Raw genomic sequence first — 288,358 nt, forward strand, 5'->3', positions numbered from 1 at the left:
TCATGCTTCAAATTTCTCTGAATTTACTTCTGCTACATCCTTCTTGCTCTAGCTAGAGAAAGTTCCCTGCTTTTAAGGGCTCATATGATTAGTTTGGGCCCACCCAGATAATCAAAGATAATCTCCTCATCTTAATCTGTACCTTTATAGCTGCAAAGTCTCTTTTGCTATTTAATATAACATAGTCAAAGTTTGCAGGCATTAGGGGGTTGAGATCTTTGGGGGGGCCGTTCTGCCTACCACAGTCTATAAGGAGAATAGAGAGAAACTTGTCCAAGGTAGGATAATTGTCTTTTGTCTAGGTAGTGTTTCATGCCCTCAATTTTTACCTTAACATGCTAGAACAGGAGCGCAGCGAGAGGAGCTTTCACTCTCCAGCTTACTCGACTTCATTATGCTGGCAGGGCTCGGTTACAGCTTCCTCTCTGGTCCACCTTCTCTACCACATACACTTGTCCTAAAATAGGTTGGGGCTGCATCTGTTGAGAGCTACAGACCCCCTCCCCCTTGGACAGATGAACCAGACTCTGTTTGGTCTACAATATTTAGAATTGTAGCTAATAAATTAAAAAGGAAAAGTGAAACCTCAACCAGTCCCAGTCTATTGTTATCCTTCCGCTTTGGTTTTGTTGTGAATTATCTTCACCCAGGGTTGCCTCAACACAGAATGCCAGAGAGATCTATCTAAAATGCAAAAAGGTGTTTTCCTTCCTGGTTAAAGTTCCCTTCTGCCGCCCAGTCCCCATCCTGGAGTGGAAGCTCTACCTTGGGTGCAACACAGTAAGATGACGAGGCAATGTTTCCATCCCAGGAGAAGCAGCCGAGAGGACCTTAGGCTGCTGCCCCCATCCGTCCACGAAGCACGCAGCTCTTAGAACTGGGGACCACTCAGAAAGAAGCTTGTTATTGTCCCCATGCCCAGGACATTCATGTCCAAGTCTTTTTGTGGACGCATTTTTTTTCATTTCTCTTGGATGAATAACTAAAATTGCTGGGTCATATGGTAACTATATTTAAATTTTTTTAATCCTATTTTATTCTGTACATATTTCTAGGCCTAATGTAGAGACATGTACTAATTAGATAATCATGCTTTTGAATGTAGTGTTTCAAACTTTCAAGAAAATGCCAGTTTTTTCCCTCCAACTTGGACCATTTTATATTCCTATCAATGTTGTATGAGAACCTCAGTTATGCCACATACTCACCAACTTTGAATTATTCGACTTTTCAATTTGAATGTGTAGTGGTATCTTCTTGTGGTTTTAATCTGCACTTGTCCCACGTCTATTGGTGTTGAACACATTATCACGTGCTTCTTGGTCATTGGCGTATTGTCTTCTGTAGGGTGTCTCTTTAAATCTTTTGCCCATGTTTAAATTATACTGTTTTTCTTCTTGTTATTGAGTTGTATATTCTTTATATATTCTATATGTAAGTCCTTTATCAGATAAGTTTTGTGTGTATTTTTCTTTTATTGTAGAAGAGCTAATCATATGTTTGCTTTCACAGGTATTAGTGCTTAGGACGAGAATAAGCTTAGAGATGTAAATCAATTTAGATTTTACCAAAATAAATAGCACAGGAGGCACCTGTGAAGCTGATATGTGGTTGACTGAAATCCCAGGCAGAGTCGTCTAGTGTCAGAGTGCGGAGAACATTCTGGAGGGGACAGGCCTGAGAGGCTAATGACAAGCTGGGCCGTGATGAGACACCTTCAATTCTGGTTCAACGGAAAACGTTAAATAATGAAAGTCAGGCAAGTAAAAACCACACACGGTCTGCAGAAGCTCAGCTGTGTGAGGAGGAAGAAACCATTTACATGTTGTAATACATTTTGTCCATTGCTTTGTAGCAACTGGGCCCTTGGAGATAAATCTGAAAATGAGCTGGCGGCTTTCTCAAATTCAAAGAGCTTCTGTTCTGACTTCGGATTTTCTAATTAGCCGTCTCAGCGGCCGGTGACGAGCGCGGGGAGGGGTGTCGTGGCGGCAGCGTCTGCTGAGTGTCTGCGCGACATTACAGTTCTATTTCCTCTCAGAACATGCTGAGGACAGCGGTTATTTCTGCTGTGCACTTGCTCTTTAAACATGTCAAAGGGAAAAGGCTGCCAAAATTTTTAGTAAAATACGTTCAGCTGTTTGTCGTGCTAAGAATTTCCCGCTTTTTGAGCAAGTTAATATTTATACGAGAATCATCACCAGGCAATTCTCAGAATAGCCGCATTCTTGTGCCGTTTAGAAAAAAAATCACAGAAATCATTGCACAGCATCTAGAGTCTCATCATCACCTCTCTCTATGAAGTGTGGGGTTTTTCAACACGTATCTTCATCATATTTTAACATGTTGAATTTGCTATTCTAAACCTTCAGCGAGGCGGGAATTCTGCAGAATAAACCAGGAGAAGCGGCGCTCTCCCTCCCCAGGCAGTAAGGGGCACGGGAAGCCTCAGACGGGCGGCCCTCACTCCCGGGGCTCGGGAAGAACACAACACCGCGTGAGAAGGGACGTCAGGACGGCATCTGCTGGGCCGGCGACCGGGCCGGGCTCGCCCCAGGGCGCGGGGTCCGGGGAGGAGCCCGAGCTTGCGGCCCGCGGCGCGTGTCCCCGAGGCGCAGGACGCGTGCTCGGCGAGCTGCTTCCACCCGCAGCGGCTCTCCTTCTCGTTCTCTTGGTCCTGAAATCTTAAATAATAATTGCTCATATTTATACTGGGCTTTTCAATTGCCAAAGCACCTTCCAGCAGCCCTGCAGGGGTTGCCGGTAAGCGTTTAACCACCGGCTCTCACACAAAAAGAGCCCTGATTTGTGGAATTGGCCAGTTTCTGTGGCGCAGACGCGCCCACTGCGGCCGGGCTCAGTGTGAGGTGACCGGACGTGGACTTGGGAAGAGGGGCGCCCTGGGCCCCGCACGGGGTCATGGTCTCAGAGAGGGTGTGGACAGCACGGTGCTGAGCTTTCTCCCTCTCTCCTTTAACTCAGACAAACCGAGGGAGGCGGGCACTGCTGTCTCTGTCGGTGATGAGGCTTCGAGAAACGGAGTCAGGCGTCGGAAGGCGGCCGAGCTGGACGAATCCAGCGGGTCTGACGGCTCGGCCGGGTCTCAGAGGACCGCGGGCGCCGGGCAGGGCCGGGCCGCTCCTGACTGGGGGCCTCCCCTGTCCTGGGGGAGCCCTCTGGATCTCGTTGTCCAGTCTGTGAAATGAGAAAGCTCCACAGTCTAGAAACTGTCAGAAGGACCCTTATTCTATCTATCCTTGTTAAAAAATGACTCAGAAGTGAGACAGAAAAATAATGACTGCCCCGGGAGGGGCCGCAGAGAGAGCGTGGAGAAGGCTCTGGAGCCCGCTGCATCCCGGGGGAGCCGAGCCGGGCGGCCTGGGACATTGACTTCCTCTCCGAACCTGTTTTTCTCACATGGACAATGGGGATGGTGGTGCCTGGGGCAGAGTAGGTGCTTCATAAATGTCAGCCACTATCACAAAAATGCCCTGGCTTTGTTTGATGAAACGAAGAAGCTGAGCTTTTGGAAGGAAAGCTCACAAGTTCCTTGTAAGTTCAGAAACATCTGGAGTAATAAACAAATGGGCACGTTATGAACCATTGCTCTCTCTTACACCAGCTGTGTGTTACAGGTTCTTGCAAACACATTTCAGAGTTTTGACAAACATTAGGATTAATATTTTTAGTTAATTAATAAAGTAATTTGATGCCAGCACTTCTTTATCTTTTTAATAAAAATCAAATATTTCAGACATACAAAAGGTAGAGAGAAAATGTAACAAACAGGCAAGTACTGCCAACCTCGCTTGAGGAACAAAGCATTTCAATATCGCTGAAGACTCCTGGGGACCCTTCCACCATGCCTGTCTCTACACCTCCCAGGGTTACCACGACCCTGAATTGGGTGTGTATCATTCCCATGCACATCTTTATACCTCCACTAATTATGCACATCGTCCTAAACCACATCCCCATGGAAAACACAAAATGGTCTTCTATGTTTTTAAACTTTATGTGGATGATATTGTGCCTCGTCCTCTGCCCCTTGCTTTGTTTTAACAGCATGTCTGAGGGGTAAATCCGCGTTGATACATGAAGCACTGGTTCATTCACTGTAACCGTGATATAGTGTTCCATTATTGTATGAGTATATAACATATTTTACAAAATCGATTCTCCTGTTGCTGGACGTTGAAATTGTTTCCAATTTTTTTTTTTAAAAAACTAACTTTTTTTTTAAAGATTTTATTTTTCCTTTTTCTCCCAAAGCCGCACCCCCTCCACCCCGTACATAGTTGTGTGTTTTTGGTTGTGGGTCCTTCTAGTTGTGGCATGTGGGACGCCGCCTCCGCATGGCTTGATGAGTGGTGCCATGTCCTTGCCCAAAATTCGAACTGGTGAAACCCTGGGCCGCCACAGCGGAGCGCGGAAACTTAATCACTGAGCCACGGGGCCAGCCCCTGTTTCCAATTTTTTAATGATCCCAAAATGGTTACTATTCTTGTACATGTTTCCTAGTGCATGTATGTGAGAATTTTCTTTGGAATTTATAACTAGGAGTAGAATTTCTGGGTCACAGTTGTGTGCAACTTCAATTTTACTAGAGGGAAAACAAACCCCATTTTTAAAATTGACTGTGCCAATTTACCTGCTCACTAGCAGCATATTGGAGTTCTCATCAATCCATATTTTAAAAACGCTTTTATGGCTTGACTTTAGAAATAGTCCAGAGCTAACGGATACGAAATGGTCTCATTGTAGCTGTCCTCTGCAGGCCCCTGATGTGTTGGGCCTTTACCTGTTTGCCCATCTCTGCGAGGATGGTTCCCAAGGACCCTGCTAGCTGGCTTCCACGTCCCTTCAGCTGATGGGAAGCATCTGTGGGAGACTTAAGGGAGATGCTGGAGCCTTTCTCCCAGTTCACACCGCTTCTGGTGGGCTCCCCTCCATGGAGTGCGTTCTCTCCTCCATGGTCCCAGCTCCCCCTGTCCAGCCCCCGCCATGGCTCCGCTCTGCCAGATATCCTCTTCTCCGGTCAGTGCCCGCTGAGCAGCTCGGGCCCTAGATTTTGAAAACACCCTTTCTTCTCTTTTCTTTCCAGCCTAGGGGTTCCTGCAGTTACATCTCTTGGTTGCCTTACTTTTGGGGTTTCCAAAGCCTCTGTATTAAATTTCCTGTTTTGACTGACTGAGTGCAAACGTTGCTTTCCAGACTGAACCCTATCCAGGACACCTCACATGAGTGAGACTGAGCTGCTTTTCTTTTTTTTTTCTCCCTCCCTCCCTTCCTTAGATTTGCCACTTAGATTGTCTCCGCTGTAAATTAACTGCACATGTCTTTGTCTATTTTTCTATTGGGTTATCTTTTCCTTATTGATATGTAGGAGTTCTTTTAAAATTCTGAATTTATATGAGTTGCAAATATTTCCTCTTGGGCTGTGGCTTGTTTTTTCGCTTTTTAAATGATACATTTTAAAGTTCAGAAATGTTTGTCTTAAACGAAATTAGATGGCTCGAGCCTTCCCTTTGTGGCTTGTGGATTTCATATCATTTAAGAATCGTTTCTTACCCAGGAGTCAAGAGGATATACTATTGTTTTGTTGCTGCTTTTAGTTTTCTAACTTTTGCTTTTCACATTTCACATCTAACTTCGTTTTTGACATTTCAGATATTTAATTCAACTTAAATTAATATTCATAGGTGGTGTGATATAAAGGTCCAATTACTGTTTTTTCATATTATGGATAACCAGTTATCCTAGAATCAACGGTGAGCTGGAGCTGCCTCATACTAGCGCAGGAAAGTCCACGGCTAAATTCTCAGGAATTTTATTAGCTGGTTGTTAACCATGTTGCTAGCTTGTATTGGCTATGGAGGGAACATTTTTGGGCCAGCCCGGTGGTGCACTGGTTAAGTTCGTGTGCTCCACTTTGGTGGCCTGGGATACTCAGGTTCAGAACCCTGCGTGCAGAGCTACACACAGCTCATCAAGCCATGCTGTGGCAGCATCCCACATGCAAAACAGAGGAAGATTGCCGTGGATGTTTAGCTCACTGACAATCTTCCTCAAGCAAAAAAAGAATCAAATGGGAATACTTATACCACAGAAATGGGCAAACACGACAGATCAACCTGCCCTTCAGCCCTGGGGGAACCAGCTGGTTAACATACTAGCACTCCACTGCACAGAACTCTCTATCAGGAACAGTTGCATCTCTTGGTTGCCTTATCTTTTAGGTTTCTAAAAGGTACAGTGCATTTTCAAATTGTAGGTCACAACTCCTGTACTGGTTGTGGAATCAATTTCGTGGATTGCAGCAAGAATTATTTTTGGGAAAATGGGGCTGAATAGAAAATATGAGAATGCATGGCACATAGCAACCATTTTCCTTGAATCTTCTGTTTTAATTGTATGTATATATTTGCCTATGTACACATGACTGTTCGTTTTGGGTTGCAATACAAAATGCATTTCTTTCTGTGGGTTGTTGGTAAAACAGAATGTGAAAAACATCTGACTGCTGTGTCCTTTCCTGTCTGGTTTGCAAAGCCACTTCTGACAAATGTCAGGTTTTCATATATGAATGCATTGATAACGGAGTTCTCCGTTCTGTTCACAGGTCTCTTTGTCTGGCCCCGCCCCATCCCACAGGGCCTCTTCCAGCTGTAGGAAAGTCAGCATCACTGCCAGGATGAGGATCCTCACCATGAAGCTCTTCAAAATTGTCTTATCTGTTCCTGGCTCTTTGTTCTTATACATGAATTTTAAGACAAAGTTGTCAAATTCCATGAACAATACTTAACTTTGGGGATTGTGGCTGAATTACATTGGCTTCATAGCATATTTGGGGGGAATTAACATCTTTACAATATTTAGCCTTCTTATCCTTGAACATGGTATATACTCCACGTATTTAAAACTTCTTTAATTTCTTTCAATATAGTTTCATAATTTCTTTCATAAAGATATGCACATTTTCATTAGATTTATTTCTAGTACCTTATATTTTGTTGCTATTGTATACGAGATGCTCTTAAAATTTTATGTATATGTATATTTTGGTATGCAAGAATGTAACTGATTTTTATATATTTATCTTATGTCCAGTATACGTTCTGACCTTAATTACTAATTCTAATAATTGGTTTATCTTTCTCTTGAGTTTTCTATTTAGATAATGAATACTATCTGTGAATTATGATGGTTTTGTTTCTTCTTTTAAAATTCTTATAATTTCCTTTTTCTTTCTTCCTGTACTGGAAGTTGACCCCCACCTGCACCCCCTAAAAAAGAGTAATAGTGGAAAGTCCTTTTCCTCTTCTTAATTTTAAAGGAATACTGCTAATGTTTCTCCACTAAATAGGATATTTGCTGTAGTTTTCCAAATTTTATCAGTCTAGGAAAGTTCTTTTTTATTTCTAATTTGCAAAGTGTTTTGTTTTTAATTTTTGATGGTGTTGATTTTATCAAACGTTCTTCTTATTCTATTTTCTATATTTAGTATGATTTCACTGTTGTGTTAAAACTTTTATTAGGTTGAGGAAATTTCCTCCTATTCTAAGTTTTCAAAGAAATGTATTGTTTTATAAATCGTCAAATTTTTTAAAAATGTTTTTTTCCATCTACTGAGATGTTCTTCTTTTTTGTCTCTTTTAACTGATGAGTTAATGTGGTAGTAGATAAAATACAGACATGGATACAATCAATAGATTTTTTTCTAAACCTAATTCATAGTGTTGGGGTAAACCCAGTTGATTCATAATGATTGTATTTCTAATCCTTGAATTTTGTTTGCTAATATTTAATTTAGGAGCTTTTGGCCAATGATCCTAAGTGAGATTGGCGTATTTTCATTTTTTAATCATTCTGACCTGGTTTTAATGTCAAAGTAAGACCAGTCATATAACATGTGTATTAGAGTGAGCAATTCTTCATCTTTTTCTATTATAAGGTAAAATTCTTACATGGTAGGAATCTATTCCTTCAAGAGTTGGGAGCTCTCATTTGTAAAACTGTTCCATCTTCCTCCCCAGATGCCATGGGCAGATTTTCACATTCCTGGTTGATTGTCTTTAATATTTTTAAGTCTGTTTGGGGTTTCCTTAGTCCATTTGGGCTGTTGTAACAAATACCACAGACCGTGTAGCTAATAAACAACAGAAATTTATTGCTCACAGTTCTGGAGGCTGGAAGCCCAAGCTCAGGGAACCAGCATGGTGGTGTTCTGGTGAAGGCCTCTTCCTGGTCCTTCTCACTGTGTCCTCACGGGGTGGAAGGGTCAAGGGAGCTCTGCGGGGTCTCTCGCATAAGAGCGCTGACCCCATTCATGAGGGCTCCGCGTTCACGACCTGATCTCCTCCCAAAAGCCCCGTCTACTAGTCCCATCACTTTTGGGGGTTAGGATTTCCATATATGAATTTTGGGGAGCAACACAAACATTTAGATCATAGCAGAGAGTCTGTGATTTTTTTTCCTTTGAGTCAGTTTTGCTAACATCTTTATCTAGAAAATGGCTTGTTTCATCTAACTTTCCTAATTTACTGGGAAAAAATCATTCAAAGTATTTTCTTGTTTTTGTTGTTGCTTCTATCTCTGTAGGTAAGGCCATGTTTTTCATTCCTACTATTTACTGGTTCTCTCTCATGGATCTTATCAAAGCTTTAGCTATTTTATTCATGTTTTCAAAGAGTGAATTTCTGGTTTTATCCATCCTCCCTAATGTATTTTTGTTTTCAGCTTCATTAGTTTTGCTCTTACTTTTATTATCCACTCTGTGGCTGCTTTTCTTCCTCGGACTAGGAAGCAGAGCTCAAGAGGAAGAAGAAGAAAATGAACTATTCTGGAAATGAAATGGAGCCAAGAAAAATTGAGGCTGACATTTCATCTAAGAAGTGCTAGACTCAAGTTGTTCTTTAAAGGAAACATTTTGAAACCCTTCTGAGCTATATGGAAAGCCCTGGAAGGTATGTTCTAGAGGAACATTTTCAAAGAATGTTAATGCTGTTTTTATTGCATAAAAAATTCCTGTGCAATCTTTGAGGCAAAATGAAAAGGATCTATTTTCTTTATATCCTGTGACTCCCTGCAGAGCTCATAGATGCTGTATTACAGCATGGCGGGCAAGGCAGGAGACGAGAAAGCAATGGATAGCTATGTAGTTTATTTCTAAGTCAAGGTCTACAGGCCGAGATCGTTTAATATCTGGCAGTTTGCCCAGCTGATGAGCCTCTGCCCACATGGAGCCAAGACCCACACCAAGGGAAGGACCTTCCCTACCTGCAGCATCTGCGGGCACCCAAGTGCTGTGGAGTATTAGGAGGAGTTTGAGCACACACGCCTTTATTACCACCTGCCAATTTGGTCCCTTTGGTAACAGAATTTCTGATGTCCTCTGAGCCCACTTTGGGCTGATGCTTCCATCCGTCAAAATTATGGAATTTTTGTTTTTTAATCAAGAAGCTCAGTTTAATGTGTACAAATAAGTAGACCAACAATTATGGTGCATTACAAAAAATGCTACATTAGAAATATGCAAAGAGTGCTTTGAGAGGTAGAGAGAGAATCCCTCCCTGGACCTTCAGGAATTAAAACAGGATTCCTGGAGGAAGGTTATCAAGCTGATAGACTCTCTTTCAGAATGGGCATGGATGGATAACAGGAGTTAGGGCCAGAGGGGTGAAGGAATTGGTGGGGCTGTCTCAGGCAGTGGGTCCAGGCCCATGGTGGAGTGAGTGTTGCCATCTGCTAAAACACTCTCGTAATGAGAAAGGAGGCAGGAAAGGAGAGGAGGGGTGAGGGGTGAAGTGTACCTTTCTTAATTGGAACGGCTAGTGGTGCCTTCCAGCACAGAAGATGCGTACCAACTCTCAGATCTCACCCAAAGGGAGAACAGTGTCACTTCATTCAACTAGAGCCACTCCAAGAGCGAGCCGTCTGCTCCCAGCTCACCTGACTGGTTTGCCACCTGCATGTGCTCTCAAATGACTGATGTGGAGAGACACTCTCTTTCCTATCTAGACCACGCCATTTGGTGACCTGTTCTCCTATTTGTCATTTCTGGAAGAAGGCATCAACTGAGCTAGACCATGGTTGAGGATTGGGGCCTAGGCCGATCTGGTCAGTAAAAGCCAGGCCTTAGGATGAAGGCCATGCATGCTGACCCCACCAAGTGCTTAGGGGCAGCAAAGCAGAGACCTAAACATTCTCAGAGAATGTTCTATTTCAAAAATAACTTCAAAGCTGTTGCCAGAAGAAATATAAGAACCTTGTGTTAGAATTTCTTACACTTACATCAGTTTATATAAAGATCTTAATCTAGCCCTAGATGAAAGATTGGTAAATTGAGACCAAATCCATGATCCAAAGTGTTTTGGGGGCAGAGGGGCTGGGCACACCCGATCACAGGAATAGCTGCATTCAGGACCAAATGTCGCAGAGCCCTTTACAAGCGGCATCTCATTTATTCCTCACTAAACCCTATGAGCTGCGTTGTATTAATAATTCTCACGTTGCAGATGGGGAATAGATGGTTGGGGAAGTTATCTAACTAACCAAGCTGCTCACCTGGTTAGTGTGATGTTCAGAACTCATTCCCCGATCTTTGGACTCCTGGGCCCTCGCTCCTTTCCCTACCCCAAACCGTGGCCTTCGGTCACTCTCATAAACCTTGCTTCACCTCGGCTAGGAGAGGGTGGAAGTGGGACAGGAAGTCTAGTCCTTTAAAGTCTGGCCTCAGGCAGGGGAAGCGCAACGCACGTCTGCAGCTAGAGCAGGGCCAGCAGTTAGAGGAGCTCCGGCCGAGTCCGTACATTGATCTTGCACCCCCATATTCCTCCCCAGGCCAGAGTCGCCTCCGCTGGATTGTACAGGTGGGGACGAAGGGGCTTCAGACGGCAGAGTGCAGGAGCTGGGGTGGGGGAGAGATACAGCAGGACTGTGCCTTCTTCATCTTGAAGTAAAGTTTATTCTCATGCTGCTCAGTGACCTGGAGAAAGCTGTTCTGCTTCCCTATTTCTCTAGCTCTGAAATTTATTAGATATGTGAGCGCCTGTTCTGTGAGGATGCAGAGATGGTCCTTGTCCTCAGGGTGCTTACATCGAGAAGGGAGATAATGAATATAAAAGATCTCTGTAAAGAAAAAAGTTTTAAGAAGCCTATTTTGGGGGCTGGCTCCATGGCCGAGTGGTTAAGTTCATGTGCTCTGCCTCAGCAGCCTGGGGTTTCGCCGGTTCAGATCCTGGGCGCAGACCTAGCAAGGCTCATCAGGCTGAGCTGAGGCGGCGTCCCACACAGCACAACCAGAGGCACTCACAACTAGAAGATACAACTATGTACTGGGGGGCTTTGGGGAGAAGAAGAAGAAGGAGAATGAGGAGGAAAAGGAAGAAAAGAAGACTGGCAACAGATGTTAGCTCAGCTACCAATCTTTAAAAAAAGTAAAACTATTTTTGGAAAACATGGAAGAGGGAGATACTTTAGATTATGAGCGTTGAAGAAGATCTTTGAATGGGTTTGGTATTTGAGCTGATCTTTGTCAGACAGTAGGATTTTGCTGGGCAGGGCTGGGGGTGGGCTGTGGAGCAAACAGAAGAGCCTGGAAGGGCCAGGAGTCCAGTTTGGTGCCTATGCGAAGGGGAGGAACAGCGGGTGAGGTCTGTGGGCAGGTCATAGAGGGTCTTATGTGTCAGGATAAGGAGTTTGATATAACTGTAACGGCAGTGGAAACCCTCTGAATGTTTTCCAGCAGAGAAATGGCATGATGAGAAGATAATTAGTGATCAGTGATTATCTTCCAAAGAAGAGCCAGTGATTTAGGACATAAAGCAGGTAATCAATGCACTAAAAAAAAAAAAAAAGATCATTTAGTGGGACTACATCAAACTAAAAAGCTTCTGCATAGCAAAGGAAACCATCAACAAAATGAAGACATACTTCCTCCTCCTGGGGCCCAGATTTCTCATCTGTAACATAACCAGGTTGGGCTAGATGATGTCTTAATTCCTTCCAGTTCTTGCCTGCTATGACTCTATAGTTTCTTTTCTCAAAGTGACTCTGTGATTTGGAAGAGAATGAGTTGCTAGTCTAGTGGACTTTGACAGTTATAATTCTCTTAGTAAATTAAATTAAGATATTCATGTTTGGTGTTCAACTCCACTTTTGTGGGCTCTGATTGGCATGGACAAGTTCTCCCTCCCAAATTACTTCCGGGCAGACTTGGCAAGTCAACTGACTAGTACCACCCATCCTTTCCACAGCCCATTGCAAAGCAGCATCTGAAGAGTTTGCGCAGTGACATGCTGACCATTGCGAACAGGGTTCACTCTCTGCAACAAACAAGAAAAATAGCTTTTTAAATGCTATAAATAATACTGGTAAAAATTTAGGCAATACACAAAAGTATAAAGAAAAAAGCAAAAATGGCTAAAATCCCACCATTCAGAGATAATCACCATTAATATGTTGATGACCATTCTAACATATATTTTCTATGTTTAGATACATACCTACATATGGTTTTGTATAAATGAGATCATATTATATATGCAATTTTGCAAACATTTGTAAATTTCATCGAAAACTTCTATTTTTAAAATTTGTATCTAGAACTTATTATTTTACAATAAAATAATTGTATTGTATTTAAAGAAGGATTATTAGCATAAAAAGGAAAGATTAGAAGACTTGCTTTCTCAGCCCACAGTTGGACCTTCCATGTCTAAAGATGCTGAAAAACATGGAAACTGACATAACAGCCAATTCTCTGACTCGCCAAAGAGACTGTGCAAAACTGTAAAAAAACAAATGACAAAAGCTATGTTTTCTTTACTTTATAGATGTTCATAATTTGCCATATTGGGTCTTATGCAACAGAAAAATTTCAGATTATATAATATAGAGTATGAATTGAGTTTCACTCTATTGATAGAGTTGCCAATGTAGAGACCATAACTCAGAGTTTAAAGAAGAAATAATGGAATATTTTAAATGTGGACTTGGGGCTGGGCCAGTGGTGCAGCGGTTAAGTTCACACAGTCCGCTTTGGTGGGCGGTGGCCCAGGGTTCACCAGTTCGGATCCCGGGTGCCGACTTATGCACTGCTTGTCAAGCCATGTTGTGGCAGGTGTCCCACATATAAAGTAGAGGAAGATGGCCATGGGATGTTAGCTTAGGGCCAGTCTTCCTCAGCAAAAAGAGGAGGATTGATGGCAGATGTTAGCTAAGCCCTAATCTTCCTCAAAAACAAACAAACAAAAACAAAACAAAACAATAAAGAAATGTAGACTTGATGAGCTCTTTAAATGCCAAAAATCATCTGTTACAACTTATTGAACTAGAAATGAAAACTCCCTGAAGCGTCTTCTAGATAAGTTATGGGCTGGAGGAGCACAAACAGTAACTCAGGGACAAATAAAGCCTTGAACAATTTTACAGTCAGACATTGCTGAAGGCCTGCTGGATGAAAGGTAAGCAGAAGAGAGCACAGCAGTACCACTTCAATGTTACAGCAACTCAACTAATTAAAGACTTAGCTACAAACGTGAAGACTGAGTCAACATCTCCTCTGCAAAGCTGTGCTTTTCGCCCTAAAAATAGATTCATCTGCAGACGTGGCTGGACTTGCTCCTTTTGCTGGCATACGTTTTGTATCAGCACTAAGCACAAAGAAGAGGATCTTTTACATGAATGCTTCACAAGATGTCACAGTGGCACTGAAAGAGTCAAAGTGTTAGATGACGTTTTTGAATCTTATGGTGTATCTTGGGACAAACGTGTTGACGTTTTCCTGAAGACACAAAAGAGTGGTGGGTAAAATCCCGGGTGCCTTAATACAAATTAAGGCAACTGCCCTGCACTAGTGGTTGTAATCTTCAACATCATGCACGCGCAGAAAAAAGCCAATTTCACTTAAGGATGTTCTTGCTGAAGCAGTGAAATGTTGTGTGAGACAAAACGGTAAGAACACATGGAACATTGTTGCTGGATGCCGAAGGAAGACAATCATTTCCAGGAAAATCACTTTGAGTCCCAAGCTGAACTAGCTGCTTTATTCATAGAAGACCATTTTCACTTGAAAAAACAAGTGACTTACAAACTATGGTTATTCAGACAGGTTTACTTGGCAGACATTTTCTGGAAATTAACAAAGTAGCCTGTCACTGCCAGGACTGACATTTTTTGCTAATTTAGCTAATTTTGTATATTTTGCTCATGATTAAGTTTCAACTTTCAAGAGATTAGAATTTTGGAAAACTGTGAGTTTGACAGCTTCCCAATACATAGAGACATTTTTGCTGAGATCAATGGAAACGTTAATTAATATGATTATTTGATTGTACAATTAGTTTATATCAGCATTTGGAGGATCTGCACAACTTAGTGAAGTGATACTTACCAATAAGTGATCTTGTAAAAACATGCATCAGTAAAAGATCCATTCAAAGTGCAGGACAGACCAGTGGATTTTAATGTTACAGAGTACAAAAAGTTCATTGGTATTATTTCAGATTCCACAATGCAGCTTACCTTTAAGAAACTACCACGGTTGTGTTTTGGTACTGTATCAAAGAAGACTATCCACAGTTATAAATAAGCTGTTTAAATGTTCTTCCCCTTTCCAACTATACATCTCTGTGCAATTTTATTTTTTCAAACAAAACAGCATACTGAAATAGATTGAATGCAGAAGAAAACATGAGAATCTCATAAACCAGACAGCAAAGAGCTGTGCAAAAATGTAAAACAATGCCGCTCTTGTCACTAAATATCTTTGTTTCAGAAAATATATTTTTCATAAATATGTTATTTATGTTAACACAAAAGGGTTTGTTTTTATTTTAAAGTCAACTAATAAATACTTATTAAAACTCTAAGCTTAATTTCTAAAATGATAAATATTCATAAATATAATCTATGTAAACTAAAGCTCTTTAGGGTCTTCAATAATTTTCAATAGTGTAAAGGAATCCAGAAACCAAAATATTTGAGAACCACTGATCTAAAGTGAACCCTAGTTTACCCAGTTTATTTAATTGATACCTTAACTGAAATTACCTATCATACATACTTTGTTTATTGAAAAGCTACACTCTGCTAATGAAATAAAATTTAATGTATCCCTTTTCATAAATGAACAATTATTTAAACAATATGTTGATTTGGTGTTGAAATGTATGGTTTAATAGTATCTATAGTCTTTTCTTTTCTTTTTAATAAATTTGAAGTAAAAACTTATGTTTTCATCTCCTATTACACTTTATTTTTAATGTTGGCTTAGCAATGGAGAAAAATGGACTCATTTGATCAAAATGGTTCAGTGACCAGGTTCCACGTTAAATGTGTATTACTGTTGGATCATGGACACACTCGTTCCTTTCTATCCCACAATTTTAATTATCCTTCATTTTTAAACAACTCTGAACGTAAATTATTCATTAGGCTTCTCAGGAAGGGACTACTTTCATTTAGGGATAGTATTAAATCTTAAATTTGTTAGTATATAGTCTGTGGCTTATTGATATGTTTTCTCCCCTGGCATTTAGTTCCTGGCACAAATGACACACTCAGTAAGTGTTTGTTAAATGAATGACAAATAAATGAGCAAATGGATGAATGAAATAATTCCCTAGTCAGAAGATCAGGTTTAGCCATGTGTATATTATAAGACAAATTAGAAACAAGGATGAGACTTTAAACGCTGTGACCTGTCAGGCATCCCTGGTTCAGAGCTTCCTTCCCTGCCCCCACGTGGGCTCGCCTGGCAGCCTGAGCCCTGGCCCCATCTCCTCACAGATTTCCTTTCCCTCGTCACTGAGCCTGGACTTGCGGGCGCCGCCTGCTGCTGGCTGGCTCTGCCCCACTGCTGGCGCAGCCCCCATTGCCCAGTGGGGCTTTTCTTGGAAGCAGCACCGGGAGGGATAAAGGCAGTTGACTAGGAGCCGATCGCCTGCTCTACCGGCTCCTTCCTGGGTGACTTGGGGCGTGTTTCTTAACCCGTCAGCGCCTTTGTTCCTTCTCACAGCGCAATTGTGAGAACTGTGTGAACGGCTCTTTGTAAAGTGATTAGAATGCTGACTGGCCACAGTAAGCTCTTTATAAGTGTTTATTAAATACATTAAAAACTAATACAGCACAGCTTGTTTTTCCTTTAGAGGCTTGACAGACTCCCAGTGAGGTGGGATTGGGGTCTCCAGATACCAGGGCCTCTTGCCCCGGCACCTGGCGGCCGCAGTGAGCAGCTCTCTGACCCAGGTCCCGGCTCATCACAGACGCCTCAGCCTCCCCGGGTCATGTCTGGCTGCATCTTGAGATGGACCATCCTACCCAGGGAACAAAAATTCCCGGGTCTAGGACAAGTGAAACGACTGCCTTTCAAACACAAAGCATGCTTCCACTGCGCATAGACAGTGTCAAAGGCGGTTGGAAGCCGGCTGAGAGGAGCCTCCTCTCAGAACAGGAAAGAGAAACAAAGAAGGGAAAAAAGAAATTCAGACTGGGAATAAACATTCTAGATTGTTACAAATTGTGTGCAGTTGGAAAAGTCACCCTGCTTAAAAGGAATAATTAATCCTCTTTTCTGTCTGATGTACACTTTGCAGACACGGTAACGGCGACTACGGAAGGTTTGTCTCCTGAGAGCGGAGTGATCTTTGGTTGCAGTTCATTCAGTAGGAGAAGGTAATTATTATACATTTGAATTAGTCACATCTTGTTGGCTGAGGCTGCAACTCACTTCAAATTGGATCAGTTGTAAACCTTTATTTTTCCTATCTAAACCAGAAAACCTGGAGTTTACATGTGTTGAATTTCCTATGAGCTGTTAATGAGGAGAATGTTCTTCTTCTGAGTTGGAACAAAGGAAAATTTGTCTTAAATAAGCACCCGAAGGCCTAAGAAATCTCATGGAACTGTCATGCCCTAGAGATGGGACCCAGTCGTTGTAGAACAAATATTTTAAAATAGATAGCTTTCACATGCTTTATCCAGCATTTTTTATTCATAGGAAAATGCCACTAAGTAAATTGGCCTTAAAATATTCATGGTCTTCAACAAGCGTTTGAGAGGACCCTAGAACTGTCAGATTTGCCAGTGGGTAACATAAGCACCAGTCCATCAACCTGCAGAAAGTGGGGACTCTAACTCATTTCCTGGAGCGTAGTAACAGGGGCACCGTGAGCAATCCATTGTGCAGCAGGGCATCCTGCCCAAAGGTGAGCAGGAGGAGGTTGTAATGTTGCCTCTGGGGCAGCTGTGAAGAGTGACTTAGCACCTGCAACTTAGTAAGTTGGGTGCTTAATAAACGTTAGGGCCCTTCTTGCCTTCCCTTGACTCCAGTGATGCCAGAGGTGCTGACAGTGTGTGTGATCTGTGCCCACCTGTGTTAGGCATTAGGGTCCCCTCTAAGTTCAGTCCCTTGGGGTTAAGGGCATAAACAAAATAAGAAAATGTTGAGTCTCACCAGTAGGCTCTCTTGCCTGGCATTTGATGTACTTCTGAGCGAGGAGAACTTGGCAGTCGCCTTCTCTGACAGCCTCCCCAGAAGGCTGAGGCCATCCTCCCCAATTCCCTCTAATCACTCATTATGGCTCTACCTCACGGTCAATTTGTCTAAGTCCTTCTTGCAGTCTCCCACGCATTTCCTACCCACTGAGCAGCACTGTTTCCTTTCATTTGTGCAGTAACTCCTGTGCATAGACTAGGAGCATGGCTGTTTTGCCCTGTTCTGGCTTCTGGAGCTCAGTGAGCAGATATACCACCCTACATTTGTGTCCATGGGGTCAAAAAACTTCCACTGGATCCCCTCAGCTCTTGTCTGGCCACATCAGTGAGCACTAATCACTGTTCACTCCTCTTGGGGGTGCTTACATATATTGTTGTTGTCATTGTTCAGAAAATCTTAGTTGTAAGCACATGGATGGGGTTCAGTGAACACACTGGACTGCACTATGTTAGATTAACTTGGCCATCTTACCCACTCACCCCATCCCACGTCACGCAAGACTGCGGTGGAGTCAGGGTGGTGTTGTGAAAACACAAACAAACATGGGTTTTGTAGTCAGACATACAGAGTTTGATTGTAAGCTTTGCTGCTTGCAGGCTCTGCAAGCTTAGGCCAGTTGCTGTAGAATCAAGGTGACAGTGGCTGTCTCTTAGGACTGAGGGTGAGAATGAAATAAGATAATATGAGAGCCTCTGCAGATGCCCATCCTGTCTCCCCTGCCCACAGCCTGCCCCTGTCCCATCCCACTCCTTGACCCTGACACCACACTGGGGCATTGACCCACACCTGCAGGGAGATCCTGTGGCTTCCTCTGGCTTTTCTCACATAGGGGTTGGCATCTGTAGCCATGGGCTTGTGACACCCAGGCTCCTGGCAGATTTGATTCCTCTGATTAATAGACTTCACAAACGACCATGAGGATAAAAAGAAAAGCCATAGGCTGGGAGAAACTACTTCCAAGTCAGAAAATAAATGAAGAACTTGTATCTAGAATGTAAAAAGAACTCTCAAAACTCAAAAATAAGAAAACATGGGGGGTAACGTCAGCATCATGGCAGAGTAAATTGTTCCCTTTGTCTCTTCCTTCTAAATTGTAACTAAATGGACATTCATTAACCAGCAAAGAATTCCCTGCATAGCACAACAGGACATCTGTGAGGTCCACACAGCTGTGCATCTGAAGGTGCGTGGACTAAATCCCCAGGAGGCGGTGGAAATAGGTGAACAATCCATGACAATAGTAAGCCAAGCCATAGATCTTCACAAACTGGCCAACCAGCCTGACTATAAGAGCAGGTGGGGCAGGCAGTTCACAGAAATGCTGTTGGAGTTATAGCCCAGTCCATGGGAGTGCCCACCATCCCATGGAAGCCCTGCTAGTGGGAACATTCTACATGGGGTGGCGGCACCTCAGCTACCATGAAGGCTCCACCTGCTGAGCACAGCATAGGTAAGAAGGCACTCTGCCCCCCTCAGAAGCTGCCCCACCCACAAAGCACAGCAGCCCATGGGACCCACTGAGTGGTGGCTCAGCCCCAATGAAGGCACTCCTCCAGCCTAGTGTAGGAGCTCAGCTGGTCCCCTGCCAAACATAGCAACCCTGTCCAAGTGATAGCGGCCTGCCCACTGAGCACAGAGTCCCCACCTATGGTGCACAACCCACCCACTCAGCACAGAGGCCCTGCCCTGATGAGTGCAACCTGCAGAGCAGCTGTGGCCAGCCCAACCAAATGCAGAGCAGCCCCAACCACACAACTTCCAGAAGATGGGGCAGGATCAGAAAATACAGCTCCTGCTCCCCCCCAAGCAGTGGCAGGTGGAATCTGTTATCTGATATTGCCATAAATATGCTGGCAAAGGATCAATTCATCAAACACCATGAGAAACTACACTAACACTTCAAAGAAGAAGGAAAACGACAAGTCTCCAGAAACCAATCTTGAAGTCACAGAAATTTACAATCTAAATGACAGAGAATTTGAAATAGTCATCATAAAGAAACTCAATGAGTTACAAGAAAACTCAGAAAGACAGTTTGATGAGCTCAGGAATGAAATTAATGAGCAGAAGGAGTATTTCACCAAAGAGATTAAAACTCTAAAAAAAAACCAAACAGAAATTCTGGATATGAAGAACACAATTAACAAGATAAAAATAATCTAGAGACCATAGAAAATGGAGGCTGATGTTATGGAGGACAGAATTATGGAATTAGAGGACAGAAATACAGAAATGTTTCAGGTAGAGGAGGAGAGAGAACTCAGATTTTTAAAAAATTATGAAATTCTTCAAGAAATATCTGACTCAATTAGGGAAAGGAATATAAGGATTATAGGTATCCCAGAGGGAGATGTGAGGGAGAAAGGAGCAGAGAGCTTGTTCAAAGAAATAATAGCTGAGAACTGCCCAAACCTGGGGAAAGAACTGGATTTAAAAGTGCATGAAGCCAACAGAACTTCTAATTACATCAATGCAAAAAGACCTTCTCCAAGGCAGGTAATGTTAAAACTGGCAAGTCAATGACAAAGAAAAAAATATTAAGGGCAGCGAGGCAGAAGAAAATAAGCTACAAAGAAACCCTTGTCAGGCTTTCAGTGGATTTCTCAGCAGAAACCTTACAGGCTAGGAGAGAGTGGAATGATATATTCAAACTACTGAAAGACAAAAACTTTCAGCCAAGAATACTCTATCCAGTGAAACTATCCTTCAAATATGATGGAGAAATAACAGCTTTCCCAGATAAACAAAAGCTGAGGGAGTTCATCGCCACTAGACCTCCCTTATAAGAAATGATGAAGGAAGCCCTCCTACCTGTAACAAAAAGGCAAAGGTTTACAAAGCTTTGGGAGGCAAGGAGTTAAAACACAAAGAAAATCAGAAAATTGCAGCTCTCTATCAGAATAGGATAGCAAACAATTAATTATAACATAAAAGATAAAGGGAAAGAAAGCATCAACAATAATTATAAATACTTTAATTTAGTCACAAATTGACAGTACAAAAAATAATAATTTGTGGCAACAATAACTCAGAAGGGGAAAAGGAGAGGGCTAGAACTGCTTAGGCTAATGGAGATAAGAGGCTATCAGAAAAAGGACTCTCTCATTTATGAGATCTTTTATACAAACCTCATGGTAACCACTAAACAAAAAATCAGAACAGGGCCACAAATCATTAGTAAAGAGAAAACTGAGAAGACCATCACAGAAAACCACGAAACTTAAATGGCAGTCAGAAATACAAAGGAAGAGAGACAAAGGAAATATAGAACACTTGGAAACAAGAGATAAAATGACAGTATTAAGCCCTCATATATCAATAATGACTCTAAATGTAAATGGATTGAATTCTCCAATCAAAAGACACAGAGTGGCTGGATGGATTCAAAAACAAGACCCAACAATATGTTGCCTCCAGGAAATACATCTCAGCTCTAGAGACAAACATAGGCTCAGAGTGAAGGGATGGAAGACAGTACTCCAAGCACATGGCAAGCAAAAGAAAGCAGGTGTTGCCATACAAGTATCAGACGTTGCAGACTTTGAGATAAAAAAGACAACAAGAGACAAAGAGGCACACTATATAATGATAAAAGGGACATTCCACCAAGAGGACACAACACTTATGAATATATATGCACATAATATAGGAACACCAAAGTATATGAAACAATCACTAACAGACCTAAAGGGAGAAATTGACAGCAACAATAAAAGTAGGGGACCTCAACACTCCACTTACATCAATGGATAGATCACCCAGATAGACAGTTAACAAGGAAACAGTGGCCTTAAATGAAACACTAGACGAAATGGACTTAATAGAGATACAGAGAGCATTCCATCCAAAAACAGCAGAATACACATTCTTCTCAAGTGCACATGGAACATTCTCAGAGATAGACCGTATGTTGAGAAACAAGGCAAGTCTCAATAAATTTAAGAAGATTGAAACCATATTGAACATCTTTTCTGACCACAATGCTATGAAACGAGAAATCAACTACAAGAAAAAAGCTGGGAAAGGCACAAATATGTGTAGATTAAACATCATGCTACTGAACAACCATTGGCTCAATGAAGAAATCAAAAAATGCATAGAGACAGATGAAAATGAAAATACAACATACCAACTCTTATGGGATGCAGCAAAAGTGGTTATAAAAGGGAAATTTATAGCAATAAAGTCCCACCTCAGCAAACAAGAAAAGTCTCTAATAAATAATCTTAAACTACACCTAACAGAACTAGAAAAAGAACAAACAAAGCCCAAAATTGGAAGAGGAAGAGAAATAATAAAAATTAGAGTGGAAATAAATGAAATAGAGACTTAAAAAAAAAAAGGTAGAAAGGATCAGTGAAACTAAGAGCTGGTTCTTTGAGAAGATAAACAAAATTGACAAACCCTTAGCCAAACTCACTAAGGAAAGAAGAGAGAAGGCACAAATCAATAAATTAAAATGAAAGAGGAGAAATTACAACAGATACCACAGAAATACAAAAGCTTATAGGGGAATTCTAGGAAAAACTATATGCCAACATAATGCCAACCTAGAAGAAATGGGTAAATTCTGAGATTCATACAACCTCCCAAAACTGAATAAAAAAGAAATAAAGAATCTGAATAGACCAATCACAGGTAAAGAGATTGAAAAACACAATCAAAAACCTCCCAAAAAACAAAAGTCCAAGACCCAATGGCTTCTCTGGAGAACTCTACCAAACATTCAAAGATGAGTTAATGCCTATCCTTCTCAAACTATTCCAAAAAACTGAAGAAGATGGAACACTTCATAACTCATTCTATGAGTCCAACATTACCCTGATACCAAAACCAGACAACAACAACACAAAGAAGGAAAATTACAGACCAATATCGCTGATGAACATAGATGCAAAAATCCTCAACAAAATATTAGCAAATCAAATACAGCAATGGATTAAAAGGATCATACAGCATGACCCAGTAGGATTTATATGCCGAACACAGGCCTGTCTCAACATCTGCAAATCAATTAGTGTGATACACCACATTAACAAAACGAGGAATAAAAATCACATGATCATCTCAATAGATGCAGAGAAAACATTGACAAGATCCAATATCCATTTACGATAAAAATTCTCAATAAAATGGGTATAGAAGGAATGTACCTCAAAATAATATAGGCCATATACGACAAACCCACAGCCAACATCATACTTAATAGTGAAAAATGGAAACTCATACCTCTAGAACAGGAACAAGACAAGGGTGCCTCCTCTCACCACTCCTATTCAACATAATACTGGAGGTTGTGGACAAGGCAATTAGGCAAGAAAAAGAAATAAAAAGAATCCAAATTGAAAAGGAAGAAGTAAAACTCTTACTGTTTTCAGACAAGATGGTTCTATATAGAAAAGTCTAAAGAATCCATCTGAAAACTCTTGTAAATAATCAACAACTATAGCAAAGTTGCAGGGTACAAAATCAGTCTACGAAATCAATTGCATCCTATACACTATTAAGGAACTAGCAGAAAGAGAAGTAAGAATACAATCTCATTTACAATCACAACAAAAAGAATAAAATAACTAGGAATAAATTTAACCAAAGAGGTGAAAGATCTATAAACTGAAAACTATAAGACATTGTTGAAAGAAATCAAAGAAGACATAAAGAATTGAAAAGATATTCCATGCTCATGGATTAGAAGAATAAACATAGTTAAAATGTCCATATTACCTAAAGCAATCTACAGATTCAGTGTAATCCCAATCAGAATCACAATGACGTTCTTCACGGAAATAGAACAAAGAATCCTAAAATTTATATGGAATGACAAAAGACCCTGAATAGTCAAAGCAAAAGAGAAAAAAGAACAACCTTCAGGCACCACAATCTCTGACTTCAAAATATTCTACAAAGCTATAGTAATCAAAACAGCATGGTACTGGCACAAAGACAGGCACACAGATCAATGGAACAGAATTGAAAGACCAGAAATAAAACAACACATCTCTGGACAGCTAATCTTCGACAAAGGAGCGAAGAACATACAATGGAGAAAGGAAAGTCTCTTCAATAAATGGTGTTGGGAAAACTGGACAGCCACATGCAAAAGAATGAAAGTAGGCCATTATCTTACACCATACACAAAAATCAACTCAAAATGCATTAAAGATTTGAATGTAAGACCTGAAACCATAAAACTCCTAGAGGAAAATATAGGCAGCACACTCTTTGACATTGGTCTTAGCAGCATCTTTTCAAATACCATGTCTACTCAGGCAAGGAGAACAAAAGAAAAAATAAACAAATGGGACTATGTCAGACTAAAAAGCTTCTGCAAGGCAAAGGAAACAATGAACAAAACAAAAAGACAACCCACCAACTGGGAGAAAATATTTGCAAATCATATATCCAATAAGAGGTTAATTGCTAAAATATATAAAGAATTCATACAACTCAACAACAACAACAAAATAGCCAAATCAAAAAACGGGCAGAAGATATGACTAAACATTTTTCCAAAGATATACAGATGGCCAACAGGCACATGAAAAGATGTTCAACATCACTTATTATTAGATAAATAAAAATCAAAATTACAATGAGTTATCCCCTTACACCTGTCAGAACAGCTATAATTAACAAGACAAAAAGTAACAAATGTTGGAGAGGATGTGGAGCAAAGGGAACCCTCATACACTGCGGATGGGAATGTAAACTGGTGCAGCCACAGTGGAAAACAGTATGGAGATTTCTCAAAAAACTAAAATAGAACTACCATAAGATCCAGCTATCTCACTGCTGGGTATTTATCCAAAGAACATGAAATCAACAATACAAAGAGATTTATGCACCCCTATTTCATTGCAGCATTATTCTCAATAGCCAGGATGTAGAAGCAACCCAAGTGCTGATCAACTGATGAATGGATAAAGAAGATGTGGTGTGTATATATATATATATAATGGAATACTATGCAGCCATAAAAAAGACAATATCATCTCATTTACAATGACATGGATGGACCTTGAGAGTATTTTGTTAAGTGAAATAAGCCAGACAGAGAAAGACAAATACTGTATGATTTCACTTGTATGTGGAAGATAAACAAACACATGGATAAAGAGAGCAGATTAGTGGTTACCAGAGGGGAAGGGGGTGGAGGGGCAAAAGGGGTAAACAGGCACATATGTATAGTGATGGATAAAAAGTAGACTATTGATGGTGAGTACCACATAGTCTGTACAGAAACTGATCAATAATAATGTACACCTGAAATTATACAATCTTATAAACCACTATGACCTCAGTAAAATAATTAAATAAAAAAAGAAAACATGCTATTGAAAAAATGGGCAAATGATTTGAACAAAAGTATCACCAAAGAAGATGACATATGAATGAGAAGAACATGAAAAGATGCTTAGCATCATTAGTCATTAGGGAAGGGCAAATTAAAATCACAATGAGATACCCCGAAGCATCTATGAGAATGGCTAAAATTAAAAAGGCTGACCATACTAGGTGTTGGTGAGATGTGGAGGAACAGAATTCTCATATACTGCTGGTGGGGATGTAAACGGTACCACAACTTTGGAAAAGAGTTTGGCAGTTTCTTGAGAATAAAAATGTCCGTCTACTACATGAACCCACCACTCCTCTCCTAGCTATTTACCCAAGAGAAATGAAAGCATATCCACACAAAGATTTGTGAATAAATGTTCACAGCAACTTTATTCATAACAGCTCAAACTGGAAACAACATAAATGCCCATCAACAGAAAAATGGGTCAACAATTTTGGTATATCCGTAATGGAATAGTACTCAGCAATAAGGGGAACTAACTGTTAATACACACAACAACCTGGATTGAATCTCAAAATAATTTTATTGAATGAAAGAAGCCTGACAAAAAGTGTACTTACTGTATGATTCCATTTATATAAAATGTTAGAAAATGCAAACTAATCAATAGTGACAGACAGCAGATAGGTCAGTGGTTGCCAAGGCATCTCCAGAGAGGGAGGCACGGGTTACGAAAAACCACATAGAGGAGACTGTCTCAGGTGTTTTATGGGAGAAAATCCACTTGGCTCTGGCAGCTGTCGGGCATGTAAAGGAGACGGCAGGCCCGGGGGAAAGGGCAAGGATCTTCGGCTCCTTTGACTGGACTTCAAATTCTGTCTCCACCACTCACCAGCTGTGTGACCTCAAGTTTCTTTTTCTCTCTCATTTTCCTCCTCCATCAAACAGGGATCGTGACACTACCGACCTCATAAGACTACTTCGAGGCGAGCTAACTTAGGAAGATGCTTGGCAGAGCGGTTCATGGTAAGGACTCAATGAATGCCAGCTTGATTTTTACAGAGCCTAACTGAGATGGGCTTTAAGCAATTATCTCCTATCGGAATTCCCCAAACTTGCCCCATCACAACAGTCCCTTGGGACACTTGTTAAACACACAGATTCGGGGGCCGGGCCTCAGACCAACTGAACCTGGGAGGGAGGGGCCTGGGAGTCTGTTTAGCAAGATCCTCAGGGCTCCAGGCACATTTGGGAAACACGGATGACATTAGTACAATTCCATGTTCCCTACATCTTTGGGTCTCAAATTTGGGGATCTGGTTAAAATAGTACACACTCCCAGCATCCCTGCTCCCCCAGAGATTCTGATGTAGTCTGGGATGGAGTCCACAAAATTATGTTTTAACTAAGCCCTGCTGGTGATTCTGGGAGAAAAGGCTCTGAGCCCACACTTTGGGAAACACTGCCCAATGTTGTCCCTCCCCCCTTTAGACCATGAAGCGAATGCTAAGAATAGTCTGTAATCTGGGCTGAAGCGTCCTGCAGCTTTGTTTCTGCTACCAATTCACAGGATATATAAGTTAGAGGGAATCCCTTTGTCTCTCTGCCAACTATTATCCTTTATTAGACCAGATTAAAATTGGTCCCTTCTATGCCAAGTTCTTTGGCTTGGGGTTAAAAAGTAACTCATAGTCTATTATGCATTCGATGCGTCTGTCCGGGGTTTGCGAGGTTGTGCTGGTGCAGGCCTTTCATCTGCTCTGATCACCTAATCTGATGTCCTGCCTTGTAGGCACCCTGAAGGGAAGGACTGCACCTGATTAACTTGTGGGTGATGCTGGGTGCTCCTGAGGCATTTCTGCTGAGCAGAGGGCTCGAGGGAACAAAAGAGGGCAAAGCTGGCCTGCACATGGGAGCATTCTATTCACAGTGAGCCTTTGTGGTGCTGCTCTTGCCAGCTGTCCCAGGCCCCTCCTCATGGTTCTGGATTCACTTAATGTGCTGAGATAAAGCAGCAGACAGATCCTTCTAGTAGAGTCAGGCAACATGGACATTATATGTGTGGGCTTCGTTGCATGACACTTGATGGGTCTGAGAGAAATGCACAATCGTGTAAGCAGCCAAAAGACAGGTCTGAAAAGACGTGCCAGGATGTCGGAGCTGGAAAGTGTTGAGACCCGGAAGAGAAGCATAACTCCAGCAGAGAAGAGCAAGGAGATTTTCTGCCAATCATGTGGACCTCAGCTATGAACTGAGAAATCATTTCACCAGGACAAGTGTGCAGTCATTGTCCCTGAGCTAACGTCTGTGCCAGTCTTCCTTTATTTTATTTTATGTGGGATGCCACCACAGCACGGCTTGACAAGTGGTGCTAGGGCCGAGCCTGGGATCTGAACCTGCAAACCCCAGGCTGCCGAAGTGGAGCAAGAGAACTTAACCACTATGCCACTGAATTTCTTCCCCCATGTTCCACAGCCAGTCACTGGGTGAGTCATATTGACAAGCTCTCCTAAGAATGGAGATTAAAGCATCTTCCCACTGCTCCACAGGGATCATTCCTGCTGAATGATAAAGAGGATAAATAGCTTACATTTAGAATTATAGGTAATATTGGAAGTATCAGGATGCAGGTCTTCTTATAAAAGGTCTAGAAGTCTCACTGTACTGAACGAAGGGTTTTTTGGTTGTTTTTTGACGGGCACACTGGTATACACCAACAAACAGAAAATCTCATTAGTATCCGTTCTTCCCCGACACACCTGCTCCGCATAGCTTAGAGGCAAAGGAGGGATTAATTTGTTTTGTATCATGAGCAGGGAGGTATGCAGAAAATTAAACCATGGGTCAGTTTGAAACAGACACAGTCAGAAGTGATCTCATTATTGCTATATTTATTACGTTTCCATATTCTCGTAACTCTCCCAACTTACAGAACTCAAGCCAGCTTACAAACTTTATGTATTTCTTTCCTCCCAACCTTCCATCTATCCCTACTTGCCTAAATACTAGTTAGAAATGTTTTTAGCTGCAAGTAACAAAGCCCAACTAAGAGTCGCTTAAATCATGAAGATATTTGTTGTTTACTTCATAAGAATCCAAGAAGTAGGTGGTCTCAGGGTTGTTTGGCATCTCAAGAATGCCATTAAAGACCCAGACTATTTGTTCTTTGGCTTCACCATCCTTAGAATGTTGGCCTGTTGTCCTCTTGCTTCTCATTGAATGCTCACAAGATGACTGGCGTGACTCCAGCATCACAACATTTTCAATGCCAGAGAGCAGAATGATAAGGGGCAGGTGCGAAAAAAGGTGGTTTGGCACTATTACACTGGAATGAAAAGAAGAGCATCAGCTCCTCAGCGTGGCGTAAGTCAGGAAAAGTTAAGAACAAAGAACAATAATGATATTGAGCACTTAATGCCAGGAATTGTGCTTTGCAATTGTTACCTTATTTAATTCTCGCAACCATGCTGTGAAATGGGTACTATTAAAATACCCATTTTATAGAAATAAAAATTTGATGCAGCAAAATTAAGTGATTTTTACAAAAAAATGTTTCTGAATGACATTTTATCCTACCATTCTATCCAAAATGTTTTCATTTTTATCCCAGACAGGGACATGTGTGACTCGGATCTCCCTTGGAGGAAGGAATTGTTGGCTCAGTACTAGGAGTGTTGTCAGCAGATATCCTTCAGATGGAGGTCCCTGCAGGCAGAGAACTGCCTCTCCCAAGGCCACCTCCCCTGAAGTGGCCCATCCAAGGACTGAGTGGGATGGGAGTATGCAGGATAGGGATTCTGGTCCAATGGTGGACAACTCTGTGGACCAGTCAGTTAGACGTCTCCCTCTGCCCACCCTGCTTCTACTTCGTTCCTTCCACAGGTGTTGATCCTAAGGGCTCCCTGATAAACATCTTGACCCCAACTCAGTCTCAGAATCTGCGTTGCAGAAAAATCACTGTGATAATTTTGTTTTTTGACAAAGATTATCTCTGAGCTAACATCTGCTGCTAATCCTTCTCTTTTTGCTGAGGAAGACTGGCCCTGAGCTAACATCCATACCCATCTTCCCCTACTTTATATGTGGGATGCCTACCACAGCATGGTGTGCCAAGTGGTGCCATGTCCGCAGCCGGGATCTGAACCAGCGAACCCTGGGCTGCCGAAGCAGAACATGCAAACTTAACTGCTATGCCACGGGGCCAGCCCCAACTTTTCACTGTGATAATTTTTAATATTCCTTCTACCTCTTGTCTACATGTATTGTATTTTTATTTTACATTGTTGCAGACGTACCAAAGTATTACTGTTGTTCTTATTTTTTTTTTTTTATTAATGTTATGATGGATTACAAGCTTGTGAAATTTCAGTTGTACATTTTTGTTAGTCATGTTGTGGGTACACCACTTCCCCCTCCGTACCCTCCCCCCACCCCCCCTTTTCCCTGGTAACCACCGATCAGATCTCCTTCTCAATATACTAATTTCCACCTATGAGTGGAGTCATATAGAGTTCGTCTTTCTCTGACTGACTTATTTCGCTTAACATAATGCCCTCGAGGTCCATCCACATTGTTGTGAATGGGCCAATTTCGTCTTTTTTTATGGCTGAGTAGTATTCCATTGTGTATATATACCACATCTTCTTTATCCAATCATCAGTTTCTGGGCATGTAGGCTGGTTCCACGTCTTGGCTATTGTAAATAATGCTGCGATGAACATAGGGGTGCAACGGACTCTTGAGATATCTGATATCAGGTTCTTAGGATAGATACCCAGTAATGGGATGGCTGGGTCATAGGGTATTTCTATTTTTAACTTTTTGAGAAATCTCCATACTGTTTTCCATAGTGGCTGTACCAGTTTGCATTCCCACCAACAGTGTATGAGGGTTCCTCTTTCTCCACAACCTCTCCAACATTTGTCGCTCTTGGTTTTGGATGTTTTTGCCAATCTAACAGGGGTAAGGTGATATCTTAGTGTAGTTTTGATTTGCATTTCCCTGATGATTAGCTATGATGAACATCTTTTCATGTGTCTATTGGCCATATTCATATCTTCTTTTGAGAAATGTCTGTTCATGTCCTCTGCCCATTTTTTGATCGGGTTGTTTGTTTTTTTGTTGTTAAGCAGTGTGAGTTCTTTGTATATTATGGAGAGTAACCCTTTGTCGGATAAGTGGCTTGTAAATATTTTTTCCCAATTAGTGAGCTGTTTTTTTGTTTCAATTCTGTTTTCCCTTGCCTTGAAGAAGCTCTTTAGTCTGATGAAGTCCCATTTGTTTATTCTTTCTATTGTTTCCCTCAACTGAGGAGTTACAGTGTCCGAAAAGATTCTTTTGAAACTGATGTCAAAGAGTGTACTGCCTATATTCTCTTCCAAAAGACTTATTGTCTCAGGCCTAATCTTTAGGTCTTTGATCCATTTTGAGTTTATTTTGGTGTGTGGTGAAAAAGAATGGTCAATTTTCAATCTTTTGCATGTGGCTGTCCAGTTTTCCCAGCACCATTTGTTGAAGAGACTTTCTTTTCTCCATTGTAGGCCCTCTGCTCCTTTGTCGAAGATTAGCTGTCCATAGAGGTGTGGTTTTATCTCTGGGCTTTCAATTCTGTTCCATTGATCTGTGCACCTGTTTTTGTACCAGTACCATGCTGTTTTGATCACTGTAGCTTTGTAGTATGTTTTGAAATCAGGGATTGTGATTCCGCCGGCTTTGTTTTTCTTGCTCAGGATTGCTTTAGCAATTCGTGGTCTTTTGTTCCCCCATATGAATTTTAGGATTGTTTGTTCAATTTCTGTGAAGAATGTTCTTGGGATTCTGATTGGGATAGCATTGAATCTGTATATTGCTTTAGGCAGTATGGACATTTTAACTATGTTTATTCTTCCAATCCATGTGCAAGGAATGTTTTTCCATCTCTTTATGTCATCGCCTATTTCTTTCAAGAAAGTCTTGTAGTTTTCATTGTATAGATCCTTCACTTCCTTGGTTAAGTTTATCCCAAGGTATTTTACTCTTTTCGTTGTGATTGTGAATGGGATAGAGTTCTTGAGTTCTTTTTCTGTTAGTTTATTGTTAGTGTATAGAAATGCTACTGATTTATGCACGTTAATTTTATACCCTGCTACTTTGCTGTAGTTGTTGATTATTTCTAATAGTTTTTCTGTGGATTCTTTGGGGTTTTCTATGTATAAGATCATGTCGTCTGCAAACAACGCGAGTTTTACTTCTTCGTTACCTATTTGGATTCCTTTTATTTTTTTTTCCTGCCGAATTGCTCTGGCCAGCACCTCCAGTACTATGTTGAATAGGAGTGGTGAAAGTGGGCACCCTTGTCTTGTTCCTGTCCTCAGAGGGATGGCTTTCAGCTTTTGTCCATTGAGTATGATGTTGGCTGTGGGTCTATCATATATGGCCTTTATTATGTTGAGGTACTTTCCTTCTATACCCATTTTACTGAGGGTTTTTATCATAAATGGGTGTTGGATCTTGTCGAATGCTTTCTCTGCGTCTATTGAGATGATCATGTGGTTTTTGTTTTTCATTTTGTTGATGTAGTGTATCACGTTGATTGACTTGCGGATGTTGAACCATCCCTGTGTCCCTGGTATAAATCCCACTTGATCATGGTGTATAATCTTTTTGATGTATTGCTGTAATCGGTTTGCCAAAATTTTGTTGAGGATTTTTGCATCTATGTTCATCAGTGATATCGGCCTGTAGTTCTCCTTCTTTGTGTTGTCCTTGTCAGGTTTGGGGATCAGAGTGATGTTGGCTTCATAGAATGTGTTAGGGAGTTCTCCATCTTTCTCAATTTTCTGGAACAGTTTGAGGAGAATAGGTATTAAGTCTTCTTTGAATGTTTGGTAGAATTCTCCAGAGAAGCCGTCTGGTCCTAGACTCTTGTTTTTGGGGAGGTTTTTGATTACCGTTTCTATTTCCTTACTTGTGATTGGTCTATTCAGATTCTCCATTTCTTCCTGATTCAGTTTGGGGAGATTGTAGGAGTCTAGGAATTTGTCCATTTCTTCCAAGTTGTTCAATTTGTTGGCATATAGTTTTTCATAGTATTCTCTTATGATCTCTTGTATTTCATTGGTATCTGTTGTGATTTCTCCTCTGTCATTCCTGATTTTATTAATTTGCGCTTTCTCTCTTCTTTTCTTGGTGAGTCTGGCTAGGGGTTTGTCAATTTTGTTAATTCTTTCGAAGAACCAACTCTTTGTTTCATTGATCCTTTCTATTGTCTTTTTTGTTTCAATATCGTTTATTTCTGCTCTTATTTTTATTATTTCCCTCCTTCTACTGACTCTGGGCTTTGTTTGTTCTTCTTTTTCTAGTTCCGTTAGGTGTCGTTTGAGGTTGCTTACGTGAGCTTTTTCTTGTTTAGTGAGGTGAGCCTGTATTGCGATGAATTTCCCTCTTAGGACTGCTTTTGCTGCATCCCAAATGATTTGGTATGTCGTGTTCTCATTTTCATTTGTCTCCAGATAATATTTGATTTCTTCTTTAATTTCTTCAATGATCCATTGTTTGTTGAGAAGCGTGTTGTTTAGTCTCCACATTTTTGCACCTTTCTCTGCTTTTTTCTTGTAGTTGATTTCTAGTTTAATAGCGTTATGATCAGAAAAGATGCTTGATATTATTTCAACTCTCTTGTATTTATTGATGTTTGCTTTGGTTCCCAAAATATGGTCAATCCTTGAGAATGTTCCACGTGCACTTGAGAAGAATGTGTAACCTGCTGTTTTTGGATGAAGTGTTCTATATATATCTATTAAGTCCATCTGGTCTAATTTTTCATTTAATTCTATTATTTCCTTGTTGATTTTCTGTCTGGATGTTCTGTCCATTGGTGTTAATGGTGTGTTGAGGTCCCCTACTATTATTGTATTGTTGTTGATGTCTTCTTTTAGTTCTATTAAGAGTTTCTTTACAAATTTTGGTGCTCCTGTGTTGGGTGCGTATATATTTATAAGTGTTATGTCTTCTTGGTGGAGAGTCCCTTTTATCATTATATACTGTCCCTCTTTATCTTTCTTTATCTGTTTTGCTTTGAAATCTACCTTGTCTGATATTAGTATAGCGACACCTGCTTTCTTTTGTTCATTATTAGCTTGGAGTATTGTTCTCCATCCCTTCACTCTGAGTCTGTGTTTGTCTTTGGGGCTGAGGTGTGTTTCCTGGAGGCAGCATATTGTTGGATCTTGTTCTTTGATCCATCCTGCCACTCTGTGTCTTTTGATTGGGGAGTTCAATCCATTTACATTTAGAGTGATTATTGAGACGTGGGGGCCTACCACTCCCATTTTGTGTCTTGTTTTCCGGTTTTCTTCAGTTTCCTTTGTTTCTCGTCCCATGGTTTAATCTGTTCTGATGTAGAGCTGCTACTCTCTGTTGTTGTCCTTCTACTTATCTCCTCTGCTCTTGGTTTTGTAGCCCCTTTCCTTTTTTGGATTTTTCAGGAATGAGGGTTTTCCTGAGGATTTCCTGAAGAGGAGGTTTTGTGGCAATGAACTCCCTTAATTTTTGTTTATCTGGGAAAGTTTTTATTTCTCCATCGTATTTGAAGGATATTTTCGCTGGGTAGAGAATTCTCGGCTGTAGATTTTTGTCCTTCAGATTTTTGAATATATCATTCCACTCTCTTCTAGCCTGTAAAGTTTCTGCTGAGAAATCTGCTGATAGCCTGATGGGGGTTCCTTTGTAGGTTAGTTTCTTTTGCCTGGCTGTCCTTAATATTTTCTCCTTGTCGTTGACTTTTGCTAGCTTCACTACTATATGCCGTGGAGTTGGTCTTCTTGCATTGATAAAGTTTGGAGATCTATTGGCTTCTGTCACCTAAAGATCCATCTCCCTCACCAGATTTGGGAAGTTCTCAGCCATTATTTCTTTGAATAGGTTTTCTGCCCCTTTCTCCTTCTCTTCTCCCTCTGGTATACCTATAATCCTTACGTTGCATCTCCTAATTGTGTCTGATAATTCTCGGAGAGTTTCTTCATTTCTTTTAAGTCTTGCTTCTCTCTCCTCCTCTGCCTGCAACAATTCTATATTGCCATCTTCCAAATTGCTAATTCTTTCCTCCATATTATCAGCCCTACTGTTCAGAGCATCTAGATTTTTCTTAATCTCCTCTATTGTGTTCTTCATTTCCAATATTTCTGTTTGGTTCTTCTTTATTGTATCAAACTCTTTTGTGACATAGCTCCTGAACTCGTTGAGTTGTCGGTCAGAATTCTCTCTTAACTCATTGAGAATCTTAATGATGGCTGTTTTGAAGTCATCGTCATTTAGGTTATATATCTCATTTTCTTTGGGATTGTTTTCTGTGTATTTGTTGCTTTCTTTCTGTTCTGGAGATTTAATGTATTTTTTCATATTGCTTGATGTTGTTGATTTGTGCCTCCGCATGGAGATAGAGTTTAGTTGCTCCTTTCACTTGTTTCAGCTGCTGCGGTGGGGGGAGCAGCTGTTTATACTTCACCAACCAGGAACCCTGTCCGTAGTTGCTAACTGGGCCTGGGCCCCTCTTCGTAGCCACAGTGGCCCTTTGGATTCCCTCCTCTGCCGTGGGGGCCGTCACAGGGGGGCTTCAGGCTGCAGGTGCCTACTGTTGCAGCCCACCTAGATGTGCTCTCTCCTTGGGGTCTGCAATGGTGTTATGGGCTTTTCCAGTGGCCAGGGGTGGGATCACTTATATTTGTCGCTCCGTTGCTGTCGGCACCCACCAAATCTCACTTGTCCTCTATGGGTCACAGGAGAGCTATTGGCATCTTCTACAGTCTGTGGTTAGTACACCTAGCTATGCTGCTTTTGCCCTGGGGTCTTCCAGCCTTGTGGCTGGCGGCTGGGTGCCTTCTACTGGTGCTGTGCAGAGGCTTTCCCTAAGGCTGCTGTGAGCCTGTAGGGTTTCCCCCTAGGCTACTAAGCTGGGTCTCTGGAACTCTCTCCAGCCCCAGTCCTCTCTGAGATCTCCGGCAATCCCTAGCCTCACGGGGTGGGCAACGGCAGCTGGGGGTCGCCCCGCCCTCTGGGATTCTCTCCGGGCCTCTCCCGGAGCCGTGAATGCTCAGCGTGGCCCCTCTGCTAATGGCAGACAGAGAGTTTTGTCTGCTGCCTGGCGGAGCTCCAGCGCTTCCCCTCCGGGTCGCAGAACCGACCTTTGAAAGTTCCCCCCGCCCCAGTCCTCTCCGAGATCTCTGGCAATCCCTAGCCCCACGGGGCGGGCAACGGCAGCTGGGGGTCGCCCCGCCCTCTGGGATTCTCTCCGGGCCTCTCCCGGAGCCGTGAATGCTCGGCGTGGCCCCTCTGCTAACGGCAGACAGAGAGTTTTGTCTGCTGCCCCGGCGGAGGTCTGGCGCTTCCCCTCCAGGTCGCAGAACCGGCCTTTGAAAGTTCCCCCCGCCCCGGTCCTCTCCGAGATCTCCGGCAATCCCTAGTCCCACGGGGCGGGCAACGGCAGCTGGGAGATCTCCGTGCCCTCCGTGTCTCTCTCTGGGACCCTCCGGGCGCCCCGAGCACCAGGCTGGGTCTCCCCGCCAATGGCGGGGAGAGACTCTCCCCGCGGGCTCAGGTGTGCAACTCCAAAGTTTCCCTCTGCGTTTAGGAGTAATTGCAGGGGGTTTAGGTAGGGTTCTGGTCACCTGTTTCCACCGTCGCTCCTCTGTTGTGTTCTCGCTCCTGCCCTAGATGTGTGTGGATCCTCTGGGGGCGTCCGTTGGAAGAAAGCCGCTTGCGGGTACTAGGCTGCCCGTCGGGGTCGGAGAGTTTTCACCTATTTCCACATCCTCCCGGAGGAAAGTCCATCCGCCTTCCGATGTATAGTCGCGTGGGTGTCTCAGACGTCCTGAGATGCTGTCTGGATATCCTTTGTCAAGCGATAAGTGTCCAAATAATTGTAGACTCGAAGGGCGAGAGACAAAGAGGACTACTCACAGCGCCATCTTGGCTCTTCTCCCTGTTGTTCTTATTTTTAAACTTACTGTTCTATCATGAACAGTTCCTCATATTACTATATAGCTTCATAATTATCTACTTAAAATGTAAAACTAAAGTAATATAACCATATTACAGAATGTTTGAAAAAGGGAAAAGAGAAAGTTACCCATAATTCAACTACAAAACATAGTTGATTGATATTTTAGTATATTTCCTTAATTTTTTCCTATGAATAGTTTTATAAGGTTATAATCACAATACATAAATCATGTCCTTATTTCACATTCTTTAAATTTTATTTATTTGGTTTTATGCTCTCCCTTGGGCCAGAAAGGATTAAAGGCAAGTTATAAAATTACATAAGTTTAGTAAAATTTAAATGTAAGCTTTATATCTGCCAGGACCTCCTATTCTTCAGATATTTATGTATAAACACACATCCAATACTCAAACCGTGACAAATGGAAATCCAGAACCCTTCTAAGGTTTTGAGAATTTTTGACTATTCATTTATTCATGATTTTTTTCCCAGCTCCCTGTCTGCCTAAGTCCTTCCACATCAGTCTGGATGACAAGCAAAACACTTTGACCAGTTGCCACACACAGAAAACCCTCACAAAATAAACGAAACCGAAACCAAAATCTGCTTTCACCAGGCATTTTGTGATTTTGCTCACTTCACTAAAGTTTTGGGAACCCCAGGTGCAAAGCCTTCTGCCATCTTGCTGGCTCCTGCCTCCTTCCTCTTCTGCTGAGCAACAGACAAATTCTTCCCCTTGCAGCATGCACAAGAGTTCCGCCCACTTTCAGGCCCTTCAGGCTGAGCTTCTACTCAAAAGCAGCTGATTCTGATTCAGATCATTTCCTCAACAAGGGCAGGTCTTGCCCTACAAGGAGTTCTCTGTTTTTCAAGGCTGAGAGAAGAAAAATGTTTTCGGACTTCTGCATTAAGATAAGAGGGTGAGAAAATAGGTCAGAGGCAAAATGAAAGTAGAAAGCATATGATGCCAGGAGAGCGATTAGTACATGAAGTGTATGTCATAAAGTTTCTGCATTTGAAACGTTGCTAGAGAGGGCAGAGGAAGACTTGAAATCAAGCAACATGACAAAGTATCTGAATAACTGAGCAGCTGGTGGGACCTGGAAAACAGAAGACACGGAGAATAAAAAGTAATTCCAGAGTTACCCAACCTTGAGATGAAAGGAGGAAGTTGGGAAGGAATGTTGGTTTGGAGGGGAAGGTGACACATTTACCTTCACAGGTGAGGATCCAGCTGGATTTGTTTGTAAATGGACTCCGAGTGTGGATGAATGGGGCATTGGGGATGTTACTGTCCTGGCTCCTTGCTGCCTGTGAACATTTGTGAAGAACTATGGAATGACGCTGCCACTATCCAGTCAGTCCAAAGAGAAGGGAGATCTGTAACAAGGGGCAGGATGAATCAAAAAAACATTTTTGATAGGGATCAGGTGATGGGGTAGTGTGGGAAGATGGATGAGTGGAGCAAGTAAGAGGTTGTATCTGTGAGTTCTAGAGTGTCCACTATTAGGGATTTTCTTTTTTGTGAGTGTTGGTATTATTTTGTGAAAGAGGAAGGCATTGTGCTGGGGATGAAAAATGATTTTCCTCCACTTGCTGCTGTAACTCTGTTACCATGGCAACCAATTTCCTCAGCCAGGAGAGAGGATTTTACTACAGAGACGCTCTTTATAGGACTGTTGTGATTTCAAAGGGAGATATTTACAGTTCTGTCAGTATAGATGTTCCAGCTGAGATTGTGACAGCATGGCCCAATAAACTCGATTTCAATGATTTCTAAAAAGTTTATGATTATTGACTTCAAGTGACATGACTGGTTTTTTTCTTTTTTTAGGAATATTAGCCCTGAGCTAACATCCGTGCCCATCTTCCTCTGCTTTACACGTGGGACTCCTGCCACAGCATGGCTTGACAAGCGGTGCGTAGGTCCTCACCAGGGATGGGCCAGCACACCGCAGCTGCTGAAGCAGAGTGCGATCTTAACTGCTGTACCACCGGCCGGCCCATAACATGACTGTTTTTGACCAGTTAGCAAGAGCACACCCCTGCAGGATGTATAGCCCATGTTGGTGGGGGTTAGTTTGTCTTTTCCTTTCAGCTCTATCAATGATGAAATTAGTTGATACCCTTTGGAGTTTAAATCAAACCCAAAGACTGAAATAATTGTGTGAGACAGATGTGACTGGGCCCTGGGGACAGCTTTCGTCCTCACCCCATGACTGTCGTGGAGCAGAACTCAGAGGACCTCCTCATTCCCTAAATAAAAAGCTTCTCCCTTAAGCGTTGGTGAGAAAAGGACATTCCACCGAAGGCTTGGTGGGGAGGCCGGTTCACATCTCAGAGCTCAGAGCCTTTTCCTCCCCAGTGAACAAAATCCTTCATTTACCAAAATCCTTCCTCCTTAGATATTGCGAGGTACTTATAAATAAAAAATCTTTTTTTCTCTGTTTACTTGTTTGTGTTAAAAACTATATGAGTTATTTTAGGTATCTTCACGCGTTTGGTTTGAAAACCAGCTTTCCTGGCTTTAAAGTAGAGTGCCTCTCCAGATTCCTTCACTAACAAAGTCTGGATACACTGTTCTGTGCCAAAAGCACAAAGAGTGAGAGTACGAGTCCGACCCTCTCAGACTCAGGGGTTTTCCTTCCCTTCTAGTGTGAGTGCCGCCGCCCTTAATCAGCAAGGTGTGCTTCTAATTCTGATGGAGCGCTTGATTCTAGTATTGAAATGGTTCCTTCACTTGTTCCTCTCCCCATCTCACAGTGGTATTTTCCGTTTTGAAAGATGTTCTCGTTAATTAAATTGATCTTAACTAATAAAACGTTTGGGTGGGAAGAGAGATTTGAAGGGGGAGATATTGAGGATTCTCGCATATTTCCAGCTTCTTTCTGGAACCAGTGTTACTTTGTTATCTAACGTAGTTCACCAGAGAACTAAATACATAGAATCAGCTTGCAAATGCTCATTACTGAACCTTTTTAAACTTTCTCCCAAACTTTCCTTAACTTCCCCTAAAACAGAGGTTCTCTTCTTCACTCTTTATTCGTCTATAGATTTGTTGAGACACTGTTATGAACTTTCGATGTTAGAGAGGTATTTTATGGACATTGTTCATGGTGTGCTTGAATTTGCTTCCGGCAGAGGTGACATTTTGTTTTACTTATATGGTAGTCAAACAAAAAAACCCCCACTAGACCCAGAATCTGAGGTTCTTTAGATTGACAGGGAAGTACTTTTATTTTTTGAGAAAAGTGATGACTAACTCAGAACATTGAAAATTTTAAATATTTGGCATAATAGGACACTTCCCTCTGAATTCTTAATCAAAATACCATTAACACCTATAATTTCATCTAATTTTAGCTGTCTGAATTAAAGTATTTTAAGATCCCTTATTTTTTTCCCCCTTCTAAATGCAGACTAATGCTAGAAGCAAAGATACTAAGACAATGCAGATGAAGACATGGTCTGTCTTCTCAAGGCACTTACACTGAAGTAAGGGAGATGCACAAGTCATAAATACTATCTTGCAGTTTAATAAGGGCAGTGACAGAGGGAGGCCCAAAATGTTAGGATGACTGGCCTGGAGAAGTGGGAGGGGATCAGGAAGTTTTCTCAGAGGAGCTGACACTGGTATTTAAGGAGCTGATTAGGGTAAGGTAGGGATGGGCAATGGTGCTCCAGGCTAAGGAAACCACAATAAGAAGAAGAAAATAGTGATTGGCAGATGGAACCATGAGTAAAAAAAACTCTCACAACTTATTGAAAACCTGTTATGTGCTAGTCACGACGTGCTGCCAATTTCTATGTCCTTCATAATTCAAAGCTCTCTAGAGCATGCTGTAGTTATTATTACTCCTCTTTTATAGGCGGGGGAACAAAGGTTTAGTGAAGATGAATACTTGCCGAGGTGCAACGGTGCGACTGAACTGGAAGTTCAGCCCCGTTAGGCCTGACTCCAGAGAGTTTCAGTCCACTTCTCTTGTGTGGATTCACTATGAAATTGGACTGGAAGAAGGCAGAAGTGTTCCTGGTTGATTCATTTTTTCAAATAAATGGTGTGATCATTTATAATAAATATGGATAATTTTGGATATGTATATAATTATGGCTAATAAATATAAATAAAATGATTGCATAGGGACTTGGATGTTTGAACAAACCTTTGGATGTAAAATATGAACTTGAGATTGAATTTGATGAACCTTTTGACAAAGCATAAGTTAAAGAATATTTTTCTTACATGTAAGAGACCCATTTCCAATAGCAAGGCTTCATAAAGAGGTCCTATTTCTGTTCATTTTATGTTTGGAGATGTGGTGTTGGTGAAGTCAAGGTAGAAGCATTTGTGAGTTTTTTCTTCTTTTTATCCTTAAGGAAATAAGCCAAAATAAATTAGTAGTACATTCCGTTTGGAAGTTTTAAATACACATTATCAGAAAACACACACCCAAATTATCATCTCCTTCAAGTATGACAGAGTTGACGGAGTTCCACTTTCCAAGCACATTTATACTCCCCATTGTACCATTGCATAGATGGCGAGCCCACTGTGAGTCCTTTGAAATGGAATACATTCCGATGCCTTCAGCATCTAGTCAGTATACCCCAAGGATTGTCTTGGATTTTGTCCCTGACGTTGTAAATATAGTAGAGCCGACTAGTAATCATTCCATTTCCTCAAAGTGTTTGAAATATAGAAGCACAGAATGAGTGCCTGGATTTTCTCATTCCCAATCATGTTTTTATACTTCACTCTCCATGCAGTCAGCATAATTTGTGCCAGGTACTGTGCTAGCTACAAGCCACCATATTGGTTTCTGAGGATAAAAAGATAGCATCTGACATCTGCCAATTTTAATGGGGCACCAAACCTCTATTCCACTAATCGTCATGTGGCCTAATGAACAATGAGGTACAGAGATGTGGGCATTTGACGTAGGAAGGCAAAGGAGGGTGCAGCAAATTATACCATAACTAGGGAGGGTTCCAAAACCATTTCACAAAGGTGTTCCCTGCTGGGTCTCAGGAGTGAGTAGGAACTCTCTAGGAAGATAAGCAGAAGGAATTTCCGGGAAGTGAGACCAGCATCAGCAAAGAAAAATGCACAGGTTTTAAAAACGGGTAGTTATAAGCAGGCTGGAGGTGAGAATATATTGTGTGGAAGGAGGGAAGCAGATAGAACCTAGTGATGGCTCTAGGTTAAAAGGTAGGCTGGTGCCGACTATCAGGGCCTTCGTACGCTGTTCTAAAGCAATTGGACCAAAAGTCAGTGAAGGATATTTAAGCAAGTGAGAAAACTGAGAGTTTTGTATTTCAAGGGGTGGTTGGCTTCAGAAAAGGCAAGTCTATATATTCTTTTTTTAAATTATTATTTTTTTTGTTGAGGAAGATTAGCCCTGAGCTAACATCTGTGCCACTCTTCCTCACTTTAAATGTGGGTTGCCACCACAACATGGCTGACAAGTGGTGTAGGTCCCGGCCTGGGATCTGAACCTGTGAACTTGGGCCACCGAAGCAGAGCACGTGGAACTTAACCACTACGCCATGGGGCCAGCCCCAAGTCTACATATTCTTTTGATAACCTAGTCCTATATTCATAGTCTTATTTGAATATTCAAGCTAAACAATTCGTATTTGAACTCTATTGCCTCCTGTTTTCAGGGAAGATGGCCAATGGCTAGTAGCCATCTTATATGCAGGAGTTCTGTTGTATCACCTCTAGTTTTCTCTTGTCTGAGATGAATAACACAGATTCACTTCTCATTCCTCCTGGAGCTTCTTCTCAAGTCTTTTGATATTGCCTTTGTAACATTCCTCTGAATTTCTGCCAAGTTCTTTTCCTCCTCCAATCTTCTTCAATAAAAACATCATTTATTTATTTTTGACTCGGCCATACGTTTATATAATTCAACCATAAAACCCAACAGTATTTTTCTCACCCTGTCCTTCATCTGCCCATTTCTTACTGTCTCCTCTCAAAGATAAACACTGTTAGTTCTCTATTTGCCTTTCCAGAAATTTTAGTATATAAAAGCTGATGCAATATTTATGACTTTTCCTCTTTTTTAAAACAAATTTTAGGTTTCTCTTCATGAAGTTCTGCGCCTTGTATTTTTCACTTAATGTCTTGAAAATATTTCCAAAGCAGGTCACAAAGTTTTTCTTTATTCTCTTTTAAGGTGCATAATAATCCACTGAATTACGGTACCATAATTTGTTTAACCAACCCCGCATTGATGGACACTTAGGTTGTGTGTAGAGGTTTGCTATTACAATTTCACACGTGTAAATATATCTGGAGGATAAATTCTTGGAAGTGGAATTTCTGTGTTACATGCAATATATAAATATGCAATTGTAATTTTGATAGATATGACAAATTGCCCCCTCCCACTACAGTATATCAAGAGTTGCTCTTTCCCCACACACTGGCCAATACAGTGTGTTGTCAACTTCGTGAGGTTTCCAGTCAAACAGTGAAAACTGAAATCTAGGGGTACTTTCAATTTGCATTTATTTGTCTTCTTGTAAGTGAGTGTGAACATCCTTCATACATTTAAGAAGCATTAAACAGGCACCCTTTGCTATGAACTCTTTATTCATACCTTTGCCTATTTTTCTGTGAACTGTTTATATCCTTTGGCCATTTTTCTGTATTTTATTGACATCTTTATGAACTTGTTATATATTTTATATTCGTGCTGGATACTCTTTTTAAAAAATATTTTTTGGCAACCCACATCCCTTCCCACCCCGCTATGCCCTCTCCTGTATAAATGGGGTTGGGAGCTGGAAAGTGCATTTACTAGACTCCTTATCCCCCTCTGGAAGCAATTAACAGTGTGAATAAAATGCGTGCCTGTGAGGTTTTGGAAGGTGGAAAGAAGGCAGAAATGATGTTTTCTTCCAGCAGCGAAGGCTGAGAAGTGGGCTTCAGTTGCCATGGGTCTTTGCAGGGACCTCCAGTTCCCCGTGCCAGCCACCTTGCTAGGACTACAGGGCACTGTGACGTTACTGCAGTCTCCTGGCATACAGCAACAAAAATCAGCTGAAACACGTTCCATCATTCAGTAAAGGAGCATAGTGCAAAACTGATATTCAGAAATACATATATATATACACACATATATATTTTTTATATATATGCATATATATAGTCAGTATAACAACATAATGGAATGAAAGAGCCTATTAATAAGATAAAATATCAAGGAAAAAAATAAGGCAAAAACCTATGTGAAGCAAATGATAAAATTCCCCTGAAGGAAAAACAAGACTTGAACAAATGGGAAGGCATTCATATTCTTGGCTCATTACCATAAAGAATTTAATTGGGATTTTCTCTGTAGCCTGGTCTGGTCAATTTCAGCGGCTGTACCAAGGATGCTTGACAAGAAACTGTAGTCTCTATTTTCTATCTTTTGAATATTTATTAATTTATCTCTCTCCTTAATTTCGTTATTTAGGTCTTCTATATCCTTACTTGTCTTTTTTGCCTGTTTATCTCTCATCGACTGAGAGATCAGTTAAAGTCTCCTACTAGAAACATGGTTTTGTTAACCTTTCTGGTATTTCCTGTATTTTCAGATTTAGGAAAATTTATGCAATGTTATTTTGTACTTAAGTGAATGTTTATAGGTGTCATATATTCATCATTAACTGCAAGTTTTAGGATTATAAAATGCCTTTTTATTGTCTCATTTAATGTTCTTTTTCTGTACTCCATCTATTCTGATATTACGATTGGGACTCCTGCTTTCTTTTGCTTTATATTTACCTGGTATAACTTCTCCCATGCTTTTATTTTCAATCTTTCCGAATCACTTTGTTTTAGGTGAGTTTTACACACAGCTTGCAATTGTGTTTTACTTTTTGATCTAGTCTACAGTTCTTTTTCTTTTAATAGATAAGTCCAGTTATATTTATTATCACATCTTAATTCTATTATTTATATTTGCTTGTTTTATAGTTTTCAGAAAGTATTTCACTCTGTTTTCTTCACATTACTTTATGTTTTGAATGATTCATCTGTTATTTAGGAAACAATGTTTTTATTTTGTGATTACTTGTGTAATTGTAGATATATAACACCCTTAGAGACAGTATCTATTTTTCCTTAGTATATGCAAATAATAAAAAAAACTTATTTTCACATCTGCCACTCCCTCCCTGCATCCCCCAATTTTGGTCAACAATATATTTTTTAATTTATCTTAGTACCATTTATATATGCTTGTATTTATGTTACTTCATTTTACAGCTTTAAATGATATCCTTTGATTCGGATATATTATAGATCATTGTACTTACTCTTCCTCCCCCCATTTTTCCACCTTCCCATTTTGATTTGTGATAGTTAATCCACGTTTATACTGCCGGGCATGTAACGTTTGCAATTTCTCTGTTGCTGGAGTGTCTAATGTTTACCATTTTGTTTCTGTTCCTCTGATCCGATATGTTTAAGTCTTTTTTCTTTCCTTATTTGGTAATTCTAACCATGAGTTGGATTTCCTTTGCCTGTTTCTTTATAATTTTCTTTCTAATTCTTTTCAACTTGTAAAGAAATCAATTTCTCTTTTATTTTGATTACTTTACATTGTCTATTTTATTTGATTTGTGCTTCTGCCAACCTTGCCGTATTTCTATGACTTTTCCCTTCCAGTTCTCTGCTAGTTTCCACCAGCTCATGTTTCGTCTCCTCCTATTGCTTTGCCATCTCTTCGCCGAGTTCTCGCATTTCTGTCTCCTGGTCTTCCTATAGTGAGATGATTGCTTCATTAATTTTTTAAGTTCACGAATGGCTTCCTGTCCTTGTTATCTCCCTCCACTTAATCAATGAAAGTCTGTGTTTTACTTGAACCTTTTTCTGTCAGAACAGAGCTATGTTAGGCAGGCAATCCCTGCAATGCACAGTGGCCCCTGAAAATAGATGGGGCAAGAGTGCTCTCTTTTCAATAGAAAGATAGTGTTTGACAAATATTAATAAAACATAAGGTTATGCTGTATGGAATTTTATTGGTGACACCTAGAGTCTAAACTTGTGTTTGAAAGAGGACTGTAGTAGAGGAAGCAGTGTGAGAGATGCCCTGGCAGAGACACAATGACTGTGGTCTTTGGAGAGAACTGAAGTCAGCACGTTCAGCGTAGTTATCAGACAGCTGGAAGCCCATGAGACCTGAATTCTGGAGCAATACCAACCCAAGTTCTTGTTTATATGCCCAGGGAGGGATGTTGTGCCAATACTTGTGAACAAGACGGCTTGATGGATTTTTTATGTTTTGTTAATAAAATATCTTAATATAAACTTTAGAATCATGCTTGTCTTGCATTTGAGATAGTCACTGAAAGGCTCAGGAAAAATATGCTAGGTGGACACTTACCATGAAATGAAATATCCTCACAGAGGTGCTATGCAGTTCTCCATAAATGTCGCAGAGTTTATGTGGCCTGTTCCACAGCTTGAAAAGTTGTGGAAATCTCTAGTTAACGATATGCATGCTCAAGTATTTAGGAGGATATGTACTGACATCTGTAATTTACTTTAAAATGCATAAAAACAAGATAGATAGGTGGATAGAGGGTTGGGCCAATGGATAGATATATGAGAAGCAAGTGTAGGGAAATGCTAGTGATAGAATCTAGGTGATGTTCACTATAAAATTTTTTTAATTTTACTTGAAAATTTTCATTGTAGAATGTTGGGGAAAATTGTGGAAGTGAAAGCAATTACTATGTAGGTGCTGATTTCATGGCATTTACAATTTTTCCATGTTAAAAGCTTCATACATTTAATTCCAACAGGTGAAAACGGAGGAGTCAGTCACATCAGCTTGAAAATTTCTTTCTATTGTGCCTTCTTCTCAAAGCTGGCTAATTGGCTTGCTTCATTAAAAGGTTCGGCTGTCTTAACTTTAATGTCAAAGATAAGGTGCTCCTGGCCAGGACCCCTCCAAAGATGATGGGAACAACACACAATGCAGCCCATTTCAGTGGAACTGCTGCTAAAGCAATTCTCCTGTTACTATTTTGGAATCAGAAAAACAACTTTCCAAGCAGTCTTGTCATGGAATTCTATTGGAAATGGTCCAAGTTTGGTGGGTCATGTAGGAAACTCCCACAGTAGGACTTCAGCTTTGGATCCCCTGTGTAAGCATTCAATACTTGAGTTGCATAAACTTCAACACCCTAAATTTTGGTGTCTTATCATACATGATAAGTCTGGATGCTAGAAGTCAACTTCAAATAGGATACTTCTAGAGACTACTCAAGTGTAGCAACTCAAATGGATTATTTTAATGAGCCCAAAGGGTCTCTTTTAAAAGCATCTTGCTCAATTTTGGCCTTCTCTATACACACAACTTGCTGACATCCAATCTCACAAGTTAAGCCAAAGATTTACATTTTTAGGGTAGAATAGGTCTATAAAATGGTTTCTTGCCCTTTAGTCATTTTTGTTGAAATCAGAAAAAAAAAATTCCTGGCTGTTGTGAGTTGAATTGTATCCCACAAAAAATATGTTGAAGTCCTAACCCCTGGTATCTGTGAATGTGACCTTATTTGGAAATAGAGTCTTTGCAGATGTAATTAAGATGTAAGTTAAGATGAAGTCATACCGGAGTAGAGTGGGCCTCTTATCCAATAGGACTAGCATCCTTATAAGAAGAGAAAACAGAGACACAAACAGGCAGGGAGGAGCACCATGTGACGATGGAGGCAGATTTGAGCAACGTGTCTATAAGCCAAGAAATGCAAGATTACCAGCAACCACTAGAGGTAGGAGAAAGGCAGGAACCGATACTCCCTCAGAGCTCTCCAGAAAGAACCAAACTTGCCCTCACTTTGATTTTGGACTTCTAGTTTTCAGAACTGTGAGGAAATAAATTTCTGCTGTTTTAAGACACCAAGTTTGTGAGACTTTGTTACAACGGCCCTAGGAAAAGTAATCCACTGAGCAAAATTATGGCGTCCTACAGATGGACCTTCAAAGGCCTATGTGATCACAAACAATCTCTTCCTGTTTTCTACAACCTCACCACTCATTTCTTCACTTGTTAGAGCCACACCATGCCATCAATGATGCTTTCAACTTCGGTTAGAAAAAACTATAAAACAAAAATACAGGTGAAGCTTCACCAGTAGAAGCAGGAACTAATGTGGGTGCCATTTAGGGGGTGACTCCGGCAGGATATTCTGGGTCAGATCTTGGTTTTGCTCAGACAAGTAGTCTTATAACTTCCTTGGTGAAATTCCTACTCTCCCCGCGATCAGGCTTGCTTTCACCAAACCAAAGAGGTGCTGGCGAAAATAGTTTTCTAAAAAGCTAAACAAAATTTAAGTCAGCTTCAAGCTTCTTTTAAATAAGATTTTTTTTTCCTACTTTTGTTCTGTGTTTTCCTTCCTAAACTCCTATTTCCTCAGTCTTGGGCTTAGAAAGGGAACACAAATACACATAAAGCCTTGAAATCACTTTTCTCTTTAGAAATAAAAACTGAGACTGGTTTTGGTAGTCATTTAGAACTGTAGGCAGATTTTCCTTCATTTGTTGTGATTTTTATGATAAAGCCCTTAAAATTTGGCAAAAGCATGAAAGTGAAAGAGTAAAACTTCTTTCGCAGTTTTCCTTTTCCTTTATTCATTCAGAGAGCCCGGTTGCTGGGAGCCTGTATTTCTGGGCATCAGAAAATGAGGCAGTGGACTCAGCTCTCCTGGACATTAGGGTCACTTGCTGTTAGTTGAGTTAAACACAGTTATTAATTGGCTAGAAGGAAACAATTGGTATTACTTGGGCATTGTAAGGTGTGTGGCTTAGGACAAGCAAGGTCAACTTGAGCAATGACAGAAGCCAGAAGTTACCCAACGGAGAGGTTTAAAATAATGTTTTTTCAAGCTTTTGTAATTGATATAAAATGGCTTTCCTCTATTGCCACCCGATGTACTTTTGTGAACCTGTGCTTCCTGCTATCTTTGTGGTTCTCTCAAAGGATATACTAGTGCTTTGAATCACAGCATTAAAAATCATGATTGAAGTTTTCCCCTTTCTTTTTGTTCTAGGGGCCTCAGATTCAGTTCTAAAGAGACACATGGAATCCCAGGGTAACGCTTAGGATAAACAGGTGTGAGCTCAGAAATGTACGTTTCTGCTAGGATATAAAAGTGCCAGTGTTATAGCTGTAGGAGAATTTGGTGGAACCATTGTGTTGGGTGATATTGGGTGAGCTGTGGACACTCTTCAGTTTGGGAGGCAGTCTGTAAACCAAGTGACCTTCTGGAATCCTCAACCCCAAATTAATCAAAGGCTATGTAATCAGTTGCATGGTTTTAGGTTTTGCCTTCCCAATCCTTACCTGCACGTCCACCAGCATTGGAAAGGAGGCATTTGTTGACCATCTTTTCCTTACCCATATTTCTTTCTTACCCACCGTGAATTGAAGCCTTCATGTGTCCACTAGAATGGAGGGGCTTTTTTTGTTTTGTTTTGTTTTAATATGTCTTTTTGAGGTCTCACTTCTGAAATGGAAATGACATAAAAACAACTTCTGAGCCCACAATTGCTTTTTCTTTCAAGGTCCTGTGGTCTCTTAACACATCTCATTTATCAATACTTTGCCTGTACGTAACTCTGAATCCAAGGACTGGTCATACGGTGACAATAATTTCACCAAATTGTCGTTAGGACAACTGATTTTTGCAGAGGGTGGGAGAGAGTTGGCCTGTTTAGAGAGCAACCCTGCCAGCTCCGGAGCGTGAGGGCGCGGTTGCTGGTTTTGTGCACTGCATTGCCCTGTGGTGTTGGCTTTGACTGGCCTTACTTCACTGGCCTAAGGGAGCATCTCAGAACTTTGCTCTTGGCACACGTCTCTGACAGTTGTTCTGTGGTTACCACAGGGCACTGCTCAGATCTCCCTACCTACCCCCCTTTCAAACTCCTGCTGTTGTCCCAGAGGAGCAGATGTAATGCTTCACACTGCCCTGGGACTTAACCACATGTGGAAGGCATGCCTGGGCCACTGAGCACAGAGGCCCCTAAAGCTTTTCCTTAGACAGACGCATGCAGTCATCAGCCCGCAGCCGTACCAAGGGCTTCTTTGCACACTATTTAGGGCATTGAGATCCTCCACAGGGAGAGATCCTTTCATTAGAAATGCCCTATCACACTCGTTGGCACATTTATCATTTCCTGTACAGACTTAAACACATTTCAGTAAGTATCTATTAAATGAATGAAGTCTTCCAAAAGGTCCTTTTGGGGTTTTGCCTGGAGAGCATGAAAATGAAATGCTAACCATACGAAATGCTTAAGCCTATGGCATTGACTATTTTGCTTCTGAGAGGAAATACAGGAGCTGAAAGTAAAGAGAAAGATGTTTGCAGGATGAGATGCTCCGTCTCCAAAACACGTGCCCCTTGTAGCTGGGTGAAGCTGGAACGGGAACATGACCCTGGTAAAGAAGGCCTAAATAGCAATTAGGGGCTCTGGTTCCCTAGTGTGTTTCATTCTGCTTAGGAAGGGCCCAGCTTCTCCAGGAGCACATACAGACGTTTATGAAGATTACAGAGAGAAATGCGAGTCCATTCTCTCTAAAAAGAATATGTAGGTTCATTATCCTTAAGTAACACGATCTTCAAAGTCTGCAGGGTGGGTCCTGGTACCAACTGCCACTTCTCATTCTTAAGAGAATGATAATAACTTAACAAAGGAAGTTGTCTGGATTGCAGAACAGTCTGGCCTCATGCGTGTGTCCCTGTGGTCTTGTCTTCACCATCTGTACTGAATTAATTTCTGCCTTTTGCTCATGGCTCTTATTACTAAGTCTCTGTCTTAAAAAAAAAAAATTTAAATCTGCTCCAGTTACTGAGTTTATGTACTGAATCTTTGGGGCTTGACATCTAAAGAAGGGTTCGCTCCCCTCAAGTGTGCTCTGGCCATGGCTGACTTTTTATCTCTCTAGGACCTTTGGTGGAAAGAATCCTTCCCCACTGAGAATGTCCTAATGTACTGCGCCCCGACACTGCCATCTAACTACTGAGTCTCTCTCCACCTAGCAATACCCACTCCAGAAATTACCACTCAATTACCTAGTGCTCAATATCATGTAAGTTCCAAAAGTTCTAAACTGAGGAATTGTGGGGCTGGAGAAGTTGCTCCTGAGAACGTAACTCCAGATCAGGGAGTCTCAGCATTGACAAAGTCAAACTCAGAAACATAACTTAGAATTTTTTATAATTTATACTTGCAGAGGTAACTACTTTTTTATGGGCAGCCTTCTCCAAAGCCTGTATGTTTTGTGAAGCAGGGGCTGAGTTTATCTTGTTCACTAATAACCCCCAGAACCTAGTACATGGCCAGGAACAGAGAGCAGTTAATCCTGCTTGTTTTGATTTGTACTATCATAGTGTCTAGCACTGGTGCTCAGTAAAAGTGGGATGAATCATGTCCTTAGCGGGATAAATAAAATAAAAGTGGTACTAGAGAAACAGAATAAATGTGTGATGAATCTGATATGTGCTGGATCAACTTGCATTAATATCAGGGCTTTCCAGGGCCATTTTTATTATACTTCCAGTAGCATTCTTACGTTTTCACTCACCTAGGAGATGCTCTCAATTATTCTTCATGCCAAGTACAGGTTTGGCACATGGGAGGAGTTTCTGGAATGAATGTCTAAGGGATCTTGGGAGGGTTATTTGGCATCCAGTGAGCAACAATAATTGGGGAGTCTGGATACAGAACAGGGAACAGGGAACAGGTGGGACCCTCCACTCAGACCCTATCGATGGAGGCCGAACTGGGATGAGAGGGAATTTTCTGGGTCTTGGCAAGATGATTGAATCAAAGCATCAGTTGTCCACCTTGTCCACCATCCTGTGAATCTTCTCTGCCCACTTTCTGCTGGAGGCTCCCAACCCATATGCCGAAGTTTCTATGCATGTATCTGTGGGGGCCTGGAATTGGCCACCCCAAGATATGTCTCTTTGGCATGAGGATTATTTGGGGCTGGTTACTTTTAATAAACTTCAGACAGGAAAGCAACTGAAAAGTAGAATTTACTTACCCTTCGTAAGAGACATTTACATTGTAAAGGAATTCTCCATCTGTAAAAGTGTCTCCCTCTCTGTACCAGGAAGAAGGGGGGATGACTTTATCTCTAGAAACTCTTATCAATGCAGAAGGAAAGGACTTAAATCTGCATAATAATCTTACTCCTGTTTACTGTGCTTGTCTGGTAATCTCCTATAACTGACTCCCCCCACCTCCAACGTCCTCCTTTGTCTTTAGCTGAAGATGATATTTAAGGTGGGGGCTTCAGCCATTTTGGTGAGTTGCTCAGTTTGCCTGAGCCTCTCCCATGTGTACATGTTATAAAGCTTTGTTTACTTTTCTCCTGTTATTCTGTCTCATGTGAATTTAATTCGTTCTCAGGCCAGAAGAACCCACGGTGGGTAGAGAAAATGTCTTCCTCCCCTACATATCTTTTTAGATAGAGAAGGTATATTTTAGGACAGAGAATAAATTAAGTGCTTTTAAATTTTGTCATTAAAATATTTATTAAGGCAGCATAGTAGAGTGGATAAAAGCATAGATTCTGGAGCAGACTCTAGATTTGAATCAGGCAAGCTCTGTGTCCTTGGGCAAGTTATTTAAACCCACTGTGCCTCAGTCTCCTCATCGGTGAAATGGGAACGAAGATAGTAATAACACCTGTCTTCCTTCATGTGGTTGTAATGGGGATGGAATGAGTTAATCTTTATGAAGTGCTTATATCAGTAAATGATGTATAAATGTTGTTAAATAGAAACAATTGTCTCCGGGGGAAGGAAGATGAGGAGGTTGCTGTGCATATACCTGAAGAGCTCTCTCATTCTGTTGCAGATGTTCTATATTTCATGTCTTCTTGGAGAATGCAGAAATCCCTGATGTCTACATGGGATTTAAGGCCGCGTGAATTGGTGATTTAGCCTTCCATCTGGTGTAGAGCTGAACCTCTCCTGCCCAAGGAGACATCTGCAGAGGAGCCCCCAGCTGATTGCTCTTTGATGATTTGGTTTTCATTCTTCTCCTAAAATCTGGGGGAACATCCATTAGCGTCTGGCAGAAACTCTGTTCTCTAATCAGCACTACAAGCCCTGAGTTTTCTTCAGAAGCCGGAGGGAAGGACTGGTTTCCAAACAGTTTAATTGCTGTCTACAGACATGCCTTGCTTAGTGTGTCTGATCTTTGAGTTAAATGATTTCACCTGGTCCTGGAAGGACCCTGACAGCTCAGCTTCTCATCTACACTCCACAGGTAACTTTCTGATGACTAAGCACCCACATGCACCTTCACGGTCTGAACTTCATCCAGTGACACGCTGCTCACTGGGTCATCCGAGAGGTCCAGCAGAATGCTCTCAGGAGGAGTGAGGGAAACCGGTTCTCCATCCGCCATGACTTAAGAAGTGCTTTGTGAACTCTGGGATCTTCTTTTCAGGCAGGTATCTCACCAAGGCTGCGCCCAGAGGGATCAAAATGAAAGCAAGAGAAAATGGGTAGAAAATTAAAAAACTTGGGAAGTCTGGGGACAAAGGTGGACCATAAAGACTCAAGTGGTGGGGTTACTAAGAGGCAGAGCTGGCGGCAGGATGAAGGGATGAGCGCCCAGGAACCACCCATCCACACGCCGCCTGGAAAATATCTGCATTCCTACTGGGCACGGTTGTCTGGCTTGATTGACTCCTTTTATTCAAACATTCCATCCATTTGGCAAGACTTGGCAGTATTTGGTGTCACCATCCCTGCTCTGATGGGTTTAGATGAATTCGGATTCAAAGAGCAGTTTATAATGAAAGCCCTTTATTGTGAGTTTGAGAGAAGTCTGCTTGATGGGAATGACATCTCCACTTGGGTTTCTAAATTCCATCCTTTTATTGTCTTAATACTCACCTAGACTCTCTCTTCTTCGAGGACCACAGAGAGCAGCTGCGTCTTCTCCCTGGGAGATGTGCCAGTTTCATGGAGAGCCCCTTTGAGGCAACACTTGTTCACATCTTGCCGTGATGCTCCTTTGAAGAAGGCCATCCTGGATTCCACTTTTTGTGTGACTCTGGAATTGAAACAAAATTAGCTGTTACTTCTAAAGACTGGATGACTGATGCTTTGTTACCAAAAGCAGCATAAACAGATTCATGGACTTGCTCAGAGAACAAAATTACTTACTTTTGGACTCAAACTCCAAAGCCCAGACTCAAAATCTTGTCTTTTCTCCACAAGGCACAGACTGTGGCCATGTGATTGCTGTTAACATCACGCGTAACCAGAACAACAGGTGCTGCCCGGTGATGAGTATTTACTCTGTGACAGATGCTGTCCTAAGCACTTCACCTAGTGATCTTCTTCCGGTTGCAACATTCCTAGACACAGTGTTTATCCCTACTTTGCAGATGAAGAAACTGAAGCACAGAGCAAGTTAGTGGCAGAACAGAGATTCGAATCTAGGTCTCTAACTCAGACCCTGTGCTCCCATCGCCTGTTGCATTGCCTCACCTTAATTGCTTGGATCCCATGGAACAACTTCATTATGTTAATTGATTTTTAAGATTTTTTTCATAAATGAACAAAGGTGAGTAATTGTTTTGCCAAGGCAGACACCCGTGAGTCTGGAGCTCTCTTCCCTGAATGTTTGCAGGTTTTCCCATTTGCCAAGAGAGATGTGAGTTTCAAATTGATTTCACCTGACGTCCTTTCCCTTCCACTGATTATTCCCTGTCTCATACATTTCCTATAACATATAAATGTGTTATGTATATTTATAAATATATATGACATTTATGTCATATATGTGTGCATCCATATGTATATGTGTATATATATATCCTCTCCTACTTTAGGTCTAGGGGCCTATCCAGCCTATTCCAGATCACAGCCACCACGGGAGATCTCTCCAGGCCACTTGGCAGCAGTTCCCCTCGCTCAGCTGAACCCTGCCTGCACCTGAGGACACAGACAATTCTCCCCCAGCCCTTCCACCTTCAAATATTTAAAGATGGTTGTCATCTCTCCCGGCCCTCAGATTTCTCATGTCCGAGCTGAATTTAGCGATTTCTCATTTATAAATTCAGGGTGCTTAATAACTTTATTTCTTAACGAGACAAGTAAAAATTTAGAATTTTTAAACAAAAACTTTCACTAGTATATGTCTGCTGGTACCCACAGCAGGCTATTGCGAAGATGGACATTGCTGGCACCATCTATTGGTGGACATCTAAAAAATGTGTGCAAATATAAAATGAATATTAAAGTACAGAGAGAATAACTGCTGTGAGTTTTGTCACATCTGACGTTATAGAAGATAAATGCAAATATCTTTGGAGCAGAACTCATAGTAGGAAAAGCTGGAATCTACCTGTGTCTATCAATAAGGAGATAGTTAAATTGTGGCACCTACTCAATGAAATATTATAGCTATTAAAAGGTAATGCTTATAAAGATTACATAATAAAAATAGAAAAATTAAAAATGCTTACAATATAACAAGATTTAGTGAAAAAATCAATATACAAATGTATAGGTACCACATGATTACTTTGTAAACAGCCATGTTTTACAAGTCTTAAAGTCTTAATGCAAAATACTATCATTGGTAGTTTTGTGGTAGTGAAGTTATAAGATGATTTTCTTTTCTTCTTTTCAGTTTTCTACAAAGTGCTGATGCTACTTTTAAAATAATAAAAATTTAGGAGCCAGTCCCGTGGTATAGTGGTTAAGTTTGTATGCTCTGCTTTGGTGGCCCAGATTCACGAGTTCAGATCCCAGGCACAGACCTACACCACTCATCAAGCCATGCTGTGGTGGCATCCCACATAAAATACATAAAATAGACGAAGATTGGCACAGATGTTAGCTCAGGGCAAATCTTCCTCAAGCAAAAAGATAAATAAAATAATAAAAATTTAAATTCTTTTACATTTATTTCAACATTTCTTTCTGAGATTTTATACACAAACACACATACCTAGATACACACATATCTCCCCCTCTTCTCCCTCATTATTTTTCGTCTTCTTCACATTGAGTCAGTTTCTATAAAATAGAGACATGCCCTTCAGTGGAGCCAGAAATATTAAGAAGAGTATTAGTGATAATGTGAGGAGAGGCAGAACATGCTGAATGCTTTCAGCACATAGAGGCATATTCCTGTCTTGTTTAGCCTTAGTTTCCTCATCTGTGAATTGGAGATAGCAATAATAACAGCAGCTGTTTCATAGGACTGTCGTGAGGATTAAACGTGATGTCTACAAACCACTTGGCATGGCGTGGAGTCAGTGCCCTGAGTATTATTGGCTTCTACTCTGGGATAATTGTAAAATTGCAATGGACTGAAATTGTGTATGTGTGTGTGTGCATAAAATTGTGAGTCATCAAGGAAGGCTGGAGGGGAAGGGAGCCGGGGGGAATAGTACTGTGGCTGAGAGGTACTGTCAGCCTCCCTACCAGGGGCCAGACTACCTGATGTTCCTGGGAGATGAGGGAGAAACAAGGAGGGTATGGAATACACTGGACAGGTCTGGACCAGCAGTGCTTAGGAGCCTGCAGGAATTCAGCGAAGGCAGGTGGTGGCAGGCTCCCATTTAAGCCATGGCATTTTGGGGACTGCATCTGAGTCTGTTTGTGTTCTATGATGGCAAGGATACTGTGGTTTGGTGATGAACTGAAACCAGAGAATGAAATCCTTCATGTAAAGAAGGTGAGAGCAAAATTCCCCTGAGGCAAAGGGACCAGGAAAAGAAAAGGGGACTCCATGGGAAATGAAGCCATGCAGGGTTGCGAGACATCATCCTGCCCTCACTGGTAGGGTTGCCATGCAGGGAGCTAGGCATGAGGAGAGAGGCTTGAATGTGCACGGGATACCCACGTGGCTGTAGCCTCCAATATCAGAGCTGGAGTCAATGTGTTTTTCCATTTTGGAATAATCCCTGCCTGCCTGATTTTGGCTGTGATACAGTCTAAGGAATAATAAGGAGCAAGGAGCCAGGACAAGCCAGTCTCTTCTTTCCATTTGCTGTCAGAGTCGCTGAGCCCAGAGCCAATAAACTGAAGCCCCTCGTTATTGTGAGATAGTAAACAAATAAGAAGCCACCAGAAATTCACTCCAAAATGCACAAATCTGATTTTGAAGAAAAGAAATATTTGAGTGTCAGAGCCTTAGGGCTGTAAGTTATCACCGCGAGGCTGTAGTTTCTCCCTGGTACACTGTGTCTCTCTCTGGCGGTATAAAATATATTCGAGTTGACATTTCAGAGTGACTCGCAGCTCCATCTTCCTGATTAAATGCCAAACATGAACTAAAACACATTAGATGTTTTGTCTGCCTGGTGCCACGCTCTGTGGGTGGAAGTCTGTGCAGTACTGTCGGAGGAGCAATAGGATGAACAGCAAGGGGGAAGCTCCAGGCGAATGCTTGCACGTTGGAAGGGAAGGAATGGGATGAATCTTGTGAGGAGGAGCCCTATGCGTGCACGTGCATGAGTGTGGCCTTCCCTGGTGTGCGTTTGCTCCATGGAATAGAAGGGAACAGCTGGCGAGGGAGAGCAGTTTACATATACTCAGGAAGAATTCTGCTAATTTGAAAAGAGCAACAGTAAAAAGCCAAGGCACTGAAATCCAGTTTCTGCAAAGAGTGAGAAAGAAAAAGGTGACAATTCTCATACCCGCTAGGAAGACAGGTGAGGGCTGCTACCGTTAATGACTTGGGAGAGCTTCACCACTAGAACATGACCAGCTGCGCCTGCGCTCCTCACCTCTTCGAAGCCTCGGGATTTCTGAACACCCACCTCCTATTTATTTTCTGAAACTTATCTGAACAGTAGGATGATTGAAGTGAGCTGTGCCTTCTGCTCTTGGATGACTTTCGTAGTGGAGTGCCTGTGTCCCTGTGTGTGTGTGTGTGTGCGTGTGATTTTTGCCTTCGATTTGGATTGATGATAGATTATCCTATTCTTTGAAGAAAACAATCGAGCTGGAGAAGTAACTCTGTTGTGCTACACATTTTAACATCTGAAAACAACGTCCATTTTTCTTTCTCATCATTTTCTCCAGTTGCTGCTTGCCTCCTTGTTGAACTCACTGAAACACTGCCAAGTGTTCCTCACCCAGGCACATTAGCTATCAGGGATGCGTCCTTCTCTCAGACGGATCTGGATTTTACTGCTTCCTGCTGGGCCCCCTGGTATGGGTCCTAATCAACAGGAAAATAAATGAAGCTGTCCAGGTCTTGGGCCAACACCGAGCCCCTGACTTCCAGATGCTGAAAGCTGCCAGCGGGCCCCTTGCCAGCAGGCCGTGCCAGAGCTCACATCCCTTATTCACTCTCTGCTCCCTTCTCCCTGTCTTCTCTCTGCCTCTGCAGCAGATTTTCCTGATGCCTTCAGGTTTGTCGCCCAGTTCATTCTGTTTCCAAACCTTTCTTTATTACTCAGACACTTGGGAACACCCTTGCTGTGTTTCACTGTTTTTTTTTAATCTCTTTCCATGAGAAATTTCTAATCTAGATGATGTCATCTTGAACAGTAGGAAGGGAATATCTCATGTTTTCTTCTGTCTGTATCCTCCCCTTCTCTAAAGTTCCCCATCCCTGGTAGGGTCCAGGACAAAGCAAAGTACTCACCATTGAATGGATAAATGATTGAATTTCCCAAAGGATGATTCAGACAGTTTTTTTTTCTTTGCCTGCAGCAGTTATCTTGATTTATTTTCTTGCTCTATTCTCTTGTATCTTATTTCATCAATTATTTCCTGTCTCAACTCTGTCTTCAACTTCTCTTCGTTCTGGGTCCTTGATCTCAATCAATAAACATGTTTCAGTCTCTTTCATCTGAAATAAATGAATAAACACAAAACAAAACAAACACAACCTTTCCCTTCACTCTGCATCCCATTCATTTACTCAGCATTTGTGACTGTGCCTACTATGTCCAGGGACCACGGCTGGTGCTGGTGGAGATAGAACAGTTGCTGCTGTCATGGAGGTAGCAAGGTGACTCGGATAGTAAATAGACAAATGAGAAGGGCTCCACTGCAGCTCTATTGTTCGAGGCTGGGCCCTTAGTGCCTCTGTTAGAAACCCTTCTGTCAGCCCTTCCTGTAGGCCGATGCAGCCTTGGCGACAGAGTATGGGCTGGATTTCAGTCTCCTGGTCTCCCGGGTCTTCATAGGCTTGCACGAAGGTCCTCAGCAGGCCCACCCACTTCCCCCTCCCCAGCCTCCTTAGAGGAGTAGCTTGTAATTGCTGTCCTTGCTCCTTAACTAGCAGCCATCTGGCCTCAGTTCCCACCATGGGACCTGCATGCAAAGGCCAATGGGCTTCCGTTCTTAATCACATGACCTGGGGCCTTAGACACTACTGCGCGTTTCTCCATCAGATTCCACCTTCTCTTGTTCACCCCCTATTTCACTAGTTGCCCTTTCTCTGTCTTCCTTCCGTATTTGTGTTCTGAGCTTCTGATACCAGTCCTCTTCTCTTCTCTGGTCTTTTCGCTCCATGTTCCAAGGGAGCAATCTCACCCATTCCCACAGCCTCAACCACATCTATCCACTGACGTATCCCATGTCATCTTCAGATTGCCACTCCCATGTTCCCAAGACCTGGCTTCATGGGCATGTGATCAGTGCAGTGTCACAGAACTCCATGCTTAGGAGGGCCCTCATTTGAGATTTGATGCTCTGTGGCCACCATATTGAAATTCTTCAAAATTTTAACTTTGAATTTTGAATTTGTGTTTTGTAAATCTAGTAGTCTGCTAGGGCTGCCATAACAAAATATCACAGACTGGAATGCTTAAACAACAGAAATGCATTTTCTCAAGATGTGGAGACTGGAAGTCCAAGGTCAGGGTGTCAGCAGGGTTGGTCTCCTCTGAGGCTGTGAGCGAGGCATCTGTTCCAGGCCTCTCTCCTTGGCTTGCTGATGGCTGCCCGCTTGCTGCCTCTTCACAAGGTCATTCCTCTGTGCCCAGGTACCCCTGACGTCTGTCTGTGTGTCCTTGTCTCCTCTTCATATAAGGACACTAGTCATATTGAATTAGGGCCCACTCGTATGACCTCATTTCACCTTAATCCTCTCTTTAAAGGCCCTATCTCCAAATACAGCCACATTCTGAGGTACTGGGGGTTAGGGCTTCATCATGGGAAACTGGCGACCACAATTCTGCCCATAACAGCAAGTGAAGTCTGGTGGGGCAATGGAGCATGCACTGAGGGCTGAGTCTTGGCTCACTGTGGTCCTGCCTTCTGCTGCCTCCCTGAGACATGTTCTCAGCTGCCAGCTCCCTGCCTCCTGGCCTGCCGGCTACCCAGCTATGCCCTCCCTTTGCCCCTAGAGGGGACCTGGGTTGGGGAGCTGGGCCAGTCAGGATCCAGCCATCCTTGCCTAGGGCCAGCAGCACCCCTGCACATTTGGAGGTGATTTGGCAGGGGCGAGCCCCGCACCCACTCTGGGTATCCAGTGCATCCTGGCTGATGTTGCAATCCCTTGGGGGTGTCCATGGATTGGGCAGCAGGCTGTGATAGGGGAAACTGACTCCCTCACCTCCCAGCCCAGATCAGTCAGCCGCTTTGAGAGTTTGACTAAAGCTATCAAACCTCTCCTGTGAAAAGTTCACATACACAGGCATCCATGATTTTAGACACTTTCAGGGTGTAATCGACTCTAGGAAGCTAACCTATGGGCCCCATGTGGTTTGGCTCTGCTTACCTTCCCAGCCTCATCTCAAAACTGCTCCCGCCATGCTGCAGCCCTCCTGAAGTATCGCAACCATTGTCTGAATGCATTGTTTTCTTCCATGCTTCCATATTTTTGCATATGCCTGCCATATGCTTTTCTTCATTATCATTCTAAGAAACTACTATATATCCTCCAAAATTAAGGTTACATTCTGTCTTCTCAGTGAATCCTTATTGTCCTTACCTAGGGTAAAAAAAGTGTTCCTTTAGGGCCTCTATGCATCTCTTTCATAAGATTTATAATGCTAACATCTGATTTTTCCTAACTTGTCTGTTGATTCTACTAGATTGCAAGCAGTTTTAAGGACAATAGCTGTGTTTTAATCATTGCTATTTTCACAGTGCCTGGTGCAGAGCTAGCACAGTAAATATAAATGTTTGTTGAATGCTCAGATGAACGCACGCATGAATGAATGAGTGAGTGAGGAGCGGATGAGGTTGTAGTGAAGAGCGCGCACTTTGAAGTCAGACAGTCCTGGGTTTAAATCTTGGCTCTCTGAATGACTAGTGTTGTGACCTTGGGGAAATTATTCTTCAATCTTGGTTTTCCAGTTTCAGAATGGGGCAAACAGAATTTACTCCAAGTAAACTGTAGTCAATTTATACTGACAAACAGCAGCTATAGCTATGTATAACTAAGTCTGATCACTAAATTTCTGTGAGCTTGAAAGGTATTTGGGAATGAAAAAACAAAATTAAAGGACAATGAAGCTGTGTTCTTATCGATTTATTTATTAACAACGACAACAGCAGAAACTCGTAATATGTGCACAGCTTGCAAGGCAGTATGCTAGGACCTGCGGAGGAATTAAATAGAATGCAGCCTACGGAGGAGCTAAGCAGGCTTACAGAGGCAGAGGAGGAGCCCGTGCTAAAGTTAAACTCTAAAATGACAGGTGCCATAAGAGAGATATCAGATTTTAGAATAAGAGCTCATTTGAGGCTGGGGCAGTGAGGAAGGTTTCCTGGAAGAAGTGGCATTTGAGATGGACCTTGAAGGAAAGGTAGGAGGACATTGCTGGTACGGGGGAGGGAAGAAGGGAGCGGATGCAGCCGTGGGGAGACAGAGTTACCTAGGAGAGAAATGGGAGCTCTGCCATCCTGTTGATGATGTTGCTCCCACTAGATGCTGCAGTTTCAGCCTCTGAAACTGACAGTTGGCGGCCTTTTCTATACAGTACAATGTGGCCTGTTCTCTGACTCATGAACCATTGGCACTCTGCCCAAAAGATAGGATTCTGACAGCCAAGGCAGAGACTGGCCTCTTTATACTGTGGCCTCCCTGCAGCAGTGGTTCTGTCTCTCTCTCTGACTGGTTTCTCCTCGCCTTGCCAACATGCGGTACAGGCTCTACTGCACAGGGGGTGATGGATGGCATCCTCATGGACGGGAATGTGCAACGGGAATCAATGCGGAGAATGAGAGGACGACCGAGTCTCATCACAGATGGTCAGATTCTGTCATTTAGAATTAAACTGCCTGTGGATGAGGTTGAGGAATGTACACACCGTTGAAAAGACAGTTTGCAAAATATTTCACTTTACATGTAACGATGAACTAGCTTTAAAAAAAAAAAATCAATGAATCAGATGTCGTTTCCAGGAATCCTTTTCTGGCACCAGGAGATTGAGTTAATCACACCACCAGCAGCCTGCGTGTCTGCTACTGTTGCCGCATTTCCCTCACTGCAGGACAGTGGCGGCTAAGCAAGGGCTTTGGGGTGCCAGCTCCCTGAGCTTGAAGGCAGGCTCCTCCATTCACCAATATATGACCTTGGACAATTCATTTAACACCTCCAAGCTACAGTGTCCTCCTCTGGAAAATGGAAATGGTAATAATACTGCCTGATTTGGTGCCTGTGAGTAGTAAAAGAAATGACGCATAAAATAAAGCACATCTCAGTGTGGGGAACCAGCAAGTGCCTTTTCCCCAGGTACCAGCATGATGTACTCTCTCATCCTCAGTTCTTTACTCAAAAGCCATCTGCACGGTGGGGCCACCTCCCACCACCTGATTTAAAATGGCACCCCCACCCTCAGCATGCTCTGTCCTCTTCCTGACTTACTTTTTCTCTACAGCGCCTATCGCCGTGGCATAGCTACATATTTTACCTCTTGGTTACGTATATTGCCCGTCTCTGGAATGTAAGTTCCAGGAGGCTGTGTGCGCAGCGCCGGATCAGCGTCGGGCCTGGAATAAGGACTCAAATATTTACCGGAAGGGAGTAGTGAGCACCCTCGGCTAACTTGAAACCACTCCTGGCCCGGTCCTAGTCCCTCCTTTTGGGACCCTGTTCGGGGGACATTTGACTATCCATTGGCACCTGTACAAGGGGACAGGAGGAGGAACTAAATTGAGGTGATAACTGAAGTAGCACATGATGGAGCACGCTGGCCTTATTGAACTTGAACCCAAGGCTGAGGATTTTTCATACATCTTGGTCATGCTGCCCCATTCCCTCTCGCTCAGCTCCGGAGCTCCTGTCACCAAAGTTGGCCTGAGGGACCCACTGTAGAGCCCGGGAGGGCAGAGAATTCTCTCCGACTCCCTTTCCCTTTGCTCGCGGCGGGCTCCTCTCCAGACGGAGCCAGGCCCGCGGGAGCAGGAGGGGGCTCGGCCGAGCTCGCCGCCTCCTCCCGCCTCGGCGTCCCCGGGCTCGGGAGGGCCCCGCGGCCGGGCGATCGGGCGGGAGCGCGCGTCCCCGCCGCACCGCGCGCAGCGCCGGGAGCCGGGAGCCGAGAGCCGGGCCGGGCGGCCGCGGAGGCGGCAGCTCACGCACCTCGGGGAGCGGCGCCCGAGGCGGGGCGGCAGCCGGTGAGCGCGGGCGGGACGGGCGGCGGGGCGCCGGGCGCCGCGCAGGGCAGGGCGCGGGGGTCGCGCGGCGCTGGGTCGGGCTTGCTCGGGTTTGGGAGCAGTTTTCAGTTTGCGTTTTTTGTTGGATGGAGCGGGAAGGGGAGAACTGAGGATCCAGGGGGCCCAGGGGAAGGGCGGGGACCCCGGGGAGGGCACCCAAGTTTAAAACCTTCCTCGCAGCCGGCCGATGTGCGCGTCCAGCCAGAGCGCGTCCAGAAGGGCGGGAAGCGGCGGCGCTGGGGCTGGGGTGGGTCCCCCCTCTCGGCTGGGAGGGTCGGGTCACACCTCCGCCCGCCCGGGAGGAGACTGTCCTGCTCTGGTCCGCCCGGCATCACTGTGCCCGCAACAAGAGAGCCCTTGCGGCGCGGGGATGCTGCCGGGCCAGGCGAAACGCAGTCCTCCGGCTCCGGGCGCGCGCCTCCTGCGGGGACCAGCGTTCTCAGAAGGATCCCTGCCCTGACAGTCGTCAATTCATTTTGTTTGCCCTGGGGAACATGCCCGCAGGTCATTTTACTGATTAGAGAGAAATAACGGTTTTGTTTCTCTCCCATGTCCATCCTTTCTGTGTAATTAATTGAGGAAGACAGAGTCGCCTCGTTAGGAACTTGTTTTGAGGCGTGGTTTCCGCCGCAGTCTAGATGACATGGGGAGTCCCGATAATACTCTGGATTTAATCTGACGACAAGGAAACGCTCGATGGTGCTCTGAAAGCGAAAGGACCTTGGGGGAAAGTGTCTGTGCTCCTCCGGGGGAGAGAAGGGAGCTCCTGTAGAGAAATTAATTCTGATGAAAACTCGAAGGTAAGTGGTGGTACTTCCAGTGTACACGTGAAGAAAATTTAGTTGAGATATTAACTAAGTTTTCCAAGCTGAATGCCCCAGTTAACACTAGTGGGGGTGGGGGCCTCTGTGAGGCTGATGTCCCTCAGGTACGTCACTTGCGGCGCATCACCAGGCATGCAGGTAGGGAAGTGGCCTGGGCCTGCAAGGATAAGGTCCAGACGGGAGAGGCTACCATGAGCTGGGGAGCCCACAACGGGGAGTTTTGTTCTGATCAGGAAGAACATCCAGGGTTTATGGAAAAGGAGATGATATTAAGAGGTGACTGGAGGAGGATGAGTTGCTCCCCGTGGATTGCTTTCTTTTCAAAATGACGTGGCCAGCCCAAACTTGGTTAAGAGGGTCTTGAAGCCTGCAACTGGGCTGGATGTTCGAAGCCCAAACGACATGCAGGCTAGAGCAGGCGAGAGAGATGAGAGCAGAGCCAGCAGACTTTTCAAACAAGGGAGATGTGAATCCTGGCAACATTCCAGAAGAAATTCTTAAAGAAGACAGCTCACAACTACCAGGAAACGATTTACAAGACAATTTATGCCAAACTAACTTCTTTCTCTTTTCTAGCACCCTCCTGGGCTGTAGATTGGGGCATGCCATATCCATTGTTTTTCAAATGTGGGTTATGACTCATTAGGGGAAAGATATCAATGTGGTGAGTTGCACCAGCATTTTGTAAAACATGAAATTCAATAGAAGGGGAGAGAAAACATTCGAGTGCATTGTATGTGCAAGGGTAACTATTGTTTTGTGACCTGTGTGTGTTGTTTTTCCTGCCACCTCTGGGTGGATGTGCAGACCTATTGTGGCCGTCCCTAGGCTAACTCCACTCTGCTCACAATGGGGGTCATTTTTTATCTTGCAATTTATATTATCAGCACATTCTGGAAAATGTAGCCTTCCCCTCCGCCATGTTTCTAGGCTCCAGATGCTGAAGTATTTTGCCAATCGAAATTCATCTGTGAATCCTTTATTGTTGACATTTTAATGTCTTCCGTGTGACAGTACCTGACTAGGTGCCTTCCACTGCACAGTCTCCTTTAGTCCTCACAGCTGGGTGGCTGTCATTGTTTAGGTTTTACAAATGGAAGTTCCCAAAGCTAGGGACCTACAAACATTTCAGTCACTGACCATCTCCTCTCCCATCATGGCCGGTCTACAGTGTGTCCTGCCTGTGCAGAGGCATTGTACAAAGTCTCATGCTGTCCCTAAGGAGAAGATGGGGGGAGAGTGGACATACAAGGTCTGTCCCCGCCCCTGCACCTCCGTGGGTCATTCATCAGGAGAAAGACATGGAAGGGACATTTATCAGAGTTGTGGCAACTACAGGTCTGGGAGAATACTCTTTGAGGCCCCTTTTATGTCTGGACAAGAGATAATACTACTAGAATGTTGAGCTCACAGTAGGGTTGAAGGTCTAGTTCTGCATTTAGCTTCAGAGAGTCAATTAAAGGTGTAAAGGCTGGGAGGTCCCCGCTGAGCAGCAGTTCATGTGAAAGGAAAAGCCTGGGGGTTTCCATGGCCCACCGTGCCCTGAAGGAGCCGTAGTGTGAAGCAGCCATTCAATAGCAAACTTGGGTTGCCTTTTTTCACAGACATATGTATGGTGCTTACCATGTGCCAGGCATACTTAGGAGTGCTTCACAATTTTATCTCAATCCCTGTAACAACCCAGTGAAGTAGTGAAGGCACACAGGGGTTAAGTACTCTGTCCAAGGTTATGTAGCCAGTAAGTAGAACTGGGATTAGAACCTGGGCCCTTAACCACTGCCGTCTGCCCCCACCCTGTGGCGTTTCCATCACAGGAGCCCAGGGTCCACTGTACTCAGCCTCAAGTCTGGCGGCCCCTGTATAGAGGACAAGGCCCAACTTCAGGGTATCCAGAGGGAGGTGACCTGGCTAAGGAGAGTCCGAACACCCGACCATGTGAGGAGCAATGAGGGTTTAACCTGCAGAGAGGAGCCGCGGCCGGTAAGGAGGCCAGTCCTGAGACGTCTGAGGAAGAGGAAGTAGGTTTGTTCCTGGTGGCAGGTCAAGCCAGTGCTGGGTGACCTCCCGTCAGGACTGGGGAGAAGATTCCCCACCGGGTGAGGGATCTGTTGAATTTATTTCCCTGAGTGCCCCTGTCAATGCTCAAATTCCTCAATTTTATTAGATATATGAGTAAAAATAATTGGAAATTAATCATCTGTCGTAAGCATTTATGTGTATGTGTAAATAGGGCACTAAATTTACTGAGGCACACATTCAAGTTATGTGAAATTCCACAGGAAGGTGCTAGACTACCAGGTAGAAATTTCAAGGGAGATATTTGAGAACTTTTCCATAACTCACAAACCCCACTGGCCCCTTCAAGAATATGAGGATTGAGAGGGGAGGTTTTGTTAGAGAGGTTTCTTCGGCGAGGTCTGTCATCAATTCCTTCATCCCGAGGCTAGTGAGGGGGCTTTCATGGGACCACTCGGTGAGCTGTACGTGTGTTTCCTGCATTTGCGGCTCACGTGGTGGCCGGGGCAACAGCATCACCTGCCTTCCCAGAGTTCGTCGGGGCAAAGGATGCCTGAGGATTTCCTGGGGACCAGTGGGGCCACGTGGGAGAGAGGGCTGGCCTGGAGCTGCTCTAAGTTCAGCCCAGCAGCTAGAGTTTCCAGAAATCAAGAGGCTAAGGTGAGCAATCAGATGAGGGAGAATGAGTGTCACGGAAGCACCCACAAGGAGAGTGTTTGAAGATAGTCAATACTGTCTCGTCCTCGTCCTCCTGCTTTGATCTTGGAGAGGTGAGAAACTGACCAGCGGCTGGGCATGAGGTGGAGGAGGAGAAAAGAGGCCAACCATCCCCAAGTCCATGCAGAAGACCAGCTCACGGCAGGGGCCGGCTGGGATGGGGCGACAGATTTAATGGTGTAACCAGGTTGGAGTTTCTTTATTTCCAGGCTGGGCATTTTAATTCTTTAGGGACTTTGAAATGGTTACTTCAGCAGAAAAGCCATGGGATCTGCTCAGGTGTTCGTCTGAGGCCAGGGAAGATGGCCTCACTGGATGCATTTTAAGAGGCAGTGGACGAGAAAAATAAAATTGGCATTTGACGGAGTCCCCCAGTTGTGCTGGCTCAGAACATGGGTTCTATGTGCTTGGGTTGAAATATTCCAGATTAGCAGCCTGCTTGCTTGATGTTACACATACTTCAGGCAAAGGAAGACTCGGGGGTAGCAGCATTTAGAAAAGGAAAGAAAATGTTTACTTGCCCCGAGTCCAAGGGCGCTGGGCTTCAGAAGACTGGCTCGTCAGATGAACATGTAATAAATGCTTGCAGGAAAACACCCCATAAAGTGACCAGAGTTCTCAAGCGTACGTTAGTCCGTTGTTCATGGTGGAGAACGGCTTTCTCACACGGTTGTCATATTCCCCAAAGCCATGACTTATCTTCAGACATCCACTAGCAAAGAGGGAAAAAACTGATCTTTTCTTAGGGAGGCCAGGCTTATGAGATGTGTTCAAGGTTTTGTTATTTTGGGGACCAACTTCAGGGCAGAGTGGCCATGTTGTTTCTGGCTTATTTCAGAGTCAAAGTGGTTATTTTTTTTCTTGACTGGAGTATAAGCAGTGCATGGTCCCATAGGAAAGAGAGAAGAATGCATCTCTGCTTCTCCCTCCACGCAAATGTGATTCTTTTCACTCCGTGATGGTGCTGCTGAGGTGGGAAGGTAGAAAGCGGAAGGTGAGAATCTCTTTATGAGATGCTAAAATTATGGAGGTTAAAGTCTGGGTTTAATTGTTGCTTAAGTCTGTGGCATTTTTGCCTGACTAGAGAACATTAGTAAATTTTATAACCCTTTAAGTGAAAATAATGTACAAACTTCAAATTCTTATTCTCTTCAGAGGTGTGTTTGTCATTCATTTTCCTCATCCCTGGTGACAGCAAAAACAGCTAACGCCGAAGGTGGGCGGCCGAGGGAGCTGCTTCTGACTGGTTGGCTCCGAAGTTGCCTGGTTGATCAAGAAGGAAAATTAGGGGATGAATGAGGATATGTGGTTGTAAACATCACCTGTTTTTCTCCAAACCTTCGCGTGAATCGTCCCAGAAAATATAATTCTATCTTGCGTAAAAAAAAAAAAAAAAAAGGAAAGAAACTAAAGATGAAGATCTGAAGTTCCAGAAACTCTATCATGTAAACCAACTATATTCCTACCAGTTCCTCTTTAAAATTTCCCCTAGTTTACCTCGGTCAGAGAGGAGAGTTAACCCATAGCTGTGGGAGACCAAAGCAGAGGCCACGGCTGCCAGAAGCAAGTATATGTTTATCTTGACCATTCGTTTAATATTTGCAGTGTACTCTGTACCAGATCTGTAGTTATTTGATATAAAAAAATAAATCCTCCAGGTCTTTTCTTACAATTGCTGCTCCAGGAAGATGAGCCAGGTGGGCCCAAGACTTTGGTGGCTATTTGGCCTCGTCAGTCCTAGGCAAGCACAGGGGGGACCTACTTTCTGCCCCTCGCTTTACAAGGCCCCCTCTGGCTCTCTTCTGGCCGGGCCCTCCCTGCACGTTGAGGAGGCCCCGGGGTGCCTGGAGCCTCAGCTGCCCTCCTCCACCGAGCTCTCGTTTGCTTGTGATCAGGGACTGTCCTAAGGTGGGAGTGGGTGGGCTAGGCGGAGGAACTAGAGGCCACACACCCTGGTTTAAGAAATCCAGACCTGGGAGGACAAGATGATCATTAGAAAGTGCAGCTTTCCCGCAGCTCTGTCTTGAGCTCTTAAATATGCCGCCGTGTTAGTTTAAATTTCCTTTTCTGTGGAACAGAGATTGAAATACCCCATCCTTCTCCTTCTTGCTTGTTTGTGAAAAGAATGGTTCAGCTCAGGGCTGTAAAGAATGGTGTGTGCTGCCCGAGACAGATACCAGGAGCAATAAATACAAAGCAGGCTCGTTTGCCAAATCATCCTCAAGGTGATTTAAGAAAGGCCAGTCTCTTTCTCCTTAGTCTCACTGTGCCCAGTGTTTCAACACTCCACTAATTAAAATGGACAGGGCGTTGTTTTCCTAGTACCGTTAAAATGGGAATTCACCCGGCGGTGAGGTGATGTTTTCTAACAGCAGTTGGATGAATCAGTGTGAGGGTCCAGTGAGAGGCAGTCTGATCCTTAGGGAGTCTGGTTTGTGCTGTCTTCTTATTCAAATGAGAGATTCCAGTGATCAGGCGATGGGATTTGAGAAAAAAGAGAAAGTCCTCGTGGGCTGAAATCGCTGGACAGGACTCCGTGGGGGAGGTGGTAACTGAGCTCTGCTCGCAGAGGTAGGCAGGAAAGGAGAGAGAGGAATGGCAGACCGGGCTGGCAGGTGGAATGGAGCAGGCAAAGGCTCAGAGGACCATCTTTGAGGGCCTCTCCCAGGTTTCTGTGCCATTATGAGCCATCCTTTTCTTCATGACCCTGTTGCACCTGTTGTCTGTTTGTGTCATCAGGCTGTTGTTGCTCCCTAACCTGTGTGTGTGTGTGTGTGTGTGTGTGTGTGTGTGTGTGTGTGTGTTTGAGAGGGTAAAGTTCAGCAGGGGAGAACATGATTCCAAATACAAGCCTGAATTGTTTGAGGGTACAGGCCTTGACCTTTCAGACCCCACTCAATCTCTTATAGTTGAATCACAGTGTTCGAATATCCTTGTTGGGCTGAATTGACTCATACTAATTTTAGCATGTTCAAAACTAGTGTTCTTCCTCCCTGAAGGACATGTTGATAAGAACGTAATAAATCTATTTGTTGAAGATGGCGTTTGGTGGGATAGATTAATGGCATTTGGAAAATGGTTTTCTTTCCAAAAATATATTTGTGGGTTAGTGACGATAGGAGTGGTTGGTATAGTAGGTCATTTTTAATGGCCTTTCTAGGACAGTTTATTTAATTAATTCCTCAAAGAGAACACTGGTTTGTAAAAATTAATTTCAGCAGCTGAGTTAGTTTGCGAGGGCTGCCATAACAAAATACCAAAGCCGGGGTGGCTTAAACGACAGAAATGCGTTTTCTCATGGTCTGGAGACTGGAAGTCGAAGGTCAGGGTGTCGGCAGGGTTGGTCTCCTCTGAGGCTGTGAGGGAGGAATCTGTTCCAGGCCTCTCTCCTTGGCTTGCAGATGGCCGTCCTCTTGCTGCCTCTTCACATGGTCGTTCCTCTGTGCACAGGTGCCCCTGAGGTCTCTCTGTGTGTCCTTGTCTCCTCTTCTTATAAGGACACTAGTCAGATTGGATTAGGGCCCACCCATATGACCTCATTTCGCCTTAATCACCTCTTTCAAGGCCCTGTCTCCAAATACAGCCACATTCTGAGGTACTGGGGGCTTGGGCTTCAATATATGCATGTTGGGGGGACACAGTTCAGCCCATAACAGCACCATATCTGTATTTCACTATAGAGATACACACACACATTGTGGATATCACTCACTCATAGGTCGGGAGTTGGAGCCAACTTGACAAGATATAAGAATAACAACAAACATACACATGCACACACACGATTTTTACAAATAGACACACACTATTGAGTTTGTGATGCAACTGGAAAGCAACCTAGTATTTATTAAGTTACAGAATCTTAGATCTGGAAGGGAATTTCACCATGTGCATTTCTTTCAGTCCTTTTCCTTTGCTTTCAGAGGAGTGAATATTTAAGCCATTTCAGTGGCTAGTATGTGAAGGCAGTGGGCAGAGGTAACATAATGCAGACCTGCACGGAAGTATCTGCTTGCTGGGAATAGATTGATGTCAGGCTGCCCCTCTCCTTTCTTGGAGATTATTTCTTGACTGATTGGAGGGTGTTTAATATGACCTTTTGTCTATGAAATGATAATTGTTAATGGTAGTTATTTTTTAAAATTTCCTTTACTTGGTAAAATAAAAATGTCAGCAACCCTATTTTCCAGGTCCATGAGATCTCCCTGGTCTCCAAAAAACACTCCCCAGAGACTGGAGCCAGTTCTGTGAGATTAAGGCACTTCCTCTTTGTCATTGGGAAGCAAGTGACTTTAAATGGAATCCATGAGAAGGCCCTGGAAGCTTTGGGCTGATGCCTTGTAATGGACTTATGCTGAAATGAGCTGGGCTAATGACAGGGACAACGGAAGGTGGAGCTTATCCAAAGGAGAGTTTGGGACACAGTCAGTGTGTTTCCAGGACTAGTCAGGGTGAAAGGACCGTGGCTGGCACAGAACAGTATTCTTCAAGCTTCTCCCTGGCGTAGAGAAGGGTGGTTCCTCACAGCATACACAGAGTATTCTTTTTATGTGGCAAGGAATCACCACAAGGGCTGTGTCCTTGAAGACTGGCCATGAGGAAGGCCCTCGTGGGGAGGGTGCCTGCGTGTCCCAGCACCATCTTTTGTCCCGTGGGGTAGTCTTTTGCTTTGAGGAGCTCTCAATTACCCTCCACGACGCCCACTCCCCACCAAGGACATTGGTCGGGAAGTGCTGATTTTTATTATTTTTACTTTAAAAACTTTTTAGAATTATTTTTTATTTTGATAAAATATACATAACATAAAATTTGCCATTTTTAAGTGTACAACACAGGGCCAGCCCTGATGAACTAGTGGTTAAAGTTTGGCACTATTACCACTTTGGTGGCCCAGGTACATTTCCGGGTCACGGAACCAAACCACCCGTCTGTCAGTTGCCATGCTATGGCGGTGGCTCACATAGAAGAACTAGAAAGACTTACAACTAGGATGTCCAACCATGCACTGGGGCTTTGGGGAGGAAAGAAAAAGAGGAAGACTGGCAACAGTTGTTAGGGTGAATCTTTCCCTGTAAAAAAAAAAAAGCATTAAGTGTACAATGCAGTGACATTAAGTACATTCACATTGTTGTGCAACCATCACCACTATCCATCTCCAGAACTTTTTTATCATCCCAAAGTGAAACTCTGTATCCCTTACACAATAACCCCCATTCCCTCATTCTCCCAGCCCTTGGCAGCCATCATTCTACTTTCTGTCTCTATGAATTTGACTACTCAAGTACATCATATGAGAGGAATCATGCACTATTTGTCTTTGTGTGTCTGGCTTATTTCACTTAGTATAATGTTTTGAAGGTTCATCCATGTTGTAACAAGTGTCAGAATTTCCTTCCTTTTGAAGGCTAATAATATTCCGTTGCCTGTGCATACTACATTTGGTTTATTCATTCGTCTGCTAGTGTACATTTGAATTGCTTCCACTTTTTGGCTATTGTCAATAATGCTGCTATGGACCTTAGTGTACATACCTGTTGGAGTTCCTGCTTTCAGTTCTTTTGGGTGTACACCCAGAGGTGGAATCGTAAGGTAGTACATGCTTAAATTTTTGAGGAACTGCTATACTGTCTTATAATTATAGCAGCTACATCAGTTTACATTCCCACCAGCAATACACAAGGGTTCCAATTTCTCTACATCCTTGCTAATGCTTGTTGTTTTGTTTGCTTTTTTATAATGATCATCCATTGGATGTGCAATGGTATCTCATGATGCACTGCTTTTTGAGAGTTGGTTCTTTGACTCTAGTACTTTTAAACATACTTTTACTGAAGGCTCAAGAATAGAGCAAAAATAGACAGCAATGGGACCGAGAAAACCTAACTGTGCTGGGGTGATCAACTTGAGATTCTACCGGTGTCCTCAACATGCCTAGAAATTGTTGAAGTACAGACCAAGAAAAGCAAGGTCCAGAAAGAGACAGGAGTTAACCCTATGACATTTCTGTGGTGAGGACCCCAACTCTACCATGGGAGCAGCCTCACTTTGTGCCTGCAACGGGGCGTTCATATTGGGGTGCAAGACAAACAGCACAGCATCCTGACACATGCGTAGCAGGGTAGAGGAGTAGAGCTCTATTTTATCGTGTTACATAACTCCTTTGCCCTAAGTCCACATTCACCAGCTAATCTTCTGATCTTAAATTTTGTTCCCCAGACTGTGTAAAACATGTGCTCTGATCTGCTTGGACATTTTATTCCTCATTGTAATTCAACAAATTGATGATCTGGCTATAAATCATTCTTCTATGTTTGGCCAGCGTGACTCAGCTGATCAGGGCTTCCTCACCCCCGGAGGACCATGAAAACCCAGCTTCCTACATCTGCAGAGTTGGGGCTGCAGTGTGGCGGCCAGGGGCCCCCCAACACATATCTTAGGGCCATGCTTCATTTCTTGGGAAATCCTCTCCAGCAGAGGTTTTATAACTTCCTTTTGGGGTGTTTTTTCCCTGTGTGGGCATAATATTCTTCTCAATCTTCAGCTGAAGTCTCTGTTAGAATGGGAGAACTCTGCTCCCAGGTTCAGGGTTGAGAAAGAGAGTGAAACAAGATAATTTTGTGCTTCTCCACATTATGAGAAACTGATTCAACAAGTATTTATTGTGTGTCTGCTATGAGCCAGGCCTCATGCACATTGCTGGAAATACAGCAGTGAGCAAAGCAGAGGAGGCCCCTGTCTGGTTAGTACTTGGGGAAGAGAGGGCAGAGGAAAGAGAAGGCCCTAGAGGTTTGGTCCGTGCAGTCCTCTCATAGTCTGTACTGTGGTGCACGGTGAAGATCTGATTTTAGATGGTCAAGCATGATTCCTTGCTGGATTTGTTGCCTCCAGAAGTGCTTTAGGAATATCCAGCTAGCTGGTCCCACCATAAGCCCGACTCATAATTATGCAGTATCTCATTTGATTTCTGTGTGCTCCTGCCCACCTAGATGCTGGTAAGCTGGGTGTACCATCAGTTGTGGTTTGAGTGCTGGGCACCCCTCTTTGCAATGAGGGAATTAAGCTTCTAATGCTGTGGTTCAGAAATTCCGACCTTGGGCTCCTGAGGCTCGAGAGCGCGGCCTGGCCAGACTTTACCTTTGGTTTCTCAGATGCCTTTGCTGGAGAGAGATTGGGTGATGGGTCAAGAGGGTGACTTCTCTGTGGTGTGCTGGGGACAGTTGTTCCGAGGAATAGGAGGAAGAAAGACATAAGAGCAGGTAGCTAATGAGACCTTTATGGCCCAGGCCAGAACAGAGGTTGGTGTCCCGGGTGGCATGCCCACTTTTGAAATTACAGGATTAAAGAGAGAGGTGACAGAATGCCTGCAAGTGGGAATTTTGATCTCAAATCTGAATGGGTTCTTAGGTCTTCTTCCTGCATAGAGGCTGGTCACCCTGGGTCTTTGGATCTGTGGCGTCTGCTGGCAGCTTCTTGGAGTGCCTTTCTGGCTGTGCTGTCGGTTGTGTGCATGTGTACGTGTCTGCATGCTCAATTTTCAGGATCTGTGGGCATCTTTTGGATCTTAATGTGCTGGTCCTGTGCCTGAGTTGGTGGTCACTTAGAAAACTCATCTGCTGATGTTTACCCCTTAACCTGGAAATAAAGATTGTCCAATTCCGAGGAAACAGCCCCCTTGGGATGTGTACCCATCATAACCCACCGAGGATATTGATGAAGAGCCTTTATTCACTGCACAGAAGGTTCCATGTCCCGTACAGCTCCCCAAATTCCAGGAGGTGGAGAGAATTCTTGACTTGTCTTTAAGAAGGAAAGAGGGTTCCCAGGAGTGCGTGGGAAGCTGGGTTGGAGGAGGATTGAACAGCCAGCAGAAAGGATGAAAGTGTTGGGAACATGGATGGGAGAAGGGGTGATGTTTAGGCAGACGTGACAGTGTCTGGGGCCAGCTAATCACGCTTTCTCTATTTGGGGTTGAGGTCTTCCCTCCCTCCCCCAGCCTCGTAAGCTGGCTTAACCTACCTCATGTACACCTGGAAAAGATAAGCTGCCTTTCCGCATGTGGCTTTGAAGTGCAGGCATAGTTTTTCATTCTCTTTTTTGTTGGCAAGGGTGCTTTCAACTGCTCAAAAGAGCAATTAGTCTCTCTGCGCTGTTCCAGGAAGCTTGTTTAGGATATATTTCCTCTGGAACAAGTTATTTTTAATGATGCTAACATTATGAAGAAATCCGACATTGAGAAAATCTCCCCAGAGATGCTCAGGAGCAGCGGAGGCGCAGAAGGCAGCTGTTCCTCCAGCTCTGCATTTCCTGTCTGCTATGTTCAGGAGCGAGCAGCTGCCTGCTTTTCCGCAGCCCTCCTCACCCCCACTATGAGGAAGCCCTGGTGCCAGACCAGCTCTCCCTCCCTGTGTGTTATGGCCCAGACATTCCTCGCTGTGGTGAGAATATCAGACTCTGGGGGCTGCCACCCAGACATGCTGGCAGTTTCTAAATGGCGAAACGGTGCCAGCTCTGCTTCTGCAAAGCTCAGAAAGGCAACCCTGGGCTTCAATTATGGGTGTTATACAAAATGCTTTCTATAGCCTTTTGGTTGTTCTTGGTCCTTGTGCATTTGATGGCCCAAGCTGATTAATTTGAAACTTGGAGGAAAAAATATGGCCTCATGGAGTTTTCCAAGGGTGCTAGGTGACTGCTTGAAAGGAGAGGCCAGAGGTTCTGTCCTCCAGACCTATCTTTGGGATTCAAGAGCTGAGAGGAGATAGCCAGTGAAAACAGAAGCCTTTTATTGCAGGCTGCCAAGATGGTTTCTGCTCTGGGAGAGGCCGTCCAGCATTTCATTCTCCTTCCCCAGAGAACCTCGGCTAGGCTGGCTCTGTTATCACTCACTCTTGTCTCCAGGTGTTTCTCAGGGCTTTCTTCTTCTCCTAAAGGATGGTCTTTCCACTGTCAGGAGCTGTGCATGCATGACTTTCATTCCCTTTTGGTCTCCATCCGTCTCCAAATAGTTCATGTAGATGAACAGAAATAGTGTAAGGGAGCGAAAAAGAAGGAATGAAAAAACACTTTCTCTATGGTAAGTGAGGGGTTGATATTTCTTCATACCTAACTCCTTTACAGATAGATTTTATTTGCTGTTCCTGGCCGGGCCAGTGAGGGTGGTTGGAATGCTTCTTTCTGGCCTGAAAGAGTAGCGAGAAGACCTGCAGTCCTGTGGGCCTGGGCAGCCACAGACAGGGGTCACCACTGCCTGCCGACGTGGGGCACAGCATAGCTGTGGGAGTGCTGCTCAGGCAGAGAATGCAAAACACTCTCCCATCTTTATCTTCTTCATTGTTTTATGTACTTGTGCTATTTTTCTGTTATCCATTTTGGTGCAAGATGAAGCCTAGAGCCTCTCTCTGCTCTGCTTATTACATTGGTTGTAATGCTGATTTCCGATAAAAATAATAGGATCTAACCAGACTTTATCTTATTTTCCTTAAAAAAAGAGAGATTATTGCCATATTTATCACTTGATGGAGCAGCATGAGTCCCACGATGTATGTGTTTCTTATTATAATTTTTAAACCATCTAAACAAATGTCTTTTGAGTTATTTTTTTATTGTTATTTTAGTCATTTGTCTAGAGCACGTAGATCAATGAACCACATGGTGAATTTGATAGGAATTGGCTGTTAGGGGAGTTGGTGATGTCTGAAGAACAAGCCTGGGCTTTTCTATCCCAGACTCAGATTTCTTAGCTTGTAATAGTAGTGCTGGCTGCTGGTTACTGATCTTAACCTGGGTCCTGGCTCCTCACATTTCGTGCAACATCACATTTAATCCTTACAGCAACTCCGTGAAAATAAGTACTGTTATCATCTTCATTTAGATCATTTTTTTCCCGTGGCTCTAGAGGAGGTGTTGGCAAACTTTCTGTAAAATAACAGAAAGTAAATATTTTATGCTTTTTGGACCGTACTATCTCTGTTGCAGCTGCTCAGCTTTGTTGTTCTAACACAAGAGAAGCCATAAAAATACAAAACAAACAAGGGTGGCTGTGTCCCAATAAGACTTTATTTATGGACTCTGATACTGGAATTTCATATAATTTCCTCATGTCATATGAAACACCATCCTGTTGATTGTTTTCAACTATTAAAAAATGTAAAAACATTCTTCACTTGCAGGGTGTTCAAAAACAGGCGGTGGGCCGGATTTGCCAACTCAGCTGTAGATGACAGGAGAAGGCAGGGAAAGAGGAGTGGGTGAGGGTGGGGTTGTTAGGAGGAACACTCCTGGGGGGTGAACAGCACGTGTGCAGGTCACAGAGAGCATTAAGTATTTGAGGAACTGCAAGAAATGCAAGTGCCCGTAGGTGGGGTACGAGGCAGAGAAGAGGAAAGAGCAGGGCCCAAGTCACGACCTTGTAGGACATGTTAAGTATTTTGGACTTTGTCCTTAGAGTAATGGGAAACCTAAAAGTATTAAGCAAAGGAGTAACAAGGGCAGTTTGTCTTTTTAAAAGATCGTTGGCTGATGTGTGGAGGGTGGATGACAATAGGTTAATAAGAGTAGAAGCAGAAAAACCAGGTAGGAGGCTGGAGAAGTGGGCCAAGTGGGTAATGATGGTGGCTACTAGTGACCATAGCCAAAACCGTTTCCTGATAGCAGCATCCTCAGCCAGTCAGGATGATCACTTCTGCAGATGAGGAAAGTGTGGCTGGAGAGATGAGTGTCTTGCCTGGCCACATAGCAACTGGAGGTAGAGCAAAGGCGAAGACCCTGGTCTTCCAACTTCAGATCCAGCGCCTTTTCTTCCTGCATGGTGTGAAATTCTTACCATTCTCAAACAGAACCTACGTTTATCCTAATCTACCATCATCTCTAAACCCTCTAACGGAAGAGCTACTTCTCTCCCACACAATTCTTTTCTTCTGGAGAAGGGCTCATAAGTGAGGATAGTGCTTCTGGGGTTGGCGTTGTTAATTTTCATTTCCTGAGGAAATTTATTTCATCATTGAAGGAAATAATCTCTTGAGGAAATAATCTCTTGTTCAAACACTAGAAACGCCAAAGGTGATACCATGGTAATGGTTTTATGTTATTTTAGTGCTGGTGTTAGAACGGTAGCTGAAAACTTACTTAAAGGTCAGTTTTCCTTAAAATTTGTGTAGCTTTCTTTCCCATGTGAGAACTGTTGCTTTCATTTGGAGGAATGCTTGGTCTGGCGGGGCACTCAGAGTCACAGTCCAGTTCTGATACTGGCATGCATCTCTGGATCAGAGCACACCATCTTTTAAACAACATGATGCGAAAGGGTTTGGATCTGTTTCTGCGGGGTCCAGGGCTGGGGGTGGGGGAGAAGGGAAGAGGGAAAGGTGAGACTCATGCTTTGGGGCAGAGGGGGTGGTAGTGATTTTTGCCTCAGTTTCCCTGGGGGTTGTGCTCTGTGTGCTGAGTGATACTAACCTGTGGGGGAGTGGGAGAAGGGGAACTTCAGAAAGCTCTTGGCAGGTGGGACCCAGTGGTGGTGACTGCTCAGTGATTCTTGGTTTTGGTTGGTATTTCTTTCAAGTTTCCCCGTATATTACTGTTATTTGTCAATTTGTATTCTTTCTCCATTGTAAGGGAAGGTCTGTGAGGTCTGGGGCTGTCTCTCAAGCAGCTCCTTTGTCCCACAATGTACAGTGTCTTGCATACAGTAGATGCTCAGTGTTGAATACTGGCTCTATTGACTTGTCACCTTTTGCATCCATGCTGCTCAGTGCAACCTCTTCTCTCAAAGAAGCCAGAGTTGTGTGTGTGTGTTTGTGTGAGGAAGATTGGCTCTGACCTACATCTGTTGCCAGTCTTCCTCTTTTTTTTGCTTGAGGAAGATTGTTGCTGAGCTGATATCTGTGCCAATCTTCCTCCATTTTATGTAAGATGCCGCCACAGCATGGCTTGACGAGCAGTGCTAGGTCCACGCCTGGGATCTGAACCTGCGAAACTTGGACCGCCAAAGCGGAGCGTGTGAACTTAACCAGTATGTCACCAGGCTGGCCCCAGAAGTCAGAGTTTTTTAATCTAAAATCATCACAAAGAATATACTTGAGACATCCTGAAAATAGGACAAATTTCAGGAGCAAACTGGGCAAGATTTGGACTTACATTGAGGATCTTCTCGTATTATATGATTTTTGTTGCTCATTTCTCTTTTTTCCACCCCATTTCATTAGACTAAGGTTGCATGTCTTTACTGTTGCATCGTAGGTGCTCAATAGGTAGATACTGAGCTAGTTCACTTCTGACACTGATTTTATTTATTCTCTCTAGGCTCCTTACATACTCATGCAGTTATTGGTGGTGAGGCTGAAGTTGTAAGCTCAGGCTTTGTGATGTGTTGTCTCCCTTCCTTCTTCCATCAGTTATTGAAAGTTGATTATGTGGTAGGCACTGGGTTAAGTTCTGGGGACAACAGGAAAAGAAGACATGGTGTCTGATTTCAAATACATTCTAGTCTAGTGGAGAGAGAAAAGGAAATAATGGCCACATGGTAGGAGGTGCAGACAGCCAGTGAGGGCCCCTCCCTGACTTGGTTGATAAGACCTCCCTGAGGACTTTGCCTGCTCGACTCCTGAATGTGGTCAAGAGCAATGAGAGTCCCTGTGCCATCCTGGATGAATTAACGGTTCTGCACTTGCCTTTCTCCGTTTGTGCAGGGTGGAGATGTCTGCCCAGAGGTTAATTTCTAACAGAACGTCCCAGCAATCCGCATCTAATTCTGATTACACCTGGGAATATGAGTATTATGAGATCGGACCAGTTTCCTTTGAAGGACTGAAGGCTCATAAATGTAAGTCTTATACAATTCCCCATTGTGAGCATAATATGCATTTGCCTAAACCTGTGAAATCCCCAGTGATTACTTTTCCTGAACATTCTTTTTCACAGAACACTGTCCTCTACCCCCTCAAGCCCCAGACAACAAAACATAGGCTGATTACTCAGGGATGGCGTTACAAGAGGGCCTTGGTGATTCTGAGCGATGAAGAACTCAAAAGATTCCCTTAGTGGGGAAATATGAATCAATGTCATTCTCAAATTGCAGTATTTTCTTAAAGCATTAACGATTCCAGCTCTTCCAAACTGTTTGAAAATTTGGATTATCAAAAATGTGTGCAAAATAAAATCTGGCACTCTTATTTGAAGAACCTTTTTTTGTAACACTTGCTCAATGGCATTCTTTCAGCCTCGTTGGTTTTCTGGAGCCGTGGAGAACAGTCGATCTGTGTGTTCATAAAAACGGACGAGAATAGCCTGCGATCATTCCTAACTCAGTGTTATAGGCATGAATTGTGTTTCATGTTATTGGAGTGATAAATGATCCAGCACAAAGCAAGGAAATAGAATCCTGTGAAAAGTTACTGTTCAACTCCAGTCGTAACTGAATGCTGACCAGCCAACATTGAGGCATCTTTGTTTTCTTAAGTAGAGTTGACGTAATAAACGGGAGCTGCTGCCCCCTCCCTTGTCCTGTCGTGTTACCTGTAAATACTCCAGAGATGTTTGGTTGTTTCAGAATGAACATCCGCAGCACTACAAAAATTTTAGGTTCTTAACTGATTCAGATTAATAGGAAATATGAAAGAGATTAGAATGGAGATGCAAATGTGGCAAAGGAAGTGCTTTCACTCCTGTAGTATTTCCTGGCCGCTGCCACTCTGACGTGTCTTGGCGTTCAGGATCCCTCACACCCACTTTCTGCTCCCTTGCAAGGAGGACTGTCTATTTTCTTTCAGCTTTATTGAGGTGTAATGGGCAAATAAAATTGGAATATATTTAAAATGTACAAAGTGATGATTTGATATATGTTTACATTGTGAAAGGATTCCCCACTTTGAGTGAACAATCCATTATCTCAGATATTTCCCTTTATTTTATTTTTTTGGTAAGAATGTTTAAGTTGTACTCTGCTGCAAATTTCATTTATACAATACAGTGTTATCAATTATACTCACCACGTTATATGTTAGATCCTCAGACCTTATTCAATTTATAACTGAAAGTTTGTACCCTTTGACCAAACTTTCCCTATTTCCCTCACCACTAGCCCCTGGCAACCACTTTTCTACCCTGTTTCTATGTGTTTGTTTGTGTTTTTATTAGATTCCACATATAAGTGATACCATGCAGTATTTGTCTTTCTCTTTCTGGCTTATTTCACTTAGCGTAATGCCCCCCAGGTTCATACAGGTTGTCATAAATGGCAGGATTTCCCTCTTCTTAAGGGCTGAATAATATCCCGCTATATATATGGCTTTCATATTTTCTTGATCCGTTCATCCATTGATGGACACTTAGGTTGTTTCCATGTCTTGGCTATTGTAAATAATGCTGCAATGAACATGGGACTATAGATATCTCTTCAAGATAATGGTTTCATTTACTTTGGATATATTTCCAGAATTGGGAATAGCTGGATCATATGGTAGTTCTACTTTTAATTTCTTGAGGAACCTCCATACTATTTTCCATACTGTCTGTACCAGTTTACATTCCCACCAATAGTACACAAGGGTTTCCTTTTCTCCACATCCTTACCAGCATTTATTATCTCTTGTCTTTTTGATAAAGCCATTCTAACAGGTGTGAGGTGATGTCTCATTGTGGGTTTGTTTTGCATTTCCCTGATGATGAGTGATATTGTGCATCTTTACACATACCTGTTAGCCATTTGTCTGTCTTCTTTGGAAAAATATCTATTCAGGTCCTTTGCCCATTTTTTAATTAGGGTTTTTTTTTTGCTATTGAGTTGTATGAGTTCCTTGTATATTTTGGATACTAACCCCTTATCAGATATATGATTTGAAAATATTTTTCCCATTCCATAAGTTGCTTTTTCATTTTGTTGATGGTTTATTTTGCTGTGCAGAAGCTTTTTAGTTTGGTGTAGTCCCACTTATTTATTTTTGCTTTTGTTGCCTTTACTTTTGGTGTCAAATCCAAAAAATCATTGATTGCCAAGACTGATGTCAAGGCGCTTACCCCCCATGTTTATGCCTTTCTATCAGGTAAATCACTTATCTCTATTTAGTTAAGATCTCTTTGTGGAGATTCATCTTGTTTATTTGTTTGGAGCTTATTCCTCTTTTTCTTCATTTTCCTTGATTCTCTGTGTCGATTTCTGTGCACTAGATAAAATAGCAACCTCTCCCAATCTTACAGAGTTGTCCCGTGTAGGAGATGAACCTTGTCATTCAGCCCAGCCTGAGCTCCTAGTTGTCTCTCAAACTTTTATGATTGTCCAAGCAACCTTCCTTGTTCTTAGTGGCTACCAGTAGTTGAGGGTGTGTTAAGAGCTGTCTGTGTCCCAAAGGTCAGGATCACGGTCAGCGCCGATGCAGTCTGATTAGAAGCTGGACCCTCAGGCAGCAGCTGGGAGAGTATGTCGTTAAACCCCTTCCAGGGAGAAACTGGGAGGTGGATGTTGTGCCTGCTCCCTTTGTGCTGGGCCTGGCGTATAGCATGGAAGAGTGTTCTCGTGCTTCTTAAGAACTGCTTCTTGAGGAGTTTGGAAGCTGGTGACAGAGGAGGATCCTGAGCTTGCCTCCTCCCATGGATGCAACAAATCTACAATTATATGTGGAATAATGTCCTCTGAGGGAGGTCTGGAAAGAGGATGAAAAGGACCTCTACAACAAGGAACACCGCAGGGGTGGAAGAGGCAGAGATACAGTCCTGCTGAGAAAACCCACACCTAGCCCCGGTGATCACAGTTGAGCCATCTCAGAAGTACGGAGCTTTGGGGATTCCAGCTCTTCATTAGGCACCCCAGCCCTTAGTTCAGCACAGAAGAGAGGAGACCCCAAAACACCTGGCTTCGAAAACCAATAGGAAATACACCCAGGAAAACTATAGAACTTTAGGAAAAGCAAACTTGCTCTTAAAGGGCCCGTGCACAGCCTCACTCAATCCGGAAACCAGCACAAAAACACCAGATAGAAAAGTGCATAGTCCATTGGTAAAAGAGACTCACTTGTTAAGCTTGGAGCACCTCCTGGAGAAGCAAGAGGTGTCTTGGACCCTCGTCTAGGGACTAGCAGCTGCTATTTTTGTGACGTAGTTCAGCCACACTGATGCCAACACTGGCAGTTGCCATTTTAGAATTCTCCCTCTTGCCTCTTAGTGCAGGAGCCTGCCCCACCCACTAGTGCACTCAGACAGTTGTGTGTAGCCGGGCAGCACAGGCAGCACCGAGTGAGCCTACAGCAGTCTCGCACTGCCAGGTTTCACAACCAGTCACACAGGGGATCTGCCCTGCCCACCAGTGCAACTGAAACGGTCACATGCCACCTTCTTGGGGGTCTGCCCCACTCACCAATGTGCCTGAGGCACTTGTGCACTGCTGGAATGCACAGCCAGCTGCACTGGGGGCTTGCCCTGCCCACCAGTGAGCTAGCAGAAGTCATGTGCTGCTGCCCCTGCAACCAGCCACACTGGGTGCCTGACCCACTCACTAGCAAACCCACAGCAGTTGTGTGCCACCAAGCTTTGAAACCAGCCACACTGGGGCCTGCCCCAGCCAATAGCATGCCTGCAGCAGCTTCATGTGGCTGGGCCTTGCAACCAGCTGGCTTGGAGCCCAGCCTCACCTACCAGCATGCCCACCACAACAGAAGGACACACACAGCCACACAGGGGACACTCCTGGAGCACTCGGCATGGATGAAGAGAGGGGAGCACGCTGCTGGGCCCCATAAGACATGTCCTACATAAGGTTACATTTGCAAGATCAGGAGACACAGCTGATCCACCTAATACATGTAAATAAGCACAGAGAAGTAGGCAAAATGAGGAGACAGAGGAATATGTTTCAAATAAAACAACAGGGAAAATCTTCAGAAAAAGAACTAAATGAAACAAAGATAATTTACCTGATAAAGAATACAAAGTAACGGTCATACAGAGAGCTCACTGAACTCAGGAGAGGAATAGATGAACGCAGTGAAAACTTCAACAAAGAGTTAGAAAATATAAAAAAGAACCAATCAGAGGTGAAGAATGCAATAATTGTAATGAAAAATTCACTAGAGGGAATCAACAGTAGAATAGATGTCACAGAACGGATCAGCAATCTGGATGACAGAGAAGAGGAAATCACCCAAGCTGAACAGAAAAAAGAAAAAGAATTTTAAAAAAAGCAAGGACAGGTTAAGGACAGGGACAACATCAAGCTATCTAACATTTGCATTATAGTTTCCCAGAGAGAGAAGACAGAGACAAAGGGAAGAGAGAGAACTTATTTGAAGAAATAACAGCTGAAAACTCCTCTAACCTGGGGAAGGAAACAGACATCCAGATACAGGAAGAACGGAGAGTACCAAACAAGATAAACCCAAAGAGGCCCACACCAGGACACATTATAATGAAAACATCAAGACTTAAAGATGAGAGAGAATCTTAAAAGCTCTAAGAGAAATACAAGAAGTTATGTACAAGGGAACTCCCATAAGACTATGAGCTGACTTTTCAGCAGAAACTATACAGGCTAGAAGGGAGTGGTACAATATATTCAAAGCACTGAAAGGAAGAAAACCTACAACCAAGAATACTCTACTCAGCAAGGTTATCATTCAGAATGAAAGGAGACATAGATTTTTCCAGACAAGCAAAAAATAAAGGAGCTCATCACCACTAAGCTTGCCTTACAAGAAATGTTAAATAGACTTTTTTAAGTGGAAAAGAAAAGACCACAAATAGAAATGATAAATTATCAAAGAAAAAGTATTGGTGGTAAAAGCAAATATATAGTAAGGGCAACTACTTATAAAACTAGTGTGAAGGTCAAAAGATGACAGTACTAAAAGCATCTGTATCTACAGTAAGAGGTTAAGGGATACACAAAATTAGAGAGGTAATCTATGATGTCAAACACATAAAACATGGGAGAGGAGTAAGAGCGTAGGACTTTTAGAATGTGGTCAAACTTAAGAGAGTATCAGCTTAAGATAAACTGCTATATGCATAGGTTGTTAAATATGAACCTCATGGTAACCACAAACCAAAGTCTTATAATAAATACACACAAATTAAAGATAAAGGAACCCAAACATAACACTAAAGAAAGTCATCAAATCACAAGGAAAGAGAGCAAGAGAAGAAGAAAGGAACAGAGAAGAACTACAAAAACATGTAGAAAACAAGTAACAAATGGCAATAATTACATACCTATCAAAAGCAATTTAACTGAAAATGAACTAAAGGCTTCAATCAAAAGACATAGGGTGGCTGAATGGGTGAAAAAACAAGACTCATATATATGCTGCATACAAGAGATACACTTCAGATCTAGAGACATTCACAGACTGGAAGTGAAGGGAGTGAAACATGCAAATAGAAATGAAAAGAAAGCTGGGGTAGCGATACTTATATCAGACAAAATAGACTTTAAATAAAAACTGTAACAAGAAACAAAGAAAGGCATTACATAATGATAAAAGGAACAATATAGCAAGAGGCTAACACTTGTAAATATCTACGTGCCTAACATAGGAGCACCTAAATACATAAAGCAAATATTGATAGACATAAAAGGAGAAATTGACAGTAAGACAATAATAGTAGGGGACTGCAGCACCCCACCTACATCAATGGATAGATCATCCAGAGAGAAGATAAATAAGGAAACATTGGCCTTAAATGACACATAGACCACATGGACTTAATAGATATATACAGAACATTCCATCCAAAAATGTGGTGGGAATACACATTCTTTTTGAATACACATGGAAAATTCTCTAGGATGGATCACATATTAGGCCACAAAACAAGTCTCAATAAATTTAAGAAGATTGAAATCATATGAAGCATCTTTTCTGACCACAAGGGTATGAAACCAGAAGTCAACTACAAGAAGAAAGCTGGAAAAGTGACAAATATGTGGAGATTAAACAAAATGCTATTGAACGACTATTGGGTCAATGAAGAAATCAAAAGAGAAACAGAAAAATACCTGGAGACAAATGAAAATGAAAATACAACATACCAAAATTTATGGGATACAGCAAAAGTGGTACTAAGAGGGAAGTTTATTGCAATACAGGCCTACCTGAAGACACAAGAAAAATCTCAAACAATTTAACACTGCAGCTAAAGGAACTAGAAAAAGAAAACAAACAAAGCCCCAAATCAGTAGAAGGAAGGAAATAATAAAAATCAAAGTGGAAATAAATGAAATAGAGACTAAAAAGACAATAGGAAACAGCAGTGAAACTAAGAGCTGGTTCTCTGAAAAGATAACCTAAATTGACAAACCCTTAGCTAGATTCACTAAGAAAAAAAGAAAGCTCAAATAAATAAGATCAGGAGTGAAAGAGGAGAAATTACAATGGCTACCATAGAAATACCAAGAATTAGAATACTATGAAAAACTATATGCCAACAAATTTGATAACCCAGAAGAAATGGATAAATTCTTAGAATCATACAACCTCCCAAAACTGACTCAAGAATAAATAGAGAATCTGAATAGACCAGTCACTAATAAGGAGATTGAAACATTAATCAAAAACTCCCCCAAACCAAAAGTCCATGATCAGACAGCTTCTGTGGTGAATTCTACCAAACATTCAGGGAAGATTTAATACCTGTCCTTCTCAAACTGTTCCAAAAAATTGAAGAGAAGGGAATACTTCCTAACTCATTTTATGAGGTAAGCATTACTCTGATACCAAAACTAGACAAGGACAAACAAAAAAAGAAAATTACAGGTCAGTATCACTGATGAACATAGATGCAAAAATCCTCAATAAAATATTAGCAAATTGAATACAACAATACAGTAAAAGGATCATATACCAGGATCCAGTGGGATTTATTCCAGGGAAGCAATGATGGTTCAACATTCACAAATCAACATGATATGTTACTTTAACAAAAACAAAGCATAAAAATAACATTATCATCTCAATAGATGCAGAGGAAGCATTTGACAAGATTCAGCATCCATTTATGATAAAAACTCTGAATTAAATGGGTATAGAAGGAAAGTACCTCAACATAATAGAGCCCATATGTGACAAACCTACAGCTAAATTATACTCAATGGTGAAATCTTGAAAGCTATCCCCCTAAGGACAAGAATAAGACAAGGATGCTGACTTTCACCACGCTTATTCACCATAATATTGGAAGTCCTAGGCAGAGCAATTAGACAAGAAAAAGAAATAAAATGGATCCAGATTGAAAAGGAAGGAGTCAAACTGTCACTGTTTGCAGATGACATGATTTTATATGTACAAACCCCTAAGGAATCCACCAAAACTCTGTTAAAAATGATAAATGAATACAGTAAAGTTGCAGGATAAAAAATCAACATACAAAAATCAGTTGCATTTCTGTACGCTAATAACAACATTGCAGAAATAGAAATCAAGAATACAATCCCATTTACAATTGCAACAAAAAGAATAAAATATCTAGGAATACATTTAATAAAGGAGATGATAGATCTGTACACTCAAAACTATAAAAAAATTGTTGAAAGAAATAAAGACACAAAGAAATGGGAAGATATTCCATGCTCATGGATTGGAAGAATAAACATAGTTAAAATGTCCATATTACCTAAAGCAATCTACAAATTCAAAGCAATCTCTATCAAAATCCCGACAACATTTTTCACAAAAGTAGAACAAAGAATCCTAAAATTTATATGGAACAATGAAAGACCTTGCAAAGCAAAAGCAATCTTGAGAAGAAAGAACAAAGCTGGAGGCATCACACTCCCTGATTTCAAAGTACACTACAAAGCTATAGTAATCAAAATGGCACGGTACTGGCACAAAAAGAGACACATAGATCAATGGAACAGAATTGAGAGCTCAGAAATAAACCCACACATCTATGGACAGCTAACTTTTTGACAAAGGAGCCAACAGCTAACTTTTTGACAAAGGAGCCAAGACATACAATGGAGAAAGGAAAGTCTTCAATAAATGGTGTTGAGAAAACTGGACAGCCACATGCCAAAGAATGAAAGCCCATTATCTTACACCTTACACAAAAATTAACTCAAAGTGGATTAAATACTTGAATATAAGAACTGAAATCATGAAATTTCTAGAAGAAAACATAGACAGTACACTCTTCAACATCAGTCTTAGCACTATCTTTTTGGAAATGTCTCCTCAGGCAAGGGAAACAAATGAAAAAATAAACAAAAGGGACTACCTCAAACTAAAAAGCTTCCATATGGCAAAGGAAACCATCAACAAAACAAAAAGACAACCTAACAGTTGGAGAGATATTTGCAAACCATGTATCTGATAAGGGGTTAATATGCAAAATATATAAAGAACTCATATAACTCAGCGGCAAAAAAACCAAATTGATTGAAGAGTGGGCAGAGGATTTGAACAGACATTTTTCCAAAGAAGATATGCAAACAGCCAACAGGCACATGAAAAAATATCAATGTCACTAATTATTAGGGAAACGCAAATCAAAACTACAATATGATAGCACCTTATGCCCATCAGAAAGGGTATTATTAAAAAGACAAAAAAGAATGAAGTTGGAGAAAAGAGAACCCTCATACACTACTGGTGTGAATGCAAACTGGTGCAGCCACTATGGAAAACAGTATAGAGTCCCTCAAAAAATTAAAAAGAGAACTACCATTTGATCCAGCTATTCCAGTTCTGGGTATTTATCCAAAGAACGTGAAAACACTAATTCAAAAAGATCTTTGCACCCCTATGTTCATCACATCATTATTCACAATAGCCAAGACTTGGAAACAGCCTAAGTGCCCATCAATGGATGAGTGGATAAAGAAGATGTTGTGTGTATATACACATACAATGGAATACTACTCAAGTATAAAAATGATGAAATTTGCCATTTGTAACAACAGGGTGGACTTCGAGGGTATTATGCTAAGTGAAGTATGTCAGACAGAGAAAGACAAATACTGTATTATTTTACTCACATGTGGAAGATAAAACAATAATAAGAAAACAACAAACAAACACAAGATATAGGGAACAGATTGGTGGTTACCAGAGGGGCAGGGATAGGGGGAGGGTGCAAGGGGTAAAGGGGGATATTTGTATGGTGATGGATGGAAACTAGAGTTTTTTGTGGTGAATATGATGTAGTCTACACAGAAGCTGAAATACAATGATGTACCCCTGAAATTTATATGATGTTTTAGACCACTGTGACCTCAATAAAAAAAAACAAACCTGCGTCTTTGTTTGCTGCAGTCTTGTGGGACTCATGAGTGCAAGCTCCACTGGCTGTCAGCCAGGAGGTCCAGGTCCCATCTCTCGGGCAGCAGCCACAAAAGCTGGGGTGCCAGACCTGTGTACAAGCTTCTTCCATGGAGACAGTGGCAACTTGGTTTTATTATTGGAGGAGGCTGGAAAGAGTAGGTGGGGGAGGTGTCTGCAGGCTTCCCTGATCTCTGGAGAGGATGTATCTAGCCCTAGATGCTTGCTAAATAGAAGCGTCAGGCAGCATCTTTTAAGTACGCAGACACATCTCTTTTAGGGAGAGGTGGGAGATGGGTGTTCCTGCCTGCTCCCTCTGTGCTGAGCCCTGGGTACGGGGGCAGGGTGGCTATGGTGAGAGCTTGCATGTCCATTAAGAACTCTTTCTTTGTTTGCTGTAGTCTTAGGGTTCTCGTGGACACAAGTCCCATTGGCTTTCAGAGCTAGATGTTTTGGGGGCCTCTCTGGTGGGATTCTTAAAAGTTGGGCCTTTGGATGTGTGGTCCAAATTCTTCACTCCTCGGGGAGGAGGTGGGAGTTGGGGGCTCCCTCCTGATTGTATGGCATTGTGCCAGGGGTGGAATTTATGACAACAGTGTGTCCCAGCCTTTCCTACCCATTTCACTGTGGATATTTTCTCATTTGCCAGATGTGTAGGAGTCGCTCTGCTAGTTTCTGGGTCTTTTTCAGAGGGAATTACTCCATCTGTATCTGTACATCTGGTGTGTCCATGGGAGGAGAGGCACTCAGGAGTCTCCTAAATCTCCATCTTGTTCCACTCCCCTTTCCAGCTAATTACATGGTTTGGCCTTTGTCCCCATTCCCTGTTGCAGGAAGAACTGCAGGAGCCCAGGCTTCATATGTGGGTCCTAAGAGCCCAGATGCCACTGTTTCCTAGTGGTGGTGGTGGGGCATCTGGCCAAGCATTTAGAGGGACCGGGCAGTGGTACTCCGGCTGGTTCCCAGCTTCTGGTCTCCATCAGCGGGGCTGTAAAGGGCTTCAGAGTTACTCATTTCCTAGCTAGAGGGCTTTCTCTTTTTGTTCCTTAAAAAATCATTTACTAAACCTATCCTTTAGCCCTGAAGTGAACAGTAATAATTAAATGCTTTCACTGATACTTTTATTGATGTCTGCTCGGTAGTTCTTTGTGGAAATAAAAAAAGCTCATGGAATCCATTAGGATATGTTGTCATCGATCATCTGATGGAAGGCTGTTGCAGTCAGGGTGTGAAATCACCCTCCTTAATTTACTTTAATTCTTTAATTCATTGTTTTTCTGGGACAATCTTTACAGAAGAACACTTGCTTGTTAAGAATTTTAGTGGAAATTCTGGGCAAATTGCCATATATTTCCTTGTAATATGGGATTGATAGCTCGGTGACAAATCTTGTCTTTGTGTCAGTTTGCTCCTCTCTCATTTTCTTAGTTTCAGGGGCAGAGGAGACAGGCCTGCTGCTGTAATTTTGGTTAATACATTTCCAGAGACAATTAAAAATCTTTTTTGAGCATATTGCATTCTAGAAATGATTAAAGCTGTAAAAAATTCCTGCAAAATGTAGGCAGAAGTGTGACACATTACATACTTACTTGTCCTACTCTATTATTAATAAAGAGTATTTTCGTTAGTTTTAACATTCGCACTAGGACAAAACAAAAATGCCTGTGTGAATCCTTACTGTTCTGATGGAAGAGATCCGATTAAAGTAGAGGCCCTTCGCTTCAGGAGCCTGACAATATATGAGACATGTAGAAAGGAATAAAAACCAAACCAAAAAACAAACAACCAAACAAAAAACAAAACCCTGCCCCAGACATACAGGAAAATAAAAAAATTGAAGTCAACTGTTGGTCTATGTGCAGTGGTATAGTCTCTTCCATTTTGAAATGCCGTGATTCTGACCTTCAAGTGTGTCTCCTTGTTTTGCAGAGAAAAATTCAAAGTCAGTTAGGTGCAGGTTCAAAATAATAGAAGCCAGACATTTCAAGGGGAAGCGCTTACTGCGGACAGAAATGACTGTAACAGTTACCTGCATTTGCTTAACCTGTAACACATCATGCTTGGCAACAGTAGCTCCATCTTTAGTTAGACTAAGTCCTTCTGCCTCCTGAAATTTAAATTCCGACCATCGTAGGTCTCTCATCTGAGAAACAACCTCTGATTGTCATTGTGAATTCTCTTTTTGCCCTCGGTTTTGAATCTGGTACTCAACCTTATAATGTATAAGAAGTGTACATATATCTGACACATGTGTGGTGCCGACAGAATGGATATTCATTCTTTCAGCACATATTTGTTGAGCATCTGCTGTGTGCAGCCCTATGTTAAGCACTGGAGATTCAACAATGAACAGAGAAGACAAAAATACCTCCTCTTCTTGATCATGCATTCTAATGGGAGAGACAGAGCAGAAATAAGTTAAATAAACAAAATATGCCAGATGGTGGTGGTGAAAAAGGAAAAGTAAAGCAGAGAAAGGAGACGTGGAGTGTGGAGGTGAAAATATAGATAGAGTGGCCATGGAAGGCTTTACTGAGAATAAGAAATTTGAGAAAAAAATCTAAGGAAGTGAGAAATTGAGATATAATATATCTGGGGAAGAACGTTCCAGAAAATGCTCCATGGCAAGAGTGAAATGGAACATGCCAGGAACAACTAGGAGGCAGCATGGTGCCAGGGGAGTGAGTAAGAGGCAGAGCAGCAGGAGACGAAGGCAGGTAGTGAGGAAGAGGGCACCAGGGCCTTCGAGGTCATGCTGAGGACTTTGACTTTTTCTCTGAGAAATCATTTGAGGCTTTGGGCCAGAGGAGTGGCATCTGGCTTAGGATTCAATAAGACCACTCTGCAGCTGGGGAAAGACGGGGAGAGATTGGAAGCAGAGACCAGCCAGGGGGCTATTGCAGTAGTCCAGGCAGCTGATGATGTGGCTTGGACCATGGTGGGGGCAGTGGAGTGGTGAGAAGTACATACATTCTGGATTTTTTTTAAAGATAGTTCTGACAGGATTTGTCAATGGATTGGCATAGGGTGTAAGAGAAAGAGAAGAGGCTAGGATGATTTGAAGGTCTGTGATCTGAGTAATTGGCAGGACGAATTGCCATTGACTGAGATGTGGGAGGCTATGGGGACCTCAGGAACACCAGGAGCTCACTTTTGGACCTGTTAAATCGTGACCTAGCAGACATCCGGGCCATGGGGGGAGAGGTGTGCAGTGAAGGCGTAAATTTCAGAGTCATCAGCATATAAATGGTATTCAAACCCAGGAGTTGAATGAATGAGTGTAGAGAGAAAGCTGAAGAGGTCCAAGAACTGAGCCCTGGGGCACACCAGCATTTAGAAATTGGGCAGCAAAGGAGCCTGAGTGGAATGTACAGAAAACTAGGAAGAAAACTGGGCAGTTATATTTCCTGGAAGCCAGGTGAAGAAAGGATTTCAAGGATGAGACAATGGTTTGTGTCAAATCCTACTAGTTAGGAAAAGTGAGTTGAGAACTGAGACTTGACTGTTGCATTTACAAGGTAGAAGTGACTGGCAATGATTTTAAAAGCAATTTTAGTGGAGCAGTGGGAGTGAATGGCTGATGGAATTGGTTCAAGAAAAAATGAGAGGAGAGGAATTGGGAGACAGTATGTACAGACAAATCTCTCAAAAATTTTGCTATAAAGGGAAGGAGAGAAACGGGACATTTGTGAACGGCTTGGCTGGCTGAGACAGGATGTTCTTAGAAAAGCAGAAGCAAAAGCCTATGAGTCAATGAGGGGACATGTTTACATTTTAGCAGGGCCCCTCTGGCTGCAGTGTTGAGAAAAGACTGAAGGAGCATCCTCTGGTTCTGAGCCATCAGTCATGGCCACATTCCATACTTTTGTCCTATGCCAACTTGCGGATCATGCCAGTTACGTGCAAGGATGAGTCAGCAAGAAGCCAGGTCATCAAGATGAGAAGCAGAGCTAGGGCTTGCAAAGGCTTGGAGTTAAGACGTGTCATTGGGAGCACAGTAGGGACAAGTAAAAGAGGTAGAACTCAGTAGAACATCACTGTTGCCTCCTTGCCAGGAACACATACCACAAAACTGATGCTAATGCCTTAGGAACCAGAAGCGGTGTGAGGACAGTGCTGGCTCTGGTGTCCTGAACTCTCTCTTTCAAACTAAGTATTAACCCTTGTTTTTTTAATATAACCATGAGATAGAAAGGCCACTATTTATTCTCTGGAGGTGGAGAGGAGCAGGAGTGTGTAGGGTAGTTGCTGTGGCCCTACCCTAGAGTGGAGAAAATAATATATGGAGAAAAAGATCATACCTGTGAAAAGTGTGTAGCTGTCAGCCTTCAGCTCTCTTGTTTCATTATGTTCATTAGAAGTCAGTTTGAGGGGAAGTTATCCTCCTCCGCCTCTGCTCCGCCATGACTTCTCTGGGGGCTGTGACCCTCCCATGCCCCACATTATTGCTGCTTTCTGGTCAGCTCCCTGGTGCAGTAGAAGAGTAGAGGGCAGGGATGGGTCTGGGTTAAAGGTATCCCTCCCCCACCGCTGCCCGCCCTGGGAGAGGGAACTGGAGGACTGATGGGGATCCAGCTGCCCTCTGCAACGTGACAGCTGTCTTCCTGAGAACACCTCCCAGTGTGAATCCACACGTCTAGATTAAATTCTCGATTGAGAACTTCACACTGGTGTGTCATTTGAGAATTTGCTTTTGCTGTGTAGGCAGCTGATGCAGTACAGTGTCCTGAACTGTTGTGATCTGTCCAATGGTTGTCCACACTCTGTGCCTTCAAAGTTGAGATGTTATAGTTACCTTAGTTGTACTTATGTACACGTATTTTTTTGGCACTTGTCCTTATGTCTTTTTTAGGCCTCATTTCCATTATTTTATAAGACAAAGTCTACAAATTCTATTGCTTTGGAACTCTCAACCCCAGGAAAGATACTTGAATTTTGCATCCAGAGTGCTGAATAAACGTTCTTGCGTAAAAGTTGTTAACTTCTAGGCAATAATAGGTATAGAACGAAAGTATGAATTATGCAGAGTAAATTGCTAATCTGATTGCTTTGCTTTAGAAAAAGTGCTACATATACATAATTTAGTTAGGATAATGCTTTGTATTTAAACACATTTAATGTATAAGCTCCCATTGTTTATTTTTAAAAAATTGCTAAGCATCCTCACGGTATTCCCACATAGATAAACTTTGTAGAATAGATCAGAAGACGTAAAGTAATTCAACTCTGTTGGGTCCCCCAGATTGGAGACCCTACTGTGTGTGAACCAGTTTCTGCAGACATTCCAGTCTCACCCCTGTCTCAGAGTCATACACACATGACTGTTACCCAAGACAGGATCCAGGAAGGGCCCATGTAGAGAAGCACAGACAAAAATGGCCGGGGGCTCAAGGGAGGGAGAGAGCGCATTCGTTGGGGACATTAGTCCAGGCTTTGTAAAGGAGACGGTGTAAGGAATGGGCTTTGAAGGCTCTAGGCTGGGGAAAGTTGTTCCAACCAGGTAAAGGTAAGAGCCCCTGGAAAGATGTGGATGTTAGGAAGCTATGGCTGAGAGTTGAGGAAAATACAGGGACACAGTGTCCTCTAGTCCAATTGGAAACATGGATTTTAAAGAGGGATAAACTGGGAGGAAATGGTAATTTTAACAATAATAGCCGGAAATGGGGGGTACCTTCTTCTCAGATGCCAGATGTTGTAGAAAATGCTTTACTTATGGAATCTCTTTTAATCTGGAAAAGGTCAGGTCTATTTTTGTTGAAGAGTTTTTCATAAAAGAGCTGCATTATCAGAGCTGTGATAAAGCGGTTCGCACAGAGATCAAGCACAGGGAAAGAGAGAAGACGGAGAGCACTCAGGGGCCCATTTGTATGTTCTCAGCAAGGGGTAATGAGGACCTGAGTTATTCCAGCATGCATGTAAGTGAAAATAGAAAATTGGGTTGGTTTGAATCAGAATTCACTTTAAACTTCATGTTACAGTCTCTGCTAAAAACAGTATTTTCTAATTCAGGACACTTCAGTGGAATCTTGAGGACCTAGATGGCCTCTGCTCTGTCCTAGGTTCCTTCACTGGGATATGGAAACCAAGAGTCAATAAGGCTGAAGTCTTAGTGTTATCTGACACAGAAACCCAGAGGTGACACAGGTTCTTCCCTCTCTCTCATTCCCTACATCTTAACTGTCCCCAGTTGACTGATGAGTCAAGATTTTCTCATAAGAGTGTTGACACCCTTTCTCATTTCATTTCCCAAAAAGCTCAGATGCCCTGAGTGCTCCAGTTTTGAGCTACTGTGAAATACTAATCCCACTATTAACTGTCTTGCAGATTCCATCGTGATTGGATTTTGGGTCGGTCTTGCGGTCTTTGTGATTTTCATGTTTTTTGTGCTGACCTTGCTGACCAAGACAGGAGCCCCACACCAAGAGTAAGTTTGGGCTGTTCCTAAATGTCTCTTAAGCTCCACAGGGAACCAAAGAATCAAAAATAGTGTCCAGGGCTGGGTTTTCTTCCAGTGGGGGAGAGATGGGGCTGGCTAGGGATTTGCTGTCTGGACCCAGGCGCCTGTGGGGTGGGATCCGCCTTCTGCCTGGCACTTTGCCTCTTGCCTGTGGGGCTTGTTTCCAAGTGGACTCTTGTGAACCTGGGTTTTTTGGTCCTTTTCTATAGTCTTAATGCTGATCAGGCCTGATTTTTACATTGAAATACTTATTAATTAGGATGTATTTTCTCCTTAGTCCCAAAAGGATTTACATGACTTGCCAGACTAAAAACAGTGACAAAAGACAATAGCAAAAATAGGATGAAAACTATTTTTAAAAAACATTTCAAGGAGGGGCTGGCCCCGTGGCCGAGTGGTTAAGTTCGTGCGCTCCGCTGCAGGCGGCCCAGTGTTTCGTTGGTTCGAATCCTGGGTGCGGACATGGCACTGCTCATCAAACCACACTGAGGCAGCGTCCCACATACCACACCCAGAAGGACCCACAACGAAGAATATACAACTATGTATCGGGGGGGCTTTGGGGAGAAAAAGGAAAAAATAAAATCTTTAAAAAAAAAATTGTTTCTAAAAAAAACATTTCAAGGAGCAGAGAAATAGTTGTTACTGGATATTTGACTAAATTAATTATTGACAATAATCACTGAATTCAACACTGAGTTTCCTTGAAACTAGGATCAAAGTGGAAACACTAAGGATTATATAATTCTCATGGCATGATAAAGAACATTTGTGTTGGGCTTTGGATTTATGGAGGAAATTATTACACGGATGCTTAAAGAATGCTGAGCAACGTCAAAATGTATGGATTCAGTTATGGTTTGCAAAAAACTCAGAAATGTTTTAGAGAATTTTTTTTAATCCCAACATTTCAAAAAAAGGGAAAAATAATGTATGTTGGATGCCTTATTAGTTGGTCCCAGTAGGCAACAACACACTCAAATTAGGTAATTAGAAGAGCTTTCGAGAAAGGGATTATTCACAGTTTGTGTCAAGGGAGGAGGACATCCCTGCAGGATAGCGCAGGACCCCAGGGCTAGCGACACTGAGGAGTGGATACCAGTCTGGATCTGAAGGGGGCCCTCTCTGGAAGCCAGGAGTTCTGCAGAGAGGGTGGCTGAGAGGAGTCGTGACCTTGGGTCGAGGAGTACAGCTAGCCCAATGTGACCTCTCAGGAAGGGAGCTTCAAAATAAATACCCACACCTTAGTTTCCTCCGTCCTCCGCGTCTTCCACCACTGCTCCCCATGGGCCGAACAGAACGACACAGCCGGCAGTCAGAGCCTCCCTCAAAGGTCAGTTTCCTGGGGCACAGAGCAGGATGGGGAAGGGTGGGGAGTGATCTAGGAAGAACTTGAGCACAAACCCTAATATTTCACATCTGGGATCTCACTTAGCCCTCGCAGCCTGGCAGCAGCATTCTCATTGCTGTATCTCATCATACAGTCTCCAGCATCTGTTGTTCGGTCTTCAGCCTACTCTTGAACTATAACAGCTACCTGGGTAAAGGGAACGGTGCTGCCCATCATTCAGCTATTTGCAGACATTCAGGTCTGGAAAAAAAATTAAACACATTTTAAATGAAAGAAAAATACCGTTTTACTGAAGCACATGGAGACGTATGGTGAAGAATCTCTTTAACAGCCACTAAAAAGCCACTATAAAGATGTATAGTATATTTAAATGTATAACATTTAAATCAGTGGACTGTGAGTAAAGCACATGATCCTCCATAATGTGGGTGGGCCTCATCCAATCAGTGGAAGGCATTCCTAGAAACAGCAAAAGGCTTGCCAAATTCCTTTTGGCTTGAAACTCATTCCTGCAGATTTTGGACTTGCCAGCCTCCACAATCACATGAACCAACTCCTTTAAATAAATCTCTCTCTCCCCTTAATGTGTCATGGTGACCCTGGGTAGCTGAGACTTCATCTCCACTCTTCCAGTCTGTGGTTCAGTCCTACTGCTAGATGGTTTCTCTTTTGATGGTGGTTCTGAATAATCTCAATCAAAGAATGGAGGTCACTGTAACTCTACATGCTGTTAATGAGGGTAAGGAGAAAGTCTAGCCTTTTTTCACTTTTAATGGAATAGTGGATCAGCCCTCAGGGCCACTTTAAATGCTTTTTTTGAGTCCGAGGCAGTGTAAGATATGGAATTGGGTTGTAGTATATTATAAGAGAAAACCAAAAGAAACAGACATGTGGAAAAATCCCTAAATGGATCAGTTAAAAAGGCTTTTAGAACTTAGTAAACTTGACATTTATTTGGCAAGAATTTTCTCTAAAATAGACATCATTTTTTCCATTTGGCCAAATTCAACATAGAACAACCAATTTTAAGGTTGCCTGTGATAAATAGGCATGCAGGAGAGAATGATAAATCACTGAGAATAATAATAAGAGCCTTGTTTTTAATGTTTACCGTATTCCAGGGTCTACTAATCACTTTATATGTCTAATCCCACTGAGTCCTCCCGGGAAGATGAAGTAAATCCTGTAAGTGTTCCCACTTCACAGACAAGAAAAGTGAGGCTGAATCACTTGTCTGAAGCCTCGCAGGTAAAAGCGGTGGAGCCAGGCCTCAGCCTAAAGCGTCTTTCACTCGGAAGCTCCTTATTAGCATGACATTACATAATCTCATATCAGTAACTTTTAATCTCCTTCTGTTGAACCAAAGATATTAGCAAGCAATCAGATTTGTTTTCCTTTACCACAGACTGGACCAAGCATGGGCTCTGGAGTCACACGTTTCCAGATTTACTTACTGAGCCTTTGCCTAGATTCCTGACCTCTCTATGCTTGAGAGTCCTCATTTACAGAAATAAGTAGTATCTGCCTCCTAGGATTAGTGTAATGGTTAAATGAGAAAATGCCTGTGGGGCTGCTGCCTTACGCGGGGCTCACATGACGCTCAGTGAGTATTAGGCCAGCCCTTCGTTGCTGGTGGGGGTCTTGGTGAGAGCTGAAGGGTTTGGTAAAGAGTAAGAGAGAGAAGAAACCCATCCTCCCCTGGAACAGCCAGGACCTCAGCATTCACGTTGTAGCTACACTTGTCAAAATTCTACTTGCCTCATTCTACCCCAGCTTCAACGTGGTGTGTCTCTCAGTGAAACAGTAGGATGACTTCAGAAAGGAGGTTAAGTAGAGAATCTTGGTGGTGGGTTGGAAAGACTGACACCTCTGAATTCTGACTGCTTTTATATCAGGCTCTCTGGGTAGTTTGTCATGAAGGATAGTTCCTTCCGCCAGTAGAGTATCAGGCAGCATCCTTCTGGAATATGGCTCCAGCGTTCTGGTTAAGATACCTGATCAAGTTTGTGAGCAGAAATCAAAATGGACTTGTGCTGAATCTACCCCTTAATTCTATCCTTTTCTCCATGGAGGCATCTCAGGGCAGGGCTGAATGGCTCTCGAGGATCTCATCATTGCTGACACACGGAACGAGTATGTGCATCCCTTTGAAAGTAGTAAGACACAAGGATGGCAGATACCACAACTTGTGCCCCCAGGCCCTGTGCCCACAATGCACATCACTAACCGACTGCGTGATCTTACCTGCGTAGCCAAGACTTTGCCTCAGAGCCGTTTTCAAAACACCACTCCAGGCAGCGATCAGGAATCACTCCCAGCTTACCTGAGAGAGAACATGTATTTGCCTTCCCTGGCTGGACCTCCATTTACCAGTGTTGGATGGCGGGAGTTGAGACCCATTCAACAGCACAGAGCCAATGACAGCACGACAAAATGAGCAGGTTTTTTCCCTGAAGTTCTCAACTTGGGATAATACTGGCATAAGAAATTCAATTTTGGAGTCACTGACTACTCAATGGGTTCTGTTAAGGGAAGGACTGTGTAATAATCAGACTGGGGCATGAGACAGTAACAAACAACTCCCCAAATCTCAGTCTAACACAGCACAGGTTTATTTCTTGCTCAAGCTGCGTGTTTGCTGAGGGTCAGCAAGGGCTGGACAGAAGCTTCTCCAATTGTAGCTGCACTGTCTCCACCACTCGGCCTCCTGGGTTACTGTGACGGGGAAGAGAACACGTGGAGATCTCACACCTGCCCTTCTGTCCTTCTGCCCGGACGTGGCCCACATCCCTTCCTCTCACAGCTCATTGGGCAGAACCAGCCACACCCACCAGAGAGCCCAGGCTGGGAAGGGTCATCTGTGTACCCAGAAGGAGGAGAGAACCAGATATTGGTGAGCACTAGTAAAGTATGTTGCAGAGAGAGAGAGAGTGTTATAAAGCTGACATCACCTTTCTTAAAAGCTTTTAGGCCCAAGAAACAGCTTTAATGGGGATTATTTTTCCCATGAACTATTTGCTGTTGTGAGGGGGAAAAATCCCTCTTACCTGGATCCTTTATGGACCATGAAGATAAAAGAACCATTTCCCCCTGCTTTCTCAGCTAAAGAGCCATTTACTCCATCTGCTGTCTTGTTAAAGCATTTTAGCCCCATTTTCATAAATCTGCCAGAGAGAGTAATGGGAAAGGCTTGGATCCCATTTTTATGTTGAATATAATGGAGTTCTTAAAAAAAGTATCAAGTTGCAGACATTATATACCTCGAATGCTCTCCTTTTGTAGCCTTTGCTAAGTACACCTTGTCCAGGTGGAGATGCTCTTCATTTAGGGGTAAGTGCGGGATTGCTCATGACCTTGTAAAAATGGAAATTACGTTTTACCTTGAACTGCAATTTACCAGAATATGCCACTCACTAAAGATGGGTACAGGGCACCGAAAAGCTAAGAGCAGGAAAATGGCAGAGCTCGAGGTCTGTGATAATGACCGATGCCACAGGAGCTGGCTGGCAAAGTGCAGATCTGGTGAGTGGTTCCTGAGGAAGTCCTGTCATTCCGAGACATCTACCACTGTCAACAGGTAGAAAATCTGACTATTTTATGTATCGGATTCAATTCGATTCAATTCAACACCTTTGTTCAGGAGTTGCTTTTAATTCCCTGTCAATTAAGAGTGTTTATGGGGTACGCAGCTACACGTTGCCTGGAACTGTGCTGAGGGCTGTTCCAGGATAGTGGCCTGTTCCTTGCTCTAGAGAGACTGACATCTTCCTGGTAAGTCAGAAGTGCCAACTAAAGCAACCAAAGGCGCTTCCAGAGGGGAGGGTTCGATCAGCCCTCTGTCAGGGCTTGTTACATGAGATAAAGCTCTCAGCACGGGCTAAGGCTCCACAAACATGAGTGGTTATTATTATTTTCTCACTGATTGTTAATGAATGAAGGTTTCATTCTTAGTAGGTCTTTGTTTAGCTTACGCATCTTTAAAAGTCCAGTGGAAGTGACTTCTGGAAATACCAGGTGCCCTCAGTTGGACTGCCCACTGCTTTTCATGAGTGGGGCAAACCTGAGGACAGTTGTGGGCATGCTAAGACTCCTAGCAAAGCAGCAGGTACTGCATTTGTAAAAACTAGTCATAAATCTGGAAAATTCCTAGGGGAGTAATCCAGAGCATTGCAGGTGTTTCCCCCTGCAAATGCAAAGGAGTCTGTCCTCCTGGTCTGATTTGTCTTTTGAGTCACACAGAAAGAAGCACTTTCCTAAACCCTGGGGGTGGCTGTGCCTCTTCCAGGAACCAGGGCTTTGGACCACCTGCAGATACAGCTGTTCACCGCAGATGAGCTGTACACTCACTGAGGGTCTAATGACTGTGAGGCCCTTTGAGGGAGGCAGAGATGAACGAAATACAGCACAGCATTATTTAGGAGAGAAAAGACCCTACACAAATCGCTCTGACACGAGGCAGGAAGGGACGCATCCTGTAAGAGAAAGTCAGTACAACATGGGAGGAACACGGAGGAGGGACAGATTCCTTCCCATTGGGAGATCAGACCTCTAGGAAGGCAGTGACATTTGAGTTGGACAGTGAAGAAGGTATTTGATTTTGATAGACAGAGAGAGGTGGAAGGGCCCATCAGGTAGAAGGAACAGTATAAGACAAGGCACAGGGAGGGACAGTCCTGAGTGTACGGGGGGACAGTCAGGTCCCATGTGGCTAGACTGTAGGGTTAGCGAGGGGACCAGTGGGAGAGGACACTGGAAAGGCCAGGTGATGTGAGTGGAAGGTCGGAAACATCACACAGAAGAGTTTGGGGAGTCAAGGTTTGCGAGCAGGGGATTGTCATGGGAGTAAATGACAATCAGTGCAGACGCCAAGACATGGATCTTCATGTTAGAGGCTCTCTGTTCAATATGGAAAATTCCACAGGTGGAGAGAATAACAACACAACCTGTAATGAGAAGACAAGACCAAGAATCAGAAGAGTCTGGACAGTCTTTCTATTCTGGCTGGTGGAGTTCGGTGATGTTGCAATCGATAGGTTAAGTCCAAATTGCATTTCTTATATCAAGCTGAAAATAAGGAATACAAATGCTTAAATAAGTGAAACAAGTGATTTCAAGCTTCAAGTTTCTACCAGAATAAGCAATTCTGAATGCTGAGAAAGACTGACAACCCCAAATGTGGACAGGGTTGTGAAACAGCTGTAGCTCTCATCCATTGTGGTAAGAGTGGAAAATGGCACAACCACATTGGAAAACTCTGCAGTTTCTTATAAAGTTAAGCGTACATCTACTCTGTGACCCAGTAAGTCTACTCTTAGGGATTTACGCAACAGCAAAAGAAACACGTCCCTACAGAGAGACCGTTCAAGAATGTTCATAGCAGCTTTACTCACAACACCCCCCAAACTGGAAAAACCCAAATGCCCTTCAGCAGCAGAATGAATAAACAAATTGTAGTGTATTCATATGATGGAATATTACTGAGCAAGAAAAAGAATAAACTACTGTTACATCCAACAACATGGATGAATCTCAAAAACGTTATACTGAACAAAAGCATCGAGGCTCAGAAGGCTGTATATCGTAGGATTCCATTTGTATAAATTTCAAGAGCAGGCTAAACTAGTCTGTGGTGATAAAACTCAAAACAGATGGCCTATAGGAGGTGGAAATTGACTGGAAGTTCAAGAACAGGGAAAGCTAATCAACGGAAATAGAAATCAGAGCAGTGTTGCCTAAAGGGGGTGGAAATTGAATGGAAGGAAACTTTGTAGGATGAAGGAAATATTCTGTATCTTGATTGGGGTGGTGGTTACATGGGTATACACATTAATAAAAACACATTGAATTTTATATTTAAGATCTATGGATTTCAGTATGTAAATTTTACCCAATGGTAAGATGAATGGAAACTGAATTGAAGCAAGCTGTGTCCAGGATCACAGTTTTTCACATACAGGTCCTATAGTTTATCACTCAAGGAAAGAAAATAGGAATAAAAGGATGATCTGTTGAGCATTTAATGTTTACCAGACTCGAAGAATACAAAGGTGACCTTTCCCCTTGTTCTCAGGGATGGCGAGTCAGACAAATCCACTGTTACCACACCAAGAGGTCATCAGGAGAAAGGTCAGGGGGAGCAAGGTGGAGCAGGAGGGCAGCTCGTAGGGGCCTGAATGTCCACCGCCTTGGCTGTGCCCTGGGAAGGGACAAAACTCCGTTGGTCTTCTGTGCCTGCATTCTTCTGCAAGGATGGTTAATGGACCCAATTCTGAATGCTGGAAAACGTAGCCTGTGATATGGATGAACTGCTGCACACAGTTGGGTTTCTGGGTCTTTTATACTCAGGTGAAGCCCCAGACAGGCAGAAAAACTATCACTTAGAGCTCCTTAGCACAGGATGGGGAATGGAAGAGGCCCCAGGAATCTTTTTTTGGTGAGGAAGATTCACCCTGAGCTAACATCCGTTGCCAACCCTGCTCTTTTTTTGCTTGAGGAAGACTAGCCCTGAGCTAACATCCATGCCAATCCTCCTCCATCTTGCACGTGGGCTGCCTCCACAGCATCACTGATGAGTAGAGCAGGTCCGTGCCTGGGATCCAAACCCATGAACAGGGCCATCGAAGTGGAGCATGCCGAACCCTAACCACTCTGCCATGGGGACGGGCCTGCCCCAGCAATCTTAATCATGCTTTTTCCAAACACGTTAATCCCCTTTTTCCTAGGTGACATTTCAGTTTATTAGGTCACAGGTTGCTGGCACACTCATTCCTGTTCTCAAACGTCTTTTAAACCTGAGTGAAGTGACAATTAGGGGAAGAAAATCACTCACTGAAAGATAAGACTGCTTAAATTTGCATTAAAGCAGAGGTCGTCAGAGTCTCTCCAAAGTGATTTTTCTCTGAATTCTGAATTGGTGACCTAGTGACTGTTGTACTCTTGTGTGCATCATTATCTTCACATCACGTTTGCACAGTGGGCGATGAGATTTGTTAACCAGCTTATTACTAAAAGGAAAAGCTCAGGCTTCCGAGAGGAATTCCCTGTCTGATGTCACCCAGGTAATTGTGGTAGGAGACAGAGCTGCTATCACAGTCCCTCAGCTGGCTGGATTGCAAAGCTTCTGGGATTACTGACGTCTGAGATCCAAGTGACTCTTGATAATCTGGAGGTTTTCCAGACCTGTAAATTGATCCATGCCCCTGCCCCGTGGCAGCTTGGTCATCAGCACCTTATCCTGAGTGATGGCATGGGAAGGAAGAGACTTAAGAACTGAAATCCCTGAGATAACACTCTTTGAATACAGACTCTGGAGCCTAATTTTCGTCAGATTCTGTTCCGGATTTGAAAACGTGTTCAAACATGGTTCTTGCTCTTAAGGACTTGCTACCTGTGTATGAGCAACCTTAACATAAATTTACATAAATCTGGTGATTAGATGGGATATTAGGTTATTCAATTTATCCACGCTCTTTCTTTCCTTCACTTGTGGGACTAGTTGAGAGTTATTTTATTCATTCACTCAGTGATTTATTACCATTGAATTGCTCATTTGTTCCACACTAAATGGAACGAGGAATTAGGAACCTGGGTTTTATTCCCACTCCTATTCCTAACTGGTGGTGTGACTCAAGTGGGCACTCTGACTGCTCCTTGCCTTACCTTATACATCTGTAAAATGGGTAGAGTAATTCTTGCCTGAACTGACGGCACCGGTCAGTTTTGAGAATCGAGTGAGATAAATCGATAGGACAATGCTCTAACAAATATGTAACTCGACCCTGTGAGATAGCACTATTTTTGTTCAGGCCTGCCTGATGTGGGTCAGTGGTTCTAAACTTGAGCATGAGTAGTGATCCTTAGGGATTCTATGAAATACAGATTACTGGCCACACCTCCAGAAATTCTGAGGGTCTGTGACCCAGGATTCTGTATTCTAAGAAGCATTTCAAGTAATTCTGATGCTGATGATCCGAGAGTCCCGCTGAGGAACACGAGTGTATGATGCAGAATATCAGGGGATTCCTCAGCAAGCTGTCTCTTCTTAGGATCGTCCAGGGGTCCTCATCTTGAGGTTTGCCTTGGGTTTATTCGTACGTGTTCAGAAGTGATGTCTCTCACTTCTGATGTTTGTCTGCATGCTCTGTACAAGGACCTGCACTCAATAGATAATCAGAGGAAATATGCCGGCCTGCCCTACATGCCCAGAACTATGATTCTGCAGGTGAATGAGCTGGAATGTAAGCAGTCTTTTCTTTTCCTTTTCTTTCTAGCAATGCAGAGTCTTCGGAGAAGAGATTCAGAATGAACAGCTTTGTGTCAGAGTTCGGAAGACCTCTGGAGCCAGATAAGGTGTTTTCTCGCCAGGGCAACGAGGAGTCCAGGTCTCTCTTTCACTGCTACATCAATGAAGTGGAACACTTGGACAGGGCCAAAGCTTGTCACCAGACCACAGTCCTCGACAGCAATGTTCAACTCCAGGAAGCCATCAGAAGCAGTGGGCGGCCAGAGGAGGAGCTGAACAGGCTCATGAAGTTTGACATTCCCAACTTCGTGAACACGGACCAGAACTCCTCCTTTGGGGAGGATGATCTTCTGATTTCAGAACCACCTATTGTTCTGGAAAATAAGCCAGTTTCCCAGACCTCACACAAAGACCTGGATTGAGAAACAAGCTCCGTAAAGTGTCTTTTGGAAGATGTGGGTTTTGTCTCTGTATAACAAGAAATCTCCATTCACCAAAATTGTGTGTGTGTCTGTGTGGGCGAGAGACAGAGAGAGAGAGAGAGAGGGAGAAAGACAGAGAGAGAAGAGAGCCCCTCAGAGGAGAGCTGATTAAGCTGAGATTTATGTCTTTAAATGCACTTGGGGCTTTTTTTGGATTAAAGTATTTAGACTGTCTCATCTTCCTTGTTGAAAAATTTGGCCACATACTTGGTGTCAGTGATCTTGAGGGGGGGTTGGCATACTGCGTTCCAGTCTGGCCTTGCTGCTACCATGTTCCACCTTAGCAAGTCGCTTTACCTCTCTGGGCTGCCACATTTTACCTGTAAGTGAGGAGTCTGGAGTAGATGATCCATGCCAGCTCTCATAGTTTGTGAATTTACGACTTTGCATCCAGACGAGGCTGGGATCCACCTAACGCAGTATAAACTAGGGCACTGCCTCCTATCTCTTGTAGGATCCCCCATGTCTGACCTTCCACTCAACCCTTAATTGAGCCCAGCTTTCTATAGGGGCCCGAGTGTCCACCAGGATGTCTGGAGACTCATCTCACACAGACACTGTGGCCAACATTTCTGTTGGTTGAGCTGAAACAGCTCTTCTGAGGACCTCCAGCCACCCATGCTCAGACCTGGGGACGGGCCCCCAGGAGTACCAATGATACATTGCATGGCACTGTCCCCCAAAAATGTAGGGAAGGTTGTCAGCTGAGTGAGGGGAGGTCCTTCTGTGTCCCTGTGCTGGTGTGTCTATGTTTGGTTACACTGCTGTGCCATTGGCTACTGAACAAGAAAAGTGCTATTTGCTATGCTGTCTATTTACTTGGCAGATGTGTAGGTGACGGTTATGTGGCTAGTGTGTGGGCTCTGAGCTGAGATGGTGAATGAGCTGTAAATAACCCACCAACACATATTCAGGGTGGCCTGGTGCAACACAGAGTTAAACCTGCACACTGGTGTTGGAAACAACTTGTCTTTGCACACAGTCAGTTGCATGACCAGCTGCTAAACTCTCGGTGGCATTTTCATTGTGAATTTGTTCACCACCTGTCTTGCTTAAGCTAAATAATAAATGTATTTGAATGCACAGGAATTTTCTCTTGTCTTTTGTTTTCAGACATCCAATTTTTTCATTTCCTTTAGAAACGATTCCATGTTTATGATACCTCGTAATTTCTATCATCCCTACGATCCCAGTGGTCTGAGTAATGCACCAAATTTCATTTAGGAATTATTCCACCCAAAGTAATCCCTTTCCTATAATCTCTTTTGAGGAAAATATTATTCTTTAAGACTCTGAACAGTAGAACAAAGCATGGAATATTTCTTGTAATTAACCCACATTCTTGCAAATAGATACTATTTTCATTAAAGAATGCTGATTTTATTAACTTTTACTAATATTATTATTCATGATTTAAGTAATCAAATAAAACCATGGGCTATTTCTTATTAAGATTCAAAGCTATTTAAGTGGTATCTTATTTAGAAGTAGATTTATTAGTCTGAAGACTGAAGGATATTTAAAAGTTGGAAAAATATCCATGACTATACCATCATTTTTGTTAACTAAATGTCAAGAACTGGGAAGGGTCTAAGATTTTACCCCCCTTGTAAGCTAACAAGTTAGCCTGGCACAGTTTTGTGCATGCCGGCAGAGGACACAAGACTCCTGGGTCAGAGATAAGGAACTTCATTACAGCACAGCAGGCAGCAGGTGCTTCATGTTCATGTTGGTTCCTGAATTTATTTCCTATCCCTGTTGTAACAAAGCACCGCAAATTTAGTGGCTTAAAGCAACACAGATTTATTCTCTTATAGTTCTAGAGGGCAGAAATCCAAAATCAGTGTCAGTGGGCTAAAATCAAGGTGTCATCAGGGCTGTGTTCCATCTGGAGGCTCCAAGGAAGAATCTATTTCCTTGCCTTTTCCAGCTTCCAGAGGCTGCTCACACTCCTTGGCTCATGGCCCTGTATCTCTGCCACCTCTGCTTCTACTTTACATCTCTACCTCTGACCATCCTGTCTCTCTCATGAGGACCCTAGTGATTATATTTGGTTACCCATGATCATCGCCAATCTCAAGATCCTTAACTTGATAACATCTGCAAAGTCCTTTTGGCCATGTAAGGTAACATCTTCACAGGTGCGAGGGATTAGCTCATGGACATGTTTGGGGGGCCATTAGCCTACCACAGTCTTCCCTTTGGCCCCAAAGATTCATGTCCGTCCTACGTGCAAAATACATTCACCTCATCCCAACATCCTTCAAAGACTCAATTATTATAGCATCAACTCAAAGTCCATTATATATAGTCTGAATCTTATCAGCTCAAAAGTCCCACATCTCATCATCTTAATCGTCTAAGTCAGGTAGGGGTGAGACCCTGGGTATGATCCAACCCAGGGAAAAATTCTCTATCTGCGGACCGTAAAACTAGAAAACAAGTCATTTGTTCTCAAAATGCAATGGTGGGACAAGTGTAGGATACCAGTTATACACATTCCTGTTAAAAAGGGATGTCACTAATGCCAAGCGATTTCAAAATTCAACCGGGCTAACTCCATTATGTTTCAAGGCCTGGAAGTAATCCTCTGTGGCCTGTGGCTTCCCTCTGGGCCTGTAGCTCTACCCTTGAAATCATCCTTCTTTTCTCTTGAAGGGTAGAATAACTAAGTGGTTTATTAACCCGTTTCCTGCATGTAGAATTTCGGGAGTCTGACAGACTTCTTTCATCTTGTCCTCTCTCCGCCCTTAAAGCCCAAGTTAGCAGTGTTTCTGCTGGTGTAACATTCTCAAGAACATTGTGAGTTTCCTCAGTGTGTGACATGTATTCATTCCATTAGACAATAGGCACAAATTACACCACAGAGTCATTCCCTCTTGAGGCAAGGGCATGACCTTTTGTAACTCCAAGCCAGTCAGCATAAGGTGGTTTCTGCTTTGATTAAGGGCAATTCTCTAGGGAAGGGGGCACTAGTGGGCCAACTGCCCCAGCAGCAGCGAATAACCCACTGGATAGTAAAGGAAGCTGGATGGAACACTACCAGCACACTTTTATAAACAGTAACAGGTGACACTGTTACTAGTGACACTGTTTGGCACTAAGCAGCATGCTAAGTTAACTTTTGTAATCCTACTGTGAGAACTCTCAACACAGAGGCTTAAACAATCCTTTTAAATATAAGTTGTCAGTTTCCTTCTCTGCTCAAAACCCTGCAATGGCTTCCCGTTTCACTCAGGGAGGAAGCTGGAGTCCTTACAATGATCTCAAAGCTTTCCTCCCCGCCAGGCCCCCAGCTGATTTCATCTGTTCTCTGCCTGAATGACTCTGCTCTAGCCACACTGGCCTCCTGTTGTCCCCTGAAAACATCAGACATGCACCCATCTCAGGGCTGTTGCCCTGCTGGTCTCTCCGTCTGGAACACTCTTCCCCTAGATACCCACACGGCCCACTCCCTCAAGTCTTTCCTCAGATGCCCCCATCATGGGTCAAATTGTGTTCCCCTCCCAGATTCATATGTTGAAGTCCTAACCCCAATACCTCCGAATGTGACCCTATTTGGAAACAGGGTTGTTGCAGATGTAATCAGTTAAGATGAGGTCGTTAGGGTGGGCCCTAATCCACTATGACTTATATCTTCATGAAAGGGGGAAATTTGGATACAGAGACATGCCTAGAAGGAAGATGACGTCAAGAGATGGAGAGAGAGGCCTGGGAGAGTCCCCCCTCACAGTGCTCAGGAGAAACCAACCCTGCCGACATCTGGATTTCAGACTTCTAGTTCCAGAACTATGACACGATACATTTCTGTTGTTTAAATCACCCAGTTGTAGTACTCTGTTACGGGAGCCCTAGCAAAATAATACCTCGCTCCTCAATGTTCTTAAGGAGGTGTACGCTGGCCATCCTCCTTCCACTGGGAACCTGCATGGCCTCATCCCACCCCAGCACCCCATCTCCCTGTTCACCCTGTTTGTCTTTCTCTACAGCACTTACCACCTTCTAGCGTACTGTGCAATTTACATGATTATTGTATCTGTAGTTTATTTTCTGCTCCTCCTACTAGAATGTAAGCCCTCCAAGGGCAGGGATCTTTATTTTGTTCGCTTGTAGATCCCAAGTGGCTAGACCAGTGCCTGAAACACAGTAGGCAGTCAATAAAAACAGACTCTGGGGAGGGAGGGACTGTTTCTTATATCTCTTATACAGGTGAGAGAACTAAGGCTCTGGGAGCTTCAGTATTTTGCTCAGGCAGAGCGAGTATGTGGCAGACCAAGCTGGTTTCAAGGAAATAGTGAACCTGTGGAAGGCTTGAATGATTCCCTTTCTCTTGGTTAGTGTTTATCTAGTATATCTTTTTTCTGTCTCTAACTTTTGGCCTCTTTATGTCATTCTTTTTAACTTTCGATCTGTTTTAAGCTTTGATTTTGCTTTGTTTCGGGTAAACAAATGAAATCTGTAAATCTATCTTTTAACTTGTGAGTTTATTCCATCTAAACGTATTGCGATTACTGGTCATGTTTCATTTCCAGCATTCTATTTTGTAATTTCAGTTTACTTTGCTCTGCATTTCTCCTTTCCTGCTTTGTACCATGCAGTCATGGTCAAGAGCACGGGGTCCAGAGATACTCTATCTGGGCTTGACTGCATCGCCTGAGAACTGCGCAGTCTTAACCAGGATACCTAATTTCTGTGACACTCAGTTTCCTCATACACAGAAAGGGATAATATCCACCTCAAAGTCTGTGAGCATTAAGTGATAAAATATATAAAGCACTTAGACTAGCGGCTGGCCTAGTCTACATGCTCCATTCTGGCTCCTTTGTTTTTATTCTTTTTTTAAACACGTATATTAGAGATTACTCTTGAATTTTAAAGAACATCCTAGATATTGAAAGTTAAAGTTTGTTGTTTAACTCACCTATTGAATTTTATATATTAATTGTTATCTATTTTTTTTTCCATATTTTCTGTTTGGTTCTTTAAAAAAATCAATCTGTTCTTTTTTTCACTACATTTTCTATGATTCATTTTATTTTTAAAAATGGTTCGGCCATACTTATTTTATGCTCTCTTTTAGATTGCTTCATAATTTTAGGCTCTGGAATACTAGTTATCCTGGAGTTTTTTAGGTTTGCTACTTCTTACTTACGGTTAATTCTTTCTGACAGTTCTCAGGGGCGTGTTTGTGTGTAGAGTTGTGTGAGCTTCTCCTCAGCAAGCATTATTTTTCCTGTGACCCTCCCATGCACTCTGGTTTATAAAGTTTCCCTGGAGAGCAAATGTGTGCTGCTTGTCCTTAGGCCTTAAATGATTTGACCAACCTGGAATTCTGTTATTTTTTTTCCTTAGGGACTCCTGCAGCATATGTAAATCGGGATCCCACATCCACGTGAATGAAGCATGAGCATGGAGTGTAGATGTTGTAAGGGAGACCGTTCTTCCCTCGAGACTCTGGCAGCACCAGTTTCCTCGTCCCTCTGCTGTGCCAGTGCCTAGAGTTCTTCGAGGCTCCCTTTCACTGAGGAGGCAGCCCTTCCAATGACTTTTATGCAGGGGTCTCAGTAAAGTGCGAGAGTCCCTCCTTCTGCTATGAACCCTTTTCCCTGAATGGATATTATAACCCCATTCACTCTGCAGATTAAACCCCTTCCCTCCAGGGTGGCGTGGCATCAGCTCACAAGCTTCCATTCTGGCTGTAAGTTTCCTCTTCATTGTTGTCACCTGGGAGCTTCTCTTTCCTTCATCGTTAGCTCTGTGTTATTTTTGCTGTTGTTGTATTTTATCCAGCATTATTAAACATTTTACTTAAAAGGGATCCAAATTAGCTCAGTTCACCATGTTTCCAGAACTGAAAGCTTCAGTTCTAGGGTGTCTGATTCTTCTTAAAAACACATTCCAGTAATTTCTCTGGTGAAAATCTTGATCTGTTCATCTGTTTTCTTTATCACTTCCTCTATTTTCTTAAACATATTAAAAGTAATTATTTTATAGTCTTTATTGGTTTGCATCTATTGTCTAATGTTTTGTATTCTCATATTATCAATCATATAGCCTTGACGCTTTGCATGTCTAGACATTTTTTATTATTTGGCAGACATTGTGAATGAGAAATCCATTGACACTGCATATGATGCTATCTCCCACAAGAGAAGTCTCCTCCCTCCTGTAAGGCAGACAGGGCGAGGGGCCGAGCATCTCATTCCAGTCAGGCACTGAGGGGGTCAGGACTGAATTGCATCTTTTAAAATGACTTTGAGGTATGCTTGACAAAATAATTTTTACATATTTAAAGTGTACAATCTAATACATTTTGACACATATATACACCCAAGAAACTATCACCTCAATCAAAATAATAAACATATCCATCACCCACAGAAGTTTTCTCATGTTCTTTGGTAATCCTCCCTCCCCAACCCACCTCCTGGAAACCACTGATCTGCTTTCCCTCACTGTACACTGTTTGCATCTTCAAGATATTTATATTAATAGAACCATGAAGTATTTACTCTGTTTTGTCTAGTTAATTTGATTCAGCATAATTATTTTGAGATTCATCCATGTCATTGTATGTATCAGTTCATTCCTTTGTATTGCTGAATAGTGTTTCACTGTATGAATATACCCTAATTTGTCCATTTACTTGTTGATGGACATTTGGGTTATTTATAATTTTGTCTATTATAAATAAAACCACTAGGAATATTTGTTTACAAGTCTTTCTACGGACATATGCTTTTATTTTCTTAAGCTCCTGGGAAAGAAAGGTCTGTGTCGTATGGTAGATAGGTGTTTACCTTTTTAAGAAACTGATACGCAGTTTTTCAAAATGGTTGTATCTAAATTCCTCACATGTATATGAATTCTGATTGCTCTGCTTCCTTGCCAACACTTTGTAAGGTTGGTCCTTTTAATTTTATCCATCTAATATGTGCATGTAGTAGTATCACATTGCAGTTTTCAATTGCATTTCCCTAATGATTAATGGTATTCAGCATCTTTCCATATGCTTATTTTCCATCTGTCTATCTTTGGTGAAGTGTTTTTCAAGTCTTTGGCTCATTGTTTTATTGAGGTATTTGTTTTATTATTGTGTTTTGAGAGTTTAATCTGGATATAAATCCTTTATCAAATATATGATCCGCAAATAGTTTCTCTCAGTCCGTGGCTTGTCTTTTCATTTGCTTAACAGTGTCTTTGAAAAGCAGAAGTTTGTTTTGATAAAGTTAAATTTATAAAATTCTTTTTAAAATAGGTAATATTTTTGATGTCATAGCAAAGAAATCGTTGCTGAACCCACGGTCATAAAGGTTTAATCTTATACTTTTTTCTTGAAGTTTTATAGTTTTGGATTTTCTATTAAGGTCCATGATCCATTTTGAGTTAAGTTTTGTGTATGTTGTGAGGTATGGATCAGAGTTCATTTTCTTGCATATGGGTATCTAATTGTTCCAGCACTGTTTGTTGAGAAGATCCCTTCTCCACTGAATTGCCTTTGCACCGTTATTGAAAATCAGTTGTCCCTAAGGGTGTTGGTTTAGTTCTGGACATTCTATTCTGTCCCATTGTTCTTTTTGCCTATTTTACACCAATATCATACTTCTTGATTACTGTAGCTTTACAGAAAGTCTAGAAATCAGATAGTGTATGTCCTCAACTTCATTCTTCTTGTTCAAAGTTGTTTTGCCTATGTGGGGTCCTTTCTATTTCCATATGAATCTTAGAATTAGTCTTTTAACTCCCTTCCTTACATCCTATTCTGCCAAAATTCCGCCACTTAAGATCCATCTCCAAAGCCACGTTTTCTAGAAAGGCTTTCCAGATTCCAGGTGAAAGGAATTTCTCTTCTGGGCTCGATTCACACTTCCTAAGACTTTCACTACATTCGTCCATATTTGGCTATATGTACTTGTCTGATCCTTCCTGCCATACTGTGCACCTCTCAAGATCAGGAACCTTGACTTATTCCCTCTGTCTGCTGAAAACGCTAGTTTTATACTTGGCAGGAGTGAGTCTTGCATTAAGAGGGGTCTGCAGAAGACATCTAGCTTGTTTCCTGCATTTTGTCAAGGAATCCAACAGACTTGGAATGGTTTATTCTATTGTTTTTTTATCTCCAAGATCTCTCAGTCTTTATTATTTCTATTGGTACTACTGCACTTTCAAAGATTAATGGGATAATAATTTTCCAAATACCAAAACATACTCTAATTGACTTGTGATAATTATATGCAGCTGTGTCTTTATTTATTGTTCACATACTCCCTCCTCCTTGAACTCTTGGGAGAATACTATATCCTTACAGATATCCATGATGTCTTTGGCTACCAAGGCAGTAGTATGTCCACTCAGACCGACTCTGTTTCCATGGTCCCCTCCAGTCCTACACTAGCTCCCCACTGTGGGGAACTGCAGTTACCCCTTGCCCTGCGACTGCCTGGTCTCAGGGGAGTTTTTGTGTGGAGTATAATCCTGTTCTTCCTGTGGGGGAAATCCAGCCCAGTGATCTGGCAGCACGGGAAGATGTTTAGCCTGCTTTGTGTAGAGCCTAAACTGTTCCATACTTATTAGGAACAAATACAGTGAGGAAGTTGTTTTAGCGCCTAACAAACGAGCAGCATACCTACATGAGAAGGGGAGTCAGCTTCCTCATCACACTCAGGCATTACGTCGGCGTGATACTCACCTTGGGTAACAGTTTCTCCTGTGAGCAATTTGAAGTTCAAGGCACTTAGGAATGGCTTTTTGCTTTTCTTCCTTAGTCTTTCCACATTCATTACATCTGGTGAGACTATATGAATCTTGTTTATTTGCAACTCAGTAGTAATCTTTATTAAAGCATCATCTTATAAAAGGCTAGTAGATAATTTGTTAGAAGATAGAAATGCTCTCAGATTTTTGTCTTAAAATAGAATCTTGCTTAGTGGTTAAAGAAAATTCACATTAAAATCTTAAATATGGCGATATAAAATTTAAAAAACAAATAACTATTAGTCGATTCCACTAAACATGATAGCAGTTATTTGCCTTTAAGCCTATTTCTGTGGCAGCTTTGCAATGATTCCCTCTTTGTCAGAGTCCCTGAGAGGCCTGTGTCATCATTGTCAATATCATCATCATCACCATTATCATCATGGAATTGATTTCTCTAGAAGATTCTAAGGAAATAAAGAGATGGACAGGGGATGTGTATGCGACAGTGTGTGTGTGTGTGTGTGTGTGTGTATAGAATGAGAACAATAATAAGACATTATGAAGAATACACGTTCCAGAGAGAAGAATGTGATCATGAAAACCTGGTTTGGTGAACAAAAGAAGTGACAGGCACAGGATCAAACGGAAAGGAGGAGGACACAGCAAAGGTGGGAGGATAGATGGTGTGGTTAGCTTAGTAGATTGGTTTGAATGAAGGAAGCGTCGTAGGCAGAATAATGCTCCCTCCCCACCCTCCAAGGGTAGCTGTCTGTGAAAATGGTGCTGTACACGGCAAAAGGGACTTTGCAGATGTGATTAAGGACTTGAGACGGGGAAGTGGGAAGAGTAGCCTGGATTGTCCAGGTGGGCCCAATCTAGCCTGAGTCGTACAAAGCAGAGCAGCTTGCCCAGTCGAGTTTAGAGTCAGAGGGAGATGTGAGCATGGAGGAATGCTCAGAGAGATGCAAGGTTGCTGGCTCTGAAGACGCAGGAAGGGGGACACAAGCCACGGAATGGGGGAGGCCTCTAGACGCTGGAAAAGCAAGGAAACATTGTCTCCCAGAACTTCCAGAAGGAACGCAGCCCTGATGATACCTTGATTTTAGCCCAACGGGAACTGTGTCGGGCCTTCCACTACAGAACTCTAAGAGGATAAATCTGTGTTGTTTTAAGTCATTAAGTTTGGGAGAATTTGTTGCAGCACTAACAGGAAACCAATATAGGGAGGATTTGTGTAAGAGACTAGAGATCTGGAATGAGTGTGGTGATGAAGGCTGGGGTCAGACTGACCAGTGCCCTGAAGGGTAAGGTAAGGCTTCTGACATTTACACCTAAAACACAGCAGGGGAGAGTGGGGAGGTGTATGCACCAAGCAGAGTTTAGGAAGAACTAGCCGGCAATGCTTTCTGCAGGCTATCTGGAGTGAGGAGAGCACTGGGGGAGAGGAGTCAATTAAACCTCTACCAGAAAAGTCAGGAGAAAAATGGTGGCGGGGCTCCAGTGGTGGTGGCTATAGGAATGGAAAGGGACAGATAGATATAAACCTTATTTGAAAAAATTGGCTACAGGTTTGAGGACTCCATCCATGGCAGGGAGAGTTAGTCAATGTGTGGACTGAACGTTTGTGTCCCCTCAAAATTTCTATGGTGAAACCCTATCCCCCAGTGTGAGGTATTGGGAGGTGGGGGTTTTGGGACATAATCAGGATTAGACGACGTCGTGAGGGCCTTATCAGTGGGATTAGTGCCCTTCTAAGAACCCCAAGGGAGCTTGCTTCTGTTTTCTGCTATGTGAGGGTACGCTGAGAAGACAGTCATCTTCAAGCCAGGCGCCTTGCTTTTGGACTCCCAGCCTCGAGAACTGTCAGAAATCATTATTGTTCAAGTCATCTAATCTAAGGTAATTTCTTATAGCAGCCACAATTGACTAAGACAGTCGAGAATGCCTCAAAGTTTAGAACTGACTGGAGAATGCTGAAACCCAGGGGAGTGGGCAGCTGGTTTCAGGGAGAAAAATAAGGAGCTGGTTTCAAACATGTTGACTTTTATGACAGTGGGCAATTCTGGCAGGAACTGGGAATAGGGCCTGGCACTGGGGAGAGAGGAAAGGTAGAGATGCAGATCCATCCACAGTTACGCTCTCACCCTGCTGGTTGTGGTAGTTGTGCTGAGTATGAGAATGGGTATGGTCTCTGGAGATTGGAGGGAGGCGAGGGTTGTACTTGTAGATGGAGGTAGAGGGATAAAAGGTGATTAATTTACTAAGCTCCTACTGTGTCTGAGGGGCTGGACTGCCCTGAAGGCTCCGGCCCCAAGCCAGGGGAGTGAGCACCTGCCTGCTCTCATTAGGGCTCCCTGCACACAGCCACGATCCTGAGCACACCAGGTCAGAAGACACGGGCATGCAAATGTGTGCTTGCTTACTCTGAATGCCCGGAGCTGGTGGGAGAAAAAAACAAGATGCCTCATTCCCCTCAGTCTTCTCCAACACGAGGCTCAATTCAACCCTTTTATAAATACTCTTTCCCTTATAACTTCACTTCTGCCTACCTCACAAGTCCTTTCCAAAAACCCCTTCCAGACTTTTCTCCAGGGAGTTACACAGGCTGTGTGCAGCTCTACATCTACTATCTGTCCTCCGCATCAGGACTTTCTCATCGCACTATCATTACCCTAAAGTGGGGACCACTGGCAGGGCCACCAGGAGAGTTCAAGAGCACAGCGGGTTTACTGAGACTAGCTGCACCGGGACAGACCCCTGCCGTGTTCTTGTCTCTTCACTTTCGTGCAGGGAACGCATATCTGGTACAATTACCCTACTTTTTCTCCTGCTTCTCCCAAAAGTCTAGTCCATTTCTCTTGTTCCTGAATTCACTAACAACTCATTTTATTCTACTAATGAAACCCAATGCCTCTCCCTCTCCTATAGGATTGACTTCCCCTGTGATTAATACTGCCCCTCAACCAACAGATTTCTTACCACAATCCTATAAAGTAGGTGTAGGTGGAAAAGAGTATGTTTCCCTCTATTTGTACTATTTAGGTGGTTGTGATTGAAACTTTCAGCAAACCTGGAGAGAGAAAAATGGATCTATGGTTTAGACTAGAGGGGAGAATAGGTTAATTAGGAATAGGGACCTAATTAGACCTAATCCCTATCAAGCTGGACAGGTGCTGAGAAGGAATACGTGTGCTTTTCATTAAAGACTCTTCTATGGAAACAAAGGGAAGCCTATATTAATGGGTTCAAGTACTAGAACAGAATTATCAGTAACTTAGACGGAAAAGAAAACTTTCCAGTGTCACTCTTCCCACCATTCATTGCTAAGGAGCTGTTAAAAGCAGGATGGCCACTGAACAGCCATGTAACTACAAAGTGTCTATCTTATTCCAAGTAAGATTACCTCTTACGTGCCTGCGGCTCTAGGAGCTACCTAATTAGAGTCCTTAGTAGGTATGGGTGATAAAGAGGACTATCTGTTTTCACCTTCTTGGCATTTAGTCACAAATTTAGAATTGTTGCAATATGGAATGGGACCCTAATACGAAAGCCTAGATTTCTCAGGGTTGATGGTAGATAATAGTAACAGAATGCTGTGGGCTCACAAGTAGTAGATCCGATCAGAAATCTCTGCACAAAGGCAGTGGTGACAGCAGCAAGCCATATACCCCGATAAAGTTCCTGAAGGGAAATCCTGTGGATGCGGGTGCCTTATGACATTGTGAGGAGGATGGACTTGGTAGGAGAGGATTGCTAATTTCCAGAACTTAAATCTTCATAAAAGCCTTCCTATGCATGGCAGCCTATTGATGTCTCTCTCTGTGCTGTCATCCTGAACGCTTAGGGCAGTGATTAAGGAATGGGGTGCGGCTCCTGAGGCCTTTAATTGTAGCTACTATTTCTGACAGAATTTATGGACCTTTAATCTGTAAATAGAACTGAAGACCTGCTATGTGCACAGCTTATTCCAAAATAGAATATAGAATCCTCGTCAAAATAGGATGCACTTTTGCTGTAAGTAATAATCTATTTGATATCTGCACCTGCTTGTGTTTCAGAATCAGCCATGTCTGTGCTTGGGATGAACGGCCATGGATGGAGAGTCAGTCAAAAGGACAAAGGAAGGATGGGTGCAGCTATAAGTTAAGAGGTTTGCAGACAGAAGATACACAAAAGCACAAATAATAACCAAAATAGTTTGTATTATAACTTAAAATCTTTCACATAAAAAAATAGCAAACTATAATTAATGCTTTTTCTACTCTCTTAGGAAAAGGACATTAAAAAATGCTGGACGTTAAGACTTTAATTGCATTCCTTGTATATAACAATTTCCACATTTCGTATTTGCTACCCGTATTTTCACTAAGGTCTGTTTCCCCTGTCCTTTGTAAACGATTTCATTTTGTAAGTAGTATTCTACAATTGCACTTATTGGCACGTGGTCCTTGAGCACTTGGAATGTGGCTAGTCCAAATTGAGATGTGCTGTAAATGTAAAATATACCAGATTTTGAAGACTTAGTATGAAAAGAAGAACGTAAAAACTCAATTTTTATATTGATATTTTACATACATTAGATTACATAAATGACCAAAATTAATTTATTTTTTATCTTTTTAAATGTGGCTACTAGAAAATTAAAATTACATGTAGCTCACATTATACTACTACAAGACAGCCGTAGGCTAGAACATTTGAAAAGAAAGTGGCTATAGCTTTAACTTACCAGTATCTTATCTACTCACTATCTGCTTTTGAAAATGGGAATTAGTAAAATAAAATAACAATCAGGCTACTGTTATGCATGCTTTTAATTTTTTTCTAATGAACATATATTACTTTTAAATAAAGTAAAAATCCTATTAGATTAAGAAAATGAATAAATCAAATTTCCCTATTACTTATGAAATATACTTTGCACCTTATATCAGGTGCAAAAATGAGGCACCTAGAGGTAGGAGCGGAAATCTGCGAGAACACGAGAGTTCAATGTCCACTTATACAGAAGTTACACGTCTCGTCTGCACCATGGTGGAAGCTCTACGACTCAGGTGACTGTCGATGAGACTGTCCAAGCCACTGTGCTCACATAGCTCTGCATCTCCAGGAGAAAGAGCAGCTGTTTCTCTGGCACCAAGAATTAAGAACGAACACTTGGTCAACAGTGGCAGAGTATGCGCCATTTTCCTTACTTTCCGTATCTAGCACAGAAGTGAGATCTCACTAGTTCTAATCATCTGACATTAAGGGACTTTTCCTTAAACTATTTAAAATGCGACTTGGTTAATGATTTTCAGTAAAATACACCATAATGAATCTTTTTTTTCCTTACTGGTTAAGGAAGGACAATTTATTTTGAAATGCTGCCAGCGGCACAACCCCATCCACCTTGGGCCTGTTGGTGAAGTCCCATGAAATCCGAGTTTCTAGTAACAGTCTGGTGCATTCACTTCATCCGCAAGAGCAACGGGCACGACCACCCCCTGCCGGTGCAGCTCTCGGAGAACATCTAATATGGAGTCTAATTCTGTGCGGAACTTGTCCAGCTCGCGATTCTTCAACTGGGCGAGTCTTTTCCATTTCTCAATTTCTTTGTTTTGCTCATTTTCTACTACTTGGCGTGTTTGCTGTATTATCTGCAAATAAAAGAATTCCATTTCACTGTTACAGTTAATAGTGGGGGTGAAGAACATTTGACAATCTCAAAGGGCTAAAGCGGGGCAATGCTGACCATGGTAAACTGGCGCCCATATGTCGGGGAGAGGGAGACAGAGTGCAGCCTCACGGAACAGCTCAGTGTGTCAATAAACAGGCTTGCAGGTGAAGAGGGTAAGACGTGGGACATTTAGCTTGTAATTCTGATGGGGGTCAGGGACCTGTACAGTCTTTTTTAAACCTGTAAATAAAAAAAATAGTACTACTTAAAGCATCACAATTTCTAATCCCTTGGTATGAGTCCAAACATCCCCAAAATGCTGTTCCTCTTAAGAACAGTACTTGAGATGCAACCAAGACAGTGTGAATGCACAACACGTCAGCAATGAACTGCACACCACATGGAGCTTTCTCTCGTGCACCTCAGTGTTCAGGATCCGGAATTTTATGTTGGTGACGTGTGTCTGAGTAAGCGGACTCCGCTTCCAGACTTGACAGGCTTGCTCTGGCAGACAGTCCTCTGCCAGTCAGCTCAGCCTGTGTTCTGGACAGGTCAGCTGGTAGTGTCCTTGGCGGGGTGGGACTTTCTATCGGAGTCTCCTTTTTGGGTGAGGCCGCTGCCTGAGCTCTGACGTCCGTGGGGGCGCCTGCTGGCTGGGAACAGTTGGACAGGACTAGTGGCTGGGCTCCCTGCCCAACTGCAGCTATGAGATGGACTCCGCAGTTGCCTGGATTCTCTGGTCAGGCGTTCTAGTCGGGTTGGACTGGGTACTATACTCAGCAGTCGATGGGGTTATGAATTAGCTTCCTTTCCCTGGCAGGGCAGCAGAACAGGTCCCAAAGCCAGCATAGCTCTTTGTCTTGGAACTTGAATCAGGCAGAACGGGGAACCAAGTTCCCTGGCAAGATGGGGCCACTAAGCCAGTAGCTTAACTCCGCAGACAGGCGTAGCTGGCGGCTGGGGTTTCTGCTCGAGTGCTCCTGTAAATGGGGCTGTACAATGGGCTGCACAGCTTCTCGTGTACCCTGGTTAGGTTTCCTGGTTTTCAGCAGTAGACGGGGCTATAAATTAGTTTCCCTGGCCAAGCAGGGTGGCAAAACAGGCTCCAAGGCCAGTTCGTTGTTGGGGTCCTGAGGCAGGCAGAACTGTGCACCGAGTTCCCTGGCTGGACAGGGCCACTGTCTTGGTTCTGCAGATGGGCACAGCCACTGGCTGGTATCTCTACTTGGGCAATGCTTCAAGGAGGAAATGGGTGTGCCAACATCTGACTGCTGTAAGTCCTGTCCCTCTTCTCTGTCACAATCTGATCTCGAGTGGTCAAGCCCCGCAGATTCCCCTTGAAATCCCCATGAGGCAAGACCCAAGTGGGCCTTCTGGGAAGTGACCCACATGGTAGGGTAACTGGATGTCCATGTGGGGCTCTTTTCCCACCAGGGAAACTGTAGGCCTCAGGGAGCCTCTCGGTGTGGTGCTGCTGCAGCCTGGGCGAGGAGCGATGCCATCGGTATGGTGGTCCTTCTTACCCTTCTAATGCAGTCCTTTTCAGTCTCTGTTGTCCAAGGAGGTGCTTCAGCCTCACCCCTTTGTTCTGGGATTTTCATAATTGTGTCGTGTCTATGGATAGTTGCGAGTTGGTCTTTTTGTGAGGGGGACTGGAGTGGGGAATGACCTATGTCACCATCTTGATGACATCCTGAGCATTTTTCCATACTGTACATAAAACTGAAACCTATCACCTCTACAAATTGAGGCTGTCCTAAATGTCCTACTACAGTTTTGCCTAAGCAAATAAAAGTCAAATTTTATAAATCATATTGAAATATTATAGAAGTTTTCAACAAATATACATACATAACCTATTAACCACATTTGTTTATAAGACTATAAATTATTTGTCATAAGACTGTAATATAGTATGTGCCTATAACAAGGAAGCTAATGTTAGACATATTTATCAACAACTTACAAACATGCTTTAGAACAGGGATTATAAGATGGCACATATGGGTAGGCTGTGGTGAAATGGTGATACAGTAGGATGCCTTAATTCTACTATGGCTGATGGTTTCTTGGTATACATGTGTTTTGAAGAGAAGTCCACAAATAAAAGTCTAAGAGAAAGAATGAGAAATCAACTAATTCATCTCTCTGTCTTCCCTTTCACATTTCTTGGTTCCTATGATGATAAAGAGCTAGAATCTTGATATGACTAAAGAGAGCAAGGGTATCTCTGGCACTAGGTCAGCTATAATGCTTTCCATGTATGTCGTATTTTTTTCAAAGAATATATGAATGTAACTATTTCAGACTGTGTGTATCCCCATGCCCCCATTCACATGCTGAAGCCCTAGCCCATGAGGTGGCTGTATTTGGAATAAGGAACTAATGTAGGCCAACGAGGTCATAAGGGTTGGGCTCCAATCGGAGTAGATAGTCATCCTTATAAGAAGAGGCCTCACAGGGCCCTCTTTCTCTCTACCCTCCCTCCCTCCCCCTGCAGCACATACACCACGGGAAGGCCGTCTGCAAACCAGTAAGAGAGCTCGCACCAGAAACTGAATCAGCTGGTACCTTGGTCTTGGACCTCTAGCTTCCAGAACTGTGAGAAGTTACTTTCTGCTCTCTAGCCCAGCCCGTCTAGGACACTTTTGTTGTGGCAGTCCAAGCTGACTAATACGCCATTCAAGCAAAGCTAAATATCAGCACCAGCAACGGACCAGAAACACACCATGCCCTTACTTCTGCCATTTTTAATTTCTATTAATTTACCTGTTTGTGATTAAGTTTAGTAATCATGATGGTACTAATGCAAGACACATACTATTTTAAATGATCACATTTTAATATAAATCTATTTCTTATAAACATTTGTTGAAATGACTGAAATACAGAAGGTTGTTCCCAGAGTAAAATGCCTAACTTCTTAGGCACCTATCAATAATTAAGAACATGATACAAGCTGTTTTTCTATTTCTCCAGATATAAGGCTTCAATCTTCACGTCTCATTTTCTCTTAAAAGCTATACATTTATTTCTAAAAAGATCAAAATACAATGGAAACACTTTAAGAAGTAAGTTTTGCTAGGGATGACAAAACCATAGCAAACTGGAGGAATTTAAAAGTGAAGAAATATACAAATATGTAAATGTGATTTACTACTTTACCTGTTGAAGTTCCTGCTCCCTTTGCTCATGTCTCATTTCCATCTGTCTAATTTTCTTTTCTAAGCCCATAAAATGTTTCATCTCTGGTGTATGGTTTTGTTTGGCTTCTCTCAATTCTTCCAAGAGTTTTGTGATCTAAAATTGAGTAATGAAGTAAATGAAAAACTATGATCATGAGGGAATAATTCATTTTTAATAGGGGTAGTTTTTTTTTTAAGATGGGCATCTGAGCTAACATCTGTTGCCAATCTTTTTTTTCCTTCTTCTTCTTTTCCTCCCCAAAGCCCCCCCAGTACATAGTTGTATATTTTAGTTGTGGGTCGTTCTAGTTGTGGCATGTGAGACACCACCTCAGCATGGCCTGATGAGTGGTGCCATGTCTGTGCTCAGGATCCGAACCGGTGAAACCGTGGCCACTGAAGTGGAGCTCACAAACTTAACCACTCAGTCACCGGGCCAGCCCTAGTGGGTAGTCTTAAGAAGCAAGAATGTTCACATCTTCTTTGCATAAAATTTCTCTAGATAAGGGGCATCATGTTAACAACAAAGGTATACTGAGTTGTTAGCATAATTAATAGCTTTCATTCCCTATGTCCAGGAAGTAAAGGGTTGTCATCCGAGCTCTGCCTCATGAACTGAACTGCACATTCCAAAATGCTTCACGTGACTGGACCACGTTCTCCCTCCCACACATGCCAGGCTGGTTATGGTGCTCAAAATGAAGTCGGACACTTTCTTTGGTGTGTTCAGCTTTGCTACAAAGTACTTGTTAATAGGGTGATTACTTTTAGGATTAAATAATACATTTAGAGAAAATGGTAATATTTTTACGGCACAAGGGATGGAGGGGATTTCAGGGATCTTTATTATTGGGCTTGGTGAAACAACTCTTGCATTTTCTTTATGCCACATAATTATGATAATTTGCTAATTGTTAACATCAAAAGGCAAATAATAAAAAGGCAAATGAAAATAGATAAAATTAAATTCATTCATGTTTTATATGGAAATACCCAGTAGCTAATAATAACACTGATAATACTAAAAAACAAAAAAACCCCAACTCCTCTTAAATTAGTTTTAAAAACGTGAAAATACAAGCAAATTAAATCAGAGGAAATCTAAATATTTTAAATTTGGAACATCTCTGTTATGTCATCAGTGACCAAAGAAATGTGCAGACTTTAACTGTATGACCTGCAGGAAGGTCAGGGAGGGCCTTATAGAACATGCTGTGGCGACAGGCGCTGGGCACAAAATCTAATGTCTCAAAAAAATGATTACTAAAAACTATTTAAAAAAAAAAAAGCAAAAACCCCAATAACACAACACCACATATATACAAAACAATAATTAGTGAACTAAGAGAGTTGTCAGAGGCAGAGCCATACACGCAATGGTCAAACATCACTTCCAACTTCTGTGAACTTGTTAATGACAGAAAAACGTGAGTTTGTCATCAGACAACACTTCCAGCCAGTCCTGTCCTGTGACCCACAGGTACCACTGCTGGGACGGAGCTGGCAAGTCCCGGGGCAGCGAATGAGGACTTAACACGGTGTGCTCTGCATGCCCAGCGAGCAGGGAGGTGAAGGCAAGCGGCACCCAATTCAAGGGGAGGTGGCTGCAGGATTCCTGACCTGAGGCACCCGGTGTGAATGGAGTTTTGAAGGACAAGCAGCAGGGAGTCGTGACATTATCACGTGCTAAGCACTCTGCTAAGTACTTTACAGATGTTGTCTCAGCTAATTTTATTTAGCAAATCTTAACATTTGTTTATTGTCTGATTCCCCAAATAAAACACAAGCTCCACGAGAGGAGGGATTTTGTCTGCCTTGTTCCTCTCAGCATTCTCAGCACATGGAGTTGTGCATGGCAAAGAGTAGATGTGTAACAATTACTCGTGCATTATGAATTCACTTTGCGATGATTAAAGAAACATTCATTTGTAAATTACATAGATTCATAAAATTGGTTCTAGACAAAGCGTAGAGAAAACTTCCCTTCATTTGTACCTATTTAAAAGCATCTTTTTAAGAGTATGATTAAAGTTGAATATCTATTTTTTAAAAATCCTTGTATTTTAATGAGTTTATCCTATGCAGGTAAGTGGATACATAAGTGAAGATGCAAGATCAAAAATGCATTCTGCTACTTGAATACCATAGAAGAAACTGGAAACAACCTGAATGTCCAATGATAGGGGATTGGTAAAATAATTAGTAATTAAGAGCCTGGGACCTGCAGTCAGAAACCCCGGGTTCTAATGCTGGTACTTCTACATGTTGCTTGGTAACCTCGGGCAAGTTATTTCATTTTTCTTAGCATCAATTTCTTCATCTATAAAATGGAAAGAATATGGTGAGAACCTCATACTAATCACAGTGTCTAGGACATATAAACACTTAATAAATGATAACTATCATTATTACTATTATGACTCTTCTATTATAAAATGGTATAATAAAAGTGCTAATAAAGATATATACTGACTGGATGAGTGATGTCACCAAGATGGCAACATAGGTTATTCCTGATTTCAGTACCCCTCGCAAGAAGAACTACCACCAATTATTCAAGAACAAGACACCACTGAGAGAATCCTAGAATATGGGGGTGAGGCTGGAGCACCCCCTGCACCACAGAGACCAAGGCAGACTGCATTAGAAGGGTGAGAGGAGCAGCTACAGCTGCCCGCGCTGCCCCTCCCCCAGGCCGGCCCAGCACCCTGCTGAGAGGTCTCTCCTGAGCCTACACTTCCTCCAGTGGGTAAAGAGAGCCCAGAGTGACATCTAGCTCCCCTAGCATTGTGGGTCACTTCCAGGGAGACCCTACTCTGGTCTCGCCCCACAGGGACTGCAGGGGAGCCGGTGGGGTTCAACTACTGGGAATCTGACTGTCAGAAGCAGGGAGGGGCTTGCAACAACCAGCAGTTGGATCTTGGTGGACTGAGTTCCTACCTGCAGATCCCACCCAGTGGTGATGCTCATCTGCAGAACCAAGCTGGTGGTACAGCCTGCCTGACTCGGGTCCTCAAACGAAGAGATTTTCCAGCCCTGGAGCCTGGTCTGCCCCTGTCCAGGAAGGGAAACTGAGTCACAGCCCCACCTACTGCTGAGTGAAGCTCCCATGCCCACCTGACCAGAACGTCTGGAAAGCTGTGTAGGCCAGCAATGCTAAAGCAGAGAGTCTGGCAGGCAGAACTGATAGCCTGCAGAGCAAAGTCAGTGGTCTTTCCAGCAGGGGACTTTGGGACACTGGTTAGCTTGAGCTAAGATCACAAACAAAGAGCCTTAGTGGCCTTGGAGCTGGTTCTCCTGCTGCACCTGTGGAGGGAAACTCATTTGTAGCCCTGCCCATTGCTGAACACAGGCTTCAGCCTGTCTGACCAGGGAACCTTACCAGAGCACACGGGAATCTGTGGAGCTCACCCTACAGTCCTGCTTACAGTGGCACTTGAACAGAGAGCACTGTGGCTCTCCCTGTCTACAGAGCAAAATCAGCAGCCCCGTCTGGCCAGAGAATTCAGGTATAGTCTTGCCTGATTTGGGTCCCCAAACAATGAGCTGTGCAGGCCTTGGGGCCTGTCCTGCTGCCTGCTAAGGCAGGGAAGTGAATTCACAGGCCCACCTACTGCTAAGTAAGTACTCAGTCCCGAGCATCTAACAGGCCTGACCAGAGGACATAGGCCACCACGGAGCCCATGCTACAGCCTTGCTCGGGCAGGGAACTGAGCCAGAAGTCCTGCCCAACTGTTCTCAGCCAGCGACACAGCCCTTCCCCCCACCTCAGAGCTCAGGCAGTGGCCTTGATCAAAAACAGACCCTGACAGAAAGCCCCCTGACCCAAGGACATTACCCGCAGACATATCCAGAAGCCCAAAGTGAGCTGACTAGTGAAGAACTGTCTTCGCTGAAGCGAACTTGTAAAGTCTGGAAGAGGAGACCAAATACGCAGATACCAACATAAGGAATCAAGAATCAGAAAATCTAGTAAACACAACACCACCAAAGAAAACTAATAAAGTTCCAGTCAGTTACCCTAAAGAAAGGGAGATCTATGAACTGTCAGACAAAGAATTCAGAATAACCTTCTTGAAGAAGTTTAGTGAACTATAAGAACATAGATAAAGACAACTAAATGAAATTAGGAAAACAATGAATGAATAAAATGAGTTCAATAAAGAAACAGAAACCATCCAAAAAAACCAATGAGAAATCTGAACTGAAAAATACAATGACTGCACTGAAGAATTCAATAGAGAACTTCAAAGTTAGACTCAACCATGCAGAAGAATCCATGATCTAGAAGACAGAACATTTGAAATTATCTAGTCAGTGGAGCAAAAAGAAAAAAGGATGAAAAGAGTGAAGAAAACCTATATGACTTATGGGACATAATCAAAAGAAACAACATCTACATTATGGTAATCCCAAAAGGAGAAGAGAAAAAGAGAGGGGCAGAAAGTACATTTAAAGCAATATTGCCTAAAACTTCCCAAACCTGGAGAGAGAAATGGACATCCAGGTCCATGAGGCCCAAAGGACCCCTCAAATAGGTTGAAGCTGAAAAGGGCCACAGTGAGACACACTCTATTTCGTCAAAAGTCAAAGACAAAGAATTCTGAAAGCAGAAAGAGAAGAGAGAGAAATTACACACAAGGAAACCCCTATAAGACCACTGGCAGATTTCTCAACAGAAATATTTCTGGCCAGGAGGGAATGAAATGATATATTCAAAATATTGAAAGAAAAAAGTGTCAACTAAGAATTCTCTACCCGGCAAAGCTGTCCTACAGAAATGAAGGAGAGATAAAGACTTCCTCAGACAAACAAAAGCTAAGGGAGTTCATCACCACAAGATCTGCCTTACAAAAAATGCTAAAGGGAGTTCTTTGAGTGGGAAAAAAAGGATGGTAATTAACATTGTAAAAACATACAAAGATGGCATAAAACTTACTGGTAATGGTAAATACACTGTCAAAGTTAGATTCTGTAATATGGTAACTGTGGGGTGTAATTCACTTATAACTCTAGTTTAAAGTTAAAAACCAAATGAGTAAACATAACTATGATAATTGGTTATTACTTATACAATATGAAAGATATGTAAACTGTAACATCAATAACTAAAATGTGAGGAGGGAGGAATGGCTAGTAGTTGTGAGCACTTAATTCAGAGGCCTAGGTTCTAATGGAATCTAGCACTGAAGGAGATACTGGGAGTTGCCTTTTTTTTGCTGAGGAAGACCCTGAGATAACATCTGTTGCCAATCTTCCTCTTTCTGCTTGAGGAAGCTTTGCCCTGAGCTGACATCTGTACCAGTCTTCCTCTATCTTGTATGTGGGTCACTGTGTGTCATAGTTGCCAGCGAGTGGTGTAGGTCTGTGCCCAGGAACTGAACCCGGGCTGCTGAAGCACAGCATGCCGAACTCAACCTCTAGGCCTGGGCATTGCCTTTTAAAGAGTCATTCCTGTGCTGGCAGGGCCCTAATCTGGTTCAGGTGTTCATGAGACTCAGGTGAATTCTGATTGGTTTAAGTCCATTACAACACTGCTGTCCAGCTCCCCCGGCAATAACTGGTTTGGAGGTGGGCATGTGATTCAGTTCTGGTGCAAATGGAGTTAGCTGGGGGACACTTGGGTCTATACACATCTGATTATTTCATTGTTTTCCTGTCCCACCCACCAGAATGGCAGCTCCTTGAGGGCAAGACCTTCAGGTGTTTTATTTATTACTATATCCCAAAAGCCTATCATAGTGACCAACACTTACTAAGTATTTATTAAACGAATTAATGAATGAAGAATGCTAGGAAGATCTTATTCCATTTAACAGCTAAAAAAACAGAGGCTACGAGAGTTTAAAAAGACTAGCAAGTAGCCGTGGGTAAAGGGTAAACACAATTCTTCTTTCTAAATGAGAAACTGACTGGGTTCAATTAACTTTCTAGCTGTTCTCCCCTTGCTAAAGATGGATGTCAGCTGTGTACCAGGCACAGTACTTGTGGTAACAATGCCCTCTGATTGGTGGAATCATCCAGGCTTGGACAACTTTTCATGAACTGAAGTACATGGTGGGAAGTGATAAGTTTGGACTCTCCCGAGTGTGGTGACCCTTGTACTGGGCATGTCCTTGCGGGAACCACCATGCATGTGTTATTATAAGAGACACTGATTCTTGTGGAGCGTGGGGCATCTAAGCCTGGGTGGTTCCTCCACCTGCCAGGTGTTTGAGTCTTACTCCCTTGCACCTGTGCTATCTCCTGGACAGCTGTGTGGACTGCTGTGCGAATTACCTGCACTAATGAGAAATGCCTGCTGCCTCGCTGTCATGCTGTTTCCTGGCCTGGATCCAGAGTACCAAGTGTGCCTATGGTCACTGTGTGACTCTAAATGTTTCCTTGAAGCTGCCGGTGAACCTTAGAGTGGCAAATGGAGAATTTAAACCCAGACTTTATCATTAACCTCATGATCATTCCACTATTCATTCATAAAATAACAGCAGGTAGCTGTAGAATTAATTGAGATAAATAACAATAGAAATTTTGATATTTTTTATAAGTGGCCACAATAATCCCTGGGCTCATACTAGAGAACACTCTTGAATGATTTCTAAAATTTTTATAGAATATTGTACAGATTAAAAAAACACAATGAAATAAAATCCCATTGATGAAAAAGAGTCTAGGACTGGTAAGCTGCATATACCAACTGCAGAACATAAAACCAGCCTCAGGCCTCTCAGTCGTCTCTAGGGAGTCTGAGGAGAGATTCAAGTCCTTTCTCTAATGTCAGGGAACAAGGAAACAAATGAACAGAATACTGCTGGTGTCAACTAGGAGTGGAAAAATAAGAAAAAGTCTGTGACGAGTGCTAAAACATGAAAGATTAACTTTCTCATTAGAGTATTAAAAAAACAAAAGATTTGAGGAATACATGCCTGAGTCAGCATCAACTGGATGAAGACACACGAGAGGCTTGATAAGGTTTTCACTGCCACATTAGAATTGCCACAGATAGAATTTTAAAGAGATGTGGTTTGAAAACATTTTAGGTAACAAAGGCATGAGCAAAATGCAGAGGACAGAAAAATCCTCTGCGGTTTCCATCATTAACACGCTGGGTGGGAGACGGTTCACTTCCCAATGAGCTGAACTATGTTGAAAAATTCGAAATTGTCACTCAGTCTTTGTATGGCTCTATAAAATTACTTTAAAAACAAATAAGCCGTCACGAAACAATACAGAGTTTACCACTGTTGTAAAATGTCCAGCGTGCTTTCATTCGTGGCCATGACAGAGTAAAAGAGACAGGGATTGACCCTCCCATCTTATACAACCAGGAATCAGACCGTCTAAGAAACAGCTTTGCCGCCACCGGCTAACAGCACTGCAGCACTGCGGTTCACGAGAAGGGAACCAAACAAGAGGAGCTCCACGAAAGCCTGGTTTGTTGCTGGGAGGCAGTTTCGAAGCCGAGGGAAACAGCAGCCTGAACAATTCCTGGAGCTCGAAGAGGGCTGGGAATGGTTCATGTTCCCACCAGCCCAAAAGGAAATGCTTATAACACACAGGACAACTGGCAGGGCCCTTGGAAGGGTATCAGTAGTGGGAATAAATTAGCCCTGTTAAAACAGCCATTAAAAATAGACTCCAGGGGCTGGCCCGGTGGTGCAGTGGTTAAGTTCGCACATTCTACTCCGGCGGCCAGGGGTTTGCCGGTTCGGATCCTGGGTGTGGACCTATGCATGGGTTGTCAAGCCATGCTGTGGCAGGCATCCCAGGTATAAAGTAGAGGCAGATAGGCATGGATGTTAGCTCAGAGCCAGTATTCCTCAGCAAAAAGAGGAGGATTGGCAGCGGATGTTAGCTCAGGGCTGATCTTCCTCCAAAAAAAAAAAAGACTCCATAATAAAAGACAGATTGTCATCACTTTTATTCAAGGGATGGAGGGCTTTACTTAGTTTTCCAATAAATAGGCTTAAAAATCATGTGTTGCAGCTTTTCTATATTCAAAATATTTTAGCTATTCTTAAACTGAGAACACTGGAACTTGACTAAAACTGACTTTGTCCTTTATCTTGCAAAAATTAACATACACTATATTGCTTTTCCTAAAGATTTTACTTCAGGTCTGTGAGGCTCTGTAGACTTACTGCCTATGTACACCGTAAACACTGAAATGAACGCACGAGGCTCAACTACAGTCTTTCAACCACTACAACAACATCTTTTCAATTTGACAGTCGCATAATTTTCTAAGTGTTTTTACATTTATCTTTTCATAACGCAATTAGTTATGTTTTGCTTGTGTGATTTAATAAATGAATAATAAAAAATGGTGTACATGCTTCAAAGAATGGAACACACAGCCTCTCTGGTATTTCCACACTTTCTAGAATCAAAAGGATTTAGAGTAATAAAAATGGTGAGTTTCCAGAAAGATCTGTTTCTTATAACGATATTGTTCTTGGTGATCAGCATCACTGTCATGGTTGTTTACCTATTTCTTAACCAAATTAAAAAGTCTTAGTACTTAATGCAGAAATGGCCTTAACCATCCAATTTTACCTTCTAAAAAATCAAACAAAAGAACCAACCCACCATTTTTCCCCTGCCCAGAAAATCTCAACAAATAAAAACATATCAATTACTTAATATTTGAGCCTCATCTGAGGAAAACAGAGTTTCCATAAACAAGTTATTAATATTTTCTTGGTGTGATAAATTCAAGTTATGTCTATTTGTACATTTAAGTTAAAAAGCTTACACAGAAATATGAACATGATTGAAATGGCTAAGAAAAGCTTATGTTAACCAACGTTTTGGCTACTTCTTACCTCTTTCTGTAGGATTTCTTCTCGAACTTGAGAAACTACAAGAGACTCTTGTTTACCCTGCAGCTCATTAACTTGATTTTGGAAATGTTTTATAAGTACCTAGGAAAATGTTAGAAGTATTGAGTTAAAGCTTTTCCTTGAACATTATTTGAAAAAGAAAGCCAACTAATGACTTTTGTTTGTACTAAAAAATAAAAAGGATCCTGATATTTTAAAATTACCAAATTCTAACACAGAAGTAAATTGCCACAGGAATTAAATTCACTGAATAAATTAAAATCATTGATAAGCTCGTTATTTTCTTTCAACATTTAACATAAAATACCACACATATTACAAACTAATGACTATAACCACTTGGCCTCTTTATAGTATTTTACTTCTGGAGGCCCCAAAAATATCTTTGTTTTAAAATTAAAAGTACCTTTCAATCTATAAAGTAATAAAAGTAAAATACCTTTTAATCTACGAAGTCTAAGCATTTTGAAGAAAGTGGTCAATATTATCTTTATACTTAGTGATTAAGCAGAATAGTTTTTATTAAAGAGCCATTAACTAAATAGCCCAAGAATATCTGTGAAATAAATGTGAGTCATATTTTTAGACAAAGAAACTGAAATACATGAACAAATACTACCACCAAGAAACTGAAAACTTAGAAAAAATTGACATCTCTTATCTTTAATGCTTTACTTTTACTGTTTTAACAATCAGATTATGCTGGCTTCCGTTTATTTCACAATTTTACCATATTCCATTTAGAACTCTAGGAAAATAACATATTTATGGTACTGTGGCATAATGACACCACTCTTCCCACCTCTTTCAGACTGCTCCATACTATAATATCACTTGATATAATATTTACATTGTACACTGACATCCCCCTTCTCTGGGGGAAGAAAGCCAGAGAGGTTATCTGCAAGGCTATATGAATGGTTACTTTTAAAAAGTACTTTAAATCTTTTTCATTAAAGTATTGAAACAGTTAAAGTTCTTTGTTTCCGGTTTTTTTTTTTTACCAGCTTGATCTTGATTCTTTTTTTTTTTCTTTGTGAGGAAGACTGGCCCTGAGCTAACATCTACTGCCACTCTTCCTCTCTTTGCCTGAAGAAGATTGTCACTGAGCCAAAATCTGTGCCAATCTTCCTCTACTTTATGTGGGACGCTGCCACAATGTGGCTTGATGAGCGGTGCTAGGTTCATGCCCAGGATTCAAACCTGTGAACCACACAGGCTGCCAAAGCAGAGGACATGAACCTAACCACTACACCACTGGGCTGGCCTCTAGTTCTTTGTTCCTATGCTATCTGAAATTAAATTACAGACCTCATTACACTTGACACTTAAATACTCCATTACTTCAACATGGATCTCCTTATAATAGGGGCATTTCTCACAAAATCACTGTATTTTACACCTAAGAAAATTTACAAAAATTTCATAATATCTAATATCCAGTCCATAGTAAAACTTTCCCCAATTGAGAGATTTGTTTTAATTAAGATGTTATTAAAGAATTATAGGTGGGAAGGGGCCAGCCCGGTGGCGCAGTGGTTAAGTTCGCACGTTCTGCTTATCGGCGGCCTGGGGTTCACCGGTTCAGATCCCAGGTGCGGACACGGCACCGCTTGGCATGCCATGCTGTGGTAGGCATCCCACATATAAAGTAGAGGAAGATGGGCACAGATGTTAGCTCAGGGCCAGGCTTCCTCAGCAAAAAGAGGAGGACTGGCAGTGGTTACTCAGGGCTAATCTTCCTCAAAAAAAAAAAAAAAAAGAATTACAGGTGGGAAAAGTGATGACATAATTATTTCTTGAAGTTTTTCACCCTCAGCTTGCATTTTTTTTTTTTGCTGAGGAAGACTCGCCCTGAGCTAACATCTGTGTTACATGTGGGTCACTGCTACAGCATGGCTGACGAGTGGTGTAGGTCTGTACCCAGTATCCAAATCTGTGAATCCGGGCTGCCGATGCAGAAGGTGCAAACTTAACCACCAGGCCACTAGGCTGTCCCCTCAGCTTGCTTTTAACAATTACAACCCATAGAAAAGATGAAGCGCACAATGAACATTCGTATATTCTTTGACTTGATTTACTGACTACTAACATTTTGCCATATTTGCTTTTTCTTTATTTTGGATACACAATTTGGAAAGTAAGTTGCAGATAAAAGTTCTATTTTAATGCTGATTTTTCAACCTGTGGACACCACAGAAGATGGGCCACCACAGCTGGTATCCATAGATATTCCAAGCACACACACACTCTTATCCAGGAAGGAAGACACATTTGGGGAAAGGCGGATGAGCTGTCAGCACACTGGGTCATAATTCTTAGAAGACTGTGCTTTGTAATGGCTAGAGCTGTGTCTCTCTCTGTTCATTATTTTATCCCCAGTGCCTGACTGTCTATAGACCCTAAATCACTACTTGTTTAATGAATGAAAAGAGGGCAAGAAGAATGACTAGGATAATTACTTGTCAGTTGGGACTTGGGGTGGAGAGGGATGGTTCAACATTCAAGTTCAAGCACAAGGTCCCAGTCATGTTAGACACACCCCTCAACCACGCATTACAACCTACTTAGAGGAAGGTCTATATGAGAAACACAGGGAGAAAACTGTAAAAACACCTAATTTGAGCTGTAACTTTCAAACGCAATAGTTAAACATGTGCTGATGGTATCCTCTCCTATTAAAAAATCAAGCCAACGATAATTCCCCATTTCTAACACCAACCTCAGAAAGTGAGGTTAAAATATCTCCAAATTCATGTTCTGTTAACAGTCCTGAAAACAAAAAAATCACATTAAACTCAAAGAAAGTTTGTTAAAGTCATCTACCTCTTGAGTTGCTATTTTACGATTTAGTTCCGCTACTTTGGAAGAGGAATTTTCTACTGCATTTTGGCAAAGGAGCTTCTCTATTTCCCTCTGATGAGCTGCTTTCAGAGACGTGACGTGTGCTGCGGTGTCTTCCTTGACCCTACAGGGAAAATGAGAGAAAACCACACGTAAACGTGACTCTTCAACCTCTAATTCAGAGTTAGCACAAAAAAAGTGTAAGCAGACTGGAACTTAAGTGAAAGGAGAGGGGGCACCAATATCCAGTGTACTGTGCGAGGCGCTCTATATGTCATCGCCTTGAGTTCTTACGACCACGCCACCAACTCACTATTACGTACGGAATTTTATAAGGCAAACTTGCATTTAGGAAAGAGTGATGTATCCAGGGTCCTAGGTCAACAAGCTGCAGGGCTGGGGTTAGAGCCCAGTACAGTTGAACCCCAAAGTCTGGGCCTTCCACTCGACTCCTCGCCTGGGGCTGCACTTTCTGAGGGAATCAAAGGTTCCACACGTTCTGATGGATTCAAAGCCAAGGGCCTGTCATTTTACCCTTTAAGATAATCTCAGATGTCCTGCCCAGGTTCTGATTTGGGAAATCACAGCTGTTTCCTTTATAATCTCAATGTTTTGTGTCTAGGCGACATTCACCAGGTCTTGGGCCATGCATAGGACTCCAGGCCTCACTGCATGTTGTGAGCATAAAATGATCTTTACATAATTCTTAGGACACAGGGTAATCTGAACCTAATTAATTTGGACCCTCAAGTGTGAGAGACTATTCATTTGTCACTGTGACAAAATTTATGCATTCAGAGGCAGTTTAGTAAAGGTAAAGTTATGACTAGAGACTTGATACATTTCTTACAGATAAATATTTCCTCTTACTGTAAAAATTATTAAAAAAGACAGGATTTTACTCAAAGTAGATATTTAATAAATCACTGTTGATACTTATTAATGTGGCAATTCTCAAACTACAAACAAATACATCAGTTGCTTCTTTGACTACATGAATATTTCTTCATGGAAACAGCATGATTAGGGGCCTGGGAAAAGCATAAAATCGAAAGCACCCATGATATAAGTGAAGTATTGTGAAAACAGCCTAAATCTGGGACGAGGGAAGGTTACCCCTCACTTCTCAGACCCAGAGCTGTCTGAGAAACAGAGTAAGGATACTGAAAAATAATAAATAGATATAGGAAAATTTATAGGAAAAATTTAAATTTTACATTATTTCTAGGAAAGAATGTGATTCTCTCCCAATAACTTCACTGCTCCTATCACATTCAGAACTAAAGAAACACGGTTTCAGCTTGGAAGCAACACGGTTACCATGACGACTCAATCAGACGTGGCTGCCAATCAGTCACCAAGCGTTTGCGAGGTGCTTCCTATGCTCATTCTGCGCCTATACCAGGGTGTAAAAGGATGGAAGTGCACCTCACATCCATCCTCAAGGAGCTCTAAGGCGGCGTATGATCAGTGCTTTCTTGGTGCGTGAGTTCCACAGGAGGTGGAGGCGGGAGCAGGCCACTTCCTGGGAAGCTCTAGGGAATATTTTGTGGAAGAGGTAGGACTCGAAATATGAACGAGCAAAAGGCAGTGAAGAAATTCAAGTGAGGCCCACTGACTCGCATTAGAACGGGGAGAGGACCTGAGGCCAGGTAGAGAAATTTGTCTTGATACTTGAGGAAGTTGGGAGTCAGTGGAGGGCAGAGTGACTCAGACACAGGATGAATTAAAGAATACTAATGTTTTTAAGCACGATGATTGGGGGAGGCAGAAACTACAATCGGGACATCAGGTTGGGAACAACGTCTAGGAAAGCAGGTAGGCTGCACTACACTAAGGAAGGAAGCAAACTAAGAAATACCTATAAGGGAGCAACCCAGAGACTGTGAACGCAAGGAGTAAAGGAGGTAAAGCTGGGCCAGGCAACTGAAAATACATGATCATAGACAGAGATGAGGAAGTTGGGAAGGGGAGCTAGTTAATGGGTAAAAAAGAGATAAAATTTGAGATACTACTGATTCCAAGAGAAACAATCCAACAAATAGTTGTAGATTTAACACCTGAGCTCAGACTTAACATCTAAGAACAAGCCTTAAAAAGTAAATCTAGAAGTTACGGTTCATAGAAGCCATAAGAATGGATGAGTTTAGCAATGGAGAAAGGACAGAGAATAGACAGAGAGCTAAAAACAACTTTGGCAGAAATTCAGATTTTCGAGGGCAAATGAAGAGGGGTCAGTGAAAAGGAACAGAAAAGGAGTTCGGTCAGAGGGGCCAAGTCACGGAGGGTAAGGGAGGAAGCACTTCAGGAAAGGCAGCACAGTCATGATGCCAGGGAAAGTGAGGGTAGAGAAAACTCCACTGGTCTGGGAAAGGTCATTACTGAAAGGCCAGGTTCAAGATTGGGGAGGAGGGTGAGGCATATTCGAGAGGAAGTGAGGGGGAAGGAGAAGAGGAGGCTTCTTGTGGAAAACTGGTACTGACAGAGAGAGGACCAGAACTAGGGTTGATCAGGTGACGACGATACAAGCCCGTCAGGAGGCTCAGACAAAAGAGACAGTAGACAGCACTCAGAGATTCTGAGAAAGAAATGACAAGTATAACAGTTCTTCAAAGCATGAATGGGTGTGATCACATGATTAGTTTGAAGATTTATTCAGAAAAAGAGGATGTCAGCCCAAGGAGATGGTTTGGGTTGACGTGGAGATTCAGGTTCATCGGGATCTGGGCTTCCAACAGGTAGAGGATCCTACTCTGAAACACATCTAAGCTTCACAACGTAATGCGATTTCTTAAAATGTGGTTATGAATTCAGTTCAGGGTCTAACCAATTATCCAGAGGAAATCTACTTTGTAAGTTTGAAATTTTTATCTTTTTATGTCCCCATATAGTTACAAATTCACGTTTTACCTTTTCATAGAATTTTCAAATTGGTTCATGGCTACTTCAGATTTCATCTTCAGCTCATTCCTCTCCACAGTTAATCTCTCCAGTTCATTTTTCAATCTGTAGTTTTCTTCTAAAACCTCTGAAATACGGGAATCAGTAAAAGTACGTGGTTGGTAAAGCTTGCCACCCTGAGTTCCAGAGAAAGAGGCAGCATTTCTTTTACCTGGGTGCAAAACATCTTTCTTCACCCTTTTTGCAGTTATTTCCTCTCTCCCCTTAGAGTTCTGGTTAGACAGCATCATTTTTCTCTCCTTCTGCAGCCTCTCCACAGTCTTCGACAGGTCTTGTACTTCTCTCCCCTTGGCAGCCAGCTCCTCATTGAGTCTCACCAGTTTAGCTTTCGCATGAGCCTGTTCCACCTGGAATTCTAGAGACTGGAAATCTTGATCATCTTTGTCATTTTTGAGTTCTAACTCAGCATTCCGATGTTTGAGAACATCTATTTCAGCTTCAAGGTTTCTTACAGTGAGTTGATGGGCTTCCTTAAGGTCGCTGAGTTCCTTCTCTAGCGCTTTAACCCTGGAGGAGCTGTCATGCTGGCTCTGGGGTGCTTCCTTTAATTTGCAGGCAAGAAGCTGCTCCTGCTCCTCCAGTCTCTGTTCATACTGAATCTGAGAAAAAGAATCCATGTAATGCCAAACCACTGCTAACCATTTCATTACTGAAATAACGTAGCCCTGCACGCTACCAGGTCCTACCTAGTTCTTCATTCACGTACTCATTACGTACTCTGATGCCTCCAACTCTGTGTTCCTTGAGTCAGTCATATGTATTGAAGTCCTAATCTTTGAAGAGCATAACATTACATATTCTCAACATATGTTGTATAATTCATAATGAATATACTACTCCATAAATGTTCAATTACACGTTTTTGTACACCCTAAAACTTAATTTTAAACCTCATAATCAAAGCAGTTATTGTGTACCCTTCTCTATGCAAATTAACAAACTATATACTCTTGGAGGATAAATAGGGAAAGCAACTGGGGGTACTGAAGTCTTTAAGAAATAGCACATTTTCAACTTTCTAACACCAATTTAGAAAACTCAGAGAAAGTAAGTCTGCTTGGGGTTTATATACTGGACCTTTAGTATGTAAACGAAATAACCTGAATGGCTTACTCTGGAGGGCGGGACCGATGATAGTGTTTGTTCATTCAGTCAATGAATATTCATTGAGTTACAACTGTATGCTGGTTTCCAGAGAAAAAGAAACTCAGTTCTCGCCTTTAAACAGTTCCCAGCCTGGTGAAGAGAGCGACACGGCAACAGTTTCAACGTGCTAGGTAACTGCGGTGATGGGCCTATGAACGTGGTGCAGAGGGGGCAAGGCACCCAATTGTGTCTGGAGGTCCAGCGGAAGAGGCACAGAGGGAGCACGTTTAAGTTCCATTTAACTTCAGCCTTGAGGAATGAGTGTGAAACTGTGGATAAGTGAAAGCAGGGACATTCTAGAAGTAGGAAGAGCACATGTGAAGGCAGGTGAAAGCTTGGTGTGTACTGGCAATCAGAAATGAGGGGAGGAAGTGAGCAGGGATAGGAGTGGGATGGGGTTGAGATTGCAAAAAGGAAAACCCACGGGTAGATATAGATATATAAAAATGGAGCAGGGGGTTGGAACTCATGCCACTATTTGGTCAGTGAAATATTAATAATAACTGTAATTGTTATAATCATTTAATGAGTGTTTGCTACACTTCAGGAATGGTACTAGGGCTCCACACAATTCTGCCACTCAATGCTTCTGATATCCTTTGAAGTGGGGATTAAGTAATTAAAATACTTATTGAGCATCTACTCTGTGCCAGGCACCCTGCTGAATCATGGACTACAACATTGAGTGAGAGCAGAACAGTGCCAGCCAACATGAAGTCCAGAAGCTGGATGGGGAGAGAGATCACTAATGATCCAATCAAAATGGTTGTAAATGTGGTGGGTGCAAGGAAGGAGAGGCACATGGGGCTCCAGTGCCTATAGAGGGACTCTGCCTACACGGAGTCCAGGGAAGGCTTCACTGGGGGAGCCGTGCTTGGGCCGACAGCTGAAGGGCAGGAGCACCGTAACTGCGAAGGAGGAGGGCAGAGCACACCAACAGCAGCAACAGAGTACAGAAATTTTTGTGACTGTAGGACACATGGCAATTCAGAGAAAAAGGTCAGTATGACTGCACAGAGGAAGCATGGTGTGAGAAGACACTGGAGAGAAATGAGGGGCCTGGCCATCCATGGATTTACAGGCTGTATATTTATCCTAAGAGGAACAGGAAGTTATTGAGGAGTATAAGCAAAGGCGTGTGTGTGTATAAGACACAGAAGTATGAAAATACATTTTTGACTTTAGTGTCAGGACCTGATTAGAGGATGGGGTGAAGTGAACATGTGTAGACTAGTCAGGAGGTTATGATAGTAATCCAAGCTATTCTAAATTTCTTATGAATGATGGTAGTAGAGCCACATGGTGATGAAAAGGAACAGAGGAATTGAAAGAAACTTAGGAGTAAAAACGGCATAACTGGCAGTCAGTCAGTTATCACCACCTCTCTCTGACACATGAGGACACTGAGCTCAGAGAGGTTAAGTAACTGGAGCAAAGTCATGAAGCTATAATGGTGAAAATGGGCCCAGTCTCAAGCTTGGGCTGACTCCAAAGCCTGTGTGTTTTCCATTATGCTCCAGTCTCCCATACGCAGGCGGCGAGTCTGCTAAAAGTAGAGTGGGTCAGGGGTGGGGGCAAGATGAACCTGATGGAAGGTCTGGAGTTGACGCTTAGGGGAATGGAAGAAAGAACTGATCAGCCATGTGCGACAGGCTTGTCAAGCAGCACTGAAGGAATTCATGAGACTGGACATCCGCACACCTATGGTGGCCCTACTCTCACACTGTGCAATTTCCTTCAGAAGCACAAAGCTGAGTGAGTGGAGGAGTGGAGAAGCACATGGGTAACTGGGGAAGAGGGCGAGCAAGTTAAGGGTGGCTGAAAACTGGGTGGTTAAAGGAGGACTACACCTTGGAATTTAGGATAGTAAGAGAAGAAAGTGAACTAGGTAGGGGGCTGAGAGATTCAAAAAAAGTGGGTGGAGTAAAGAAACCCAAACTCCGCTATATGACCTTAACTAGCAGGACAATGTATTTCTAGGTTTTCAAACTTTTACTATTTCTGGAATCTAATATTCTATCATTTGTTGCTTCTCTCAGGATAGTACTCTGTGAGGAATGAGCTCTGCTTCCTAGAAGCAGTGGCATAGGGTCTGAGGCCTCCTGCTGTTGCTCACCAGCGGCAGAACCTTGGGCAATACAGCTAAATTGTGAATATGTCAGTTCCCTCATCCGTAAAAGAGGGTAAAAACATCTACTTCTCACAGGTGACTGGAAGGATTATGCAGGATGAAGAACAATGTCTGTGAAAGCATGGAGCATGAATTACTGCAGGAACCATGTGCTCAATAAGTTTTTAAATCACGTCCTGTTTCATACTTCATCATAGTGACACTTGTACTTTCTGATTCATTCCTGATGAAGGATCAGAAAACTTGGAAAATAAGACATTTTCAGCAAATGCTGCCCTGGCCCCTGCTCTACCCCAAAAAACATATTCTTCTGTCTCATTCCCTCTCCCTCGTCTAGGTAAATTTCAGAAAAATATTTTCAACCCTGGTAATTTTTTAAAAATTTCATATTGAACATCTATCGGAGATGTTTTACACTGCCTTTTATGACTTAATTTCCACAGATTCTAGTATCACTGAGAAGGACTTATGTAAAGATTATCCTGTGCTTGATTATTCCATGTCTGAAGTAAGACACTGCTGAAGGAGGACAAAAAAATAGGACTGATCGAGGTTTCCTTTGCATCTGTTGACACTGGTGGGAAAGGATGTTTAGAGCGATTTGTTAAAATGAGATCTAAGCAGCCCCCAGCCCCAGGGTCCATCTCTGAGCCCCGTCTCCACGGCTACCCGGCACTTACCTTCATTTTCTGAAACTGCTGTTCCATGGTACGAAGGCTTTTCTTTGCTTCTTCATCTTTGCCCTCCAGATCAGCTTCTAGCTTTTTTATCCTTTTTTCCATAAATTCCACTGTATTTCTATCCACTGTATCAGTAGCTGCTGATGCAGCCAATATTAAAGCAGGTAAAGAATTGGGATATCTTCTCTTTAAAATTCCCTCCATTTCCTTAACCTATTAAAATATTTTTGTATATATGTAAGGTCAGAAATAGATTAAAATTAAGCAGCTTAATGTATCAACTTAGATTATGTTACATAAGTTATGTGTAGATTTCAAAGAGATGTTTATATCACATCTGAAGACTGAATCAAATGCACAGAAGCACAAATTGATTTCAAATTTTATATCCCTAGATTATCTGATTAAAAAATCCTATATACGAGCCTGGCCCCAAGGCTAAGTGGTTAAAGTTCCGTGCACTCTGCTTTGACAGCCCAGGTTTGCAGGTCTGGATCCTGGGCATGGACTTACTCCACTCACTAGCCATGCTGTGGAGGTGTCCCACATACAGAATAGAGGAAGACCGGCACAGATGTTTGCTTAGGGTTGATCCTCCCCAAAGGGAAAAAAGAAAAAAAAGAGGAGGAGTGGCAATGGAAGTTAGCTCAGGGCGAATTTTCCTCAGCAAAAAAACCCCCCAAAAACAAAAAGAAAACCCTATATATAATGTCTAATTCAGTACTGGTTAATTTACAGAAATCCTCTTACATTCATTTGAAATGGATCTTGGCAATAGCCAATCTTTTTGAGGACAAAGCTCTTTCCCTTCCCTTTTTTCCACAGACCCCCTCAGATGATAGTACTAATATTATCTACTGACTGACAAATTACTTATATGCACATGAATGTGTGAACTTTTCACAATAAACATACAGCTTCCTAAGCACTGGCCCCTGCCTGCAACAATCTCCACCCTACCCCAGCCCCCTCCAAGTGAAGTGAAGTGGAATCTACTGTAAAATGACTTCTTTCAATGAGGAAGCAAGGAGGATTAGATGGCATTTAGTCTATAAAAAAGTAACATATTATGTGTTCTTTCTGTAATAAAGAATGGCACCAGAGTCCACAGAAATGAGAGATTCATGTTCTATATACATATGTGTATATACCTGCTTTTGTTAAAGGTATTATGGTTAAGATACCTTCGAAAAACATACATTAAAACACTAAATTCTTTGCTGAACAGTTTACTAGCCTCTGAGCATGCTCACAGTCCTGTTTTTACAGACTGAACACTGCTCACACGAGGAATTTAAGGGTCACATGATTTGCAAAGTTTAACAGCAAGTATTTCCACTCATGAAGACTGCTTGTGCATTGACAGAAGCACCATAAACTGGGAAACGTCCAGATACAAATATTAATCATTTCTTTCATCTCCAAAATTTTCAAAGCTTTGCTTCCTTTGGTATTAAAAATCTAATTATTTGAATTAGATGTAAGCATATAAAGGTATATACTTACACATATATACCACATCTATTAAAACAGAAGATCTAGATTTTTTAAAATGAATTTGTTTTAACATCTACAATTAATGCATTCATTTAAAATTTTAAGAAATATTTTCAATCTCATTTTGATACCCTGTTATGTTACATTTTTGGAGGAAAATTAGATTTTATTTATTCTTCTTTAATTTTGTTTTTTAATATTATTCTTTGGTCTCTGATACCAGTGTGGCTGTCATACAAAGTAAATTTTTAAAAAAATTCTCACTGGAAATTAAACTGTGGAATATTCCACTAAATAAAAGCATGAACAATCGCACATAATCTGAAATTTTCATTACAACATACATCTAATTAGCCCCATTTTTACTTACGTGCTATTTAGAAAAGATGTTTTACTGTATAACTCCTCTATTTCAGAATATGGCTCCAAAATGATTCTTAATATATTATTATATACCTTGATTATAAACTACATATTAAGGTTTGAAATCATTAGGATGGAAATATTCATGGGAACAAAATTAATACAATCTGAAATGTACATGCAGCAAACTATACAAACTACTACTAATGAGTAATATTTTACAAAGACAATCTTAGATGATAAACCAATAAATTTTTAATTAAAGTGTTAATCAAAGAGGGAAGTTACTTTTATAAAACGTTCTATTTCTGCTCAATACTCATCACCTATTTCAAGTCAACTTTGCTTCTGAAGCATGCTTTGTTTTTCACTCATAGATTCAGCTCTACGTTGCTTCTCTAAGTCATGTAGCGGAGAAGCAGTTCCTTTGCTCTCTCTCACCATTCTGGCTGGCTTCTATGTTGGCTAATCTAAATCTTAAGCGCTGAAGAAAAGCCAAGCAATCCTGGACTACAGTTATTTCAGGGTATTTCTAGCTCTCTGAATAACCTCTGTCCTGTTCCTTTCCTGGCCTCTGAACCAAACTACCAAATCATACCTTTTAATATAGCAACAGGTCCTGTAAAAGTAGCAAAGTTAATTTTTTGCTTAGTTTTCCTTCTACCCATAAAACTTAGATAATATTCAGCCCAGTGATGACCTCACAGCTTTGGGTTTGTGATAGAATAATAGCTCTATGTTCAAGCGTCATGACTTGACTACAGAATCATGCTCCCTTATGAATAGGGCTGGAAATTCTTAATTTATCTAGTTATGAATACAAATTCTAAATTACAGAAAGTCTTAAATACAGAAGGAAAAAGTTAATTAACATTCCACCCCACAAAACAACTACTTAAATGAAAATCTTTATCCTAATAAGCATCACTACATGATTTTTGAGAGGTCTCCCAGCCACACTGACCATGAAATGAACATTTCTAAGCCTAAACCAGAGAGCAAGAGCTCAAAATTATGGCCAGCTCTTTAGGAGGCTGAATGTTTCGTTTCCAGGGTATTTTGTGATACTTCCCAAGCACTACGAATATGCTGCCAACTCAGGGATCTCGATCTGTACTCCTCTCTCACGTATCTTTCCGTGGGAGAAGGAATCCTAACTCCACACTCAGAGTTTCAACATTCTGCTTCCTTCTTCCAAGATGTCTAATAGAGCTGGGATGCAGAATAACCTTTCACCAATCAGTCTACCATCTAATGAAGCACATTAGTCTAAAAATTCTTTATGCATAAAGCTGTAGATTATATACAATGATGCTGTTTACTACTTTTATTAAGGTTACTTTAAATACTGTGTATCAAGTATTTTTAAAGTAGGGGCAGTTCCATAATAAGATAAATGAACAAAAAAAAGAATTTCCAGGTTGACTACATTTTGTAGGAACTCCTGAAACAAGAGAAAACAAAACTGCACTATATATAAAATACCTTAAGGAAAATTTACCCTGAACACATACTTGTCGCTCTAGATCCTGAATTTTTTTGGCATCAGCTGCTCTATCTTTTAAACGTATCTTCTGCTGAATAGATGGACTTCCAGATTCAGCTTTCAGTTTCTCAACCTATCAATAAGAGAAGAACATGTTAAAAAGCATATTTAAAGCATACCAGCGAAACCCCAGGAGGGAAGCACAGTGGTGGTGCATTCATTCATTTATGAATTCCCAGATATGGCACTGTGCTGGCCACATGATGGCGAACAAGACCAGCCATGTCCCGGCTCTCCTGGTGCTTAAGCTCTAGCAGAAGACAGCTGATAAGCTAATAAAGCAAATCAATAAGTAAATAACTTCAGAGAGTGACAGGTGCTATGAAGAAAATAAAACAGAGTGAAGGAATGGGAAGAAAGAGTCAGAGGGAGTGGGACTGGTAGCTACGTTAGGAAAGAAGGTCAGGAGACATCTCTCTGAGGAGTAGAAACTTGAGCTGAGACTTAACGAGTGAGACATGGGAAGCCAAGGCCAAAGCAATCTAGGCTAAGGCAACAGATGGAATAAGCTCAGCACGTCAAGAATCAGAGGACGCCTGGTGTGCCTGGCGGAGAGGGACTCCTGGGGGTGTGGCACAGAGAGGCTGGCAGGGTTCAGACCACACGGGGACCTGACAGGTGACAAGGAGCCTGGATTTATTCTCAGTCTAACTGACAACAGACTACATCTAAAAGCAAACCAAATCCAAAACAGTTATTTTAATTAAGTGTTTAGAGTATTGATTCAATGACACTTAAAAGGTTAAGAAGAACTGATGGTTGAAGACAATATGGTCCATCTACAGAATACATTCTGAAAGGACTTATTACCTCAAGTTTGAGCTTCTCAATTTCTTCATTTGCTTCTTTAAGCCGAATTGCATCTTTATCCAGAAGTTCCTGATTTTCAGCATACCACTGTAATCTTTTTTGCAGACGACTGATTTCTTGTTTATGTGTTTCTTGTAAAATTTTTATTTCATATAATTTTTCACCTGTAAGACAAAGTAACTCAATAACTTAATTGTAATTTTTCAAAATATGAAAATAAACTCAATTAAAAGATTTTAAATGAAAACCAATGTCTATCTAATGAGAGCATTATGAAAACACAAGAGGCAAAAACAGCTCATGTATGCAAGGTAGTGTCTAGTTTAATCTATTATTAAACAGAGATGAAGATTGTGTTCACAGTCCAAATCCTCAAACTTGTAGCAAAGTGGGCTATGTAGAAATTTTTGATAAATCTATTGTTTTCTCACTGACTTTCAATATAAAAGTAAGTAAAGTCGTTTGCATGGGAAAATAAATGTTGGATTGAAGAGATAAAAATGAAGAATTTCTATAATTCTATTAAACAGTAGCAATGGCTACTTTAAACATTAAAAGAGTGCTTACTATGCATGATTTTATTTAACATAAACTTATACGAGGGGTACTACTATTATTATTCTGTGTTACAGATGAGGAAAGTAATTTTCTTACAAACAGGCAAGTGGATTTTATTGTACATATCTTACACTGAAGATCATACTATGTCAGAGGAAAGATGCTGACGTTGGCAAACAAGTGCTCCTCTGAGCTACCCTTCCAGCCCTGTGTTCTGCCAGCCTGAGCTCCAATCCATAGACGCACTCAGAAATATGCTCACGAAACACACCTCAGCAGCCTCCCTCATTCCTTCACTCCTGCATCTTACCACCTGCCAGGACCCAGCTCAACGCCACTCCTCCCTGAAACCCTGCTTTAGCACCCCATCTCAGATTTATTTGTAATTTCTTACTATTAAGCCTCTCTGCATTCTTACTTTCCTTTGTTCTCCCTGGTGGGGAAGGCCATATTTATCCTCATGTTTTGACAAACAGAGTGCATTGTTACTTGTTCATTTGGCATAAATACCTGAGAGCTGACATTTCAGACTCAGGGTAGAAAGACAGACCATGTCCTCAGGGAGGTCACAGTCTCTCTGGGATGACAGCCATGGAAACAATTAAACACAGACTGCCACGAATTCAAAGTAATCCTTGATTTTCTTGATCGTGCAATTCTTCCTGCTAAAACCAATCCAATGCACATATCTATTAATAATTACAAAAAGTTTCTAAAATTAGAATGTACTTCAAGGAACAGCATTTTGATTATACTCTCCAATTGGCATTACTCAAATTCAATTAGAACAGTTACACGTATGAAGGTACACTGTTTCAGCTCAGTGTCTTACCTGTGGCATAAGCAATCTGATCCTTGGCTTGGTCTCTCTCTTTCCTCATTTTTTCCAAGTCTACTTCAAGAGCTTGTCTGTCTTGCTTCAGCCTTTTGATGTCTTCCAACAAACTGTTTTTTTCTTTCTTGATATTCATAGAAATAGAAAAGCAGATTATTTCTAACCACAATAAATTGTGGTATAGTCTCTCTCACCCCATCCATCATAAATACTGCTAATCATTTTTCCTAAATTTTAGCTCTAATTTGATCACTCCCCCTCGCCCCAAATTATTACTAGCTCCCCCTAGCCTACTAGAAGCAGTTTTAATCCTCTAACTCAGCACAGCCTTAAAGACCTTCTAGTCTACTGTTCTAACTTCTCCTGGACTACTGCAATGACCTCCTAACTAGTCGGCCTCTTCCACCTTCAGCACCTACAGTCTGTTGTCCTCACAGCAGCTGGAGGAAGTGTTTTAAAAAAGACTCAGTTTGCTATCACTCCTCTGTTGGAAATTCTCTGGTGGCTCCCATCCCTCCCAGGGCAAACCCAAAGTCGTTCCCATGACCCTCAGTATCACACAGCCAGGCTTGCCCACGGCTCTGACCGCATCTACTACAAATCCTCTCCTGTCACTTGACTCCAGTGCAGGGACCTCCTGGCTGTTCACTGAGAACAGGGACCGAGATCTCCTACCCCAAGGTGTTTGCACTGTTTCCTTTGCCCACGGCACTCTGCCCCCAGAGGGCCAGGAGGCCTGCTCCTTCACTTCATTTTCCTGCTCAAATGAAGCCCCAGGAAGGCTTCCCTGATGACTCTTTCTAAAACGTCAACCCCCATCCTGGCCCAGGTATGTTGCTTTATTCTCTCCTCACAACACTCATCACCACATGACATACTACCTAGTTACTTGACAGTAGGGCTTTATTTTGCTAACCCTTGTATCATGTTTGCAGAAAAAATGTTTGACACACCAAAAAACGTCTAATGAATTCTCAATATGCCCTCCATTCTATACTACTCTCAATGACACCCATTCCTCTGCTTGATAAAACCATACTTACCCTTCAAAGCTTAGTTCAAATAAGGCTATTCCTGATAATCCCTCCTCTACGTTCCCACACACCTCCACTGCACCTCTAGAATGGCATTTATTACTTTGTTTCATATGACACTGATTTGTGTACACAACTCCTCTCTTTATTAGGCTGAAAGCTCTATGGGGACCAAGACTGACTTTTACTACCTGTTTGCTTTACGGCACCAAGCGTGTGGCAGGTACTCATTAAATGCACGTCGAACTGAACTCATAATTGCTGAAGAAACTCTTCGACTCATGGCAGTACACTTGATATAGCTAAGTTTCAAAATAAAAATTCTTACAAATTCTGTATCGCACTACCTTACAATCTAAATCAGTCTTACAAAGAAAATAAATCCATTCTGAAAGCACTGTATAATCCTGGTCTCCGGCTGTGTCACAGATGGAACTATAACATTCCCTGTTTAATCCTCTGTAGATGTCTTTTCAGGAGAGCACTGAGTTTCTTCAAGTTTTTGAACACTCAGGTATCCTCCTGCACATACCCTTTGCTTAATTAATTCAATCAATTTAGAAATGCTCTCTAGCAGCATCTACTTCACAGAATTCCAGGATTTTAGAAGTCAAAGGAACTTTAAACATCCTGAGTTCAGTCAGGCAGTTGCTGCTTAAATGGATGTCCACTCTATGCTTGCATCTGTCCAGGGACTGAGACCTCCCACCCTCATGAAGCCAGAGTGTCCCACATCCATCTGTGGGCACAGTGCTTTGGCTGGCAAGGACTCCCCTTCCTTGTGAGCCAGTGTGTAGACACTCAGAGGGTCTCTGCCTACCGCTCTGACGGGATCCTCCACCACTCTTGTCCTTACTCACCCACTTCTGCCTCAGAGGCCTCTGCTTCTGGAAAGTAACAAGCCCATTCCTGACTCTCCCCTGGTTGGAAGGCTCGACCTCTACATGCTGAGCTGCTTCTCTTCAGCTCTTACCTCAGACGTCACTTTCTCAGCGAGTGCCTCCAATGAATGCTGCCTTGCCCCTGCCCCACCTACCATTATTCTCTATTTTTGTTTTCTTTAAAGAACTTACCTCTGTGTGTAATTATTTAATTAGCTTACTGATTTTCTGTCTTCCCCACTAGAATGCATCCTACCATGCAAGGTCCACGCTTGTCTTGTTTACCTACTGTTTTTCCAACACCAGGATGAGTACCTGGCATATAGCAGGTGCTGGATAAAGGCTGACTGAATGAATGAGCTGTGATCAGCCTCATTCCCCTCCCCCGCCAGGATGCTAAGAGGAAAGGGCTCAGGACCCTCACTTTTACTATGTGTCCATCCATAGCTTATAAAGAACCAACTCCACTTTAAGGCTACACTAATTGACATTAATTTTTAAGGTACAAATTAGACTGGACACAATTATGGATATTATTATATTACAGATTTATCCCAGTATGAATAGTTTTTACTCTAAAACTATTTAAAATCAGAATATCATAAATGAATGAAAATAATGGAATATCTGCATTCCATCTTTCAGTATTTGCACGAATAAACAAATCCCCAAAGAATTTTTACTATTATCTTAAACTAACACTGGGGTTTAAAAAAATTTTTTTTTAAGGTTTGGCTTGCCTTTGGTAGTTTCACCATGATGGGCACAGATGTAGATTTTTACCTATTTATCCTCAGCAGGATCCACTGTGCTTCCTGAACTTCAGAATTCATCTCTTTTTATCATTTTGAGAACATTCTCAGCCATTATGTTTTAAAAATACTTAAATATATACTTTAGTACCTCATACATCTGATATTTTTCATTCTCTATTTTTCTGTTTCACTATAAGTTCCTTATATCTATCTTCTGGTTTATTAATTATTTTCTTGGCTGTGTTTGTTTGATCATTTATTTAACTTTTCTACTTAGTTTTTAATTTCCAGGAATATATTTTATTTCAGAGCTCTGTTTATTTTTCTCTGAATTTGCCTAGTCTGTTTTGTTCTCTCCTCATATTTTCTCATTTATTTTATATAATCATTTTAAGTCAATTTATTTTATGGTCTATTCAATAATTTTATAGGGGTTCTAATCTTGCTGTTTATTAAACCGTCCCACACCTGCTCATGGTGGATTGTTTCTCTGGGTTTTGTAATTTTGCAGTGTGTGCATATCATCAGTGGAATTTTATCTGTAGGAATACCGTGTGAGCTGGGTTCAGAATGTATACTTCTCTCTTTTTTTTTTGGTTGAGGAAGATTCTCCCTGAACTAACATCTGTTCTTAATCCTCTTCTTTTTTCGCTTATGGAAGATTAGCCCTGAGCTAACACCCATGCCAATCCTCCTCTATTTTTCGTACGTGGGATGCCTCCATGGCATGGCAGATAAGTGGAGTAGGTCCATGCTTGGGATCCGAACCCGCGATCCCAGGCCACAGAAGCGGAGCACATGAAACTTTAAACACTTGGCCATGGGGCCAGCCCCTTAGGTGTATCCTTCTAAAAGCTGTTTTGCATTTATTTCTTCTGGATACACTAGAGGTTATCATTGACTCAGGACCAAGTTTATGGAATTTTTTTGTTTGAGCATGACCAACCCTTGCAGGTAGCATCAATTCAAACACTAAAACACCAGTGGAAGCAGAAGGATGACATATATATTAACAACCAGTAAGGCACGAGCCCTGGGCAGAACAGACATTCTCCCCTCCCTATCTAAAGATCAAGACAGAAAAGCTCTCTTGATATCTCTTGATATCTCTATAAGGTGGGTGGATTCCTTCCTAGTCCACTGTTTTACTGAAGGACACGGCCCTGTGAAGGCCTGGTGTCCTGTCATCTCCGCTGGGCTTAAAGCTCAAGCCCCACGGTTCCTGAGCTGGCGGCCTAGGAGCAGAGGTTTCCTGCTAGGTTTGTATCCTTCTTCATTTCGGCCCCTAGAGAGCTCCCTCACTTTCTTGAGAGCTTGGTTATGCATTTATAAGATGTTTATTATATTTTATTCAGCATTTTCCAGTATTTTTAGTGGCAATTTTAGTTTCCTATTTGTCAGCAAAATATGTTCAAAACAGCACTTCTAAAAGGCCACTAATAATAGCCTTTGAATGAAGCTAATGCTATGCTTGAAACCTTCACGCTTTTCTAAGCCTTCATAAAATATGAGCAATATTAATTTCTCTTTTAACTTGTTAAGTTTTGAAGCCTACTAATAAGATGGGCATGCAATCATCCATTCTTTCTTTCTATCTTTTTGCCTACCTATCTACTTAAACATTCTGTACACACATTTACATATGTATCTGAAGAAAGTTCCCTAACGGGTTCATATTTGAAGCTGCATTTTTATATACTACAAAAACCTGTTAAACATCAGTTATTAAACTATGGTATGCTTAGATTTCTACGTAACCCACCTCTATATAATAAATTTCTTATTAAAAAGTGCTATGTAATTGGAATTTTTCTAATTTACATAATCATTCAAACACAGTCATACGCTACATAATGACATTTTGGTCAACAATGGACCACATATACGACAGTGGTCCCATAAGATTAGTGCCATACAGCCAAGATGTGGAGTAGGCTGTATCATCTAGGTTTGTGTAAGTACAGTATGATGTTCACACAACACAACACATTTCTCAGAACATTTCCCTGTCATTAAGCAACACGTGATTGTAGATTGGAAGGGCTTTTTAGTTTAGTGTTATGGTTCCTTTTCTTTTTTGGTGAGGAAGATTGTCCCTGAACTAACATCCATTGCCAATCTCCCACTTTTTGCTTGAGGAAGACTGCTGCTGAGCTAACATCTGTGCCAATCCTTTTTTGCCTGAGGAAGATTGCTGCTGAGCTAACATCTGTGCCAACCTTCCTCTATTTTATACATGGGACGCTACCACAGCATAGCTTGATGAGTGGTGTGTAGGTCTGTGGCCGGGATCTGAACCCGTGAACCCCAGGCTGCTGAAGCAGAACGTAGGAACTCAACCACGACACCAATGGGCTGGCCCTAGTGCTCAGGTTCTTATTGGGAGGGAGTGGAAGAATTAACTGCTCTCCCGCAGGGATGTGTGGAAATGTGGCAGCGGTTTTGATTGTTACAATGACGGTGGCTGCTTTGAGCACACAGTTCCTGAGCACAGGGATGATAAAAATCATGTAATACATGGGATTGTTCTGCTTAAAATAGAATTAACCTGCCCAATATTCCAAAATTTCTCCAATTGATAAATACTGCTTTAGAAAATTCTAGGCCATATTATTTACAATACAATTCAAGAAAAATAATTCAAGAACAATTCAAGAAAAATAAATAATGAAAAATAATGAAAAAATAATGAAAAATGGAGCAGCTACTGCATTTCACGTTTGTGGTAGGTATGTGAGATATAAATATTCTGTAGATACAGTCTTTGCCTCCTGAAGTGCACATTCCACTTAAGACATTTTACCCATTGGCTTTTGGGTAAAAGTCAACTAACTTTTTAAGGTGAACAATCATCTTCAAATTATTTTCCTTTTTTAGCTGTACATTTCCAATGAGGAATTTGTTTGAAAAAAGGTATACATGCCCTAATAAGGTTCTGCCTCTGACATGGCTCCATGTGATCAATGCCTGATGAAAGGCTGGATTATAAAGACGATGCCACCTAAAACCAGTATTATGTCATTTTCTCTAGATTAAGGTCACATGTATGCTAAATGCTAATCTTAGATGTTCCTTAATTTTTAAATGGTATGAAATTTATAAATAGATCTTATTTATTCATAAATCACAAAAACAGACATTTTTTTACATATGGGAATCTTTTTAGTAATCTTTATTATTGCTAAAAGTTAAAAGCCCTCTGCAACTTACCTGTGCCGCCCGTAGTTCCGCTAACAGATCTGTAAAATTCTGGTTTCTACTGGGCTCTGGATCGTCAACTCCTTGAGACAGGAAACGACTTTTGTGCATCTGTTCTCTGATTTATTTTGAAAATAGAAAGATTTTTTTTTCTTTTTACAAGTACTCCTTTCATTGCAAAATATTCAATTCTTAAAAATTAAAACTCTAGTGGATGTTGGAACTATGTGAGTCATTGAAAAGAGAAAGTATATTTAATCTAAAGATTAAAATATTAAAATACTTAAAGAAGCAGACTTCAAGGGAAATGCTTATGTTTAATCTAAAAGAATTAAAACCCTAAGATTATTGGCTTATTTGTAATATAAAAATATTTTCTCCCAATTCTCATAGAAAAAATCAATGTCCCAGAAAGATGTGCTGCAACTTCCCTGTGGTGTGGTGCATCCCTTTACATGTCTTTCTAGACTCTTTTCTGAGACAGAGATCGCCAATCATACAGACGGAAACTGACAAATGAAAGAAAACACAGTCTACTATTTGGACTTTAGAATCAATTTTCCTGTTTTTCCAGAGACATTATACAAGGAGTTTAGGAATCCATATAAGATCATCTGCCCCTAATATACTAAACAAATCACTTATTTCATTGTGAAAGTTCATTGAGAGCTTCAGTTTGAGATCCTGGAGTAGATCTTCTCTTTTAAAAGCCAGGCAATATAAGATGTGATATTTTAAAATACTTTATTGAAGCATCTGGAAAGAAAGCGGATGTAAATGTTTTCATGCATCAGAACTGTGCAGATTATCACAATTGGCCTGGGGTCACACTCATCGGGAGAACAGGCATTTTTTCCCCTAATTTACACAAAAGTGCCCTTGCTTGCCAAGCTGTGTACCTTCTAGTTTTGTCTGCAATAAGGTGTGCCTGTTTCTATTTTGCACGAAGATCAGTATGAGCTAGCAGCAGCCCTGCCTCTTACACCCTACGTTATCTAACAAGGAAATACGAAAGGTATCTGAATAAACATAACTAATTCAGACATTCATGGCCAAAGAGGCTTCTTCCGATAGCAGTCCTGAGTCATTAGGTGTTTATATTAAAGGATGCACAGCTGGTAGTCATTTTCTAAAGGAAGATAGTACTCTAACTTGCCCATGTTTGTGGGTTCAGCTTTTTCACTTAATATGTTTTAAGCTGGATGTGGAACACCCAAAAGATCTTAAACAGTCTAAAAAATGATTCCTAACTAGGTGCTGGTGCTCCATCAGCCTGCCACGCTGAGCGCTGCTTGCTAACAACTCACCAGCTCTCCTCTGGAAAAGTGCCCTTAGCCAAACAGCAGCCCCTGCCCCCAGAGGACAGCCCCCAGCCGCTTCCTGGGGACACCTCAGCCAGTGACTGGCTGGCTTAGGGGTACAACAAAAGGCTGCCTCAACCAGAGACCAACTCTGTGGTGCAATCTGCTCTCCTAGGCATCCTGGTGAGCGCAGAAGGAAGCCAACTTCCAGCTGAGGCCTCTTCTTACTTACCTCCCCCCAGCTGCCATCTTGTGTCTCTTGCTCCCCCTTCTCCTGAGCATCATCCTCCAGGAAATCACCTCTACAAAGATTCCCACCTCACACTCTACCTCTACCAAACCTGACCTAAGACATTAAGTGATAGTGTACGATATCTTTTAGTATTATTAATCATATGGTTCCTTAGGAAATGGTTAAGCATCTCAAGCTTAATGATCGATCAAGAGGAATATCATCTATTCAACCTCCTAAACTGATGTCAAACTCAAATATTAATGTTGAAATACTAAAGTATGTACTAGTCATCTAACACCAAAGGAAAAACCCATTGAATAATAAAAATATGTTACAAAACTATAAATCAGTGTAAAAATTTTTTCATTTTTAAGTAAAAATAAATGTATTACTAATATACCAATAAAATACTTAGAAATAGTCTAAGTGTATCTGATTTTAAGAATTTAAAAAAGACTTACTTTAAGGAAGCTAACTCGCTGAATAAATTCTGGTTTTCCTTGAACATTCGCTCCTCATTTTTCTTGTTTTGTTCTTGGAGATGCTTCACTTGATTATACAATCTTTCATTTTCCTATTTTTATAAATAGAAATTTACATTTTAGTTAAAAGTCACTAGTACCTGGATAACATAAATATGTATGTTCACAACAGATACATCCTTTAAATATAAATAATTTTGGTGAGAAAGATTGTCCCTGACCTAACATCCATTGTCAATCTTCCTCTTTTTGCTTGAGGAAGATTGTCCCTGAGCTAACATCTATGCCAGTCTGCCTCTATTTTGTATGTGAGATGCTGCCACAGCATCTTGATGAGCAGTGTATAGGTTTGCGCCTGGGATCTAGGCCTGCAAACCCTGGGTTGTGGAAGCAGAGTGCACAAACTTAACCACCACGCCACTGGGCCAGCACCAAAACATTTTTAATTTAAATTGCTTCAGTTTTTGAGTAAGCAAAATCTTTTTCAAACTCTTTATATTCTTTTAGAAGAAAACCTTTCTATGAAAACAATTCCTTTCAAAATGCTCAAAATGCTTACTTGAAAAAAACAGTTGTGGGGCTAGCCAGGTGGTGTAGTGGCTAAGGTTGGTGCACTCTGCCTCGGCAGCCTGGGTTAGTGGGTTCAGATCCCGGGCGCAAACCTACACCACTCATCAAGCCATGCTGTGGCAACGACCCACACATAAAATAGAGGAAGACTGGCACAGATGTTAGCTCAGGGCCAATCTTCCTCAAGCAAAAAAACAGGGAGACTGGCAACAGAAGTTAGTTTAGAGATAATCTTCTTCACCAAAAAAAGAGTTGCAAAAAACTCCCAAAGCCAAAGAACCTAATGTCACAATAATGCACCACATTTCACAGGAGTAAGCTGGCGAGTGGCTGCAGGAATAACCACATCCTGAGTACATGGACCAGGGGCAGAAAGACCCAGCAGGCCTGTTTGCACTCTCTTTTTTCTGTTTTTTTCCTGGCTTCCCGTGGTGAGGTAGTTGGACGTAGCCACAATGGACATCTATGCTTGTCTTTGAAAGCTTCTGTGAGGAGGGAGTTAGAGACTGGGTGTTCGTGAAAGTGTAAGACAGGGCAGAGCAGAGACCAGACCCATTTCACTGTCAGGCTGGAGCTAAATGTGACTCAAACAGTGAGATCAGGGGGAGAAGGTACCAATCTGGGCTTAGGTACTGTGGCTTACTAACCTCTTTAAAATTGAGAAACTGATGAAAACCAAGGAGCTTCGAGGATCTAATGAAAACCAAGGACCGTCTCACTGTGTCTGGCCTAGTGCCTGGCAGATGGTCTGTGCTTAAACAGCTGCAGAACTAAGAAACTCAGAGAAATACATAAATATGTACATAAATACATAAATTTTGTGTTACTTTTGTGGGAGGGGGTAGTTATTAGCATACTTATGGGTCTGTGAAATGCTCCTTAAAACCCACACTCTATACAGCCAGATGAGAATGGTGGGTGAAGGGTTTGGAAGGGTGTCACAACTCTATGGCAGTGTGCCCTGCAAAATCAGTGCTGTTCCATTTGTAGTGGACACCATAATCACTGACGTGGCAATGCTTTCTCTGGACGTCCCTGGATGACAATATGTGTTACTGGCAGGCTCAATGCTTAGGGGATGGTTGTAAAAAGAGGACAAGGTAATGGAAGAGGAGGAAAGGGGAGGGAAGTGAGAAAAAAAGGGAGTGAGGGAGGACACTAAGATGAAATCTCCTGCTGGAGGTCACTGATCCTGTCCTGGCTGGCTGTCAGGTCAACATCAGCAAGATTCTATCACACGTTGCAAATGTCTGCTTTCTGCAGGACACACTGATTTTCTCTCATTTAATTCAAATTTTTTTCACTCCGAGGGCACTGGCCATTGATTTCAGATTCATATTTCTGAATATACCACCAAACTAGCCAATATTATCTACTGAATAGCATTATAGAAAACTAAAGAGAAAGAAGACAGTTTCTAAGGCACATGGCTATTAAAAATAATACGAAGCAACATTCATTAACTGGTTACTAGCGCCAGGCGCTGAGAGCTTGGTTTGCGCTGTCTTATTTTACTTCCACAATCATCTTGTGAGACACTATTATCATCATCCTCATCTCACAGATGCAGAAACTGGATTAGAGACATGATCCGCCCAAGGTCACAAAGCAGGTGGTGGAACTAACACAAAAACCAGATTCTTTGAATCCAGAACCCATGCTCTTAGCCAATTTAATTCTGCCATGAGAAATGTGCAGACTAGTCATATTATTACTTCTTCACATTTGCCAGAATTCCCATTACCAGTTAAATGAGCACAGAAATATTTTAACATGCCTTACTTTTACAATCAAAGGATCTCAAGAACAAACTTCGGCTGCGCTGAAGAATCACCCTACCTGTTGATATCCTTGAAGAAGCGTCTCTTGTTCTTGTATTTCTTTTTGGATTTGCTTCAATTTTTCTTCAGTGACAGGATCAGTTGTTTCTCCAAAATGTAACCACCTTTGTTTTTTGTTTGTTTCTTCAAAGCTATTTAACTTTGAGAAGATGCAGAGATTGTTTTATTTGGGGAAGGAAATGATGAAAGGAGGAAGAACAATAGAAAACTCAAAATGGACAGACCTAAAACCATCTTGTAACCACGCTAGAATGAACATAACACTGCTACGGCTCAATCATTCCTGATGCTCTACGCTGATGGTTCTGGTGATGGAAGTGACTCGGAAATGCTACACAGTATCACTCTCCGAATCCAGGCCTTCTATAGGAGTTCCTTCTGAAACTTTGTCTTCTTTGAAGGTCACTGTGAACTAAGGGAATTGTTTTAAAAAGGGGACTGCTAACAGTAGAAAGCTCTCAAAATGAGCCAATTTAAATTCTGCTATTTTCCCCCAGGGAGTTTGACTTAGGGTCTTCGTTAAGGAGGCACTCCGGGAACCACATTCAGGTTTTATAGAGCAAATACATCAAGCCAAACAGCTCCAGGAAAGAAGGATAACAATGCATTTAGCAGGGAGTACAAGTTCTTTTTCAATCAACAAAAGGAAAAATAGGACAGTGTGTCTAGTACCTTGGCTTGAAGAATATAATTGTCTTGACTCAGTTTGAAGAGTTCCTTTTCTTGTTGTCTCTTTAGTTCTTCCATCTTATCTTCCAACTCTCTCTCTTTTTCGGAGAACGTGACTTTAATTTGCTCAATTAGGGCTTGTGCACCCCTCCACTTTTCCTCTGCTTCCTCAACTCTTTTAAACATAATTAATTCTATCTCCTTGTTCCCACCATGACATCCTGAAGAACCCTTTTAAGGAAAAGCATTACTTCATTACAGCAGATTTACATAAATGATTCGAACACAGGTGGTTAAAAAAACCCAGAAAGAATAAAAATGACATGGTTAATAATGTTCTACTATATTCGAAAATAAGTGTTCAATAAGAGTGATTAAGCTATCACTCTTGAAGCAAGATAAATTTCATATACTATATTTCATTATGTACAATTTAGTTTTAATATGCTTTTACAACATAAAAACATTATGAATATTGTTTTGAAATTCAATACTTACATTGTGAAACTGAACACAGGAATCAGTTTCTGTGGGATCTTCAGGTTTCTCAGGAGTAGCCAGGCAGCTTCCAGTTTTGGGATCTGGTTTACCCAAAGCTGAAGACTTGATGAGTTTTGTTTCAGATAAGATTTCTAAATATTGTAAACAATGGATAAAAATGCAAAGAAAGTTGAATGTGTATTCAGCAATTCTGTAACACTAAGTATGAATACAATGGGAACACTAAGATAAAGGCTGATGTCTAACAGTAACACAGCAGCTTCTCTGCACTCAGAGCTGCTAACTATAATCAACATTCCCCTCAGTTTGACACGGAAGACAGACTGACCCAAGATGCATGTCTAATGATGAATGGAGCTAAGGGAATGGGAGGAGAATGTGGATTAGGATAATTTCAGGCTTTACTCCATCTTTTTTTTTTTTTCCAGGAAGATTGGCTGAGTTAACATTGTGCCCATCTTCCTCTCTTTCACATGTGGGATGCCTGCCTCGATAAGCGCTGCGTAGGTCTGCATCCAGCATCTGAAGTGGCGAACTCCAGGCCACCGAAGCAGAGTGCACAAACTCAACCACTAAGCCACCAGGCAGGCCCATGGGCTTGACTACTTTTAAATAAATTATTCTTTTAAATGGTCACAGCAATAACAAGTAAGAATATCTAAATGATGAACCAAAGAGCAGCTGATAACTTTATGAAGCATTTTAATTCAGATTAAGCGTGCTTTCAAAGCACACTTTTTATAAGTAGTGTATATCAAGATATTATAGTATTCAGTGGAACCATACAAATTGCAGGGAAATTTTATAACAGCTAGTCTGAGTTTGATTTAAAAAGTATAAAATTAACTGCTATAATATCCCGATAATATATATGAAATTAGAAAAAAATGTGATAACTGTATATTCTGGTCAAATTTTCAGTTTTTAAGGTAGCTTGTAAATCCACAACCAGTAGAAATAATTCTAAGGCCAATAAATTATTCAGTTAATAATAAAAAAACATTTAAGGGAAATACCTAGAAGATATCATGAGACCCATATTCAAATGTTTACAGGTTCTGAGCTGAATACTGAGTAAACGTTTATCTGATTGCCTTAGAGGTACAGGGAGAATTTGAAATTTCTATTTTCAATGTAATTTCTTCAAGATGCTAACTTTTTAAATGTAAAATCTACTTTCTCACTGAAAGTGAAATACATGGTTATTAAAGATTTGGAAAATACAGAAAAGTCAAAAGAAGAAACAAGTTACCAACAGTACCTCACCCAAAGGCTTCCTTTCAATCTTTTTTCCAGGCATGAGGTTTTCCTTATAGAGTAGTAACCATGTTTAATTGTTTGATGTAGAAGGTTTTCTGGAGAAATTTCTTACAACATTCATAAAGAAATCACTTGAGTCGCTGGAAGAGCAGACATCAATCCTTTCCAATCACTGGAGGGCCACTACGTGGCTGACGAATGGGGTATGCTCGGCTGACACTGATTTTCCCTAGGACATGGCAGCCAAGAGCGGCAGGCGGCTCCTGTTCCAGTTGCGGGCAGCCAGTGCTTTATGGCAGAATTCTCCCTTCCCGAGTTCTTAATTTTGATTTCTCTAAGTGATTATTTTCAATAAAGGTACATGGACAGTATCTTTTCCCTTTACACATGGTACAAAATTTACCTGGATATAAAATTCAAACATGAAAAGAGTGCAGAGTTTGGAATCCATGAGCCCTTCTTGAAAGAAAATTCAGTCAAATAAGAAACCAATCAAAACAATTTCAGAATGAAGCAGCTGTGGCTTAGGGACTGGTGTAGAGCATTCACTCCTCAAACGCTAAGGGGACTGCAGTTGCAGAGAAAATAGAATAAATGTATCCTGAACAAGTAAAAAGAAGCAAAAATGGGAAAGAGGCATGTTCTTCTCCCTTCCATCTACTCATCCACACTTCCTTCTCTCTGCTTAAGTACCCACAGAGTGAGAGGCCTGGAACGATGCTCACACAGCATGACGTCAGTTGTTTCTGTCTAAATTACTGTTTTCTTCTTTTTACTTTTCTGTATTTCTGAATTTAAATAATGAGTAACTATCCCTTTCATGGCAATAAAATTATTAGTCTAAAAATAAAAACAGAAAATATAGTCAAAGAAAAGGAAAACCACCACGTGGCAGGTACTGCTGACTGTCAATCTCCTCTTCCTCCTAGGGGCCGGCCAGGTGGCACAGCAGTTAAGTTCCCACATTCAGCTTCGGAGGCCCGGGATTCGCCGGTTCGGATTCTGGGTGCGGGCATGGCACTGCTTGGCAAAAGCCACGCTGTGGTAAGCGTCCCACATATAAAATAGAGGAAGATGGGCATGGATGTTAGCTCAAGGCCAGCCTTCCTCAGCAAAAAGAGGAGGATTGGCGGTAGATCTTAGTTCAGGGCTAATCTTCCTCAAAAAAAAAAAACAACAAAAAAACAAAACCAGAAACCTAATTCTGTCCCAGGCAGCAATGTGCTCAGTTAAAAATACTCAGCTCCTGGATTCCATGCAAATTGGGGGGGCTGCAAGATCAGTTCTGGCCAATAAGATGAAAGCAAAATTCTCCTACTTGGGGCTTCCAGGAAAGTATACTTTCCTGATTAAGATGCTGAGGATTTAACCAGCATGGCCCTTTAACCTTTCACCTTTCCTCATGACAGGGCCTGGAGGTCAAGCAGCCATCTTACGATGATGAAGACAAGTCACAGGCTTAGAATTGTGCAGCAGGAAAGAAGGGATCTGGTTCCTTGCACAGCTGCACCAGCTCTGAACTGCCGATCCCTGATCTCTTGGCTACATGAAAAAGAGAAGCCTTTTATGCGGGTAAGCCCCAGCTGCTGGGCTTCTGTTCCATCTTAACCAAGGTTGGTCCCAAGTGCATTCTTTAGACTTTCCGTACACTAACCTCCATCTCAGTCTACTTCTCGGAGAACCCAACCTGTGACAAGCACCAACCTTGGTAAAGGAATTACGGTTCTTCTGAATAAAACTAAAATTTCTCTGGGCAATTTTTCAATAAAAAGACTGAGATAAAAAATCATACTTAATAGATAGCCTAATGAGAAAAAGTAGCTCAGTATAAATATAGAAAGTCATAGTTTATCATACTTTAATATAAATTTTTGTGATGTGTTTTATTTTTATTTTGGTAGTCACAAATACTACAAAATTTTGAAATAGGGAAAAATACTTATAAAAATATTGTTGCCTTCATCTATCAACCTCTACATCACTCTCATTTCTATTCTACCCACTGTGACATTCCGTCTTCCTTCTTAGTAATTTCAATACAATCAGAGGTGGTCCTTTCAAGCCCCTGGCTTTTGGCTCCTAATACTCCTCTCCGCCTCAGCTCCTCACTCCACTGGCACCTCCAGGTCTTCTTCTATTACTAGGAGCACACAGTCTTAGGCATTTACTGTCTATCAATCCTGTCTCCCACCTCACACCCTCTGCGACCTGGATTCCAACAATCTTTTGACCCCAATGGGACTCTGTTGATCCTACCTGTTTCCTACTGTACCACACCCCTTGATTTCCTTTCTTCCTTCAAGAAACTTAAATTACTCAACGTAAATTCCACATGCATCATTAGCTCCCTTCTTGCTCTTCTCTCAGTTTACTGTACTCATTTGGCAAAAAATACTCCCCTTAGTGAATCCAATACAACCACCCAATGCCTACAATCATGCATCACAACATGGCCATGCACACACAGAGACACAAACACAAACACACACACACACACACACACACACTACCTTGTCTCAATTTAAATTCACGATTACTGAGTTCAAGTAGACTCTTCCTTCTGCTGGCAGTCTAACCCTCCTGGATGGCTATTTCACATCTTCTCTTCTCTCCTCCAACACCCCGCCCCATCCTCCCTGCCATCTAATGACACTGTTTTATTTCTCAGAGAAAACGGAAGCTGTCAGAAGAAATTATCCATTCTCTCACCACCTCTACCCACATACCAGTATCTGTACCCACATCCTCCCTGTTCCTATCTGCTTCCACAGATGAACTGTCCATGTTCCTATTTAAAGCCACCCTTCCATGTACACTAGCCCCCATCACAGCTCCTCTACTCAAGGACATTGCTCTAGCAATTCTTCACCCTGTTTCCAATGTGAATTTTTTCCTGTCTACTAAATCGTTCCAAAAAGCATAACATACTATTATTTATACTATTATTTCTCCCATTAAAAACAAACCAAAGTGAAACAAAAGGCTTCTCTTGACTCCACTTTCATGCCAGCTACTGCTCCATTTTTTCCCTGCCTTTTACACCCTTTTTCCCAGGATGGTCTATAACTTGAAGCATCCAATTCCACTCTTCCTGTTCCCACTCAATTTGCCTTTTACAGCCATGTATCCATGGAAACTGCACGTCCAATTTACTGATGACCTCCTCCTTGCTAAGCCCAAAGGTCAGTGGTCAGTCCTCAGCTTTCTTCCTCCCTCGGCAGCAACTGACAGAGCAGATGGATTCCCCTTTATACCCTTTCTTCACCTGACTTTCAGGCCCCCACTACTCAGGTTCCTCCAACCTCACTCCATCCTCTTTGCAGATTACTTTTCTTCTCCCTGACTTCCTAAGGTTAGCATGCCCAGGGGTGAGCCTTGGTTTGCTTTCTTCCTCTAGCTATGCTCACTCTTGATAATCCTTGTCAGTTTCATGGCTTAAAAGATCTCCCAAATGTTCTCTACAACCCATGTCTCCTTCTCGAATGCCACACTTTTAGATCTGCCTCCTTGCCATCTCCACTTGCATGTAGAACAGATATCTTAAAATTATCACCTCAACAACTGAACTCCTGACGCAAATCTACTCCATCACAGCGTTCCCCATTCCAGCTGGAGAGTAACTCCGTTGTTCCAGATGTTTCAGCCAAAAACTCATCCACAACTCCTCTTTCAAATCCAAAACCAATCTTTTGGATTTTTGGTTCTATCTCTAAATACATCCTTATCCAACCACTTCTTATTACCTCCACCGCCACCATCCTGGTTCCAGCCCTTTTAGCCTGGACCCCTAAAATCACCTTCCATCTGGTCTCTGTGCTTCTTCTGACGCCCCCTATGGTATGTGTATATATTTATATGTCTGTGATCTATGACATAGCAGCCAGAGAAATTGTCTAAAGGATAAGCCAGGTAAGGTCACTCCCATCTCAAAACTTTCCAGCAGCTCGCCTTTTTCACTCAGAGTAAAAGCCTAAGAAGTCTTTAAAATGCCCTAGAAAAACCTCTATGTGCCTGCCCTTTTGACTCGCTGATCTCATCTCCTGCCACCCACTTTGCTCACTCTGCTCTAGCCCTACAGGCTTCTACACTGTTCCCTGAACATGCCAGGTGTTCTTCCCAACTTTAGGACTTTTGCACTGGCTGTTTCATCTTTCCAGGATATGCTTCCCCTAGACATCCACAGAGCCAATTCCCTTACCTCCCACAAGTCTTTGTTCAAGCGGCTCCTTCTCAGTGAGGCCTACTCTGTCCGTCCTATTTAAAACTGTGACCTGCCGCACTCCACCACTGACACCCTTGCTCTACTTTTTATTTTTCCTTAGCATATAACATCATTTACTTATTATGCTTGTTGTTCAATGTCTGCCTCTCCTCATCGATGAAAGTTCCACAAAGATGGGGGAGGGGAGGTATCTTTGCCCACTCTGTTTACTGATGTATCCCAAGGGCCTCTAGTGCCTGGACCAAGGTAGGTGCTCGAAAAATATTTGTTAAATGAATGAATTCAGATAAAGTAAACTTCAAAAATGTTGGGGATTAATTTATCTAAAATAAACATAATAAGTAATATTAAAAACAAAATTTCAGGGCCTGGCCTGGTGGCTTAGTGGTTAAAGTTCCATGCGTTCCACTCCAGTGGCCTGGGTTCACAGGTTCGGGCCCTGGGTACAGACCTACCCCGCTCACCAGCCACACTGTGGAGGTGTCCCACATACCAAAAAATAGAGGAACACTGGCACAGATGTTAGGTCAGGGCTAACCTTCCTCAAGCAAAAAAAGAGGAGGATTGGGGCTGGCCCTGTGGCCAAGTGGTTAAGTTCACATGCTCTGCTTTGGCGGCCCAGGGTCTTGCCAGTTCAGATCCTGGGCATGGACATGGTACCACTCATCATGCCATGAGGAGGTGGCGTCCCACATAGCACAACCAGAAGGACCTACAACTAGAATATACAACTATGCTGGGGCGCTTTGGGGAGAAGAAAGGAAAAAAAAAAGAGGAGGATCGGCAACAGACATTAGCTGAGGGCAATCCTCCTCAGCAAAAAACCCTACAACACCAAAAACCAAAATTTCACTTTCCTGCTCCCAAAAGCACAGAATGAATACTCTTACAACATCAATGAAAAATTTTCACTCCTCTTGATAATTATAAAGTTGAGAAACATTCCAAGTGTTTTTTTCTTAATATTAAGCACTAGATCCAATAAGCAATTAATTATTAATAACAATGAGTAGATAACATCACAAGCAGATGTTCCACAGAAAAATGAGAAAATAAGAGAACACAAAAGACTTCTTAGGGGAAGGGATTAGAAGTTCCCAGGTGAAGAATAGGAGGAAAGGATGCTTGTATTAACCCCGGAGACTCCCACTCCTGCCTCGCCAGAATAAGCAGCCTACTGCTGTCCTCCTCCACTCTGCCAGACATCAGCCCCAGCCTTTCCAGCCTATGTGCACAGGCTGCTGCAGCAAACACACCCACAGAGACAGGAGGAGAGAGCCTGTAATGCCTCAAGAACTTCAAACAGAGTCAAAGTGGTCTTGGAAAGTTGTAGGGAAAGGCAAGGGAAGACACTTTAAACTAGAAACAAATTTTCCAACGAAGGTAGTTCTCCTCTGACAACTATCACCATCCAAAAATGGTGAAATTGGTCACCCATTCAATGTAATCACAAAGGGGAGGACAAATGCTTCTAGCTCCATTACTCTCCCTTCCCCACTGGAGTCTCAAGGCAGCAGAAATGTTGATCTGACTTGAACATTTCTATTTCTTCTAATAGCTTCATGGGCTTCTAACATTGATACAAATGACTTTCCTACTGTTAATATAAACAACTACATTAGGAAATCACCAACAGAGGCAGTGTGATATATAACAATATACATTAGGTCATACATAAAACATCCTGCCTCTCCAAGGCTACAATGAAAATAAGAGGACCCAGATAATCTCTACATCAACCTTCACTTGTAGGCTTCCACTTGCATTCTGAATTTCTAGCTCTTCTCTGGTCAACATTTCGGATATTACAAAGCCAACGACAGGAGGAGTGGTTTGACTCTCCTATCATATATTCACTTCCTATACTTTACGAATCTCATGAAAGCCTAGAACTAATGATGGAAAACCTCCTGCAAGGTGAATCTTTCAGAAATGGAATGTAGTACCTTAAGATTAATTTTTTTCTATGAATAAGGAAAGCTCAAAGAAGGAGAGGAGGAATCAGGGAAAGGAGAGAACAAGAAAAGCAAAATAAGACACTATATGCCCAGAATTCCATTAGGAAGAGTATATGATTACCTTTTTTCCTCACTTGACTTGAGGCGGGAATGGATCTCAAGTTTTTGCTTTTCATAATATCCTTTGAAGTTTTCTTTTCCAGAGTAGAAAGTGTCTTGAACGGTGAGCTGGATTTGCCGTAGCCTGAGCTCCTGACTGAAGCGTACAGTCCACTCTGGGGTTTTCTTTTAAGTAAAGGAGGTGCACTTCTGGCCTTCTTGTATGGCAGCTGTTTACCAAGCACAGCTCCTTCTTCTTCAGAACTGAGCTGAGATTTAAAAGTCTGTGCAGAACAAGTACACACTCTTTAGAACTTAAGTGAACTTCAGCTATGGCTGTAAATGAAGATTTAACAGATGGCAAAACCAGAGTGATGACTAAATAACATAGTTTGTAGACGGCAAACCACTACATTAAAGTTTTCCAAGTCTAATTCATCTACATTTTAGTATTTTGAAGCACATCTTCAAAGTTGGGAATAAAACAAAGCAAAATAAAACAAAAAACGCTTGCCAGAAAGCAAGATGCATAATTACTAGAGTGAACATGGAGAGGAGAAGGGAAGAACATACTTGAAAGGACACAAAATCTTTTTTTCTCCTTCAGATTTCTCAAGATAAAAATTTATTGATACCTTGTCTTATTCCATAAATAATTGGAGCTGGTTTATGGCAAGCACATAATTCCAAATTGTAAAATAAAAATTGAAGATTGGGATCACAAAAACTATGAATCAAAATAGATCAAGAAAAGAGGAAAAAGGAACAGCAAAATATAAGTTTCTCAACAATTGCTAATAGCATTTATATAAAATGTCAACTTACGTATTTTTGCAAGAAAGACTGAATAAAAAGCACTAGAATGATGAATAAACTTTATTTTCTTATACTACTCAAATTCTGGACTATGTTTACTAAAAAAATGAAAAATGTAAAGAATGCCTTCTAAAAGAAAGCTAATGCTAGAATGGTATTTTTGAATTTGGGGACTGCAGGGTGTTGTAATAAATATTTGTCACAAATACCCAGGATTTATGTGGAGGTTAGCATGCAAAAATTCCCACTAGCTTAAGAAGTACATGCTTATCAACAGTACTTATATAACTTTATATAACTTCATTTATCAATAAGTCAAATTAACGTAAATTATAAACACTTACTTTCTTTATTTTGTCATCCTGCGGTAATAATGAAGGACCAACAGACAGTTTTTTCCTTAAAATATCAAGGTACATTTTATCCACTTGTTCTTCTGTAGCATTTACTCTTGGACAGCTATTTTCTATACCTTCATTTGTTGTCTTTTGTAAAACCACATTCTCTTCATTTTTATCAAAAAACTGGTTTACATTTCGTGGCTCTTGAGACATAACATTTGGATTCATCTTAAGGGTTAAAGGGCTTACAAATTCAGTGTCTTTACTATCAGCCAGTTTCTTATAGCTATAAAACAAAACAGAACACAGAGAATAAACCTTATCTGACACCTCAAATATAAATTTTAACATAAATATACACACACTATATATATATATATATATTTATTTACCTTTTATTTATTTATTTATTTAATATAAGAGATTACATGGCTCACCCTGAGGCTTACTTCAAAGGAAAGCCAAACAAGACTGAGATTACATTTGTCTAAGAAAAAATAAAATACGAATTTCTAAATAAACCTTTGTAATATATCTCTTATCCATAACATCTTATGAAGTCAACATGCATTTAAGGCAGAAAAAAACATTTTATACATTTCTAGAAAGAACTAAAGAAGTAATCACAATTTATGACAATGAGATATAGAACATAAGTATTAAAAAGCAAAAATTTCATCACAGTATAAGAAAAATTTTAAAGTAAAACAGAAAAATCATTAAATTTTGAAATAAAATAATTTCTGTGGTTTTAAACACTTAAATGCAATCTAACATTTCAAAGCATTAGATTTCAAAAATATGGGAAATCTCCCTTAAGGAAATGTTCTAAATGTGGTTAAACATCAGCATATTATGGGAGCTTCAGAAATACGGATATCATTATTTCCAACTACTTAATCATGGTCAATTAGGTCATTTAATTTTGTAATTTATAAAACAAAAGGAAAGTTTTAGAGGCTACCATTTTCATATAAGGTAGACTGGTTTCTCAGTAACTGTTAGAAGCTTCTAAAGTAGATGGAATCATCAGAATATATAATAGTTCCTTCCTTCTTCATGGTAGCAGAACCTGGTTAGATGCTCATTGAAACCGTTTCCTGCTCCTGCTGTGTACCAGCTAAACTACCTTTCCTTGTCACCTTGCATTTAGATGGGGTGAATTAGTTCTGTAGAATGTGAATGCTATGGTGACAAGAACCTAACACATGTGTCATTGGCTCAGTGGTTGGGTTTCGGGTGGCAAGGAAACTGAAACTAGACACTGGAGAGGTGGCAACCCATGTTTTATGGTGGCAAAACATTTGCTAAACTGTCACCCACAAGAGTTTATCGACAGACCACATGCCTACTGAGTCTGGGGCACTAAGAGAAATGGCCAGAGAGACAGGGAGTCTTTAAGTGCTGGCTACTACTGGCTACTTTTGACAAGATATTATAACAAAGAGATGAGCTCAAGATAGAAGGGGCCAGTTTGTAAGAAGAAATCAAAGGGAAGAGAGAGAAATTAGAAAGTCAGGGCCTCTTGGGTCCTCTCTCTGTGTGTAGACTCAAATACTAAGATCTGGCATTAAAAAATGCTATGAAAAAGCAAGATTTCATGCGAGTTTTCAGTTGAAAAGAATGAGTCAGTCCCTTGGCAAAGATCATATTAAAAGTGTCATCGTCACACTTAAGGTTATTGTTCTCTAGATTATCCAGACAACTGCAATTAAATTGAGAGAAAAAACCCAGAGGAATAAGGAAGCAAAGGCATAAAGCAGATTTAAAGCCTGTGTTCAGCAAAGAACTTTAAGTGTAGTTACTGTCACATGGGACTGACTCGAACCAGATAGATCAGAAGCCTACTAAACTTTTTAAAGGAACTATAATGCCAAAGAAACTACAACATATTTTTTTTAAAAAGCCAGTGAGTGGGAGTGTTAAAACCACCTAAAGGCAGAAAGTGGACTGAGAAAGGAGTACATCCTCCAAGATGGGCATACCCCCCGCCAAAAACCCACTTCAGCTCTGGCCAAGGGTGATAAAATACAAGACAAGTCCTCTAAGAAGTAGCACCAGGAGCTATGTGGAACGATATATCTATAAGGCAGTTCCTTCCTAAGAGCAGAATAATGGCCTAATTAAGGAAAATCCCTCGGTGCAAGGTGGGGAGTCTTTAAAAGGTCTTTGCAGTGGATTTCAAACTTGCATCACCGATTGTGGTATTTTCCTTATACTTCTCCTTTCTGAATGCGAGTATTTGTTGCAGTTCCACCATTACATACTTGCTGGCGGTGAGGAACCATATAACTTGTCTTTTTAATTCATTGATTAGTAGACAATGAGGAGCCACATTCAAAGCTGATGGAGAGGACCACGCTTCATCTGGAAATCCCGGCCTTTCAGATGGATACAGGCCTGAACGGGACTTTGCGCTGTTTGCTTTGGGGAGGGGGTGAGTGGGTCTTTGTATGAAGAAGAATGAAATGGATATTCGGCTATTAGAAGGGTAGATTCTGGTAGAGAGTGGCTAGATGCTACCCAACTCATTTATTTTTCTTTCTGGGCCCACAGACAACCACACTTCCCAGCCCTCTTGGATCTCGTTAGCTACACGTGCTGGTTCTTACCACAGAATGTGAGCTGAAGCGATGTAATACTTCTGCGTTGAGGCAGTTAAGAGAAAGTATGTTAAACCATCTTTTTTTTCCTTATCAACTGGTTAGCAGAGACCCTCCCACCCCCACTGCCACACATGGATTATCATGTGAGCAAGAAATAAATTTGTGATGACGTTAAGCTACGAAAATTTCAAGAATCATCTGTTACACCAACTAGGATCATTTACCCAACACTTTACTAAAGAGTTTTTGGATATATGTATTAGTTTAGACTACTGATATTTCTATAATTACTGTTATGCCTTTAATGCAAGTATACTTATTTTCAGCTTTTAAACACAAATGTAAAAATCTATATTTTAGAATTCATGACTAAAATGGTTCCACCTATGCCAACAAAGACACAAGATGTAGTAGAAGACCTCTTCAGTAACACTAAGATAGCCCCAAACAGTAACGACAAGTGAACACAATCTGCTCTTTAAAAATAATAACTAGCACTACAGACCAGTGGATGAATACTAGACTTAGCATTCAAGTAGATGGGTTTTAGTGTCAGCGTCACTGAATCATTTTTGTTGAACTAGTACAAATGCAGAAAGAAGGCCAAGGAATCACTGGAAGTGGATTTACACAATGAGGATGTGGTACAAGAAGGGGCTCAAGATGTGTCTGTTGTAAACATAAATGGATGAATGAATGCACGAATGGATGATAGGCTTTTCACAGAAATATTTCATGGACATCAAAGATCTAACCATGTAAGTGGTTAATAAGCACATGGACTTCCTGTGTGCCCTGGTTATAGCTATACGACCTTGGGCAATTTATTTAACCTCTTTAAGGCTCAGTTTTCTTACCTATGAAATGGGGATAATAATGGAATATGCATCATGGAGTTGCTATAAGATTGAATGAAATAGTGTATGTAAAAGAACTTTGTACAGTACCTGGCCTACAGTAAGCATGTGATAAAATGTTAGCTGTTATCATTATCTTCATCATCATCATCAGCTGATTCTTGTAAGAGCTCCCCCACTAAATTGAGTTCACCTCAGATTCATCACTTGAACCATGTGGATAAAGATGCCTGTCCTACTTGTTACGAGGATCACAAGAGATAATGGATGTGACTCTAAATGCTACAGAAATGCAAAGTTGTCTTATGACAAGGTTATTGTGATGTGCTACTCCGTGTGTTGGAGAATGACAGTGAGGCCCCACAAGCTTCCACTAAAATGTACTGGAGCTGGATTATTTTCACAAAGCCCATTTCTCTTGTGACCAAAGAACTCACTCTGAGAGATGATGGCCAGTCTGTGACTAAGTGTAAAACTAACTGGTTAAGAAAGAAGCAAATCCATGACTCATATAGAACAAAATTCACGTTCTCTCTCACCATTGGAATCAACTGTCCCCAAGCTATTTAAAGCTGAGGGGATTGTATTTTCCATTGAAAAGCTTTAAGACTACCTAATGACAGCAACCTTTTTAATAACACCCATTTTTTTTTAGCATTAAAAGAATTTTGATGAACTAATTGAGTAAGTGCTAATATCAAAAGATGAGAGCAGTGACTCACAGGCAGACTCATACAAGCTACCCACTAATCCTTCACCAGGAAGGATTACGTAGAACACACGAGTCTACAAGTTTCCAGTGACAAAAAGAATAAACAAACAACCCACACAACCCATTCCAAAACCTCATACCTGACAGGCTGTAAATCAAAACCACTGACCCGAAAGGAATCGATTCTGATAGGTTTCATCAGTTCTTCCACGGTGGGCAGATCTAAGAGGGGAAAAAAGTTAAAACAGTCACCAAAAACCTTAGGTAAATTGTTTAACTTAAAGTCTAACACAATCAAAATTAGGTTTTCTCTGATTGACATAGGTAACAAAATGGCATATACAATAAACCCGGATTCCCACTAAACACTTGCTTACCAAGAAAACCTCCTGTGATATTTATATTTGAAATATATATCTATATATTAGCTGTATAGATACATCTCATACATGTGTATGTGTGTATTCACAGACACACACACAGACACACACATTTGCTAATTATGTATTTAGTTGATCCCAAAATGCTGTTCTCTATTTAAAAAGTAACTTCAATAGGTGTACATGGAAAAGAGTAAAAAATATGAAAACACTTAAGTGATGCCTTTTTTTGTTATTTTTGGTTTTTTTTTTTTGAGGAAGATTAGCCCTGAGTTAACTACTGCCAATCCTCCTCTTTTTGCTGAGGAAGACTGGCCCTGAGCTAACATCCGTGCCCATCTTCCTCTACTTTATACGTGGGATGCCTACCACAGCATGGCTTTTTGCCAAGCAGTGCCATGTCCGCACCCAGGATCCGAACTGGCAGACCCCAGGCCACCGAGAAGCGGCATTTGCAAACTTAACCACTGCGCCACTGGGCAGGCCCCTTAAGTGATGTCTTAATATGGTCAAAGCATACTGGAGGAGGAAGTGAAATTTTATCCCATGTTTAGCTCTAACTTTATAGTTAAACCAATGATTCCCAGATTTCATTTGAACAAACTCTTTAAAAAAAATTCAGAGATTGAGAAACAAGCATTACAGCAAATTGTATTTAAATTACACTAAAATGAACACTGTTCAGAGAGAGTCTCAAGTAAATAAGCTGTTACCAGATTCCGTAGTAGAGATGTTTTTAGAGGACTCTTCATTTTCTTGAGGAGGATCTTTCACTGAGCTCTTGCTATTTTCTACTGCATTTCTCTCAGTTCTTTGTTCATCTGCATCTCCCAAAGAATGAGCTATATGATGATAAGCCTGATGTAGAGCTTCAATGTCACTATTGCTTTGTCCATAAGAAACACCTGCTGACATAAATGTACTCTCCAGTATAATTATACAAACACATGAGAAATATAAAACACTAATACCACCCCTTAGTCTGTTAGGAATGGTGAACAAGGCTGTAGGACAATAGGGACATTACAAAGATAGGGTTAAATACAAACATAGGTAACACATAGCTATAGCCTACCAGCATGAAATCAGAGGAGGCCTCAATAACTCTTTTCAGCAAGCTGAGATGTGTCCTGATGTGGTAACTGTAAAATCTGTCTCCACTAGTTATTGCCTTCTTTCCCCGCTACCCCTGATTAAACTCTCTGCATTGGATAAGACTATTCCTAAATTTCCCAAACTGACACAACCACTTCAAGGACTGTCTCTCCCTCACCACTACCACTCTCTCTCTCTCCCTCTCTCTGCTCACCTGAGCCACCAAGCATCTTGCAGCCTGCGTTTCTTCAACTGAAAGTCACTCCTCTAACTTTGCAATCCAGTATGTGTCCCCACATCCTGCTAAAGCTGCTATAATCAAAAGCAATTTCCTAATGGCCAACTCCAGCTGTCTTCACTTTTCTTCAACACTGTGAGACACTTAACACTGTCCTCTTGCTGGGAACCATTTCTTCCGCATCCCTTCTTCTCCTTGTTTTTCCCACCATTCTAACGGCTACTTCCCCATCTCTCATGGTAAATGGTTCACCTCAGGGCTCCATCTTTAGCCCTCTTTTTTAAACCTCTCACTTATTTATTTTTTTGGCCTAATTTCATCAAGACCCTTAGCTCCAGGTATTACCCATATGCTCATGACTCCCAAATCTATGTCTTTTGTCCTTATCTATTTTCTGAATATTAAACTCTCTAACAGACATTTAGATTGTTCTATAAGTAAATCACATCTAACATATCCCCAACTGTATTCATTTTTATTATTATATTATTATAACAACAAAACTTGTTCTATCTACCAGATTTTTATTTTAACTAATGGCATCACTATGCACCCAGTCATCCAAAATAGAAAACCTGATGTCATTATTCCTTCTTCCTTTCCATTAATTTCCTCCTCCTGCCACCAACGGATAAATAAATCCCGGAAAAAAGAATTCAAAGAAACTTAGACAACAATGATCTAAGATTTTTATGAGTATTTTCTTACTCACTTTGTAACTTTATTACTAACAGTGGAATTTTCAAAATTAAAGAATAAAGGAGTCATAGAAGAGTGGAAAAAAAAGAGAAATAGGGTGACGTTTCTTCTTCTCTTGATATCCATGATTAAGTAATTAATGCTTAAAAGTAAAGTGGTACATACACACTCATCTCCCTCTCTATAAACTGCACGTTGTACAATTCCAAGGGGCTATTCTCAACTCTAAAGATAAGAGGTAGTCAAGTGACCCATATAAGACTGTGTAAGAACGCCTTACATGGGATATCTTTCTATCTCATGCTTCAGGTCACCACTGCTATTTGGAGCATGCCCAATAACTAACAGCTTAGCTTAAATAAATTAAAAATGAAAAAGTCGGGGAGAGGCCGGCCCCGTGGCTTAGTGGTGAAGTTTGTACACTCCACTTTGGCAGGCCAGGATTTGTCAGTTTGGATCCTAGGTATGGACCTACATACTGCTCATCAAGCCATGCTGTGGCAGCATCCCACATAGAAGAACTAGAAGGACTTACAACTAGGATATACGACTATGTACTGGGGCTTTGGGAGAAAAAAAAAAAAGAGAAAGATTGGCAACAGATGTTGGCTCAGGGTCAATCTTCCTCACCAAAAAAAGCATACTTAAAAAAAAAGTGGAGGATTCTAACTAACCATTAGAATCACTACAGTTATAAGGCAGAGATTTTCCAACAGGACTTGGAGAAAAAGATCTTGCCTGTTAAGGTTGACAAATAGAAATGGCAAGCAATAGGATATATTGGAGTATATGAGGAAGCCATTTGGTGTAAACCTAATTCGGCCTGGCCTAGTTTTTCCAAAAGGGCCTGACCGAGGCCATTGAGCATGCATTGTATATCTGCTTTAGACATTCCCTATGGCAAGAACAAAGGCCCTTGAGGTGAAGGTGCAACTTCCCTCCCCCTCCCAACGTTGGCATTTCCTTAAGTATTAAGCATCTTTCCCTAGGCTAGAAACTGACTGCTGCGCTTGCCTGTGACCGCCCAGCTCGAGACAACAGACTTGCTTCCTGCTACACCTGCCAGGATAGCAGACCCCCTACCTGCTGTTTCCATCAATCGCTGTGCTGATAGAGCAGTCTCATGACTACTGTAAAAGGGACATTTCAACCCTATGTGAAACGTCCTGTTTGGGGGTACATAACCACTCTGTACACCTCACTTCTTTGGTGCCCTTTCTTCCTTTGGGAAGAAAGGCCCTGGACCATGGTCCTCACACTTCAGCTCAGAATAAACTCTCCCAAATTTTCATGTATAGATTGGTTATGGATTATTTTCGTTGACAAGGTAAACCTAACACTCCTCTAACTTATCCATGACTGAGGAAAAGGATTAATCTTATGAAGGAAAAAGGCACATGGCATTTTCTCTTCTCTGTGGAAATACCAGGATGCTTAAGTATCTGCTGAGTTATAAAGAAATGACCCCAATGGTAAACAGCTGTACTGAATGTGCATACCTAATTTACCAGGTGTGAGGTGTCACAACAAAGGTGCCAGGCTTTAAAGCAACAGCAGAGCAAACATGCAGAAAAACAAATGACCTGAATGTTAGAAATTAGAAATGGAGGACAGAGAGGTATTAGGGGCTGCTCAGAAAACAGAGCAGGGGAAAGGTACTTTTCCCCTAACTTGAGTCACTAAGTCAAGTGACATTAAAATTCCAGGGTCATAAAAGTTAACTTTTACCAAGCATTTTTTTTTTCTTTTTTTTTGCTGAGGAAGGTTAGCCCTGAGCTAAGACCTGTGCCAATCTTCCTCTATTTTACACATGGGTTGCCGCCACAGCATGGCCAGTGAGTGGTATAGGTCTGCCTCCAGTATCTGAACCTGCAAACCCAGGCCACTGAAGGAGAACACGTTCAACTTAACCACTATGCCATGGGGCTGGCCCCTTGGCAAGCATTTTATGGAAAGAAAAGTAAAGGGCTGATTTCTCTGCTTTTATATTAAAAAGAGTACTCTATGTAGTTATTTTATATATTACTATAGTCAAAAGCTCCCTAAATTTTTCCACTTTAGAAAGCTGAGAAGTGTCAGATCCTACTTGGCAAAGGCAAGAGTCTAGCTGTGGAGCAACACTGTCATCCTGTGACGGCTGCAGTCATGCAGCCTCAGCTCAGAAGGGTACTTGCCTGTGAGACAAATGGAAACAAGCAAAAGGCTACATCTGGCCTGGTGTTACGAAAACCTCTTTGTTATAGTTACCAATCTTTTTACTACAATAAAGCACAAAGAATTTCACAAATAATATTATTAAAAAAGATCTTTGACAACATATCACCTAATCTGAGCCTGCTTAATACTGGAACAAACATGGTAACACAAAACAAGAACACTCCACTGATCTTTTCAGTTCTTACACCAAGTTCAGATGCTGATTTGAAGATTTTCAAGAGTATTTTTGAATTTCTAGGTAAACAATACCCCACAGCCAATAAGCATTTATACCGTGTCCCTTCAGGTTCTTTACTATAACTTGGACTGTTAACAGAGAGTTAATTACGTACTATTACTATTGTACTATGTAATATTAACCACAGAGTTGCTATTGCTTGTTGAATCTCAATGTGCCAGGCACTAGACATTGCCTCAGGTGACCATCGCAAGGTCTTGTTTTAAAGAGGAGGAAACAGGCTTAGGAGCATTAACTGCCCAGTGTCACCCAGCTGATAACGGGCACGGCTGGGAAGACAAATTACAGTCTACATGACAATCAGTTCATACTCTACTATCTGACAGTAACTGATTCATCAAAATATTTCAGAGTCAAGAACATTTAAGAAATAACACGAGAAAACTCTAACTTTATATAACTGCTTGGATCATCTTAGTAGAATTTTTACTTTCAGCAATATTTTCTTATTTTGGAATTTTTCTTATAAACTACAGCAGTGGTTTTTCATACTGTATTTTATAAAATCAGAGTGTTTCAGAGAAAATTATGGGTTCCACAAATGTTTGATTGAAACTTCATCTTAAATCGTGCTATAAAACTTATAATAGATAACTAAATAATACAAACTTATAAACTTGCAAACTTATAATATAAAAGCACAATAGGAGTTAATCTGCACACTCAAATGTGCCACTTACGGAAGTGTAATACTCTGAAGCTCATCAGAGTGCTAACTTTTGCCTGCTGCTTTGTTTTCAGGCATATCTTAGAATACAGTTTCTCTGGCCATCCTGCACATATATGAATTTCCTATAATGTGTCATGGATGAGCAAAGCTGTGGCTCCACATGAGTCTTTTAAAAGAATTCACGTCTGCTTACTGAAAACCAGTGGCGCCACTATCACGGCACATGTGCGATGTGTACTTAGACAAGCAGCAGTAAGACATGAACGTGTGCCGGCACACGCTTTCATCATGATGGAACACTCAGCTGGATAACCGCCAGAAAGTGAGTAACACGTCTTGATGGGAAAATTCTGTTCTAACTTTTTGACTTTTATATTTATATTTTAATATGGAAGTGGATGAAACAAGTCAGGATGGTGGTGGTGACTCCTGGAACAGCAGTGATCATAAATAAGAGATCTGAGTGGACTTCATGGTTTGGGTCGAGTTTTGTTTTTTGATCTGGTTGCTGGTTACATGGGTTCTTCAGTATTTGCAAATTCATCAATTTGCACAATTATGATACACGAACTTTTCCATAGGCATACTATACTTCAGTAAAAAAGCAAAGCAAAAAGAAATAAAAAACAAAAATAAAATGCAAGCAGATGTTTAGAGTTGGTGAGTAATTTATCATTTCCATTGCTGTTTTTTCCAAGTGTCTGCATTGGTTTAACTGACAATACTGGTCAACTAAGACCAACAAGCTGATTAACAAGTTCCCATTTGCAACTATTTATGTGGTAAATCAAGAATATTTTTATATTTTACAACAAAAACAAAATATACAAACACATTGGAAGTCTGAAGGTGATATGAGAATATAAGAAATATCTATAACTTCTGATTTCAAAAGACCATTATTGCTCTAACTGTAGAAGTAAATGTTACAAATGTAAACATTTATATTTATACCAATAAAATACCATTTTTATCTATATAGAGAGTACAACATAAGATTTCACTCGGAGATAAGGATTCCACCGGGTTAAAAATGTTTTAAAAGGCAGTGTCTTAAAGACCTTTACACCCTTTAGTAAAGTCTACGTGGTCCTAGGCATTTCAGAATTTGGGCATGTGATCTAGCTTTTTCCCGCCTGGAGGCAAGTATGGAAAAGCACCGTAAGACCTAAGTCTCATTTCTCCTTCACATGGCAAATTTAACTGAATACTCTGGAGGGGACAAAAAATTAGTTAATATTCACCTAGCATGCTCCACTTTGTATCAACAGCATTTCTTCACTTATTAATAAGTATTTATTTAAGAACACATTTTACTTGGTCTACTAACATTGTCACCATTAACAAGTTCAGATTATTTAAGTTAAATATGGTAGAAAAGGAAAGCTTTAAAATTTTATTGTCAGTATAGTTATTATACATATTTTTCCCTAGAAATAAAGTCAATTAGTCATAAAACATTACATAATTAGAGAACAGTGAGTTTTTCAAACATTTTTACCTGTTCCTGTCATTTCATGATCAGTCCCTTCCGGCAGGGCCTGTGGCTTAGTTGCTGCTCCATCCTGTTCATCAAGGTTGACCTCTGCAACAGACTCTAACGAATCAAGCAGCACGACTGGAACAACGTAACAGAAAAGATATGAGGATGTAGAGATATTTTTATGGTTCCTTTAATTTAAGAAAATATCTTAATCATATGCAACCCATATAAAAGCAAATGTTTATTATATATATATTTTATATATGTTGTATAATACATATTCAGTAAATAATAAAATTATCTATAACAAGCATGATCTTCTTCTTACATGCAAGAGAGTAGGCTTACATCAACACACATATCTGTGCTTATACAGGCCTAACGTATCTTTATAGGTGGAGGGCAAAGGGCCTGAGAAAATAACAAAATTGAATATTATTTTTTCCCCCAACTTTATTGAGGTATAGTTGACAATTAAAATTGTATACATTTAAGGTGTACACTTGAAGATTTGACATATGCATACATTGTGAAATATTCACCACGATCAAGCAAATGAACACACATCACCTTGCATAGTTACCTTTTTTTGGGTGTGTGGTGAGAACACTTAAGAACTCCCCTCTTAGCAAATTTCAAGTACACAACATACTTTTGTTAATATAGTCACACTGTTGTACACTAGACTTCCAGAACTTATGTATCTTGCATAACTGAAACTTTGTACCCTTAACCAACATCTCCCCATATCCCACCCTCCCAGCCTCTGGTAACCGTCATTCTAATCTACGTTTCTATAAATTTGACATTTTTAGATTCTACATGTAAGTGAGATCATGCAGTATTTGCCTTTCTGCATCTGGCTTTTTCACTCTATGCCCTCCACGTTCATCTATGTTGTTGCAAATGGCAAAATTTCCTTCTTTTTTAAGGCTGAATAATACATATATATTTGGATAAAGCCCACATATATATTCATACACACCACATTTTCTTGATCCATTCATCTGTTGACAGACATTTAGATTGTGTCCCTATTTTGGCTATTGGGAATAATGCCAAAATGAACATGGGAATACAGATATCTCTTAAGAGATATATATCCAGAAGTGGAATTGCTGGATAGTAAGACAGTTCTATTTTAAAGTTTTTTAGTAACCTCCACACTGTTTTTCATAGTGACTGTAGCAGTTTACATTTCCACCAACAGTGCAGAAGGGTTCCCTTTTGTCCAAATCCTTGCCAACACTTGTTTTCCTTCCTCTTTGTGATAAGAGTCAGTCTAACAAGTACGAAGTGATATCTCATTGTGGTTTTGACTTGCTTTTCATTGATGATTAGTGAAGTTGAACATCTTTTCATATACCTTCTGCCCATTTGTATGTCTTCTTTGTAAAATGTCTATTCAGGTCCTGTGCCCATTTTTTAATTGGGTTATTTGCTTTTCGCTATTGAGTTGCATGAGTTCCTTATATATTTAGGATATTAATACCTTAACAGACATATAGTTTAAAAATATTTTCTCCCATTCTGTAGGCTGCCTTCTCACTCCATTGTTCCTTTTACTATGCAGAAGCTTTTTAGTTTGATGTAATCCCATTTGTCTATTTTTGCTTTTGTTGCCTATGCTTTTGGGGTCATATCAAATAAATCATTGCCTAGGGCAATGTCAAGAAGGTTTTTTCCTGTTTTCTTCTGGTAGTTTTACAGTTTCAGGTCTTAAAAGTTTTTAATCCATTCTGAGTTGACTTTTGTACATGATGTGAGATAAGGGTCCAATTTCATTCTTCTGCACGTGGCTATCCAGTTTTGCAAACATCATTTACTGAAGAGATTATTCTTTCCCCACTTTATATTCTTGGCACCCTTGCTGAAGATCAGTTGACCACACATGCATGGATTTATTTCTGGGTTCTCTATTCTGTTCTATTGGTCTATATGTGTTTTTATGCCAATACCATACTATTTTGATTACTGTGGCTTTTCAATATATTTTTGAAACCAGGGAGTGTGATGCTTCCAGTCTTTTTCTTCTTGCTCCACACTGCCTTGGCTATTTGGGGTCTTTTGTAATTCCCTATGAATTTTAGGATTGTTTTATCTGTTTCTGTAGAGAATGCCACTGGGATTTTGATAGGGACTGCACAGCAGATCTGCAGGTTGTAGATCCATACTTTGAATAGGATGACATTTAAAAAACAGGAATTCCTCCAATTCATGAACATAGGATGCCTTTCCATTAATCAGTCTTCTTTAATTTCCTTCCTCAGTGTTTTATAATTTTCAACGTGCAAGTCTTTCACCTCTTTGGTTAGGTTTATTCCCGTGCACTTCACTCTTTTTGTTGCTATTGTGAATGGGATTGTTTTTCTTGATTTCCTTTTCAGATAGTTTGTTGTTTGTATATAGAAACAAGATTGATTTTTGCATGCTGGCTTTGTATCCTGCAACTATGATGAATTTGTTTACTAGTTCTAACAGTTTTCTGCTGTGTCTTTAGGGTTTTCTGCACGTATGATCATCGCATCTGCAAACAGAGATAATTTTACTTCTTCCTTTCTGATCTGGATGCCTTCTCCTTCTTTTTCTTGTCTAAACGCCCTGGCTAGGACCTCCAGTACTATGTTGAATAGAAGTGGGAGCTCGGGCACCCTTGCCGTGTACCGGATCTCAGAAGGAAAGCTCTGTTTTTCCCCGTTGATTATTATGTTAGTTGTGGGCCTGTCATATATGGCCTTTGTGTTAAGGGAAGTTCTATTTTGTTGAAAGTTTTAATTATGAACGAATGGTGAACTTTATCAAACGCTTTTTCTGTGTATATTAAGATGATCATCTGGCTTTTTATTTTGTTAACCCATTTTATCACGCTGACCGATCTGCATATGTCGAACCATCCTTGCGTCGCAGGGATAAATCCCACTTGATTATGGTGTAGGATCCTTTTAATGAGCTGTTGAATTCAGTTTGCTAGTATTTTATAAAGAATTTTCGAACTGTATTCATCAGTGATATTGGCCTGCAGTTTTCCTTTTTTTCACTTCTTAATTACCTTACTACATTTACTACTATCTACTTTCAGGTAATTCACATCAATTTTATCTGTATTTTTATCTGAATAATATCTTCATACTGTTTCATCATGTTGCTATCTTGAAATCAACTAAGATGGAAGGATTTACACCACATAAATGGGTAAGCTCTAGAACTTAGGGCCTTTTCATTTCTTCCATTATCTGGTTGTTAAACATATATCAACATACCACTGATTGGGACTCTGTAAATCACATTTTCTTTTGTCAATTAACCATCTTTTTTTTTCCCCCCAGCTTTACTGAGGTATAACTGACAAATAAAATTGTAACATATTTAATGATTTTACATACATATACATTGTGAAAGGATTTCCAAAATCAAGTTAATTAATACGTCTGTCAACTCACATATTTACTTCTTTTTGTGGGTGAGAACATTTAAGTTTTACTCTCTTAGCAAACTTCAATTAAACAATACAGTATTAACTATGGTCACCACATTATACATTAGATCCTCAGACCTTATTCATCTTATAGTTGAAAGTTTATAGCCTTTTACCAACCATTCCCTATTTCCCCCCACCACTCTCCCAGCTCCTGGAAACCACCATTCTACTCTGTTTCTATGAGTTCGACTTTGTGCTTTTAGATTCTGCATGTAAGTGGTACTACATAGTATTTGTCTTTCTCTGTGTGGCTCATTTCACTTAGCACAATGCCCTCCAGATTCGTCCATGTTGTCACACAGGGCAGGATTATTTCTTTTTTAAGGCTAAATAATAGACCATTATATATAGATACACATTTTCTTTATTTAGTCATCTATCAACAGATACTTAGGCTGTTTCCATAGCTTGGCTATGGTGAATAATGCTGCAATGAACACGGAAGTATAGATAGCTCTTCAAGATGATTTTCTTTCCTTTGGATATACACCCAGAGGGGGAATGCTGGATCATGCACTAGTTCAGTCCTAATTTTTTGAGGAAACTCCATACTATTTTCCACAGTGTCTGTGCCAGTTTACATTCCAACTAACAGTGTACAGGGGTTCCCTTTTCTCCACATCCTTGCCAGCATTTGTTATGTGTCTTTTTAAGAACAGCCTTCCTAACAGGTGTGAGAAGATATCTCAATGTGGTTTTGATTTGCATTTCCCTGATGATGAGTGAAGCTGAGCATCTTTCCATATACTTGTAGGCCATTTGTACATCTTCTTTGGAAAAATGTCTATTTAGATCCTTTGCTCATTTTTTTAACTGGGTTATTCGGTTTATTGCTACTGAGTTGTATGAGTTCCTTGCATATTTTGTATATTAATGGCCTATCAGAGATGTAGTTTGTAAATATTTTCTCCTATTCCACAGGTTGTCTTTTTTTTTTCTTAAAGATTGGTACCTTAGCTAACATCTGTTGCCAATCTTCTTTTTTTCCCCTTCTTCTTTTTCTCCCCAAAGCCCCCTAGTACATAGTTGTATATTCTAGTTGTAGGTCATTCTGGTTGTGCTATGTGAGGCGCCACCTCAGCACGGCTTGATAAGTGGTGCCATGTCCACGCCCAGGATCCAAACCAGCAAAACCCTGTGCCGCCGAAGCAGAGCATGCGAGCTTAACCACTTGGCCACAGGGCCAGCCCCAAGTTGTCTTTCCATTTTGTTGGTAGTACCCTTTGCTGTGCAGAAGCTTTAGAGTTTGACATAATCCCACATATTTTTGCTTTTGTTGCATTTTCTTTTGGTGTCAAATCCAAAAAATCATTGCCAAGTATAACATCAAGGAGATTATGCCCTATGTATTCTTCTAGGAGTTTTACAGTTTCAGGTGTTATGTTCAAGCTTTTACCTATTTTGAGTTGATTTTTCTGTATGGTGTAAGATAGCGGTCAAGTCTCATCTTTTCCATGTGTGTGGCTCAATGTTCCAAACACCATTTATTAAGGAGACTATCCTTTCCTGTATATTCTTGGCACCTTTGTCAAAAGTTAATTGACCATATATGCATGGGTTTATTTCTGGGCTCTCTATTCTGTTCAATTGATCTGTTTCTGGATTTTTGTTTGTTTTTTGCCGAGGAAGATTAACCCTTGGGTAACATCCATGCCGATCCTCCTCTATCTTGTATGTGGGCTGCCGCCACAACATGGGTGTCAATAAGCGGTGTAGGTCGGTGCCTGGGAACTGAACCTGGGCTACTGAAGCAGAGTACACTGAAATTAACCACTAGGCCATGGGGCTGGCCCCTCTATGGGTCTGTTTTTAATGCCAATACCAGACTGTTTTGATGACTATAGCTTGGTAACATAGTTTAAAAACAAGAAGTATGATGCCTCCAGCTTTGTTCCTCTTTCTCAAGATTGCTTTGGCTATTCCGGGTCTTTTGTGGTTCCATATGAATTATAAGATTTTTTTTTCTACCTGTGAGAAATGCCACTGGAATGTTGATAGAGATTACACTGAATCTGTAGATCACTTTGGGTAGTACGGACATTTTAACAATATTAATTCTTTCAAGCCACAAACATGGAATATCTTTCCATTTGTGTCTGCTTCAATTTCTTTCAACAATGTCTTACAGTTGTCAGTGTACAGGTCTTTTGCCTCCTTGGTTAAATTTATTTCTAAGTATTTTATGTTTTTTGATGCTATTTTAAATGGGATTATTTTCTTGTAGTTTTCTTTTCATGAAGTGTCTTTCTTCGGTTTTGGTATCAGGGTGATCCTGGCCTCACAGAATGAGTTTGGAATTATTTCTTCTTCTTCTTCTATATTTTGGAAGAGTTTAAGAAGGATTGGTATCAATTCTTTGAATTTTTAGTAGACTTCACCCATGAAGCCATGTGGCCCTGGGCTTTTAAAAAAGAAATATCCTTAAATATAACAGGAAAGATTCAAGATAGTCATGAGGGATATATTATGGAGAAAAGCTGTGAACCTTCATTAGAGATATCAAAAAACAAAGACAGATGGTGACATATTTGGAATCATTTAGATGCAATCTGAACAGATCAACTTTTTGCCAACTAATATATATGAATATACATAATATTTACCATTAGCCAGCATGCCAGTTTTCTCTTCTTCCTAATTAAAAGAAGAAAGTGATCATATGATTTGAAACCAAAGTTTTGTAAAAGGACCACAATGGAAATAGTAACAAAATTTGAAAGTTAACACTTTACTCCATTATAAAAAGATAAGGAAATATGCCTTCTAGGTTTCTTTCATCACCCGCATTCACCAATCACTGTACAAGACTAGAGATCATAGCTGCAAGAGAACATTTAAAAGTCTCTTCAGAAGGCTTGCAATTACCAGAACTTAATTTAGGCCTTTATAAGCCTTCTTTAAAGTATCTAGATGCCATCTGCTCATCTACCTTACTCAGAAACTTTTTTTTTTGAGGAAGATTAGCCCAGAGCTAACGTCCACCACCGATCCTCCTCTTTTTGCTGAGGAAGATTGGCCCTGAGCTAATATCCATGCCCATCTTCCTCTACTTTATATGTGGGATGCCCACCACAGCATGGCTTGCTAAGTGGTGTGTAATTCTGCACCCGGGATCCAAACCGGCAAATCCCAGGCCAAGAGAGCGGAGTGTGCAAACTTAACCCCTATGCTACTGGGCTGGGCCCAGAAGTTCTCCTACTTTTGAACTCCAGGATAACATGTATAATTCATGTAAGATTCCAGCTATTATAACATCACCAATCGTTTTTCCCTTATTGCTAAAAATTAATGATAAATATAACGTAGTCATTGTTCCATCAATATTTTGAGACAAAATTTTCAAAAAGGCAGGTCACCAAATGGCAAGATGATTGAAATCCATCAGTATTATACCTTCCTTAGAATAAGTACTCTAATTAGTGTCACCTATATTCTCTACTTGCTTATTAAGGCAGTATCTAGGATGATGCCACAATAACAGAGCTTTATTTCCTTCCTATTTAGATCCTTACCCAGACAACTCCCTACTAGGCTTCAACATTTAGGTTGACACATTGCTACACATTTATTTACTCTTCATAAAATACTGTATTTTTCATAAAATATTTATTTTTCATAAAATATTGTAATTGCCATATTCCAAGTATAAATCTCATTAAATTTCTAAGGCTATTCATCAGATCACACTCATTAATCTTCATGTATTCCTAAGGGCATCTTGTTTCTCCACCTAACCTGTGTGACACACACCCCCAAGGACAAAGTACTAGGTAAATTCAAAAGTAAGAGTATTTATTAATAGCTAGAAAGTGTTCCTCACTTCTTTTTAGAGTTTATGGTTTCACACATAGTCAAAACATCTAGCCCTCACACACAATCCCAAAAGTGACTATGTCCAGATACAGATCAATGCAACAAACAGCAATTGTCCTACTAGTTGCTATTAGATAGCTCAAGGGTAAGTTCCATCAGGCAGCCAACATCTTGTGTACCCTTAACCAGTCTCAGTAAAAACTGAGAAACGAAAGAATCAGAGTATAGTAACATTGAATGTGAATGGAACAATTTAATTCATGATCTTAGCCAAGGAAGTTTCACACAGTAATGTTACTATACTAGCACAAGTAACAAGGAGGGATATTTATTGTACTTCAAGGACAAGACCTACTCAAGAAAAGTGTAATTTAATATACCTGTTTAAAAATTAGATTTGAGATTTTAATTAAGTTTCCAATTTCTAAAGCTTAACTTAAGGAGATTACTTGCCAAAAGAAATCCTTTAGAAAATCATCAATTGCCATGATCTTTCATTAAGACTTATAATAAATCGACATCCTCAGGTAAGAATGTCTAACTGGGTGTTAAAGAGACCTAGAACGTTACAGCAATGAGCAAGACTATGAAGGACTCCTCATATTTCAAGCTTTTCAGATGCTGTCAGCTAAGGTAATGAAATAAGTTTCTAAACTGTCAAATATATAACTGATGCATACCTGTTTGGGTGCTTTTGTTTTTTCTGATATGGGATTTTCTTTGCAATTAGTCTCTCCATCTTTAGTAGGCAAAGGTGCATCAATATCCTCCTCATCTTCAAAATCATCACTGTAATTTTCTGAAGAAAATAATTTAAAAAAATACAAGGATCACATTGTCAAAGAAGTCAAATTCCAGGAAAATACTGTTAATTTCCAACGGAAGAAGTCTGACTCAGAATAATTTATTGAAATATTAACATAAAGATATCTTTAAAGAAGACTTTTTTTTGCAAAGATTTAATGAGAATTCAATTCATAAGACTATCTTAGGTCATTTTGGTTTTTTATATTTTCAAATGGTATAAGAGTTTTATACTTTTAATCTTTTATATTAGCCAAATAAAAATTTCTAGAGCTGACCAAAAGATTTTATATCATTTTTAAAACAAACTTTAATATTTGCTCTTCAAAGACAAAAATCTCAAATTGCTTACTTAAAAAAAGCAGCACTTTTGTGAAATCTTGAAACTCCTAAAAAGGCTGGATTTTGCTTATTTTGTTAAGCTGATTCTTGAGGCCTCTGTAGCTACCTCTACTGAAAGCCTTAAACAGTACTTCGGACAGGTCTATCTCCGACACCTCCCTTAGCAAATACTGGCCCTGTATGACCTTCACTGTTTCCCAGTCCTGGGTTCTTCCCAGGAAGTCTCAAATTATAGCTCAATGACTTTGCAACAGAACGGGAAGGTGTGTCCCTGTTAACAAGATGCCATCAGAGGTGGGGAAGGCGGAGCAAGGACTATGTGGCCAGGATCTTTTCATCAACTTTGAACTTGATTATAGCCCTTAAATCAAAGGATTGACTGAGATCTGTGGGCTGTAGAAGCGGGACAGCCTTTTCAGAGTGGAATCAATCATTCCAGAAGCAAACAGTCTTATTTGTATTTCAAAAATTAGATCACATTCAGAATCAGGATGGCCTGTTGTAAGAAGGATGGCACAAGTACTTGCGAGGCTGCTTCTGGAAAGGCTGTCTTTTAGTGTTCTCTTAGAAGGGAGCGGACAACCTGAGTGTAATTAATACTGGAAGTCTGGGGATGAATCTGAGAGGGCATGGAAGTTAGAGATGCTTCCAGTGAGATCAGCCCACAGAAATATCTCAATTTCACTTCACAAGGAATACGAGGTCAGAACAGCACAGGTATTGTAACTTAGTGGATAAGTTAGGTTAGTTGGTTAACTACGTTAATATCTATATTCTCAGGCTAAGACGCTCACCTTCTTTCTCCTCCATAGAAGAAAGAACACTGGCATTTTCTAAACATCAATAGACATAATTAAATCCACAAAACAGTTACTGAGAAGTCACTTTGTATTAGACATACTTCTAGGTGCTAGGACCAATACAAAATGATTAAGACTTTAATATTCTAGGTGGGAATCACTGAATTTTAAGTAACCTCACGGATTAGATTTACTTAAGAAAAGATCACAAGCAAGGAGAGAGGAGATACGGGAGGGTATGACAATGAACTTAGACAACTACTTGGGATTTGGGAACTACCTGAAATCAATGGAAGGGGATGTAGTTTGTGTGACTGCAAAGAGGAGCATAAGAAACAGGTCAGGTAGTATAGCACCGTGCTTAAAAGCACGACCAGGAGCTAGAAGGCCTGGGTTCACCACTTGCTTCTACTACTTTCAGCAGCAGAACTGTCAGGTCATAAATTCTCTTCGCCTTACTCTTACCGTATGTAAAGTGAGGATGATAATAGTACTTATCTCAAATGGTTGCTGAAAAGATTAAGTGAGAGTTCATTGAGAACAGCAGCTGATATATAATATGCACTATATATAAGTGTTAGCTATTATGTTCACAGTAGTAGTTGTCTGTCAGTATTATTAAAGCTAGTATTACACTTAATCTGAACCAAAGTTAATAAAGGCAAATATTATTTCTTATTGGGAAAAGTGCTAATCAACACGCACTTTTCAAAACTACATTTTGTAATTTGCATTTAGTAAAGTAATAGCATAGTCTATAGGCAAATACTACTGTCCAACATATGAATGACTAACCCCTGCCTCAGGAATTTGTCATGAATAAAATAGGTTTGAAGTAAGAGGAAAAGTCATTGGTAGATACAGAGAGAAATGAAATAGATAAGACAAGAAATAGAAGGAAAACAACATATCAGAGATTTCAGAAAGAAACATCGAGGCAAATTAAGTTGATACAAAAATGAAAGAGTAAAACCAAACTGAGAAGGTGGTTCTCATATGAGAACTATCAGAGACAGTAATATCAAGGCTCTTCTATATTGTTTTGAAAAAAGGAGAATATTAATCTGTAGTGCTCTGACCTTTATGGCAGGAAATGTTACATATTCAAGGTATTATTTCTATTGTTATATTCCCCACCCCTGTAAATTTGAAAATATTATTTGCATAAATAAAAAATATTTTAAAAATTCAGATAAAATAAACAATATTAAATGTAAAAGATCCTTTTTGGAGACATTTTTTTATTCTTTGTTGGAAAACGTAGCTGCAAATATTAGTTTAGGTATCATGCAATGTAGAGGGCCTTCTCCTCTACCATGAAGTTCAAGGACTCTGTAAACAATTAGTAAATTAGTCAAAATACATGAAACAACTGTTTTCAGATATCAGACAAGTGGCAGCACAAAAAGGTGATTCCTAAGGAAAGATAACCAAGTGAGCTGAGCCCTCCAATTCCCTGAAGGTACGTCCATTCTGGAGCGCTAAGCACTGGGGTAGGGATCAGGCCAGTCTCACTGCTGAGAGAGAGATAAGAGTTCACACAGGCTGAGGGATTAGAAGCTGCAGGACAGTGACAAAGAGAGGAAGTACCCATGTAGAAACAGAGCTCTAGAAACCTGCATAAGGGTGCCCTTGAGCCTGTGCTGAATACTAAGCCATGTATGTGTAGTTTGAGCAAAGTGACTGGGAAGCTGCAGGGCAGACAGTTCCTGGCGTTCACACAGGGCAGGGAGACTTTGCAGCTCTGACCAGTCTGGGCGGAAAAAGTCCTCATTGATCAGCAGGGGCGTTCAGTGGAAACCTTGGAAGAGCTGTGCCTTAGCAGAAGGGTTAAAGTGCACCTAGCATAAAGACTCCTCTAGACATCCCCCAACAAAGCATAAGAAAAGGATTAACTATCCACCAGAACAAAGCTCAACACTCGTTAAGAGGAGAAAACAAAATTCAGATACTTAACAATGTAAAAATCCACAATATCCCATACCCAACAAAAAATCACTAGACTTCCAGGAGGAAAAAATGACCCGTAGCTAGCAGAAAAAGAAGTCAACAGAAAGAGACCTAGAAATGAACAAATGCCAGGATTACCAGAATATGCTCACTGTTGAGGACGTGACAAAAAATGAACATAATAAGGAAAGATAGTAAAGAGACAAAAAAAGATCCAAAAGGAACTTCTAGAAAAAGAAAAAAAAAATTCAATGAAGTAACAGAAGATTAAAGAAAAGAAAAAAAGATCAGTGAACTTGAAGACACAGCAATAAAAAACTGAAGCACAGACAGGAACAAAGCTTCAAGAAATGGAATAATCTTAGTGACCCGTGGGACAAAATTTAGCTTTCTAACATACTTGCAATTAGGGCAGAGTGCAATGGGCAGCAGAGATGATATGTGAAGAATTAATGGCCAAAACACTTTTTGATTTTGACAAAAACTATAAACTCACAGATCAATGATGCTCAACCAGCTCCAAACAGGATAAATACAAGAAAAGCACACCAACATACATCATAATCAAACTGCTCCCCCCCAAAAAAAGATAAAAAGAAAATCTTGAAAACAGAGTGATAAATAAATGGCAAGCAATAGGATACATTGGGGTATATGAGGAAGACATTCAGTGTAAAACTGATTTGGCCTGACCTTGTTTTTCCAAATGGGCCTGACGTGGCTGTTGAGCATGCATCGTATATCTGCTTTAAGCATTTACCATGTCCCAAAGACAAGGACAATGCCCCTTAAGATAAAGAAAGATGTGGGGCTGGCCTGGTGACGCAGCAGTTAAGATCGCATGCTCCACTTTGGCAGCCCAGGGTTCACAGGTTTGGATCTTGGGTGCAGACCTATGCACCGCTTATCAAGCCATGCTGTGGTAGGCGTCCCACATATAAAGTAGAGGAAGATGGACACGGATGTTAGCTCAGGGCCAATCTTCCTCAGCAAAAAAAGACTAGAATTGGCAGCAGATGTTAGTTCAGGGCTAACGTTCCTCAAAAAAAAAAGATAAAGAAAGACGTAACACTTCCCCTGTGTTGGCATTTCCTTAAGAATAAGCATCTCTCCCTAGCCTATGGATTGATTGCTGACCTGCTGTGACCACCCAGCTCAAGACCAAAGACCTGCTACCTACTGTGTTCATCAACTGCTGCATGAATTGCTGTGCTGGTGAGGCAATGGTGAATTGCCTTCCTCCCCTTGAAATCTCAAACCACTACCCCTAACATCCTCCTTTGCCTTTAGCTGAAGGTGGTATTTAAGATGAGAGGCTCTGCCATTTTGGCGAGTTGTTCAGTTTTCCTGAGTGTCTTCCATGTATACATGTTATAAAGCTTTCTTTGATTGTCTCCTGTCATTCTGTCTCATGTGAATTTAATTTGTAGCCCAGATAGAAGGACCCAGCAGGTAGAGGATATGTCTTCCTCCCCTATAATTGGATAAAAATAAATTTTACATAAATTTTTATCTCTTTAAAAATTTTTAAATGATAATCACCTATTAAAACAACAGCAATAATGCATTGTGAGGTTTTTAAAATACATAGAAGAAAAATACATGACAAAAATAGCAAAAAGGTTGGGGGGTTTACTGTTGTTAAGACATATAAAGTGGTATAATGATATCTGAAAGTATACTCTACTAAGATAAAAATACTGTGAATCATAGGGCAACTAAGTAAAAAAACAGGACAAAGAGGTGTAACTAACAAGCTAAAAGGAATAAAACGGAATGCTATAAATAATCCAACAGAACGCAGGACAAAAAGAAATAACAACAACAGAAAGATGGAAAGATCAAAAAACAAATGGCAAAACAGTAAATAACTGTACCAATAAATATCTTTGTAAAGGGCAGAAACACTTCAATTAAAAGTCAGAGATCGTCAGATCAGATTAAAAAAGCCAAACCCAGTTATACGCTATCTACAAGAAAACCATTTTAAATATAAAAACACACATTAAAAGTCAAAAGATAGAAGAAGATATACCTCCCCAATCATGCTTTGGAGGCATTTGTCCCGGCTCCACACATTCCCCTGGTCTTAGCACAAAAATCCTTTTTTCTGTCTTCCCTATTGTTCCCCTGCCCAATCCCAAGAAACGAGGCGGTACTGCACTTTCAACATCTCTCGGTAGCTCAGATTGTAACACAGGCGATTCACTCTACCTGTTCAAAGCCCTTTCCAAGACAACATGATTTTCCTTTTATTTTTTTAATTATTTTTAAAAATTTAATCAAATTTAATTAAAAATTTTAATTACCCTTCTCTTATCAATGTCTTTATTAAAAGCTATGTTATCTTTTCAAATATTGTAAATTTAAAAACCATTGAAATTACCTGCCAGTTCTTCATGTTTCGATTCATTCTCACACTTATCTTCAGTTCGTTCTATATTGGCTTGATAACTGGAAAAATATTTACTTAATTTAGTATTACATGTTAATAATACATTTCCATGCAACCCTTTGTATATATTTTTTAAAAATCTCTGATATTATATATTTCTTTTCAAGTACCCTTGTTCTATCAAAAGTTAAAAATTTGGGGGCTGTAATGAAAACGTCTTGAAAATAAAGGTTCCTCAAAGCTTAATTGTAGTTGCCAAGGTAATAAAAAGGAAAAAAATGCCATATTACTTAGCTTATTACACAAATATGAACAATTTTATACATAAATATGTGCATTTACATGTCTCGGGACCCAAATGTCCTTTCTACACTAAAGATGAGGAACTGACCTCAAGCTATGAGAACCAGTGAAGTCTACATGGAGGCCAGAAACAAACGTGGGATCAGTCAGCATTTACATGCTAACGGCAATTTAATCCTGAAATGGAAGCAGCATAGGAGCCTTAAATCAAGGAAAACTCAGCGAAGTGACAAAGAAGATTAAGCAAATTCTGTTTATTTTGGGGCTATTAGTTCATATTCTGCTTTCTTTCAAACCAAGGAATCAGTTATACCTTTCAGCCCATCAACCCTGTCTTTAGTGAGACCATTAGCAGATCCAAGAAATTATAAAACTACGGTAATACTAATAATAGCAGCAAACATTTATCATTGCATACTCTGTACTATGCTGTACTCTAACTAGTCTGTTCTGGAGCATAAATGTCAGTAGTTAAGAATACTGTTAAGAAATCAGAAAATGTTAAGTAATGTTGCAAAGGGGCAAAAGCTCATGACCAACAAACCTCTGTAAACTTAATCTGCATTGTCACTTTAGAGGCCATCAGCACAGCCCTGAGTGTCGCTGCACGTCTCTGCTGGGGATGCCAAGAATGACAGGCACGGACAGCTCTTTCCTCGGTCATTTCTCAGGGCTGTGTTTGCAGTGAGCAACCTTGAGAGAGGAGGCAATGTTTCCGCCCAGACAAAGAACAGGCCTGTTTCCACTTACTATATGCGAACAGGCTCCCCAAGCTCAGTGAGCCTCTCCTGTAAAGCCCCCAAGCACATGTCCAGACAGCCATCATGGACCCTTTGTGTTGCCCCCATGGGCCTTGAGGACACGGAGAACTGAGGCAAATAAACGTGACATGCGAGCACTGGTCTTGTGAGAAGAAATAAAGTCCTCTGTTTCTGACTCAGGAATTGTGTGTCTCTTGTCAGCATCCAGAAAACCGGCAGGCTAATTTGTTAGCCTGCATGTAGGGTGGGTAAAAACCTCAGACCCTACACAGTTCATGGACAGTCACTGCTTTGTCCATGGTCTATAAGAAACTAAGCATCTTGAGGAGATTAGGCACTCCAACCAATGACAGGTTAGGATTCTCTTGACCCTTAATTTAATTATAATTTGGTGTTCTTAAAATCTGAAAATTGTAATCTGACTTCCATTTATAATTTAAAAAATTAAATGGAAAACTGAAACTGAGAAAACTAAAGATATCAGGTTTCACAAAGGTCTTGAGAATGTCAAAGGTCTACCATACTTCAGAGGACCAACTCAATTAGCAGAATTTCCAGGATACATGAGGCTTCCTGATAACCATTAGGGTCAACCAAACAAAAAGGCAGGACACAGACCAAACCTGTCTTTGCTCCCCGGTTCCCCTTCCCTTTCTGTTCCTTTTTCCTGAGTTTATAATCGCTACCTGGACTCTTATTACCTTACTGTGGAAAATCACTTAATAAATTACTCTCCTAGTAAGGTCTTTTGGGTAATGTGCTCCTAGTCTCAAGAGTATCTCAGATACGACATTTCAGATCTGGAGGCAGAGTGGGCTCTCCAATACAAATCAACACACTCTGCTTATATATAAGAAAAACCCTGACCAAAATAATGCCCAGAGAATAGAGTTAAAAATAAGATGTAAATTTTGCCTGTTATAATATTTACCCATTTAAGTCCATGCATACCCCAGCCTTCAAAAATACAGAAAATCACAAAAATCATTTAACGTGTAATTTATATCGTATTTACATTACCTATGTAAAGCTTTAAAATGTGTGGAGTCATTAGAATCCAATTCCTTATTTAATCTTGAATAATCGATGGAAGATGTTAAGCCTTTCTCAAGCCTGGCAAAAAACTGCTCTTTTTCCTCTTGTTCTTCTAATGTGTCCAATCCCAAACCGAGAACACTATGGTTGAGCTCAGAAACTACTATCTCTAAATGGAAAGTATCAATATATTTTATTAACATACAGAATTTTGATAAAATTTCAATGATGTATTCATTTACATTATATAGCAAAATTTTTAAAAATTTAAGACACACTTTACTTAATCTCTCACCCACCAAATATACATTTATGTTTATTATCAATATGTAAGGTTATAAAGTTTCTCGAGAGTTATAATTCTAAACGTTCCAGGAAGGTATGAAATCTGTCTACATGGTTCAGTAAAGGAGGCTCCAAGACAATTATGAGTTAATTTTTTACAAAATGCTGATTATAAGCATACTGATTAACCTGTTAACTCATAGCCCTGACATATCTTACCATTTGTTTCTAAGCTGTCAATGCTCAAGATAGAGGTTCCACTGCTCTTAAGAAGCTGAATCCTCTCAACAGACTCCTCTTCCATTTCCATAACTGGCTGAGAAGTCCTCTTTGTTTTCAAATAGCTTACATTTGTTCCATGCAGCCCTAGAGATGGGATTTCATAAAGTTGGATATTTACGTTAAGAAAATTGTTTTGACCACTATGCCAACACAGTAGTACTGTTACACTAATTTTGTGGATAGTAGCTACAAAATAAATCTGGTCTATTAAATAAAACTCCATCAGACCAAAAATTCACAAAAGAAAAATTACAATTCTATTTGATTGCAGTGCATCTTATTAAATGGAACATTTCAAAAATTTGCATAATGAGACAATTTTTAAAAATTATTTTGAAGCACAAGTAATTAATACAGTATACCACGGCACCTTAAAGAATATCTCCTGCCTTACGTAGGAGGAAGGTAGGAAACAACTATGTAAACTGGGAAAGGGAGACAATTCCAGGCAGGGGCAGGAGGAGGTATAAGGGTCAACAATGGGAGGGGCAGGCCACATCTGAGGATGCAGAAAGACCACTGAGATTGGATCTAGAGCTAGAGAGCAAGGGTCGTCAGGGCAGAAATAAGCCTAGAGCAGGAGTCAATGGTTAGACCCTGCTCATTCTCATAGGCTGGGGGTGGAGTTTTGCTCTTTATTCCAAAAACACCGGAAAAGCTACACAAGATCGAAATTTCTTTACCCTAACAGTCTATATTTGTTGTAAAAAACTGATAAATATGTGGAAAAAGTAAATAATTATATTGTGTGCTATAAATATTAAGATTAGAAAAATAGCACTTTTGTTTAGAAGGAAGCCTTATTAAGAAGTTACAAATTCTGATTTTAATTTCTTAATTTGTGTCCTCTTGGAAGGGTTCAGAATCAATTTATTTCATGGCCTTGTGTGAAGAATGGTTTTAATTCCTCAAATAATAACTTCCATACAGCTACAGAAAGTCAAGAGATACATCTATAGATACTTGAAATGGAAACGTGCATGCTAAGGCTGGGTGCTGTGGTGGCTAGCCTCAGGGATGTGACCCACACTAATCAAGCTCAGGACAGACTAAAATAACTGAAACCAAGATCCAATTTAGTTATATATAATGAAGACTACAACCACTAGGAGGATTAGATGGTTTCACTCTCTAAGCAAAACAGTTTATCCTTCCAGCAACTGAAAGAGAAAGCAAAACGATAAGGTTCAAGTAGCTCAATGTTGTTTAATGGTGTCTGTCTAAGACTGGTAATGCGTTCCTCTCTTCAAGAGGGTGTTCAGTTCTCCCTTAGAAGCTTCTACACTCTCGATGGCAGGACTGCTATCCTGCCTTTCTATACTAGTGCCTAGTACTCAGAACGTAACGAACTCAACAAGTGTCTGTGATTGAACCAGGGACCAGGTGACACCCGTGGGCAAAGAAACCCTTTCTCCTGTTTTAAACGGACACTGTCAAAGTTTGCTTCTTCAGTATCCTTTCATTCTTTACTAATCAAATGCACTTCTGATTGATATATTCTTTTAAAAAAATTATTAATACCCTTAGTCAGGTTACATTCAAGTGTTGGTCCACGATCTAGTCTTTCCCTTAAAGTGAGCTGGCACATTCCACTTCTGATTCATTACTTTCTAGAAAAGAGACTTTAATGCTAATTAAATCTCAAATTTTTGTCAACAATTCTAACATTACTTCATCATATAATATCGTTTTTCAAGCACCAAGAGGGGAAAGATTCTAAAAAAGAATTCTTCACATGCAAAGCATTTTAGCATTACTGCATGGTTTGGGGGTTTATGAAAAACACACTAAATTTTTCAATAAGGCAATTCCTTATTGTACAGTTTTAAGAAGAACAGAGAAGTGACGATCAATTTTACTCTAACACATTTATTAAACACATTTATTATTTACTGTTGAGGGTCAGGGGTACAAAGAAAAAGAAGTGTTTGTTGCCCTCACAAAGCTCCCAACTTCAGGAGTGGCCCTATAGGTCATGACTATCAGCACAAAGTATAAGTACTGTTTCAGTGTTCTGACTTCAAAACAAAGGAGACAATAATTGTGTTGACAAGGGAGCTAGGAGAGTTATGGAGGGATTGCAAAAAGAAGTAATGCCAAGCTTTACTAGACAAGAAGGATGAGAGGGAAGGCATTCCACTGAAAAGAAAGGACGAATTAATGCACACAGGCATGGAGCCAGTGGTGTTCCCTGGAGACAAGGAATAACTGAGAGTGGCTGGAGCACATTAGGCTGGAAGGAGGGCTCCAGGAAGATGCTGCAGAGCCTTAAGGTCACATTAAGGAATTCGGGCTCCTTTTACGGGAAAAAACAAAAGCTATGGGTAAATTTTTCCCCTAGAGAAGAGATGTAGAAATCCTATCAGTTTATAAAATGGCGCTTAATGATTCACAAACAGAGCAAACATAGGAACTTAGGAGAGGGAGTCTGGGGTTCCTTAAGAATATGGCAGAATTAAACATAGTAGATATACCTAAGAAAACACTCCAGAGAGTGATTTTCTATTGGTAAAGATGTGACGAAGAATAGTTCTGGTTTCGAAAGGTAGACACAGGTGCCAGACAGAAGCAATAATGAGTTCTTTACCAATAAGGCAAAAAATTATTTTTACTACTGTTATTAACAGACTGTGACACCAAAATCTATAGATTTGTTAAAATCTTTCCAACACAATGACATTAATACATTGTCAGAATATTTTAATAAATCACCTTAAATCAATTTACCATTGAACATGATAATATATACACTCATATTATTCACCATCTTAATTTGAATAAATATAAATTATCTCAATGTAAAATAACCTGATAATGCAGAAACAGATTCTCAATTATATAATAAAAAGATAAAAATCAATCCATACTTCAAAAATCCACACTATTAGTACCATTTTCTTTATATATTTATAGTACGTAACAAAATCCAGAATTAAAAGTCTTGACTGACACCTTGTGGTCAAATAATCTGAAATTAATCAGCGATATTTACCGCTGTCTTCGAAATCACCTTCAGCCATCCACCAGGGCACTGTATCTTTCTTCTTCACTTCGTTTTTAGGTTGTCTAGGTGTTTTGTTTGAATTCTCAAAAGAATCATCTGAAAGCTGAATCAGATATAAGCTATTGAATTTAAATTCAAGAATCCCATATTCATCACTGAAAATGTTTCTTAGTCCTCCTACAGTTCAGCTATCACCCACATGTTCTTAGCAATAAATGTATAAATTCATATTTCTAAAATTATGTGGCCAAAATAACTTAAAAATCAAGCACACACCTCTGAATATCAATTTCTTATCCAGAATTAAACAAGTAAACTAACCAGGGAGAAAAACATCAATAACAAAGAAATAAAGAAAACTTGATCAAGAAACATAATCAGGAAAGGAAAAAAAAAAAGGATACAATCTTCTTTCTAGACATTCTCTAGGGTCTAAGAATAAAACACGATTGAGCAAAATTACCTAGCACCACTATAGAAGAATACAGAATTCTAAGACCAGGAAGAATTGAGTTGCAGGTGTCTACCTGAGAAATTAGTATTTTGCCCCTATTAATAAACGTTTCTACTCTTCAGGTCCAAATTTTACTACAATCCTGAATCCCCTACTCTAACCCTAATCTACCACCCTCACTCTCAGCCATTAACTTGGCCTCTCTCTTTACTGAGAAAATAGAGACCTTTGGTCAAAAACCACCCTTCTTCCCCTCACTCCACCATGAAACTCACCTGTTGACACTGCTCTCCCTCAGAAGAGACATTCCCTCCTCCGCTCCAAGGAGACCCCGCACAGCGTCGCTTCCCGCCTCCCCAGGCTCTTGCTCCTCGGTTACCCCATTTCATCTCCGTATCTTCACTCCCTCCCCTCTCCCATCTCCCTCCTTCTCTTGGATTATAAACCTGCTCATCACTGCATCCCCAGGGCTCAGCACAGCACCTGGCACAACGGTGGACTCGAAGAATGAACACTCAAGTCTACTCTACTTTAAAAAATAAAGCAAAGCAAAACAAAAAACAAACAGGAAAAATTCCCTATTCCCGCCTCCTTTTCACTCTACCTCTTTATCACTTTTCCTTCATATATCAACTTCTCGAGTTACTGCTCAGCCCCTGAAAATCTGCTTCCCGTCCAAACAGCTCTCCTCCAGGCAGCAAAGGCTCCTAAATGCCACAAATAAGGGACCACTGTCAGTTATCTTCCCTGATCACATCAGGGAATTTGATACAGTGACCAACTCTTGCTTCTTGAAACTCTCTACCTTTGACTTCACAGCATCACTTCCTTCAGATTACTCTTCAGTTCTGTGACCTTCCCATCCATCTATTTTAACAGCTCTTGGCTCTTTTGCCCATTTTTTTAATTCAAGACTGCCCCAGGACCATGCTCATGGTCCTTTTCATCCTCATTCCACACACCTTCTCTGGGGAAGAAACCAACATTTGTTCCATGCCTGCTCTATGTCGGGATCTATATTCAGATTATCTCAATCTTTAAGCAATCCAGCAGAGATTTACTGATGGAGAAACAAGCTCAGAGGGGTTAAGCAACTTGCCCGAGTTGCCACTGTTAGTGTTACAGAACTGGATTCCAACTGAGGTCTCTCTGACTAAAACCTGTCCACTTTCCACTACACTGTGTAGTCTGCCAGTGAGGACAACGTTATCTGGGTGAACTTTTAAACTTCCAAGATGACAACACACATTTCCACGTGCCAACCAAACAACTCTACCTCAATGACTTGTAAGAATGTCAATTTTTAAATGTTCAAAAAGAACTCATCTTCCCGGACAATCAAGCAGGAAGAAGGGAGGCGGGAAGAAAAGATATTCGTCCCATCTAAATTTTAGCTGTTTCACCTTCCCTTCAGTCTCTGAACTTCACTGTCACCTTGAAATGTTCTACTTTTCTTTCCTCTCTACATCTCACTGTTTATCAGATTCTGATAACCTGCCTCAGACTTGGTCTCCTCCTCCTAAACCTCATGGCCACATAATAGTGTGGAAGAAGGACAACAGGTTTTTGGGGCCACACAGATCTGAGTTGAAATTTCAGCTTCAAAACAGGCTAACTTTGTTGCTTACAGAAAATTGCCCCTCTTTTTTCAGTTTATTCACCTGTTAAAAACAGTTACGGTACCACTGACCTTGCCGGGCTGTGGCAAAGCTCAGAAAAAGAAATGGAGAGTGCACACCCTACGTCTAATACATAGTAGGTACTCCACTTTCAACAATCTTCCACACTGCTTTCCAGACTACCATCATTAAAAACAAAACAAAACAAAAAGCTGGTCCCCAGACAATAACAGTGCTGGGCAGGATATGGAAAAATTGGAAGCCTAATATACTAATACATGGCTGGTGTGAGTGTAAAATGGCACAGCCACACAGAAAACAGTCTGGCCGTTCCTCAAAAGGTTAAATAGTTACCATATGACCCACCATTTCCACTACTAGGTATATGCATAAGAGAAATGAAAACATACATCCACACAAAAACTTGTACACAATTGTTCATAGCAGTAGTATTCATAATTGCCAGAAAGTGGAAAGAACTCAAGAGAGTATTATTCAGCTATGAAAATAAACGAAGTACCGACAGATACTATGACATGGATGGACCTTGAAAACGTTATGTTAGGTGGAAAAAGCCGGTCATAAAAGACCACAAACTGTACAATTCCATTTCTATGAAATATCTATAATAGGCATATCTTCAGAGAGAGAAAGCAGATTAGTGGAGCTTAAGGCAGCGGAAGGGCATAACTGCTAATGAGTACAGGGTTTCTTTTTGGGTGATGAAAACGTTCTAAAAGTGATTGTGGTGATGGTCGCATAACTGTGAATATACTAAAAACCACCGAATTGTACACTTTAAATGGGTGAACTGTATGGTATGTGATATCTCAATAAAGCAGAAAAAAAAAATCTGGTCCCAACAATCTCCTTAAAAACTGGGATATATAAACCACATGTTTGAACAAACTGCTTCAATAATAATTTATCAAAATGACCAAAGAAGTCAGCATGACTTTAAAATCATGGTTTTCATTGTTAAAAATGAGACACTGTCTTATCTAAATCTCTAGCATGAGATACGAGCTTTTATGAGTTGAGGTTGAATATGAAAGAAAGAGGGAGGGAGGGAGAGAAAGAGAAGGAAAGGGAGAGTGTTGAAGGGGTGGCAAATGAGGGGTAAAAGGAGAAAAACTGACCTGTACTGCTTTTTATCTTTTACAATGAAAATACTCCCTATAAATTTAATTTTCAAAATGTGCCCATATTTGATATAAAAAAATCAGTTTTTCAAATGGGAAGTGAGACTCATATCCTGAGTATCTACTACATTCTAGCAATTGGTAGATGCTTTCTTTTAATCTTTACAACAATCCTACAAAGTGTAGGCATTATTTTTCCTGTTAGATACTGCAACTCAGGTTCTTTCTACTACATCTCACTCAAACTCCCTTTATGAACAAGAACATTGCCATAATAATTTAAAATGTGACTCTCCTGAATGCCCTGCAAGGCCTCTCCATTTCTATAAACACATAGGACATGGTGTAACCCTCTAATTCATTCATTCAGCAAATATTTATTAAGCATCTATTAGGTACTGCAGGTGCAGCAATGAACATATAGTCACCACATCACAGACCACACATTCTTATAATGGGAGGCAGAAAGCAGACGTACACAAGTAAAATAACGCGTGGTACTAAGTGCTACATAGAGGATTAAACACATGGTATACTAAGAAGTGACTTGGTGGTTACTTATTTACTGGACAAACAGAAAAAAAAGCTCTTTGAGGTAGTGATATTTAAGATGAGATCTTCACCAGCCAGGTGAAGAACAGAGGAACGGCACTATTTGCAGAAGGGACAGCTAGTGCAAAGCTCCTAATGTGAAATGAGCTTGGCGTGTCTGGGGGAGAAAAAAGGCCACAGTAGCATCAGTGGATGGGGTGAAAGAGTGGCATAAAGTCAGTGAGGCAGACATGAGCAAGATCATCCAGGGCTTTGTAAACCACCGGAAGGAGTTTAGATTTTATTCTACATGTGATGGAAGGCCAATAGTGTTTTACATTGCGCAGGAACAGAGTCTGATTTATGTAACAGACCATGCCGGCTGCGGTGTGGAAGGAATGCTGGGAAAGGCCTTGGGAACTATTGCAGTAGCCCAGGTGCGACGATGGTGTCCTGGACTAGGATGGCGGCAGTGAAAAAGAAGAGAACGAGAGGGATGAGGGAGAGATTCTGGAGGCAGAGTTGACACAGCTTGGTGACGGGCTCATTGTATCTTGAGAGGTGAAAGAACTGAAGGATGAGTTTCTCATGAAACAAATTTATAATATATCTTTTAAAAATATAAACCTACCTCTTTCATGAACTGTTCAAACTCTTCATCCAACTCTTCTTTGGAATAGAGAGCCATGATCTATAATTTTCACTTCCCAAAGTAAACATTCCAAAATATTTACAACACTGGAAACCCTAAATAACAAGAGATGATAAACATCTTTTGAGGAAACTCATATCACATCTGAAAACCACCAGACTTAAACCTCAGACATTTCTCTTATGATTTGGTATGTATGCACAGTTATTGACCAGTAAGCTGGACAAGAGATTCCTAATTCATTAATAAAACTAATTTGGAAAGGCTTTCACAGTCTGCCTTTTACTTAGGGTCCAGAACTACATTTTCCTTGTTAACATCCTATTGTTAAATGGTGGCTTCCACAATATTTCCCAAGTCTACACATATTAGTGTGAGAGTGTGAGAGTGTGTGAGAGTGTGTGTGTGTGTGTGTATTATTTAACATCCCTTAAACAAACCAGGTCCTCTCAAGGAATCTTAAAAATTATAAATTAGCGAATCCAAAAGACCATTTTTTCTTAGCAAGGCACACGACAGAGTTTGCACCGCCTTCTCATTCAGCTAGTTATCTATCAATCCATCTGAACAGTTTTGCAAAATAGGCTGTTTCCAGACATGGAGACATTTCCAGATACACACAAATGTATTAAGACTCAGAATCTACCTAAAATAAAGTTAATGGAGTATACCAATCAGAACGAATTGTTTCTTTTGGAGCGAGAGAGGACCAACAAAGACTCTGCAATAGTGACTTGCAACGCCAAGCTCTCGCCTGCCCCTCTAAGAAATCAACTTCAATCTGCCCCAGCTTCCGCATGGAAACTCCTTGAGGCCGCTCACACCGCAGCTTCGTTTGCAGAGGCCGGAGAGGGTGCCCGTGGAGACTCGGACAATACTCTACCCATCCCGCAGAATAAACACCTCCTGCCCTCATCAGCATTTCTGATTACATCAGGACGTGTGCGCTTGACGTCTTGGCCCCAAATTCTTGGTCAGAGGCGACTGCCACTAAAGGGTCCTCAGCTCCGCGGGCTCCGGAGCTGGCGCGAAGACAAAGACTCCCTTGCCGCGGAGGCCGGGTAGAGGAGGGGAGTGACCGGGGACACTAAAGCCCTGAGGAGCGGGTCTGAGGACAGCCCAGCCGCGGTGAACCGAGTGGGAAGCAAGGGCCCACGCCTCACCTACCTTTGCTTCTGAATTCCGCGCTTTCCCAGAAGGTCTGCGGGGCCCAGGAGTTGCCAGGGTAACAGACTTCAGCCGCCGGGCTGCGGAGTCACATGACTCGGCGGGTCACGTGGCTCGTGGACCCGGAGGGACAGCGGTTAGTGTCTCTGCGACTACGAGCGAGGTGGGGAATAGCGGCGGCTGCGGTAACCTGGGGAGTAAGGGTCGTCGCTGCAGCACCAGCAGAGATCCTGGGGCGTTGTCTGCGCTCCTGGCAGAAGATGCCCGCAGGACTGGGTCACGAGACCCCGAGCTCAGGCATGATGGGGGTTGTAGGCCAAGCCCGTGGCTTCCTGGGAAATGTAGTTTAGCTCCCCTAGTCCTTGCATTTCCGCGCTTCTCATCTTCTCTTCCTAATTTTCCCCATCCTTGTCGTTTCAGCTCGCCGCTTTCTAGGCAGTTTAGAAAAAATGTAATTTATTGGGTTTCCTCCACGTGCACAGCCGTGTGGGCGTTGTGAGAGAAACTCAAACCTGTGAGAAAGAGCTCTGTTGTCAGCAGAGGGACTCTGTTCCACCATCTAGTGGGCAAGGCATTGAAAATACACATCACACAGCTCAACCGGCTACTCACCTCAGAGCATCTCCACGGTTTCCCGCCACCTCTCCTTTACCCCCATTCTGTAGCGGCATCTTGCAATTACTTTCTTGGTTTTTACTTTATTTTTACTATTTCTTCCTCAAAAAAAAAAAGAACACAAGTTGGAGTTTCAGAAGACGGCGTTTAGGATAGTGAAAGTAAAAGCTGAAAGAAAGGATTGCTGCTGGCTTACGTAGGTTAAGGACCTACCTCATCATCTCCGGCCTGAACTTTTCATTCAGCAAGAGTTCACTGAAACACGGATGTGTACATGCCAGGAGCTGTGCCCTGCGATAAAAATTTGAACAATAATAGAGATTTTTTAAAGCCACTATTTATTGAGCACTTGAACTGATAGAAGCTTCACATGCATTATGTCACTTAATCCTTAAAATCTACAAGTTAATTCGATTCAGTTTATATTTTTGTTTCTAATATGTGCTAAATGTACAAGACAGTCATAATTCCCGTGCTAACAAAGTCTAGCGGAGCAGACAGACAAGTGATTGGATAATTGCAATTCTGTGTGACAACTGCTATAAAAGGAGAAGTAGGCTGTGGTTGGAAGATATTAGAGGTCACCTCACCCCCTGGAAGGATAGAGAAGACTTTCTGGAGGAAACGAAGTCTAAATTGAAACCTAAACCACCGAAAGGATGAGTAGAAGGTGGCAAGAGTTAATGAGGAGGAGAGAGGCAGTTTTCAGTCGGAAGGAATCCATGTGAAAAGACGCACAGAGTCTCTGTGAAGTTATTATCCTCATTTTACAGGTGAGAAAATTGAAGCAGAGATGTTACGTAACTTGCTCAAAGCATGGTGACTGAAGCAGAATTCAGGCCTTATTATTTTCACTTTCTTATCCAGCTTCCATTCTATCATCCTTCCAATGGTCTTTTGCAAATACTGTCACCTGGTTTGCCCCGATGCCCTTGGAGCACGCCTACCTAACAAAATACTCCTGCAGCCATTGAATATAGCTCGACAAAATCACCCAACAGGCTGGACTACAACCAGTTTTCTGAGACACTTGAATTCCTTGCGGTATAAACATGAAGTTGTTTTATTTTTAATGATCACTCCTTTGAAGTGCTCCTGTTAAGTGCTTTATTCCTCTCCTTATCATCTTAGACAAATTTTAGATTCCATGAATTTTTAATAATATCTAGATATTAAAACCTAGTCAACACAGTTTAAAAAGAGAAACTTCTTAACTAATTCATAGTTGTCTTTGTATTTGGAGAGGCTTGGAATCGAGAAGGGAGCATGGTCCACTTTTTACACAAATCTTCTTCCTCCCTCTTTTAAAGTCTAGAGGGATAGGGAGGAGCATTTTGGCGGGGCAGATGTCTCTTTTCTTCATGAAGTGAAATCATAGTCTTCTGCTCACTGGCTGTCTCCAATTCTCAGGCTGGCTATATAGCCAGATGACTGGCTCTAGTGCCCTGCTTGGGTCAGGCATCGAAATGTTGGCTCATGTCGGATGAAAGTGTGGGTTCTTCAGAGATCCCTGCATAGTTCCCTAAGGGATGGAATCTAGTTCTGGCTCAATTTTTCAATCCTCCCCTCCCCAAGCTTTCATCATAAGCAATCTGTGCCCTACACCTCCTATTCTGCCTTCTCTTACTACTGGAGTGTCCTTGACAAGTACACCTCTTGGGTAGAATATTAACAAGATGGCTCAGGACCCGTTACTTTCCCAGCTCTCCATGTGGCTCATGGAAAGGTGATTCATATATGCCGTGTCAAATGGTGAGGATGAGGATGCTATATCTCAATCCCTTCTCTCAGCATTGGATGTCTCTCCATATTTTTTCCCTTGTTTAGTGACATATAGGTAATGTATATGTGTAAGTATCAAGGTGTTTGTTGTGCCTTGTTCGGTATAGGTACAAGATGATAGATTCCAATTCCATAGCCTAGTAGGTTGCTTTCTCACCCATCCCTACTAGTAAGCGTCTTACAAATTAGGCCTCTTTCACATTAATTTGTACATAAACATTAGCCTCAGATCTTCTTGGCCTCATCTTTTACTCAAGCTACAGCTGCTAAGACCACTTCCACTCAGGTTTTGACTAGCTTCACATAGGTGTAACTCAACTGTGTGCCTGCCTTGAGTCTGTAGTGTGGACCTCTTGCTTTCTGATCCCTGGGGGAATCCATTCAGCACTCAACACTTGCAACTTGGAAGTGTGGGGGACTTAACCTCTGTGGATCCATCCTTGATCAATGGGATTTGGAGCTGATGAATAAATGGTTCCCCCTTTTGACCTCAGGTATACAGAATTGATACACATTCCATAAGACTTCTCAGAATGTCTTGTGTGATCCAGAACTATTTGTTCACAACAGTGACCAACTTGATAACACATTTTCAAATTGGCTTTCCATCCTTCTTAATGTCATTCTCCTTGTTCATCACTACTGCTAAATGGCGACCATTCCTGAATAAAAAGCTCTCATGCAGATCTATGTCTTGTGTTCTGTTTTCAGGGGAACCATGGAAAAGATAGCTAGTATCAGCATTAGCCCTGGAAAGCAGACCATTAGGATGGGTTTGGTAATTGTGCAATTCACCAGTCAGATGGCAATTAAGACCCCACTGTTAATGGGAAATGGGGTGGTGATAACCAGTGGCATGCAGCTACTAAGGTTCTCATATGAGGTTGGCTGGGCAGAGGTACAGGTGAAGGGTGATAAGTTGACTCATACACTCACTGGTATACTTGAATGGTCTGTCAGCAGTGGTAATTATAAGGATTGTAGAGATGGCTGGGTGTTATTGATTTCTTTGGACGCTTCAAAATTAAAAAATGACTGGATCAGGTCAGGCAAAATCTACTCAAGTCACATTATAAATGCTAAGGGCCTCTATCAGATTTGAGGTGATTATCATTTCCTGCGGTAGCAGGAGAGTCTGTGGTGAAAGTCAGGCCCAAATCAAATTGTAAGGACAGTGTAGGTGCAAAGGAGACTGAAACCACAGCAAGTTTGGGTGTCCTGAGCTAGAGCCCTGGTAGAAAACAATGCAATCCTGAAACCTGGAATATGAGCATTTGGGTGAATGAGTCTGGGAACCTTGAACTCTCAGATTTCCCTGAAATCTCCACACTCAGAAAAGCAGCCACTCTTCTTGCTAAAGGAGAGCATCCTCCTATTGCCTGGAGACCCTGAAAAGACTAAGAGACTCTCAAATGAGGAAGGCAACTCACAAGTTGATGCTTGTCCTCTTCAGGATCCAGCCCTGCCATCACTCATTGTCTCCATGCCAGTAACTTGGGTCATATCTCAGAAACATGAGCAGGGAAATATAATCCTTTCCCCAGAAGGAAATGACTTACAGGAATTGCAGGTCCTACATTAAATATACTAAAATAAACCAGGGAACACACGTAGGAGTGGATATTGAGAATATCGAACTGGTAGGGGGAATAAAATAAGGTTGCATAGGGAAGAATTCATTGACATGGGAAGACTCACTCATAAATTGGGGTTTAATATCCAACAAGAACACCTGGAGCTGGTCCTAATATGCTGCTGGGATGTTTCCTTGAAGGCCAAATGTGATAATGGCCAATAGGAAAATGAGGTCAAGATGCTCAAATTGCTTTGGCATAATATTAAGTAAGACGTCAGAAGGCTCATGGAGATGGGAATGTTAGAGCGAATTTGTTATGTGCTATCTAGAACCTATCATGTGAGTTTGTTCCCTGGGAAGACTCACAGGACATTCCTTTCGGTGAGACAATAAGGAATTCGTTGGTGAGGGGGACATCAATATCCCTGAAAAAACCTGGTGATGTCTGTCCTCTACAGTTCAGAGTTATTAACAGGAGATGCTGCTGTGGAACTAGTCAGTGGGGTTATGGGATTTCTGAAAGGCAGAGCCCATGTAGCAATACAGAAAATCAGAGGTAAGATGGTTGTAACTACTGAAATGGGCAGAAGTCTGTAGTGGCAAGCAGGTTGCCTTGACCTGAAGGAATCTGTGGCAATGGCTAATAAACCATGGTGTTTTGAGGGATTAGACAAATGGTTGATTAGACAGCTGATTGGGTGATTACTTGACTTTGTCTGTGTGTGTACGTAACAAAGAAAGAGATATAGGGAGCAGAATACTAACGTCAGCTGTCACAATGGAAAATCCAAATCGCTTGCCCAATTTTTAGATTTATATAATTTCACAGATCCAAATCTCATTGGTTAAAAGGGTGGGTGTGTGCCCTTTAGGAATGACCCTGTAATGTCACTAGGATAACTATAGACATTCTCCCTTTCCTTCCACAAAGGGTCCTATGGTAATTTACCAGGGTAACACTACATTGAATAAAGAAGAAAAGTTAGACTTTGTGAGGACTTTGGATAAAAAGTATGAGCTGACACTAATGTCAGAGGACAAGAAAAGCCACCATGGTCGTCTAGTTAGATTAGGGGCATATGGAGGCCAGGTGAAAATTGGAAAGAAGGACCCTTAGACTTTTCAAAGACAGATAGATAAGGGGTATGAGCTGACACTGATGCCAGGAGACCTGAAATGCCATCATGGTCTTCCAGTTAGATTGGGGGCATATGGAGGCCAGGTAAAAATTAGAATTCTAGCCCAAGTATGTCTTACAGAGGATACAGTGGGTCTGTGGCCCACCCTGTGATAGTTTCCTCAGTCCCCAAATCAATGATCGGGATATATAAAATTCTCAAGTATGCTTTGTAACTGGAGGAACTCTTATGTTGGTTCCCTGATCTGTGGAGCCATTATGGTAGGAAGAGCCAAGTAGAAGCCCCTGAAAATATCCCATCTGCATCCAAGTGAGTAAATCAGAAACAGTATCACTTCCTAGGAGGAACGGCAGAAGTTAGCACGACTGTTTAAAGACTTCAAGAATGCATTGGTAGGGAACTCTGCATATCCTTCTTCAATCTGTTTGGCTCCTACAAAAGAATAGATAGATCTTGGGTGACAATAGTAAAATTAAGCAAGTGCTAACACCAAATCAGCTGCCATGTCAGATATATATTTTTAACCGGAAGAGATTAACACAGTTCGTAGCATTTAGTATGCCACTACTAATCTGAGAAGTATGCTATTTTAAATTCTCTTTGGAAGAAGCATCAAAAGCAGTTGGCGTGCACCTAGGCAGGACAACAGTTGACATTCACTGTTTCCCCCATGGCTGCATCAACTCCCCTGTACTCTGTCAGAATGTAATCTGTAAGAACCTGGATTGTCTTAACATTTCACAGAACACCATTATGGTTGACTGTATTGATAGCATCAAGAAGAAATTATTCTAGCTGCCCTATTTGGGCGCATGCAAACCAGAGGGTAGGAGATAAACCTCAAAAAATTTTAAGGTACTGCCACATTGGTGAAGTTTTAAGTGACCTATCATTTGGGATATGCTGGGACCAAAAAGATAAAGAACAAATTGTTACACACTGGAATCCAGCACCCAGAAAGAGGTAGATTGCTTGGTGGGCCTCTTTAGATTTTAGCGATAGCACATCCCACACTTAGGAATACTGTACCAACCCATTTATTGGACCTGAATTTTACCCAGAGCTATGGAAGCGCCTGCAGCAGTTCTAGGCAGTTGTACAAGCTTGCCAGAAGTTTAGGCCATAAGACCCAGCAGATCTGATGGTAGCTAGAAATATCTGTGCCAACTGACAAAAGAGAAAACTCTGGCCTTGTTCACATGTGGGTTAGCGTGATGGATTGATGCCAGCCATAAATGGACTGTTGTCCCACTGCTGCTGCACTCACAGTTATCCCAGATGGAATGTGGTGAAGGGAAATCCTCCCCGTGGGAAGAGCTCCAAGCAGAACACTCCATCAATTACTTTATGTGGAAGTAGAAGTCCCTGAGGTATGAATAGACATAGACTGCTGGGCGGTGACAAATTACTTGGCTTTTTGGTCAGGGACCTTGATAAAGCAAGGTCAGAAAGACCAGAGACAAGGAAATCTGGGGAAGAGGCATGTGGCTGGATCTATGGGAGTGGGCACATAGCATGCAGATCATTGTGTCTCATGTGAAAGTCCACCAAAGAGCATTCTTAGAATAGAAAGTACTCAACAACTAAGCAGACAGGTTAGTTTGCCCTGAGGATGGGAGCTATACTCTCTCCTTAATCTTTAGAGACTCCACTGTTCAGACATTTGGCCTATGAAACAGACATGACACCATGGCCGGAAAGAAGGCTATTTGTGGACACAACAGAATGGGCTCCCTCTCCCTAATGCTTATCTAGCTACTGCCCCTTTCTGAATGCCCAACTTGTCAGCAATAAAAACTGATGCTGAGTCTTTGATATGATATCATCCCTCAAAGAGACCTGCCAGCTATTTAATATCAGCCATTTATTGGATTCCTTCTACCCTGGAGATGGCGATAATTCATCCTGTCTGGAATTAAAACCTACTATGGTGATGAATTTGCATTCTCTGCTAGCAGAGCCCCCGCCAGCACAACTAACTGAGGGCTTGCAGAATGCCTTACCTGTTGGTATGGAGGCCCCCACAACATTGCCTTTTCTCAGAGATTAATTTATGACAAGGATTTGTGCATGACCATAGGATCCTACTAGATACCGCATTACTGTATAGCTCATCACGCAGAAGCAGGTGACCTAATACAATGGTGGAATGGCTTGATGAAGGTTCAGCTAAAGTTCCAGGTTGGGAAAAGATGAGATATACGTGCTGTATCAATGGCTGACATGTGGTGCTGTGTCCCTTCAGGCACCAAGGAGTGAAAGTACAATTGGCCCCTTTCACCATTACTCTTAGAAACCCATTTTAAAAGTTTATGATCTTGTCCCTGAAACCTTAGACTCTGCTGGATTCGAGGTCCTGGTTCCCAGCGGGGAGAACACTTCCACCAGAGGACAAAGTAGAAGAGTTCCACAGACCATGACTATCATCTGGTCACTTTGGGCTCCTCATTTCAGTGATTGGGCTCCTCATTCCTGGATCACCAAGCAAAAGGGAATAATATGTTAATATATTTGCAAGATTAATCTACCCTTATTAACATAAAGAGCCTGGGTCACTGTTATATAACGGAGACTGGGAGAATATCCAGGAACTTGATTGGTTCATCTCCTGGAGTTTTGTGCCAGGTGATAATGTGAAACCCAGGAGAAGACAGTCTGGGTCACTCTACCAGGAAGCAACCTCAGATCAGCTGAGATGCTGGCCAAAGGTGAGAAAAACTGAGAATGGGTAGTGGAGAAGAGAGATGATGACAATCGATAAGGCTTTGGGACTAGCTGCAGCAACAGGGGCTGCAGCTACTTTCACGAACCTTCTTGCAGAGATTGCAGTGGCCAGCACCTTGGAGGAGACAGGTTGGAGTTAATGGAGAGAGAGGGTGGATCTGGGTAGTGCAAAGGTTCTACTGTATCAGATACCACTTGTGCATCACTTTAAACGCTCTCAACCCCACATCTTACTTCAGTCATTGTTTTCTACAACTTGTTCTCACAGTCTTTGACCAGCTTCCCACAGGTGCAACCGGAGAGTGCCTCACCTCTGGTCAAGACATGAGCCTCTTGCTTCCTTCTCTGGAATTTTTCTGACATAGAAGTGTGGAACACCCAATGAGTTGCCACACATGTGCAACCTACAAGCGGTTATGCAGTAGTCGAAGTCTAAGGGGTCACCTTTACCCATGGGGGATGGGAGCCCGTGGAAATATCTTTCTTCTTTTTATTTCATGGATTTCATTAAGCCTTCTCAGAAGGCCTATGGAATCCAGCACAGGTTGTCCATAGCCATAGTCATTTTGATAATGCATCCTTATTTTAGCTTTTCCTTCTTTCTTGTTTTTATGACCTCGTTTGTTATTCTCTGGAATCATATTCCCAGGTAAATTACCTGTGAGGAAACTTTTTTGAGAGGAACTCAGGCTGAGACAGTAATCTGATTAACTAGTTTTAAATAATGAATAAATACAAATAATACAGATCTTAATATACAATTATGCTTCATTATTCATGTGTACAGAGAATAGAGAAAAGTGATGATTTTGTAAATTAAAATAATTTTTTCAACTTTTCCAAACATTATTCTTTATTCAATTTACATTTGAGAGGTAGTAGCTATAATGGTAAGTTGCTATATCATTAAAATGTTCATTCTGCTATAAAAAGTACACACATATATTTAGAGATTTACAGACTGTGAGTAAGACGGCATTTTTTATGCTTTAAATTAGTATGAAATTATCCAACATTCTCTCTCTATTGTTGCTAATTGATACTCTTACATTCTCAAGATGAATAAATATGAAAAGAAGGGAAAGGTTCTTCAATAACAAGATAAATGGTATTTGTGGCATTATTTCTGTTGGTGTTTGTAATGTCAGTTTATACTTTCACCATGAGAGGTCATGAAAGGACAATTTAGAAGAGAAAATTTGAGCTTTGTTGAAAATAAACGTAATCTTGAATTTTGAACTGTAACATTCTTAGAAGCCTTTGTAAAAAAGAAAAATCACAATCTACTTAATGTCATTTGTAAAGGAAGGAAAAAATTTTTAAGGATAAAATTATCTAGTGGGTTACGAAAACATCAGGGTATTACTTGGTTTTGGTGCTTTCAATTTTTAGCTTAAGAATAAAATTTAAAGTACCAAGTATTGATGATTACTTGTCTTGGAAATATATGTATTTAATTTCAGCTAGATTTGAGGAGTCTATAATTGACAAAAGTATTCCACTTGTTAAAAAAAAGAAAAGAAATACATAAAACTAAGCTTAGAAGTGTCTAGGAACATATCCCTTAGTAAACATAAGATATACTTCATAAAACAGTGAAGTGTGTCATAAACTTTGCATCTGAAAAACTGACAATGAAAAATATGTCAATAATAATAAATTTTATTTTAAATGTCTACTATTAATATGTACCTTGGTTATCATAGGTAGTGTGTGTTGATTTAAAACTTTTCTTGCTCTAGGTAATTATTAGAAATGCAAAAAGCCAATAAGTTAAAATCATTTGCCCTTGGGTTATAGAAACACACAAGTCATCAGTTGTCATTGTAATAATAAAAAACCTCCTAATGAAATGATTGTTAATATTTTTGCATTAGCATAATTTTTTCTGTTTTCAAAAATTCTGTAGCACATGAAATGAGTCACAAAAAGACAAGTATTCTGTGATTCCACTTATATAAAGTATCTAGAATAGTCAAGTTTATAGAGAAAGAAAGTAAAATGGTGGGTCTGTGGGTTATTTAATGGGTGTGGAATTTCAGTTTTGCAAGATTTGAAAGAGTTCTGGAGATTGGTTACATAATAATATGAATGCATTTAACACGACTGAACTGTACACTTAAAAAAGTTAAGATGATAAATTTTATGTTGTATGTATTTTACCACAATTAACAAAAAAACAATGAGGATAAAAAAATACGGTGGCACATGATTTGACATCGGACAATCAAAATCCTTTCCACTGAAGCTGGAGTCCCACGTTACCAGCACGTATAGGCACCTGTGCTGCCTCTCAGCAGCTCTGGGTCTGGGCAGCCAAAGGAGCCACCAGTGGGCGAAAGGAACCCCTGCAGGTTGGGGGCTTGGTTGAGAGAAATTATATTTGACTTACATGAGAAATTTAGATTAAAATGTGTCATCATCCATCCCCAACGCCTCATTGATTCAACAGGTACAACAGTAGTATCTACACCATAGTGTTATGAGGAATAAATGAGTTGAAACAGGTAAAAATTTTGAACAGTGCCTTGTACATCATAATGTTAACTATTGTGCTGTTATTCATGGAGCATGTCATATAGTGTATGTGGTGAAGAATCATTTGATACCTTTTATTATCACCATTATTGTATGTTCCGTTTTTCCAATCTAGAGTATAGAAAGACATTTTGTTTGCCTCTTGGAGCCCCAGGGTCATCACAGCTATCAAAAAACCTTAAAAAAATAAAAACACAACTCAGTGACTAATAGAGGAATCCACTTTTATGGATTATTTGTGTAAATAGCCAAACCTTAGTCTTCACTAAGGTCTTACAGTTGTCCGACCCTCTCCTCACTTCTGTCCTGTTTTTGAGTCAGTTCCATCTTACTGGGTTTACTCTCTAATCATCCAGTGGCTCGCAAGTTCTGAAGCCTCCATACTGCTCATATGCGCGGCCTACTCCCACCTGAAATCACTCTTTACATACAAGGACCATGGGTGTGTTGTGGTTGGGAGGAAGCCAATTAGAATCCGGAGCTTCAGAAATCTTCACCACAGCTTTTATTATTTTAATTTTTGCTCCTTTATAGATAGTAATAACTATTCTAAAGTCATTCTTTGGGTTTTTCAAAAATTAGTTTTAGACTTTTTGTCACTCACACTTGCTTGATTTATTGCTAAATATAGGGTCCATCAATTTTAACATGCAAGTAGATTCTGCTACTTGTATAAATACTGATGTGTTCTGTTAGTTGAGAAATATTTTACTATATGTCTTGTTTGTTCTTGGTTATGTAATCAATCTTAAAAAGAAAAGTATAAATTAATATTTGATATGAAAGGGGAGAAAATTTTGATTTTTTTTTCTTGAAGTCCTTCTTTGAAGAACTCCTTTATCCGGAAAGTCAAAGCACATGTACCATTTTCTAGTCACCATATAAATCTCATTGATGGAAAACAAGGTTTCTTTGAAAGAAAAAGAAAATATAAAAAGACTGTTTCTACAATTCCACCAAACCTTTCACCAATGCTTCTAACAAGTTCCAAAATGAATTTCATCTCCATCCCTCCCTGGGTTGCCCTCTGCAGGAGGTTTTAATGAGCAATGAGCTGGTTCTCACGGTGAAAGCCAAAGGAGAAAAAATCCTGAATAATCCACCATCTGCATTATTCCACATTCAATAATCAAGGACACTGAGAGTGGCCTTAGTTCTATAACACCACTGCCTTATTAACTTTGGGAAAATTGCAAAGGAACAAAAGAACATCCAATTTAGATTTATTTCAAGCTTAAACCCAAGCCTTCAGTGACCTTCTGATACTTCAAGTTGGAAACAACGGTTCTTCTTTGCATATATCACTAGTAGAAAGGTTATCTTATGGACTTATGTTTTAAAATTTTTATTATTTATTTATTGAATGCCTGCTCTTTCTCTTTCCCTTTTCTTCTACCAGATCATAAACTCTTTGAGGGTGGGTGTTGTGTTTTAAATTTTTGTATCATACCAATGTTTTGCACAAGTAGGTGTTAAGTAGCTAGTTGTTGAAACTATTGTTTTTTTTGTCTCTTGGTACCAACTTATTATCTAATGGATTAAGATATAGCTTAAAACTTTTCTAAGGGTTAATACTTCCTGAATGGGTGTCATATGTATGGGGCTAATGCTCCCTCACCCCCGCCCCCACCACCTTGTAGTCCACCCTTGTATGTAAGTTAGAGGGATTGTCCTTTGGCCTGAGCATGGGTAAGCACATCATTTCTAGGCAGGAGTAACTAGAATTACTGTATAAATGTGGTGATCCATTATTACGTTTTCTAATTTCAATGATAATAAAGATAACCAAATGTCTAGGGTAGTACAACAAGAGATGTGGGAATTGTAGAACTTCCTGCATCAGCTCAGCAATTGCTCAGAGTTAACCCACATGTTGTCTCCCCTCCCAGGGTCTAGTAAATGGATGAATAAGTTGTTTCTTTTAATCTGGATAAATATTGCATCAACGGGAAAATCATTTCATTTTGTGTTATAATTCTGAAGGGCTCAGAGCAAATAAAAAATCTTGACAATTGCTTACTGCTCTAGCACAGGGCTCCTCACTGTTGTTAGAATGAGGATGACCTCTGATGATGACTTTTGTGATAAAGTACCTGTCTTAATGTTTTTGAGAAGCCTGAAGAAGATTTGCTATTTTTCTCATAAGTTAATGTAACTTAAAGTAACTTTCTTCAGCAGTTTTATTTCCTTCCTCTTAAAAAAATAAACACATTGTGGCCAGCCCTGTGGCCCATTGGTTAAGTTTGTGCACTCCACTACAGTGGCCCAGGGTTTCACCAGTTCGGATCCTGGGCGCAGACCTAGCACCTCTCATCAAGCCATGCTGAGGCGGCATCCCACATAGCAGAACCAGAGGGACCTACAACTAGAATACACAACTATGTACTGGGGGGCTTTGGGGAGAAGAAGAGAAAAAAAAAGAAAGATTGGCAACAGATGTTAGCTGAGGGCCAATCTTAAAAAAAAAGAAAATCTTACTTTGCAATAGTACTTTGTAAAAAATAACCACACACACACACACACACACACATTTAGGCTGTTCAGCTACTCTGAAAAGTTATTTTGTAATACATAGGTAAAGATGCAGGGTTTATGTTCCCCTCTTTTTTTTCTCCCCAAGAAGAGAGGTATTAATGTTTTATTTTTTTTTTAAAAAAAGAATAAAACCCATGAGATTATCACCTCCATATTTCAAGGTTATTTCTGAGTTCTTCCTACTCTTTTAAAGGAGATAAATTTGATTTAATTTTAGTTGAAATTGAATTTTTATTTAAAAATATGTAACGTAAACACTGTAAGAAATAAAGAAGAAATAAAGTCACATATTAACATTATTAACGTTAACCTTGGATTTTTGAAAGACACTTTTGTGTGTAAATCTAAGAAGAGGCCATAGGCTGATGTAGGGGGAAGGCCTCTCATGGGAGTTCCAGCTATGGTTTCAACTATGGAGGTGGACCCTTTACGGAGCTTGAAAACGTCACCATTACAAATATATTTTGCTTGAACCAAAACATCTAGTGGGTTGTTTTGACATCAGGAACATGGCTGGCAAATGACCAGAGATGTCTACCATCATGGAGGGTTAAGCTGGATGGTCTGAGAACTCCCAGCCCTCTGCTGCCGAGCGCAGCCTGGGGAGTCAGACAGGTGGGGGAAGCAGGGCTGGCAGGGCTGGAAGGAAACAGAATGAAAACCAGTTAGCAACAGGCTCCTGAGAAGGTAGCATCTGAACACTAGAAGAGAATTGTCTGCTTTTGGCTCAGATCAACAGTCTTTTAAGGTCTGAATAACACAACCAGAACATACGGCTATTCTGAGTTTGTTTTACATTTTTAGTTCTGGCAACTCTTCAAGAACAAAAGGCTATTTTATTTTCTATTTCTTTTTAAATTTTGAAATGTTTCCTAGTCTTTAAAGTTAAAAATCTTAGGATATGATAGAATTTCAAATATCAAATTTAGAATTTATAATTCAAATTTTGTTAAAAACATATGCATATGACCTCATAGAAAAAATGCATAGGCTATACGTGAAAATTATCTGGGCTGAGGGGCAGATAATTTTAATTAATTAATCAATCAAATTAATATTTGATTAATTTTCTTTGTACTGTATTATATTTTTCTAATTATTTGCAGTGGAAGCGTAGTCTTTTTTGAAGTTTGAAAAAGGGAAAGTACAAAGTAATACATGAGACATGCAAGGATGCACTATCCTTGTTTCCACTTTTAAAATGTTTTATTAAGATTTTTTGGGAAGAAATAAATTACCAGAGATAAAAATTAAAGTTATCTGTTTAATTTCTATTTAAGAATACATTTACAACCAAAAGAAATAAAAGCAATGAAACCTTTAATTTTCTGAGAAGTTATTGCTAACATGGTTGCATTTCACGTGTTTTAGCTATTCCTTGGGCAGTCCTAATGTGATGGTTTTATATTTTAAAAATCTACAGGGTGACTGAACAATCAGCAAAGTTTTAAGGATATTTATAGCTTAAAAGAAAACAAAGTCAGTTACTATATGTTTATAATAAAGATTCCATGTTGTGGAAGGGATCCAAAGTAATAATGCTCTAATAATAAAATATACAAATATTAAAATAGGGAGTGTGGATATGTAGGTGAGACTTTTAACAAAACGTCCTCCTTCCATTGTTGTTTCTTTATCTTGGTCATGGTGAATCTAAATATTTCTTCGTAAGGCTGGAAACTCATGTACTATTCGCTTTCTTGGTGTACGGGACCAAATGCAGGGGCCCAGGGTGAAGATCGGAATGCAAAGAGATAGAAGTAGGGAAAAGACAAATAACACACTTTAATAATTTCATAAAAATAGTGCTCACACCTACACTGTCAGGACATATTATGACAGAACCCCAAGCATGACTATATGGAATAGAAAGGTTCTCAAAAACCAAGATTAGAAATTCTATCAAAATACGGGCTAGCCCAGTAGCACAGCAGTTAAGTTCTCATGCTCCACTTTGGTGGCCCAGGCTTTGCTGGTTTGGATCCCAGGCACAGACCTAGCACTGCTTACCAAGTCATGCTGAGGCAGGTGTCCCACATATAAAGTAGAGGAAGATGGGCATGGATGTTAGCTTAGGGCCAATCTTCCTCAGCAAAAAGAGGAGGATTGGTGGTGGATGTTAGCTCAGGGCTAATCTTCCTCAAAAAAAAAATTCTATCAAAATAAATTTCTGAGGGTTGCTGGAATGCCACCCTTCCCAGGCACACTGATGAAAGCTGTAAGTTGTGTGATGAAAAAATAAGCTTGCATATGTGTAAAAACAATATATCACTGACAGTTACCATAAGAGAATGATTACATTTCCTCCTGAACTGATGTCTATTTATTCCTCACACAATTTTCCCATTTCAACTATTGTATCACTTCTCTTTCCAGTTAGCTATTTTGACTGCCTTTTGGTGCATGTTGGTGGAATAATCACCGTGTGTTGTGACCACTCTCTCTCAAACTCCTATGGAACAGTAGTTCTCTGTGCTTCCAACAGGCATCCAGCTGACAACTGACAACGCTGTTTCTTGAAGAATTATATTGCTTTTATGCCAGCATGTAAGTGGATATCAACTAAAAATCTTATTTCTAAGACAAATGAACATTGTTTACAAATGTTTTCTGTTACCTCTCAGTTAATATTAATAGTATAAAGAGTATGTTACAATCTTCTATTATGTTCTTGATCAAAAGATTAACTACTGAGCATGAAATTTGTTTTTAGAAATTTAACTATAATAAAAGTTGAACATCTTCAAATTTTATATTGTTGTACTGACATGTGCAACATTAAAGAGTAAACAATTTTGTCTCCTTCGCAGTCTGACATCTAGGTGGAGACAATGGGCTCTTTCACGTCTTCATAGCCCAGGGAAAATGATATAAATTTTCGTGTGTATGAGTTAACTCAACAGGATTTGAATACTTTTGAAATTGCTTTAACTTTCATTTATGAAGAAATGGAAAACTTTTCACAAGATTGCTCTGCTACTCAGCTTATAACTAGTTTAGGTAATAAAACAACCTTTCGTGAGCTTTGGTACGGATGTAATCTCAGTAGTGTGCAAAGAGCACGCTGTAATGAATGTTAGCACTGAGAATGGAATTGTGCTGATTATGAGGCTGATGGTAAGTGTTCATGCTGGGAGCATCTTCCAGCTTGCAGTTGTCTTGTAAAGTTCTTGGAACTGTCAGTCCTGTCACTGGGCAAGGAAGATGGCGTTTCCGCTACTGACAGTGGAGGCCAGCATCTTCCAGTGGTCACCCATAGATCACCCATAGACTCCAACACATTCTCCCCAGGAGAGCCACAAAAATTATTCAACACACTTTACTGAGGACATATTTTGTCCTCACGATGCCTGACTCTGAAGGCACAGAGATCAAAGACATAGTCTCTGCCAAGAGGAACTCACTGTTGAGATGGGAATGACATCATAATTACAACACCCCTGAGAAGTGCTACAAGAAACTGTGGTGACGACAAACAAAAGAAGCACTAGCTTTGTGAGGCACAAGCCAATGCTTCACAGAGGAGGTGACGTTAGACCAGGGGTAGATAGGTGCTCCCTTGTTAGAAAACAGGGAACCATCTTTTCAAACATTGAGACCAGGATGTTTAAAGAGGCAAAAGGAGCATGTCTTCATGGAGAATGTTGCAGAGCCCGAGTAGCTGAACCATAGATTGTACCTCTGTCGATTTTCTGTTGTCCAGCATCTGATTCCACTTTCTATGGCTAGCCTCTCTCTATGAAGCTGAAAAGTCTCCCTCTTGTTTTTGCAACCCTTACCACCTCCCCATTTCTTGGCAAGGAATGGATATCTAACTTAGGCTCTACCAGTCGGATGAAGCAAGGGAAGCAGAAAAACATTGAGTGGAGAATCCTTCTGATGTTAACAGCATCATTGGGGTTGCAGTTTCCAGGAGCAGTGGCTGTGGGGCCAGTGTCCAAAGACAGTGCCAAGAGAGAGCAGCAGTGGTGGCATAAAGCACAATACTATTGTTTTGTGGTGGCAGTAATGGCAGTCTCAACTGTCTTGGTTCTATAGTCTGTGTTTGGCTGTGGCTGTCTTCTTAGGCCCCCTTTCTTCCTGCCTTTTCTGAGTCTGGTTCTTCAACCTTCCCAAGATTTCTGTGAGCTAGTCAATACACACTGTCATAAATTCCTTTTCTGTTTTATCAGCCATAATTCCTGCAACTAATAACCCTGTTTAGGTTAACAGTGTTCACATTTGAGTTGAGAAAGTTAGGAGAGAATATGAAGGGTCTTGTATGCCATGCTAATTTTTTTTCACATTTAAGTCTTTAAAATAGAGGAATGTGGGCTGGTGCCATAGTATAGTGGTTAATTTTGGTGCACTCCACTTCAGTGGCCCAAGTTTGTGGGTTTGGAACCCCAGGCATGGACTGACACCGCTAGTCAGCCATGCTGTAGTGGCGACCCACATATAAAGTGGAGGAAGATTGGCACAGATGTCAGCTCAGGGCTAATCTTCCTCAGCAAAAATAAATAAATAAATAAATAAATAAATAATAGGGGAATTATATAATCATATTTGTATTTTTAAAAGATAATTCTGTTGTCTGTGTTGAGATTTGTAAGGAGGACAATGAAGACAAGAAGTCCAGGCAGAAGACTTCTGTGATGGTCAGGCAAGAAATAATGAGAGTTTTAAAAGAAAGTGGCAGTGAGAAAGAATGAAAGAGGATTTGAGAGATTTTCCAGAAGCTAAATATATTGGTTTGGGTGACTTATGGAGTAGGGTAGAGAGAGAAGTTGATGGCTCTGAGTCTTCTAGCTTAGATGTTTGGATGGATAGATGGATGATGGGGCCATTGACTGAGTAAGCTAAAGAGGTTTTGGAAACATTGAATTACTGAATTTAAGGTGCAGTTGGAGATATCCAGCAGCCAGGTGCATACGCAGAACTGGATTTGAGTGGAGAAGTGAGGAATGGAAAGATATGGACGGCCTTTTACGTGTTCAGAGCAGATGAAGCATGTTTGAGAGAGATAGGTAGGTAGACAGCTGGCTAAAGGTAACATCCTCAGGAATGTCAACAGCAACCACTCTCAAAGTTACTTTAAAACTTCTTTCATCCGTTACCAGTTATTTTGTTGCATAACTTGTGAAAGGGCATCGAAACTAAAATTTTAATTGGAAAAAAGAGAGGTACTATGGTCTAGTTTTGTAATTTACATTGGTAAAGAAGCAGGTTATTTCTTAAAATTATTTTATTGAGGTCATATTGGTTTATAACATTGTGTAAATTTCATATTTAAATTATTATATATTAGTTTCTGTATAGACTGCTTTGTGTTCACCGTCAATAGTCTAGTTTTTATCTGTCACCATACATATGTGCCCCTTTACCCTTTTTGCCCTCCATCTACCCACTTCTCATCTGGTGACCACTAATATGTTCTCTTTATCCACGTGTTTCTTCACCTTCCACATATGAATGATGTCATACGGTGTTTGTCTTTCTGTCTGTCTATTTCATTTAGCGTAATACCCTCAAGGACTGTACATGTTGTTGCAAATGGCACAATTTTGTCTTTTTTACGGCTGAGTAGTATCCCATTGTGTATACATGCCACATCTTCTTTATCCATTCATCTGTTGATGGGCACTTGGGTTGCTTCCATGTCTTGGCTGTTGTGAATAATGCTGCAGTGAACATAGAGGTGCACAAATCTCTTTGGATTGTTGATTTCATATTCTTTGGATAAATACCCATTAATGGGATAGCTGGATCGCATGATATTTCTATTTTCAATTTTTTGAAAAATCTCCATACCACTTTCCATAGTGGCTGCACCAGTTTGTAGGTCAATGGAACACAATTGAAAGTCCAGAAATAAAACCACACATCTATGGACAACTAATCTTCAACAAAAGAGCCAAGAGCATTCAATGGAGAAAGAGAAATCTCTTCAATAAATGGAGTTGGGAAAACTGGACAGCCACATGCGAAAGAATGGAAGTAGACTATTATCTTACACCATATACAAGAATTAACTCAAAATGGATTAAAGCCTTGAATGTAAGACCTGAAACCATAAAACTCCCAGAAGAAAATATAGGCGGTACACTCTTTGACACCAGTCTTAGCAGCATCTTTTCAAATACCATCTCTACTCAGACAAGGGAAACAAAAGAAAAAATAAACAAATGGGACTACATCAGGCTAAAAAGCTTCTGCAAGGCAAAGGAAATGATGAACGAAACAAAAAGACAACCCACCAACTGGGAGAAAATATTTGCAAATCATATATCTGACAAAAAGTTAATTTCCAAAATGTATAAAGAACTCATACAACTCAACAACGAGAAAACAAACGACCCAGTCAAAAAATGGGCAGAGGATATGAACAGACAGTTTTTCCAAATATACACAGATGGCCAACAGGCACACAAAAAGATGGTCAACCTCACTAATTATTAGGGAAATGCAAATCAGAACTACAGTGAGATATCATCTCACAACCGTCAGAATGGCTACAATTAACAAGACAAGAAATAACAAATGTTAGAGAGGATGTGGAGAAAACGGAACCCTCATACATAGTAGAATATTTTTTCAAGTGACATGTTGCATGGAACGCCAATTTATAAAACATTTGAAAATAGAGAGACTGTTGTTGAAACAGGCACAGAGGCCGGGACTCCCACCTGCTGGGCCTCCTCCACAATTCCCAAGACGGCCCTTGAGCCACCTCCTTAGAATCCTAAGGCTCTGGGTGTAATATACATCTGTATGGATACGTCTGTGGATCCACATATGTGGATCTATAACAGTAGATCCGCAGCCTCCCTCCAGTGTCCCCCAGTTCCTTACCAATGAGTTTGCCTTGTTTCTCTTCTGCTGCCCTGGCTCCTGTTTGTCTCAGGTAGCTGCTTGCAATGCCGTGTGGAAGAGCTACACACTGCCACTGCTAAAACACCAAAGTCTATACCAAGCGTACTGTCTCAGAGCACTCCCAAAGCTCCCTGACCTGGGTGCCAGAACAATGCTGGGTGTCCAACACAGGTGGGCATAAGGGTCTTCCCTCCCACACTCTGACATACCTTTCTCCACAGCCCAAACACATTTGAACATTTCCATTTGCCTATAGCCATTGCCTTTTAAATAAATCCAGCCTGCTGGTCCATATGGGAACAGATACCATACCATCCTTCCCACCTTTCCTTTCTTTTACTGTCTCTCATCCTGATAAAAAACAAAAGCAAATAAGTGAAATCAAATAGGTATGTTTGTATAGGTGTGCGCGCATGTGTGTGCTTACATATGAATGTGTGCGTGAGAGTAGGGGGATAGCTAAGCCATCAGTATCCAGTGAAAAATGCCCTGCTACATGTGGAACACAGCTTAAAAACCACTGGACTGTTTTGGAAAGAACAATGGCTCTGTGACCAGAACAAGGCCAAAATCTTATTAATGCTATTTAGTGCTGTGTGGCTTAGGTTTCAAGTTACTTCACCTCCTTGAGCATTAACTTCTTTATCAGTAAGATGGAAACAACAATAATACTTATCTTTCAGGACTGTTAAAATACAAGATGATGTTGATAATATACTTTGCGTTGGTAAATAATTAAGAAAATGGGTCTTTCTATTTTCCTAGATATTTAAAATGGGTATACTTAGCACATGCCCTTTGAAGTGGCTTCCACTTTGTTCTCTTCATCTTTTTCATTCAAAATTGATTTCTCCTGTGTGCACATATGTATTACAGAAGAGATATGTCCTTATACACAGATGAGAGGGATGTTGAATGTGGGAAATCATTTAATATGTATGGGGAAGTATAGCTTCCATTTATTATGGATATAAAATATTTTTTAAAACTATGTGTGTGCAAGATCCCATTTAAAAATGACTTGAGTTGCATAAATATTTTTAAGATATTCCCAACTAACATTCTGTGAGCAAGGGTGGCAAGGCTGGACCTTTGGAAATATGGTGCAAAAGTGTTCTGCCTTTTGCTTCCAAACACCCAGCATGGTTGGCACAAACTTTTATGTTTTAAAAGTGTTTCTCAGCAGAACAAGCTTTTGGAATCAAAGTAAGCACAAGGCCTATTGGACAAGGCAAAATAATGCAGATGTTGACCATTTTCACTTTCATAAAATACTGTGGTATTTTATCAGTTGCCTGTGACCTTTATGTACCATATGCTCTTTTCTTCATCCCACTTTATATCAGACACAGAAAGTTCCTCAAAGAAATTTCCTGCTCCTCGCTAATCCATTCATCCTTTCTTTCTCTTAAACAAAACTGCATGGAATGACTATTTAGTAACGGAAGGCCTGTTTTGCAGATAATGGCTTAAATTTTCTATTTCATCCTTCGCAAAGTTTTAGATTGGAAAAAAATTTTACAGTGAGAGGAAAAGTAAAATGTTATCATCAATGTTATCAAAAAGTTTTGCATGTTTCTCATATTTCTTATTTAAGATAAGTCAGTGGAAGTGAGACCAGACATTCATTCCTTCATTCGTTTATTCAACAAATATTTTGTCAGCACCAGTGGCTGGTTGGCTCTGGAGAGGAGCTGTGAATAGGGTAGAGATGATCCTTGCCTTGAATGGAGCTTAAAAATGGTCAGAATTAGAAAGATTTTTGCAAAAATGACATAGAGAACCCAGAATCTCTGCCAACAATTTTTGTGATCCAGTATGGAAAACTCAAAAGACATTGGGAATAATACCCCTCCTGTTCCTGTATGCTGATGGTCTTACTCATTTCTCCCCTACCCCCCAACTTAAGTCAGTTTTATTATTCTGACTTATCAATTGGGGCTTAGCTAATATATGAAACAGTTTGTCTGGCAAACCTGATGACTGAAGTCAGCTATTTATATGTTATGTATATTCATTTGTTATGTTTAAGATGAATTGCTCATTAAAATTTCCACATTGCATGTAAGTGCTTTCTGATAACAATGTCATTTTTTAGTGTTATCTTGGAGAGCCTTATTGGTTTTTACTGGTTGGTTTTGTAAAGAGAGATTATCGCTGTGAACGTGACAAAGAAAGCAGTTTGAACAAAGTTCTTAATTTACCACTGTTTGCTTTTAATTCAGTATGAAACTGTTAAACTTTGCAAAAAGACAACTAGGAATACGGCTAAATATTTATTTTCGTAATCTCTAGTTTCACATATTTGTAAGTTCAGAACTGAAATCCTATATCTCCTCTGACGCCCTAGCAGAGTGAATGGTACAAACTCCTTTTTTGAACTTTTTCTCCTGACTTAGTCTCTTAATTTTTTATGGCCCTAAAAAATAAAACATGAAAAGGCAAAGCCAGATATATTTTATCTTTCATGTATGACAGATGTCCCCTCACCCATGTTTCATGGGCATAATCCGTCTTTTGAAAGTATAGAGATGGATGTTTCTGCCAGTAAAGCCTCAGGGAAAGAGGACCGCTTGTCTTGATTAGCAAATCCTTCATAATGAGTCTCAGGGCCACACATTATTCAGGTTGTTGGAAGAGCTTCTACACCAAGTGGTAAAAGAATTAGCATGAAACTAAAATGCAGAAAGTGGCTATGCGTATATAAATAGTGATGGCCATTCCAATAGAACACCTTCTGTCGGTGCTATTAAATTTATTCTACTTGTTTGTTTGTTTCTTTTAAATATTAGGTGCACAAAGGCGCAGGCCATACATAAACTAAGGACAGTTTCATTTTTAAGATGGCCGTGGCAGCATAGGTGTTCACATGGGTATTTTTAATGGGCAAATAAGAAAAAAAATCAGTCTATTAAACACGGACATAAAACAGATTAGAAGTTCTAGCTACCAAACTGATATCAGATACACGTTTGCTTTCATCGTCACAGAAGGATGCAGATACGCGGTCTTTTGATTAAGCCTGATCCTATCTGCTTATAATGCTGGCACATAGAGCAGCTTTGCCTTTCAGATTTTCACCCAGTTATTTTTAGTTCTTCTGAAGCCTGGGAAATAAGAAATATAACCTCCTTGAAAAATCCAAGCGAGCCAACCATAGCAGGGCCTCTGAATCTGATTAGATAAAACAACAAAGAGGTTCTGTCGGGGCAGAGGCAGGAAGAGCCAAGGTGGGTGGCAATCTCTGCTGAACTCGGGGGAAATGTAGCCTCAAAGAATTCAAAAGTGGGTGAAAAAAATAACATAAGCAATAGACAACTTTCCCACATCTCAGATCACTCTCCAAATACAGCTAGAAAAATTTTCCCCATACAAAACTTTTTTTTAATTTTTGAAGTATAATAAACAGTATGTGAATGTATGTTTATCCTAAGCACCCCACTGAGAGAGAGATACTCGCTCTCTAGTAACATTTGTGCTCTGTATTAACCAGTTTTCATCCCTCTCATTAGCTTAGAAGGTAAATCAGGACGAAATTTAAGTTGTAAAAGTGGATATTTGTTTTAGATTTCCCAATATGATATTGCAGTGAATTAAGGCAGCCTTTTCTCTCAGTTATTAAAATGGAGGAGAATTACAGGAGTAAGTGTGGATGGAAATTCTCTCCCCAGTTCTGTCACTGGATTCCTAGGTTTGCCAGATTTTAGCTTGGCGAGTAGGACGCAGAATCTAACTGGGCAGGTGGGGCGGCCCGTGTGCTGACAGTTGTCATCAGTAGCTTTGACAGAGCTACTGTGTAAGCAACGTTATGCATCCCCCTCCTCAGCATCACCACTTTGTAAAAGAAAACAAATAAAAGGGGCCTGAGTCCTGAAATACAAGGGAGTGGACATCTGGCATCTTTGGAGCTTGGGAAGTCACCAAAGTGCCCTGTATTTCAGGCTCACTGTTTAAGATGGGGGGATTGTCTCACGTGTCACATTTATTTGATAACTTGAAAATCACTCCAAATTCTTACCCATTTCCTTCTATATTGCTGATGCTCATGGTTAAAACTGTGGAGAAGCTAAAAAGAGTCAAATTAGAGTAAGGCATTTCATTTGTTTCTTAGGTACGAGGAACATCAACTCTGCTACACTTCCTTCCTTTTTCTCGCTGAGCTTCTCAGCTTCTCTCTTTACATATCAATGCCCTGATTCTTCTTTAACTGGTTATGAGCAGCTGAGAGGCACCTTGGCAGACGTGGGAGAGGGTTCCAGTGGAGGATCTAGAGCACTCTTGGGCTGGGGAATCCCACACTCTGTGCAGAGGTCTGGGAAGAATTCAGAGCTTTTAAGAGGATAAGGAAACAGCATGGCAGGCTCAGCCAAGATCCCAGAAGGAACTGTGACTCTGCCAGATTCCCCCTTGTTAGCTGGGCCTCTTTGAGCTGTTCCCGGTGGACATGCTAGTCTTTCGTGTACAGTCCCAGGTTCTGTGACAGTGTGGATGCTATGGGGCAGCCAGAAATAAATGAACAATTATTTCACCTTCAGGCCTTCAAACCTCAGAGGATGCTGATAGATACGCCCAGAGTGTAGACCTAGAGATTCTCCCAGCTTCCCCGACACCACAGCATCGAGCACTTGGTCTGAGATCAATGGCTTGGTCTGTTTGGTCTGAGCCCGTTTGGCAGTTCTGTCTCTTTCCTGTGCCTCCCTATGCAATGCCATTGGGAATGGGACCTGGAGCTTGCTTCTCAGTGCCACTGTGGCTCTGCTAGTTTAGGGATCCTTGAGTCAGACTTGGCAATCCGATGACCTCACTCTGGCAGCCACCTACATATACTTTTCTGCTTTTCAGATTGTAGATACTCCTAGACAAAGGCATTGGGAGACTTCTGATAGTAAATTCTTATACAACATTTTACATCATACTCTCATTTTTACCCAAAGAAAACACCTCAACAAAGTGCATCTATCTGTCCTGTGAAATATACAATGTTGGCTCCTCACTTGCGCTTCCATTAGGCCAGATTCTGTGATCGACAGCGTTTCTGTTTGAAGTTTCAAGTATTGCTTGTAAGATAGACTATTTGCACTAAAAAGTCGTGAATTCCTCCCTCAAAATATGCATTCAAAATAGAAGTCATGGAACTCATGACCTAGTTTTAAACTTTGTATGACCTTTGTAATTAAAACTTTGTATGAAAGTGTTAAAACTGATTATGCAGTTATCTATCAGCCTAAAATATAGTGGATAAGTCAGAGCTCTCTAGTCCTCGGTTTCCCCATCTTCAAAACAAAATGCATTACTTTTTGAGAGAATTTTTCAGTTTGCAAAGTGTTTTCCCACACGTTATCCTTCTGATCCTCCAAGACGTTTGCGCTAGATGGTTTATAAGTTCCCCTGGCTTTAAACTTCTATTAGTCTGTGGCTATCCTTCTGTTAAAAGATACAGACTGTAAGACGGTTTCTAACAAGGAAAACAATAGAATGAGCCAACCCCATGCAGCAGAGTGACGCACGAATACTCTTCATAAAGTCCTTGTATCTTTAGATAGCGCTTTTAAAATTCAGCATATGGTCTCAGTCTTTTTGTTTAAAGGGTCAGAAACTCATCATCGGGTGGTTCTGAAGGGGAGGAGACAGTCTGTCAGTGCCCTAGGAGCCAGAGCAGCTGAGCATTTGAAGTCGGGCAGCCACCCACATAGTGCCAAATTTGCCACCATGGAGTTGGCTGTGCAAGCTCTGAACAAGAACACAAAGAACATGACACCTGTCCTCTCATTGATTCCCTTTCTTTCAGCGTCTTTTTCACTAATCACCTCTGAACTGTATCAGTACGAGAAATAAACACTGGGAGACAAGGCTCCGACAGAGCACTCAAAGACTCTCTCCAAAGTGTGTCTTGAAAATAATACCCAGATTAAGCCTAAAAACAGGGCTGTTCTCTTTGTTGTTGCAAGCTTTCTGAATGTGGTTATTTCCTTAGTGTGAGAAGAAACCGAAACATTGTCAAAGAAATAAGAATTTGATCTTGTGTTTGTCAGGATCCACAGAGTCTTGACCAGCACTTTAGGGAATATTTCCATTGCAAGAAATTCTCTCAAACTTCTTGTTCTGATTCAGAAAATCATTTAACCAGTCTTGTGGAATGTTCCCATTTTTGAGGTGGTATAAGGCATGCATGTGGGGGTTTATTCACTAAGGAAAGACTTTGCAATCTAAAAGCACTAACTATAATTCTAGTAAAATGCACACAGAATTTTAAAACAAATTTATTTTTTGAAAATTCATACAGAAAGACCAAGGTCTTTTAAAGTTCAGTATTATTCCTTAATGATTGTGTGTGTTACTAATTCAGTATTTTGTTGAGCTACGTGAGGAGTTCTGTTAAGTACCCAAGCGAAGGCACAATGGCTGATGGCTGACTCATCTTCAGGTTCGGGTTACATGTGTGGGGCTGTGTTTTGGATGGACCTTTCTAGAATAGCAACACTCCATCAAAAACACAGTGGCACACCTGTACTCCAAATGGTGGAATAAGGCAAAACATATGACATCAAAACGCTAGGAATCATATTAAAAAGAAAAAAAAAAAAGAACGTAAGCTGTAGCAAAAATAAAGACAGCACCAAGACATTAATATACACGAAAAGTAGAGAGTTTTACGTACGTTGCTCATGAAATGATTTATCTATCATTTAACTTCTGCTCACAAGCCATGTTTGTTCTGCCTGATGTTGACACGAACACCACATACACAGCGTGTGAAAAGTTGCTCAGATGGATGTTTCATCCTAAAAAATAAATTGTCATTACAGGTTGCACAATGAGAGATGACTGCTGCTTATATTTCCAGGGGCTCTAAAACACCACAAAGAAGGTAACAAAAGGCCTTCCTCTGGAATTTTCAGTGGTAACTCATGGTAAAGAATAGATTCTGCTATTTTAAGGGAGGATGTTATAAATTAATGTTTAAAATTAAAAGTGGGAATTTATGTCATTGTTTTTCAAATAAAACTTTCACAAATTACCTTTCCAATCTAGTGAATTCTTACTCAGACCTCTTAGATGAACACGTTAACAGTGTCAATCTGGTTGAACTTTTAGCTAGTTTATTTTTTATGGATATAATTTAAAACAAGTGTAAAAGAAATTTTTCTATCTGTTTGCATAGTCGTCTCTCCGTACTTGATTGTCTGCAAGAAATAAAGACGTACAAGCAGGCAGGTGTAAAAATAGAACTTCTGATTGATAAAAGCTTATTTCTATGTGTCAAAAGATTGATTTTCAATAACTGAGTTTGAACTTTTGTTCACTGAAACTTGTTACATTATAGATCTTCTTGTGATTATCTACACAGATTTGTATTGTTTTTCCTCATTACATAGATAATAAGAGCGTATTGCCCATTGGGTAATATTCCTATATCATAATTTTTTTCTAAGAATGCTTCTATATTGAGATTGTAATGGATTTTGATTTTAATTAGCTACCTTCTCCCCATTCTCCATGTATCACACCCATGAGAGAGCTGCTTATCAATTCCAGGGCTGTTCCTTGCTGTGGCCTAAAACATGGGGAGCGAAATTAACATCAGAGTTTGAAAATCTGGCTTTCTAGTAATTACGTGCACATTTACCAGTTCTATGCAGAAGACCAAGGTTCGGCTTTAAACATAGACTTATTCCTCTGGAAATATCACATGAGAAATGATTATTAAAAATACTACCTTTTAGATTGGGCACTCAGGAAACACACTCACAGCATCAAACTTTTGGAAGTTTGGTGCTACCATGGCCTTTATTGAAAAACATGTGGCTGACAATTGAGAAGCCGGGAAATATCGTGTGGATTAAGGAAATAAATTAAGAACTGAGTTATATAAATCTTGAATGCTCGTTGCACCTGGAATCATTTTCATGGCAGTGCGCACAATTGGGCTTTCTCCTCTTTAAAGTACCCTAGCTGCAGAATGAACACTGCTGTTTTGAGTAAAATACTATACAAATCTTTCCTTTGGCCGCTAGAAAAAGATTTTTTTTTGGAAAACATTTTTTTTTCTTGTTGAGATTTTCAGGAAGTATCAGAGTATGTTTGGTAGAGATTACCAAATACTGTCAGGACCTTTGATCCTGGACTCACAGTCCCTCCTTGCGCATTTTCCTTTAGCTTTCACTAAATCTGTTTAACTCAGCCTGTCCTTTATATTACCAGAAAATTTGGGGAACTGGCACAGACTGAGTTTGGTAGAGACAGTTCAGATACAGTATATGAAGTTTTATGGCATTTTAAAAGAGAGAGCTTTGAGCACACTAAATGTAGTGAGTTTGCCTATAGGACAACAGACATAAATATTACAGTTTCCCTTCATACTGTGTTTAGGGAGAAAACAGAAGGAAAACAATATTGCTATTTTTGAGCTCCAACTTTACCATAACATTCTGCTCAATGTTATATGTGCATTATCCAATAATGTGAACACTTGTTGAGCATTTAATATGTGTCAAACTCTGGCTGAAGCCCTTTATGCATATTAACGCACTGAATCCTTGCCAGGACCCTATTAGGTAAGTATTTTGTGATTTCCACTTTGCCGATGAGGAAACTGGAGCTGACAGAATGTAGAGCTCTTCTCCGCTGCACCGGCTTGCTTCTCTATACGGCTCTAATCTGTTAATATTTGTAATACCCCTCTAGATAGGCACAAATATCCCTCTTATAAGCGAGGATACAAGAAGCTCCGAGATACAGCCACTTGCCCAAAGTCATGCAGCTAGAAAGTGGTAGAGCCAGAATTCTGTCTAGGACTGAGTGAAGCCAAAGCTGGTGTTCCCCATTACAAGAGGTATGCTTTTTCTGAGAAGGCTAAGTCAACGCCTTTAGAGAGCTGCTTCCTCAAGCATGGAGCTGGGAAGGCTCTGGGACCCGACTGTAAGGCAGCATGGCAAGGGCACTGCAGCCCGCTCAGAGCTGTGGCCCCCACACGTGGTTCCAATTGGCCTCCTTACCCATGCTGCAGGGTCAGTGGTCAGAGTGAATTGGGAATTTCAGAGTGGTTTGCTTCCCAGAGTGGACATGCGCCTTCAGACAGGCTCTGTGAAGTCCCGCTGGGACTTCCACATAGCACACATATTTGTAATGCCTTCCCCTGCCTCAGGCTATAAGGGTGCTTTGTAGTTGGAACCTAGTTCGTTTTAGTATCCCATCTGGTCTTTGGTGGAGCACACTGGAGAAAGTGAACTATAGATTAACCCCCAAGTCAGAAAATATTTTCATGATTCCCATTTCCATAGGGTCACAAGAGTGTATGAGAATAGAATGCTTGGCAGGAAGTAAAAATCCATACTCTCAGAAATAGTCTTTTCTCTAGTTCTAACTATATCTCTTCAGACCTAGCTACTTATAAGATAAGAAGCTACAAGTAGGGACCTGTGCAGAAAGCATCACGCTGTTCCTGTGGCAGTGGGTTAAAGGGAAAAGGCAGGATATTCCAGGCTCCTCACATTCAAATTGTGTATATTTCAATTTCTTAAAAATTTCAACAACTTCCTATGTAGATGTAATATTTTTATGTTATGGGGTTTCCTGTCAATTTGGGAGATTACAATGATCAAATATAATGAAACACACATTAGAACTACACTTCCTGTTGTTCTGTGAGTACAAATGCACAGATCGTCAATATGGCCGCTGCTAGTTTACACTGTTTTCCAGATTCATGGGCACCATAAGCTTTGTACTCCCAAACCTATGTCTCTCATAGGAGGAATCGGCTCGTGTATAGAGTGCCTAGTCTTCCCTCTTTAACAAGAGAGATTAATGTAATTTCACCTGCAGATTGAATCCAGCAGACGCAAATAAGTCATGTGCATCTGGCTCTGTTGTGATAGGAAGCACGAGCCCACCACGGTCAGATGCTGAAATCTGTGACAGCAGAAGTTACTAACCTTGGGTCTGTAGGAAACAACTAGACTTCAGTAAGTCCATAAACCCTTGAAACTGAATGCAAAATTTTGTGTCTGTTAATTGTGAGAGAAAAGGGCCGTAGTATCCATCAAAGTCTGTAAAGGGCATATGACTCAAAAGAGACAACTGAGAGATACCTGGAAATTCCATCAGCATTACCTTCTTTCTCTCAGCCAGAATCAAAGATGACGAAAACAACAACACAGCCACTGAAGACACACATGTACAAAACTTGCTTTTTTAAAAAATGTTTCCTCGTGGATAATGTTATTCTTTTTGCATGTGGAGAGTGTTGTACGTCAATATGTAGACGCCCATGGCCTTTCGATGTGTAAAAGTTAACGTAAAATTCTGAGAATAATATATAAGAAAGTATGGGTGGAATCCTGCAGCTGTTTCTTATGTGGAAATGAAACATATTCAATGATATTTCTAGAAAAAATATTTTGAATGGTTCATACATGACTCAGAAAGAGCTACTGAAGGTCACAAAATGGAATCAAATTCTGTGAGTGATTCTTCATATTAGGATAAGAAAATGCTGTTTGTACTCTTCAGCATGGAGATTAAAAAGTACACCAAGACAGAATTAAAGATTAATTTGTAAGAAATTCCCCTCTTCCCCCAAAAAACTGCAGAAAAATCCTCTCAAAAATCATAATTCAGATAGCTTGCAACTTACATGCGTTAAAGATGAGCGTCCACACAGGAGCAGCTACCTGCAGCCCATTAGCCAAGAATTCTCTTCTCTTTCTGTGACAATCAGCTGGAATGTCCTTCCTCTTGTGCTCTCCCTCCCTCCCCTTTCTTGCTGCTTGAGACCATTTGCACTACTCTCCTGACATTGCGATTTTTACCTCCCCAAGATGAAGGTCCAGTGGTCTCGGGACAGGAGTGACATTGATGTGAGAAAGGGAGAAGAGAGATTCAAGTAACCTGTGGCTTTATCTGGTGTGCGTCTCTTCTCTAACTCTGGCTGTTTCCTCAGATTCAGTGCACAGTGTCATCAGTCACATCTCCAACCCAAGTCCCTTTGCCACCATCTCAGTCCCTTTCCTGCTCTCTTCTAGAGGGCCCTACTGCCATAAAATTCTCGGGAAGATACAGATTTCCTCTTGAATGTAGGTGAATCTTGTTTCAGTCTTGTCCTAGAAAGACCCTTAGTTACGATCATGCTGCCTTCACTCCCTGCCCACCCCAGGGCCTTTGCACTTGTCTTCCCCTTTGCCTATTTATCTGCTTGGCTCCCTCTCTCACTCCTTCCAGCTCTCTGATCAAATGATCTCATTGGTCAGCCTTCCCATTTCCCCACTCTACATCCCTCTGAACTTGATTCATTTTTCTTCACAGTACTTTCACCATCACACTCCAATGATCTATTTACTTGTTTATTATTTATCTCTTCCCATCAGAGTGAGGGCTCTGTTCCATTTACTGCTCCATGCCTAGAACAGTGCCTAGCATGTAGTAGGCACCCAATAAATATTTTAAATGCATTGAATAAATAAGCAACACTTAACACTGCTCTGAAGTTTGCAAAGTACTTTCATATTTATTACTTTATTTAATCCATTACAAACTCTATTTGTTATCCTCATTTTATTAGTGAGAAACCAGAGGATATAACTGAAAAAAAAGAATAATAGAAAATAATTATTTTTCTCTAAGTCCCTGCATTGCAGTTCAGAGAAGCAGGCAACTAGAATGAGAATGGTCACTGCCTGGGACAGGCCACACAGTATTGTAGGGGTCCCTGGTAGGGTTGCCACATCCCAGGGGATGGTACTCAACATTAGAGTAAAGGTAAAACATTTGATGTTAAAATAAGTATAAGTAATTGTATTATAGGGAGCTCAGTAATCACATTCACAAAAGACTGATGTATAGAAACAGGAATTCTAATTTATTAATTTATGACCAGAAATAGAGCTATTCAGTATACCAGCCATGGATCATTATACTCTTTCCCAATAGACGAGTCTTTACAGGAAGCAAAGTTATAATTAGAAAGTTGCTTGGTAAGCAGGAAAACAAAGGAAAGAGTGTTAATTGAGTGATTTGAATAACTGTGTCATCAACCTACAATAGCTAATAATAGTAATAATAAAAATAATAACCACCGGTATCGAACTATTACTACATGTCAGGCAATGTGCTAATCCATGGATTTACATTTGTAAATGAAAAAACTGTTTAATAGATGAGAATATGAAGATCAGAGAGGTTAAGTGACATATAAGATGACACAGCTAAGTGATAGAGCTGGGATTTAGCCAGAGGTCACTTTGAATCTAAGACACGTGTGCCTGCCTCAGGGGCGATGTTGCCTCCTCCACTGCAGGGTATACTTGCAGGACAGATCCTCTCCCTGGAACGGTGCTGTGGTCATTCTGTCGATATTGATCTTTCTGATTCTCTTTTGCATGCTTCCATTGGTGATCCTTTCTTTGGCCATATCAACACCCATAATCAGGTACAGTAGAGTCTGTGTCTCAGAGCCATCTATCTCTCTAAGAAAAGTGTATGCGCTCTGCCACTTTGCATTGCTATTTTGGTGTTTAACTCCTAGAAGATGCTTGTTCCGCAGTCCCAGGTTCTTAGGTGGTGCTGCCTCCTGTGCTTCTCTCAGTTCTGAATGCACTTCAGGAGTTCTCCACCCGGCTGCGCAAGAGAAGCATCTTGGCAGCTTGGAAAAAACACTGCCATGAGGCCTAACAACAGACTAATTAAATGAGAATGCGAGAGTGGGATTGGACACTGCGTTAAACAAACAAACAAACACCTCCCTAGAAGATCAAAAAAAAAGCTTACTTAATGTTATCTGGACTTTTTAGTTCCTTTATTTGGTGGTAATGGTACGTTCAGATTATACAGTTAAATTATCTTTACTTGTGAGGTCAAATTTCCTCCTTAATCTTAAACTATTAATAAAACTTTTTTTCCTCCCCAAAGGCCCAGTACGCAGTTGTATATCATCCTAGTTGCAGGTCCTTCTAGTTCTTCGATGTGGGATGCTGCCACAATGGCCTGATGAGCAGTATGCAGGTCCGTACCCAGAATTTGAACCTGGGCCACCAAAGCAGAGTGTGGGAACTTAACCACTTGGCCATGGGGCTGGCTCGCAGTAAAACCTTTAGTATAGATTATTTCTGTGCTTTTGTACAGCCAAGATTGAGAACTATTGGGTATTTGAATGCACAGGTTCATTTTTCTGGAGCACCAATTCTACCCAAATATTTATGAGAAAAATATTTTTATTAAATAAATTCAGTTTACCATGGATTCCCATTCAAAATTTTCGTGAATTTTAAAGAGTAATTCCTAAGACTTCAAAGAAATTTCTAGCTTGTGGCAGCTTCTGTTACGGCAGATTCTCTCTTCTTGGCCAAAGGGAAAACTGCACAGAAAACTAACAGTAGAGGACGTTTTGGGAGGCAGAATAAAAATTAACATTATTCTGTGTGGACAGTATAGTAATGAGGCAAAGGCCAGAGCTTTAGGCTTTAATGGAAAGAAGGAAAATGAGAAATGAATTAGCGAAAGATGGGGAGCCCTATGTAAGTATTCATTTAGCCAGTAAATGGGTCAACAGACATGTACCATGACTGCCCTTGGCACCAGAGCTGTGAAGATGAATTGAAGGAGCTTGCAGGCTGGTAGGAGGGATAGTCACACAGACACGGTTACTGTGGAGTGTGGTCAGTGCTGGGAAAGAAGGATATACAAAGTGCAAATGGAGCACAGAGCACCAACTCTGATCAGTTTAAAAATTAAGAGTTGGGGACCAGCCTGGTGGCGTAGTGGTTAAGTTGGTGCTCTCTGCTTCAGCGACCCAGGCTTTGCAGGTTCGGATCCTGGGTGTGGACCTAGTACTGCTGGTCAAGCCATGCTTGTGGCGGCATCCCACGTGAAATAGAGGAAGATTGGCGTCAGGTGTTAGCCGGGACCAATCTTCCTCACACACACACACAAAAGTTAAGAGTGGGGACTACAAATTGGCAGAGATGGTACTATATATTTGTGTAGTACTTGATAGTTTCAAAGCAATTTGGCGTGAATTATTTGTTTAATCATCCTTAAGCACTTTGAGATAGAGCAGATTATCTCTAATAAATAGGAAAAGTAAGAGACTTGCCAGTATCATACTACTAGTTCCATGCCCTGGTCTTCTGTTTCCCATGACGCCATCTTCCATTTATGCCATCTAAATATGATTCCACTGGGACTAATTAGAAAATGGGAGAATCTTAGTGTTATTTTCCTTTTCAGAAAAAAATTAAATATTAAATTCCTGTGGCTGTGAACACAATCTCTCACTTTATTATTATTTTTTTTTTGCTACAGAAGATTCACTTTGAGCTAACATTAGTGATAATCTTTCTCTATTTTGTATGTGGGTTGCTGTCACAGCATGGGCGCTGATGAGTGGTGTAGGTCTGTGCCTGGGAACCAAACCTGGGCTGCTAAAGTGGAGCACACTGAACTTAACCACTAGGCCACAGGGCCAGTATCCCTACAATCTCTCACTTTTTAACATTTTCCATAATACCTGCATGATGCTTATGATAAAACTGCTGCTTGACTAGCAAATGGAGTCATTTTGCTAATATTGAACGCTCACAAAACAACCTCTGCCAGTCAATGCCTAATCTGTCTAAGGAACAGAATTTATTTTTCTTTTGAAAATTTTAAAGAGTCTTTTCCATAGTTAAAGGTTAAAGCCTATATCATTGGTTTCCCTTAAAAATACATTTTCCAGCTTGTGCAATGTGTGTTATTATAACAAATAAAAACATTAGAAAAAGCTCTGGGTATGCTTTTTCCTTCAGATAAGTGCTGTGCTACTAGGACATATGACATCATATTTGGCTTCAACATTTGGAAATGAGACAGCATAAAAGATGGCAAGTTCTAGTAGCCACATCATAACGGGATGAAATTTAAAACAAGACTGACAAAATAAAGTTTGAGGAAACTGACTATTTTTTAAATTGTACATTTATCATGACAGTTTGGGGGTTAATCTCTGGATCCAGCACAAGGATGAATGAGGTAATAGTTGCACATGTTGTGGATAAGATAACCCAAGGCAGGGAAAGGCCCATTTCCAGGCTAATGCGCAACTAAGATTATGTGCCTGATGGCTGGAAACTGTCGTGTGGTTGGGATAACTTAGGGTTCAAGAAAATGATGCCGATGGGGTGTTGAGCAGTCACGTTGGATCTGAAGCTTTCCGAATGGGGCCAGGGAAAGGAGCAGGCTGCAGATCGCCAAGAGAAAGATTTGGGCAGCCAAAAAAAGTGGGCAGTAAACAACAACACTCCCTCAAAAAAATGACATTCTAGGGGTTGGTGATTAAAACTTCACTGAGAATTGAAATGTGATGATAAAACCAGCTTAATGCTGTTCATGTGTACATTAGGGTATGAGAGGAGATTGTAAAGCTGATTGCCGTTCCCGACTACCCAGATGTTACTACCATCAGAGAAATGTTCAGAGGTCTTGTTTGGACTCACTTTGTTTTATTCTGTGGCTCTGAGGAAGGGGAAAGAAATTACTGTGAGGGACGTGTTGACTGAAATGCACCATTAATTTCATGTCTCTTTTGTAAAAAGCGCTTTTAAAGTGTGCCAAGATGTTTTAAGTGTTTCAACAACATGCTTTTGTGACAATAGAGAAACGAGGGTACATTTTCATGGCATCAATAAAAATATCCTAGTAATTTACAGGGTTGGACTGACTCTAAACTGGGTCACAATGAAGCTCTTTCAGTGTGAACAGAGATAGCAGCAACCTCGGCTTTGTTCCTGAGTCGCTGAGATCAGTATAAACACGATCTCTGACGGCCTCTGCGATCTGAAGTCTTGGTTGCCAGGGGGCTTGGGTTTTATGAAGGGCCCCTATTTTTGGAACTCTCCTCTTTTCCCTCCCCAACAGATCCTAGATTTACAAGCTTTGAGGTCTTAGAAAGAAAGAAAAAAAGGCATATTAGTTTCCTTCTTAACTGGTGTAAGTTTCCAGATGGTATGAGAAGATATTATTGCCTGAGAAGAAACACTTGCTTGTGTCTCAGTCTTGTACTTGGGTCCACAAATTTGGCCAGTACCTCATTTTGAATATCTAAGCAAATAAACAAAGCATTTTCAGTATTTGCTGACACTCACTATCCTTTTCTTCTCAAATTTTGCCAGATGCAAATACCAAGGGCCAATTTCTCTCATTTCTGCTCTGCTTAGAATCTCCTTAAAGAATTAGGGTGCTGAGAATCCCATATCTGATTCTTTGTATTGTGTCTGTGGACATATGATCCATGGCTGTTTACTGATGAGTTAAGTTGCATATGGAAGCAAGATAGGGGCTTGTGGATTCAACTCCCTCAATGTCATGATGATGGGGCACTTTCACATCAATGTCACATTATTTAAGTTTCTACTTTTCCATGCATGGCTGTAGGCTGTGTGGTATGCAAAGATGTTTAAGACTAAGTTTTCAACCTGAAAGCATCCACAATATTATAGAGACATGGATGGTACACAAATCATTTTTCAAGGCTGATGCTCTAAGAGAAATAGCAAAGGAGGCAACAAGGCTTGATGGAAAGAGACAAACACGGGCTTTGAAGTCCGGATGTACGCGGGTTCAAATTCTGGCTCTGCTGCTTCCTTACCTAGAGCACAATACGTTACCTCTCAGAGCCTTGCTTTCCTTATCTGAGAAGTGGGGAAACTGACAGTTCCTTCACAGGGATGTTGTGAACGCTAAATAGAATAGCCCATGAAAACTTCCCAGTACTCTGCCTGATATGAAAGATGTTCGGCAAACTTGGGTTCCTTCTTGCAAACAAGCAACAAAGGATCCATAGCTGAGGGGATTAGGGAATGCTCTGCAGGTAAGTGGCCTTTGAGTAGAGTATTGAAGGATGCATATAATTTCATGCTAGTGATTTGAAGAACACTGTATAGGAAGACAGAAGAGCATAAGGAAGGGGAAGCATGTTTGGGGAATAACATGCAGTTCAATTTGACTAACTAATAAGGGAGCTCTGTGTAGGGATGGGCTACAGAGATAGCCATGGAGTGCCTCCAAATGCAATGTGAATGATGGCTTATAAAATTCTGAGAGCGAAAAGTATCAGTGAGATAAGGAGGGGGCACTATATAATTGGAGTTGTCCCAAAGGAACAAGTTTCTGGCAGCAATATATTCATTGGATTACAGTGGGGAGAGGCAGAAGCCAGGAAACTGGTTGGGATGATTGTAGAGTAGCTCAGAAGAGAAGTACTGAAGGTTTAAACTGGTGTGGCAGGGAAAAGGGCACACAGGTGAAGGTGAGCAAAAAGGGACTGGAATTGCTCCTTAACCTCTGCCCAAACAACTCCTCTTTCCTCCCTCCGTGTCTTTTTGTCTTTATCACACTAGACAGAACTGTATTTATTTATCGGCTCATCTCTCCCACTGGTTGGGCGTTTTCTGAGACCTGTGTTGTGCTCATCTTGGTATTTCTCGACTCTATCACAGAGTCTGAGAATATAGTGAGCCCTGGAAAGAGTTTGTTCAGTGCAAGAATAAATGTTGAATAAATGTGTTCGACAAAAATGGAATGGCAAGACGAAAATAAAAAGAAAGGAGAGTAAAAGATACGTGCAAAATGAGGAGAAGGAAGTAAAGAGAAAGATGAGAGGGATGTTTTGAAACAGTTTGAGTTCATTCACAAGCGGGGATGTAGAATTGTAGCCATTAAAGAAATTAGATTAACACTTTACTTCTTTTTTCCTTTACCCTGAAGCCTTCACCCCACGCACTGCTATTAATAAATAATACTTGATGAAGATGGTGATGATATGTCCTCTTCATGTTAATCCAGGCAGTTCTCAGTTTACGAAGGGGTTGGGTTCCAAATGTCTGTTGTAAGTCAGTTGTTTGGCTATTGGAATGTATTTTTCCTTTGAGACAACGTAACAGTCAGTGGTTAAATTCTCCAACTACCTCACAAAAGGCTATTTAATCCAGAAAGTGTCAGAATTATAGTGCTAATGTACTGCAGAGTAGTAATTCCTTATAGGCATATTATATACTTCTTGAAGGCTTGCAAAGTGCTTTTGCATACATTTTTAAAAAGTAGAACGTCTCTGCATAATATTTTTTCCATGGAAAAATGCGTTCCAAGTTTTAAATGAGGAGGCCAGTAACACATCCTCCACCCACTCTGGTCTCTGTGGAATGACTTGTCTTCCACAGAGAGGCTCCCACACTGCCCTTCCTAGAGGTGCTCCCTCCAAAGGAGCCCCCGAGACTGGGAAGCAGGATGGGGGGATGTCAGTGCAGGAGGGCTCCGTGGTGAGTGGAACCATTACTGGCTTTCTAGTCAGAAGACCAGTGTGTATGTAGATTCTGCCACTACAAGCTGGTAACCTTGCGTGAGTGTTTAGTTTCCCCTTATGTAGAGTGGGGATAATGATACGTACCTCATGGGGTTTTGTGATGTGTAAGATGAGATAATGTATGTAGTACAGTACCTATACTTAGTGGATGCTCAAAAATGTTCTCTTTATCCTCTGCCCCACCCACTGACCACCATTAAACTCTGAAGCAGAATGAGTAAAGAGGGGCTCCTACAGTGATCAGCTCCACTGATGGGGCAGGGCAAGGGGACAGGAACTAGGGAGAGACTGTGGTGGTGGGTGCTGCCCTGGTGGGTAACCAGTTCCCCGAGGGGGAGCAGTGAGGGCTCAAGGTGCTGATTCTCCCAGATGCCAGAGGCACCTGCAGGTCCATTTCTGCATCAGTACTGTGTGGCTCCAACAAAAGGGGACCCAGGGCCAGGTTATTATTCTCACTGTAACTGACATACCCCCAAATCTCAGTTGCTCAACACTGCAGAAGTGTAGTGCTCATTCACGGTCACATGAAGCCCTGCAGGCAGCTGTCCTCTAAGAGGTGTTTCAGTGACACAGCTTCTTTCCCTCTTATGGCTCTGCCTGTCTTCACCATTTGCATTAAGCCAGTCAAAGAGGAAACGAAAAATGCCATTGTAGGATGTGCATTGGCAATTTCTATAGGCCAGCCTGGAAACGGGCTCACATCACTTCTACGCATGTAGCATTGGCTAGCATCACGTGACCACAGGAAAAGGAAAAGGAAAAGGAAAGGAAAGGAAAGGAAAGAGCTGTGGTGGTCAACTCGCAGTCTCTGTCACACATGAGGGTGGGGGTGCTAAGTAGCTGCTTGTGGTACAAATTGTTTGCAAGTGAGTAATTATAAGTAAAAAAACCCAAAAACCCACCTGACTGCAATTCAAGATAAATTAGTCAAGCTGGATGACTACAAGAGAATCCACAATGAGATAATGGCCTGAGTACTTTGAGGGTAAACCTTGACGTGTATGCTAGTTTTCCTTCTCTGGCAGAAATGAAAGAGATGGAACAGATCAATACCAAACAGTTTTCAAAGAAGATTCAAATATAAAGACGGTGATCCTTTAACGTTCCTCCACCAAGAAAGTGTTTAAAACAATGCCAAACTTAATCATATAAATTAACTTCAGCTATTTTAATATATTGGCACTGTCTGAAAACACAAATAGTCATGTTGTTCTTTTCTTTCTTTGAATTATTTAACACGCTGACTCAAGGCCTGGATATTCAAGGCACTCCCATAGCCGTGGTTGATTAGGACCATTATCTACATCCAAACCTTCTCTGACTGGTCTTGGAAAAGGTCCTAGAAAGAGCATGGACTTTGGAGTGTAGTCAACAGGTGAAAGGTTTTCCAGGCCTCTGCTCTCTTCCAGGGTTTAGAGATAAAAAGAGTCAAGACGCAGGATTGCCCCACAAGAGGCTCACAGTCTAGTGATGGAGACAAGGCTGTGCATAAGTCATGGCAGCACAGCGGGATTAGTGCAGCATTGGCCACACGTTCACGGCGTGATGGCATTGCGAGTAGGAAGTGCTGACAGTGGAGAGTGAGGGGAGAAGGGGACAGTGAGGGGCTGGTTAGGAATGGAGAAGGGGGTAGGCAGGAGCCAGAATGCAGAGGATCTTGTGAGCCATGCTAAGGGGCTCGGCTGTTATCCTCCAGCTGACTAGGAGTTCATGTCACTCTGGTGCACAAGCCCAGTGAGCTCAGAGAAATACTATCTATTGATTCAAGAATCATGCCAGTTTATTTGTAAAAATGGCTTCCCAAAACATCTCTGTGTGGTCTCACTCTAAGTTATATTAGCACGATGTTTGTGGGTTTGTGTTTATGTTTGTGTGTTTTTGTGTTTTCTAGGGCAGACAAACATTTTTCAGACTACTGGCATGAAAGTCCTCGAGAGATCAGAGGCAGTAAGTGAGAGTTGCAAATTATGTTCCCTGTGTCCCCTGGGCCTGGGCTTGTAAATGATATTTTCTAGAAGAAAAGTTGCTCAAACCCAACTTCAAATACAGTCTAAATGCATCCCATTGAAAGTTTGGGGGGGGGCATTCAACGATGCATTGATTTAAATACTGGTTTAGCAGCCAATAACTAAGGAGTAGTCACTTTGCTTGTTCCAAAAGAGCAGGGAATGGGACCATAGAGGGATGGAAAATAACTATCTGTTCAGTATAACCTAAGGCATTGCAGTGAGCCAATCAACATGAGATTGCTTGGAGCATTTCTCAATTTGTGAAGGACCTGGCCATTAGAGTGATTCTCACTCTCTTCCTCATTAGAACCACCTGGGGAGCCTTAAAATGCTTTGCAGCTCAGGTCACATCCCCGACAGATTAAATCAGGATCTCAGGAAGTGGGGCCCAGGCACCAGCCTTTCTTGAAGCTCCCCAAGTGATTCCACTTCCCAGCCCAGTGTGAGAAGCACTGGTCTATGAGAGAGGAATAGCCATTATATGAAACAGCAAGGTCCAGTTCATCAACTCAACTCATTTAAATCACGCGTCAGACCCTGTGCTGGGTCCTAGGGGCTACCTTCAAGTGTGTCATGCTCTAGGAGACAGGCTGAGCCTAGCGGGGCTGGAGGATGGGGGCAGGTGAGGAGCAACAGATGGGATGTGGAACATGTGTTCAGGTGTGTATGGGTGAAAGGAAGAGGGGAACATCATAGTAAATATTTGATAATAGTGCTGTTTTGTAGCTGGAGAAACTGGAACATACATCTTGAGGGACTCAGTGGAGGATAAATTTTTATCTTGGATGGGGATTAGAAGCCAGGGAGCTGGCTTCCATTCTTCGATATAGCAGACCATTACTTTTGTCTATCTACTCCAGCCTCTACTAAGGATTTAAAAACAAAATAGGGGCAGGCTTGGTGGTGCAGCGGTTAAGTGCGCAAGTTCCGCTTCGGCAGCCCAGCGTTCTCTGGTTCAGATGCCAGGTGCGGACGTGGCACTGCTTGGCATGCCATGCTGGGGCAGGCGTCCCACATATAAGGTAGAGGAAGATGGGGACGGATGTTAGCTCAGGTCCAGCCTGAGGAGGATTGGCAGCAGTGAGCTCAGGGCTAATCTTCCTCAAAAAAAAAAACAACAGAACCCAGAGACAAATCAAGGAGCCTTTTCCATAAAATTGCCTAAAAACAATGTATTTCTACATAAAATTTACATAATATAATTTCTTTAAAACATACTGTAAAAAAGAACACTAACTTGAAAGAACAGTATTTTTCTCTTAAATGAAAAAACCATATGCAGGTTTTTATAGTTATTAAACAAATGCTAATAAATATATGAGGAGTGGGGACATGTGTCAATCTCTATTCTCTAAAGTACATTTAGATTTTCTATTTGAGGGCCCGCCCGATGGCGCAGCAGATAAGTTCGCAGGTTCCGCTTCGGCAGCCCGGCGTTCGCCGGTTCGGATCCCAGGTGCGGACAAAGCACCGCTTGGCAAACCATGCTGCGGTAGGCGTCCCACGTATAAAGTAGAGGAAGATGAGCACGAATGTTAGCTCAGCGCCAGTCTTCCTCAGTAAAAAGAGGAGGATTGGCAGCAGATGTTAGCTCAGGGCTAATCTTCCTCAAAAAAAAAAAAAAATTAAATTTACAACATCTATTCATATCATGTGTTGGTTCTCCCTAATGAACTTTGCTTGGGCACCTTTATCCATTTTCTGGAAGCTGCCATGGTAATGTCCAATAAAACTGAAAGGACAGATTCATGCAGAGTTCCTGCAGTGTTGACAGGGGCAGAAATTTCTAGGTGTTAGTGAACAAAAGCTAAATCAGAAGGAATGTAACAGTAATTTAGCAACAATTTTACGGGTCCTACACAACTTAAAGTGTAAAATAATTTATATTATGGCTTATAGAATGTAACTGGATTCTCAAACGTTGTCATAAAATCAAAAGTTCACTTTTATAATTCAATGTTTTAATTAACAAAATCCACTTATCTTGATGATGTATAGATTGGTGCATAGTAATTTTTAAAGGCAATTATTTCTAGGTTCCGGGAATAACAGGTAAGTGTAATTTGTATATGGATTCTCTGTGACTTGACTCATACAATAAGAGACCTTTCAACTTGATGCTGGTGTTTAAATTAAAACATTAAGTCAGTTTACACATCTGGCCTCACTTGGTGGTTTTTGAACTTGCCAATGTTATTATCTTAAATGTACTTATATTAATCATGGATCAAAATAGCCACATCATTAAATAACAATTTTTTGAGAATATATGTTGTTAGAAATGGTACATGTACCCACTTCAGTTTCTGTTGTCAAATCATGGGCTAGGGGTGGGGGGGGGCGGGGAGGGAAGAATGCCAGATCTGCTTTTTGAGCCATCAGCTAACTCCCAGGGTTGTTCCATGTGAGCCTTGATTCTGTTGCCAAAGGGAAGATGGAGACGCCTGTGGCCGCAGTGTCATACTCTCCTGCCAGCTGCAAACCTCATCAGGGTTCCTGTGAAGTGCATTTCCACAGATCAGGTTTCTGCCAGGGAAGACTGAACCATTTCCCACTCCGCTTTCAACCAACAACAATTAGTATTAGCAAATGGTTCAGGCCACTGCCTGGGATTACATGTGATTTCTCTTCACAAAAGACAAACTTTTACTCAAACCAGACCCACATGCTGAACACTTGAGCTCCCCTCCTAGATATAATGAAGTTGAGACAGTTTCTATCTTTCATTTAAATAAAAAATCACCCTCACATTTGAAATCAACTTGGCTGCCTTCCCTGGCTGGGTTAGCCATCTGGTAAGGGGGACTCATGTTCAGGCCGGGAGTTTCGGGGAAAAAAATCATTATCCTTTTGTCCTTTTGTGTCTTACTCTTAATGTGGTCAAACTTTTTTTAAATGTTTTCACAGCAGGTTTTTTTTTTTTTTCTGCTCTCTTTCGGATAACACATATGGCAAATAAGTTGAATTCTTAATACATTTTACAGTCAAAATTTGCTGTTTGAGGGTTGTGGATCAGAAAAGGACACACCTGATTGAGGTCGCTACTCAATGGTCGCAAAACAATGGAGATTCGAAGCTTCGCTGTCTTGATCTGCTGTGTCCCTGTGGTTTTTTTAACGCTGCTATGCTATTTACCAGGGTACAGTATTTCCCAGGGTAAGGTCAGTTTCCTTTCCACGTGTTTCAAAGGCTTATGATTGCCCCAAAGAGAGGGACTGCAACCTTAGTATGTCCAAAGATTTTACTGTTCCTCTCAGTGAATTTCTTCAAAAAACAGATTTTGATGGCTACTATCTATCTAGTCACTTTTCTGGCTGTTTTCTTCATGGATGGAGGCTGATTATATCAAGGAGTTAAGAAATCTGTTCTGAACAACCATCTCATAGCGACAATTCTCTCCATTTCATACCTTTCGACTTCAGAAGGTCATAGATAATTCAAAGTTACGTTTCCTGCAATTGAAGGCAACTGAAGAGATCATTCCCGTTTTGCAGACGAGGCAATTAAATTTCAGAGAAATCAGGTGATTTTCTTATATGCCCACTCAGCTCAGACAGAGTGCAGAGGGGGCTAGAACCTAAATATGCTCTCTGCCCTTTATACCTTGACCCATTTTCCCGTGTTGGAATGCAGACACATTGCATCTCTGAATACAATTTTTTATAGTAGTGATGATTTGCAGGAAACCTTGCATTTTCTAAAAGGCTCATTATGAAACTGCAGGAATCTCAGTCAGGAACCTGTTGTTACTTTAGACAAAGTGCACCTTTTCTAAGTTATTAAATATGTAAATTTGTACGTAAAACACATATTAAGACTTACGCATAGTACTCTAAAGTCGTGGGGAATATTTTCTTTAGCTATTTTTCTATTTCTAAAAAAAATCTGACTGCATTTAAACATTTTAAGGTAACATTTCAAAATCAATTAGTTTGATATTAATTTCCTCAAAGAGAAGGAAGGAAGGAAAATCAGAGGTGAAGTCACTGGCATAGAAAACCTATAAAATAGCTTTATAACATGTCAGTTTGGCTGGGCTGAACTAAATTTCCCAGAATCCTCTTTCTTGTATGACAGGGGCCACAGGAGAGAATCTTGGGAGATACGGAAGCAACAGTTATTTTGTGGCTCACACTCAGACGCACACAGAGTCAGCTGATCTGCTGACCCCGGCCGACACGAAGCAGCGGCTGGGCCTGAAGACTGCTCTGCATGCCGCTGGGTCTGCCTCAGCTCCCCTGAGTCTCGGGCCTGGGCTATCTGTTTTAGCTCTGTGACCAAGGGCCCTGGATTTTGCAAGTATTAGTGTTCATTTTCTATTGTTGCTGTAATAAATTACCACTTAAAACAATTCCTTACCTTACAATTCTATAGGTTAGCTGCCCGACACGCACCTCACTGGAATCAAATCAAGATCTTTTGTTTAATCCCGTGTGTGTCCTGATAGGGAGAAGAACTTCGCGTTAGCGAGTCTCACGATAGCAGCGTTATTCCCGTCAAAGCTGGAAAAAGGTAAATTTGGGGGAAATTTTTGTTACAAACAGTTTTTAATGATTTTCTTCTTTAAAATCTAGGCTGCAACATGAAAAATATAAGGGAAATTATGAGATTAAACACCTTGAATATAGAAGCACTTATATTAATCATAGGCAAATAATTTATCTCCTTAAGTGTTAAGTAAATAGATAACCATGGGAAATGAATTTGAACAGCTTGGGCTCTTGGTGAAATTACCAGCTTTTTTATTTATTTATTTATTTATTTTTAAATATTTTATTTTTCCTTTTTCTCCCCAAAGCCCCCCGGTACCTAGTTGTATATTCTTCGTTGTGGGTCCTTCTAGTTGTGGCATGTGGGACACTGCCTCAGCGTGGCTTGATGAGCAGTGCCATGTCCGCGCCCAGGATTCGAACCAACGAAGCACTGGGCCTCCTGCAGCGGAGCGCGCAAACTTAACCACTCGGCCACGGGGCCAGCCCCCAACTTTTTTAAATTAAGCAGTGAAATTCTTCATGAAAGAGATGGGATTTAAGGTTCTTTTGTAATGAATTAAAAAGAATTGTTTTGGGCAAGAGACTCCTTTTTCTAATGTATTACAAATCCACTAGCAACATCTAGATTTATTACTATGCCCATTTCCTATCCTCCCATCTGAATAAGTGGAATGTAGTCAGAGTTAAGCAAGTGCAATCAAATCATGCAGGTAGTTTTGAAAATACAGTAGTGTAGGCGTAGTCACAGATTTCCCATGTATAATTCCATGTAACTCTCACAGAAGATATTGACAGTTACTCAGAATTGCCTGGAAATTTGAAAGTCTGGTAAAATTTTTAAAGTTGATGAAGCTCACCCTTTACACATTGGAAAGAGCACGTCCAACTCATCTTGTTGTCTAACTTCATTCAAAACTTCTGCATTTGTTGATCAGCTGGGGTGCTGATGCAGTTCCCAGAAGAACGTTGCTCCCTCCAAGAGTGCTGACTTAACCACCCACATCCTGGCCCACGGCCCACTGGCACGCTGGCTCCCCTTTGTGAATCAGGGGTAGGGTGTAAACTCAATCTGCTACACACACAATGGCACTTTTTTGGAGCGTGGCTGTCTAGACCATTTCCTTCACATGGTGGCTCAGGGGTCCTTTTATGGAGCGATTACTGGAACGTTAAATTGTGGGCAGTGGCTTCTTCAACAGATTCCTTACCCAGTTCTGACAGTGGCGTCTTAAGTGCCCTTCTGCAGATTAGTATGGTCATTAATGTGCCTGTTCACATTAGCTTTAAAGTGAGTTTTCTGGCAGCCAGAGCTCTTTACCTCTCACCTGTTCCCTTTCTAGAAGTGAAGAGGATACGGTCTCTACTCCTCGCTTTATTTTTGGTAGGTTTTCTGGACCGGGATATAAGTTTTGGGGGGAAAAATAGAGTACACGCATATTTTGTTTCATTCCACCTTTTCACTTTATGATGCTTCACAGTTATTGCATTTTTCACAAAACCCTCCACCAGCAAAAAACGTTATGACTCACTCCAGGCTCAGATGATGGTTAGCATTTTTTAGCAATAAAGTATTTTTAAATTAAAGCATATACATTGTTTTGTAGACATAATGCTATTGCACACTTAAAAGACTAAAGTATAGTGTAAACACAATTTTTATATGCACTAGGAAACCAAAAAATTTGTGTGGCTTGCTTTATTGTGAAATTTGCCTTATGGCGGTGCAATTAAACTCATAAAATCTCTGAAGTATGTCTCTGTTCAAAGCAAGCCTCAAACACCTAGGTGCTCCAGTGAGCATCTGTGAGTTTTGAACTAGAGTCCCCCTTATTCGTGGTTTCCCTCTCCATGGTTTCAGTTACCCATGGTCAACCATGGTCAGAAAATATTAAATGGAAAATTCCAGAAATAATTCATAAATTTTAAATTGTGCACTGTTCTGAGTAGCGTGATGAAATCTCGAGCCATCCCACTCTGTCCCACCCAGAGCATGAAACATTCCTTTGTCTAGCATATCCATGCTGTTTACACTACCCACCTGTTAGTTGCTTAGTAGCTGTCCTGGTTATCAGATCCAGTGTCGATATATCGCAGTGCTTGTGTTGAAGTAACCCTTATTTTACTTAATAATGACCCCAAAGGACAAGAGTAGAGATGCTGGCAATTCAGATATGCCGAAGAGAAGCCATAAAGTGTTTCCTTTAAGTGAAAAGGTGAAGGTTCTTAACTTAATAAGGAAAGAAAAAAAAATTGTATGGCAAGATTGCTAAGATCGATGGTAAGAATGAATCTTCTATCTGTGAAATTGTGAAGAAGGTACTATCTTCGTGGTTCCAGGCATCCACTGGGGGGCTTGGAATGTATCCGCTGTGGATTAGGGGGGGACTACTGTAGTGTGAGAAAGTCCAAGTATTTGAAGGGACAGTTCATGCCTCTGAACTCCTGAAACTATGTCCATGGCTCCACACTTATTAGCCAACTAAATTCGTTTCCATGTGCCTCACTTCTCCCTATCTCAAAAAAACCCCCAAAAGTTGCCCAGTCAAGAACAGCAAAAGAAGTGTTAAGAGCAGGGATAGAGAGATCAAACCAAGCAGGGGGAAATAAACTATGCATATGTTAAATATCGTGTAAGTTGTAAGATAATATCTATTTCTCGAAGCTAGAAACTGTGGGTCACTTTACATTTGGTTTAGGAAAGCCTACCCCCTCCTAGAGTTATAAAAATGTCATCCTACATTTTCTTCTAATGCTTTTGTGATTTCTTTTGCTTTGATTGTTAATTGTATCTGGGGCAACTGGCAATTTCATAATATTGAGTCTCCCCTGCAAGAATGTGGCCTATTTAGGTGTTCCTTTGTGTCTTTCTATTTTTTCTCAGTTGGTACATAACCTGATTTGACTACATTTAGAGAAGAAACAAAACCAAACACCTCCACGATACTTGAATTCCACCAAACCACAAGTTCCTTTCGTGATTGTTGTTCTAGAAGAGGTCACATTATTAAATGTATTAGTTTTTAAAATAAAAAAAATAAGATAATTGCTTTGGCCACTTGACATATAATCTCAGTCCTCTTGTATCACAGAATATCACTCATTAAATACTTGTTATGAGATGGTAAGTGTTGAATACTGTTTCCAGGCCTGTCAGCTTCCACCTCCAGTTTTACAACACCCCTCGTGGCCAGTAGGGGGTGCTCCTGCAACAAGGTGTCCTCTTTCAATGCCGCCACTGAATCCTAACAAATTTCACATCTTAGGAAGTTGTATTGGTTTGTAAATTATCAACTGCAGTTCTCACACATTCTAACAGACTCACATCTGTGGGCATTTTATGTAGAAGACAAGTAATGGGAGAAGGTGAGATCTTCAAAGTGTCTCGTAATTGAAGAAGGCCTGTATTATATAAGCACAGAAGGCAGAAAGGGATTATAACAACTTGTGCTTGGGCTGAAGAGTGGAGCCTCTGCTTTTAGGGACTGTTTTTTTGAGCCCTGGTGCCAGCAGACTGCTTTGTGAACTGTCAGTTTCCTGATCTTAGTCCTCTAAGGGCAACATTTTTTAAGTGGTGCTTTAAATAGGGCAGACGGGCTCGGAAGAGCAATGAGTTGGGGGCCGTGGAATGAAATGGGTCTGGTTGCAGACAATCCTGTGGGAAAAATTTTGATTCTATCTACTGGTTTTGAGACAGTTCCACTCACTATTGATGGAGATGTTGTTCAAAGAAGTGTGTCATTCTCCACTTGCCCTACCAGTCTGAGCTGAGTGCTTCTTCCATGTGCCCCCAAATCATCCAGTGCTTATTTCTATTATGTGAATATCACATTCTATGATGTTCACCTGTGTGTTTATAGCCCCTTCTAGTTTAAGCAACATGAAGGCAGAATCATGCTGTATTTTTCTAGGATAGGGTTTGGGATTCCTTAGGCAGTCAATAATTATTTGTTCAATGGATGATGGAAGGAAAGGAAGGCAGGAAGAAAGAAAAGGAGGACAAAGAAAAAGGTGTCCCAGAGTAGTAGATTGATATTATAGGGTAAGGGAATTTTTAAACTGATCCAGAATCTGGAAACAACAACAGTAACAAAATTCACATAGGACGTTATCAGGTATAACCCAATACAAGTGATAACAACAGAAAAGAATTTGTTTCTAATGAGGTTAGTAACAATATATGTAACAGCAAACATGTAACGTGACCATAAACACCTCAATGTGAAATGAAGACCTTTTGATATTTATGTAGATTCCAAAGCTTAATTGCATAACGTAACGTGTCCTTAAAAGTAGTGAGGTTCTGGAACCTAATGTTCCATGTCCGATTTTATCAAATCAATTTTATTAAATATTCTACTGAAATTCAGATATTGCAATGTCAACTCAATCCAGTTGTGGCTCTTAGTTGAATGGAATTTTTCTTACCCGTGTTTTCTCCCTCTCCCTGTCTCTGTTCCACTCTTTCTCCCTCTTATAAAAGCATCAGACATTTATTATTGAGGTTAGTTCAGGTGTTTACATTCATAGTTTTTGGGTTACCTTTTCCAGTAATACTCAACTTCCCTTATCTTTAAACAACTGCAAATGAGGGTATTTCAAGTCTTCATTCTTCTGGATAGTTTATTATCCAATATTCTATATGAATTATTCTTAGAATGCCTGAGGTTAAAGTGGATGACGTAAGTGCTGTTTTGAGTAGAATAATTTTATAAGATGCTCTGTCTCAAAAGTTACACGTTAATTAGTTGATAAAAATAATTACGTTATTTTTTCGATATAATATTGACTTCTTTTATTCACTTAGTTAAAACTATGAAAATAACCTGTGTCAAAGACTCATAATGACACTAAAACAACGTATAGGATGCAACCAAAACAGAATGGTATTTTATTTTTAATGTTTTAAGCACTTTAAAAAATTTGAAAAATGATCAACATGATCATTGAATCTTCTAAGCACCCTTTGAGTACATTTCATTTTGTTAATTTAGTGTTAATTAAGAGTCTCACTGGGAAATTGAAGGCAGCTGATGAGGAAGCAGGTTCTGGGAGATTAAGTGATTTTCCTAAGGATTATAAATCTGAGGCTAGGCTTCTTTTCTTACTTTTTTTGTTATGACTACCAAGCCCTAAAAATTCACTGTACATGAGATTATGATGCTTTGTGAAAATTACCAAATGTTGATTTGATGTATTGTGTTCGATTAATTTGATATAATGTATTATTTACATTAATTTGATATAATGTATTTAACTCAAACAAAAATGCAATTGTCTGATTTTTCAATATCCAGAATGATGCAATAAACAGAAAGTGGAAGGCAAAATGCATTTTTTAAAAACTCAGTTAGACAAGTATTTGTTGCACACCTGCTCTGGAGGGAGAACTTAATCTGGAGTCAGCCAGCCAGGGTTCAAATCCCAGCTGTGCCGCTTACAGTTGGGGGGTCTCAAGCATTAGGCTTTAGCTCTCTAAGCCTCAGTATCCTTATCTGGAATATTCTTCAAGATAATTACAGCCACTATTTTTAAGGTCGTAGGAGGATTAAATGAGATAATTTATGCAGAGCAATTGGCATAGTGCCTACCAGATGGCAAACTCTCAATAAATGGTACCTGTTATAATTCTCACCACTGTGCTAGGTTCATGGGATAACATAAAGGATGTTCAAGACACTGCTTATATCTTTAAAGAGGTTATTTATTAATAATATTTTCTCTATTATATTAAGAACACTGGGCTCTGTGCAGCAGATTGGAATATTACACATGAATCACTTAAAAAATATTCCTCCTTATAAAATGTAATTTCATGTAGATATATAAACTATATTTGATATGGGATATGCTTGTATTTTATTTATTTAATTACCTTTTATTGTAAAATAAAACACAGGTACAGAAAAACACACAAAACAAATATATAGCTTAGAAAAATTATTATAAGACAAACAGCCTTGAAACCACAACTCATTTTATTTTTTTCTTCTTCTTCCCAAAGCCCCCTCAGTACCTAGCTGTGTATTCTAGTTGTAGATCCTTCTAGTTCTGCTACATGGGACGCTGCCTCAGCATGACTTGATGAGCGGTGCTAGGTCCGTGCCCAGGATCCGAACCAGTGACACCCTGGGCCACTGAAGTGGAGTGTGAGAATTTAACCCCTCTGCCACAGGGCTGGCCCCCACAACTCATTTTAAGAAATAGAACCTTGACAGTTGTGATGGTTAATTTTATGTGTTAACTTGACTGGCCATAGGGTGCCCAGTTAAGACTGTTTATTGGTGTGTCTATGAGGGTGTTTCTGGATGAGATTACATTTGAATCCATGGGCTCGGTAGATTAGATTGCCCTCCCCAGTGTGGGTGAGCATTATCCAATCCATTGAGTGTCTCAATAGAACAAAAAGTGGAGGAAGGAGGTATTTGCCTCTTTTCTCCTGCCTCCTTATCGAGCCGGACATCTCATCTCATCTTCTCCAACCCTTGGACTGAGAATTACCCCATCAGCTCCTCTGGTTTTCAAACCTTCGAACTCAGACTGGATCACACCACACTGGCTTTCCTGGGTCTCCAGCTTGCAGACAACAGATTGTGGGACTTCTCAGCCTCCATAACTGAGTGAGCCTATATATCTCCATCATCTCCTAGAGAACCCTAACTAATACAGCAGCCTCTCCAGAATTACCTCCAAGGACCTATGCCAATCACGGTACCTCTCTCCAAAAGTAACCATGATCCTCATGTGTAGAATAAGCACTTGCATTTCCTTATGGTTTTGTCGTCCAAGTGAGCATCTTTAGACACTATAGTTCAGTCTTGCCCGTTTTTAAAGACATGACATATCTTTATGTCTCTTTTAATCTACAGATTCCTCAGTCATTCTTTTCTTTTTCTTACAGTATATCTGTGACGAACTCAGGGCAATTGACCTGTCCAAAGTCAACAGTCCAGATTTTGCTAGCTGCATACTCATGGTGCAGTTCAACTTGTTCCTCTGTCCTTTGTATTTCCTGCAGATTGGCAGCTGGATCCAGACAGTCAACTAGACTCAGGTTCGATTCCTTTGGCAATACTGGTTTTCATCAGGGGACATATAATGTCTGAATTTTGCTCTTTTTAGCGTTTACAGCAGTTGACGCTCAAAGCTTAGATATATTAATTTATTGGGGTTGCAGGGAAGGTACTGTTCTAATTCTATCACTCCTTTTTCATTTATTAATTGGCATAATTTTATAAGGAGATGCTTTCCCTCATCTATTTAGTTACTCAATGGTATAGTTCATATAAAAGAGGCAGTATAAATGTTCAATTCTTTTATTTACACAATTTTCAGGATAATGAAGTGGCTCTCTGTTATTCTCAGGAGGTAAACAATTCAATTTGTTTATTTTAAGTATCATTACAACATGTATACGTGTGTGTGTGTATATATAAATATACATATATATGTTCGATGGGTTTCAACTAATTGTGATTTTTATCCTTGATACTCACTGTCCTATTTTTGGCCAGTGGAAGCTTCTTTAAGTTGGCTCCAAAGTCTTCCGACATTATAGAATGGTCTTTCCTTGCTTTCTCATATGTCAAGATATTTCAAGTCATCTTGTACATTTCTTGCTCCAAATCAGCAATTTCTCCAAGAAGCCCTGGTGTCTTTTAATAGGAAATGATAGGTAAAGACGACAGTCTAGGCTCTAGGATCACTCATTGGAGGTGGGTTTGTCATTGTTTCTAGGCCTTTTCAGAGAATTCATTTTAATATTTCCAATTCAAATACAGGACTACAGGATTCGTACTTTACGTTTTCTACATTACAACTCAAACTTCTTCTGCCTACACTGAAAACCTTGGTTTTCAAGGATGTAGGGGATGAGAGAATTAGAACGTCCTGGCATTACTCCCTTTCTTTATCCCATGTTACACATGCGACATGCTCAGAATAACAACATTTATATTAGGTCACCATTATGATTGCCGAAAGCAGTTAGATTTGTTTCCAATATGCTCTCCCTATTCTCACTGACCTTTTCTTATGATTGTATTGTATCTATATTATCAGATTATATATTCTATTATATGCTCTTTATAGTCTATGATACCTTTCTCATTAAATCTTAGTTCTATAAGTAACAGTGCATTTCATGCTCACCTCCCGTCCTGATGTTAGTGTCCTTTTAGTCATTTCAGCTGTCTGAAGCTCATTCTCTAGCAAATTCCAAAGGAAAGATCTATGAGAATGGTATTCCCTGAGTTTCTACATGTTGGCCACAGGTTGTCTATGGTCTTTGAACATTTTACCTTCTCTTCCCTTGAGTGTCTTAAATATATTCCTTCATTTTTTTTCTGGTATAATGTGCTGCTGTCAAAAAGTCCAGTGATAACCTATTTTTTACCCATATAATTCATGTGCTATTTCTGCAAAGACGCAAAAAGGAGTTTTTCCCTTGTTTTTAAAAGTCCCTTCATTTTGCTAAATTATGTGTAGATATTGGTTGTTCTGGGTCAATATTCTGAGGTACATGTGATCTTTTAACACGTTTCAGTTTTTTTTAACTTCAGGAAAGTTTTCTTGAACTTTAATGCTTGTATTTGTTCATTTTCTTGCATTACTTTTTCTTTTTCAGAAACTTTTTTACTGTTATCAGTATTTGTCACCTCTTTTTCTCTTACACCTTTTAATTTCTTTCTTCATTTACTTTTTAAAATTGAGATACAATGTACGTAACACGCAATATACCATTGAACCATTTTTAAGTGTACGATTCAGTGACATTAAGTACGTTCACATTGTTGTGCAACCAGCACCACCATCCATCTCTGGAACTTTTTCATCGTCTCATATTGAAATTCTGTGCCCATCCAAAGATTACTCTCCCTTCCCCCTCTTTCTTCATTTACTTTTGCTTTTCAAAAGTTCCATCCTCTTCACTTATTTCTTTTAAAGCATTTTTTGTTGTGTTTACTCACCTTCATGATTCTTCTATTTTAGTCTTCATTTCTAAAATTATATTTTTCCTGTATTTTCAATTATTTTCTTTAATTCTCTCACCTAATTTCTGAATGTTTCTAATTCTGATTTATGTTGATCTTTCACATCTTGTGTCATTTTCTTACCGTCTTTTAGCTCATTTTGAAATGCCACATTACAATTTTGATCTGGTTTTTCTGAGCATGTTTCCAGAATGCTGTCTTTATTTATAGGACTCTGATTCTACTTCTTATTCTTTTTTTCTTATAGTAACTTAGTATGGGGGTGGATCTTAATAGTTTTCTGTTGTTTATCTTTATCTGAGTTTAGTTTTCAGGAACTTTAGAAGGAGGCCTGGTTCTGATGGTTCTTCCATCTTTAGAGAGCACCCTCTTCGGTCGTTTTCATGTGGCTAGAAAATATGGTGGCTTGCTTTCTGAGGTTTCTTGGCTCTTTTCCCCTCCTGTACTTTATCTGAATCTTTTCTTCCAGTTTTCTCCATTTTACCTGTCTTGCTCAATTTTTATTCCACTCCCAGCAGTTTCTGCTCGCTTGTGAAGCCCTGTCCTGAAGAGGATCTGCCTGGTCGCTTTTGAGAGTTCACAGGGTTGGGGGTAGATTGCACTCAACGCTAATGGAGGGGCCAAACCCTGCCCAAGGCCAGGTTCTCTTCTGCACCTGACTTGCTACACTTTCCAAGATACCTTTTCCTTATTTTCGCAGATTTATCAGATGCTTTGTTGTGTGCCTCTGCTTTCTCCACAAAGATGGTGATAGCGTTCATATTTTGTGCCTGTTGGTAGTTTGTATCCACCTGCACGTGCTTTGGGGTTTGTGGGAATATCTTGCCTAGTATTTTCAGAAATGTTGTTCATGAGATTTTTGACTTTGCTATCTAATTGCTTTCTCTTTTTCTATCTGGAGGTTTGGGAAGATCCAAAAACTTTGTTGCCAACACCAGTGCCAGTTTCCCAACATCCTCACGTATTTCATTACAAGTTGATTTTTACTGCATCTTTAATTGAGACTAAATAAAAAAATGTAAAAAAAAATAGAAATATATTCCAATTAAAAAAATGGAATTCTGAAGGCAGGACCTTAAGCAAAGTCTTGCTGCAGGTAGTTGATCTGAAAGTGATCCCAGGGAGTAAGCGGGCAGGACAGGGAAAGAGGGAAACCAACGTAAGTGTGTTATGGAGACATTTACATTACAGGCAGCTAACTGGGGCTGGGACCTTTCACCAAGCTTTATGAAAGACATCTCAGCACTGTCTTTCTGGATGGTGTAAGAACCAAGTATTTCTATGTGTGCCCTGTCCCCCATTGATCAGGAGTGGACCCCCAGTGTAAGTCCCCACACTACTGAGGTGTGCATGTGTAAATGCAGAGTGGATTCCCCTGAGCATCACAAGCCAGACTCAGAGAAACCTCGGGCAGGAAGAGATGTATCCTATTGACGACGCAGGATGCTGTCTGATTACAGCGTCTTGTAAAGCTGGTCAAAAACTGTGTGGAACCACTTGGTTTAGCAGTGGCTGGAGTAAAAGGTGAGATCATGAGGTGACTGAAAGTGTCTCAAAAGGTACTTGCAAAGATTTGGTGAGAGTTTAGTGAAATATCTAAAAACAAGTTCTTCTACATTAATGAATAGTATAAGCAAATTTAAGAGGAAGTATTTGAAGTACTTAGGAGTAGATTTCAGGTAATGAGTCTAATTTTATATGAGCCTTTATGTAACCAATCCTGCTAATCTAATAATATTTTGAAATATTCTCATTTACTTAAGTCTCTAGAGCCGATCTATGAGGTAATCACATGGAAACATAGTTGAATTACTTCTCCCCTATGGTGAGCCATGGCAAATATGGCAATGTCTAATCACGTAAGGAGTGTGAAAAAAATGCATGCATGTATGTATATACATATATATACACACACATATGGCTTCATATGCATATATTCTAGTCACATATATTATTTCATTCAGACATTAGAAAGGGGCAGAGGAGCCAAGGTTGTGGCTCTCACAACTAGTCAGCTCAGGATCCCCCCTCTTCACCCGCCTTCATTCCTCAGCACACTTGAACAAGGCTTCCGCCCCCGGCCCCGACACTGCATTTCCCAGGTCGCTATTAATCCTCATGGTCCAGGATATGGTGAGTAAAAGCTAACTGAAGGGATTTAAAATGTAACCCTCCTGGAAGTTGATCAATATTTACATGCTTTATAAAGAATATTGTATGAATAGAACCATAGAACTGACAGACCTTAACCTTAGGTAAATTAGACATATTTTAATTAGATTTTATCTGACAACAACGAGGTACATTTGGTTGTTTTAAGATAGTTATTTAATTTCTAAAAGTGTTCAGTATTATCACAGATGGTTGTTTCTCTTTTTGTTTTTTGGTGTTTTTTTTTTGCTGAGGAGGATTAGCCCAAAGCTAACATCTGTGCCAATCCTCCTCTACTCTATATGTGGGTCGCTGTCACAGCATGGCTGATGAGTGGTGTATGTCTGTGCCTGGGATCTGAACCTGCAAACTTGGACAACTGAAGAGGAGCCTGCTGAACTTAATCACTATGCCATGGGGCCGGCCCCCAGATGGTGGTTTTTTACTTGGCAGTGTCCTATTTAATTTATTCTTTATCACTAATCAAGTCACTTATTCTTTATCACTAATCAAGTCACTTTATACTAGGTATATAATAGGTCCAATTTTATTCAATCTAATTACCCACACCTTATTTAAAAAGAAGATATTTTATATCCAAACAGCTTTATGTTCTAGGAAAAAAATGTCCAGTATTGTAAATTTCAAAAAGAAAGGTCACAATGCTATACTTGGCATGTTCCACTTCATAAGCTTGGCTTACAAAATAAGATCACGTTTATTTTTAGGTTAAATTATAATGACTGCTAAGCCTTCATCTACCCTGACTTGCAGAAAATCCAGTCCTTTTCCTGGGCTTCTCCAGCCCAGATGGTCCCGAGGAACCCATCACTACTTACGCTGGTCTGCACCCTGGCCTGTAAGGCATTCTTCTTCCCTACTGGCTTCTTACAGGGAGAGTAGGCATGACTTTCAAAGGCAATGTCCCAAACCTCCTGTGTCAAGGCAGCCCTGCTATGGGCCTAGTTTTTCTCTGTCATTGTTTTTGAGTTTTCTATAGTGGAGAGCTGATGTAGATGGTGAAACTGATGTAACTCAGAAGCCATTTGCAGGGCTGTGTTTGCTGGAACTGTTTATCCTGCACTTCTTTGGGGTTCATGCAAGAGGGGCTCTCTTTTTGCCAGCTTAAGCTCAGGTATTGGTGTCCCAGGCCAAATGGACTCAGGCTCCCAATGTCACAGCTTCCAGTTAGCATACGTGCAGCCTTGGTCCCCAAGACATACATGGTCACTGTGCCTAGAAACAGTCCTCCCCAGAACTCTTGGCTCTGGCTTTATGTGCAGATCGTCAGTACTCTCTCCTCTTGCTGTATTGTGGCAATAGATAACTGATGCACTGGTGTCCTAGATCGTAGCATGTGATGCCTGTAGGAGGTTTAAAGAACAGTGGTCCTGGCCCTGGCATTTTACTGACGAAGAAACCAAAGCCCAGAGTGAAAAAGTACCCAGAGTAAAACATCTATGAAACTTGATTTAAGACGAGATATCTTTACTCTTTCTTCTATGACATGCCTTTTCTTTGGCCTTTGAATAAGAAGTAGGATTTACAAAAGTAGCTTCACACAATAAGATTTCTCATTCATGCAAAGTCCTATGCAGATATTTCTGGACAACCCTCCTCAAACTGGAGAGCTATATGAAGCTACCATCTGCATACATGACATTGAAGTTTGCAGAAGAATGGGGAAGAATTGCATATGTGACTACCTTGGCCTTCTGATTACATTGCATTGGCTAGAACTAATCATATCATCCTATGTCTGAAAAAGGGGATTGGGAATATAGAGCCTGGATGGGCACTGTTTCCCGGAAACATGCTGTGGAAGGGGAAAATTAAACTGTGGGGTCAGCTAACCATCCAGCTACAGAAACCTTTCCCAGATATATGCCAATAGACTTCCTCTTACACAGCCACAGCCGCGTTAATCATCGGCAAGGGAAATGGGAAAACAACGACTGGCTTAAACTAATGCAGATTCATCGTTCAGCTGCTTATAAGATCATCCTCCCTAAGTAATGAATCTCTGAATAAAATTGGGGTTCTGTGGAAGAAGGCAGAGGCCAACTAACAGGGTCTTATGGTCATCATGACTAATATCTTCTTCAAAATGGTTATACGCAGCTGAACATGAGCAGAGAATGGATGTCACTTCAGCTGCTGCTGCAAGGCCGGCTGATATGGAGATGATTAGAGAGAGAGAGAAAAAAATGGATGATCCTTGAATGATCATTGAGTAATTTTGCCTAGCTATCAACAAGGTCTGCCTTCTGCCTACAGATTCACTTTCAATAGGATATTTAGCCTGAGTAGTTTTCCAAGCAAAGCTAATGGATTTTGTTGGATTTAGCTGTGATGTCTTGCCTATATTACTTCAACTGTATTTATGAGATGCCTGGTCAGCTTAAGACGATGGCGCATAACCAAATGGACGGTCCAAACAAGAATCATCACATAGCCTTGATTTAATTAGCACAATTCCAAACTGGATGTTCAGACAAAGATTTTGCTCAAAGAAAACAGAAAACAAATGTATTTTGAGCCAAAGAACAGCATAGACAATTATGAGGCAATGAAATTATAAATGGCGGCTATGTAAACTAGTGCACTAGACTTTACATACATGTCAAAAGAGCACAAATTATGCATCATTCTTTTCTAATGTTTAAACACACCAAGTGACACTTAATTTGGACAAATCTTCTGACTGCTCTGGGTTGGATTAATGATCTCTGAGGTCTCCTTTGACTGTAATTTTTCAGGCTCTATGTCTTAATTTTAAATAAATTACAACCTATGGTTAAACTGTGGCAGCTTATTTCTCTTAGATTCCTGTATGTCTAACCTACTGGATCTTCAGTACATGTTTGATGAATAAGCAAACCTATAGTCCGTTTCATCAGCTTCCACGAGAGAAAGGAGGTTAATTAGAATCTTTGTCAACAGACATGCTAAACCTACAGATTTTATTTTGATGAGTGCTATTATGCTTTAAAATATCTCTATGTGATCAAAAAACCATTCTACTTGCGTATCTGGGTGACAATAAGTAGTCAGAGACACAGATGTTCTTATAGCTGCTGATTTTAAAAGTTGATTCAGTTCATGAGATATGAAATAGGTCAAGTAGTGAGCACCTGTGGTCATTTCCTTTGAATAACATTTGTTAATTGTATTAAGGCTTCATCAGTTTGATTTTCATTTATTTGATCCTTTAGGTGGTTTACCTAGTGGCTGGGCTGAATTTTTCCCTTACTTACCTCTTTCTTAGATGATTAATGTCATCATCAAGATTTCTGGGAAATGTTTATACTATTAAAGAACAGTTGGCATGATTATTCATTTTGCATTATATATTAATTATTTCAGAAATTCTCATTTACATGTGAACAATAATAAACACAGACAAAACAATTGCTGAAGTATAGGTAACTTTATTACATTATTCTGAGTAACTTTAAAATATTTAAATGAATTCAGATGCATTTTCTTGAAAATAATCTATAATCTGGTCTTTTCTCTAGTTTCAACGGGTCCTTCTGTCTAAAGATTGAAATTTTTGAAAATTTTGCCACGTTTTACTACAGCAAAAATGTAGACAGCAGTGGTAGGTTATCTCTTTGGCCATAAGAAATCAAAATGTAAATAAAGTGTAATGGGTCATCATAAACTTTACTTTCAGAATGGTTATTTTTATTCTGTCACTGAGATACTTTCCCTGACTGATCAGAGGCCTCCTAGTCTCTCATGAGCCAAGATAACCTGCCTGCAGGAAATCCGATTCTGAGTTCATCAAAAAGAAGAGTTTTAGGCAAACCAGAGCAGGGGTAGGGGATTGTGGGGGTAGAATAGGTCCTATTCTGAGTTCTTCCATGACATTTCTGCAAAACCAATGAAAGCAAACTAGTGTCTGATTTTATCAAATTTTTAATTAGTTCTAAGTGTGAGACACTATATGGACACATCAGATCAACATTTTTGTTCTTAAGATTGTTCTATTTGTAGCAAACTTCCTACTCACAGAGAATCTGACAGTCCCTAAAGGAGGGGGCCACCCACATTGCTTTTAAACAGGGAAAAATACTTTTGAGACCAGTGTCTTTTTAGCTAAGTTATTAAGGAAAAAATAGAAAAAAATTTAAAAGGAATACATTTCAAAATAGAGAAATATGTTTTAAGTTAGCTTTGCAGCCCTCCAATCTCAATTTAAGATACATTCAGAAACATTAGATCCTTTTCTATTTTATCTTAATATTTTGTTTGCAGAGAGACTTATTAACTGACACATTAAGTCCTATGATACTGGATCCAGGTTATTACAGGAAATACTCAAATGAAGCAGGCTTACCAGGAAAAGATAAGTGGTCATTGTGTTTGCTGTGTTATTAAAAAATTACTTCTTTAGATGTGACCAGGTCATTACTACGAGCACTGGTTTTTGATTCCTGTCTGCTTTTCTGGGTTATCGGTTGATTTCACAGCCTGCATTTCTTTGCTCCTCAATGAAGGCCTGTAAAGAGGTTCAGTGTAGAAAATTATTTATTTCAGAAGAAATCTAAATCTTGAAATTGTTTTGTTTTCTTAAATTAGAGCCACAGAACATGTCATCGACTTAATCCCTGAGGGAAAGAGTGTCCAGGTCAGGCAATCACATGTTTTCCAACCCTGATAACACACAGAGTGGTATCAAGACTCTCAAAGTGAAAATTATCTTAGGAAAATGTATTTTTATGCTGAAAATAACTTTTAGACTATTATTTGATCCAGAGTAATACTTTCAAATGTCCAAGTTGCCTCTTAGTCACTTGCAACTTACTGTTGCAAACAGAAAAATATAATACCAACTTATTATAAGACGTTTGTCTGCATCTTAGTTTTGGTATATTCAACATGTATTATTGCATTCACATGCATAGTTACAGATCTTCAATAAAATACTAAAATGAAAATCATATGCAGATGATAACCTATCTGTGCCTTCTAATGTATAATCTGCTTACGTAGTGCTTCTGCAGTGCGACACACTTCCCCATAAATCAGGGAAAGGCTGCTCTTTGAGAAGGATAAACAGATGACAAGCTGTGGACCAGTTTGGAGCTCCGTGGTCCAGATGAGTGGGATTTTAACTGTGGATGGGGGACCTGGTTCTGTTGTGGGTCTGCAGAATGTCTTGAAGTGTTTTTCAATGTTTTGGATTTAGGAAACCCAGAGTGTGTTTTGCTAAGCACTTTTCTCTTCATTTTAAGCCCATGTGTATTATAAAGGAAATTTAATCCGTATGTTTTTGATTCCTTTACACTTAACTCATCAAAACGTTGTTTTGTAAGAGCTATTTGATGTCCAAGAAGCCTTTGAGTCTTTTTATAACTTTTAAAAGCTTTTTTCCTTCCTTAGAAACAGGAAGTTGTGTTTTTCTGAGAGTAAATGAACGAAAAAAAACCTAGAATCTAGAGTTGCTTAGAAGACTTCAAACCTTGGCTAAATATTAAAATTAATAATAATACAGAAGACATTTATGTCATACTTACTATGTGCTTGGCTTGTTCTAAGCATTTTTGGTGTTTTAACTTATTTAATTCTTGCAACTACTATGTAAGGTAGATGCTGTTACTATCGCCATTTTAAAAGAGAAGTTAGGTTACCTGCCTGAATGTCACATAACTCATAGGATGGAGCTGGGATTTGAAACCAGGCCTTCTGGGTCCCTGTGTCTACACTTTTGCTTGAGGAAGATTGTCCCTGAGCTAACATCTGTGCCAATATTCCTCTATTTTGTATGTGGGTTGCCACCACTGCATGGCTGCTGACCAGTGGTGTAGGTCTGTGCCCAGGAATTGAATCCCCAGCCGCTGAAGCAAAGTATGCAGAACTTAACCACTAGGCCACAGGGCTGGCCCCCTGTGTCTACACTTTTAGCTGCTATACTATACTGCCAATTTCCATAGTATTATCATACAACTTCAGAACTTTGGACGTTCCTTAAAATTAGTTATGTACCAATATTGTACTAGATAATGAGAAGATCATTTTGTTGCCCCTAAGAAAGTTTACTTTGTGATTTGTATAAATAGACAAAAAACAGCAAACCCCCAAAAAACCCTGAGTAAAATACCACGTGTTGGGGCTGGCCCGGTGGTGCAGCAGTTAAGTTCGCACATTCTGCTTCAGCCGCCCAAGGTTCACCGGTTCAGATCCCAGGTGCGGACATGGCACGGCTTGGTGCACCATGCTGTGGTAGGCGTCCCACATATAAACTAGAGGAAGATGGGCATGGATGTTAGCTCAGGGTCAGTCTTCCTCAGCAAAAAGAGGAGGATTGGCAGCAGTTAGCTCAGGGCTAATCTTCCTCAAAAAAAAAGAAAAAATACTGCATGTTTCTTCAATGTCATTGATTCATTAAAAATGTGTTTATAGAGTATATTCTAATGTCAGGCTCTTTTCTGGTCATTAGAGAGACAGCAGTGACAGAGCTGGTATCCTCATGGATAATGGATATCGTATTCCTCCTGTTTGAGCAGATCAGTGGGGCAAATGGGAAAAATGCCTGGGCTGCTTCTGATATTTCCAACAACAGTTAGGAGGCAGCTAGGAGGACTTGTAGCAACCCCATCCAGCCTGTGTTCTTGGGAGAATGCATTTCCCATGGGACATGGCGAGCATCTCCGGTATCCAGCTCTGCTCTTCAGATGCCGCTGGATATTTTCTTCTTAGAGAGGCTCTTCCTTTCCTCAATGATGTCAGAGGCTAGTATTCCTGTTTATGTAAAATAAAGTTTTTATCCTTACAAGTCTTAGCTAAGTTGAAGAATAAAATACCTGAAAGAACTTTAGAGAATTTCACGTTTGTTAATATAAATTGATATGTTTTGCTGCATCTGAATCATGAACAAAAAATTGTAACAAAAACTTAAGGAAGTTTAATAGTTAACTCCTTAGGTTAATATTTATTTGGAAGTTTTATTAGTGTTTTTCATTATAAAAGCAATACAAGCATATTGAAAGCGATTTGGAATTCAGAACCAAGTTAAAAAATGAATATCTACCCACAAACAGAAGTATAGCTGACATTTCTGTTTGTTACACATATGTGGTTTATTATTTTTCAATGGCTATGATTGTCTTGCCTCTAAGTTATGTGCTTACTTTTTCTGTAATTTTTTTCTCGTTAAAAGAAAAGGAATACCATGTTTTACATTTAAAATGAAATATCACAATAGAATGTGGAACCTTGAATTTGACTTTCCTTTCACTGTGGAGAAGCTAGATTTTCTTAAAGAGAAGGCCGTGTGAAACACTGAGTGATCAGAGTCACCGCTGCCTGGCTCCTGACAGAGGGCCCTCACCCTGGGAAGTGCGGGCTGAGGGCCATGGGAAGAGATGTGCGGGATTGTGAGGAAAAGTCACTCGAAAGGAAACCCTTTCTTCAGGAAACGTGTCTTGGATTCCAACTCAAAATGCCTTTAAAATGAAATGATATAGTTTGGATATAGAATGGACACTACCAGCTGTACAAGACCTGAAAAGTGGCTAGAAATAATAATAATTTGTCGTCTATTACAAAGTTATGCTTTTCTTCCAAGCCCTCAAAAGAAGTCTAAGATTAACTATATTTTGTGAGAATTACTTTTCTCACCATATTGTTTGTAAAAACAAACACCTTTAAAGGTTTAACCTTTAAAAACCTCTAAAACTCTCGTAAGAAATTAAGCTTTAAAATAAAATGTGCCTAAATGCCAGCTGAAAGTGTTAGAGACCGTAAATTACCTCAAAGAAAAGAGAAAGCTAATAGTACTTTCATGTGTGTTGAAAAGTAATACAGAAACATACTAAACAAAAAAATCAATACATTGAAAAAAAGACTTATGTTTTTAATCTTTTTATTGAAAACCTCCAAGCAGCTGAATGCTCTTGTTTCACACAATTTTCCAGGTTTGGCCCGTGAACCCTTCTTGGCTTTGAGAATTTTATTCGAATGTCAAGGGAATTAAGACAAACCAACTTTATTTGAAGAAAAAAAGGAAATTCCTGAGCCAGCATGTTTCAGCCTTTGAATTATCTTATTCAGATAACTATTTTTTGCAGGTTTATTGCAATTTTTCATTTGTCTTAGAACAGTTTTCCCTTAAAATACTTCGTTGTCCTTTGTCATATTTGCCAGAGCTATACTGGTCTCTCCCAACTTGTCCTCCAGTTGTTGGAAGCTGAGAGAACATTACTCTAGGTCTATAAAATGGGAAAATGGAGTCTACACAGAGATTAAGGAAAAAATCTCAATCTTCTTTTAGCTGTACAATTATAAGATGTCTTTCACTCTTGGTAATTTTCCCTTCTAGTGACACAGACTAGAACAATGAATTCTCCTGATTCTCAAGCATCCTTTATTGGTCTTTATTCTTTCCCTGAGGAAAAGAAACAGAAAGCAACTAAAAGCAGTTGGTTCCTAGCAGGGCTGTCGAATATGAAGGATGCACTTACAAAACGAATTTCTCCCTTCTTATCCTCTTTCTGACCAATGTTGTAGCCTCACCTTGAAAAAGTCATGAGTATTAATTTTTAACAGTTTAGAAACTTAAAACTCTGCCTATTAAAAAATACATATAGATACTAGTTTTGATGGGCTAAAGTTGATAACAACATCACCATTGCCATGACAGCCTGGAGTTGGCTCTCTGAAATCGGTAGTGGGAGTTTGAGTGATTTGGTTTGCCAAAACGATGATCTGATTCTAGAGCTAATTTATACACTCTGGCTTTCAAACTCTGGGGTCGTATGTCTCCATAAGAGTAGGGAAAGACAGGGGTTGGCCTGGTGGCAGAGCGGTTAAGTTCCACCGCTCTGCTTTGGCAGTCAGATGCTGGGTGCAGACCTACGCACGTCTTATCAAGCCATGCTGTGGTGAGCGTCCCACATACAAAATGGAAGAAGATGGGCATGGATGTTAGCTCAGGGCCAATCTTCCTCAGCAAAAAGAGAAGGATTGGTGACAGATGTTGGCTCAGGGCTAATTTTCCTTGAAGGAAAAAAAAAAAAAGAGTGGGGAAGGCAGTTGTGGAAGGTCCCCTGTTTTGTCTCATCTTCGTTTTCCTGCTATGTGCCTGCATCCTCTCTGCACAGGAAAAAAAGGACAGAGAGAGCTGGGTACGTGTACAAGAATTGTGAGCAATTAACCTCCTTTCTAGGCCCAGGAGCTTTGTCTACCACACTCCATCACCAATATGCTGAATTGAGGATCGACTGCAGACCTCATTAGGTCTGAGTGCATTCCTAGTTCATCTAACTCCCATTCTAGAGGCAATGTAGGCCATTCTGAAATGTGGCTCACAAACACAGGTTTATTTGAAGAGAAAGAAAAAAAGCTGAGAAAGTGCAAAATTCAGTTTATAGGCTTCCCGACCTGAGAATTAATTGCCAAAGATGTTACACAGTTAATGTGGAAGGGTAAACTCAATATAAAAAATGAGAGGCAGTTATCTAGTGGAGCAAGAGTGGTACTAGATACAAGAAAAGAAGAAGGATGTACTAGAGGTGACAAGCCCAATTAGAGAAAGGGGGGAAGCCTTCTTGACTTTGAGTCTTGGTTCACTGAATCACAGGGTGGCCCTGACCTTCTCCAAGCTGCTTCTCCACTCTGGATAGGGTTGCAACAACACCTCCTATAAATCTTTGACTTCAGTAGAAACAGGGCGGGGAGTTTCTTTGGATAGATTGGATGGGAGCAGCCAAAGCATTTGAAGTTTTAGAAAATCTTCTCATAGGGATGCTGAAATAACTGACTACAGGGTCCTCAACTATCACTTCTTTCCCTACAGTTGTTTCACCGGCCTGGGCTGTAATGGACCTTTGCTTCCCACCTTAGACAAACTGTAACTGGTTCAGTAGTAGAGGGAGAAGAGGATGAGAATGAAGCCAGGAAGAGCAGAGAGTGTGGGCCGTGGCATTTTCTCAGAGCTCTTAGTAAACAAGTGTGTGGACCACAAAAATGGCTTTCTGCCTGGGCAGAGGCTGCGGAGGGCGGTGCCCTCCAACAGAAGCATCCCAGAGTGGAGGAAGGAGCAAATTGGAGACAGAAGATGACACAGATGGCATGCAGGCGGGGGTTGCTGTGCCCCATTTCTGGAGCTAAAATGAAAGCGAGGAAATAGCTGCTCAGCAGAAATGCAAAGGCAGAGGGAGGGGAAAGAAGAAAAACAGAGTGAATGGTTGTTGGTTACTTATTATGTGTTAAGCTCCATACCGGGCACTAGAAACATCTTAAGTCATTTAATGATTACAACAACTTGACAAAAAAGGGAATTTGAATTCTCGTTCCACAGATTTCTATATCTGAGAAACCTAGATTTCTAATAGATTTCCAAATAATGAGTTTTGGAGAACTTTAGTAGTTGGAGCTGGAGAAAATAGGTAAGGTTTGAACCTAGAATTTTCTGTTTTCAAGGCCAATGATCTAAGCATAGCCCATGAAAAGGTCAGTTCATCATAGAAAATGTCTTCCCAGTGAGGAATTCGTCTGACAAATCAGATAGAATATCTTTGGAAAAAAGTTGACTACCTTGATGAAAAATGATTTCAATGCTTGATGGGTCAGAGGCAAAATGAATTAGTACAGAGAGAAAACCTCCACTCTCTCAATGTTTTCCCCTCAAATGAACCTCTGAACATGGTACAGTGGGAAATTCCCTGATGTTGCTGTAGCCTCACTGACCAGACACAGAAAGACTGACCAATCAAAAGAAAATGTCTGAATCACACAGTACATTGAGTCCATTTAAAACGTATAGCAAGAAACAAGCAGCAAGAGATGGAGTGGGTTAAACACTTAGGATAGGATCCCTTGGGTGGAAAGACCTCGTTACCTGAATCCTGGGGTATATCTTGTCTTTCTGCCATATCAACCTTGCCTGCTGACTGTGTGTTTATGAGGACCAGAGCTGAGGGTGAGCAAGGGGACTCCACAGACAGGAGGTGCCTGGAGTCAATATGTACTTGCTCTATTGCACAGACACAGGGGAAAATATCCAAGGCCAGAAAGTGAAGCTCCCTCATAATTACCAAGCAGCCACAGCTTTTATCTGTATGTCTCCGGTAGAATGAGGTCACTAATAGCTGATTAAAGGATCCTAAACTGTCATATATATTTGATATCTCATAAATGCTTTTTTCTCAAAAAAAAGTATGTGTATATTGCCATGTTTCCCACACCAGTGTTCTTCATTCCTCTCTGCAGACCCAGATTTCCATTTGGTCTCAATGTCCTCTGCCTGAAGAACTTCGTTTCCATTTTTCTGGGTGTGTTTAAGATCTTCTGGTGAATTCTATAAGCTCTTGTATGTCTGAAAGAAAATCTTTATTTCACCTTTATTTCTGAAAGATATTTTGCTGTGTATAGAATTGTAAGTCGACAATTTTGTCTTTTAGTACTCTAAAGATATTGACCCGTTGTTTTCTAGTTTGCAATGCTTCTGATGAGAAGTTGGCTGTCATCCTTGTTCCTCTGCACATAGTATGTCTTCCAGATGCTTTTAAGATGTTCTCTTTATTGTTGGTTAAGCAATTAGATTATTATTTGACTTGGTATAGTTTTCTTCACTGTTCTTATGAGTGAGGTTCATTGAGCTTTTTGAATCTCTGGATTTGTAGATTTCATTAAATTTGGAAATATTTCAATCATTATTATTGCAAATATTTCTCTGTCTCTCCTCTTCTTGGGGACTCCAATTACATATATATTAGGCTGCTTGAAGTTGCTGTTCAACGGTTCCCTGATGCTCTCTCTCTCTGTATTTTTTAGTCTCTCTTCTCTGTGTGCTTCGTTTTGGGTATTTTCTATTGCTCTGTTCTCATGTTTATTAACCTTGTCTTCTACACTGTCTAATCTACTGTTAATCCCATCCAGTCATTTTCAACTCTGGAATTTTGATTTTGGTCTTTTTTTAATAATCTCCCAAGTCTCTCCTTATCATGCTTATGTTTTCCTCTATCATTTTTAACATATGGAATATATTTGTAATAACTATTTTAATGCCTTTGCTGACTAATTCAGTCATCTATGTAATTTCTGAGTCTATTTCTATTGACTGATTTTTCTTTGAGTAATGACTTACATTCTTTTGCTTCTTTGCCTCTGTGGCAATTTTTTATTGCATGACAGACATTGTCAATGTTACCTTGTTGGGTGCTGGATATTTTCCTATTTCTTTAAATATTCTTGAGCTTTGTTCTAGGATTTGGTTAAGTTACTTGGAAACAGTGTGATCCTTTCAAGGCATGCTTTTACCCTTTGTTAGGTGGAAAAAGAATAGCATTTAGTCTAGAGCTGATCTTACCCACTACTGAGGCAACATCTTTCTGAGTACTCACCCTGATTCCTTGTGTGTTATGAAGCTTTTTCTATGGCTGATGGGAACACAAACTCTCCCCAACGTGGATGAGCTCTAAGTATTGTTCTGCTTGTTTCTTTTCTGCAGTTCTTTCGCCAGTATCATGCAGTTTTCTCATACATGTGCTGACCAGAATTCAGCTGAAAACCCAGGGGAACTCTGTGCAGCCCTCTGGCTGTCTCTCTGTGCAGGTCTCTCCTTTCCATGAAACTCGCTCCTCTCCATGAAGCTCTCCACTTTCTAGTACTCTGCCCTTCTATCCGCCTTGGTTGCCCCAAATCCTCAAGTCTGTATCTTAAACTCAGGGAAACTGATGGGCTCTGTCTGAGCCTCCCCTCTCTGCTCTGTGGCCTGGAAACTCTCCATAACTCTCTTCCAGGCTCCTGTTATTTCCATCTGGTGTAGGGCTCACCACATTTGTTTTCCTTTCCCCAAGGATCATTGTCCTGTGCTGCCTGTTGCCCACTGTTTGAAAACCACTAATTCATATGTTTTGTTTAGCTTTCTAATTGCTTAAAGAGGGAAGTCTCTGCTACTTAATCGTGACCAGAACCTTGGCAAATGCTCCTTCCATCCTTCCCTGTCTATGATCAGAAGACATAGGCTCTACCTACATTATCTTTGACTAAGATGTCTCAAGAGCTACTTGCTCACTTACTAGATGTGCACACTCATATTACAGAGCAGAATAATTTAAAAATATTTTCCTTATCACACAAGTACTACATGTTTATTTTTGAAAAAGGAGAAAATGAGATAAGCAAAAAGAAGAAAGCAAAAATCACCATTAAGTCTTCTACATTGAGGTTACTATTTTGATATTGACATTTTTTGATATATCAATGTAAGCAGCAGAAGAAAGTTCTATTGAGAGCAAAAACCTCACTACTCACTCCACAGTCTGGGGAGGGGCGGTGTCATCTCAGAGTTGGGGGATTCTTTTATTGGGAAACACCGTCATATTTCTTGATGGACTCTTCTGGCTGACACAGATAAGGTCTCCTGGGCGTATCATAGTTGAGTAGGTGAGAAAAGAGAGGACTGAATTTTTCTGCCCAATAGAGAGGAAAACCTGTAGATTTCTGGGAGTTTTCCTAAAGCAGAGAAGAGGAAGGAGAGAGAAAAAAGAAGGCTTAAAAAAAGAAGTCCATGCTGAGGGCAATAAGCTGTGGTCTAAGGAGAGAAATTCCCTGTGGTCAGGAAATGCTTAATGAATTTTTGGAACATATATCTAATATTTAGTTAGACATTGTTATTTGCATTGTACTAAAATCTTCAAAATTTTGACAACAGTCTGCTTATGCTTTTGGTGCTTTGGGGGAATTCATTCATTGACAAGATGTTGACTGGGCATCTGTTTTGTGCCAGGTACCATTGTAAGTGCTTGGGATAGAGCAAACAGAGAGCCCTGTCCTTTGGAGCTTGCATATGTTTGAGGATCAAACATTATAAAAGGGAAATAATAAGTAGGTAATTTTTATAATGTTTTATACAGTAATAAGTGCTACAGAAAGAAAGGATAAGTAGAGCAGAATGTAGAGGTAGGCAGAGGTGAATAGGGTAACTCACAATTGTAAATGGATGGTCAGGATAAGCACAGACTTGAAGAAGGTGTGAGTTATCCATGTGGATAATTGGGGAAGAGTGATCCCAGCAGAGGGAGTAGCCCTGAAGTAGAAGCTGCTTTTCCTGCTAAGGACCAGCAAGGAGGCCAGCTTACTGTTTCATTACTCATAATCAGGAAAATAAAATAGACGTGTCTATTCAATCCAGGTGTGCTTTGGTAAATTCATAAATTAAAAAAAACAATGGATCTAGAGACAACCCTAGCAGATGCTGCTTGGGGCCTGAATTAGGATGACTGTTAGCAATGAGATAGTGAAAACTGCTCAAAGATGACAATAAAATATATCTCAAATGTACTCAGATTTGTTGTTGATGTTATCTTAGCAGTTAATCTGTAATTGTCTAGCTCCAAGCCCCAATCTGCTTATCCAGTACAAAGGTCATTGGTAACTTTTTGGTCTTCTCTTTTTTGGAAGGTGGCCGTTTCTGGTCTTTTTTTCTAAGATTATGATAGTTTACAACCTTGTGAAATTTCAGTTGTACATTATTGTTAGTCATGTTGTAGGTACACCCCTTCACCCTTTGTGCCCTCCCCCCACCCCCTCTTTCCTCTGATAACCACCGATCAGTTCTCTTTGTCTATATGTTAACTTCCACCTATGAGTGGAGTCATATAGAGTTCATCTTTCTCTGTCTGGCTTATTTCACTTAACATAATACCCTCAAGGTCCATCCATGTTGTTGTGAATGAGATGATTTTGTCCTTTTTATGGCTGAGTAGTATTCCATTGTATATATATATACCGTATCTTCTTTATCCAATCGTCAGTTGCTGGGCACTTAGGTTGGTTCCATGTCTTGGCTATTGTAAATAATGTTGCGATGAACATAGGGGTGCATGGGACTTTTGGAATTGCTGATTTCAGGTTCTTAGGATGGATACCCAGTAGTGGGATGGCTGGGTCATAAGGTATTTCTATTTTTAACTTTTTGAGAAATCTCCATACTGTTTTCCATAGTGGCTGCACCAGTTTGCATTCCCACCAACAGTGTATGAGGGTTCCTTTTTCTCCACAGCCTCTCCAACATTTGTCACTCTTGGTTTTGGATATTTTTGTCATTCTAACAGGTGTAAGGTGATATCTTAGTGTAGTTTTGATTTGCATTTCCCTGATGATTAGTGATGATAAGCATCTTTTCATGTGTCTATTGGCCATCCGGATATCTTCTTTGGAGAAATGTCTGTTCGTGTCCCCTGCCCATTTTTTGATTGGGTTGTTTGATTTTTTTGTTGTTAAGCTGTGTGAGTTCTTTATATATTATGGAGATTAACCCTTTGTCGGATAAATAACTTGTAAATATTTTTTCCCAATTAGTGGGCTATTTTTTTGTTTCAATCCTGTTTTCCCTTGCCTTGAAGAAGGTCTTTAGTCTGATGAAGTCCCATTTGTTTATTCTTTCTATTGTTTCCCTCGTCTGAGGAGTTATGGTGTCTGAAAAGATTCTTTTGAAACTGATGTCAAAGAGTGTACTGCCTATATTCTCTTCTAGAAGACTTATTGTTTCAGGCCTAATCTTTAGGTCTTTAATCCATTTTGAGTTTATTTTTGTGAATGGTGAAACAGAATGGGTCTACTTTCATTCTTTTACATGTGGCTGTCCAGTTTTCCCAGGATTATTTGTTAAGGAGACTTTCTTTCCTCCATTGTAGGCCCTCAGCTCCTTTGTCGAAGATTAGCTGTCCACAGATGTGTGGTTTTATTTCTGGGCTTTCAATTCTATTCCATTGATCTGTGCACCTGTTTTTGTACCAGTACCATGCTGTTTTGATTACTGTAGCTTTGTGGTATGTTTTGAAGTCAGGGATTGTGATGCCTCCAGCTGTGTTCTTCTTTCTCAGGATTGCTTTAGCAATTCGGGGTCTTTTGTTGCCCCATATGAATTTTAGGATTCTTTGTTCAATTTCTGTAAAGAATGTCATTGGGATTCTGATTGGGATAGTGTTGAATCTGTAGATTGCTTTAGGTAGAATGGACATTTTAACTATGTTTATTCTTCCAGGCCATGTGCATGGAATGTCTTTCCATCTCTTTATGTCATCATCAATTTCTTTCAAGAAAGTCTTGTAGTTTTCGTTGTATAGATCTTTCACTTCCTTAGTTAAATTTATCCCAAGGTATTTTATTCTTTTTGTTGCTATTGTGAATGAGATTGAGTTCTTGAGTTCTTTTTCTATTAGTTCCTTGTTAGCATATAGAAATGCTACTGATTTGTATATGTTGATTTTATATCCTGCAACTTTGCTGTAGCTGTTGATTGTTTCTAACAGTTTTCCAATGGATTCTTTGGGGTTTTCTATATATAAGATCATGTCATCTGCGAACAGCGAGAGTTTTACTTCTTCGTTGCCTATATGGATTCCTTTTATTTCTTTTTCCTGCCAAATTGCTCTGGCCAACACCTCCAGTACTATGTTGAATAAGAGTGGTAAAAGTGGGTACCCTTGTCTTGCTCCTGTTCTCAGGGAGATGGCTTTCAGTTTTTGTCCATTGAGTATGTTGTTGGCTGTGGGTTTGTCATATATGGCCTTTATTATGTTTGGTATTTTCCTTCTATACCCATTTTATTGAGGGTGTTTATCATAAATGGATGTTGGATCTTGTCAAATGCTTTCTCTGCATGTATTGAGATGATCATGTGGTTTTTGTTTCTCATTTTGTGAATGTAGTGTATCACGTTGATTGACTTGCGGATATTGATCCATCCCTGTCTCCCTGGTATAAATCCCACTTGATCATAGTGTATAATCTTTTTGATGTATTGCTGTATTCAGTTTGCCAGAATTTTGTTGAGGATTTTTGCATCTATGTTCATCAGTGACATTGGCCTGTAGTTTTTCTTCTTTGTGTTGTCCTTGTCAGGTTTTGGGATCAGGGTGATGTTGGCTTCATAGAATGTGTTAGGGAGTACTCCATCTTCCTCAATTTTCTGGAATAGTTTGAGAAGCATAGGTATTAAATCTTCTTGGAATGTTTGGTAGAATTCTCCAGAGAAGCCGTCTGGTCCTGGACTCTTATTTTTGGGGAGGTTTTTGATTACTGTTTCAATTTCTTTAGTTGTGATTAGTCTATTCAGATTCTCTATTTCTTCCTGATTCAGTTTGGGGAGGTTGTAAACGTCTAAGAATTTATCCATTTCTTCTAGGTTGTTCAATTTGTTGGCATATAGTTTTTCATAGTATTCTCTTATGATCCCTTGTATTTCTTTGGTATCCGTTGTGATTTCTCCTCCCTCATTTCTAATTTTATTTATTTGAGACTTCTCTTTTTTTTCTTAGTGAGTCTGGCTAAGGGTTTGTTGATTTTGTTAATTTTTTCAAAGAACCAACTCTTTGTTTCATTGATCCTTTCTGCGGTCTTTTTTGTTTCAATATCATTTATTTCTGCTCTAATTTTCATTATTTCCCTCCTTCAACTGACTTTGGACTTGGTTCTTCTATTTCTAATTCTGTTAGATGTCATTTGAGGTTGCTTATGTGAGATTTTTCTTGTTTATTGAGGTGAGCCTGTATTGCAATGAATTTCCCTCTTGGGACTGCTTTTGCTGTGTCCCAAATGAGTTGGTATGATGTGTTTTCATTTTCATTTGTCTCCAGATAATATTTGATATCTTCTTTGATTTCTTCAATAATCCATTGTTTGTTCAGTAGTGTGTTGTTTAGTCTCCACATTTTTTGCCCCTTTCCCAGCTTCATTCTTGTAGTTGATTTCTAGTTTCATAGCAGTATGATCAGAAAAGATGCTCGATATTATTTCAACCCTCTTGAATTTATTGATTCCTGCTTTGTTTCCCAAGATATGGTCTATCCTTGAGAATGTTCCAGGCACACTTGAGAAGAATGTGTAACCTGCTGTTTTTTGGATGAAGTGTTCTATATATATCTATTAAGTCCATCTGATCTAATTTTTCATTTAATTCTATAATTTCCTTGTTGATTTTCTGTCTGGATGATCTATCCATTGGTGTAAGTGGGGCATTGAGGTCCCCTACTATTATTGTATTGTTGTTGATGTCTCCTTTTAGTTTTGTTAAGAGTTGCTTTACAAATGTTGGTGCTCCTGTGTTGGGTGCATATATATTTATAAGTGTTATGTCATCTTGGTGGAGTGTCCCTTTTATCATTATAAACAGCCCCTCTTTGTCTCTCTTTATCTGTTTTGCTTTGAAGTCTACTTTATCTGATATAAGTATGGCGACACCTGCTTTCTTTTGTTCATTATTAGCTTGGAGTATTGTCTTCCATCCCTTCACTCTGAGTCTGTGTTTCTCTTTGGGGCTGAGGTGTGTTTCCTGGAGGCAGCATATTGTTGGGTCATGTTCTTTGATCCATCCTGCCACTCTGTGTCTTTTGATTGGAGAGTTCAATCCATTTACATTTAGAGTGATTATTGAAATGTGGGGGCCTACCGCTGCCATTTTATCACTTGTTTTCTGGTTCTCTTGCATTTCCTTTGTTTCTCGTCCCATGATCTTTGGATTACTAATTCAGGTGGGTAAATTTCTGTATTGGCTTTCTTCTTATTTGTAACTTGTGTCTTTATTCTTGTTATTTGTTTAGTGGTTACCAGTTGGTTTGTATAAAACATCTCATAGATGAGATAGTCCATTTTCTGATAGCCTTGAATTAAAACGTTCCATCCCTTTTCTCTTCCCCTTCTAGGTTGTTATTGTCAGATATTTTTCCTCTTCCTTCTTGTGTTGTGAGTTTGTGGTTAAAATGATAGGATTATATTTGTTCTTGGTGTTTCCCTTCCTTTTATCTTTAATGTTTTATTTAACTTTTCCTAACCTGTTCTGATGGAGAGCTGCTACTTTCTGTTATTGTCCTTCTACTTATCTCCTTTGCTCTGCATTTTGTAACCCCTTTCCTTGTTTTGATTTTTCAGGTATGAGTGTCTTCCTGAGCATTTCTTGAAGAGGAGGGCTTGTGGCAATGAACTCCCTTAACTTTTGTTTATCTGGGAAAGTTTTTATTTCTCCATCGTATTTGAAGGATATTTTCACTCGGTAGAGTATTCTTGGCTGCAGGTTTTTGTCCTTCAGAGTTTTGAATATATCATTCCACTCTCTTCTAGCCTGTAAGGTATCTGATGAGAAATCTGTTGATAGCCTTATGGGGGTTCCTTTGTAGGTTATTTTCTTCTGCCTGGCTGCCCTTAGTATTTTCTCTTTGTCATTGACTTTTGCTAGCGTCACTATTATATGCCTTGGGGTTGGTCTTCTTACATTGATAAAGTTTGGAGATCTATTGGCTTCTGTCACATGAAGTTCCATCTCTCTCCCCAGGTTTAGAAAATTCTCAGCCATTATTTCTTTGAACAGGCTTTCTGCCCCTTTCTCCTTCTCTTCTCCCTCTGGTATACCTATAATCCTTGTGTTGCATCTCCTAATTGAGTCGGATAATTCTCGGAGGGTTTCTTCATTTCTTTTTAGTCTTGATTCTCTCTCCTCCTCTGTCTGCAGCATTTCTATATTCCCATCTTCCAAATTACTAATTCTGTCCTCCATATTATTGACTCTGCTGTTCAGAGAGTCCAGATTTTTCTTAATCTCCTCCACTGTATTCTTCATCTCCAGTTTCTGATTGGTTCTTCTTTGTAGTATCAAGCTCTTTTGTGACATAGCTCCTGAACTCGTTGAATTGTTTATCTGTATTCTCTTTTAACTTGTTGAGTTTTTTTTTTTTTTAAAGATTGGCACCTATGTTAACAACTGTTGCCAATCTTCCTTTATTTTTTTTTTAAGGATTGGCACCTGGGCTAACAACTGTTGCCAACCTTTTTTTTTTTCTGCTTTATTTCCCACCCTACCCCCCTGGTACATAGTTGTATATCTTAGTTGCAGGTCCTTCTAGTTGTGGGATGTGGGATGCCGCCTCAACTTGGCCTGACGAGCAGTGCCATGTCCATGCCCAGGATCCAAACCCCAGGCTGCCGCAGCAGAGCTTGCGAACTTAACCACTTGGCCACGGAGCCGGCCCCTCATTGAATTTTTTAATAATGGCTGTTTTGAAGTCATTGTCATTTAGGTTATAGATTTCATTGTCTTTGGGATTGTCTTCTGGGTACTCATCATTTCCCTTCTGTTCTGGAGATTTAATATATTTTTTCATACTGCTTGATGGCGTGGATTTGTGCCTCCGCATAGAGATAGAGTTTAGTTACTGCTTCCACTTGTTTCTACTGGTGTGTGGGGGGCTTGCAGCTGTTTAGACTGCACCAACAAAGAACCCTGTCAGCTGTTGCTGACTGGACCTGGGCCCCTCCTCATAGTCACAGTGGTCCTGTGGGGTCCCTCATCAGCTGTGGAGGCAATTGCAAGGGGGCTTCAGGCTGCTGGTGCCTACTGTTGCAGACCATCTAGGCGTGCTCCCTCCTTGGAGTCTCTAGTGGTGTTATGGGCTTTCCCAGTGGCCGGGAGCAGGATCACCTATAATCACAGCTCTGTCACTGTCAGAGCCCACAAAATCTCACTTGTCCACTATAGGTCACAGCAGAGCTATGGGTATCTTCTGCAGTCTGTGGTTAGCTCACCTAGCTGTGCTACTTTTGCCCCAGGGCCTTCCAGCCTTGTGATTGCCGGTCGGGGCCTCTCCACTAGTGCTGTGCAGAGGCTTTCGCTGAGGCTGCTGTGGGACCATAGAGTTTCACCCTGGGCCATGGAGCCAGGCCGCTGGAGCTCCACCCAGCCCCCGATCACTCCCACAGGATCTCTGGGTGCCCCTTGCCCCCTCTGGGACACAGCTGGAGTCTCTGAGTCCAGCAGTGGCTGGTGGGCTGCTGCCCTGCCCGGGATCCTCCTCCTCAGGAGCCTCCCAGCATTCTGAATGCTGGACGGATCCCCTCCGCTAGTGGCTAGTAGAGGCTTTCCCTGCCATCGGTGCGGGACCCTAGATTTTCCCCCTGGGCTTAGGTGTAATTGTGGGGGGCTTAGGTAGGGCTGTAGTCACCTGTTTCCACTGTTGCTCCACCAGTGCATACACACTCCTGCCTTTGGTGCGTGGTAATGCTATGGTAGTCCACTGGAAGAAAGCTGCTTGCAGGTACTAGTCTGTCTGGGGGTTGGGGGTCAGAGAGTTTTCACCTATCTCCACCTCCTCCTGGGGGGAAGTCTATCTGCCTTCCGATGTATAGCAGCATGGGTCTCTCAGGCGTCCTGAGATGCTATATGGATATCCTTGGTAAACCAATGAATGTCCAATTAGTTGTAGATTCGAAGGGGGAGAGACAAAGAAGACTACTCACTCTGCCATCTTGGTGACATCTCCCTCCAGTGATCCCTTTCTGGTCTTTTAAGAAGTACCCCTTTCCATCCTGGGCACTGTCAACTGACAGGCATGAACTACCTCTTAGTAAGTAAGAATGGAGTAGGCATCCTGAGTCAGGCTGGAGAATCAGAGTGCTTCAAACCCCTGGCCATGATAATCGGCTCTGGGATGGGCAAATTACACAATCTAAGCACATTTGAGTCCTTCTGAAAATTGATGTGGACACTGGGAGGTTGTACTCTTTTTCACGAACACTGGCTACAAAGATGATGTGAACCAAAGATGATATGAACCTGGTAGTTATTTTTGGCTACAGGGAAAAACTTCTTGATGAAAAGCAGAACTGAGAGGGAGGAGAGAGACAGAGAGACATATATAGAAAGAAACAGAAACAGAGATAGACACAGAGACACAGAGAAAGACATCATCTGAAACTCTGAATCCAGTGTAGGAGAGGAAAATATTTCCTCTACCTGCTCTGGGTCCTTCTGGCTGGACAATGAATTAAATTCACATGAGACAGAATAACAGGAGAAAATTAAACAAAGCTTTATAACATGTATACATGGGAGAGACCCAGAAAAACTGAGTAACTTGCCAAAATGGCGGAAGCTCTTACCTTAAATACCATCCTCAGCTAAAGACAAAGGAGGATGTTGGGGGTGGGGTGAGTCAGTTATGGGACATTACCAGAAAAGCACAGTAAACAAGGGTAAGGTTATTATGCAGATTTAAGTCCTTGACTTCCATATTGATTAAGAATTTCTAAAGATAAGGTCATCCTCCCTTCTTCCTAGTATAGAGCAGGGGATATCTTTACAGATGGAGATTTCCTTTAAGTAAATTCTACTTTTCAGAGTTTTTCTCATGTCTGAAGTTTTTTAAAGTAACCAGCCCAAAATAATCCTCATGCTAAACAGACATATCTTGGAGTGGCCAATTCCAGTCCCCCACACCAGCCATACTTGAAGTCAACACCATCCCCTTCAATTACTCATTATTTGAGCCAGTAAATCTTTGATTTAAACCAGTTTGAGTTGGTTTTCCACCACTTGTAACCCCAAAGATCATATTTCATGAGAACTCTCCCCCTCTCTAAACTCTTCCCAGAGTATTTCTGAGGGTTCTAAGAGGGGTGTTAAGTGCCTCTAGAATTGGTCTGGGTTGTCCCTTTCTGTTGCCACATTACTGGGAGTGTCTCAGAGGAGGCTCTGTTGCTCTCAGTGTGAGCTAAGCCTGAAAACTGCTGGTACAGGTGCCACTGTCTCTAGCAGGTGGAGCCCCTACCACAGGGAGAGATCCCTGCTGACAGCTCTGGGAGGTTGCTGAATGTGAAGAGGGGAAAGGCCCCCATGTGTGCTTTCATTTAGCGGTCCTAAAGCAAGGCTCCTTGAGTCCCAAAGCGTTACCAAGTAGAGTGGAGACGACCCTTTCAGTGGCCACATTTGTGCATCTTCAGAGAGTCTAAGCCAGGCTCTACACCTGGGGCCCCTCTGCCCTTGTCCTTCGGGCTCCACCACAGGGCAGGTCACGTACAAGTTTCCTTTCCCTGTAAGGGGACAACCCTCAGGTACCCAGACGCCTCCACTCCCATTGCTATTTGGCTCTCATTTGGTCTTCCCAAATTCAGGCAACATATCTGCATAGGAGCAGTCATCAACACTGTTCTAATTCTATTTATTTTGTGTTTTATCCCAAGAGGTGTCTCACTCCTGAGACAATTCTGATACAAGTGGTCAGGGGAGAGGGCCACAGTGGGTGGGGCTTGTGGTTGCTTATCACTGCCTCGCCATTTTCAAACCCTGACTCTGGTTCATGGGGTCAGCCAGCTACATACAACATGGCGTGAGTTTAGATTGCTGAGGTTGAATAGCACTGGATGGGTCAGTCTGCTGTATAGGCTGGCATTTGTTTTTGAGCCAAGTCTATGAGCATGACAGGCTGTTTAAAAAAACAACTCCAGTCTCAAATTAGGAAACTGATGTACTGATGACTTGTCAAGCTGCACCAGATTTTTCACAAAATAATCAGCATTGTAGTAATTAAGCCCATAACAGGCATATTTAGCATCTCTTATGAGCAGACACTATGATAGACACCTTCTTACTTTATCTGATTTGACTTAGAATTGAACTATGAAATGAACTATCTAAATCTATAAGCAAAACCTTAAAGTAGTGGCCAAATAAAATTCTTGGTAAATCTTTGAAGCTCCAAAAAGTTTTAGGTTCTATGAGTCAAGCTCAGGGCTATGTATCTGGTTTGGAGGTACAGAAGGTAGCTTGGGGAGTCTTTGGTCACCCAGACATCACAGCACACTCATCGGGGTTTAGCTGTGGAGAGGGTGAGCGATGTTCGAGAGCTCCCCCATGCTTTTTGATGGAGAAGCAGCATTTGACACTATCAGACTCCAGGGCACACATTTAATTTGCAAGCTTAAAGAAACCTAGCGTTTAGGAAGATTTAAAGTATTTAAGCATTTTTTTTCCCTGTAAACTTCGAAGATTGTGCTTTCAAATTTCCAGAGAAAAGCAAAAGCTTAGAAGTAATTAGCAAAACCCAAACACCTGGAATCACTCAACACCCTTGGAACATCCCGGTAAAACAAACACACATTGTGACTCTATCTCCTGCTTCTCCTTTCTTTTACCTCGCCCTTTTCCCCCATCTCTCTCAAGCCTGCTCTGCGGATCTCAGCAGAGCCCTTTTTCTCTGCCATGAGTCTTGTTACCACTTTCCAGGTCTTCAGACTCAGTCCTGGCTCTAACTAGCAGACTGTGATTGGTTTGAGTTTGACCCACTTCTGGCATCACGCAGCTGACTCAGCAATAATGGATTCCAGCATCCAGGGGATGTCTCTGCCTGTTTCTCTCGCTTCCTTCTCCTGCTGCACACTGCAAAACATGTTGAAATGCTAAAGGAATGCAAAAGAACAAGCGAGAACCTAAAATGAAAAAAGACGCTTGATATACCTTTTTTTTTTCTTTCATAACACTGTGTGTTGAAGCGTCCACGATTTCTGAGTAACTGAATGCACTGTTTGGCCCAATGTGTGGAAAAACATCCAGTGATTTGTCAGTCGTCCTGACTGGCAAGGGAACTGCCTCTTGCCACTGATGCCGTGTGGTAGGAACGTTCGGGCCAAGTCTCTGGTGGTGCGGTGTTGTTGTTGGAGTAGAATCCACACCAACTGGACCCATGCAGCAGCTGTGGGTTGAAGTGGTGGTGCAGAACTTAAATGGAATCATTCAGAGACCGGAGGCCCAGGTACTAATTTAAAAGCTTGATGCCCTCACGGATGAAGTACCAATTTTTGTTAAGGTTTGCCAGTTTTTGAAAATTACAATATTTTTATTCATTCTTTTATTAAGTCATATGAGTTACGTGAATAAAGAGCAGCACCAAGAGGAAATGGAAACTGCACAGAGGTGAGAAACCATTGAGTAAACATTTGCACAGCTCCTCAAATGGCGGCAACGAGAGACAGAGGCACCGTGTGGGGCTAGGGAGCTCCTTGCTTTCTGCTCTGGATTTTCCACATAATTATCACCAACTGCTACCACATTTAAGCCTTTTGGCTTGCTACAAGCTTCCTTAACTTTACCAACTAAAAAAATCACCCTTCCTTTAGATTTCTTTTCTTCCTCTTTTCACCAAGGATCTATAAACGAGGATTTTTTTTCTCTCTTTTAATCAAACATTGCCTCTCTAGGTATGTGCCAAGTCGCAATGTTTCTTCCCTCAAAATCAGAGCCCTCTTCCAAGGTGGACAGACACCTTCCCAATAGAATATAGCCCCTTACCATTTTGTTTCTGTGTAAATACTAGAGTCTCATTCTTTTTTTTACAACCAGAAGAGCAGCTAGTTGCTCATTAAGAATTTTTCAGAAGGTAATTTGCGGAGGAATTGTGACTCGTAACGGCACATAACTGGCCCACATTCTGCCACTTCCCCTCAATGTCCGTGGCAGACATTCCTTCCATCGTGGCACACCTTCCCACAGGTGTTGAGCATGCTTCGGAGTCTTTCTCAGTGGCATCTCCAGATAGCTCCTACCAATCAGAGCTGGGACACAAAAGGATGCTTTTTTGCCAGCCGGTGGCTCCAGTGTTTCTGATCAGCCTCAGCAGAATTGCCTACTCCCACTCTCCTCGATGGAAGGAGGCGAAAAGGGGTTCCCCCAACTAGAAGGTGCTTCAAAACTATTTATTTCCTGAGCCCCCTGAATCAAAGCAGCACCTGACTTTAGGGATTCTGGAAGAACAACATCTGGGGAAGTCATTTCCAGCCATAGAGAATTTCAATTCCAGGCAGCCAGGAGGAGACGGCCAGCATAGGAGTCTAATAAATGCTGATGTCACAGACTGCTCTGACTTCTTGTCTAACTGAGCATCCATCCTCTCCACTCTTTACGGCACTCCAGGTATACTCTGTCCTGGGAGGCCCCACCACAGCAACCTGAGTTTATAGAAGAGGATGGTAGACTTAGAAATAGCAAAACAGACTCGAGCTGCCTTTCAGAATGAGAGAGGGAGCACGAGGGAGCCAGACTTGGGGAAACCTCGGTCAATGCGCTTCATTAAGAAAATGTCTTTGCTCATTTGGTCAGGACAGGGACTACAATTAGTTTATGTCCTATCTATGAAGAATTTTAGGCAAATTAGGAGGGTAAATAGGATTATTCTGTGGAAGAGAATGGATTGTTCTATACATTTAGAGAAACCCATGCTTTTGAATATACTTGAGAACATAAAAATTGCATTTTATTTAAAATGTTCTCTAATTCAGACTTTCCTGTAATTGAGACCAGCCCTCGCCCAGGTGGTCTGAACTTGTTTTCCCAGCACAGCTCTAAAGGGCCTACTCTGGGCTCAGCAGAAACACTGCCTGCTTGTCGTAGGTGACCCGCAGACCGCACAGACTCTCTGTGTTCACCGGGCTGATTCCTTACGCCATCCTAAACTAGCTGGAATCTAGTTACCTGTTGTTCTCTTTATCCTCTACCCTTATCAATGTCTGTCTCACCTCTTCCGTGTCATCTCTTTTACATATGCAGCATTGACTTCCTTCAAGCTCCCGACTCTCTGCTCTATTTTCCAGGATATCCATCTCAATGCTCCCCTTATGCATCAAGTAACCATGCCTTTAGTAGAAATAGCCCCAAACATCCCACCCTCATACCTGTCCCTCAGTGTCGGTCCTCAACAAGTGTCAGTCTTGTTAATGAGCCTGGACACACACGATTAGTGAGGTTTCAATATAGAAGAAACTGTTTTAAGCAAATTTATCAATTTGCTGTATTTTTATTTGTTTATTTTGAAATTTCTTCTCACTTTCCTTATGGTGGATTTCTCCCTAGTCTTGGTGTTTTCACCAAAAAGACACAAACAAAACAAAACAAAAATTTTAAAAAATCTAAAACCAAAACTTAGGGATTTCCTTTTAAGTTGTTAGCTCTTATTGAATTTTGTTTATAAGAATCTCTAACAGCACAGGAGACTGGCTGACAGGTACTACTCATTTTCAGGTAAGTATATTTTATCTGGCAACAATAGTAGGGGCTGAGGTGCTTTGCATTTAGACTATCATTTCTGGAACCTGCCAAATTAAAGAGCACTGACTATGCAACCAGGATTTCTCTTCTCTGAATATCTCAATATTTCAAGGACTCAGGCTCAAATATGTAAAGGCATACAGTGAATTTGTCCATGCTGAGCACAAATGGGTCCCAAGAAGTTATAGGAGAAATATATATATAAGAGAAAAATACACAATTCTTATCGCAGAAACAAATGCTGATCTCCCTAATATATTAAGAGTTCCTAGAAATCGTCAAGAAAAAGACCCAGATTGACAATCCAGTAGAAGATTGACACTGCATGATTGGTGAGGCTGTGGGGAAGTATGCCGCTCACACCTGTTGGAGGAAGTGTCAATTGATAAACATTTACAGAAAGCAACTCAGCAATAGCTATCAAAATTATACATGCATAAACTATGTAAAATACATGAAAATAGAAAGTTATGGATATTGACCTGGCCACGTAATGTTCATTTAAAGGAGACTAGTTCAATAAATTAGAGGACACCCATGTAATAGGATATAACTGAATTTAAAAAAGAATGATGTCACTCTCTTATGTACTGAAGGAAGACCTCCAAGATACTTGTGTGAAGAAAAAGGCAAGGCATGAAACTGGGTATAAAGTGTAAAAAAGATTTTATATAAGTGTGTATGCGTGTGTGCATACATACACATATGTATATATACATGTATGTAATTTATGTACATGCTGAACAGGCATAAGGAAACTCACAAAGGATACCTAAGAAAATTCCTAAGAATGGTTCCCGTTAGGAAAGTAGAAAGAGAGAAATAGGGAGTATGGGACAGGGGTAAGAGCTAGGCTTTTCATTGTATGACCTCTTATTGTTTATTTTATTTTTGAAAGATGTGAAGGTAATACACATTTAGTAAATTAAGTAAATTGAGTTTAAGAAGAAAACAGATGACATCATTCAGAAAAAAGAAAACCGCTCGTTCTCTGAAATCAAGTACTATGGATTGAATAAAAGTGAACTAGAAGCATACCAAGGCCAGTGTCACAATGTTTTCTGATATTTTTATTTTAAACTGGCTTAAATCAGTTTTGGAAATAGGGAACAAGTGAATAAATAAATGCGTATGTTTATGCTAACGTTTGTTGGTCAGTCTTGATTTATCTAGACAGACTAACAATTCCCTTAAATTAGAAAGTGGGCGTCACCTCAGAATTATGCAAAGACTCACAGAAGGCCCTAAGTGTGCCCTCTCTTAGGAGAAGTTCACCGGGGTTTTGTGCTGCTGAGCGAGTGGTGGAAGGCATTCTGGCATCCCATACATCAAGAAAAGAATCTCAAAACCAAATGTTAGTAAAACTCAGTTATTTCTCACTAGAAACTAAGCTACTTTGAGGGGAAACCAAACATACTCTTCTCCCTGCTAGACAATGGCAGCGGCGGCCTCTGTCTTTGTGCTGTGAAAGGAGCATACAATGAGAAATCGTTTCCACATTAAGCGTAAATTATTACTGCAGTTGTTACCATTTTGCTTTCAACAATGGAAGAGCCAGAGATCATAAAACAAATTTCTCTTCTTATACACACCTCTATCGGAGGGTCACTCTTGACAAGAACATAGAGTGTATGTGTTCTAAACCCAAACAGAACAGTTTCCTTGAGATTCTGTTTAAAATAATGGTCCTGATGAAATCCACATGGCTTACATTCAACCAAAGTGATGTTGATTGACAGGGGAAGCACTTCAATAACCGGCAAGAAATAGGGCTTCACTGTGGATTGAGGAAGTTCACCCCCAAGTTCTGAGGCTGAGATGGAAATCTTAAGTTCCTTAAGTTCTTACCAGAGTCATTCCGAACTCCTGACTTCCTTGGACATCAATGGCTAAATTATTTTTCCACCCTCACCTTGCCAGGAAAGCTTGCCAGAACCATTTTTGTGCTCATCGTCTCTTGGATGAACTATTGCGAAGTGATAAATGAGGTGTTGAGACAGGGAGCAGGGCGGGGGAGGGGAAAGTAGCCCCAAATGAGCAGACCAGACTATGGAGGTTTTGCTAAGCCCCTCAGGCCTAAAGAGTTTCAGGAGGCCATCCCGGTATCTTTTTTCTTTTTCCCTTTTTTTGTTTTTGGTGAGGGAGCTTGGCCCTGAGCAAACATCTGTGCCAGTCTTCCTCTACTTTGTGCATGGGATTCTGCCACAGCATGGCTGACAAGTGGTGGTGTAGGTCCCTGTCCAGGATATGAACCCATGAACCCTGGACCACTGAAGCGGAGCATGTGAACCCAATCACCATACCACCAGGCCAGTCCTTTTTCTTTTTCCTTTGATAACGATGTTAACAGTTTCTAGGAGATAATTTAAACCAATATTGCTACCCTAAGATATTTTCAGTCTCCTTTTTTAAGCAATAAAACCTCTGTTTTCAGTAGCTCTGTACCTTTGAACTCTTCAGAAGGGCTAGTTTAATCAAGGATTTGCATTCCTGTTCATTCTCTACGTTTTAAATGACTGTGTCTTAGGTAGATATTCATAGCGCTCTCATTTTCTGAAATAATTATATTACTATAAGTGTATATAAATATTTACCTGTTACTTAATACCTGTTTTCCTCTGTTAGAATAAAAACTACACAAAAATAGGAGGCTTGTCTGTCTTAGTCCCCTCTGGATACCCGATACCTAGCACAAGTCTTGGCATACAGTAGGTACTCAGTGAATATTATTGAAAGGTAAATTTGGATTCAAATTCAAAACTGTCACTTAGAACTGTCTGACCTTGGATAAGTTAATTAACCTAACCCTCAATCTTCACCTATAATAATAGTACTTTTTTCGCAGGGATTTTGTTGCAATTAAATAGCACTTAGTGAAATGCCTGGCACACAGTAAGCACTCAAATGTTAGCTGTTTGTGGTTGCAGCTCTGTGCCACCTGTGGCCACTGTCAGAGAAATTCGTGACAGGACAATAATTTCAAACTCGACGTGTTGTATACTTGGTTTAGTTGGTGAAGAATTTTGATCATTTTTCAATTATACCTAGATTTCCACTGCCTGTTTTAATACCAGAGTTTCCAGCTATTGCTTTTCTTTTCAACAATCCAAAATGTTGATCTATGAGATCTGACAGTGTAGTTGGTCTCCTGGTTGTGATA

The 288,358-nt window shown here is 40.9% G+C and overlaps 2 protein-coding genes and 1 long non-coding RNA gene across 15 annotated transcripts; 2 read left to right on the forward strand and 1 right to left on the reverse strand.

The window, feature by feature from the left end:
• The first annotated feature begins 10,761 nt into the window (after window positions 1–10,761).
• Window positions 10,762–25,824, forward strand: LOC139041804 (uncharacterized). The gene is made up of 3 exons (XR_011497770.1): window positions 10,762–10,871; window positions 16,599–16,677; window positions 25,746–25,824. It is a non-coding gene; the product is annotated as an uncharacterized lncRNA (long non-coding RNA).
• Window positions 25,825–60,399: 34,575 nt separating this feature from the next.
• On the forward strand, window positions 60,400–105,799 carry MRAP2 (melanocortin 2 receptor accessory protein 2). 5 transcript variants are annotated; one of them, XM_070496498.1, is made up of 5 exons: window positions 62,219–62,346; window positions 62,969–63,185; window positions 78,623–78,756; window positions 94,505–94,604; window positions 104,259–105,793. In XM_070496498.1, the coding sequence occupies exons 2-5, from the start codon at window positions 63,172–63,174 to the stop codon at window positions 104,650–104,652; spliced, it is 642 nt and encodes a 213-aa protein (XP_070352599.1). In that variant the 5' UTR covers window positions 62,219–62,346; window positions 62,969–63,171; the 3' UTR covers window positions 104,653–105,793. The 5 variants fall into 5 exon arrangements, with proteins under 5 accessions (XP_070352600.1, XP_044613453.2, XP_070352599.1 ...); XM_070496499.1 differs by lacking the exons at window positions 62,219–62,346; window positions 62,969–63,185 and adding an exon at window positions 60,400–60,536; XM_044757518.2 differs by lacking the exon at window positions 62,969–63,185 and having other exon boundaries at window positions 62,106–62,346; window positions 104,259–105,799.
• Window positions 105,800–117,591: 11,792 nt separating this feature from the next.
• CEP162 (centrosomal protein 162) lies at window positions 117,592–202,927 on the reverse strand. 9 transcript variants are annotated; one of them, XM_044757235.2, is made up of 29 exons: window positions 202,640–202,927; window positions 201,452–201,567; window positions 197,063–197,177; window positions 194,008–194,154; window positions 193,489–193,672; window positions 191,396–191,463; window positions 185,794–185,912; window positions 183,904–183,934; window positions 177,841–177,957; window positions 171,896–172,090; window positions 170,943–171,024; window positions 166,631–166,913; window positions 165,493–165,754; window positions 157,929–158,062; window positions 157,434–157,661; window positions 156,760–156,900; window positions 154,330–154,442; window positions 152,345–152,450; window positions 146,462–146,588; window positions 145,072–145,235; window positions 144,230–144,334; window positions 140,856–141,068; window positions 137,050–137,497; window positions 136,848–136,965; window positions 133,920–134,061; window positions 131,076–131,174; window positions 125,194–125,307; window positions 122,234–122,368; window positions 117,593–119,048 (listed from the first exon to the last, which is right to left on the reverse strand). In XM_044757235.2, exons 2-29 carry the CDS (start codon window positions 201,506–201,508, stop codon window positions 118,839–118,841), a joined length of 4,257 nt encoding a protein of 1,418 aa, XP_044613170.2. In that variant the 5' UTR covers window positions 201,509–201,567; window positions 202,640–202,927; the 3' UTR covers window positions 117,593–118,838. The 9 variants fall into 9 exon arrangements, 8 of the variants coding, with proteins under 8 accessions (XP_070352423.1, XP_014693559.3, XP_044613171.2 ...); XM_070496322.1 differs by lacking the exon at window positions 125,194–125,307 and having other exon boundaries at window positions 117,592–119,048; XM_044757234.2 differs by having other exon boundaries at window positions 136,848–137,497; window positions 171,896–172,087.
• Window positions 202,928–288,358: the final 85,431 nt, after the last annotated feature.

This window comes from Equus asinus, chromosome 24, assembly GCF_041296235.1.
Source record: "Equus asinus isolate D_3611 breed Donkey chromosome 24, EquAss-T2T_v2, whole genome shotgun sequence".
In the NCBI taxonomy this organism is placed as follows: domain Eukaryota; kingdom Metazoa; phylum Chordata; class Mammalia; order Perissodactyla; family Equidae; genus Equus; species Equus asinus.

Excerpts from the sequence above, each read along its gene's own strand:
- MRAP2 (XM_070496498.1), top strand. Across the intron at positions 78,757-94,504 it reads AGGACTGAAGGCTCATAAAT|ATTCCATCGTGATTGGATTT; the intron begins GTAAGTCTTATA and ends ACTGTCTTGCAG. Across the intron at positions 94,605-104,258 it reads ACAGGAGCCCCACACCAAGA|CAATGCAGAGTCTTCGGAGA; the intron begins GTAAGTTTGGGC and ends TTTTCTTTCTAG.
- CEP162 (XM_044757232.2), bottom strand. The coding sequence starts at position 201,508 with ATGGCTCTCTATTCCAAAGAAGAGTTGGATGAAGAGTTTGAACAGTTC. Across the intron at positions 158,063-165,492 it reads AAGTCAAGTGAGGAAAAAAG|AAATCTTATCTGAAACAAAA; the intron begins GTAATCATATAC and ends TACAATATTTAG. Across the intron at positions 156,901-157,433 it reads ATTATATTCTTCAAGCCAAG|TTAAATAGCTTTGAAGAAAC; the intron begins GTACTAGACACA and ends ATCTTCTCAAAG.